The 270,143-nt window shown below is 36.5% G+C and overlaps 48 protein-coding genes, 3 long non-coding RNA genes and 24 other non-coding genes across 88 annotated transcripts; 20 read left to right on the top strand and 55 right to left on the bottom strand.

Moving 5' to 3' along the window:
• Positions 1–1,364: 1,364 nt before the first annotated feature.
• LOC114527304 (arachidonate 5-lipoxygenase-like) lies at positions 1,365–9,086 on the bottom strand. Its single transcript, XM_028548964.1, has 14 exons — positions 9,005–9,086; positions 8,520–8,848; positions 7,498–7,566; positions 7,259–7,266; positions 5,957–6,457; positions 5,511–5,682; positions 5,332–5,369; positions 5,173–5,235; positions 4,704–4,908; positions 3,590–3,951; positions 3,267–3,373; positions 2,985–3,159; positions 2,392–2,598; positions 1,365–1,770 (listed from the first exon to the last, which is right to left on the bottom strand). Exons 1-14 carry the CDS (start codon positions 9,058–9,060, stop codon positions 1,537–1,539), a joined length of 2,526 nt encoding a protein of 841 aa, XP_028404765.1. The 5' UTR covers positions 9,061–9,086; the 3' UTR covers positions 1,365–1,536.
• Positions 9,087–13,702: 4,616 nt separating this feature from the next.
• Positions 13,703–14,647, top strand: LOC114527179. The gene has a single exon (XM_028548818.1). The coding sequence runs from the start codon at positions 13,868–13,870 to the stop codon at positions 14,543–14,545; it is 678 nt and encodes a 225-aa protein (XP_028404619.1). The 5' UTR covers positions 13,703–13,867; the 3' UTR covers positions 14,546–14,647.
• Positions 14,434–24,785, bottom strand: LOC114527178 (spindle and centriole-associated protein 1-like). 3 transcript variants are annotated; one of them, XM_028548815.1, is made up of 20 exons: positions 24,716–24,785; positions 24,299–24,448; positions 23,999–24,046; positions 23,817–23,886; positions 23,547–23,647; positions 23,166–23,237; positions 22,822–23,008; positions 22,275–22,427; positions 21,808–21,868; positions 21,352–21,448; positions 21,140–21,220; positions 20,911–20,988; positions 20,735–20,827; positions 17,516–17,608; positions 17,211–17,381; positions 16,372–16,951; positions 16,093–16,294; positions 15,764–15,812; positions 15,270–15,336; positions 14,434–14,941 (listed from the first exon to the last, which is right to left on the bottom strand). In XM_028548815.1, exons 2-19 carry the CDS (start codon positions 24,401–24,403, stop codon positions 15,271–15,273), a joined length of 2,307 nt encoding a protein of 768 aa, XP_028404616.1. In that variant the 5' UTR covers positions 24,404–24,448; positions 24,716–24,785; the 3' UTR covers positions 14,434–14,941; position 15,270. The 3 variants fall into 3 exon arrangements, with proteins under 3 accessions (XP_028404616.1, XP_028404618.1, XP_028404617.1); XM_028548817.1 differs by lacking the exon at positions 24,716–24,785 and having other exon boundaries at positions 14,434–15,336; positions 23,547–23,643; positions 23,999–24,388; XM_028548816.1 differs by lacking the exon at positions 24,716–24,785 and having other exon boundaries at positions 14,434–15,336; positions 23,547–23,643; positions 23,817–24,388.
• A 139-nt stretch (positions 24,786–24,924) lies between these two features.
• Positions 24,925–27,724, bottom strand: LOC114527269 (isatin hydrolase-like). The gene is made up of 2 exons (XM_028548926.1): positions 26,614–27,724; positions 24,925–25,712 (listed from the first exon to the last, which is right to left on the bottom strand). Exons 1-2 carry the CDS (start codon positions 27,320–27,322, stop codon positions 25,363–25,365), a joined length of 1,059 nt encoding a protein of 352 aa, XP_028404727.1. The 5' UTR covers positions 27,323–27,724; the 3' UTR covers positions 24,925–25,362.
• A 1,527-nt stretch (positions 27,725–29,251) lies between these two features.
• Positions 29,252–34,731, bottom strand: LOC114527160 (glutamate receptor ionotropic, NMDA 1-like). Of its 2 annotated transcripts, none has more exons than XM_028548792.1 (5): positions 34,358–34,731; positions 32,171–32,769; positions 30,857–31,871; positions 30,625–30,788; positions 29,252–29,965 (listed from the first exon to the last, which is right to left on the bottom strand). In XM_028548792.1, exons 1-5 carry the CDS (start codon positions 34,550–34,552, stop codon positions 29,569–29,571), a joined length of 2,370 nt encoding a protein of 789 aa, XP_028404593.1. In that variant the 5' UTR covers positions 34,553–34,731; the 3' UTR covers positions 29,252–29,568. The 2 variants fall into 2 exon arrangements, with proteins under 2 accessions (XP_028404593.1, XP_028404594.1); XM_028548793.1 differs by having other exon boundaries at positions 29,708–29,861.
• Positions 34,732–36,953: 2,222 nt separating this feature from the next.
• LOC114527303 (glutamate receptor ionotropic, NMDA 1-like) lies at positions 36,954–41,560 on the bottom strand. The gene is made up of 5 exons (XM_028548963.1): positions 41,247–41,560; positions 39,555–40,153; positions 38,244–39,258; positions 38,012–38,175; positions 36,954–37,374 (listed from the first exon to the last, which is right to left on the bottom strand). The coding sequence occupies exons 1-5, from the start codon at positions 41,439–41,441 to the stop codon at positions 36,978–36,980; spliced, it is 2,370 nt and encodes a 789-aa protein (XP_028404764.1). The 5' UTR covers positions 41,442–41,560; the 3' UTR covers positions 36,954–36,977.
• Positions 41,561–43,589: 2,029 nt separating this feature from the next.
• Positions 43,590–47,176, bottom strand: LOC114527301 (glutamate receptor ionotropic, NMDA 1-like). The gene is made up of 5 exons (XM_028548962.1): positions 46,982–47,176; positions 45,886–46,484; positions 44,714–45,731; positions 44,302–44,465; positions 43,590–44,025 (listed from the first exon to the last, which is right to left on the bottom strand). The coding sequence occupies exons 1-5, from the start codon at positions 47,174–47,176 to the stop codon at positions 43,662–43,664; spliced, it is 2,340 nt and encodes a 779-aa protein (XP_028404763.1). The 3' UTR covers positions 43,590–43,661.
• Positions 47,177–47,452: 276 nt separating this feature from the next.
• Positions 47,453–52,085, bottom strand: LOC114527148 (glutamate receptor ionotropic, NMDA 1-like). The gene is made up of 5 exons (XM_028548779.1): positions 51,597–52,085; positions 50,769–51,366; positions 49,489–50,506; positions 49,109–49,271; positions 47,453–48,437 (listed from the first exon to the last, which is right to left on the bottom strand). The coding sequence occupies exons 2-4, from the start codon at positions 51,062–51,064 to the stop codon at positions 49,182–49,184; spliced, it is 1,404 nt and encodes a 467-aa protein (XP_028404580.1). The 5' UTR covers positions 51,065–51,366; positions 51,597–52,085; the 3' UTR covers positions 47,453–48,437; positions 49,109–49,181.
• Positions 52,086–54,130: 2,045 nt separating this feature from the next.
• On the top strand, positions 54,131–78,785 carry LOC114527221 (glutamate [NMDA] receptor subunit 1-like). Its single transcript, XM_028548867.1, has 6 exons — positions 54,131–54,705; positions 74,744–75,306; positions 75,711–75,795; positions 75,971–76,834; positions 77,534–77,697; positions 78,053–78,785. Exons 1-6 carry the CDS (start codon positions 54,331–54,333, stop codon positions 78,444–78,446), a joined length of 2,445 nt encoding a protein of 814 aa, XP_028404668.1. The 5' UTR covers positions 54,131–54,330; the 3' UTR covers positions 78,447–78,785.
• Positions 62,413–64,243, top strand: LOC114527225. The gene is made up of 6 exons (XM_028548873.1): positions 62,413–62,632; positions 62,803–62,942; positions 63,025–63,226; positions 63,308–63,412; positions 63,549–63,754; positions 64,064–64,243. Exons 1-6 carry the CDS (start codon positions 62,431–62,433, stop codon positions 64,229–64,231), a joined length of 1,023 nt encoding a protein of 340 aa, XP_028404674.1. The 5' UTR covers positions 62,413–62,430; the 3' UTR covers positions 64,232–64,243.
• Positions 63,992–70,972, bottom strand: LOC114527226. 3 transcript variants are annotated; one of them, XR_003687397.1, is made up of 4 exons: positions 70,704–70,972; positions 66,039–66,218; positions 64,602–65,696; positions 63,992–64,173 (listed from the first exon to the last, which is right to left on the bottom strand). It is a non-coding gene; the product is annotated as an uncharacterized LOC114527226 (long non-coding RNA). The 3 variants fall into 3 exon arrangements; XR_003687396.1 differs by having other exon boundaries at positions 64,153–64,866; positions 65,402–65,696; XR_003687395.1 differs by having other exon boundaries at positions 64,153–65,696.
• Positions 66,226–70,690, top strand: LOC114527223. The gene is made up of 13 exons (XM_028548871.1): positions 66,226–66,310; positions 66,412–66,604; positions 66,720–66,876; positions 67,468–67,547; positions 67,650–67,841; positions 67,938–67,979; positions 68,405–68,494; positions 68,572–68,640; positions 68,933–69,024; positions 69,108–69,237; positions 69,341–69,385; positions 69,503–69,579; positions 69,716–70,690. Exons 1-13 carry the CDS (start codon positions 66,258–66,260, stop codon positions 70,146–70,148), a joined length of 1,653 nt encoding a protein of 550 aa, XP_028404672.1. The 5' UTR covers positions 66,226–66,257; the 3' UTR covers positions 70,149–70,690.
• Positions 71,542–74,390, bottom strand: LOC114527224. The gene is made up of 2 exons (XM_028548872.1): positions 73,451–74,390; positions 71,542–73,370 (listed from the first exon to the last, which is right to left on the bottom strand). The coding sequence occupies exons 1-2, from the start codon at positions 73,736–73,738 to the stop codon at positions 72,456–72,458; spliced, it is 1,203 nt and encodes a 400-aa protein (XP_028404673.1). The 5' UTR covers positions 73,739–74,390; the 3' UTR covers positions 71,542–72,455.
• Positions 78,772–94,722, bottom strand: LOC114527222 (nucleolar MIF4G domain-containing protein 1-like). Of its 2 annotated transcripts, none has more exons than XM_028548869.1 (24): positions 94,672–94,722; positions 93,692–93,880; positions 87,383–87,541; positions 85,502–87,309; positions 85,308–85,414; positions 84,995–85,093; positions 84,584–84,722; positions 84,191–84,306; positions 83,649–83,914; positions 83,366–83,488; positions 83,058–83,128; positions 82,826–82,954; positions 82,582–82,709; positions 82,408–82,501; positions 82,006–82,049; positions 81,806–81,861; positions 81,489–81,610; positions 81,171–81,233; positions 80,680–80,843; positions 80,459–80,554; positions 80,234–80,302; positions 79,849–79,980; positions 79,337–79,431; positions 78,772–79,116 (listed from the first exon to the last, which is right to left on the bottom strand). In XM_028548869.1, exons 4-24 carry the CDS (start codon positions 85,596–85,598, stop codon positions 78,918–78,920), a joined length of 2,409 nt encoding a protein of 802 aa, XP_028404670.1. In that variant the 5' UTR covers positions 85,599–87,309; positions 87,383–87,541; positions 93,692–93,880; positions 94,672–94,722; the 3' UTR covers positions 78,772–78,917. The 2 variants fall into 2 exon arrangements, with proteins under 2 accessions (XP_028404670.1, XP_028404671.1); XM_028548870.1 differs by having other exon boundaries at positions 87,420–87,541.
• LOC114527300 (transcription factor 15-like) lies at positions 89,667–90,083 on the top strand. Its single transcript, XM_028548961.1, has one exon. The coding sequence runs from the start codon at positions 89,667–89,669 to the stop codon at positions 90,081–90,083; it is 417 nt and encodes a 138-aa protein (XP_028404762.1).
• A 6,168-nt stretch (positions 94,723–100,890) lies between the features above and the next one.
• Positions 100,891–104,868, top strand: LOC114527053 (proline-rich protein HaeIII subfamily 1-like). 2 transcript variants are annotated; one of them, XM_028548638.1, is made up of 4 exons: positions 100,891–101,242; positions 101,643–101,709; positions 102,161–102,187; positions 103,920–104,868. In XM_028548638.1, the coding sequence occupies exons 2-4, from the start codon at positions 101,643–101,645 to the stop codon at positions 104,738–104,740; spliced, it is 915 nt and encodes a 304-aa protein (XP_028404439.1). In that variant the 5' UTR covers positions 100,891–101,242; the 3' UTR covers positions 104,741–104,868. The 2 variants fall into 2 exon arrangements, with proteins under 2 accessions (XP_028404439.1, XP_028404440.1); XM_028548639.1 differs by lacking the exon at positions 103,920–104,868 and adding an exon at positions 102,566–103,393 and having other exon boundaries at positions 101,136–101,242.
• A 145-nt stretch (positions 104,869–105,013) lies between these two features.
• On the bottom strand, positions 105,014–123,279 carry LOC114527051 (transient receptor potential cation channel subfamily M member 2-like). 2 transcript variants are annotated; one of them, XM_028548637.1, is made up of 32 exons: positions 123,137–123,279; positions 121,156–121,292; positions 117,125–117,370; positions 116,699–116,897; positions 116,352–116,494; positions 116,002–116,197; positions 115,737–115,902; positions 115,374–115,512; positions 115,160–115,238; positions 114,986–115,086; positions 114,653–114,787; positions 114,475–114,519; positions 113,958–114,132; positions 113,555–113,789; positions 113,128–113,353; positions 112,656–112,929; positions 112,381–112,487; positions 111,930–112,061; positions 111,298–111,561; positions 110,557–110,731; positions 110,256–110,364; positions 109,764–109,957; positions 109,537–109,669; positions 109,102–109,345; positions 108,898–108,931; positions 107,598–107,692; positions 107,302–107,390; positions 107,070–107,171; positions 106,686–106,772; positions 106,486–106,588; positions 105,851–106,108; positions 105,014–105,664 (listed from the first exon to the last, which is right to left on the bottom strand). In XM_028548637.1, the coding sequence occupies exons 2-32, from the start codon at positions 121,288–121,290 to the stop codon at positions 105,548–105,550; spliced, it is 4,737 nt and encodes a 1,578-aa protein (XP_028404438.1). In that variant the 5' UTR covers positions 121,291–121,292; positions 123,137–123,279; the 3' UTR covers positions 105,014–105,547. The 2 variants fall into 2 exon arrangements, with proteins under 2 accessions (XP_028404438.1, XP_028404437.1); XM_028548636.1 differs by lacking the exons at positions 121,156–121,292; positions 123,137–123,279 and adding an exon at positions 119,673–119,881.
• Positions 123,280–125,376: 2,097 nt separating this feature from the next.
• Positions 125,377–127,885, bottom strand: LOC114527247 (calreticulin-like). Its single transcript, XM_028548900.1, has 9 exons — positions 127,733–127,885; positions 127,495–127,602; positions 127,267–127,409; positions 127,064–127,127; positions 126,803–126,897; positions 126,301–126,510; positions 126,058–126,171; positions 125,775–125,918; positions 125,377–125,634 (listed from the first exon to the last, which is right to left on the bottom strand). Exons 1-9 carry the CDS (start codon positions 127,824–127,826, stop codon positions 125,392–125,394), a joined length of 1,215 nt encoding a protein of 404 aa, XP_028404701.1. The 5' UTR covers positions 127,827–127,885; the 3' UTR covers positions 125,377–125,391.
• An 886-nt stretch (positions 127,886–128,771) lies between these two features.
• Positions 128,772–135,184, bottom strand: LOC114527244 (protein zyg-11 homolog). Its single transcript, XM_028548896.1, has 17 exons — positions 134,035–135,184; positions 133,677–133,832; positions 133,192–133,256; positions 132,988–133,059; positions 132,595–132,649; positions 132,177–132,230; positions 131,862–131,972; positions 131,544–131,591; positions 131,355–131,408; positions 131,237–131,285; positions 130,895–130,965; positions 130,649–130,696; positions 130,384–130,451; positions 129,869–130,001; positions 129,649–129,701; positions 129,414–129,508; positions 128,772–129,173 (listed from the first exon to the last, which is right to left on the bottom strand). Exons 1-17 carry the CDS (start codon positions 135,073–135,075, stop codon positions 129,031–129,033), a joined length of 2,316 nt encoding a protein of 771 aa, XP_028404697.1. The 5' UTR covers positions 135,076–135,184; the 3' UTR covers positions 128,772–129,030.
• Positions 135,185–135,253: 69 nt separating this feature from the next.
• Positions 135,254–143,370, top strand: LOC114527173 (prolyl 3-hydroxylase OGFOD1-like). 2 transcript variants are annotated; one of them, XM_028548807.1, is made up of 15 exons: positions 135,254–135,417; positions 135,993–136,018; positions 136,242–136,387; positions 137,291–137,337; positions 137,438–137,541; positions 137,641–137,730; positions 137,879–137,905; positions 137,994–138,085; positions 139,927–140,052; positions 140,333–140,446; positions 140,546–140,625; positions 140,823–141,039; positions 141,248–141,389; positions 141,501–141,559; positions 141,987–143,370. In XM_028548807.1, exons 1-15 carry the CDS (start codon positions 135,278–135,280, stop codon positions 142,167–142,169), a joined length of 1,593 nt encoding a protein of 530 aa, XP_028404608.1. In that variant the 5' UTR covers positions 135,254–135,277; the 3' UTR covers positions 142,170–143,370. The 2 variants fall into 2 exon arrangements, with proteins under 2 accessions (XP_028404608.1, XP_028404609.1); XM_028548808.1 differs by lacking the exon at positions 135,254–135,417 and adding an exon at positions 135,500–135,508.
• On the top strand, positions 138,001–139,929 carry LOC114527174. Its single transcript, XM_028548809.1, has one exon. It carries the CDS (start codon positions 138,555–138,557, stop codon positions 139,395–139,397), a length of 843 nt encoding a protein of 280 aa, XP_028404610.1. The 5' UTR covers positions 138,001–138,554; the 3' UTR covers positions 139,398–139,929.
• A 187-nt stretch (positions 143,371–143,557) lies between the features above and the next one.
• Positions 143,558–145,358, top strand: LOC114527299 (galanin receptor type 2-like). The gene is made up of 2 exons (XM_028548960.1): positions 143,558–143,795; positions 144,461–145,358. The coding sequence occupies exons 1-2, from the start codon at positions 143,558–143,560 to the stop codon at positions 145,336–145,338; spliced, it is 1,116 nt and encodes a 371-aa protein (XP_028404761.1). The 3' UTR covers positions 145,339–145,358.
• A 60-nt stretch (positions 145,359–145,418) lies between these two features.
• Positions 145,419–155,382, bottom strand: LOC114527092 (polypyrimidine tract-binding protein 1-like). 2 transcript variants are annotated; one of them, XM_028548687.1, is made up of 21 exons: positions 155,301–155,382; positions 155,126–155,200; positions 154,280–154,330; positions 154,065–154,142; positions 153,849–153,923; positions 153,667–153,743; positions 153,416–153,482; positions 153,041–153,268; positions 152,702–152,753; positions 152,568–152,626; positions 152,098–152,198; positions 149,530–149,606; positions 149,057–149,149; positions 148,709–148,839; positions 147,787–147,820; positions 146,842–146,934; positions 146,668–146,765; positions 146,467–146,585; positions 146,126–146,206; positions 145,889–145,964; positions 145,419–145,621 (listed from the first exon to the last, which is right to left on the bottom strand). In XM_028548687.1, the coding sequence occupies exons 2-21, from the start codon at positions 155,177–155,179 to the stop codon at positions 145,547–145,549; spliced, it is 1,719 nt and encodes a 572-aa protein (XP_028404488.1). In that variant the 5' UTR covers positions 155,180–155,200; positions 155,301–155,382; the 3' UTR covers positions 145,419–145,546. The 2 variants fall into 2 exon arrangements, with proteins under 2 accessions (XP_028404488.1, XP_028404490.1); XM_028548689.1 differs by having other exon boundaries at positions 154,065–154,139.
• Positions 149,613–152,087, top strand: LOC114527091. Its single transcript, XM_028548686.1, has one exon. The coding sequence runs from the start codon at positions 150,224–150,226 to the stop codon at positions 151,955–151,957; it is 1,734 nt and encodes a 577-aa protein (XP_028404487.1). The 5' UTR covers positions 149,613–150,223; the 3' UTR covers positions 151,958–152,087.
• Positions 155,383–156,227: 845 nt separating the features above from the next.
• Positions 156,228–160,062, top strand: LOC114527158. 2 transcript variants are annotated; one of them, XM_028548789.1, is made up of 3 exons: positions 156,228–156,548; positions 156,626–156,949; positions 158,917–160,062. In XM_028548789.1, the coding sequence occupies exons 2-3, from the start codon at positions 156,670–156,672 to the stop codon at positions 159,810–159,812; spliced, it is 1,176 nt and encodes a 391-aa protein (XP_028404590.1). In that variant the 5' UTR covers positions 156,228–156,548; positions 156,626–156,669; the 3' UTR covers positions 159,813–160,062. The 2 variants fall into 2 exon arrangements, with proteins under 2 accessions (XP_028404590.1, XP_028404589.1); XM_028548788.1 differs by having other exon boundaries at positions 156,228–156,949; positions 158,917–160,061.
• Positions 160,038–163,417, bottom strand: LOC114527157 (zinc transporter 7-like). The gene is made up of 12 exons (XM_028548787.1): positions 163,214–163,417; positions 163,020–163,121; positions 162,534–162,647; positions 162,269–162,356; positions 162,053–162,158; positions 161,744–161,962; positions 161,527–161,664; positions 161,172–161,229; positions 161,000–161,090; positions 160,841–160,899; positions 160,476–160,566; positions 160,038–160,393 (listed from the first exon to the last, which is right to left on the bottom strand). The coding sequence occupies exons 1-12, from the start codon at positions 163,300–163,302 to the stop codon at positions 160,349–160,351; spliced, it is 1,200 nt and encodes a 399-aa protein (XP_028404588.1). The 5' UTR covers positions 163,303–163,417; the 3' UTR covers positions 160,038–160,348.
• A 665-nt stretch (positions 163,418–164,082) lies between these two features.
• Positions 164,083–166,600, bottom strand: LOC114527145 (cuticle collagen 1-like). The gene is made up of 3 exons (XM_028548776.1): positions 166,522–166,600; positions 166,313–166,423; positions 164,083–164,806 (listed from the first exon to the last, which is right to left on the bottom strand). Exons 2-3 carry the CDS (start codon positions 166,404–166,406, stop codon positions 164,316–164,318), a joined length of 585 nt encoding a protein of 194 aa, XP_028404577.1. The 5' UTR covers positions 166,407–166,423; positions 166,522–166,600; the 3' UTR covers positions 164,083–164,315.
• A 1,979-nt stretch (positions 166,601–168,579) lies between these two features.
• Positions 168,580–170,194, bottom strand: LOC114527180 (cuticle collagen 2C-like). Its single transcript, XM_028548819.1, has 3 exons — positions 170,089–170,194; positions 169,679–169,755; positions 168,580–169,344 (listed from the first exon to the last, which is right to left on the bottom strand). Exons 2-3 carry the CDS (start codon positions 169,749–169,751, stop codon positions 168,998–169,000), a joined length of 420 nt encoding a protein of 139 aa, XP_028404620.1. The 5' UTR covers positions 169,752–169,755; positions 170,089–170,194; the 3' UTR covers positions 168,580–168,997.
• Positions 170,195–171,188: 994 nt separating this feature from the next.
• LOC114527207 (ATP-dependent RNA helicase DDX42-like) lies at positions 171,189–177,425 on the bottom strand. The gene is made up of 20 exons (XM_028548852.1): positions 177,136–177,425; positions 176,777–176,927; positions 176,244–176,305; positions 175,993–176,140; positions 175,783–175,818; positions 175,580–175,684; positions 175,289–175,408; positions 174,822–175,127; positions 174,464–174,563; positions 174,336–174,383; positions 173,845–173,942; positions 173,644–173,737; positions 173,335–173,415; positions 173,091–173,192; positions 172,904–173,005; positions 172,566–172,639; positions 172,433–172,483; positions 172,180–172,275; positions 171,912–172,034; positions 171,189–171,800 (listed from the first exon to the last, which is right to left on the bottom strand). Exons 1-20 carry the CDS (start codon positions 177,309–177,311, stop codon positions 171,654–171,656), a joined length of 2,220 nt encoding a protein of 739 aa, XP_028404653.1. The 5' UTR covers positions 177,312–177,425; the 3' UTR covers positions 171,189–171,653.
• A 25-nt stretch (positions 177,426–177,450) lies between these two features.
• Positions 177,451–178,604, top strand: LOC114527204 (NADH dehydrogenase [ubiquinone] 1 beta subcomplex subunit 7-like). Its single transcript, XM_028548850.1, has 3 exons — positions 177,451–177,501; positions 178,041–178,209; positions 178,432–178,604. Exons 1-3 carry the CDS (start codon positions 177,468–177,470, stop codon positions 178,475–178,477), a joined length of 249 nt encoding a protein of 82 aa, XP_028404651.1. The 5' UTR covers positions 177,451–177,467; the 3' UTR covers positions 178,478–178,604.
• A 503-nt stretch (positions 178,605–179,107) lies between these two features.
• LOC114527203 (C-factor-like) lies at positions 179,108–180,350 on the top strand. Its single transcript, XM_028548849.1, has one exon. It carries the CDS (start codon positions 179,160–179,162, stop codon positions 179,874–179,876), a length of 717 nt encoding a protein of 238 aa, XP_028404650.1. The 5' UTR covers positions 179,108–179,159; the 3' UTR covers positions 179,877–180,350.
• A 445-nt stretch (positions 180,351–180,795) lies between these two features.
• Positions 180,796–181,815, top strand: LOC114527202 (C-factor-like). Its single transcript, XM_028548848.1, has one exon. It carries the CDS (start codon positions 180,897–180,899, stop codon positions 181,677–181,679), a length of 783 nt encoding a protein of 260 aa, XP_028404649.1. The 5' UTR covers positions 180,796–180,896; the 3' UTR covers positions 181,680–181,815.
• Positions 181,816–182,404: 589 nt separating this feature from the next.
• Positions 182,405–182,878, top strand: LOC114527298 (tctex1 domain-containing protein 1-like). Its single transcript, XM_028548959.1, has one exon. It carries the CDS (start codon positions 182,405–182,407, stop codon positions 182,876–182,878), a length of 474 nt encoding a protein of 157 aa, XP_028404760.1.
• A 943-nt stretch (positions 182,879–183,821) lies between these two features.
• LOC114527201 (D(2) dopamine receptor-like) lies at positions 183,822–187,787 on the bottom strand. The gene is made up of 2 exons (XM_028548847.1): positions 187,689–187,787; positions 183,822–185,333 (listed from the first exon to the last, which is right to left on the bottom strand). Exon 2 carries the CDS (start codon positions 185,262–185,264, stop codon positions 184,275–184,277), a length of 990 nt encoding a protein of 329 aa, XP_028404648.1. The 5' UTR covers positions 185,265–185,333; positions 187,689–187,787; the 3' UTR covers positions 183,822–184,274.
• A 760-nt stretch (positions 187,788–188,547) lies between these two features.
• Positions 188,548–202,778, bottom strand: LOC114527205 (telomere-associated protein RIF1-like). Its single transcript, XM_028548851.1, has 38 exons — positions 202,146–202,778; positions 201,545–201,659; positions 201,144–201,219; positions 200,827–200,912; positions 200,003–200,040; positions 199,803–199,906; positions 199,564–199,652; positions 199,285–199,378; positions 199,093–199,191; positions 198,908–199,000; positions 198,758–198,811; positions 198,371–198,452; positions 198,185–198,237; positions 197,930–198,037; positions 197,448–197,754; positions 197,199–197,306; positions 196,916–197,070; positions 196,464–196,621; positions 196,134–196,238; positions 195,856–195,931; positions 195,544–195,648; positions 195,083–195,232; positions 194,703–194,921; positions 194,335–194,495; positions 194,204–194,252; positions 193,998–194,093; positions 193,805–193,911; positions 193,621–193,684; positions 193,472–193,516; positions 193,145–193,306; positions 192,833–192,925; positions 192,340–192,428; positions 192,147–192,254; positions 191,958–191,989; positions 190,848–191,833; positions 190,459–190,611; positions 189,997–190,294; positions 188,548–189,724 (listed from the first exon to the last, which is right to left on the bottom strand). The coding sequence occupies exons 2-38, from the start codon at positions 201,646–201,648 to the stop codon at positions 188,628–188,630; spliced, it is 6,003 nt and encodes a 2,000-aa protein (XP_028404652.1). The 5' UTR covers positions 201,649–201,659; positions 202,146–202,778; the 3' UTR covers positions 188,548–188,627.
• On the bottom strand, positions 202,424–202,513 carry Trnai-uau. The gene is given in 2 exon segments: positions 202,424–202,459; positions 202,476–202,513. It is a non-coding gene; the product is annotated as a tRNA-Ile (tRNA).
• Trnai-uau lies at positions 202,614–202,703 on the bottom strand. The gene is given in 2 exon segments: positions 202,614–202,649; positions 202,666–202,703. It is a non-coding gene; the product is annotated as a tRNA-Ile (tRNA).
• Positions 202,779–202,798: 20 nt separating the features above from the next.
• Trnai-uau lies at positions 202,799–202,888 on the bottom strand. The gene is given in 2 exon segments: positions 202,799–202,834; positions 202,851–202,888. It is a non-coding gene; the product is annotated as a tRNA-Ile (tRNA).
• On the bottom strand, positions 202,843–204,546 carry LOC114527206. Its single transcript, XR_003687394.1, has 3 exons — positions 204,081–204,546; positions 203,185–203,739; positions 202,843–203,011 (listed from the first exon to the last, which is right to left on the bottom strand). It is a non-coding gene; the product is annotated as an uncharacterized LOC114527206 (long non-coding RNA).
• Trnai-uau lies at positions 202,984–203,073 on the bottom strand. Its single transcript is given in 2 exon segments — positions 202,984–203,019; positions 203,036–203,073. It is a non-coding gene; the product is annotated as a tRNA-Ile (tRNA).
• Trnai-uau lies at positions 203,342–203,431 on the bottom strand. The gene is given in 2 exon segments: positions 203,342–203,377; positions 203,394–203,431. It is a non-coding gene; the product is annotated as a tRNA-Ile (tRNA).
• On the bottom strand, positions 203,527–203,616 carry Trnai-uau. Its single transcript is given in 2 exon segments — positions 203,527–203,562; positions 203,579–203,616. It is a non-coding gene; the product is annotated as a tRNA-Ile (tRNA).
• Positions 203,712–203,797, bottom strand: Trnai-uau. Its single transcript is given in 2 exon segments — positions 203,712–203,747; positions 203,760–203,797. It is a non-coding gene; the product is annotated as a tRNA-Ile (tRNA).
• On the bottom strand, positions 204,238–204,327 carry Trnai-uau. The gene is given in 2 exon segments: positions 204,238–204,273; positions 204,290–204,327. It is a non-coding gene; the product is annotated as a tRNA-Ile (tRNA).
• Positions 204,427–204,516, bottom strand: Trnai-uau. Its single transcript is given in 2 exon segments — positions 204,427–204,462; positions 204,479–204,516. It is a non-coding gene; the product is annotated as a tRNA-Ile (tRNA).
• A 228-nt stretch (positions 204,547–204,774) lies between the features above and the next one.
• Trnai-uau lies at positions 204,775–204,864 on the bottom strand. Its single transcript is given in 2 exon segments — positions 204,775–204,810; positions 204,827–204,864. It is a non-coding gene; the product is annotated as a tRNA-Ile (tRNA).
• A 95-nt stretch (positions 204,865–204,959) lies between these two features.
• On the bottom strand, positions 204,960–205,049 carry Trnai-uau. The gene is given in 2 exon segments: positions 204,960–204,995; positions 205,012–205,049. It is a non-coding gene; the product is annotated as a tRNA-Ile (tRNA).
• Positions 205,050–205,144: 95 nt separating this feature from the next.
• Trnai-uau lies at positions 205,145–205,234 on the bottom strand. Its single transcript is given in 2 exon segments — positions 205,145–205,180; positions 205,197–205,234. It is a non-coding gene; the product is annotated as a tRNA-Ile (tRNA).
• A 266-nt stretch (positions 205,235–205,500) lies between these two features.
• On the bottom strand, positions 205,501–205,590 carry Trnai-uau. Its single transcript is given in 2 exon segments — positions 205,501–205,536; positions 205,553–205,590. It is a non-coding gene; the product is annotated as a tRNA-Ile (tRNA).
• Positions 205,591–205,854: 264 nt separating this feature from the next.
• Trnai-uau lies at positions 205,855–205,943 on the bottom strand. The gene is given in 2 exon segments: positions 205,855–205,890; positions 205,907–205,943. It is a non-coding gene; the product is annotated as a tRNA-Ile (tRNA).
• Positions 205,944–206,036: 93 nt separating this feature from the next.
• Positions 206,037–206,126, bottom strand: Trnai-uau. Its single transcript is given in 2 exon segments — positions 206,037–206,072; positions 206,089–206,126. It is a non-coding gene; the product is annotated as a tRNA-Ile (tRNA).
• A 93-nt stretch (positions 206,127–206,219) lies between these two features.
• On the bottom strand, positions 206,220–206,309 carry Trnai-uau. The gene is given in 2 exon segments: positions 206,220–206,255; positions 206,272–206,309. It is a non-coding gene; the product is annotated as a tRNA-Ile (tRNA).
• Positions 206,310–206,401: 92 nt separating this feature from the next.
• On the bottom strand, positions 206,402–206,491 carry Trnai-uau. Its single transcript is given in 2 exon segments — positions 206,402–206,437; positions 206,454–206,491. It is a non-coding gene; the product is annotated as a tRNA-Ile (tRNA).
• A 430-nt stretch (positions 206,492–206,921) lies between these two features.
• Trnai-uau lies at positions 206,922–207,011 on the bottom strand. Its single transcript is given in 2 exon segments — positions 206,922–206,957; positions 206,974–207,011. It is a non-coding gene; the product is annotated as a tRNA-Ile (tRNA).
• A 262-nt stretch (positions 207,012–207,273) lies between these two features.
• Trnai-uau lies at positions 207,274–207,363 on the bottom strand. Its single transcript is given in 2 exon segments — positions 207,274–207,309; positions 207,326–207,363. It is a non-coding gene; the product is annotated as a tRNA-Ile (tRNA).
• Positions 207,364–207,639: 276 nt separating this feature from the next.
• On the bottom strand, positions 207,640–207,729 carry Trnai-uau. The gene is given in 2 exon segments: positions 207,640–207,675; positions 207,692–207,729. It is a non-coding gene; the product is annotated as a tRNA-Ile (tRNA).
• A 95-nt stretch (positions 207,730–207,824) lies between these two features.
• On the bottom strand, positions 207,825–207,914 carry Trnai-uau. Its single transcript is given in 2 exon segments — positions 207,825–207,860; positions 207,877–207,914. It is a non-coding gene; the product is annotated as a tRNA-Ile (tRNA).
• A 95-nt stretch (positions 207,915–208,009) lies between these two features.
• On the bottom strand, positions 208,010–208,099 carry Trnai-uau. The gene is given in 2 exon segments: positions 208,010–208,045; positions 208,062–208,099. It is a non-coding gene; the product is annotated as a tRNA-Ile (tRNA).
• Positions 208,100–208,194: 95 nt separating this feature from the next.
• Positions 208,195–208,284, bottom strand: Trnai-uau. Its single transcript is given in 2 exon segments — positions 208,195–208,230; positions 208,247–208,284. It is a non-coding gene; the product is annotated as a tRNA-Ile (tRNA).
• A 440-nt stretch (positions 208,285–208,724) lies between these two features.
• Trnai-uau lies at positions 208,725–208,814 on the bottom strand. The gene is given in 2 exon segments: positions 208,725–208,760; positions 208,777–208,814. It is a non-coding gene; the product is annotated as a tRNA-Ile (tRNA).
• Positions 208,815–209,864: 1,050 nt separating this feature from the next.
• LOC114527267 lies at positions 209,865–210,889 on the bottom strand. The gene is made up of 3 exons (XR_003687399.1): positions 210,810–210,889; positions 210,595–210,720; positions 209,865–210,277 (listed from the first exon to the last, which is right to left on the bottom strand). It is a non-coding gene; the product is annotated as an uncharacterized LOC114527267 (long non-coding RNA).
• A 301-nt stretch (positions 210,890–211,190) lies between these two features.
• LOC114527133 (plexin domain-containing protein 2-like) lies at positions 211,191–216,593 on the bottom strand. Its single transcript, XM_028548764.1, has 13 exons — positions 216,423–216,593; positions 214,842–215,224; positions 214,539–214,664; positions 214,383–214,452; positions 214,121–214,243; positions 213,891–213,941; positions 213,683–213,747; positions 213,440–213,557; positions 213,145–213,246; positions 212,907–212,988; positions 212,597–212,669; positions 212,108–212,386; positions 211,191–211,797 (listed from the first exon to the last, which is right to left on the bottom strand). Exons 1-13 carry the CDS (start codon positions 216,493–216,495, stop codon positions 211,699–211,701), a joined length of 1,644 nt encoding a protein of 547 aa, XP_028404565.1. The 5' UTR covers positions 216,496–216,593; the 3' UTR covers positions 211,191–211,698.
• Positions 216,594–217,097: 504 nt separating this feature from the next.
• LOC114527130 (alpha-protein kinase vwkA-like) lies at positions 217,098–219,792 on the bottom strand. The gene is made up of 2 exons (XM_028548759.1): positions 219,686–219,792; positions 217,098–219,081 (listed from the first exon to the last, which is right to left on the bottom strand). The coding sequence occupies exon 2, from the start codon at positions 219,054–219,056 to the stop codon at positions 217,287–217,289; it is 1,770 nt and encodes a 589-aa protein (XP_028404560.1). The 5' UTR covers positions 219,057–219,081; positions 219,686–219,792; the 3' UTR covers positions 217,098–217,286.
• Positions 219,793–221,052: 1,260 nt separating this feature from the next.
• On the top strand, positions 221,053–226,945 carry LOC114527297 (plexin domain-containing protein 2-like). Its single transcript, XM_028548958.1, has 13 exons — positions 221,053–221,134; positions 222,188–222,462; positions 222,761–222,889; positions 223,057–223,126; positions 223,300–223,416; positions 223,522–223,566; positions 223,985–224,049; positions 224,310–224,427; positions 224,860–224,961; positions 225,379–225,460; positions 225,732–225,804; positions 225,888–226,340; positions 226,699–226,945. Exons 1-13 carry the CDS (start codon positions 221,053–221,055, stop codon positions 226,792–226,794), a joined length of 1,707 nt encoding a protein of 568 aa, XP_028404759.1. The 3' UTR covers positions 226,795–226,945.
• Positions 226,917–229,339, bottom strand: LOC114527137 (splicing factor, proline- and glutamine-rich-like). The gene is made up of 3 exons (XM_028548768.1): positions 229,220–229,339; positions 228,312–228,441; positions 226,917–228,029 (listed from the first exon to the last, which is right to left on the bottom strand). Exons 2-3 carry the CDS (start codon positions 228,421–228,423, stop codon positions 227,287–227,289), a joined length of 855 nt encoding a protein of 284 aa, XP_028404569.1. The 5' UTR covers positions 228,424–228,441; positions 229,220–229,339; the 3' UTR covers positions 226,917–227,286.
• Positions 229,340–230,693: 1,354 nt separating this feature from the next.
• LOC114527141 (late cornified envelope-like proline-rich protein 1) lies at positions 230,694–232,990 on the bottom strand. The gene is made up of 3 exons (XM_028548771.1): positions 232,827–232,990; positions 231,818–231,908; positions 230,694–231,495 (listed from the first exon to the last, which is right to left on the bottom strand). The coding sequence occupies exons 2-3, from the start codon at positions 231,900–231,902 to the stop codon at positions 231,080–231,082; spliced, it is 501 nt and encodes a 166-aa protein (XP_028404572.1). The 5' UTR covers positions 231,903–231,908; positions 232,827–232,990; the 3' UTR covers positions 230,694–231,079.
• A 623-nt stretch (positions 232,991–233,613) lies between these two features.
• LOC114527140 (leucine-rich repeat extensin-like protein 3) lies at positions 233,614–235,634 on the top strand. The gene is made up of 3 exons (XM_028548770.1): positions 233,614–233,721; positions 234,140–234,238; positions 234,658–235,634. The coding sequence occupies exons 2-3, from the start codon at positions 234,154–234,156 to the stop codon at positions 235,338–235,340; spliced, it is 768 nt and encodes a 255-aa protein (XP_028404571.1). The 5' UTR covers positions 233,614–233,721; positions 234,140–234,153; the 3' UTR covers positions 235,341–235,634.
• Positions 235,635–235,733: 99 nt separating this feature from the next.
• On the bottom strand, positions 235,734–238,150 carry LOC114527139 (E3 ubiquitin-protein ligase RNF170-like). Its single transcript, XM_028548769.1, has 4 exons — positions 237,784–238,150; positions 237,413–237,486; positions 237,223–237,333; positions 235,734–236,958 (listed from the first exon to the last, which is right to left on the bottom strand). The coding sequence occupies exons 1-4, from the start codon at positions 238,142–238,144 to the stop codon at positions 236,677–236,679; spliced, it is 828 nt and encodes a 275-aa protein (XP_028404570.1). The 5' UTR covers positions 238,145–238,150; the 3' UTR covers positions 235,734–236,676.
• Positions 238,151–238,512: 362 nt separating this feature from the next.
• LOC114527136 (phenylalanine--tRNA ligase alpha subunit-like) lies at positions 238,513–242,719 on the top strand. The gene is made up of 13 exons (XM_028548767.1): positions 238,513–238,815; positions 239,436–239,576; positions 239,747–239,848; positions 239,998–240,116; positions 240,208–240,300; positions 240,559–240,687; positions 240,791–240,906; positions 241,025–241,115; positions 241,204–241,303; positions 241,485–241,650; positions 241,808–241,885; positions 242,229–242,343; positions 242,598–242,719. Exons 1-13 carry the CDS (start codon positions 238,672–238,674, stop codon positions 242,701–242,703), a joined length of 1,500 nt encoding a protein of 499 aa, XP_028404568.1. The 5' UTR covers positions 238,513–238,671; the 3' UTR covers positions 242,704–242,719.
• A 294-nt stretch (positions 242,720–243,013) lies between these two features.
• LOC114527131 (histone-binding protein N1/N2-like) lies at positions 243,014–247,728 on the bottom strand. Of its 2 annotated transcripts, none has more exons than XM_028548761.1 (14): positions 247,582–247,728; positions 247,316–247,417; positions 246,641–246,721; positions 246,502–246,539; positions 246,373–246,420; positions 245,667–246,055; positions 245,377–245,453; positions 245,197–245,270; positions 245,001–245,091; positions 244,432–244,666; positions 244,209–244,262; positions 244,006–244,095; positions 243,855–243,896; positions 243,014–243,668 (listed from the first exon to the last, which is right to left on the bottom strand). In XM_028548761.1, the coding sequence occupies exons 1-14, from the start codon at positions 247,629–247,631 to the stop codon at positions 243,348–243,350; spliced, it is 1,692 nt and encodes a 563-aa protein (XP_028404562.1). In that variant the 5' UTR covers positions 247,632–247,728; the 3' UTR covers positions 243,014–243,347. The 2 variants fall into 2 exon arrangements, with proteins under 2 accessions (XP_028404562.1, XP_028404563.1); XM_028548762.1 differs by having other exon boundaries at positions 243,575–243,671; positions 243,857–243,896.
• Positions 247,729–248,201: 473 nt separating this feature from the next.
• LOC114527142 (transcription factor BTF3 homolog 4-like) lies at positions 248,202–250,693 on the top strand. The gene is made up of 9 exons (XM_028548773.1): positions 248,202–248,369; positions 249,061–249,127; positions 249,410–249,523; positions 249,656–249,707; positions 249,844–249,900; positions 249,967–250,004; positions 250,084–250,117; positions 250,229–250,279; positions 250,456–250,693. Exons 2-9 carry the CDS (start codon positions 249,074–249,076, stop codon positions 250,500–250,502), a joined length of 447 nt encoding a protein of 148 aa, XP_028404574.1. The 5' UTR covers positions 248,202–248,369; positions 249,061–249,073; the 3' UTR covers positions 250,503–250,693.
• A 44-nt stretch (positions 250,694–250,737) lies between these two features.
• On the bottom strand, positions 250,738–254,252 carry LOC114527132 (uncharacterized protein At4g17910-like). The gene is made up of 5 exons (XM_028548763.1): positions 254,056–254,252; positions 252,558–253,095; positions 252,127–252,383; positions 251,632–251,785; positions 250,738–251,560 (listed from the first exon to the last, which is right to left on the bottom strand). The coding sequence occupies exons 1-5, from the start codon at positions 254,250–254,252 to the stop codon at positions 251,033–251,035; spliced, it is 1,674 nt and encodes a 557-aa protein (XP_028404564.1). The 3' UTR covers positions 250,738–251,032.
• A 605-nt stretch (positions 254,253–254,857) lies between these two features.
• LOC114527135 (plexin domain-containing protein 2-like) lies at positions 254,858–259,511 on the bottom strand. Of its 2 annotated transcripts, none has more exons than XM_028548766.1 (13): positions 259,148–259,511; positions 258,561–258,958; positions 257,955–258,080; positions 257,663–257,732; positions 257,444–257,566; positions 257,316–257,369; positions 257,160–257,224; positions 256,904–257,018; positions 256,567–256,668; positions 256,026–256,107; positions 255,690–255,762; positions 255,456–255,599; positions 254,858–255,247 (listed from the first exon to the last, which is right to left on the bottom strand). In XM_028548766.1, exons 1-13 carry the CDS (start codon positions 259,206–259,208, stop codon positions 255,140–255,142), a joined length of 1,521 nt encoding a protein of 506 aa, XP_028404567.1. In that variant the 5' UTR covers positions 259,209–259,511; the 3' UTR covers positions 254,858–255,139. The 2 variants fall into 2 exon arrangements, with proteins under 2 accessions (XP_028404567.1, XP_028404566.1); XM_028548765.1 differs by having other exon boundaries at positions 259,225–259,511.
• A 78-nt stretch (positions 259,512–259,589) lies between these two features.
• Positions 259,590–264,063, top strand: LOC114527229 (putative deoxyribonuclease TATDN1). Its single transcript, XM_028548877.1, has 13 exons — positions 259,590–259,785; positions 259,889–259,909; positions 260,014–260,058; positions 260,565–260,614; positions 260,728–260,791; positions 261,270–261,416; positions 261,949–261,991; positions 262,067–262,152; positions 262,358–262,398; positions 262,679–262,755; positions 263,040–263,110; positions 263,541–263,673; positions 263,753–264,063. Exons 1-13 carry the CDS (start codon positions 259,734–259,736, stop codon positions 263,847–263,849), a joined length of 927 nt encoding a protein of 308 aa, XP_028404678.1. The 5' UTR covers positions 259,590–259,733; the 3' UTR covers positions 263,850–264,063.
• Positions 264,064–264,099: 36 nt separating this feature from the next.
• On the bottom strand, positions 264,100–269,242 carry LOC114527228 (carbonyl reductase [NADPH] 3-like). The gene is made up of 10 exons (XM_028548876.1): positions 269,080–269,242; positions 268,847–268,928; positions 266,375–266,556; positions 265,986–266,276; positions 265,672–265,784; positions 265,310–265,435; positions 264,924–264,970; positions 264,732–264,826; positions 264,514–264,562; positions 264,100–264,437 (listed from the first exon to the last, which is right to left on the bottom strand). The coding sequence occupies exons 1-10, from the start codon at positions 269,131–269,133 to the stop codon at positions 264,340–264,342; spliced, it is 1,137 nt and encodes a 378-aa protein (XP_028404677.1). The 5' UTR covers positions 269,134–269,242; the 3' UTR covers positions 264,100–264,339.
• Between the last annotated feature and the right edge of the window lie 901 nt (positions 269,243–270,143).

The raw sequence follows: 270,143 nt of genomic DNA, 5'->3' as shown, positions 1-270,143 counted from the left end.
TCCACTGTAATTTTAAATGCCAACACATGTATTATTTGATACGTGCGGCAACAGCTCTTGTTAGTCTTGTATAAGAATAATACAAGAGTTTCTTGGAAGTTGAAGAATTCGTAGACCTCATTATGGCCTGCTTCTTTGCAGTATTTGAGTTGTGCGCGTAAACAAACATTCAACCGAAGTCAAAAAACGAAGATGCTTCATTTGTTTATTCATTTATTTACTCATCAATTTACTATACACACTTATAATAGAACTCGCGCTAAGGTCTTTACGTTTGAATCAAAATGCATTGCGTTGGAGATTATGTTAGGTGATTATAAACACAAAAAAGGCATCACCTTACATGCATCTTACATCTAATCATTGATGATTAAAGGATATATGTTTATGATATACTAAGCTGCTCTGATTTGAAAAATAGTGTTGCAAATTAAAAAGTCAGCTGGAAATTCAATCAAGGTTCAGTATAACTTACGTCGACGAAAATAATGATTCAGACGGTTGCTCATTTCGCTGTTTACGATACAGAACTTACCAAAACAAAGTATAACAGTTTCTTAGAATCACTTCGCAAGATAAGCATCTTTTGCAATCATTACACTTTACCAAAGCTGCATGGATAGAAAAATATGGTTTACAACATAACGTCTGTTTCACTTTAATATCCATTAATTCCCTGATCACATTTCTGACGTCATAGTGTAACAAGTTTACACAAGGAAAATATATTAGTGAATGTCATCAAACGGCTGGCATAAAATATTTCTTCTCTGTTTCGTGATTAAGTAGCTATGTTGATATTTGAAAATGACAATTTTCTATAACCGTAACAAAATTTCTTGGTTGAATATAATAGGTTTTTGTTCAGCGTAACAAATATTTATGTCAAATAATTGCTATTTTAATGAGAGAATAACTTGTCTATAGTGCGTCAAACATAAATGATATCGTTATTGCATGCATGGTGGCCTGCAGATGTGTGTGATTTTATGCAGATGTGATAAAAGTAGCCTTTATCCCACAGTTATAATCCCATAAGCCTTTTTGCAATTGAGGACTTAAGCCGGAATTGCATTTTTCACGGGGTTCCCATTCAGATTTCAAAAATTATATATGTGTTAACACACTTGAAATGTCAACGCTGTCTAAACAAGAATAGCCTGAGAAATTCAGACACTATGTCATGCAGGCTCACACCTATATTTCAGGTGTCAGCCTGACATAGGGTCTGAATTTCTCAGACTAAAAAAGAAACTGCTCAATGTCAATGCAGGTTAATCGATCTGCACTATCAAAATGTTCTCAATTAAGTTTTTATTGAATAACCCTTCACAAAAAAGATCTATAACAAGACATTATTTACTTAACTACACATATAAGATAACAGCCATAAACTACTTTTAATCAATGCTGATATAAAGCGTTTCTCACACATGCACATGTTAGGCCAGTTTATTAAATCAACACAAAATTTCGCTAATCGAAATTTAACTGAACAAATTATAAGCAAAAGTCAAAGTTTCCAGACAAGCCAGGTTATGTTTGTATGCTGTTGGTTAACCATTGTGGCATAAAGTAAGGATAGACAAGTTTTCCCTCAATGTCTCTCGCGCAATTCCTTTCCGAAATTAGACCGTTTACTTCACCATGTAGTTGATCATAGTACTTCTTCACCAGTTTTTGGGCTCGCTTATCTTTCATTGTATCGCTGTAGTCGAAGATTTTATCATATCGTATTGATCCCAGTGTCATAGCAATGGAGAGTTGGTGCTGTGGTCAAGTATAAAAAGTTTTTTGCATTTATAGCTAAAGCAGCATTTTCTATTATACCAATCAATTTTTGTGTATCAAGTTTCATACACACGATTTCATAAACATACTATTGAAAAAGATATGAAAATTTTAACCATGCAATAGCGCACTCAATTTCTGTAAACCTCTATATATAAGTTATAATTATATTATTTTTCCTATTCTCACTATAATAACCTATATATTATACTGCATACGCGTATACTATACTTATTGTATTGATCTCTGATCTCTGATTTTGAACATTTTTAAAACGGATGTGACTAAGAATATTATTATCCTTTTCAATTTCATCGTGCGTGTCAATCGTCTCAGGCGTATACATGCATTTCTCACCTAGGATCTGTATCTATTGTGTACAACCATAGGCAGCCCGGTCATGCAATGCGGGCATCGTATACTATCTTATCTATATAATTACATAAGATAGTATACGCGATGCCCGCATTGACCGGGCTGCCTATGGCACAACACGATGTGAATTGATTGAAAGCTACTGCATTGTGTGTGAAAACATGCAAATGCATGATTATACTTCTTCCATGCATGTTCATTTTTCTAAAAACCATTTTTACTTACCGAAACGATGTCAGAATATGGCAAATTATCAATAGTAAAATCATTAGTGTCTGTATCATAAAGCTTAGTCGGCATGTTTGGTGTAAAAGCACCATAGTATGATATTGGATAGTTGATAGCGCTGTGCTGAATGGGGATGAACAGGATTCGTTTCACGACGTCAATAAGTTGATCAAGTCTTTTGATAATTTTTGGAAAACCTTTTAACTAAAAGTAATATATGGAAAAAGAGATAGTTATTTAGAGTATGGGCATGGTACGCAATTGCATGCATATAGAGTTGTTGAATAGAAATAATTATTATTTAGGATGCCTATGCTTTCGAATAAGCGAGGGTATGTAGTCCTAAATCGTCAGATAATTTCTACAGGTTTATTTATTAATCATATTGATAGCATAGTCAATCGGTAATCAAGAGCAGTAAAAAGTCTTCCACTGAAAACTATCCGAGAACTGAGAGAAATTCACTGTAAATCCAAAATCTAATTTAGATCCTGAAGAAATGTTTTAATCGATGCTGTTTCAAAAAGGGGACTTAATTCACTTTATGCAGGAGCGAGAAAAATCACTTTATTTCAAGTTAATAGCCATACCCTTCCCCCAGCAATGAAGCCAATTTTCTCTGATGATAACTGCATTGCAAAACTTTGTAACTCGATATCTGTTATAATAGAAGCCGGGGCTTCTAAATTGAAACTTGGGGTGATAAAAGGAATGTGCGGATTAACTTTTACAGATACATCAACTTCGACGCGTGTAGGATAATACCTGAAAAAGAACAATTTTAAATTAATTAACTTAAATTAGTTTTTTATTCAACTTAAATTTCTGAAGCAATGTTGATTACCGGAACATCTCAAAAGAAGAAAACTTACAGTTTTACGTATTCTTCAGCAAATTTTCCAATTTTGTTCCAAAGGAGCAATCCATCGTCTCTGTACGGGAAATATGGTAGTGTACTGTTGTCAATTACTCCACGTTTCTGCAAAGAAAATCAGTCATTTGCCTCAGTCCTTTGCAGTACGCACAATAGAAAATAGAAATCCGCCGACATGCAGTGACAGATTTCTTTTTCTAACTTCTTTTGATAGACCTCGGTAGAGACATTCAATTGTGCATGTTTTTATGGGGAACAAAAAACTGTTTTATTTTTCCGAGCGAGCGAGTTAAATTCAGCTTAGTATAAGACTTGATTTACCACAAGATTTCCCTCGAAATCTGTGTCTTTCCATGTCAATTCTTGGTACCCTTTATTAAGAAGATTGATTGAGCCTGTGTTGCCAATGGCGAAGAGAATATAAAGATATTCATGTTCATCGAAGAGGGCCGGAACTCCGACACTGTTAGTAACAGAAAGGTATTTGCAATGTGGGTTTAATAACTGGTACAAAGGATGCAATTTGGAGAATGTTCGATACATGATGACGCAAATTGGCTCCATAAGCAGATGAGTTTTTAAAAGATGTTTAATTATTTCTACATAGACAATGTCAGCCAGTTGAACTTCTTCTTTAGCCATCAGCCATTTCTTGCCATCGTTTGGTGTAAAGACATCCTCATCTGAATTGGGGAGAATAATATGACTCATTCATTTAATTTACAATCTTTATACTGATACACCTGGGAGCCTAATATCAGGTACGACTTCTCCAAGACGTTTAAGTATACCTACGCCCAAAAATGTGTGCTTGAACGGCGACGGTGTATACCCAGAGTCAAGTAAAAATGCAAGAAGCTCACTTGCATATTGGAAAATGTCGAAAGCATGAATATTTTGCCGCATATTCATGTCCTATTGTTCTGAACTTAGGTTTACACCACACCACACCACAAAACCATCATCAGCTATAAGTATATATTTCACAATTTAAACGCGTGCCTTAAAATCAGATTTAGTTATAAATATTATTAGATAATATAGGAGGAACGTTTATTTTAAGGTAGCTTCCATGTATTAGGTAATATATCCATGTATAGAGAGAGGTATATGAGAAAAGTATTTCTCTAATAGAGCAATAAAACATTTTCCTTGTAATCATGCAGGGGCAAATTCTGCAATTTCATTGGTTAAGAGGAATGCTGTTAATCATTAATCGCCACCTTACAGTTGTGTTCCGATCAGTCGATTTTCTAATCACTCGTAGTCGTATGATTTTGCCATTGCCATTAATAGCATTCCTATTCGTTCTATTATACCATTATATATAATTTTTCTCAAATTTTTCATATAAAAATATCAAATATATACATTATCATTGTTCTCTAGCTTTTAGTAAAATAATAACAGTTGAAAAACCCTGCATGCAAAATACCTGGACTCATATCCATCTGTATTGCCACAGGTTTTAGAGTATTTCCCTTGTCGTCTTCAGGAACTGAGGCAAACACAGTAATCGGGCTTATTGCGTCCCTCAAAGGTCTTTTGTGTGGAGAATTTGCTTCTATATTTTTTGGCATATTAGTAAGCCCTTTTAGTAAAGGATAATCCAAAACAAAAACCTTTCCGCTTTTAACCATCTTAAAATAAAAGAAAAAGCAACAATAGAGATCAGTTAAAAATGTATCATATTGCACTATAAATAACTGAAAAATAACTGGGGAAAACCCTCAAGCATGCAATTAGGTTTCTGAACACAAAATATTACAAAATATCGAGTAATTCTAAAAAGTGATGGAAAGACTATTTGAAAAACAATCTGTAAAGTATAATATAAAGAAATTGGTATAAACATGCAAAAAATAGAAGCACAATTGTACAATCTCAGGATTACTTCACCTCACCTCATTGAACGAACTACCTGAAACACTGCGCATTGCCTCGTCCCAGTGAGTCAAAAATCGAATCTGAAATTCAAAGTGAATGATTTAGGAACAATATTTTATTGACTCATTATCCACGAAAAATATTAACTTGGAAATTTGTCTATATATTTGTCATGCGAACAATTTTTCCAAACCCAGAGGCTGCATGCTTACAGCTAGGCATAGATGAAAAATCATAGGTATTCTGTGTTACAGGTAAGAAAATCTGTAACAAGATTTAAGATGAGTTAAACAGACGAAAAAAGAAGGCTAACTTTTGTCAAAACAAGCTGCAGAAAGAAACGAGCTTTTCTTACCGCCTTCACACAATTTTCTCAAAGACATTGGGTTTAATCCAGCTAATCTTTGCTGTGTGAACACGTCATCAGACTGCCATCTCTTATCCCGGGTGATATCATCAAAGATTGGATCCTCGGCCAGCGGGTAATGAATAAAATCTTTCGTTGGAAAAATACCAAACAATTTACCCTAAAAATAAAACAATATACATGGTATATCTCTTTCACTCATAATATGCCTTACACTTGCGATTTTTGCTTCGAACTTCTTCTTTTGATAGATGTGAATGAGTAATTAGTTACGAATGTTCTGATGTATATAAGAGCTCTTATTTGAACATCAGTAACTAATTCACTCGTTCACATCTACCAAAAGAAGAAAATCGCACATGAAATCACACCCTAAATAATATTTTCATGTTGCATCTGGTATAAACATCTAAGACTAAGTAAGATTTGCTTACTTGTTGCTTTGTTCTGTATTCATCAAGGAAATCCGCATATCCGTCATACGTGCTCAAATTTGGCTGGTTTCCAGGTGCAAGATAACTGCCTGATAGTTGTTTATTTCGTATGGAATTACCCAGCCACAAGAATGGCCAAGTTAGCTTAAATGGTGTTTTAATATTGTAATCTTTAAAGCCGTTAATTAAACTGTGCACAACAACTAGAGCAGACTTCTGTTTCAGAACAGGGGCCGCGATTGCTTCTATTAAATTATCAGTTTTTGTCGGGAATTCCGGTGGATTATCTAATGGTGACGTAAGTCTGTATTTCATTAGTCGGAACGCAATTTTTTTTACGCTCCAATCGAAACATTTCTTCATCATATTTTTTAATTTATTAAGCTTAATTTTAAATTTAGCAGGTTTTAACATATCAAGTGCATCTAGTATTTCGCCGGCGAGGCTGTGGTTATTAAAAAAAACCATCTGGAAGTATGTGTAAATTGTACCAACAGGACAACCTCGTTCCCAGGGCCTTTATTGAAAACGCGGAGGGGGGGAAAAGAGAAAAAGGCCCTGGCACCGGCTGATTCTAAAACCACGAATCGTGGTTTTAAATCGATAATTAAATATTCCAAGATGGCCGACCCTTCGAAGTGTTTACACCACTTACACGTGCTGCAGCGACTTCATAATGCTTTAAATATGGGAGGTTTCCCATCGTTTGTCTTAAAGCCGTTACAGATTAAATGTTTTGAGCACATACTAAACGGATTTGACGTCGTTGCTGTTTTACCAACTGGCTTTGGCAAATCTCTTCTGTTTCAACTTCTGCCAAATTTCTTGCCGACCAAAGCTGACAAAAATATCGTTATTGTTGTCTGTCCTTTAAACGCAATCATCGAGGACCAGTTAAAGGTTGCTAAGAACATCGGTATTGAGGCAGAAGTTCTCCAGCTTGTTGATCATCGTATGAAAGTAGCGGAAAGCTTGTTTAAATCGGATGACTTTCGTACAATGAGCCGCACAGTCGACATGACGTCCGAGCTGTTATCTTTTTTGGAGTTTCTGCCATTCTGGTTTTCAAAGACAGAAACTCGTAATAACTTTTTTGCACACTACAATCCCGATATTTTTTCGCTTTTCTTAGTTTTTTTCTCGACATAATTATGCAAATATTCCTTATCGCATAAATTAATTGCGTGATACAGTTGACCAATCAAATGGCTACATATGCCAGCCGGTGCCAGGGCCTTTTTCTCTTCTCCCCCCCTCCGCGTTTTCAATAAAGGCCCTGGGAACGAGGTTGCCAACAGGACACTCGTCGTCTAAAAGAACAAATAATTATTTTACTGTAATTGAGTATTATGTCTGCGCGGTTCTAGGGGCAAACAACTGATTAAAATCTGGGGTTGCATAAAATAAAAAGCACACAAATACGACATTCAGAGTTACCAAACAATTCTTTTTGTCTGTGTATTTTTAAGCAGTTAATAATTACATTTGATGCGCGATCTGTCAATTTCTACCTGCAATCAAAATGCATGCGTGGTTCCTACCTTGGCTTTCTTTTCCTGCCAATGAGAAAGCTTCTTTCATGATGTTCTTGCTCATTACATTTTCGAATACTAATGAGAAAAATAATAAAGAAAAATTTTTGAACAAGGCCTAAATGTATATACTTCTATCATGACAAAACTTCATTCACAAAAATTTAAAAAATAATTGTACATGTTATAGTTCATGCAGAAGTAAAAATTATTCATATAATAACTGCATCTAGCGAGAAGCAACAGAATCATGCACTTCATTGTAGGATGAATGTATTGATATTACAGTTTAGTTTAGGAGAGAATTGATGGGTTTCCGAAATGCGATATATATTCATGACTAATCCAGCGATGCATCATCTCGATCCTTATTTACAGTAAAATCAGTCTAAGTTGTATGCTCAACCTATACAACTAACTCAACCTAGCATACTAACTAACGTAACTACTAAACCCATTAATTGTTTCTAATCGAGGCCTCCCACGAAACCCAATATTGTACGAAAAATCGAAAATGATATAGTTGTGCGCGACCGACCCACAGATCAGTGGACTGACCCCACGCATAATTATCTGCAAAGTAATGAGTGCAATAACGATACCGATTTAGCACTTCCAAAACCTAACAAACGATCCCAAACAGAGTTTTAGGTATAGCTGTGCATTGCTGTGAAATAACTTTCCATCTGAGGCGAAAAAGGCATCCTCGATTTATCAATTTAAACGCAGCATTCCTATACCATGCTAGAGACCCAAGCAAAGTGAGTATTGTCTGTTTGCTAAATGATACACACCCCATATGAAAATCATTAAATTGTACCTGTTGTAAATGGCTAGCATGGTTGAATAAATTTTGTAATAAATGAATGTCTAAAAATATTCTCACTGATACGATAAAAGCGCATATATACAATGCATTCTAATACAATGCATATATATAAGTAATGGTCACCTGAAAATTACGCATTCGTGTTATTCACAATATAGTTAAGGCAAAGAGAAAAATTAAATATTAGTCGTATCAAAATTACATTCATTTGCTTCTTCTGGCATCGAACTCTCGTCATTCATAGCTAGATTGGCGATTTTTTCTGCATCTTTCTTGAATCCATGATATTCCGAGTCTTCTTCAAGTTCTGGTTCATCGTTCAACGCTGATTGTTCTGCAACGAGGTCGTTTAATCTTTGGAAGTATTTTTCCATATCAAGGTGTGGCACTTTTTGCACTCTATCTTTTCTTTCGTCTTGTGATCCAGCCGATGGCGTTAAGAAATGTCGTTCATCAAGCATCTCAGCCAGATTGTCAAAATATAGTCTTGCTTTTTCATGTTGAAACTCTAGTCTGTTGATGTGTTTTGCACTGCAGAATCAATTGTTCAAATCAAGAAATGACCGCACGGTTATACATGCCTGCATTAACACATTGTATAAATAAATTATGATAAAATGGTCTGAAATACAACACAGAATGAATAAAATATCGTGCACATGCATTGAATTTGGATATAATACTTACAACGTAACATGAAAAACAACGAGTTGTAAAACCAACAGAAGAAATAGTTTGGCCATTTTCTCTTGCCTGCATGTGCTCTCAACGAGATCCTGAAGTGTTGTGTGCATATGGTAGAATACCACCCAGTCTTAAAATCTAAGTTTTACAATGAATTTCCGGTCGTGCCTGTCTTAAACGATTCTGAAAAAACGCTTCGATGATGCATCTATTGTGTTTGTCGGCGTAGTGAGGAAAAAATTTGCTAACAGGGCTTCAAATTTAAAAAAATATAAGTGACTTCAATACTTCTGACTTTCTTGTGAGATTGATTTATTAAAATCCATTTTGCAGTCAAGACTTGAGAACTGAATCACATGCATGCATGGAGAAAAAATCTTTACATTACTGCATGAATTAATATAAAGTGCAAATACAATGAAATTTTAACTCTATATATAACTAACTATATTTGATAATAAGAAAGTTCTTAAAGCCTTCAGACATTATTATAGTAGAAGTTCTGGATTGTTATTACTAAAATCATAGTCATGAATTCTTGGAACATTCAGCTGCAGGATTAATTTCCGCCGCTTGAGCAGCAATATATTTTAGGCCAAGGTTTATCAATTAATGAATAAATGTACCTATTGTTGGAAAATTGACATTTTAAGGACTGTTTACACGATCCTGTTTGCACGTTTAGTTAGTTATATATAGAGTTAGAACTTTCAATGTTTTGCACTTTATATTCATGCAGTAATGTAAAGATTTTTTCTCCATGCATGTAATTCTGTTTTCAAGTCTCAACTGCAAAATGGATTTTAATAAATCAATCTGACAAGAAAGCCAAAGGTATATTTAGGTCACTTATTTTGTTTACATTTGAAGCACTGTTAGCAAATTTTTTCCTCTGGGGTCAACGCGCGCAAATTATAATACAAAAGTTTAAAATTACGGCTAGAGAAGGTCACGGTGCTTGAGATGTAAATTTAATTATTGTTTTCCATATTTGTAAGAAAATGATTTGTGCATGGGTAGAAACAAATTTCATTGCCATCATGGGTGATTTCAATATAGTTTTGAGGTTTTTGGGACACTTCTATAAAATGCTAAACGTGACCAGGATCGTATTATTAATTACGAATAAATGTACCTATTGTTGGAAATTTGACATTTTAAGGACTGTTTACACGATCCTGTTTGCACGTTTAGTTAGTTATATATAGAGTTAGAACTTTTAATGTTTTGCACTTTATATTCATGCAGTAATGTAAAGATTTTTTCTCCATGCATGTAATTCTGTTTTCAAGTCTCAACTGCAAAATGGATTTTAATAAACCAATCTGACAAGAAAGCCAAAGGTGTATTGAAATCACCTATATTGTTTACATTTGAAGCACTGTTAGCAAATTTTTTCCTCTGGGGTTGACGCGCGCAAATCATAATACAAAAGTTTAAAATTACGGCTAGAGAAGGTCACGGTGCTTGAGATGTAAATTTAATTATTGTTTTCCATATTTGTAAAGTGTAAACATAATTTATTGTTAATGAAAATGATTTGTGCATGGGTAGAAACAAATTTCATTGCCATCATGGGTGATCTCAATATAGTTTTGAGGCTCTTGGGACACTTCTGTAAAATGCTAAACGTGACCAGGGTCGTATTATTAATTACGAATAAATGTACCTATTGAGTATTGTTGGAAAATTGACATTTTAAGGACTGTTTACACGATCCTGTTTGCACGTTTAGTTAGTTATATGTATAGAGTTAGAACTTTCAATGTTTTGCACTTTATATTCATGCAGTAATGTAAAGATTTTTTCTCCATGCATGTAATTCAGTTCTCAAGTCTCAACTGCAAAATGAATTTTAATAAATCAATCTGACAAGAAAGCCAAAGGTATATTGAAGTCACTTATATTGTTTACATTTGAAGCACTGTTAATAAATTTTTTCCTCTGGGGTTGACGCGCGCAAATTATAATACAAAAGTTTAAAATTACGGCTAGAGAAGGTCACGGTGCTTGAGATGTAAATTTAATTATTGTTTTCCATATTTGTAAAGTGTAAACATAATTTATTGTTAATGAAAATGATTTGTGCATGGGTAGAAACAAATTTCATTGCCATCATGGGTGATCTCAATATAGTTTTGAGGTTATTGGGACACTTCTGTAAAATGCTAAACGTGACCAGGATCGTATTAATTTTCCATACAATAGCTATATTCATTAATTTATTCATCAATCGATCAACCTTATCCTAAAAATATTACACTCCCTTCCTTCATTAACATTTTATGTATTATTGTCCCTTTCATGTACTTTAAAAACGGTTGCATCGTTGTTGCTCCTAAATTATATGACAAAAGTTTCTAGGAAAAGCGTTCATATCAAAACATAATTTTCCCAAAGTTAATTTGAAGTTGCACGACCTTACCAAAATTTAAGAGACTGCGTTTCCACTATCTCTTGTTCGCCAGAATTAGAGTCTACCCCTCCCCCCTTACATGCAACGTGTTCCCGTGCAGAAAACGCTAAATAGGTGTATAATGTAGATATAGGGGACATAATCCTGGTTTAAACGTCTTATTTTTACGAATAAACACTATTACACAAGAGATGGGCATAAAACCTTATTATACCTACAAAATTGATAATTACTCCGGCGTCAGCGACGGAGTTGAAAATTCGCCCCGGTTTTGTTTTTTTTTTTTTCGTCGTCGCAAGTCTGTAATGGCGCGAAATATACTAGTATTTAAAATGTGTATGTGACCGTATTTATTTACGTCCCAGTCTTATCTCCGAAGAGTTGTGGTGCACAGCTTTGGCTAATTTTCCAATGCGCGATTCGATTTCGCTCGCATGATACGGCAATTCCTTCAAGAGGAGCAAATAAACCGTTCTTTTCATGCTGTTCGATTAAGTTTAGATTGAATTGGGGTAAGAATATATTTAATACATGTAGACCCGGTCCTAATTTAATAATATCGCTGCTATTTCGCCGTTTAACAAAATGATGTGGTCGTGTATGGGCGCGTTGACACGTCGCGTAGTTTGCACAGGATCGAAGATTTAATATAACTATATAAGCGCGAATTCCAAAGCAAAGTGTAAGACGAAGCGAATGTATCATGCGGTTTATTTACATTTTTGAACAATTGAACTTTTATACTGCGATGTGCTTCTGAATTTCGCCATCGAACATTTAGGTTCGCAAGGCATCTAAATGCGAATATGTATGCGAAACAATACGCGAACTGAATTTTTTATGTTCAGAAGCTCCATATTGAAGACTGGCACGTGCGCCGGAGTTAACGCCAGAACGGCGTCTTGTTATACTTAGATATTGGCACTGTAATGCTCACTCAAAAAGAGAAAATTTAATAGAACCGCTCTCAAGTGCGGCACGGCAGAAATTTCTTTGCATTTATGTAGTCTTCAAATCTGCAGAGCAAAAAGATTTATAAATGCTCAAAGAAATATTTAGCGGCAAAAACGAATCATCCGAATCTTGCACGTGTATATATTTCGCGTCGGTTGCGAGTGCCTACATGGCTGCACGTGAGTGTTTGTTCCTTCCGAGAATATCCTATACCTCGTTCTATGATCCAATGGACGTGATATGAATACGTCGCGCATGGCTGTGCTTATGAGATTATATTGCTTCATATCTAGCTGTTACTTGTTAGGCCTGGCGCACACTAGTGAACTTAGCAGACACGCATGCTGTCATTGCGAAGAGTCCTAAAGACCTAAGTTAAGCCAGTCTGCGACAGGCTTTAGTGGCTGTTTACACAAGCCCGTCGTTACCCGGGATTCAACGAAGCGTAAGATTACTTTAAGGTATTAAAATTTGTTTTTGTGAAACAAAACAAGCACATGTTATTGTCAGGACTCAGGATAACTAAACCACTGCCAAGTCTGCCATGCAGGATCATGTTATACAATCATTCCAATAAATCAAAGTCATCTCACGTTTCGTTGAATCTTGGCAATGCGCGTCATGTAAACCCCAGTAGCCCCATTAATTAATCCACTTTTCGTTAAAAATCTTTCATTTTTGCAATTTTACTAAATATGAAAAACATTAAAATCACATACACTTTGCAACCATGCCGGATATATATATATATATAGCAATTTGATTATTTATCATTTTGTTATAAACAATTTTTTGGATTTCTTTGTTTTCATTAACTTGTCATTTTATTCGTGGTATTTTATATATTTCATATTTTTTGGGACACTTTGAATAATAATGCTAAACGTGAGCAGGATCGTGTAAACAGTCCTTAAAATGTTAATTTTCCATACAATAGGTACATTCATTCATTTATTGATCAACCTTGTCCTAAAATATATTGCCACTCAAGCGGCGAAAATTGCTTCTGCGGCCGAATGTTCCAACTTCCAGGCACTCATGACGACTATGATTTTAGTAATAACAATCCAGAACTTCTACCAATAATGTCTGAAGGCTTTAAGAACTTCGACTTCGTTATTATGAAATATACCGTCAACGCGTAAGCCGTACCTGCGATTTCTTGTACGTACGTGCAAGCGGAGGCCGCGGCCTTCACTGCACAAGGCCTTCCGAACCCCGCGTATGTATGGCGCACTTGCACATTGCATGAGTATGCACATTTTAAATTATCATGATAAACGTTTTTAAATACTTTGCATAAAGTATAGCTGCAGCTGTCCTATTTTAAATAGTCACCTGCTCAGAAAACAGTCATAATAAACGAAATTGAAATTATATACATTTTATTTCGTGTTAACGCATCACTATTTTCGTCGCGTAAACGCCGAACTTTTGTGAAACGACGAAAGACGTATTTGAGGACGTTATACAAACGAATATCTCCCAATCAGAAGATGTTTACTTATCGCAATGCCTCCAGTTCTCGAAGTAATTCGGGAAAACCAAGTCTGATTGGAATGATACGGGCTCGTAAGTTGGCAATAAAGATCAAAAGACGTGCTCAGTTTCTAGTGGCTGATAGACGTCGACGTGAAAAAACCGGCAAAGCGATCCTAATTCATCATGATATACCAGGATCTTGCAGGCTTCTTGGTTTAAACACAGGTTTAAACGATGAAGGATTTTTATCATCAAGCGACGGCAGATTGTTAGTCAGCTCAAGACAGAACCTAACACACTCTAGTCGTGATATCGAACACAAGAAGGGTCCAGTTCGGGAGTACAAAATGACACCAGATCATTTCTTCCCAATGATGGCTATTGAAACAAAGATCAATGAGATTCTTGAATCTCGTTTAAAGGGAAAGAGTTATGATCCAGCTAACGGCAAAGAGATCAGTAAAGAATTGGCTGAAGAGATCAAAATGGAAGTACAGAGAAGTTATGAATTGAAAAGATATAAGTTGATTTGTATTGTTAATGTGGGCGAAATGAAATCTTCATTTTTAGGCAGTGCTCGCTTCGGTAGCCGTTGTCTGTGGAATACATTGTATGATAACTTCGCATCTTCATGCTATCAAAACAGTGAACTGTTTGCCGTGGCAACGTTATATGCACTGTATTATGACTAACTGACTTTTTAGGTTTTCATGTTGTACTTGCATATAACTGTATAAGCACTTTCGTATATAGCATTATCCATATATTATCATAAAAAATATCTTTTAAACTCAGTCGTGTTTTATTTTTTTATGCGAGGCTGGGAAATAAATTATAGATCATGTAGTCCAGCATTGCTTCCCCCAAAGAGTATTGCACAGATTAGTCGTAATTCGACTAGAACGACTAGAAAAATTTTGGTTGATATGTGCATATCTTTTGTCTCAGATTTTTTGAGCTGCATGGCTAAGAGCTCATTACATAGGATTGTCAATGAATAAGTCTATTCAATGTTTTCCCAATTCATTTTCAAGGCGAACTCGCAAAAAAACTGTCTGCTTCCATGGTTACTGCTCGGGAACATTGAACTATAAATAAATTAATAAAACTGGATTGCGCAACCGAGAAACACGGAAATTGACAACTACGATTCTTGAAATTTAGGAAGGTTTGAATCTCAAAGGAAATATATAAGCATGCTCATTTAAAATTTTAGAACAGTCTCTTTGGAATGCCTCGTAGTGTAAACACACGTGTCTGAGGTCAAACATTCCAATCTTGAACTCAAATTTGGACCCGAATCCTAGGCTAGTCGCTTCGGCAAGTCTTCATCTATACATCTATCAGGTATCGCTAATATTTAGTGGTTATAATCCAATCAAATGTTGATGAAAGATCAGAATTTCAAAAAATTACTTCACGTTTTTCTCGAGTCAACATGGGACGATAATGCAAACCATCCATTGCCACTAATATCGGGTTTCTAAAAACCAAAAACCCTGCATTTTAATTTTCTCACGAAGATATATATTTTTGGGCCCACAAAATAAAAACGACAAATCTTTGATAGTAAAATATACATTATTTGTATATTGGGAGAGACGTGCTTGTTTTGACAATCTTCGAGGCATTTATTGCTATAGCATTGGCTTGATACTCTCGGAATGGATTTTTAGATTCTAATCTTGCAAAGATTTACTTTTCACAGAAAGTTCGGAGCGGGGTGATTCGGGTCTACGAAATATTTGCAGCAGCTAGTGTGGTTTCATATTATAGAAGATAAAAGCCCAGGATTCACGCGAAAATGCATTTTGTAGGTTTTGAAATAACTAGAATTTCGTGTGTATTATACTGTCAAAAATAGCTAATGAAAGAATTTTTTACAACATATAGATTATGGTATCACTTACTTGTTTTACAGCTGGCTTGGCGAAGTTTGTCGTATCATGTTTTGGAGTTCTAAAAATAAAAAAGTGAATAAGTCTTTAGCTTCAACGAACTTATTCGGGCGAATTTCTACAAGACCTTTTTGACAGAATAAATATGGCAATATTTCGCTAGCGAACCATTTCTCTGCAAGTGGAAATCCAGCCTTGAATGAGACCATGCAGATGTCAGTGTCACCTATATTATCTGTATACTATTTCAGAATAAGTTGGGAACGCGAACGAAGCAATTTAACGGCTGATGAGATGCGGCTGAATTAAATCACTACTTTTGAGCACGTTAATTCTCACACCTTTTGTCATAATCCTGCTGCCACATTGAAGGCAACCTGACAACGACTTTTTCTTGCCCAGGTCTGTCGGATAAGAGTTTTCCATCAAACAATACCGGAGAAATGTCAGGTGATACATTTGACTGTCTGCGGAAGTTTACACCGGTACTACCATCATCTTTTTGTGACTCCTTGTGAAGTTCTTCCCTTGGAAAATTCTTATCTGCGGTGGACAAAGTCTTAGATGAAGGACACTTCACTGTAAGTATCGCAAAGGCAAGATAAACAGAGTGCTTTTACCTTGTCTTCCACGCCGGTGAGGTGAAGTTGTTTGGTTTCGACTAATAAACACGCTCGTTCGCTCTAAGTCATTATCACTGGCAGAAGGTGAGGTTCTATCATTCCCTGACGTGTTTGTTACGACAGGATTGTAATATGTGAACACTTCTGATGTATTCAGCGTTGTACCTTCTGGCATCGTTAATTCACCACGTGATGTAGTTCCAGAATGTGATTGGTGATTTAGCTGGAAGGTCTCGGCACTGTGTTTGGCTACTGTGTCGATATTATGAAGTGTTTGGTTATGCACGGGAGAATTGTGATGCTCCCTCACAGGATGATGCGAGTAATGATTTCCAAAAGCATCAGTTATTCTTGTCTTCTGTTGTTTAGTAAACTGCGGAATTCTGTTAAGCTCAGGGGCCTGATTGTTACAATAATCACTAGCGTTTGAGCTTATATTACCCAAAGGAGGTGATACAGGTTTACTTTGAAGAGAGGTTCTTGCCGCTAATTCGTCAGATGTGGTTGTGCCTGCTGCTGTTGATTCACTGGACTTAACACAACCGTTCACGTTTTTGCCAGTTGTTTGTTCCGACATCTAAATATGTAAAATATAGAGGGCAGAGAATTATTATGTATACCGAAAGGCTTCTCCATAAGGGTGAACATCAATTTGAAATACCTTCAAAAAATAGGAATAAAATACATCGCGCTAAACCTATGATTTAGGTATCGCAGATTTGACTGTTTTAACTGCACAATATTTAGCAGATCTTCGTGATCCTATTTCGGTAAAGTACCACTAAAACTGGAAGTATTAGTATAGTATGGCAGTTGTACTTCTATTACAACATTACCGTGACCACATCATCGTTAGATCTTGCACCAGGAATTTCATGATCAGTATGCAATGCTTCGTGCGAATAACCAGTTTGCGAAGTATCTTTATTTTGATCAAAAAGAGAACCCATGACACCTGGGGATATCTCGTCGTGATCATCGTTCTTTCGTTCATCACACAGTTCGGGCTAAAATGAAGAAACCAGTCAATAAAAATGATGAAGAAACCATGCAGTCATTGAAAATTTCTGGACTTCTCGTCATCATGCGCTCATTCTTAAAACTGCAAAAAAATAAAAAGAATTAGTGACACAATCAAAACCTTGAATGATTTCATTTGGTTTTTAGTATCCTCCTGCGATGTTTCCAATACTTGATAAAGTTTTCGATTTTCTTCTTGTATACAAATAACCTCCTACCAAGAATGCGGAACAAATATATATTGTTATAAATTTCACACACAATTAATATACGACCGCGGCGGTATAAAAAGGTTAAACTAGATGGATGTTTTTCTTGTTCCAAGGACGGTCAATATAATCGGAATATGTTGGCATACAATACGTGGGTAAGTTAGTGTCTCTTGTACGGGATATAACAAGCACCTCTAAATCACTTCTGTACTTGAAATGATCAGGTCTATCAAACCATCATCGCGCGTGAAGATGAATATAAAAAATAATATAAACATTTGACTTCAACTCATTTTGAAAACATTATTTATGTAAAAACGAAACTAATATAAACTAATCTATTACAAAAATATCAAATAATAGAGAAGTTATTCACAGCAATTAGTATGCAAGTGCAGTCGAATCATGCACCAAAGAATGGTAGTGTTTCATACAAGCCGTATTTCAGTTATTGCTGCATTAGCATATACATGCATGGTCTTTTACGTAGATTTTCGCTGCAGTAAGTACTTGATTTAATTTGGAGCTTAACAAACATATTTTTTACATATTTTTATACGTTGTTTACATTCAAATAATTCTACGAAATCTGAAATCTAGTTATGCGTAAGTGTATCGTGCACCGTGCTGTTGTACAGGCTGGTGATTGACATACATGTTGCTAAAATCCAACACGGATGGTTTTAGAGAATTCGCTTGACCATGCAAGAATAAGCAAGGATAATTCACGATATTTCCTTTTATCTCCTTCAAACTGTCCAGAAGCAAAGGAGTATCTTTATGACGACGCTTCAACGCTTCAGAATCTTCAGTATTCTTCTCTCCATGTGACCAACCTGCACCAAATTCATTTTTGAAAATAATTGTATTCGATTCTGCGCGAGTATACACACCAAAAATAAAACTCTTGTCCAGAGGATCACTCACATCAAATTCACCTTCGCCGGTCTCGAGCAATCCTAAATGCTCTCTCAGGAGATCACACCTCAAGCTATGAGCAAACTTTCCCATCTTGTATTCAACACCGTTCATTCTACCGTCAATAAATTCCATATCTTCTATCACAACTGCGACTTCGGAATCTCGATCCCCTAGCATACTGCGATCATTGATATTCGCTGATCCAATGATTGCGAAACGATCATCGACAATCATAATCTTACTATGGACATACACAATCTCAGTGACAAAATGATCTCCAATCAGATCATACGTACGTAAGCTGAACACTGAAAAGTACTCCATTGCAGCTTCTTTTGAAATATTTTCCTTCTCAAGCTTACTAAACAACGAGTCTTTTCCTTGGTAGATGGTCGCCTGGTTCCAAAACGTTACTGCTTGTAGAGCATCACTATTCCAATCAGTGCCGTCCAGAGTGCCGCCAATCTCAGGTTTCAAAGGAGTGATGACCATGACATGAAAATCTTCATTGGCTTTGTGAGCGCGGACAATTCTTTCAACTAACGCTCCTTGGATCTTGTTTTGAACACTACGCCAGAAACCTTCTTGAGACGAAATAAAAAACTGACTTTCAATGTAAATGAAATGTTTGGCTTTCTTTATCGCATCTATATATGCATTGTAAATGGAGGCTTCGCGTTTTTGACCAGCAGACCATTCACTCACGGATCGCAGAAATTGAATCTTCACATTAAATCTTTTGCCATCCGACACAATTTTTTCTACTTTGCTGATCCTCTTGCTCGGAAGAAGCTTTTTAACCAGATTGGTGTTTTGAAAGTACTGACGAAACGAGTCCCAATACGTCTGCCACCAAGAATTGATTAAAGTATTATATCTGTCGTTGAAATGTTTCACAGCATCTTGTACAGCATCGCCAGTGAATGCACAGCTCACATCATGCCAAGGCATGCGAGGAACGTGATATCTTTCAACTCCTTCGTAACCTTCTAAGAGGTTATCCCAGTCCGTTCGCTTCTCCTTGTTATAAAACGTATTTCTGTAATCTTTCCCAATCCAACGAGCACAATTTTCATGACTTTCACCCGGGGGGGACTCGTTTTCATCCACAGCAGCAGAATGAACGAGAAAATGATCCATTAATTCATGTTTACGCGTATCCCAACGGCCATAACACAGATCAATACCACCGACAAATGCAATACTTTGATCAACAATCACAATCTTTTCATGATGACTCCACCGGAATAAATTTCGCGCTCCGGAAACGCTGTCGGGATGACGATAGACAAAAATATTTTCATGTTTAGCGAACAGATCAACAACGTGATCACTTCCGAGATCAAAAACCTTTTTCATTTCCCAGTATAATAAGATATAAACTTTAACTTTCGCTTCAGCTTTTCTTAACAGCATCTTGTCCAGACGCCAGTACATATCATCAACTCCGGAATCAGGTCTTTTCATGAAAATTTCAGGATTCATTTGCCAGTCGGTGATTAAAATTTCTGACTCGGCTTGCTCAATGGCGTCTGCTACGGCAGACATGTAATCTTTCCCGTCAACATACCACGCGGCTTGGCTATTTTCACGGATAGGAGCAAATGAGCCATAGCGATTGGGCTCTTCATAGCCATAATAGGCTATCATCATGATCAACATAAAAAGACATATTAGCTCGAACATATTTGAATCACTTTGCTCTCTACTCCACTGTGTGACTGTTTTGGTCTTAATGCATGTAAAATAAAATTTATACAAATATTCCGACGTCATACCAAATTTCCTTGCACTGCATGTGACTTTTCCTCATAACTGAATTTCATTGGAAAAATCATAAATTATACTTCAAGGAATGCATTTCGAAAGTATAAAAAGTGACGGAACTGAATCCGGTTTTAAACTTTCGACATAACTGCATGTTCGTATACACGGCGTCGACATTATTAACACGGTCCCTTCCTCCTAAATTTTTAAACTCAATTTTTGAACTCCTTGAATTGTACTCATGAGAATAAAACAGAATAAAGGCGAAATTCAAAATTATAGATGCGCTACTACTGCAAGTGGCTACAGTATATCAGTGTAATTACGTGCATTTTTATTAATGAGAGTAAACTAGAAAGTGTGCGAAAAATTACATGGTTCCTGCAATTCGAGCAAACTGCATGTATGGCACTGTAATAACAAGTTGACAATGAACTTACATTCGTCAGCGCATCGATCAATATTTGCTGCTGTTGCAGGGTAAGGAATATCTCCTGTTTCCAAGTCATATCCAGTTTCCGTCGGTTCTCACACTGCAGAAACACAATTTAGACAATTGCTATCTCAGAAAAAGTCTTATTTATCCCAGTAAGTTTGAGGTTGTACTTCAACTTACATCTCTTAAGTATCCAACTAGTTTTGTAACAGCATGCAAGATAGATACTGTGAAACCACCAAACGATTCTTTTCCATTCTGAAACCAAATAAAGCAAAAATTAAGAGAAAAACGCTCATGTTCCTCTTCCTATAACATAGAATTCTATAGCATGAAGACCTTTTGTGAAGTGTTACTGTGGATGCAGGTGCCCTGCTGAGAAAACTGAGAGTATATATTTTAAACTCACCTTTACGAAAGGCAACGAGGTTTCCTCTCTACCGGTTTCTTGTTCAAACAATCTTACCTCTTCTTCAAGATTATCAACCATCTATATGCAATATAAAATAAAAAAATACTTTGACAGGCTGCAATCGAAAGTGGAACCCAATCTCATATGTACAATACCATCTTAAAATGGTTCAATGACTTGGTACAAGATACGTTACTGCATGTACATACTTCACGTAAATCATGGAGTCCCTTTAGAGCTGGAGGCATTGAAGAAGCGGTAGTGTTTGGAACTGGGTCTTCTGGAACTGGGTGATATTCACTGCTGCTGTATTTTCGAGAAAAAAATATTTAAAATGCTATTTTTAACTGTTGTCGTTTGCATGTGAACAAAAGGGTGTTGTTTTACAAAAGGTTGAAGAACGCACGGCCTGTGATGGACAGTTGGTGCAATAGATATTAATTAACTCCTACTGTACATGTATAATTATTCTGGGTATATCTCGTTCAACAGACTATCGGTAAAGGAGAAATATTTTGAAAGAAGAATATTTTAACGAGAAATTATCCAATATATTTTTAGACGAGACCAGACAAAAACATACAAGCACTTTCCTTCGGCAGGAACTAACACATGCAACATGCACGCATGGTTATAACTTTATAAATAACTTAGGTTCAAATTACATTTTTCGTTCATGAAATACTTTTTCTTTAGTTGGTGAATTCTCTGTGTTTTTTTGATTTCCTTTATAAAAAAAGAAAAAAATGAGTGATAAATTATAACAATCTCTTATTTTGTTTAAACATGTAAAAGTTCACAACCCGTGCATATATTCGGGTTAAAACGTAGATGTGCTTATATACCAGGTATTGTCAATTATCTGTATATCGCGTTAAAACACGCCTCGATCGTAATAAAAATAGATACAGTGCAAATATTTTAACAACATTTGGTAGACTAGATGTTGATTTTATACACTTTCAAAAGGGGAATGCGGTGGAGGCCTGATGCAAGTTACACGAAAATACTGCTATACTAGGAAGTTTTCTACAACCAAAATCTCAAAATGAAGCACTCATTGGAAATTTCTGGAGAAAATCGATCTCAGTCTTCAAATGTCGCGGAATTTACAAAAATCGGTTAAAGAGACCTTCGTTCTGGGCGAGACCAGGAGCAGCAGCAAGTATGCTTGGACTCGTGGAGAGTTTGCCAGAGTTTGGTGGTGCTTGAGACGTGATGGCGAGATTCTGAGGCGCAGGGTGAAAAGAATCACTGGAAAAATCTCCGTGATTGTTGTTTTTATCTATGAAACAAAACATGCATTCCCAGGTAAAACTAAAAGAACTAAAGCAATGGTTTGCTTTTATGACAGCCCATGTAAGGTAATGAAAGAATGTACATTGATAAAAAAGTTCGGGCTGAGGGGAGGAGGGACAGTGACAAACGGGAACTTTCTTCAATAGTTTATAATAACAACGAGGTAATGCCAAAACCCAAGAGAACACGTTCGGCGCTGGAAAGAGGGCATAAATTTATTATGGTTTTTGTAGAGAAGCGGGAAGAGGAGGGACGCTATGATGCAATGCCTCCTCTATTTCGTGGCCCTTGGCTAAACAAGTATTTCTACTCTCAGTGTACAGTACTAAAACGTAAATATATATTAGAACGTAAATATATATTAAAAAAAGAGATCCTACCAGTAGTTTGGTGAAGCACAGATACGTCATTTAAGGGCGTTCCTCCCATGATTGTATCACTCAAAATATCCAGTTTAGAAGCTCCAACGGATGGTTCTTTCATAAATGCCTGTTTTTTCACCGTTTCTAAATCAGTGTTTCTCTTGAGCCCTGGGGCACAAGTAATATTCGGGAATCCTCTGTATTTCTAAATGGAAATATTATCTAAGGTGAAACATATAAGGTGAAAAAATCTCTCTCGACATTTTGAACCAAGTGCCTTTGTCATGAGTTACAGTTTGAGTCAGTTGTTCAACCAAAACGACAGACTACACCTTTGTGATATACGTTTAGCAACAACAAACCTTTGGATCATCTCCAAATAAATCAGGAACAGCAGATATTTTTTTGTCACTGTATGTTAGAGCTTCCTGCAACTGATATAGCATTTGATCAGCATAATTAACATCGGGGTTATTTATTAGATAGTTGGTATATACTTAGTGTATATGTAGTTAGTATACATATATACATATAACTACTAACTATACAGATACATACTGGCCAACACAGCTAAATACTAGAATACCAACTGATGTGTAATACAGGTGTATACATGATACAATCATGCTAAATGCTGTATGATAGTTTTTATTGAGATGGCTGGAAATTTTGTATATAAACTCCTCCACTCAAACATCAGATCCCATTTGGAAAATGTACTTGCCACAAATATATTGACTCACCTTCTCATTAGTATTCATAAGTTCTCTTAACACAGAGTAGCGCACATCTCTCGTCTTCTCCGGAGTTCTGAATGATCCAAGCGATGTTTTAAGTTCACTTCCTTGTATAGAAAAACATGTAATAACTGCTTCTGTCATCATATAAACCATGCAGTTTCCTTGCAGGAGTAGCCATGCATTTTTGGTATTATACTTTAATCTGAGCATGCAATTCAGATGAACTATTATACTAATTTACAAAGGTTAATGATGCAAACTGGCAAAACCCACCAATTGTATCACAACCATTTGGCGACTGTGCAGATCTTTGCACTGGTTGATGAAGTTCATGTCTTCTTCTCTATTAAAGGTATAACCACAAGATTTGTTTTCTTTTCATTTCTAGGTTGTTGCTTTAGTTATATGTAGTAACATTTGCATAAAAACTTCAACATTTTATTGCAGTTACATACCAATTCCTCTTTTGTTGGCTTGTGAACTAATAAATTTGATATGGTGCCCTAAAACATGGCATGTGACCAACACAACAATTAAATGTCAGTTGTTCACCCTCAATTGTTTGTGAATAATACTCACTTTAATATCTAACGCCTGAAGGCTTTTATAGACATGCAGTGAGACTTCTCAGGTCAGAACCACTGGCACTGGTCAGAACTCAGAAGGAGCAGGCTGCAGGCCGAGCAGCAGACAGGAAGAGTTGCCCCAGGAGAAAAGATCGTCGTTTTTTAATTGTTTTTAGCTTATATACTTACGTCCCATGGCGGAATTTTTTTCTTTCTTTGGCCTTTTATACTAGACTTCTGGCCAGAACTGTTTGTTTTCCTTGAACGTCTGGATAAATAACCTCGACTGGCCATTTTGAAAATTGAATTTTCCCGCGTTTAAATAGGTCAGCACCAAAGCTTCGTTAGAAGATCGATACTTCATGATAGAGCATGATAGGCAATACAAATAACGATCACATTTCAAAATAGCACACACTAAATAATGACTTAAAAAGTCATATTAAAAAGAAAAGCTTGCTCTTTTGAAATGAGGGCACATCACGCGCAGGAGCATAGTGCCCAAGTGGTATCACGGATTCGCTGTTCTTGGCCGAAGTTATTTCATTATAGCCCAAATAATACACTTCAAATCTTTTACCTTGCAATACACTTCAAATCTTTTACCTTGCAATACACTTCAACTCTTTTACCGCATTCATGATTCATTATTTAGCTTTTGCCCGCTAGAGTGACTTCTCAGAAAGGTCCTGACTTTATAGTCTTCAATAGCTCCAAATCATTGACAATGTTTTTTTCCCGTTAACCTGTTGTGATTCTTGCTGTGAATAATATATGGCGATGAGCTTAGGGTTTATGACAAATTTCAAAACAACTTATTCTAATGTCAATTCAAACTATATTTGGATGTTAATTTAAGGTTAAAAAACGTATAAAGAACGCATTTTTTTCACATTTTCCCGAATGCTGAAGGTCGTTTGAGGTTCGTTTAATAATAGTACTCCAATTGAATTCAACTTTCCACTTTCCAAACAAACTGTACTTTATAGTTTCGCACGTGATTATTCCATTCCATGCATTCACAAGTAAATGCGCATTACTTTTATTATAATTACAAATAAATTCCCCCCCCCAAAAATATACGGATTAAATAATTTTGTTTAGTAACTAACTATGGTGCACAATCAATAAAGACAATACTCTGTTTTATCAATAAAGACGATATATGTTTCCAATGGGCGTTTCCAATGTAATGTTCGTCCATAAAACTAAGTCAGGGAATAAAAGTATAAAACTGTGGGAGAAGAAGCTTACTAAACAGCTAACATTCCCAGGGTTACGAGCACAACTACGAACAGACCAGATGACCAAATATTTCCCACTCCATTTGGTTCGTTCGACTTCTTTTTGATTGTTGCCAAGATCCTCACAGGCGCTCCGCTGCCACGCCCAATCTTCATTGGCAATGCATAGACAATTGCTCCAGTTACTGGCAACTGATCTAAGTTAGCGACGTTCTCAAGACCGTAAATATTTTTTGCATACAGAATCTGATGGGTCGGATATGACGTGGCTTTTCCGTAATCTATAGACGGAGTATCGATACCAACCGCTTTGATGTTACGGTCGTTAACCAACCACGTTGCAGCATCTTTGTGGATACCTAGGAACAATCATTCGAGCTTTAAAACACATCTTGTGTAAGAATAAATGTTTGGATACTTGGGCCACTCAATTGCAGTGCTCTCACAATCTTATTAAAATATGCATACTTTTATTGTGGGAGAGGTTGTTTTGAATGACTTGAGACAAAGAATATTTGAAAAGAATATTCCTCCCTCCGGTCACTTTTCTAAGGGGATTTTCTTAGAAGTAAGAACGCTGAAGTCAAGTGTTAGTCTCCTAAAGGCTAACCCGCGTGCGTCAGCTCATACAGCGTTTGAAATTTAAACTTCTCGACATGATAACCTCTGCATATCTTTCCGCCGTTTAAAAAGGTAAATGTCCATTTAATAATTCAGTGAAATTTAATAATTCAATAATTCGAGATAAAAAAGATAAAAATTTCCTGAGATACAAAAGTGTTTGTTATTATAAAATTTATAATTAATCTACAAAACCGACCTCCTTTGTGCGTTCATATTAATTACGCTCAGCTAGTACAGACCAGTCTGCCCCCGAAAAAACAATTACCTAGTAACGCTAAGCTATCAGTTCTTGGGAAAAATTTCCGACTAAAATTCGTCTTGTGAGTCAGAAAGCCCACGAGATATCTTGAAATTGTTAAGAGTGACAATTGTGCGTGCAGCGTCCTCAGGGTGTATTAATTTAATATTTCTGAATATTTAGTGGTTCTGTTTTATGTAAGGTCAAACCACTTCACTCAAGAATACGTTTCTGAGTCCTAACCTCTAACAATCTGAAATAGGATTACCTAAGTAACCTCAGGCAAAAAAAAGGTGTAGTATGTGGTATAACAACTGCCTAAAATGGACAAAACACTTCTCGACGTTTCGACCTGAGGGCCTTCGTCAGGAGAGTTAGTATGGCTATACTGTATATACCTGGGAAACGATAAAGCGAAGTATTCTTAGTATTTGTGCCAAAATATTTCTCATAGTTCGTCCAATATTTCCCCCAACCAGTGAAGACAAACAGAATGCTGCCGACTGGAATAGTTCCATGTTCCCTTTCCCATTTTCGTAAATCATCTACAGTGACTTCCGCGTTGCGGTCTTTGGCTGCTTTCGCGGAGATATTTACAACGACAGCATCGCCAACAAGATTTTCAGCTGGAATTTCATCTACTGACCATTTTCCTTCAGCGAAGTGAACCGGTGAGTCTAAGTGAGTGCCAGCGTGCTCAGAAGAGCTATAATCATAACCTGTGTAATAAGGAACAAGCGTTACATTGTTGGCTTTTAATGGACCTTCAAAAACAAGCTCGTGCTGAAATCTTGTGGTGTCTCCCCAGGACATAGTTTCATTGTTGAAGACATAACTCAGGTCAATCCAATCACATTTAGCGAGGTAAAGAAACCCCCAAACGTACAGCAGCCTGAAAATTGTTGTTGATGAAGACATTGTGAAATACAAAACGCCGGTCACTTGGCACTGCGACACAGCGAATGTGCTTACCGTACTGACACTGAGTGACTGAGATGGACGGCTCCCAGGACTCGCCGCAAGGTTTCCACACAACCTTGTACCCAGGGTCTTTTTACCTCCCCATATAACAGAACATGCACAATTTCTTATACACGCGACATGCATTTAATAGATACTCAATAACAATATTTATGAGTTTCGGTCTTGTTGTCTGTCTAAACAAAGTCCTCATTCTTGTTGTTTACTTTGGGTTTTGTAGATTTTTGCTTTGAACTCGACATCCAACCTGTGACACGCGGGTGGAAAACATGTAGGTGTATTGCGGGATCAAATAACTTCAGCGTTATATTTTAATTAACGGATGAATATTTTTGCGTTTTCAAATTGTTCCGGCATCGTGTAGACAAGGCCTTATTCATCGCTTACCCGCCAGTTGTAATATGTATGATAACGACAAGCAACGACAAAAGATCAATAAGGAATTAGCTTTGAATTAGAATATATTAAGTACTCTCGTCACAGCTTATTTGCATATGATTAATCCTCATAGGAGGATGGCAACGACAAAAGAGAGAAACAAAGAACTTTTGAGAAAAAGCATAAAATATTCCTTTTAAAAACAGATCTCTCCCCGCCAGTTGGTTGCCAGCTGCAAGGAAATTTCCACGTACCCAGGGTAATTTCCTATACCGTATTTACTTGTTTGAGCGCCACCCCCGAAGTCCTCGGATAACTGTTTCATATTCTACTTTAAAATTCATTTTGAACTCTACAGGCAAAGCCCTTGCCATTTTTTTTTGCTTTTGTGTTGTCTAAGTCGCTGGGCCGCTTTGTCGGCATTGTTAGCATTGTTAGGCATGTTATATCCCACCTCCGCATTAACACATTCATATCAATCTTTTTTAATGGTGTCAATTCCTCTAACCCACATGCCGCTTGGCTATCCCAGCGTCAAATGTGCCATCGCGAAGGCGAAAATTTGCGGGAAATATTGAAGTATTTAGAGTTTGTGGTAGAAGTCACTCTTGAAACTACTTTAATCAAACTCTTAAAACCCTTTTACTCTTAAAACGACAGGCCATGAAAAAGCAAGAGTATCCGTCTGTCGAGACTCCAGCTGCTAAAGCAGATGGAACCAAGCTAAAACCTAAGGTGGTTTTCAAAGGGGCAAAACGAGAAGTTGCTGCACGGAGTCAAGAGTTCAAACATAAAGCAACTTCAGACAACTTCGTTGCAACTTCAGACAACGCTTGGATGAACAGCGAATTGACACAAGTTTGGATCAACTCTGTCCTTGGAGCATTCTCATTCAACCGCAGATTGTTAGCTTGGGACTCCTACGAATGTCATATCGAAGATAGCGCTAATGAGTCACTGAAAGCAAAGAAAGTCGATCGTGTAATTGTTCCCGGAGGATGTGACAAGTACATTCAGGCACCAGACGTGAGTTGGAACTTGGAACAGGCCATTTGAAGCCTCTTGTACTGAAAAGTAAGACGAATGGCTAGGCACCATCGGCCGCATACACGAAGAAACAGCAGCTGGCAACTTGAAAGTGCCTCCAAGAAGAACGAAAGATTTTGCAATGGATAATCCGAGGGATAATCGATGCATGGGCCGAGTTGCCGACGGATGTCATCAAGAAATCCTTCACTTGCTGTGCGTTAAATCTTCTCGTTGATGCCTCGCAGGACGATTCCTTTCACTGCCTTAAAGAAGGACAGCCTTGTAGCACCGGACGAGAAATGCTTCGATCGCAGTTGGATATCCTGGATGAACCAAACACGAATCCCTTTCAATGCGACGAATTTACCTCTTTTGATGTTGAAGAGGCATATCCAACATTGGTTACGATACAAAAGTTGGACTCAGATCATGAAGAGAACCACAGTGACAGTGACAGTGATATTTTGTAAACTTGGGTGCATGTGATTATGAACAGTGTAAGAGCTTTGAGTTTCCGCAGTAAAATGGGTATATTTAGGGACAATTAAAAGATATTTAAAACTTGTTTATATTATCGAGTTCTTTCTGGAATTCACGATTTTTTTTAAGAGCGCCGCCCCCGAAAAAACTTCGCATCTAAAATTCTAAAAATTTAAACGAGTAAATACGGTAACCATACAGCGACATTTTTGACATGTTTCTCACTTTCTCTCGTAAAATACTTCCGCAAATGCTAAAAGAATTGGTCCTCATTTTTGTTTTTTACTTTGGATTTGGTAGATTTTTGCTTTGAATTCGACATCCAACCTTTGACACACGCGTGGAAAACATGCAGGTGTATTGCGGGATCAAATAACTTTATCGTTTTCGGATCGTTTTTATTTTTAAGACACGGTTAGACACCGTACAAACCGCTAAGCCCACGACGAATTCTACTCCACTGATATACAAATTTTAAATCTCTTTTAACAGAATATACAGCGGGACAATGACCTGCTAATTGCGTTTTTAAAATATTGCGAAGTAAGAAATAGAAATGAAATAACAGCTCCGATACAAATGGCAAGAAATAATCCTCTCAAATCGCCAATTGACAATCCTGAAAACATCGCATTTTCACCACGATTTGTAGCGCTGCATTGTCCCATCAACCACCGATGTCTTAACGTCCGTGATGTATCAAACGTTTCATATTGCAACAATGCTTGAGATATCTTGCTGGTGAGAGACGAGTTCTTTCTTACGGCAACACCGAATCCTGCATCAAAGAACGAGTTTCCTAGGATTTTGAAGGAGCAGTCGTGACTTTTTGCTGCGAAATTCGTAAGTGTTGAATAATCCCAGACAAATGCTTGGAGGGTTCTATTAAAGTCAAGAAACACAATATATGTCCCACAATGGCACAATAATGATAGCATACTATACATGAAATGAGCTAAAGGCCCTATACTTCCATGGAAGTACAAAACAAAAAATGTCACATAAGATATTATAAGGAACCATAAAGCCAGACCGTTGTTACTTGTATACATGAATAACTGTCTCCTTTATAAGTTATATCTACTTCATCAAAGTTATTCAAGGCTATTCTAAGTTCCCGGCCTTCGTAGGTGTGACAATGAACAACATTTAATACTAGCTACCTTGATGAATGATAAACATGCATTTAACATGTATTTAGGTTAACGGAGTCTAGTTCGGTCTTTCTTTTGACTAAAAAGCCGTGCCCGCATGAGCGGTATGACATGTATATGGTAGCTTGTTGTGCAGGTATTAGCCATTTCCCAATCGAGCAGGTTACTGGGTCAAGTCGCATCTATGGACTGTTTGGAGGGACAAATGATTTCAGACTCAATCAGACTTACATTGCCTGTCCCTCCAAACAGTCTATAGATGCCTTGCAGTTTGAGACTAGAGCCCCGTTAGGTTGGAGGTAAGCATGAAGGTAAAGTTTTCAGAATATATATTGAAGCTATAGTTTTCGCAGTGATTACTACCACAAGACAAAGTATAGAACTTACTTGGAATTCAACTGTTTTATTGCATCGTCAAAATGTTTTACATTGTTGGGTTTCATATACTTCCAAACTCTTCTTAGCACGGGATCTTCTGTAACTTGAAAGGATCTTTCCAAACTCGAGTCATCAACCGTCGCAATTCGAAAACCACTTGGAGGATTCTGAAGCTAAAATTAATCATTTTATCAAAACTATTTCACGTGAGACCGAAAAAAGGGGGCAACAATTAGCTTACCTTTGGATCTCGTATCCCAGCATCATTCAAAGGCAATATCTCCTCTTTTATCACCAGGAAAGCGGCTAAATTGGCGGTGTAACTTGTAACGACAATCAACATACTGAATGTAAAAGACAACGCCAAAACACGACAAGAAAAGCTTTTTGGTTTTGAACCAATATCAGTTGGGTAAACCAGGCTCCATGTGTACCAAATAGCTTCAACAAAATTAAACGAATGTTCTTTACCTCTTTCCAAAAACTTTGCACGTTCTCTCTGACCATACGGGCTATATCTCTCTAGTAACCACATAATGAGAAGTGTAATATTGATACAAACAATTATTGCGATCCACAAGGATGCGGCGAACGGATCCATAAAATCTGTCCAATCATTCCTTTCACGACGTGACACTTTAACCATTACAGCCATACCTGCGTCCATATATGGATGTGTGAAGTCAACTACTTTAGAACGCTGTTCAGTGATAGTTAAATCTGATACCGCCATATCTGCTTCACCACGAGAAACTTCACCTATGAGACCTGACCATTGTCCCGTAGTTTGGTCTAAACCGCCATATTTACCATCTTTAACAATATGAATTCTCACAGAAAATCCGATGTCTCTCATAAGTAATTTTAACAAGTCTATGCAATACCCGGAACAACAAGATTTTTTCCCGTCAAGTTGTACACAAGGTAAGCCTAATGCACACGTATCATCCGAGGAATTATGAGCGGAGTTTCCTTCAATCCTTACAAACGGATTTTGTAAAAGAACTGAAACCCTGAATGGTAGGTTTTCTGCGAGCTTAGTTGCCAGTAAATCTAGTTTCTTTTGTTCGGGTGGCCAGTCTGTATGGAATATATTTAGTTGCTTGTTATGATATTGGCCTAAAATAATTTTACTGGTCGTCCCATTTTCTTCCTTATAAAAGTAATCAATCTCATATTCCACATTAGTTCGGTAACCTTGACCATCAAATTCTATCCAACCAGTGTCGCCCTCAATGCGAACAAGTTTCATAAACCTAAAATAGCAAAACATTCTTTATAAAAAAGGGCTCATAAGAAGAACTAGAATATAGGAAATATCCGGATAGACAAATAGGACGCTAAAATACTATCAGTTACTCAGACATCTGGCAGTGAAATAAAACTCATCGTGCAAAACTCCTACATGCAGTTTTAGTTACTGTTTTAGAATTAATAGGTTAATCATAGGATGAATACAATTTCCAGAACAATAAATCAGAAATTATATATAGCTTTTGTTTGTCGTCCAAATATACCTTAGGTTAGTTAGGTAACTTCAACATGAAAAGTTTACCTGTACAACGATGTTCCTAGCAGCCAATGGCTCGTTGAAGTACACGAATTGCTTGGTGATGTCATTTCAAACTCTGCATTGCTTACATTTTGAAATGCCTTACTCAGAATTTTGATAGAATCATTGAACAACGCCTCGCACCGCCATTGTGATCTATCATTGCTGAAGGGTTCTCGCGCCAATCTTACTCCAAGAAGTTTTCCCAAAAGCGGTATTCGTTTTCTTCCATGAAGAGAGTGCTCTACAATCCATATGCAATCAATGTCTAGAAATCCAACTTGTTGTGCGACATCCATAAAATCCAAAGCGATATTTTCTTCCATTAAGATTACAACAGCTTTTACATTCAAAGTCTGAATAATACTTAAAGTCCTGAAATAATTATCCTCGTTTTTAGTTATAGTGAGATTTAAAATAACATCGTTCACTGAATTCCTGGTTTTCCGTATCCCAGCAACTAGCTTCTTCGCCCACGTTGATTGGTTTTCATTTGAAATCACAACGACTCGATCGTTTCTTTTGAGGTGTTTCAAAATTTCTGTGATAACCATTAATCGTGAGACACGATCTGGGCCTAGGTGAATTTGAGTGCTCTGGTCCTATATAGGAAGATATGGAAAACTTTTGATATTTACTAATATGGCGTTCTGTGAAGTTAATTTTATATAACATACTACAACTTGTCTTACTGGCCTACCGTTTGGAAAATACTACTTTAGCAACTGCCGCCCATTGTGCTTCATCCCAGGTAATAGCATAATAATGTGAATTAATGTGATTTTATTCCAGTGATTTTGTGACCTTTGTCTTAATAACAGTGCAACTTGTACGAAAAGATTGATTGATTTTTTTCATGTGTATAAACATGTTTAAAACCAAATAAAGTTAAAACACACGCGGCGCAGGAAGATCCATATCACATATTAGATGTCATAAGATGATTGATAATAATTTTTACAAGCACGCGTCGGTAAAATTTTCGAAATCACGCGTATGGGACTTCTGCAACGTATTTTAACTGGTATTTACTATATAACAACCTTAATGGGGCGTGGGATGGTGTGACCCCTTCCCCAAAAGAGTTCGGTCCGGAAAATTCATTGTAGCTCGGCAAATATTATCTTCAGTCGAGAGAAGACTGGTTGATGACATCGTGATGATCGCATTGAGCAATTTAGTCGAAAAAACTACATCATGCATTTAGTACAAGGTGAATAAAAAAACGAAACACTTCCAGGCATTATAATACGGAATTTTTACAAGGACACACATTGTTTTTAGGTTCAATAATCACTCAGTCTTAGAAATTACAACGTGACATTACAACGCAAGCATATAAAAAAGAGCATAGCCATGCAAAGCACGGTCCGTCAGTCTCTAGCCTTTTTTAATATATAATATATTCAATGATGTCAATTTTATAATAGAAACAATAATTATTTTAAATAGTCAAATTAAAATTATATTAGACATTTTTGTCCATGAGGCATGATTTTTAACTACACACTTTTCCATTTACAAGGACACATTCGCCTTTTACAAGGACACAAAGTGTGTCAAAAACACGCGTATTATAATGCCTGAACACTTCACACAATATTCGTAACACGCAACACTTCACACAATATTCGTAACACGCAACACTTCACACAAACGTAACACGCAACACTTCACACAATATTCGTTACACGCAACACTTCACACAATATTCGTAACACGCAAGACACAATATTCATGAATAATCGATCTTGTCTGATCGAATAGAAAGCGATTATCATGAATATTTAGTAGGTTTTTAATACATCCTGTACATTGCATCGGCCGATATTACTCACATATATTTATAGGGCTGTTTTCCACTGTCGCGTTGTTTGTGCGTACGTACACGCACGTAAAGGTTTAAAACCCTCTAAGTTGTTGCATAATTAATTTTATGCCAGAAAAACAACACCAAATCATCGACAGAATCCAACCCTATGTATCTATTCAATCGTTGATCTCATAAGTATTATTAAAATGTTTTCAAACTTTTACGTGCGTAAACGTACATGCAAAAAACGCGACAGTGGTCCTTATTCGGTCGTCCATTCTTTTTGCATAGGGCCGCACGGTCGCCCATTATTTATTTTTAATTACGATTAAGTTACACTGAAGTATTTTATCCATGATGAAATAAAGTCACCTTACCTGCTTAACAACATCTTGTTTAAAAGGATTGTTGAATAACTTTATCACAGGAATTCCTATGTAACTTGCGTAAATATCAATATGTTTAGGATGTGACGAAATGTTCAGCGAAACAATCGCAGAAACTCCAGTGTTCTTCAAAATTCTGCAAAACTCGTCCGTCGTTTCTTTATACGACGCCCCGAGAACGTTCATGATTGTAAAATTAAAACTTAGGCCATTGCTGACGTTTTTTGCGTGAACAAACTCAGAAAAACTGTTATTCCTCAGCGAATCATCTTGTCCAATAATAACTACTTGAATTTTTTTGAAAAAAATAGACTGGCCTTGCCCTAAACAGGCCAATGCGAAGAGAAAAAGAAGACGCGTCTTCATTATTTGTCATGGGAACTATTATGAAGAATATAACAGGTCTGCTTGTCACTTGAATAATATATAATTTTTCCCCCGGAAAAACAATTACCTGAAAATACATCTAACATGTTAAATATATGGCACAAAGCTAATAACGCTAAGCTATCACTTCTTGGGAAAAATTTCCGACTAAAATTCGTCTTGTGAGCCGTCTCCTATAACTTAGAAGAGACTAAAAGCCCACGAGATATCTTGAAATTGTTAAGAGTGACAATTGTGCGTGCAGCGTCCTCAGGGTGTATTAATTTAATATTTCTGAATATTTAGTGGTTCTGTTTTCTGTCAAACCACTTCACTCGTGCCGAGTGACCGCCGGACTGATCTCTCCATATAACACAAGGAAATTACCCTGGGTACGTGGAAATTTCCTTGCAGTTGGCAACCACCTGGCAGGGAGGGATCTGTTTTTAAAAGGAATATTTTATGCATTTTTCTCAAACGTTATCTGTTTCTGTCTTTTGTCATTGCCATGCTCCTAAGAGCCATGAGGATTAATCATATGCAAATAAGTTGTTTTCCACCCGCGTGTCACAGGTTGGATGTCGAATTCAAAGCAAACGCATCTACCAAATCCAAAGTAAAAAACAAGAATGAGGACTTTGTTTGAACAGGCTGACGACAAGCCCGAACTCATAAATATTGTTGTCATATTAATCTTTTTTAATGGTGTCAATTCCTCTAACCCACATGCCGCGAGGCTATCCCAGCGTCAAATGTGCCATCGCGAAGGCGAAAAAATGCGGGAAATATTGAAGTATTTACAGTTTGTGGTAGGAGTCACTCATGAAACTACTTTAAACTCTTAAAACCCTTGGGCCGAGTTGCCATCGGATATCATCAAGAAATCCTTCACCTGCTGTGCGTTAAATCTTCTCGTTGATGCCTCACAGCACGATTCCTTTCACTGCCTTAAAGAAGGACAGCCTTGTAGCACTGGACGAGAAATGCTTCGATCGCAGTTGGATATCCTGGATGAACCAAACACGAATCCCTTTCAATGCGACGAATTTACCTCTTCTGATGTTGAAGAGGCATATCCAACAATGTTTACGATACAAAAGTTGGACTCAGATCATGAAGAGAACAGTGACAGTGACATTGATATTTTGTAAACTTGGCTGCATGTAATTATGAACAGTGTAAGAGCTTTGAGTTTCCGCAGTAAAACGGGTATATTTAGGGACAATTAAAAGATATTTAAAACTTGTTTATATTATTGAGTTCTTGCTACAATTCACAAATGATTTTTTTTAAGAGCGCCGCCCCCGAAATTCTAAAAAAATTCTAAAAATTTAAAGAGCGCAAACGAGTAAATACGGTAAACATATTAACATAGTCATAGACGGACATTTTGGACATGTTTCTCTCGTAAAATACTTCCGCAAATGCTAAAAGAATTGGCGAAGATTTTACTCACCATGAAAAAAACCCAAATAAGACTTATTTGAGGCTAATATAATTTTATATAGCAATATAATTATATAAAGTTGAACATAAGCCACCAGACTTGAAACAAGCCTCATTAATATGGAAACGACTTGATACGTGATAAATATACTCAACAACAATATTTATGAGTTCGGGCTTGTCGTCAGCTTGTCCAAACAAAGTCCGCATTCTTGTTTTTTTCTTTGGATTTCCCGGTAGATTTTTGCTTTGAATTCGATATCCAACCTGTGACACACGCGTGGAAAACATGAAGGTGTATTGCGAGATCAAATAACTTCATCGTTTTCGGATCGTTTTTGTTTTTACGTGTGGACGCAGATAAATATTTTAACGGATAAATATTTTTGCGTTTTCAAATTCTTCCGGCATCGTGTGGACAGGGCAGCCTAAATTTGCAATGATTCCATAACAAGACAACACACGAGAAGATAAACTTACTCAGTTCACATGCAATGATGCATCTGCCATATGCATTGTAAACTAGGCTTCACTTTTATTACTTTTATTGAAATAACAAGAAAGCGATATGGCAGATTACATTATATTGACAAATTACCGCGGAAAAATTTCTCGCGCTATTTTGGGCCGCCTATGATGGCAGCATAATAAAACTAATAATGCGTAGCCTCCCAAACTATAAAAAGGAAAGCTTTTGAATTTCTATTTAATGATCAAAGCTTTTTAAGACACAGTATAAACCGCTAAGCTCACGACGAATTCTACTCCACTGATATTTTTTACAAATTTTAAATCTCTTTTAACAGAATATACAGCGCGACAAAGACCTGCTAATTGCGTTTTTAAAATATTGCGAAGTGAGAAATAGCAATGAAATACCAACTCCAATACAAATGGCAAGAAATAATCCTCTCAAATCGCCAATTGACAATCTTGAAAACATCGCATTTTCACCACGATTCGTAGCGCTGCATTGTCCCACCAACCAGCGACGTCTTAACGTCCGTGATGTATCAAACTTTTCATATTGCAACAATACTTGAGATATCTTGCTGGTGAGAGACGAGTTCTTTCTTACGGCAACACCGAATCCTGAATCAAAGAACGAGTTTCCTATGATTTTGAAGGAGCAGTCGTGACTTTTTGCTGCGAAATTCGTAAGTGTTGAATAATCCCAGACAAATGCTTGGAGGGTTCTATTAAAGAAACACAATATATGTCCCACAATGGCACAATAATGAGAGCATACTATACATATAATAAGCTAAAGGCCCTATACTTTCATGAAAGTACAAAAGTTACCTCATCAAAAAATGTCACATAAGATATTATAAGGAACCATAAAGCCAGACCGTTGTTACTTGTATACATGAATAACCGTCTCCTTTATAACTTACATCTACTTCATCAAAGTTATTCAAGGCTATTCTAAGTTCCCCTGGCCTTCGTAGGTGTGATAATTAACAAAATTTAATACTAGCTATCTTAATGTTTGGTCCTTCTTTTGACTAAAAAGCCGTGCCCGCATGAGCGGTATGACATGTATGGTAGCTTGTTGTGCAGGTATTAGCCATTTCCCAATCGAGCAGGGTACTGCATGGGTCTAATCGCGAACCGCAAAGCATCTATGGACTGTTTGGAGGCACAAATGATTTCAGACTTACATTGCCCGTCCCTCCAAAGTGTCCATAGATGCCTTGCAGTTTGAGACTAAAGCCCCGTTGGCTTGGAGGTAAGCATGAAGATAAAGTTCTCAGAATATATATCGAAGCTATAGTTTCATTATATTTTTTTCGCAGTGATTACTACCACAAGACAAAGTATAGAACTTACTTGGAATTCAACTGTTTTATTGCATCGTCAAAATGTTTTACATTGTTGGGTTTCATATACTTCCAAACTCTTCTTAGCACGGGGTCTTCTGTAGCTTGAAAGAATCTTTCCAAACTCGAGTCATCAACCGTCGCAATCCGAAAACCACTTGGAGGATTTTGAAGCTATAATGAAATCATTTAATCAAACTATTTCACGTGAGACCGAAAAAAGGGGACAACAATTAGCTTACCTTGGGATCTCGTATCCCAGCATCATTCAAAGGCAATATCTCCTCTTTTATCACCAGGAAAGCGGCTAAATTGGCGGTGTAACTTGTAACGACAATCAGCATACTGAATGTAAAAGACAACGCCAAAACACGACAAGAAAAGCTTTTTGGTTTTGAGCCAATATCAGTTGGATAAACCAGGCTCCATGTGTACCAAATAGCTTCAACAAATTTAAACGAATGTTCTTTACCTCTTTCCAAAAACTTTCCACGTGATCTCTGACCATACGGGCTATATCTCTCCAGTAACCACATAATGAGAAGTGTAATACAGATACAAACAATTATTGCGATCCACAAGGATGCCGCGAACGGATCCATGAAATCTGTCCAATCATTCCTTTCACGACGTGACACTTTAACCATTACAGCATTACTGCTGTCCATATACGGATGTGTGAAGTCGACAACTTTGGAACGCTGTTCAGTGATAGCTAAATCTGATACCGCCATATCTGCTTCACCACGAGAAATTTCACCTATCAGACCTGACCATTGTCCCGTAGTTTCGTCTAAACCGCCATATTTACTATCTTTAACAATATGAATTCTCACAGAAAATCCGATGTCTCTCATAAGTAATCTCAACAAGTCTATGCAATACCCGGAACAACAAGCCTTTTCCCCGTCAAGTTGTTCACAAGGTAAACCTAGTGCACACGTATCATCTGAGGAGTTATGAGCGGAGTTTCCTTCAATCCTTACAAATGGATTTTGCAAAAAAACTGAAACCCTGAATGGTAGGTTTTCTGCGAGCTTAGTTGCCAGTAAATCTAGTTTCTTTTGTTCGGGTGGCCAGTCTGTATGGAATATATTTAGTTGCTTGTTATGATATTGGCCTAAAATAATTTTACTGGTCGTCCCATTTTCATCCTTATAAAAGTAATCAATTTCATATTCCACATTAGTTCGGTAACCCTGACCATCAAATTCTATCCAACCAGTGTCGCCCTCAATGTGAACAAGTTTCATGAACCTAAAATAGCAAAACAATTCTTTTAAAAAAAGGCTCATACTGAGAAGAACTAGAATATAGGAAATATTCGGATAGAAAAATAGGACGCGAAAAATTACGCTGAAATACCATCAGTTACTCAGACATCTGTCAGTCAAATAAAACTCCTACGTGCAGTTCTAGTTACTGTTTTAGAATTAATGGGTTAATCATAGGATGAATACAATTTCTAAAACAATAAATCAGAAATTATACCTTTTGTTTGCTGTCAAAATATACCTTAGGTTAGTTAGGTAACTTCAACATGAAAACTTTACCTGTACAACCATGTTCCTAGCAGCCAATGGCTCGTTGAAGTACACGAATTGCTTGGTGATGTCATTTCAAACTCTGAATTGCTTACGTTTTGAAATGCCTTACTCAGAATTTTGATAGAATCATTGAACAACGCCTCGCGCCGCCATTGTGATCTATCATTGCTGAAGGATTCTCGGGGCAATCTTACTCCAAGAAGTTTTCCCAAAAGCGGTATTCGTTTTCTTCCATGAAGAGAGTGCTCTACAATCCATATGCAATCGATGTCTAGAAATCCAACTTGTTGTGCGACATCCATAAAATCCAACGCGATATTTTCCTCCATTAAGAGGACAACAGCTTTTACATTCAAAGAATGAATAGTTCTTAAAGTCCTGAAATAATTCTGCTCGTTTTTAGCTATAGCGAGATCTGCAATGACTTCGTTAGTTGAATTTGTAGTTTTGTGTATCTCAGCTACAAGTCGTATCGCCCATGTTGATTGATCTTCCTGCGAAACCACTGTGACTCGATCGTTTCTTTTGAGGTGTTTCAAAATTTCTGTGATAACCATTAATCGTGAGACACGATCTGGGTCTAGGTGAATTTGAGTGCTCTGGTCCTATAGGAAAATATGGGAAACTCTTGATATTTACTAATATGGCGGTCTGTGAAGTTAATTTTATATAACATACTACAACTTGTCCTACTGGCCTATTTTGGAAAAGACTACTTTAGCAATTTACTATTGTGCTTCGTCCAAGGTAATAGCAAAATAATGTGAATTAATGTGATTTTATTCCAGCTATTTTGTGACCTTTGTCTTAATAACAGTGCAACTTGTACGAAAAGATTGATTGATTTTTTTCACGTGTATAAACATGTTTAAAACCAAATAAAGTTAAAACACACGCGGCGCAGGAAGACCCATATCACATATTAGATGTGATAAGATGATTGATAATAATTTTTACAAGCACGCGTCGGTAAAATTTTCTAAATCACGCGTATGGCACTTCTGCTCCGTATTCTAACTGGCATTTACAATATAACAACCTTAATGGGGCGTGGGATTGTGTGACCCCCATCCCAAAAGGGTTCGGTCCGGAAAATTCATAGTAGCTCGGCAAATATTATCTTCAGTCGAGAGAAGACTGGTTGGTGACATCGTGATAATCTCATTGAGCAATTTAGTCGAAAAAACTACATCATGCATTTAGTGCAAGGTGAATAAAAAAATGCAACACTTACACAAACGTAACACGCAAGACACAATATTCATGAATAATCGATCTTGTCTGATCGAATAGAAAGCGATTATCATGAATATTTAGTAGGTTTTTAATATACCCTGTACATTACTCGGCCGATATTCCTCACAGAATATTGGGGCTGTCTTCCACTGTCGCGTTGTTTGTGCGTACGTACACGCACGTCAATTAAGGTTTAAAACCTTCTAAGATGTTGCATAATTAATTTTGTGCCCGCAGAAAAACAACACCAATCATCGACAGAATCCAACCCTATGTATCTGCTCAATTGTTGATTCCATAAGTAGTATTAAAATGTTTTTAAACTTTTTCGTGCGTAAATGTACATGAAAAAAACGCGACAGTGGGAAGCAGCTCTTATACGGTCCTCCATTACCTGTTTTTAAATTTGATTAAGTTACACTGAAGTATTTTATCCATCCTGATGAAATAAAGTCACCTTACCTGCTTGACAACATCTTGTTCAAAAGGATTGTTGAATAACTTTATCACAGGAATTCCTATGTAACTTGCGTAAATATCAATATATTTAGGATGTGACGAAATGTTCAGCGAAACAATCGCAGAAACTCCAGTGTTCTTCAAAATTCTGCAAAACTCGTCCGTCGTTTCTTTATACGACGCCCCGAGAACGTTCATGATTGTAAAATTAAAACTTAAGCCATTGCTGACGTTTTTTGAGTGAACAAACTCAGAAAAACTGTTACTCCTCAGCGAATCATCTTGTCCAATAATAACTACTTGAATTTTGTTGAAAAAAATAGACTGGCCTTGCCCTAAACAGGCCAATGCGAGGAGAAAAAAAAGACGCGTCTTCATCATTTGTCATGGGAACTATTATGAAGAAAATAACAGGTGTCCCATGCAGTCGCTTGAATAATATATAACCATCTGATATTTTGCTTTGACTTGTATAATATTATGTTAAAAAGTACGTACGTTACTATATATAAAAACTGGGACTGAACAAGGTCATGGAGGGCCTCATAAAATATTCTAATAAACATTGGATGCCCATAGTTTATTATTTTCCAGTATATCTGTTTGCTAATGTAAGCTCAGTTTAAATTTAGCGACAAGTAGTAAACTAAAAGAGATGATATAACTTCGTTGACAAATATTTTCACCGACCGTACGCGAAAGCAGAACGCGCTTGCTTTAAGACTTGCATGGATGCAGGCACATTTACGATATCCTATATAGCTTTTTTAGGGTATAATTTGTTTGCACTTTTTATTATTATAACAATTCTCATGGCACATGTGAAAATGACGTACTTTCTGCTGAGTTAGAACTTGCAAGTTTTGACGTAAACAAGACTGAAATTACTATAATTAGAGCTATGCTCATTTTCAATTCAGGAAAAAATATTCAACAAACGACAGCGTATATTGATTATATATTCTAAATAAACGATATTTTCAGGCCACATTTTAGTCGTGTCGAATGCAATTCAAACAATAGATAATTAGATAATGACGACGTTTACAACTAATTATATCTTGTCTGAATTGCATTCGTTGTCACAGCATTTGAAGATGCGAAGCTGTTTGAAGAGGCAGCCTCGCTGCTCCCTGATTATATTGGAACGTATACATGTATGTATTTATAAGAGCTTTTAAAACAGACTTCTATTTTCAAGGAGGTAATCCAACCTCGAGATACACCGGGTATATATTCGCTTTAGTCACTTAATTTCTATAGTCGTAGACAAAAGATTGCGTATTTCAGTGCTTGCGCTTTTTTCTACAACCTGACCCCGGCCTGCATGTATGTACGCAGGCCGCAGGCAAGTTTCAGGGACCGCCTGCCATGCAGGCTACAGGCAAGTCGGCAAGAAAAACTCTAGGCTGTTCTCATGATCAGTAGGTCTAGAGGAGGATTATAGTTTGCGTGACCAATTAACTAACTACAGTGCTGTTTATGATATAAAGCAAAGGGAGTATTTCAACCTCCTGTGGTAGCCACCTGTGGATATGTCGACTGTTGTTGTCGAGTTGTAACTCTCGCGCCGTGCATGTGACTGAATATTTTACCTTTGTCTGTCAAATATTATAATTGTTGCAGAGAGGCTAACTACTTATCAACAGAACATGAGGTCTGTACCAGAGTAGATCTCTTCAATAATCAAAGTCAAATGGGGTATGAATGACTCATATATCTCGTCTCCCTCCCCCCCCCCGCCATGCACTGATCGATTTCCGAAGAAGAGAAGGTTTTAAGCTTTTATAGTCTCAGGGATATCCCGCATCCCAGTCCCCAGCTAGTTAGTGCACAAAAGACGAATTGAGTGGGATAATTAAGTAATTTATTAAGATCGCTGGCCAATGTACAGACGCGTCTGAAGTTATCTCCGTGCAGTGTGGGCCGCGGGGTGACTCTGCTGAAACCAAAGCTTTTACTAAAAAGCATGAATCAAACGCTAAAACTGTTCAACCACTGCCAGTCCTCTAATTTTTCACAGTTTATTCAGCGAAGTAAAATTTTATACCGCATTGATGCAATCTGGACACAGTTGACGTTTTTCACTAAGGCCCTTTCTCTCTTCTTACAAAGCACAGTCACAAAGCAAGCTTAGGGCGAGTGTTTTTTTGTAATTTGAATCCTTGTGAGTTGTGTGTTGTTTATACATGAATATAAAGACTATATATACTGATTACTCAAGGAATTTTATATTGAATAAAGATTAAACGATAGCATATTAAATGAAATAACATACGTTTACAAATACCGCCCATGCAGATGTGCTCTATGGTGCTAGTGTTGTAGGTCAACGACTTTTTCAACTCTACGATATGTAACTACGTTCTAAAATCCAGCATTCTTAACGGAATGGACTACGTCTACGACGACGACCCACTATTTAATTGCAATTTTAAAATATTGCGAAGTGAAAAATAGCAATGAAATAACAACTCCAAAACAAATGGCAAGAAATAATCCACTCAAGTCGGCAATAGTCAATCGTGCAAACGACGCATTTTTATGCACAGCGCTACATTTTCCCTGGAACCATCGAAGTTTTAACGTCCATGATGTATCAAACTTTTCATATTGCAACAATGCTTGAGATATCTTGCTGGTGAGAGACGAGTTCTTCCTTAAGGCAAAACCGAATCCTGAGTGGAAGAGCGATTTTCCTACGATTTTAAAGGAACAATCCCGACTTTTTGCTACCATATTTTCAAGTGTCGGTTGATCCCAGGCAAACGCTTGGAGGGTTCTATATTAAAAAACATTCTTGCACATGAGCGTACTGATACCAGGCGAGTTTGAAGAAATATCAGTTTTGCAAAATGGTGGCGGCTTGTGACTTTATGTCCAAACTCAGTGAATTGCTAAGATTGCAGAACGTGGCGTTTCCGAAATCCTGTTAAGTAACTGCGCTGGGAGCTTTTAAGAAGAAATGGAGGAGCTGGTTATATATATATATATTACATTTAGGTAACTCTCGCGCCGGGTGTATGTTTACTATCACAAAGAAAGTAGGAACACTTACCTGGAATTCATTTGTCTTATTGCATCTTCAAAATGTTTTACATTGTTGGGTTTCATATGCTTCCAAACTCGGCTTAGCACGGGATCGTCTGTATCATGGAAGAATCTTTCAAAACTCGAGTCATCAACCGTCGCGATTCGAAAACCACTTGGAGGATTCTGAAGCTAAAAGATAATAAATCAAACCTTTTAATGCAGCATTAACATTGTTTTGGAAATCATGTTAATAATTTATTATTACTGCTAAATTGCCAAGAATTGGAATTTTTCTAAATAGAAACCCATCTTCTGTTCAGTACAAAATAATGATAACCATTTAACGCTACAAGGCAAGACTAACCAGCCTCTAAGCTTCTGCTTCAATGTAATATAAGTATTAAATGTCTAAATGGTTGATTATTATATAACTTAACCTTAGGATCTCGTATCCCAGCATCATTCAAAGGCAATATCTCCTCTTTTATCACCAGGAAAGCGGCTAAATTGGCGGTGTAACTTGTGATAACAATCAGCATACTGAACGCAAAAGACAACGCCAAAATACGACAAGCAACGCCTTTTGGTTTTGAACCAATATCAGTTTGGAAAACAACGCTCCATGTGAACCAAATGGCTTGAACAAAACCAAAAGAATGTTCTTCACTTCTTTTCAAAAACTTTCCACGTTCTCTCTGACCATACGGGCTATATCTCTCCAGTAACCACATAATGAGAAGTGTCGTATTGATACAAACAATTATTGCGATCCACAAGGATGCAGCGAACGGATCCATAAAATCTGTCCAATTATTTCTTTCACGACGTGACACTTTAACCATAATAGCCATACTTGCGTCCATATACGGATGTGTGAAGTCAACTACTTTGGAACGCTGTTCACTGATAGTTAAATCTGATACCGCCATATCTGCTTCACCGCGAGAAACTTCACCTATCAGACCTGACCATTGTCCCGTAGTTTGGTCTAAATCGCCATATTTACCATCTTTAACAATATAAATTCTCACAGAAAATCCGATGTCTCTCATAAGTAATTTCAACAAGTCTATGCAATACCCGGAACAACAAGATTCTTCCCCGTCAGATCCTACACAAGGTAAACCTAATGCACACGTATCATCCGAGGAATTATGAGCAGCGTTTTCGTTTATCACAACGTACGGTTCTTGCAAGTGAACTGAGATCTTCAATGGCTGGTTTTCTGCAATTTTGGTTTCCAATAACGTATCTAGTTTTTTCTCTTCAGGCGGCCAGCCTGCACGGTATATATCTAGTTTGTTGTTATGATATTGGCCTAAAATCATTCTGATGGTTGTCCCATTTTCATTTTTAGGAAAGTAATCAATTTCATATTCCACATTAGTTCGGTAACCTTGATCATCAAATTCTATCCAACCAGTGTCGCCATCAATGCGAACAAGTTTCATAAACCTAAAATAGCCAAAATATTCGTTATAAAAAAAGGCAGAGAAAAACAGAATGTAGGGAATATCGATAGACGAAGGAAAGGGAAAGAAAACTTGGACTGTTCACGCATCTGGTTGTGAACTAAAATTGAGTGCGACCTACTAAAGTTATACTTTACCTGTACAACGATGTTCCTAGCAGCCAATGGCTCGTTGAAGTACACGAATTGCTTGGTGATGTGATTTGGAACTCTGCATTGCTTACATTTTGAAATGCATTACTCAGAATTTTGATAGAATCATTGGACAACGCCTCGCGCCGCCATTGTGATCTATCATTGCTGAAGGGTTCTCGCGCCAATCTTACTCCAATAAGTTTTCCCAAAAGCGGTATTCGTTTTCTTCCATAAAGGGAGTGCTCTACAATCCATATGCAATCAATGTCTAGAAATCCAACTTGTTGTGCGACATCCATAAAATCTAACGCGATATTTTCTTCCATCAAGAGGACAATAGCTTTTACATTCAAAGAATAAATAGTTCTTAAAGTGCTGAAATAATTCTTCTCGTTTTTAGTTATAGTCAAGTCTACAACGACATCGTCATTTAAATTTCTAGTTTTCCGCATCCCAGCAACAAGTTTTTTCGCCCATGTTGATTGATTTTCTTGTGAAACCACAACGACTCGATCGTTTCTGTTGTATTGTTTCAAAATTTCTGTGATAACAAATAAACGTAAAACAGGATCTGGTTCCAGGTGAATTTGGGAGCTTTGATTCTATAAAGATATATAGAAAGCCGGCGATATTTATATGTCATGCCCCATTGTTTTAAAAATATATAAATAAAAGTAAATCATCACCACGTATAGCAATTAACTGTGAACGGTTGTCGGGTTGAGTGTTGACTGACAAATTCATTCACGATGTAGTTATATAGGAAAAGATTTTATTCCTACTCTATCATTGAAAGACTTACTGCAAACAGACTGATTGAAAATAGTGCGTTTCTAGGCATTGCTACAGTGCCAATTAACTGGAGTAATTTAGTGGAAATAATTTTATCAAGTCAGTATGGTCACTTTTTGAAAAGGCTGTTGTGGACATGCAGACAGTTCATTGCCTGGAGAATTGTAATGTCTACAAGGTAAAAATATTGCTTCATGCAGAGACCTATAGAAAGAGTCGAAACGTGAGCAACGCCATACGACAGTTTTATGCCATTATTATACCTGAAGCAAAAGGTAGATAAGCTGCATGCTGATTTTCAACGTACCTGCTTGACAACATCTTGCTTAAAAGGATTGTTGAATAACTTTATCACAGGAATTCCTATGTAACTTGCGTAAATATCAATATGTTTAGGATGTGACGAAATGTTCAGCGAAACAATCGCAGAAACTCCAGTGTTCTTCAAAATTCTGCAAAACTCGTCCGTCGTTTCTTTATACGACGCCCCGAGAACGTTCATGATTGTAAAATTAAAACTTAAGCCATTGCTGACGTTTTTTGAGTGAACAAACTCAGAAAAACTGTTCCTCCTCAGCGAATCATCTTGTCCAATAATAACTACTTGAATTTTGTTGAAAAAAATAGACTGGCCTTGCCCTAAACAGGCAAATGCGAAGAGAAAAAAAAGACGCGTCTTCATCATTTGTGGTGGAAACTTTTTTATGAAGAATATAACAGGTGTCCTAGTCGCTTAAATAATACATAACCATTTGATATTTTGCTTAATTGACTTGTTAAAAAGTACGTTAATGGAGCGCTTCATTAAATATTCTTATAATAATAACCTTCGGCTAGTCGAGTCTATTACAAATGAAGAATCAGTGACGTTCTTTCGCGTCACTTGGAAATTTTTAAATGAAAAACTACGAGAGCTTAAAAAATCCCGAGGCGAACGTTATCTCAGTTTAGCCGCACCAGGTGAAATAAGCTACATTCTGAAAACACTCGGTCTTGAAAATTGTTTTTAACTTAACACATCGATAATATATGTTATTTGCGCATAGATTATGTTGAAAGAAAAACTAAGATTTCCTAAAAATCAACCGCAAAAAACTATTGACATTCTACCAGTGCCAGTTCTCTTATTCCCAACCCTTTCTGTATATAAAATATAATTTCCATATCACGAACAGATAATATGGGCACAGTACACGTTGATATTTTTTTTCTCTCATCACAAAATTACAAGCTTAGGCAAGTGTGTTCATCTAAGTTTAAATCTTTCAGACAGTGCATGGACGGCGGACTTATTCCACCTGCTTCATCCAGTCTGATCTATTTGTTAGAGAGATCGAGAGAGATATTTGTTATAAAGTCAATCATTTTAACGGATTATATAATGCGATGATACCCGGCCGAGTGCAATTTTAAAATACTGCAAAGTAAAAAATAGCAATGAAATAACAACTCCGATACAAATGGCGAGAAACAATCCACTCAAGTCGGCAATAGACAATCGTGCAAACAGCGCATTTTCATCACCATTCATTGCGCTGCATTGTCCCACGAACCATCGACGTTTTAATGTCCGTGAAATATCATAATCTTCATATTGCATCAATAGTTGGGAAACCTTGAAAGTGAAAGAAGAGTTCTTTCGTACGGCAAGACCGAATCCAGATTGGAAGAACGGTTTTCCTACAATTTTGAAGGAACAATCTTTACTTTTCGCCGCGAAATTCTCAAGCGTCGGTTGATCTGAGACAAATGCTTGGAGGGTTCTATGAAAAAGCAATATACATGTAGCAAATCATGATGCGAAATGCTTAATTGGGCTTAGTTAAGGGTATGATGAAATATTTTAAAATAGAAAGGTCTATGGCAATCAAAGTTTTTGGGCAAATATCGCCAGGTATGACATGGGAAGTGATTAGTAGTTGCCACAAGCACGCATCAATCATTCTATTCTGTCAATCATTTCGGTTTCTGGTCCAGCAATCGTATATTGTTGCTGAGTTCAACTGTCACGATCAAAAATAGCATGCCTCAGGCAGGCGCAAGCTTATATGTCAATCAATTGTACATTATACTATGCGCGGTTGAGCACTTAAACAAATCGTCAGTGGAGTAAAAATCATGTGAGAAGCAGAAGAAACCCAAACAAGACACAACCAACGAAGAAGAAGCGATTACAAGGCGAGAAGAAGAATCCTTTACACAAAGATTAGGAAAAGTAGTGACAAACAAATGTTGTAAAGATTCCTTCTACATCGTGTGTTAAGTGAATAGAGAATAAAAACATTTCAGATAACAATATATAGAATATTCTAGTAATTTAAATAATTTTATATTGAAAACTATTCATTTTCATTTTCAATTGGAAAAAATGTTCAAACGCTAATGATAAAATCCTCATATAGCGATTAAACAAAACTGAAGGAGGGGCGCTTACTTGAAATTCATTTGTTTTATTGCAGCTACAAAATCCTCCACATTGTTGGGTTTCATATATTTCCAAACTCGGCTTAGCATGGGATCGTCTGTAGCTTGAAAGAATCTTTCAAAACTCGAGTCTTTAACCGTCGCGATTCGAAAACCACTTGGGGATTCCGAAGCTAAAAGACAATAAATCAAATTATTTAATGCATCACTGACATTGTTATTGAATATTGGGATCATGATAATAATTTACTTCACTGGTAAATAGCTACGAATTGAATTTCTTCATTCTCTTTCTGAATTATAACGAATGAAACATAGGAGCCTATTTTGTTGAATAAGACATTATAGTGTTACCAGGGTCGGAGTCAACGGATATGTAATTATCTTAACCTTGGGATCTCGTATCCCAGCATCATTCAAAGGCAATATCTCCTCTTCCACCACGAGGAAAGCGGCTAAATTGGCGGTGTAACTGGTTATGACAATCAGCATGCTGAACGCAAAAGACAACGCCAAAATACGACAAGAAAAGCTTTTTGGTTTTGAACCAACATCAAAAGTTTGAAAAACCAGGCTCCATGTGAACCAAATAGCCTGAACAAAACCAAAAGAATGTTCTTTACTTCTTTTCAAAACCTTTCCACGTGATCTCTGACCATACGGGCTATATCTCTCCAGTAACCACATAATGAGAAGTGTCGTATTGATACAAACAATTATTGCGATCCACAAGGATGCAGCAAAGGGATCCATGAAGCCTGTCCAATTATTCTTCTCACGACGTGACACTTTAACCATAACAGCCATACCTGCGTCCATATATGGATGTGTGAAGTCAACTACTTTGGAACGCTGTTCATTGATAGTTAAATCTGATACCGCCATATCTGCTTCACCGCGAGAAACTTCACCTATCAGACCTGACCATTGTCCCGTAGTTTCGTCTAAAGCGCCATATTTACGATCTTTAACAATATGAATTCTCACAGAAAATCCGATGTCTCTCATAAGTAATTTCAACAAGTCTATACAATACCCGAAACAACAAGACTTTTTCCCGTCAGATCCAACACAAGGTAAACCTAATGCACACGTATCATCCGAGGAGTTATGAGCGGAGTTCTCTTGTATCATAACGTACGGTTCTTGCAACTGAACTGTGATCCTCAATGGCAAGTTTTCTGCAATTTTAGTTTCCAGTATATCAAGTTTTTTCTCTGCAGGTGGCCAGCCTTCATGGTATATATCTAGTTTGTTGTTATGATATTGGCCTAAAATCATTCTGATGGTTGTTCCATTTTCATTTTTAAGAAAGTAATCGATTTCATATTCCACATTAGTTCGGTAACCTTGACCATCAAATTCTATCCAACCAGTGTCGCCATCAATGCGAACAAGTTTCATAAACCTAAAAAAGCAAAATATTCCATGACATATAATATAAAGTTCATAAAAAGAAAACAGAAAAGGGAATGCTGATAGACATGAAGGGATAAACAACGCCAAGTGACCAATCATTTGCAGGCCTCGGGAGAAATAAATTTAGCGCGACCTATTTCAGTCTTTTAAGATATAATAATAGGATGAATGCCCATTGTTTGACAAAACTGCCAACAGGCAATTAAAATGCTATAGCTCAGGCAACCGTAACTTCAACATAAAAACTTTACCTGTACAACGATGTTCCTAGCAGCCAATGGCTCGTTGAAGTACACGAATTGCTTGGTGATGTGATTTCAAACTCTGCATTGCTTACATTTTGAAACGCCTTACTCAGAATTTTGATAGAATCATTGAACAACGCCTCGCGCTGCCATTGTGATCTATCATTGCTGAAGGATTCTCGGGGCAATCTTACTCCAAGAAGTTTTCCCAAAAGCGGTATTCGTTTTCTTCCATGAAGAGAGTGCTCTACAATCCATATGCAATCAATGTCTACAAATCCAACTTGTTGTGCGACATCCATAAAATCCAACGCGAGATTTTCTTCATCAAGAGGACAACAGCTTTTACATTCAAAGAATGAATAGTTCTTAAAGTCCTGAAATAATTCTCCTCGTTTTTAGTTATAGTAAGATTTAAAATAACATCGTTCACTGAATTCCTGGTTTTCCGAATCCCAGCAACTAGCTTCTTCGCCCACGTTGATTGGTTTTCATTTGAAATCACAACGACTCGATCGTTTCTGCTGTATTTCTTTAAAAGTTTTGTGATAACCACATATCGCAGAACAGAATCTGAGTCCAGGTAAAGTTGGGTGTTTCGATCCTATATAAACACACGGGAAGCAGTTGATAATTTATCATCATCATCAATGGATGCCTATATTAATGTTTAATTAAATTAATCATCGTGTCCTTTTCAATGTAATTCGCGCGGTCAATGTTTTTTTTGGAACCATTAGACTTATGCAGAGATCAGTATTACGAACTGTGCCTATTCTCATTCTTCAACCCTGAAATGCTTTTCAAACTATATGGTATGTTTTGTCCACATACCTGCCTGACAACATCTTGTTTAAATGGATTGTTGAATAACTTTATCACAGGAATTCCTATGTAACTTGCGTAAATATCAATATATTTAGGATGTGACGAAATGTTCAGCGAAACAATCGCAGAAACTCCAGTGTTCTTCAAATTTCTGCAAAACTCGTCCGTCGTTTCTTTATACGACGCCCCGAGAACGTTCATGATTGTAAAATTAAAACTTAAGCCATCGCTGACGTTTTTTGCGTGAACAAACTCAGAAAAACTGTTATTCTTTAGCGAATAATCTTGTCCAATAATAACTACTTGAATTTTGTTGGAAAACATAGACTTGGCTTGCGCTATACAAGCAAATGCAAAGGAAAAAAAAAGATGCGGCTTCATCATTCATTCGTTGTGGGAGGTATTATGAAGAATATAACAGGTCTTTTTGTCGCTTCAAATTTCTTAATATGTGAATAATGAATTATCATTTGACATCCTGCTTTGACTTCGCCCCCTTGCTCGGTTTGACTGAAACAGAAAAAATATATTGTCACCAAACGAAAGGACGTTAATTGATCTATTTCTAATAAATCACAATGAGATGATTTTATGGATATTAATGAAGTATTCTCCATTAGCCGAATGTAATATAAGTGTGTTAGCCATAAATTATGTGACTAACAGAAACAGGTTCTGTTTTAACTTTACCGAAAGTAAAATATCTCGAAAGCCAGTGATAGACAATGAGCGATACAAAAATGCAAACTGGGTATTCCTGAAGCAAAAAGTATTGGGGCGCTCTTTGTACGTCCCAGTGAATCGGGGCTTTTAGTCAATTACATCTAAGTAAACTAGACATGAAAGCAGATGCATTTGTCCATTCGTCTTTTATTAATTGCTTCCTCTTCGACTTTGTTTTTAGCGGTCGCAGGAGGCAGTATCATAGCAACATGCAGAGATTGGGATTTTTGCCAAATTCATTTGTGGAATTTGCCTTTATTTTTTTACCCCTATACTGCTCAGGGAATCCGCTTCAATTCTCACCGTTGATTTTCTTAAGAAAATCAAACAAAAAATATCGTTCGTTTAAAAAATTCAGCTATATGGAAAAAAACAGTTTTCCTACTGCATGTTTTAGAATAGCCAATTATAATCATGCATCTTGCAATTGCCTGCACTATATACGCTGCATCATTATACTGAATAAAATTGCCACCATTTAGCGGCGTGTAAATTGCTATTTCACACCCATTTTTTATATACTGTGATATATTTTTTATGCAATGTTTAATGAACATTTTCCTAAAAATAAATTTTCAAAGGGAGTACTAATAATATATATTATATATTATATATATATATTATATTATATATATATATATATACATATATATAGGTATAAATTATATGAATATGCCAAAATGTTACGTTCAACGGAGACGATTACTTGCATGTATATCATATCATAATTGAGCTCAGCGATTACGGTACAATATGTCCAGCTAAGACTGATCAGTCTAAACGAGATAACGTAAGAATACTGAATACTAAACGTCTTAAGCCTATAATCACGGTCTCACGGATACTTCAGCACTAGAGTGGAGATATGAAAACCGTACAATATGATGGATTTATCAGCCTGTTTCAAACTTTATTCTTCCAAAATGCATCAACTGCAACAATAGCTGTTCGACACTGTCTCTATATGCGGTCTGCCGCCTATGAGATTATTGCGCCGTTTGAACCAGTCATGCATGCAGGTTTGTTCTTTTTTGTGGTTCAGTTCTGTTTTTCCGTTGGCGAAATGTTTAACAGATGTTATTGAATTAATGCAAAATTCGCTGAAATAAATTTAAAGAAATATAACGTCGTCGTGGAGTATTCCTGCCACTGCCATGCAATCGAAAGTGAATTAAGGAGAACGTAAATCTTGGCTTGTCCCTGACCCTGTACTTTAAATACATTCATTTGTATTTTAAGTTAATCTGCCTGCTATTCGTACCCTTTACAGACTTGTCATTCAAACGAAACTTTACTTACTATTTCTAAAACTTATTCTTATGGCTATGCAATTAAAGAATTCACGTATAGGAATATTACAAGCACTGAAACAATGTCCTATACCCCCAACTAAAGCCGACCCACGGTCGGATTTACGCTGAATGAAGTCTTGTGATTGGAATAACGAATATAAGGATGCACTAAATGTTAACATCAGAATTGAAATAGTCCTGCACTATTAGACTCACCATAATCATAGTACAAAATCAAGTAGGTCATTCCTGCATGATCTCCCCAGACCAAACGTCACCCTCCAGTCCAGTTGTAAATAAAACAATTTGACATTTATTCAGCTAAAGTGAAACAGGAGCTTATATTCTCAGTTATATATAAGAATGATATATTGCTTATTTTCACGCGAAATTGTACATGAATCATTTATGAATTTCTTATATGAGAACAGCTGAATACCAAAATTAAAAATGTCATTGATAACGACACTAAACCACATGTGCTTTAATATAATTATTTGCCATATATCATATCGTTCACTGCATGCAAGGTCTGACCTTTTTTGAATCACTTATCAACGTCTTATCGTAGTATATATTACATATTTCTACAACTATATTTAAGTAGCTACCATACGTTGATATATAAGATGAAAGATTTGTGAACTAAAAAGCAAGAGAGTATTGAATGGTTGCAACTTCAATTAGCCACCTGTGTCGGCTATAATATATAGTTCTCGTGTAAAATGGATTACTTGTCAGCCCATTGCAGTCTTCTGCTTATCTTTTCCTGTCAAATTGTTGTCGTAACGGGAATATTCAAAGAGGATGGGCTTTGGATGTTTTATGTAAATAACGGTTCAAATATTGGAGAAGACTTGACAGATCAACTGAGGGATAATAAATCAATCAATATAAACCTCAGGCTCAGTGTAAGTTATGTGGAGGTGACGAGAAGCGTTCAAAGAAATCTTCTCAAATTTTGTGAAATTTTGACCAAAATGAAAGTGGTTGCCCTCTTTCTCCCTCCAAACTTGGTAAACAGAATTGAATATACACTTACTGCGAAGCATCTTTCAATTCCAGTACTGGATCTCAAAAAATCATTTAATGACATACAGGTTAGTGTTGATTACTTTCTTGACAAGGTGGCGCGGCGCGTAGCATTTTGATCCATGAGCAAACTAAAAAGCATTCAGCCATTAAACAGTGTGTATGAAAATAAACGAAACCTCGATTCTTTTTTAAAAGAACATAAGAGTTTATTATTCCTAAACGCCTGGTTTCCATTTAGTCATGAGTGTCGTGAACATGTCAAGGTGGTTGATGTGATAGAATATTTCTATGTGTGCGCAGTCAACTGATTTGAATACAGAAATAAAAACAAATTTACCTTCGAACTATTTCTCAAAGGTGAAAATGTATTGTTGATGCAAAATATTGCTAACTGTATGCAGTCAACAACGCAGTTTACATACAGATAATAAAGGAAAATTTCTATGTGGACTATATCACATCGTTCACAATTACGACTAAATGAAAACCAGCCGTTATTATGGTGAAGAATTTTTAACATTTGCAACACACTCCGAAAAGCAGAGTGTTGTGGGTGTTGTCAGCATCACACTAACTCGATAATTTTGAAAATAATTTATGGATGAATATTCAACAGATAAAAACAATAATAACTCAGACAGGCATGAGCCTAGCTTTACACAATGTGTCAGCAATTTGACTTGCCCTGCCATTGACTTTTCAACGGAAATAGCATGTATGTGCATTTTAAAGTGTCCCAAATTTTCACGCAATTAATTCTGTTTTATCCCACTTGAGAGTATAACTAGAATACAATTAGAAACTATATATTCAAAATTCCAAAGGAGTTGTACTCTTTTGTGCTTTGAGAACAAAAACAATTAAAGTGGATTACTTAAAGGCCCTGTCACACTGTTGCGTATCACATTCTACTATACTTGGCAGTGCTGACCCCTCATAAAAAGACCCCAATTACACGAGAGAGCCCCTGCCATATATGGTGTATATAGCCTTATTTGTCACTTGCGTTTCTCCTGCGGTAATGCGGTTATCGGACGCGACAAACAGCCGTGTTAGTTCGTTTACAATTATAGACCAAAGATGTTTGGCACGTTTAATAACTGGAGTTAGAAAGTTGAAATAGGACTAAGATGCTCTGTTTAATTTTAGCTAATATAAACGTCAATGTGAATATTACCGCGTTAGTAATCCAACAGAATGCGTTTTATTATTGTCTTGTGTCGTCGTCTTGTAGACATCTTAGACTTAGTTGATGTTGGCATTTTATTATTGCTATTACTATTTTATTGGAACCGTATCAGGATAGTCGCATATACTTCCAATGCATGTTCTCTCATCATAGAAGTATTTATTTAGTGGCCTAAACTGAACAATACCTGCAAACCTTCGCATGGCTCTCAGTGTCTACGGTCTACCTATCTGAAATACTGCTTTACAAGTCAAAGACTAGGGCGCTGTTTATCTGATCGCGTGTATCGGGGACATCATACTCCCAAGACAACTATACCAAGCCAACCCTTTATATGATAAAATTGCAAACAAATAGCAAGCGATAGTGTCTTCTTAATCAATGCTCTATTCGCTATTGCGCACGCACCGGCAGGAAAAGTTAACCCTGGAGGCCGAGACAGTGTAATACGGTGGCCGATAAGGCTACATGGTTCTCCCTACCACTAGGGTTACTCTTTTTCGTAAACAGCGTGTCACACCCACGTTGACCCAACCAGCCGAGACGAGTTTAAAACTTCCTAATATAAACACTTGCGTTTCAGCTGCTACAACTGATTATGAACACAAATTTACCTGGATATCCGAGATAATATAAACAGCGCCTATATAAAGGCCTGATTCAACTACTCATGCCCTAGTTCGGGGCCTATTCATAATTCATATTAGAGCCTGGAAACTCGTCTGATGTGAATTCGGTCACAGATAAGTTTCTCGTCCTAAATTTCCAGCCTAAAGGCTCAACACACGGGTTGAAGGATCACTGATTCGCACGCTCGACTATCTTGTCTTCTGTTATCCTTTTGTAACTACCTCCTTGCATACCTTTGATTTCAAACATCGCCAACAATAATACACAACCTATTACTACACACGTACCTACATAGTTTCTTAACCCTATTTGTACCGGGGTTTTTGATGTTGATATGACCGGGGGTTTGCTGATAGGGCACACCCCTCAGATATTCTGTCGATTACCTGAAATTATCCTTTTAGTTATATTTTTAGGAAGTTTTATCTCTCTTTAACCTAAAATAACAAAAAAGTTGAATTCACATCCAAAATGCTGCGTTTTGGCCCCATTCGATACGACCACCTATCGAAAAATGGCAAAAATCTCTAAATATTCTATGATTTTGGTTCTTTTCTATGAAGATACAAAATTAAACATTTTGGATGTGTTATTTTTTGTTTTTTTAAATTCAAACGACATAGTTTAATGTTATGGCATACCTCTGATGTCCATAAATACTACCATTTTTCTTTTTCATAAATCACCAACCCCCATTTTCCCCATTTTCGGCTCGACACCTTGTTTGACAAATGTCGTCAAACGCCCCGATAACTTTGAACTTTTCAAACAAAATTTTCACACTTGTGATATGGTAGAGGAAAAATATTAAAAGTCATAAAAGGGCAAGCGAATGGAATCACTTGTTTGCACGCACCCCCGTGCAAACCCCCGGTATAAATAGGGTTAAAGAGTTTCATCACACACGAATAAAACCCTTTCATTTTCATACGAACCGCATGGTTAGTGGTTGTCCAACAACCTACTAACTACCCCCTCTGTTTATTGGTTACGCCCCTAATTTACAAAAAATTTTTACATAAGTTACTCATGACTTTCCCCTTTTTTTCTCCACAAAAACCTAACCTTTTATACAATTTATCACAAATTAAACAATGAGAACTAAAATATGGTTCCAATTACCTATATCAAAATATAATATAAAATAAGCATTGTAATTTTATATATTTTTGTTAATATGTTGGAAATGTAGAGTGATCGCAACGCTATTCACAATTCACTTCACAATTTTTGTTTTCTTTTGATTATATAGTAATTTCACACTCTGTATCCCTATCAACTCTCGCTACACAACTTCTAAGGCTCTAGATTTACCTGTAACTAAATGATTGTCTTTGGGAAGGAATGTCTCTCTACTTAATTTAATGTCGTCAATGAACTAATTACCTAAATTACCAATATTCAACAAATTTTCCTCGTAAAAACTTCCTTACAGACTACTAATAAAAAATGTGCAATTAACTTGGATTGCTACATGCTTTTTTTGACATTCCTCATTCTAAGGAAATCATCGTTCTCCGATCTGTTAAGTGAGTAAGTAGTCCCCTTCATAACTTAACACGTCGTTTGAATTTTGAAATAACATTATCTCATTTTTATGTGTGATAGATATACATAAAAATTTATCTTTTTATTTTTTTATTTTTTTCATTCATAAGGGGCTTTCATTCCTACTAACTCTCCTGAGTCCTGACGAAGGCCCTCAGGTCGAAACGTCAAGAAGTGTTTTGTCTATTTTAGGCAGTTGTTATACCACATTTGATGCTAAGTTATATTATTTTCATATATTAATTGAAATAGGTAGTGACTACCTATCAAGCTGGGTCTACTGAAAATCTCCAGAATTTTCATTAAAAGCAGATTAAAAGCAACTGAAGCAAGAGAACTGTTAGATATCAGACTTAATATCTTTAAACTAGCTATATTTTCATATTTCCCACCGTATTTTAGAAAATACGAAGGGAATTTTTCATTCATTGTTAACGATCAATTCGCAAGCTCTTCTTGTGTTTTCATCCAGTTAATTAGTTTCGATTGTTGGAAAGGAGCAATTAGGTATGATCTTTCTTATTACGTAATACAGTTATTAGAATACCCGTTCGCAGAGACATGATAAAAGTATAGTATGACTTACTGGTTGTTCTACCGTACGAATTTTAAGCAAAATAAAAATACTATTGTGGTTGGTTGGGTGGAAGTACAATACGCACATAACGAGAAAGTAACCAATATTGAAAAATGTGGTTGTACCCTCGGAGATTAAGAAAAGACAAATTTCCAACTAGAAACAAACTGTCAGATCATTATATTTTGATGAAACAAGAAAATTTTGCTCAGTTTGTGGGACAACTGTTGTTACTGCCATGCTACAATATTTCATGCATTGACAGGATTTTCTGCATATTATAGCTACTAAATTGGATTTGGACGCATGCCGGTATATTAAGTAGACTAAAAACCACTTGTGATTAGAAATAAATGTCACTAACTGGTGGAATCATTTGGAATGCACTCGTTCGATAATAATATACAGCTATCATTAATAATATTGATAGTATTAATTTAATGTTAATCTAATTTAAAGTGTGTATAATTCCATTCGAAATTAAGACCCTTCAAAACCCTTGTAATAATTTAATATTATAGCCTGTGATGATTTTCCTTAAAACGAGGAATATTGCGAAATGGCTTGTACCCGTCTAAGTAAACTGTGTGTTTTTAACTTGCACTGAGAAAGGAAATTTTCATAGAATTTTCGCAGTCATGTATCCGATATTGTAAGTATAGGTGTGGCAAAAATTGGAAAATGTGGAATTTCACAAAATGAAAGTACCTATCGTTATGTCAATATTCAATAGGTAGTGCATATGAAAGCAGCAATTTTAACTACAAGGGGCTCTCTTCCAGCAGGCTGAAAATTGTAAAAGAGGTAAACATTGCGAACTCGGAGATGATCCTTCTTCAATACACCTCTACTGTTTTGCACATTGTTCACTTTAAAATAGCCCCTGCAGGAATTGCGTCTTTCATCCAATTATATTCTTTAAATCAACCGGCCCAAGCTTTTCATCAATTCTCTCTCTTCTCAGGCAGAAGAGTATGTGGCGAACGAGTCACTGTCGTGTGATTTTGATCAATTTCATGATAAAAGTGTGTGGATACGGTGGGTTTAAGTGATATATGCACGCGTGTCTGGAGGTAAAGTCCCGCAAATTCTGGCTTAACGAAAACAATCATAAGGCAGCGTTCCAGTTATTTATTACAGTTCATTGACGCGCTGTGGTTTCACCATGTTTCTTATAACAGGTGGGAAATTTGCCAGCCTCATATACCTATGTGCAAGGGTGTAACCACTTCCCTCTATTGCTTGATTGTTTTGGTCTAGTAACTAATTTTATAACACTAATAACTACCGTATTCACTTTAGTAATTTATAGCAGGGAGGGGGATGGGATGTTTCCTCTTCGTGATTGAACGTGCATGGGTATGTGCTTGCGCGCATATTTTCCCCTGTTTACAAATTTACTATATTTCCACATAAATGAATATATATGAATATAATAATACACCATAACTCTACAGACGAACATGCATGACATTTGACACATTTTCACGACACTGCATGTTATGCCAGGCTGGGATCAGTTACAGGGGTCAGAATAGAGAATATACCATGTCTGCACGGTTGTTTTTTGAGAAAAATTAGACTAAAATCATTAAAATTTTAAACTTATATGTATAATAGACAAAGAGCCGTGCCTCACTTCGCGCCGGTGTCTGACTGTATAAATTTAAAAGAAAAAAAATATCTTGGCATTTTATGTGGCGTGCTCAAGCCCCTATGATTTATTTTAAGTAGATACGTATAGATTATATATAGTTAGTCTATATTTACATTTTTAAATTTTCAAGTGATGTCTAAGTCTAGCAGGTCGAGCACAACAGGAATTAAGTTATCAGTATCAACAGGAAGTTTACTTCGTGGGATAAAAAACCACTCCCCGACCTGGTTATATAAGAGGAGAATTTAAGAACTGCTAAGCTAAGCACAATAATTCGATGCTGGTTTAAAGCAACATTGTATGCATGAACATGCAGTTGCTAAACGGAAACCATTATAGAAGAACAAGGTAGAAAAAACAGCAACTTGTCTCACAAATGTAAGTATTTTATTTGGTTACTTTATTAGCTAATATGAATAAGCACTGAACGAAGTGATAATATACAAGACATAAATTACCTGCAACACATGTGTCAAATTATTTTACTTTTTCACCAATTGTGTTTTAGCGAGGTTTTACTTGTCAATGGCAATGAATTCTATATCATCCGTATGGAGAAGCAGCATAACGGAAGTTCCAGGAGATATATTTCAGCGATGTACTTCAGAAAGCTGTGAGTGCGGAGGTAAACTGTTTCATTGCCCACTATGTACTCCAACGAAAATCAAAGGATTGAAACGATGCAAGTTGCTTAAACATGCATTTTCATGCTATTCACTGGAAAACAAGAATCTCTTTTGACGGTAAGCTGTATGTATAGTCATTTTTACCAAGTCATATAGATTACAGTTTACACGGGCAGCAAAAGGATGTGGAATGACCATCGTCTCAGGATAATTATCAGTATAGACTACATACATATAGTTCATTCCATGCATGCATGCAAGAGTTGTTCGTGCAATTACTTGATACAACGAAGGCCGAAATGTTTTTGCATGGAAGTTAATGAATTTTTTACTTCGCCTAATCATAACAAATTTTAAGTCATTGAGGACGTCACTTCATAATGCACTTGGCTATAAATATGTAGCTCATACTTTTAAGTTCTGGTTAATTTTAGAATGGACTGTTTCAAGATCATGTTTTCTTTTACCTATTTTAGAATTTGTCATTTTAAGATGTCGGCTTGAATGCATTTCCTCAGACGGAAGCATGGTTAACAATGTTTCGCATTTTCACTGTTGCTCCTGTGATAGAATTTTCGAGCGAACTGACTCGTTTACTAATCATTTGTATTCCCACAAGAGGCAAACTCTTGCTCGCGACGAATCACTTACGGGACAGTCGCAAACATCTGACTTACAGGATCGTGAATCGCGCACGAGTTCAAGCGACATTAATAACCAGCAAGGTACTTTAGAGTGCGAGTCGTGTTTGAAATGTTTTTCATCCAAAAAATCACTTCGGAACCACATAAAATACATTCATGTCACACCCGATTACATAAATGCTAACAGACATCTTTACGGAGTTTGCGTTGATTCGCGCAAGGGACTATATTTGGTAAGACGCTCATTTAGTGGCACTAGTCATCCTATTCATGTTCTTCACAGCTTTGGAAGCGAAGGTGGATTCTCGTGCGAATTAGACGAATGTAGGGAGGTTTCTAAAACAGCGAGAAGAAGCGGGAATCCAAATTTTACTTGCTGTCATTTGAAAAGCGTGCCGTACGTTTCGGAACCATTCAAAGGGCCACCTAAAATTACACGAAGAGCACTCGAAGAACTAATTGTTAAAATGAAGTGGCTTAAACAAAGCAGAGAACAAGAATGCCTTCAAGCACAAATGGTAGCAGAAAGTGCAAGCGCGCCGCTGATTGTCGAGTTTTGCAACAAAAACGAAACTTCAAACAGATTTCGCCACTTCTCAGTATATGTAGGAGAAGTACACCATTATTCCCGATTTAAAAGAGTGGTAGTGTCGTTCGATATTACTTTAAATAAATGGTCTTGCGGTTGCTGCCGTTTGAAGGTCACCTGCGTCCATAAAGCTATCGGAAAGTGGTATCTATATCAGGTGAGACCAGATGATTTGTCCAATGACAGTACACCACAAGAATCAGAAACCGCGGCAATAAACGACTACGGAAACGATGTCAGTGAAAGTGAATCGGTAGATAATCCAGCCGAAGAAGAGACTCTTTTTGTAAACGTTGGAGAGTACCCCCAAACGATTTACAGCTAACCAGAATGGTAGAATACATATATTCAGCGAAGAAAATTCCGCCATCTCTACCACGATCATTGACACATGATGCTGATGTTCTGTCCTTTCCACGTGTTCTGGTACCAATAGAAGAAACGTGCTGCAATTGCGAAGGTATTGCCCTTAGCAAAGAGAAATTGATTACACGGAAAGGAAAGATATTTACTTTAACCAAAGTTATTGAAGGTAAGTTTGTGCTAATGCACCCAGAGCTTTCGATAACACATCACGCTCAATATTTATAATTATGCAGTCAGCTACGTTAACATGGCGTTCAAATTGAAAAGGGTATTATTTCATGGTTACGGAATTTCTTTCAAAATGCAAAAATAAACAAAACATGTTATATTTTTCAGATGTTGAACTATGTTACAAATCATGTCCACAATGTGGACTGATATACCGATATCAGGAGTATACGGATGGGCTTCATAACTTTGACGATTACCATTGCTTTAGTCTAAGCTTCCTGTTGCTGTTACGAGCATTTGTCGAGGTAAGCTGGTAGAGAAGCCAAAAATTAGTGACTCCTGCACCTGCAGGACTCGACTGATAAAGTTATATTTAAATTATTGCAGGAGCATACAGCATTAGGAAGAGTCGCATCAGCAGTTGGTAGCACTGCCGGAGTGAAACTTAATCAAACCGTTGTGCGAAATGCTTACTATCACTTCGAAGCTCTTACTGAACACATATACGATTTTACATGTGTGCTCTGCGGAAATCACCCTCCACATCTAAACTGGGATCTCTGCAAGAAAGGGTGTTTCTCAATCGCACGTAAGTGCACCGTCTTGTTCTCTATATATACATACATATATTAAGGCCTAAATACGTTATATATTTTTTATCAAAAAATAGTTAGCGATCTAGATATTCCACCTGAATGTGACGACTCAGACCGTGTAAGCATTAGAGAGTTCTGGAAAAGTGTTGAAGTGATGCATTTAGCAAGAGGTGTAAACGGTAAGTATATATGGACCTAGTTACATCTATATCCGCACGTAATACAAAAATATACTAAATTTGTCAACTTCGCCTGGCTAAAACCTAATAAAACTTTTATACTAATTTAAAACTTTAATTCACACCCAAAATATAGCGAACAAGAGTTCCTCATTTCAAGTGAAGGCCAACTACCAGTTCTGGGCTCCATGGATTGGTCCGCACACAAGAAAAGGGGACAGTGCATATAACACGGAGTACAGAAAGTGTCATAGAATCCCAGAAAGTGACCAGGTGCTTGAGGATATGAATTTAACAACATATTCTGAAGAGGATCTACTGGACATGATGAATTTTGCGCAGGTATAGATTAAAAAACATGAGTTCATACAAATCTCTAAACCAAGCATGCTTGCATGCATTAACGAAGTCTCAGGTTCAGTTATCGCGGATGCAATCTTAAAATTGGCTAAACCTGTCATAACTGTCCCCACAATGATTATTTGAATTAAAAATACGATTCTCAACAAATGTCTCACATAACAAACACTTCACACGATAATATTTGCATTTTTCTAATTTTGCAAAAGCTTTTTGACATGCATGAATGTTGAACCCGTGCATGAAATTAATGTTGCTATATCAACGTCAATGTTTTTTTCTATATAATAGGTCCATGTGTTGCAGAGGTTGTGTGGTCAGCTGGGAGCGAAAGGCAGTTCACATCTACCCAAAAACGACGTTATATCATTCCTGAGAAAGAAGTTGAATGTACCAACACACTACAAAAAGATATTTACAAAGATATGGGGAGCGTCGGGTAAGTGTTTTAATGACTAGTTTTATACGTTTACATGCAGAATTGTAAAGCGACGATTTGACTGATTTGTATGATTTTCCTGCTTGTTATCTTTTTAGGTGGATGGGCGTCAGGCTCTTGTCCGCACAACAGAATTTATGCGATCAAGTTCGTCCTCAGAAGCGAGGGACCGCGGGATTATTCAGACCTTCTTCGATCTTTTAAGTATCCACCTACATTCAACGTATCTGACATCCCACAAAGACTTGCCCACCTGATGAATCGACTTGAGCCAGGTTTTTTCAATCCTAACGAAGGAAAACCCTTTCCTTCATCGGACGAAAATATCCGACTGGCGACAGATGGCAAACTGAAAAAACACTTTCCATGGTGGACATGTTCAGCACTTACCAATGCCAACGCTGGTTTAACGACTGATGACACACATCCAATGACATGAACGAAAGAGCGTTACAGCATGTATGACAGATTCCACGAGAAAAATTCCAACAACCCAGACGATGTGCTTCGACGATTAGTGATATGCCCGCAGCTCCACGCAAATGTAAACAGCGAGTCGCACGAACAACTTCACAGTGTAATGAACAAAGACAACTATTTCCTCAACATGATGCAACCGGCTACACACGTATTCATGAAACGACTTCTTGTTCATCTGCGAAACAAGAAAAAAAACAACGAGGAGATCGGTCGTCAAGAGCAGGCCCTACAAAAGCATGGATTAGTAGCACATACGACTGTTGATTCATTAGGAAGGATCATTATCGCTGGAAATATAGGTAGAGCATTATTGTATTAGGCCTACGCATATATACCTATTCACATTTATATTACAAAAGAGGGGTGTGATACACTGCCTTATTTCCCTGCAGATGCTGCTTTTGGGACACATTCAAGTGACGAGAATACGGTTAGCAGTCCTACTGGCAATGTCAATGAAGCGAGAGTTGACGACCCTTGGGAAAGGGAAGAATTGACGGAAGAACCTGACGTTCGGTTTATACCTCGAGTAAGGATCTTTTATTTATAATTGTGCATGCATATTTATCACTATATATAAGTTGCTTAATTTCTTCATTAAGTACCGTTAGTAAAATTTATTAAATTCATATAATTGTATGTAATCCGAAAATTGTCATTTTCTCTAATCATGTAGCTATAACTATAAAAGAGGTCAGTACTATACCCACTGTTGCACTCTTTCTTTTGAAGGGACTAGAAAATCCACCGAAGAAAAATCGTTGCTTTGTAAACAGCTTATTGCAATGTCTGGCATCGTGTATTCCAGTGAAATCCCCCAGCGGAAGCGACCTTTCGTGGTTGTTGTTTTACTTAGCCCGAACATACATCGAAGTTAGACAAGAAGATGTATCCCAGAAATTGGAGAGCCTTGCGTCTAAACTCGTGAATTCGAACGATCCCGATGATCCAGGCGATTTTCTTTATAGTCTTTTACGCTACACTTCGTCTGTAGGCGATGAAGCACTGCAGAGGTAATGTATAAAGTAATTAACATGTCGTTGAACAGACTTCTATCTGTATACATACAGGGTGAATAAAAAACTGATCACTGTTCAAATACAAATTTGCCGCATATTTGGCGAATCATTAATCGTGAATCTAAAAGAGAAATCTTGTTGGCGCTGGAAGTTAAAATGTATTCTAATTGTTCGAGATGATAAAACTGTTATCAACTGCGCCTGTTGGAAATTCTTCAATTAGGAAAATTATTATGAGCATCAGTTTTTTATACTCACCCTATAAATTATTCAAAAAGACAAAAGTGATATAGCAACAATATTATATACAATTAATTTAGTATAATACCTATCTGTTGCTTGACTCAATTATAAATGTTCCGATCTATTGATATCGCATGGCATCAATATAAAACATCCATTCCATTAAAAAATCAGTGCCTGTCGTGGAGTTGAAAGGGTGCAGTTAGTATGCCGAAGCTGTGGAAAACATAACGAGCACCAGGATGTTGCCTTCACAGTTTTAAACCTGCCAAGTAGAGAAAAATGTCTTCAAACGGTGGAAAATATGCTGCTAAACAACTTCGAGCTGGAAGATAAGGATCTTAAATCTTCATTTTGGTACGGATATATAGTATAGCATTTCGTCGTTAGTATAATATACATTGTGATTATGCTTTAGTATATACGATAGACTATTGAGACATGTTGATTAATTATAGTGTCTGTGAAGAAAAAGAGAAAGATATCGTAGAATTGCGACAGCCAATGAAACTACCATCGAGTCTAATTTGCAACATCCTCCCAGTAACAAAGAATGGGGAAAAACAGCATGTTCGCCTTAAGTTACAGGAATTAATTGGCGTTCACGACTTGTTGGGACGAAGACATACATACAAACTTTCAGCTTTTATAGTAAGTATAAATGTATATTCAAACGATTTGAAAAGCGGGCTTGATTTCTTTTGTACGGGCTTCGCGTTGACGTGCTCAATTTTAATTGTCTAACATTTAAAAATGTCTCATATAGACACACTATGGAATTGATGCAAAAGAGGGTCATTTCAACTGTACGGTTTTACGAAATAAAAGGTGGTTTCTAATCGACGACAAACTGGTCAAGCCACAACAGTTGTGCGAAACCATCTTCAACGGAGACGTATATATGCTGTTTTACAGCACAGAAGGTTTGCTATAAATACGTTTTGAAAAAACCTAAAAGTATAAGTGTAAGATCAACTATATATAAACATACGACAGACCATTCCGACAAACGTTTACCTAACTGTCACAGCCATATTGGATTTTTATTAATTATTATCCTTTAAGCGTGGTGTAAGCCTATAATCAACCTTTACTGGTTACGCTCCTGAATGTTAGCAGTCTTCATTTTAATCCAAATTTAAAAAGATAGGAATGTGTTTTTTATTTAGAACATTTTGAGGTTCAAATTATGACTGATGAAAGTACATCGATATCAGAGCCAAGGTGCATATTTTTATATTTTAAACTTTTTGTTGGCGATTTGATCCCCGTAGGCGCGTCTTGGCTTGAGCCGTTATATATATTATATATCTTATAAATAAAATTCTAAATGGACATCTGATCTCGAACCTATTATATAACTAACGATACTATACAGTACGATTACTTTAATCGGTAAAGAAACGTTACTTCTTGATATATAACGCATTGTTAAGACCGAAAAACGGTAATAAATTCTTAATCAATGGATAAAACAATAGATAATTTATCTTATTACTCAAAATATGTTTTAGACCAGATAAAGGATAAAATGGAAGTAACGACACCTCCGAGTCCACCTGAATGTGTACAGGACAGTACACTCACAGAAAAGGTTTTGTTGAAACCATATCCTGCATGATCGTTGTTCGATTTACCAACGCTCTAAACGTTTTAGTATAAACAGTGTATAAAATCCATTCATTCCTTGACGTAGGTTGACAGGTATTGGGACTTGCGCAAGGGACATCAGCTACATCACATTGTATCACACATCAACGGAACGCCGTTAATGTATTACGACATCAAGCTGCTTGACCAAGCGCCTTCCGACTATGAAAAAACATTGCTTGAACAATACGCAACCAAACATGGAGAAACGTATAACGAAGGATGGCTAAATGATAAGGTTATCACTGGTGTAATTGATATAGTATTCCGAGAACCCACATAGTTACAGTAACTCACATCATGAATAAACATGTATTTTTCTATTGAAATTTAGATAATAAACAATTTTCTAATCGACGTACAAAGAAAATCTCAGGTAGGGGAAAGTAAACTACTGTCTGTACTGAAACTAGAATAATAACTGCAGATAGTGTTCTTAACAGTTTATTATATGAACAAGAGTAGTTTACTGGGAACTAAAACACTAGTGGAACGCTCATACGCCACTACATCAGGGACCAGGTGCGCGTATTTTTCGTATGTCACGCTGAGGATTGAGGAATAACATTCAAAATATTTTTCGCTTAAATCAATATAATAAACAGAACATTATACGGTTCGCTTGAAGATATGGCACTCGTGTCAAAAACAATTTCTCACTCGTTCGGTGCGCTCACTCGTGAGATTGTTTTTGCTACTCGAACATAAAATCCGTGCTATATCCTCTATATTTAAATAAGACCACTTGGTATTCCTTATTTTGTGATATATATTAATCAGCTAAATATTTATCTTTACTAGGGTACCAATCGTGTAGCAGTCATGAGCAGCTTCATGTACACAAAACTATGTAAATATGGCGTCCATTCCATAACGAAATGGATTCAAAAGGTATGAATTCGTTTCTTTCAAAATAATGCTTTATACTGTATATTGCTCAACGCTGATTTCTGTGTGGGATCTTTCAGAACCCATTCTTTAAAGCAGACCTGTGCTTCATACCAATAAATTTGGACAATAATCACTGGAGTCTTGGGGTAAGTAATTTTTTAAATGCGAGTATAATAGCAAAAAAAACAGGGTTTTTTATAATTTTGTAATGGAAAGTAGTAAACATAAAGACTTCATTTAAAAACAAGTGCCTTTTGAACTGCGGTAGAACCTGCGATAGAATACAATATACATACAGTATATGCCTCTGTTTCAAAAATTTAGAAAACAAATATTTTATTTAGTCAGGTTCCTAAAAAAATAAATTCAACTCAATAAATTTACGTTTTAGGCAATACTTTTCACTTCTGGACTGTTGTTCTAAATTAATCCTTATAGGTAGTGGACTTTACTTCATGTACCATATTTCTTTATGACCCTATGGCTATGGCGATGTTAAGAGAAGAGAGAAGCTTCCACAAAAAAATTAGGTAGGCCTTCAATGGACAGATAAATTAGGTGTTAAAAAATGTTTTGACATGGATGTATTACTTAACATTCACTCAACTTATAGATTACTGATAGCACACCTTCAAGCAATATGCCCAGAAATGAGTCCACCAGATGTTAAATATTTTGATAACTCCACAAAATTTGAGCCCAGACAACTTGATGGAAGTTCATGTGGGGTTTTTGTATGCATGGTAAGTGAAAAATACATTTGATATAAATTATCTAATATATTATAGTTATGTTTTTCCCATTGCTTCAATTACTGTAATGTCTAGCGGCATATTTTGTTGTTAGGTAGCTGATTATATGGTCAATGGTTTGGATGTGAACTTTACACAGGTAATTATATCGAAGTACAATTTCTGGTAACTACATTATTTAAACCACAGAAAAACCCCTGCTGTATTTTAATATGTTTAAATTTATGATAAATCATATTGCATTTTTTACCTAAAGGAAGACATACTATGTTTAAGGAAATACATGGCAGTTCGCCTAGCAAATCCTGAAAAAAACGTCCAAATACCAATAAGGTCAGTTAAATGGATGTCACTTAAAATCTATTGTTGACATAATGGAATTTGTTGAGAACTATTCTCACTAACACATACTCTAAATTTTGGGTAGCTAGTAAAAGACAATTCATTTACAAGTACCAATTGCTTTTAGGAAACAAACTGAACATTGCAATGAGGATGACCATGCCACATACACACTTAAAGCAAAGGTTAGAAATATTCTGTCTCTATCAGATGATGGCTTAGAGTCTGTCTTTAAAGAAGTATTAAATGAAGGTGATAAAGGATTCTTAACAATTAGCTTGGTTTGTAAGCGATTTAGACAGATAGTGGGAAGAGACTCTTTTAGACGCACCACTCACTTCGCCTGGTTAAACAGTGTGTGGGAATGGAATTCATCATCAAAAGAATTCAAAGAGGAGAATTACAAAATGTATGAAATAAAAACTTGTTTTCAATGTGGCATGTCATTTAAAGAAATGTATGGCTTTATTGGAAATGGTAAATTTGGCGAGTTCAGAAAATTTTACTCAACTCTTGAATATCCAGGATTCTGCAGTAAAGAGTGCATTAAAGAAAGCTAATTAATAAAGTTGGAAGTAATTACATCAGGACTATATATGGCATAAACCTTTAAGAAAACATCATGTTTCATAATATCTGTTGAACATAATACCAGGCTGATATTTTCACAGATAGCTGCCACTGTTAAGCCGGTTTTCCACAAGCAATATTTTTGCGAAGCAACTTTATTCCTTTGTATTTGAGCAATTTGTTTCAGATGGTTGCAGTTAAGAGCTCTGGAACAAATGTAAAATGTCGATTCGCACGAATAATATCGCTAGTGGAAAACCGGCTTTAGACAGCCTTTGATGGTCATTGTGTACATAATATACTGACAACTCCACAAATTTATCACAATCTTCTTTCACCTATGTCCTTATGAAACATTTCAATTGGGCTTTGCTAAAGCCCAAGGAAAATTTTCATTGTCTTTGAAAATATCAACTTAAAATTTGTTTGTAAATATATGCTAGTATTTAGTTGAACATTGTTGTCCATTTATAATATTCACATCTATATAAATCACATATAAAATATTCACAATTATATAGTTTTAATATATATTTTTTACTTACACGATCTGCGCTGTATTTTCCCTTAGTAGTCTCAGACATTTTCTATTGGCAATGCTTAAACTCCCAATCCTTCCTTAAGCCAACTTGTCATATAGATCTCACTTTTTAAATATCTTTAAAATGGTCCGACATGTTGAATTAGAAAACAGATTTTTACTCAATAATGGCGGCATTGCATATCACTCCTCTATGTATCACTCCATATATGGCCGGGGCTCTCTCGTGTAATTGGGTCTTCTCGTGCGGGTCTTCTCCGGTAATTGACACTGCCAAACCCTGCTCTATCACATTAGCGTATGGCACCGTGTGATAAATATCACGCATACGCCGGAATACGCTGAAATATGCTGGTGGTACGTCGTGCGTAAGTTATACACGTTCCAAGCACGGTCACATACGCTGGTATACGCCGAGGAAGAAAATTTTTTTTAAGCATGCTTAAAAATCTTGTGCGTGTTTGGACGTATGGTTTATACGGTAAAGATAAGCTAGTCATACGCTGAATACGGCAGAAGGACGCTAAATGTACTGTACTAATAGGTTGAGTACGCTAATCATACGCAAATGAGTAAGTGTGCCGTACAACTAACGTGTTGATAGCGCATCAGTAACGAAGGTCTAACTTATGTGTGACGTATGTTTAACGTCTATAGAGGGCTTAGCGTATGACTGACGATTAAGTAACGCATTTACGGTACAATTAGTGTATATTTAACGCTTGGTCGTCGTATCCTCAGAGTATTGCAAACGTTACGAGGAAGGGTATGATTATAGCATGTAAGGAATATTATAGCATGTCATTTATTGTGTATAATATATATTTATGTTGGATGCCTTCATATCATCTTGTACCTTCGAGGATAAAGGATGGAGTTAGCTGTTCTTGAATACCAGTTTGATCTCATAGCTTTGACGATTCGTCACATAGAAAATAACAGAAGGAAAAGGAGAAAAGGAAAAAGAAAAAGACGTGAGGTATGGAAGAGATCATGGATCGGAAGGCGAAGGCAGTTCATTTACGACCAACTTCTGGTGGAACTTCGAAGCGAGGATACGCGATGTTTTAAGAACTTTATGGGGATGGTCCCCGAGATGTTTGATGAACTTCTGGCAAGAGTGAGTCCCAGGATAACCAAGAAACATACCTGGTATAGGCGACCCCTGGAGCCTGGGCTGAAGCTCTCTTTGACTTTGCGACAACTTGCCTCTGGGAGCACGTATTCAGCCATGAAGTACGGATGGAGGGTCCCCCACAACACCCAGTCACTTATTGTCAGAGAGGTTTGCCAAGCCATCATCGACGAATACATGTCCGAAGTAATGACCTGCCCTACCACGCCAGAGGGATGGCGTGCCATATCTGATAAGTTCCTCAAGAGGTGGAACTTCCCCCATACATGTGGTGCTATAGATGGAAAGCACATTACCTGCAAGTGTCCACCAAAAAGTGGATCCCAATATTTCAACTACAAGGGATTCTACTCTGTTGTACTCATGGGCCTTGTAGACGCAGATTATAAATTCATCTGGGCAGACCTCCGTAGTAAAGGGTCATCATCGGACGCACAGATCTTCAACAACTCTGAAATCAAAGAATTAACAGAAGACGGAACTATAGGATTCCCCATCCCCGATGCTTTACCAAATGACTATCAGAGTGTCCCCTACTTCTTTGTAGGTGATGATGCCTTTGCCCTCCGAGAGACAATGATGAAGCCATACAGCCACCGTGGTCTATAGTCAATACTTCTTTCACGTTGGTGGTTGAAGGTTGAGAACCTCATCCTGAAATCCAATATCATCAGTAGATTCCATGATGTCTCGAAATCCTGAAAGACTAGTAATGTTCGGGTGACTTTGCTCAAAGGCTGAGCTTGGACTGTGCGGCGTTGGGCTAGACGTTTCCGTTATTAACTCTGTTGCAGAAGCCAAAGAGGCACGAACCGGGCCAGAGGTAGGAGTGCATTGTTGCTGAGTTTGCTGAAACGGTTGCTGAGCAAGTTGTTGGGAAGGAGGAATCATCTGCTGTTGTTTAGTGGTAGTCTTGTGATGATGTGGATACTGAAATAACCGCTGGTGAAACTGCTGCATGTACTCCATGGGCTGAGAGCCTCTCACCAACGATGCCAGGGGCATGTTTATAGGCATGTTGCTAGGTTTCTGATAATGCTCAGAGAAGGATGGTGCTGATGCTCTAAATGAACAGAAGGGAATACTTGTAGTAGGGTGCAAATCGTGGGGTGGTTGAGAAGGGATCTCTTGTTGGTTTACTTTGATAGATGGAGCCGCCATTGCACTTGGAAATTCATCATCGCTGTCCTCATCCATGAGTTCAGACAATAACCTATTGATGGAGGACCTTGCCTTCTTGTACTTGGACTTGGACATAGTCAAAAGGCTCTCTTTAACATAATTTGCAAAGACACTTCGTGCTGTAATGGGCTGTTGTTTGGCTTTGTAGATGTCTTTGAGGATGGTGCCAGACTCAGCAACTCTCTTATGTAGAGTCTCAAGGACGTCACTCTCTGTGTCCTGAGGTCGCTTGTGGGACCTTCCAGCGGTAGATGATGGTATTGGAGTGACTTCATCTAAGACATCCTGCATATCAGCGCAGGCGCTCTCGGCAGCATTGAGATCCCCTCTGTGAAGCTGGATGGTTTCCTTCACCTAAAAAGACCAAAAATATCATGTGGAAATTGTCTCAAATTACTTGGTTATCATGTTGCTAAGGTAATATGGTAAATTACACTCTGCATGGGCTCCGGTCGGTGGCGAGTGACAGTCTTCAGGAAGGCAAACTTTGAGAGGATCCACTGTTCTCTCTTAGTCAGGTTTGGAGCACTATCCCCGCTTTTCTTCTTGTCAAGGCGTATATTGGTGTCGCGCAACGATCTGAACCAGCCCTTGAGGATGTCAACAGTCTTATTCATCTGATGTGCTTGCTCTTCCCAGATCTTCTCTTTCTTGTCTTTTCGCCTATAATCTGTCATCTTCACATTCCACAGCACAGGATTGTCCATGATAAACTCCAGCATCAGCTCCTCTTCTGTGGCGCTGAGGTTGTAGGGGTTTTTTTTCGCCCTCTTCCTCTAATTTTCTTCTTGCTATCAGCCCGCCGGAAGGAGGTGAAGTCATCAATGGTTTCAGATGATAAAGCCGATGAATTATGGGAGTCTTGGGAAGGTTGTGTTGGGGACTTTGAGAGCTCAGGAACATGTGGCGCATTATTTAAAGATGTCTCAGGAATAAGTGCATCATCATCAGGTGGTTCAACTACATCTGCAGGTGCACAAACACGTTGTTCGTCAGCTTTGGCAACGGCTGATGATGGAGTCCTCTTTCCTTTTCTTCGTCCGCGGGTAGATGATGTCTTCTTATTTGCCATGGTGTCTTCTTCTTTTTTCACTGTAGGTTTGACATTTTCTCGAATGGAGCCGTGTGAAAATACTGCCGCTTACATACGATTAAAGTCTGTGAAACGCCAGTGGTATACTTGACATGCGCATTCCAAACGCTTCTCGTAAGCTATTCATACGCTGGCATACGCCAGCGACAGGCTACTCATACGATACTCATACGTTTAATAAGTTAATTTTATGCAAAATGTCCTATTTTTACGGACTTTTTCGTGCGTATAAAAATGAATGAAATGATCTTTATACGCGGCTCATACGTTCCTATCATACGCAACAGTGTGACAGGGCCTTAAGAAATGTTTTTAATGTACACCTTAAACATGTTTCGCCAAAAAACAACCCTCTTTGAATCGAGCTGCAGTTTTAATTTGAATATCCTTGAAGCATTGCTTTAGTGCAATTATTACCTATTCATATCATCAATTAGAACCACGGAACGGAAAACTATTAGTATTTACCTATAGCATCACTTGCCGTTTAGGTTTTAAGAAAATAATTGCCAAACAGGAAATAAAAGCGCAGACTTCGTAGAGCTCTCTCACAATCAGTCTGCATGGGGCTCAATCGTTTATTCATTAAACAAAGTGAGGGAGAGAGAGTTTTAAAGTTTATTTTGTTTCATAGGAAAACCAGGTGATCAACTTGTACCCAAGTAAAAAAGACAGCTTACCGCACGTTATGAAAATTCTACGCACATGGAACCCAGCTGCTTTGATCTGTAACAAAGAGACTTATGACGAAATCAAGTGTCAAAATACCCATAGATCAGAGAATGATCTGAAGTTTTATTATCTCGTATCAGGTCTATCAGCAAAGGATCGTGCACGGACGGGGGCTGCCATCTTAGCAAAGATACGAAATTTAAATATTAAGATCTTGGTTCTTCTTCTTGACTTGCAAGAGGAGATCGATGAACTACTTGCACTGGGGAGAATGATGCAGATGACTGGAGAAAAATATAAATGGATTCTGCCCTTCGAAAACACGCAAAACCAAGTTTCTCTTCCATTCAACTCGTTTATTCTCCAAATGAAAAATTCAGCGATATTTCAAAATATTTTGTTTGATGTTGTTGAATTAGTTGAGATGGGTTTTAACAGTTACACCAACGAATACCCACAAGCCTCAGTTCCATTAAGAAGTTGTTTTAACACATCAGATCCATCCTTCGGAGACGGATTGTTCAGGTATAAGTTAAGTTTGTGATACTAAAGCGACTAAGTTTGTGAGGTTAATTTCACTGGACTAGCAGCGATCCAAGCACAGGCAGACCTAACCTAGTTTATCCCAGCCAATGAAGATTCTAAGGATTCGGGGACGGGGACAGGCACACTTCGCCAGAGAATGTGTGAAATTTAGGTGTCTGGATTAAATATGATTTTCAGCATTCTGGTTAGACATTTTAAGAACATTTTACGTTTGCAATTAGAAATTTGAGCATTTCCTAATTTTTACAACTGCCCATTTTAAGTTTTAGAACTGCCCATTTTTTAACTAGAACTTCCTATGTTGGAAAATGGGAGGCCCTACGACTCCTCCTGCAGTATTAATCCTAAATATTGCATATTTCTAATTGCTTATTCCTTATCAGGCATTTGCTGCATCAATCATTTGTTGGAAAGACTGGGTATCTTGCCTTTGACAAACAGGGAAGAAGAATCAATGCTGAATACCAGGTGTTAACTTTCATAAACTTCACCTGCATCTATATATTGGAAAAGTTTCCATTCGTATAATCCAGCAAAGCAAACTCAATCAAAAGTATAACTAGAAACGCACTTTGTAGACTGAATCAACGTAGACGTGTTTAGAGTTACTTACCAGCCAACTTATTATTACTTAATATTTTAGGTTGTTAATCTAAACAATGAGTTGGTCACAACTTCTTACGTGTCATCCAACTTCCAGCCAAATTTGCCTAATAAAATACGAGCGGTTACAGCCGCGTCTGCACCCTTCGTTTATCGAAACAAGATGAAAAAGGAACATCAAAGTTGTGGAACAGGCTTGATTTGTCATGTTTACATCATGAACCATACTCAACCATTTTGTTGTGAAGGCTACATTATTGATTTATTACACCTTTTAAAAACAGATTTAGGCGTGGATATCGAGGTGCACATCACTAAAGATGGAAAATATGGCGCGCTAAATGAACAGACAAACCAGTGGAATGGTATGATTGGGGAACTGGTACGAGACGAAGCCGACATTGCTATCGCGGACTTGACGATCACCGATGATCGTTCTCGAGTTGTAGACTTTACTAATCCTTTTATGGAGATTGGCGTCGGAGCGCTAGTGAGAGTTGATCGCCAGGGTCTTACGCACGGTATCTGGGCATTCTTGCAACCAGTTGCCGCGCAATTATGGATTGCAACATTTCTCGCCATCTCACTCATGGGTATTTTGTTCTGGACAATGGAGAGAATTGCGTTTTGGATCTTGGATAAGTTTTCCATACACAAGGACAAGAAAGCAGATAAAACGCGGAGAGATTTTTCATTTGCAGCTAGCGTACATTATTCCTGGAGTACCGTGGTGCGCACGCGGGACAAGGTGAAGACACCGTCAAGTACAAGTGCGAAGATAGGTGCCATTAGTCTTGCATTATGCTTTTTGGTATTTATCACAACTTACACAGCACAGCTTGCTGCATTCCTGGTTGCAGAACTTCATGTTACTCCAATTACTGATGGAATACAAGACAGTAAGGTAAGTAAAGATGGCTGACAGCTGAACACTGACATTCTCTGGTCGGAGAACTTCACGAAATATAATTACAATAGCCATAAGCTATAGCCTACGGAACGAAAGTGATAATCAATTGAACGGAACGAAGTGATAATCAATCCTGTTCTCAGCTGCTGGCAAATTTATCGAGCATACGCCAGTTCAGGCAAAATGCGACCACTTTTTCTCGCAGCGGTTTCTAAATTATTGCGTATGTGATTAATTGCTTGATAAATACGTCTAATGTGCTCAAATTGAAAAATAAATTCGGATTTCCTAAAATATTACACAGCGACAACAAATTTCCCAGCTGTTGTTGTTCTCATAAACTTTTATTTTCACTTCCTTCCTCTTCTTGTCTTCTCCCCTCTTTTTCATTCACTTTCCGCTCGTTTATCCCATCAGCCCTGATCAGCAATAAACGTATTCACCCCTTGCCGACAAGACAAGAAATTGGCAAACATTAAACGTAATGAAACATCACAGACCGTATGACCGCATTGCCACCCATGCACTTAATTCAATCAAATGTTAGCCTTAATAATTAATTAGCTTTCTATAATTTTAATGCTAAAATTTTGATAGTATAATATTATCCATAATTCATTACTTATACTCGCGTAAAAACAAATACGATACGTTGAATCAAGATCTAGCAAATTATTAATCCGATATGAACAGTTTCAGAACCCAAGTGATGATCTTCGAATAGCAACCATCGAGGGAAGCAGCATTGAAAGATTCTTTCGAACAAGTCCTGATCTGAAATACATAAAGATGTGGAAACACATGAAGGGTAACAATGTCCCATCAAGTGATATTGGTGTTGAACGTCTTAAGAAAAAGTTAGTATAGACCATCATGCAGTTTTAAACTTTGAAAATGTTCTTTGTTAAATTTTTCTACCCATCAAGATTTTTTGTATAAATTTTACTTTACACGCCATATTCAACAACCAGTTCAATGGGAAAAACTGACTAACCAAAGCACGCATACATGTATGACTGTCAGATGTATGGTTACCAGCACCCTTAATTTCCAGGATTACTATATACGGTATAGATCAAATTGCGCAGAAGATATGGTTTAAAAATCAACTTCATAAACCTGAAATTTACTCTCTCGTATCACAACAGTATAAAAGACACATGATAGAAAGGTACTCTGGTGGTAATGAATGATATTCTTGTCGTTTTACAGGCAAATAGATGTTCTCATTGGCGACTATGAGACAGTGGTTTATATTGCATCGCAGGATCCTGACTGTTCCTTGCGTGTCATAGGAAAACCTTTCTTCAAATCAGGGTTTGGTGTTGCTTTGCAGAAAAATTCAAATTGGACATCCATAATTACCCAGAAATTACTTCAGTATGAAAAATTTGACACATTTCAAGAGTTGTCTCACAGATGGATGAAAACATCGTGTGATAAAAATGCAGATAATGAAGATTCTATGAATTTCAATACATTTCGTAGAATGACAGCCTATGACGTATCAGGCATGTTTGTCATTCTAGGCGTTGCCATTGGTTTGTCCTGGCTGTTGTTAAGTGTGGAATTCTGTTATAAAAAACGTCTTAGAAATAAGCAATAATTTACTTCTTCGTTATTCATTCACCGGCTCCAATTTGTGATTTCTGATAGAAGATTTCCACAAGGAAGAACCTCCTCGACAAAAGAAGGTTTGACTTTGAGGATAAATCGGGGCTGGTTACATTTAGTGATTTGATTTAGCGTGTGTTAACTTTGAGAACCTAAATATATATATATATAAAACTGATTATGTACTGTTTCAGCTTTAGATAATTAATGAATCTACGTTATGCGAGGAAGTATTTGATTTATATAACAATATCAGTAAACATGCAGTATATATTTAAATATATGGTTCATATATATTAATGCTATTCTTCAGTTTGTGGAATAAAGCAATATAGCTACTTTATTTAATGCATGTCACTAAATATTTTTACTTTCTGTAAGTGGACAGTCTAAAAGCTCTTTTGCAATAAATAACGATATATATAACCAATGAATTGATATTTATTAACATTAAATACAGTAATCAGCTACCACCTGACAAAGCTTCGACCGCAATGTTAATACGTTCCTGTAACTTTGCAGTTTTATCCATCTTACCACTTTTTTTCATCACATTTGATGAAGAGAGTTTCTTCGGTTTCATAAAATGTTTCATAAATAACTTTAAACTTTCTTTCAATGTATCCAATTTCACAATTGGGGCAATTCTTGAAAATACTTCTCTAGTTTATGAAATAAAATAATTTATAAAAAATAAAAAAGTATTTCACGGAAAAATTGTAAAATATTGCAGCTGTTTTTAACTATAAATGTCGAGTTACGAAAACTAATGAGACGTATAGTTGATTTTCCTTAATTGAGTCCCTTGACGCAGCCGCCAAATTTTAGCTTTAGTTTCGTATTCTGGTTCAACTCAGAATAACCTCATTAAGATAAAGCTACCTTATCGTAGTCTCAGGATAGTCCAGTAAGATATGTGTTAGCATCTCTGTAAAGAACTGAACAAGTTTCGTGTCCAAAGACGTAAAGTCGACAACCTACACACACACAGAAATGATGTCAGGAAGTTTGAAAACAGTACTCATATAGTTATAGTTGTATTCCTCTTACTGACGTACATGCACGGAAATATCTAAAGTTGCTAAATATTAAATCAATATTAAATAAACTGTGTTATGTGGCTGTCATGAGTTTAAGGCCAATAGAAAATTTAGAAAATTCCGTGTGTGTCAGTGCAAACACGGCTTTAGCAAGATATGCATGGGGCGTACCCACGTAGACTAAAACATTTTTGGTGCCATTGAAATGGTTCAAAGACTTTATGGGGATAATTTTATACTAGTCAATTTCATCAGATCATCGGCAAAAATGAAGATCATGATTTATGGTACGGGGTCTATTACTCTATAACTTAACATGTGAGGAACACAAAACGATTTTGTTAAAATACTCGCCTTTAAAACTGACAACGACAGAGATTTTGTAATAAAAAGATGAACCATAAGATGAGCCATGTTTAAGAAATTTTCATCAGTTAACGTTGCAACCATTTTGAAGCGGTCCCACAACGAATACTGTACAGTTACCTATAGATTGAAAAAACGTGACTGAGAGTTATCAGACTTGACTTTTACCAGGATATACATGTATATCCGACATGATAACAAAGTGGAAGAATCCTCTTAAAGGTTTTTTTTTTCTCCTCATGAGAATATTTCTGTATGATATACAGTATTAATTGACAAGCTGGGGCCATTTGTAGCTATATAAGACTAGTTAAATTTTAACTAGTCTGAATTGCTATTCATGATTGTACAAAAATAAAAAGCTGTTTTATACCTGAAAACTGCGACTGAATTCACAAAACTTTTGTATAAGGTAGGAATAGAATGGATTGTAAGACTTTTCCTGGATAGAAAATGAATTTATTGTTATAATTGAAACGATAAAAACGTCTCCTACATGTATGTATACTGTATACTGTATAGAAAAATCGTAGGGACACATAAAACAACGCAGCGAATCACTATTCTTTCACAATATAGACAGTTGACTCTGAAATACCTGTAAACTGCAATCCAGCAAAACATGAATAATCTCCCTCGACTGTTTATCTTTCAGTTTCAATCGCATTAATTTTTCAAAAGCATCGACATAATCCTGGTGTATAAAATAATTACGGTAATCTTAACTTACATACTTCCTACTTCAAAAAGTTAAAATTCTTTCTCGAATACTGTTATTATTACATTTTTTCCACGAGAAGAAAGTTTTCGCTGCGTTACCTCGCTCGTCATGACGGTACAAAATATATTTCTCCGGACATCCGTATTCATTCTTTGTTTACGAGATAGTTCAATGACTTTGCTGTTGTATGACATCACTGAATCATCTTTCAACGCTTCTTTCTCCCTCTCACTCCACGCAGAGCCAACTACCCACCATCGTCCTGCAAAGAAAAACTGCAATAAACATCGCTGGGTTTACTAAAAGCAATATAACCAGCGATTTTTAAGTGGTAATGAGCTTGAAATGTTTCGAGGATTATGTATGCAGGACAGCCTGGACAGGAGTGAGCCATTGACACAATATTGCACATATTTGCAACTAGTAGAAAAACATAACGAAGAAACATATACCCGCGTGTACACCAAGTACCATTGCAAGGCGCACAGCAGCATGATACTTTTTTGCGTTACGTCACTCCGTTGCGTCACTTCGTTACGTCACTCCCTTGCGTCACGCAGCCACGTTATTGAAAGTGAATGATACACACCTTTCTCACCAGCAGAAAGCAGATCTGACAGTGAAATACTAAGTTTTGTATCCTCGTTTACCCCTGGAAGATAAAATGAATTAACAGTTTGTAGCATCAGTGAACGCCAGAGTTGTTAGCGATACGCTTTCTTATTTTCTCATATACCGGCAACGTGTGAACGCTTCCTCGGAACGTAAACGTTTTAACACACAAACCCTGCATGCGTGTGTCTTGTGAACAAGGTCTAAATCTCCTCGGGTGTTCAAACATTGCAAATCATTGCAAAAAGCAGATAAAAAATGTAGCCAAACTGTATAATACAATAGTGGGACACACCTGCTATGCTTTTTAATATTTTTCTAGCTCTTTCTACTGGTGCGGGGTCGTAGTTGGGAATTTTTCGGATATTGTTGTTCCGTAAAGCAACGATTGTTTCCAACATGAATTTTGTTCTTGAACTAAAAATTGAAGGAGAAGTGAATTGAGAAATACTTTCGTCTTGACGATTAGTTCGACATTAGCAATTATTCATCTACAGACGAGGGAGGACAGATGCACTCAGTATTAACAATACTAAAATGATAATAATAATGATAATCTCCACCGAGTCTTAGAGCAGCAGAGTTATCAGTTTCGATACAGACAACACTTACTTGGTTGTCATTTTTGGATCACTCACAGCTTTGGCTTGTATTACAAGAATTATTTCCTAGAAGCACGAATGGATATTCAAAAGTCGGTATTGATTGGTAAAATTATATGATGCGTAACTGCGATGGAAAATGGAAACAAATTGTACATCAAATTCATTAAAACTCGTGGAAGCATAATCGATTTATAGTTCTGTGCATACCTTCAATGATTCTGGACTCTCTCGTCTTATTTCCACCCCAACATCTAAAACCCAGAAATTATAAGTATCGCTTTAACATCCATGAATATAACACGTATGCACGAGAGTTATTAAACATCAATGCATCACATTGAAATCATTTGAAGGTTCGCTGGTCTCTATTAAATGAGCAGTTCTGGATGCTGCCACATCTCTCAGTGTAGAGCTGTGCATGCAGATGGCAATTTTTACGAACAGTTAAATCGTTCTATAACTTTGCAAAATTAGTGAGGTGTCATGACCATCGCTATGAAGGTCAAACAAATACTAGAAATAGAGGTATAGACAGTGCGTTGGTTGAAAACTTTACTTATAATTAAATGTGCCAAATAAAACCCGAGTTCAAATAGTTGAGTCACTTACGTTTAATTAGTAACAACAATAGTTCAATATCTTTTTCATGAAACTTTGCCACCAATTCTCGGAATATGTCGTAAATCAATGCACAATCAATCACCTATTTATCACGTGTATTGTGAGTAAGTGAGTAAATAACACAATGATGACATCAGTTTTGTCAGACGTACAAAAACTTACCTTAAAACTATAGAGAAATGCTAAAAGAGTAACGATGTTATTGATTTCTTTCCCGTCGTTATTTCCATCCTCTGAAGCTGAATGGAACTTTTTAAACTGCACAGCCAGTTTTTGAAGAAGAAATGACCCTGAAAAACAAATAACAAACTAACTTCAATTTCCTCGTGATTACAGAAAACCGTAATTTTGGGTTACTTCATATAAGCCGGGCTTATTAAGCCCACACGAAGAAATCAATATTTACCAACTTCAGAGCCAATTAGAGAATTGAGAACAGCTATTAACATGATATGTTCACGTAATAATCCTTCTGGCATCAATGACGGCGAAACACATGCTTCCATAAGAAGATCAGAGATTATCATATTCAGTTCTAAAATAAGTCGAAACAATACACCTCAGTCTATTTATAATTTTATACGCGTGTAAAATCATTCCTGTAAAAATTAAGGACGATTGATCGGAGTTGAACTAACCATTTCTACTGTTTGACATGTACAGCTCTTCCAGTTGACCACTAACTGTGGAAATATTTGATTCGCTCAAACTATATGATACAATCAATAGAAGTGTTAATCTCTAATTGAAGTATGCAATACAGCTCAACAGAACAGGCTCGACTATATATAATTGAATTTCGGGCGAAAACCATTGGCGATTGTTTTGACGTTCTTATTAAACACTTTGTGTGTGGTATAAGGTAATCCTTTACGAAAATTACACTCGTGTTTTAAAAATAAACATGGTAAATTTTAAAATATCAATGTACAGTACAGTACAGTACCGGTTCAAAAGTCCTTTCACTTGTTTTTTTAACCGTTCATTTGTTTGTATGTGGTCGCTCTGATTGTGTCTCTGATGAGGTGGAACGTATTTAGCAGTAGCACCACCATATATGTCTTGAGACCTAGAATGCATAGTAACCCCTCACATCAACAGGCGTATGGAAAAATAACCATGGATATAAAATGGTAGTAAATTATGGAGTTTGTTTCGAACACACCTGGTGCAGTGAAAAGCACTGAGAGTAAGTAGCTGTAAACAAAACATAAAAATGCTTTCATTACCTTGTTAATTGTTGTGGTATTTGATCTTCTTCTGATGAACTCTCATCCTGTTTCCATTTCTCTTCCTCAGAGTTTCTTTCTTCATTTTTATCTTTCTCATCTTCTCTGTTCGCTTCACTGGATTTACCATAAGTTTCTTCCTCATATTTATCCTCACTTTCTTCTTCATATTCATCCTCACTTTCAACATCAATGTCTGCCGATTCATCATCGTTTGCAGAGATCACATCTCGAGAGTCAATTGTATCCTCTTGTAAATCATCCAACTATGAGATTTTTGTAAAACTGCAGATAATTATTTCAGCTAAAAATGTTGTTACTGGCTGAACAGGAGTGACAGTTATAATATCACTTTATATATCTCTGGTCACAGCTTACAGTACTGTGAAATATGAAAACACCAACAAAATGATGCATGTACAACATTTTAGATGACAAGAAAACAAAATTTATTTTAGTAACCAAAACTTGTATGAACTAGAAAAATATTCAATAAACTGATGAAAATCTAATTATTTATTTGAACTCTTTGCCATACGTACCTGTTCAGTAAACCCATGGTGTATTGCAGCATTATCAACATCTTCATCATCTGCATAATTTTCCATCTGTGATTTAAGTGTCCCAGCTTCAATTGCACTGCACATGTCAAGAATGTCTAGTATGATGATAGCTTAGGATTATCTTGAATTATATTTAATTTAAACTTGGTAAAATGTGCAACCCAACCTGGACATCTTGCATTATAATACAGAAAATCACATTTTAAAAACAACACATTTTTTTCTGTATACTCATTATGTTTTACCCAATTCCTCCTCCCTGAATGGTTCAAAAGTGCATATTCTGATCAAATTAGTAGAGGTATGTATATGCTTTGAACTCTATAGCTGGAGTCATACAAATTAAGTAAGTCAGTATTTTAAAAAGGATACCTCCCAAACCATCTTCAAAAAATGCATTTGGTATTTTTGATTTTTTCTTCAAATTTAATTTAAGTTCCAACTCCTCAATTTCATTGTCATCATTATCTTCGTAAATGTCCATATTTTGTGGTTCTGTTTGAAAATCATCCTAAATAAAGTGATAGGATTATGTTATGATATTTATATGTTGATGACCAAAATCTCAGGTAATTTTGCAATAGACACTTCTCAAATTTGCTCTCTAGCTGGTAACAAAAACAACTCCTCTAACAAAACATATCTAACTTGTCTTGTTTTCAAACTACCCTGTTTTGTGTTTATTTAAGCAAGTGCATGCACAGTTCTTGATACTGAAAGTAATTGAGAGCAAGCGTAGAGCCAGCGGTTCACACAAGTAGGACAAGCACAAGATGTGTTCACCTCTGTTTCCCCCTGATTAGTTCTTTTTCTTTTCTTCTTTTTTTTCTTCCGTTTCACTTTTTCAGGTAAAACTTCCTCCAGTTCGCTTTTTTTAATATCCTACAATTGGTAGTGTAAAAGGGATTATCACATATTTGTGGCTTTATCAGGGCGAAGTAATAGAGTGAAATAAAACTGATATCCCTTTCTGCACTGCTGCCATATTTTGTCCTGAGGGCAATAAAACTGTTACAATTGAACATAATCATCTGATAACCTATATCTATAGGTAGTGTCTATTAATATATGGTCACTTCTGATATAGCGACAATACCTTTTTTCCACTTTTCGTCGAAAAGAAGGAATGCTTTTTGGCCTTCTTTTGGTTGCGGAGATCTCTCCTCTCCTCTTTACGTGATAATTTTCTTTTCATCCCACTGGCTGAATGAAGACAACATGGTGATGACAAATTTTCAACATCACATCTTACGCAGAAAATACTTTTAATATATCTGGATATTCACTTACTTGTTTGAATGAATTTTAATTTGGAAATTCTCGTTTTCTTTTTCTTTTTTTCTTCTGTATTAGCAGCGAAATCCTGGATTTCATAGTTGGCGGCCATATTGGATCTCACTGTCCAGACGAAAATCTGGATTGGAAACTTAGGAAAATCAGGAAATTTTGCACAGCCAAGTTAAGAATTTTTTATTTTCGTCGTGGAAGCACTGTATTCCTGTTCGAGTGGCCAGAATAATTCGAAATTTCGAATCTGCTGCTGCTAGAAATTTCAAGAGAAACAGATATCTCAATCGCTGTGTAAATAAGTTTATATTAAGTTTATTTAAATTTATATTAATAGATCACGGTTTTTTTTATTCAGTTGACCATGGCACAACATTCATCTGAGCTTTCTTCTGGCCACGATTCTTCCGAGTGGACAATGTTTGGATGGACGTATGCAGAAGCAGCGGAGAAAGTGCGGAGACTAAATAAGAGAAGCTTAAAAAACAAACTTTGTGGGATGAAACAACATCTTGAGGATGTTAACAGTGGTAAAACGGCTACTGCCCGACAAAACATGTTTCGAAATGTGGCGACGCGTAAGGATACTCCATATCAAGTCCGGTTTGGTGTTTTCAACAGCATACAACTCGAGTATATTATGAAGCAACTGTGTTCCTTTTTTTGTTCAAAGTTGTTTGATAAAAACATTTCCTTTGTTCAAAATGTCATTCTCCCAGAAGCTCTGGAATATATAATCATGGAAGAATTGTCATTATCACAAAAGCAAGCGTTTGAATTCCTTATGGAAGCACCAATTGTGGTAAACAGGGTTCAGATTGTATCCTTGACTTTAATGTTTGATTTAGGATGACACTGACTTTAATGTTTGATTTAGGATGACACTGATGAAGATGAATTGAATTTTTACATGCATGAAAGAGATGAGGATGACAAAGATTTAAACTTCGGGCAACCTGTAATCATATAAATATTCTTATTTTTATTATAACAAGACGCCTGCTTAAGGCGTTCACTCCGCCTGCATGCCAACTGATGTACCTAATTCATCCGTGGACCGTGTAACCCAGGGCTTCTCGGTCAAAATGTTTTGGGTTACCTGTAGAAATGCCAACTTCTGTCGCCCAAAACGACAAAAAGGAAAAAAGACCATGGCATTTTAAGACTCCGCTGCGCATACGCAGGCGGAGTAATTATTATTTTAAACTTATAATGCTTAAGTGCAGATGTGGGTTAACCTGCTCAGCAAAACGTACTGAAAGATGGCAGATGATGTTCTCCTTTTTTTTAGAATGCTACAGTTTCTGTAGCGGCTCTTCCACCAAACAACAGCCCTCCGTCTAACAACAGCCCTCCGCCTAACAACAGCCCTCCACCTAACAACAGCCCTCCGCCTAACAACAGCCCTCCGCCTAACAACAGCCCTCCGTCTAACAACAGCCCTACGCCTAACAACATCCCTCTGCCTAACAACAGCCCTCCACCTAACAACATCCCTCTGCCTAACAACATCCCTCTACCTAACAACATCCCTCCGCCTAACAACATCCCTCCGCCTAACAACAGCCCTACGCCTAACAACAGCCCTCTGCCTAACAACAGCCCTCCGCCTAACAACATCCCTCCGCCTAACAACAGCCCTCTGCCTAACAACATCCCTCTGCCTAACAACAGCCCTCCGCCTCTTTCCAAAGGTTTGTTAGCAAACACAAGGTTGAGTTGAAAATATCTCTGATTTTTGATAAGGGGCCACCGACAGTGTTTCAACCAATGTATTTTCTTTCTAATTTCAAGAGGACTTTTTGCGAAGTCTGGAAGAAAAAATTAAACCATCAGCAAGGAAACGAAAGAGAGAAAGGGATGGAACATTTAAATCAACCCTACATTGGAGGGAATTCATCAAAACGTATGTGGCACCAACTTTTAAATTTTTTGTTGTCACTGTCAGGGACTGTTATGGTAATGTTCTTCTTCCCTTTGCAGGTCATGGCCAGGAACGCTCCAGTGTTGTGATGAGGAATTCACTTCAAAAGATTCCTTTTCCTGGCACGTGCAGAAAAAGCATGTATGTAAAAAACAAATTTTTGACACACAGTTATTAGCTAGGTCTATGGTCGTCTACTAGGACAGTTAAAAATTTTTGACACTCAGTGAGCTAGGTCGTCTATTTTGAAATAGTTTCACAGACAGACAAATAACACTTTTATCAGTCTAGAGAATAAAAAAAGAAAAGCTACTGTTATAAATGATATACTTTATATTTACTGCATACTTTCAGAGGGCCACTAGTTTATTAGTTTGTAACTATTCTGTGCGCTGCACTACTTTAGAACCATCCTCAGAGATATGGAAAATTAGTTTCAATCAATTTGGCACTGCATAGACCAACGAAAAATTCTGCACATACATTCCTATTTATTCCCAGTTGTACGAATGGCAGTATTTAGTGCTAAAAGGCACAAAGTGCTAAAAAGCACAAACGGTTTAACGCAATGCGCGGTTTAATGCAATAAGCACGTTGACATGAACGGACCTCTTTTCCACTTTTCTCTTCCAAAGGCCGCTTTTTTTACTTTAGCTAGCTCCCAAAATAAAATGACATTCCTGGGTACTTTGTCACTAAATTATTTCTCGATATACACAGGAGATGGACAACGAAGCATGATGAGGGCCTGGAACACAATTAATTTGGAATTTTTTGGAGTAAAATTTTGAATTTTTGTTTTTATTTTTAGATTTCCTGGAGGAGATACCGACTGGGATAAATAGCATGGCCAGAAATTCCAATATACCATCATTCATCATGGTAAATGGCTCAGATCTAGTTGAAATTCTTAAAATTATTGAAAAGCGTTATTCATGCATTATGGAGCTCTTGCGTCCGGGATTTTAGCGTATACATATTTCATTTAATCGTCAACTGAAAATAATGGCTTGGGTTGTGTGTGTATGTGTGTGTGTTCCTTTCTCCTTTTAAACCGCCTCCTAGGGTCCCAAGGCCTAGGCACTCGTAATGAGTGAGCTGGTGAGGGAAAGGAACAAATTTACATTCTTATGTTTGAATATGCCCGTCAAGGGTAAGTATGGAAAACACGGGGAACATTTTTGCTTATATTATTACCTGTGTTGCAACTCCAAATTTATTTTGGAGCAGATTTTGTTCATGCCCCCTTCAAACCCCCTCCACCGTTTGGAATAAATTTTCGTTTTTTCTGACCCAATAGCTTTTTACCTACTGACACTGCATGCCCTTATGTGTGTTTACCATGTTAACTGGCAGACATTAAAACGAGACTATCGATTGCATCAACTAAAGGAAATGTCTAATCATTTGCTACGGAGAAACTCAGCCTCATTCATGCACTGAACAGTGAACAAACTAAATGCGCTAATCAAATATCAGAAAATTAATGTCGACAAACACGCTGGGACGTCGTATACTTCTCTAGAAATAAGTGAACAGTGTCAATCATGAAATAAGTGAACAGTGTCAATCATGAAATAAGTGAACAGTGTCAATCATGAAATAAGTGAACAGTGTCAATCATGAAATAAGTGAACAGTGTCAATCACGAAATCAAGGTTTCAACGGAATTGGTAATTTGCCGTTAAAGAGAGGAATTGGTAAGTTAATCAGGCTCCGCTTGGTTTGAATGCGAAAAGTATAAATATGTAAAGATGTTTGACACTGGGAATTAGAGCGAATCTGCTTGCTTTGGAGAAAGAGCTTTATTTAACTAACTTTGTTTGCAGGACCTTCCTTGCAGTTAGTTCTCTTCCTCTACGATAGTACGATTCATGTCAGATTTACAAGCTTTAATGTACCGCTATTCTTGGACGAAGCTATTACAACTGAAAATATTTGTTATACATCATGATTTCATAATTATACATTGCATTTTTTGAAAAGATTTTTGTTGACAGGCTTGATAACCGGAACCTGTAAACAAACGAACAAACAGAGGTTACAAAGAAACTAGCTTGAGTTAAAGAGCACTAAACAACAGCGTCGATATATCACAATCAGTAAGATAGCAGTCCCGCCTCATGAACCCTGCTGGGCTGGCGTGTATACACTATATATAAATTAACGCACTGTTGGTAATATGCTTCAAAACAGCAAAGATTGCGCCGTCGAGTGACTTGAAGAGACTGCACTTAGTTGAGAATGCCCGAGAAAGAGGATGAAATCCAACTTCATGAAGATGAGCAACAAGCGACGGAGACAAAACCGAAGCAACGCAAAAGACGTCGCAAGCGAATGCTAACAGGCATCAGCAAACAGAGAAGGCTGGCGAACGAAAGGGAGAGAAAAAGGCTTCAGGTGGTTAATACAGCCTTTGTTAGCTTGAAGAACGTTCTACCGCTGTCGTCTGTCGATCAAAAGATATCACGGATTGAAATTGTTCGCTTGGCAGCCCGGCACATCGCCTCGCTCATGCAACTCTTGCAACATGGTGAAGATTTGCAAGGTGTGGAGGACGAACATTTCTGTTGTGAAGATCAAATTACAAGTGATGATGAAATTATCGGTAATCATGGTGACTCCGATGGATGTGATGGAGACGATAATTTAGATCTATAACATGGCAATTACTTTCATGGTAAATATTGGTAAGACAACAAATTTATAAATTTATGACCTTTAGGGATAATCACTGTTATGAAATATATGTGAATCCTAATATTGTTTTTCTTTTACATTGTCCGAAGATTATATGAAAAATAGCTACTGATATCTATATAACATAGAAATATATTTTAATTAAAACTGAGAAGGTGTATATATGGTAATCTAGACGATCTAGACAATAAAGCTAGTCTATAACAGCATTGAGAAATATGTATGTACGCAATGCTATGCATCAAGGAAAGGCAAGGGGATTGAAACTTAAAAGAACCATGACTTTGTTGAAGTAGCTTTGAAGGGATTTGCGGCACCAAAATTTTGACCCACTTTCGGCAGAAATAGTTATACTCATACGATAAATGATTCGCCTTAACTAAAACTAATTTTGGGGCCTTCACGATAATTTTTAGGTTTTCTATGCCATGAAGAATCACTGTACATAAAATGTGATCGCTTAAAATAATATTTAGTGTCGACGACCACATGTATTGTTCTAAAACAGCTCGCTTGTATATAACGCCTTATAACTACAAGACTTAGAAAACAAACGCCCGGCTATTTTTGCTGCTGGTTCAGTAAATTAATGCAGTCTTCTGCTGCTCGGGCGAATTACTGAATTGATGAAGATTGTTTAGCTTTGATGGTTATTAGTTCTAATTGCATGTAACTCATGCAGTGTCCCACATTTTGTGCCGGAATAAATGAGCTTAAATCTCATGACATGTTCTTTTTTTTAAGTATTTGTTTCTTATAAAAGATACTTCTTTTGTGATCAATTCCGGTTTTTTGCTTATTTCTGTTTCCGAACAAACATCTAAAACAAATTAAAGCTGTTTTATAGCTTTTCCCCGATAATACTGACAAACATACTGAAGGTGATACATACAGCACACAGCTAAATGACAGTCATATATGATGAACTCAATACCTGGGAACAAAACTCATTTTTATCACTTCTATTTCAGATTTTGTTGTTCCACGAAGCTAATGAGTGGAAGATGTCATCGTAGTGAAATTATCAAAGTCAGTTGAATACGGAGTGAGCGGAGTCCGGTTATTAGCAAAGCACAAACCGTCCGTGAGGCACGTTATTCATCAAGCATGACGATTATAATGTATATTCTTGATGCAAGTTCATTGATTTGTTAAAAAATATACTGCGGAATTAAAAGTAAAGTTTTTAGTTAATTTAGTATCGCATGCAGCCGTAGGTCTCTATCTTTTTCCAAAAAACCCGAATGTTGTCTAACTCAGGAAGTTCGATTATTCTATTTGCATGGTAGTTGGACAACAGACGTGACAATTCAGCTATTGTCTATTTTGCCGGCTTTATAGCGGCTAATATTTTCATGTAAATAAATATAATTTTATACCGCTTAAAGTGGAACTATCATCACTGAATATACTATATATGTTCATGCATTCGCATAGAATATGCGAGTATAAATATTATGTACCATACTAAATATTAAAATAAAATATATAAATAGAGTAAAATAACCTCAGTCGTTAAGATTCAATATGATCATGCAGGGTAAGAATTAAGAAAGGACAGTTGAGTGAATATATGAAAGGCAAATTTGTGGAGAACAATCACACAGAGTCAATGACAATGACAATTAATGGACATGCATGCTTCAAAACAGCCAAGCAAGCTTATATTTTCTGGGAGATTCTGGGCAAAGCGTCAAAGCATAATGACCTCTAAGCTCAATAATATTCTCTTTAAGTAAGGATCGAAGATATATTTTAAAAAAGGTTTACCGTGCATAAAACCTAGGCATTCAGAGTCTCCATGCAGGCTGTCTTAACCGACTATGATGGTCACGGTGTGTTTCAAGTTACATTAATTGTAAATACTGCTTGGCCTTTACTAAGGGCATTTTGTAAAATACTGATAGTGTAAGAGTAGCATTACAAAATAAACAAAATACTTTTCTACGATTCTTTACGCGTTTGGTTTGTCATCATTCCCCGTAGCACGCTAATCAGATGCTCACGGCTTCTTCTTTGGTTTGAATGTAGACACATAACCTTCAAAGACCCTAACGACGGGGGGTCTGGTCAGTGATAGTAAATATATTTTCACAAAAAATCGGTTGCATATGCCTGAAAAATGTTGATAGTCAAGGATTTGTAGGATTATTTCTAGTCTATTTAAAATTATATAGGAGCTATTTAATCATGCATGCAGGTCCTAGCCTGGAGCAACAGTGAACAGTGAAATTATTGTCGTCTTCAGTATATATTTACAAGTGCATCCAGCAGAATATTTAGAACTGCCAATTATTATGAACACAATCAATAAGTCCTCAAGCATGATAGTAATACATTAACGGCAGGAGACTAAAGAATAACAAACGATATATGCCACCTGGATACACAATGGCTCTTGATAAATAAAAACACAACAGTATCAAAAATGGAGCCCACAGCTATATGTCTATGCATGATTCATTGTCATTTTCATTACAACTAATTTGCACTGAAGATTGAGTTGCATGGTTGGATTGAATGGAAAATATGGTAATTGAAGAAAATGCTATATTGATTTGTCAAAGATGTATTGTATATTTATGATATACATGGGCTATTGTCTTAGGTATATTAATATATGGTATAATATATATTTTCATAATCTGTAGTCATTGCTTGGAATAGAGATTCAATAGTGAATAACAAGGTTACAATGTACGCTTCTGATATTACGAAATCGATAACAGATAAAGACATTTTGCGGCTAAATGAATAGGCTTTATTTATGTTCGACATTTCCACCTTTATGACGAATACATTTTCGGTAACGTTTTCGATAGGGCAACACATGTGTGTGAGTGTCAGCAGCACTTGCAGTTAGTCCTGAGTATCAAGTCCCATGAAGGGAAATGTTTCAGAAGCGTGGATTTTGGAACGCATGTAGTTGCTTGGTATTAGCCACTAACCGTAAAGACTTTCTAATTAATTGAGGTCGAACAAGTAATTTTTCCATTCACCTTCATTGTATGGCTATATGCAAATCACTATATTGATTGCAGAAGTGAATACACTGATACATGTAGCTATGTTGTACCCTGAAATGTGAACCTTAATCTTCAAAATCAATAGGTAATGCACCTAACAAATAGTTGCCTAATTTGACCATCCTCATCACCAATATTCTCATTCTCCCTACCTTAAGTTTACTATGGTATCGCGTTTACAGCCGGATTAATCAGCTATTTGAATGAATGTTGCATGTCTGAGCTGCATCAAGAATACTCTTTGATCAAATACGACAAAAATCTTACAGAAATCCAGTCGGTTGCTTGCTTATCGATCTATTTAGGTCGACCAAATGCCTTATACTTTTAGGACATTGTAAGAAACAGTAGGAGGGATGATTATCTTACAGTCTGACAGTTGTAGAAGTTGATACAACGAAGTATGGGCATCCCAACGAAAATACAAGCGATAGTTTTCCTTAGGAATTATGTGGCGGAGAAGACGTGTGTTTTCATGTGTACAATTTTGCTTTAATCACTTAAGCCCACAAAACGTAGAGTCAAAATTAATAAACAGTTTACCTTAATGCTTTATTCTATTTTCGCCGGTTTCAATAAAGCATCCCAATAGCCCGTCGAGTAGGAGAAAGGGGGACAAAGCGTTTTCAAATTTGAAATAAAGCGTGGGACGTTTATGCAAAACAGCAGGAGAACGCCTTTCGTGGAGTGCCATTGTTTCCTCAACTTTAGCTGCTTCTAGAAGGATCTGTACTGCAGTTAAAAACAAACATGTTAAAGTTACATGGATCTAAAATTTATGTCACATGAAATAGATCATTTCTAAAATGATCTTCTAGCAAATAACATAGATTCTTTAAAATTTTGATCTAATTTATTTAAAGTTTGTTTTGCCTAAAACTTGTTCTCTTTCAGTTCCTCCACTTTCCCTTCTTTCACCATACAGACATTTACCATATTGCATGACTAATATAAACGTCAATAATTTCTTTTATAAGATGTCATTCCTTTTATTTAAGGCTGAAATTTGATTACGATTGATGATAAACGGCTGCACTTGCATGCCTTGCAAAGCAATAATAATATATCTGCAGATTGTCATATTCCTCAGTGCATGGTCATATGTTATGCTGTGGTTTTATTCTCCGACCAAGGTCATACGAAAGACAAGAATCAATAGCACCAAAAATCTCCAAGTAATAATTGTGGCATGCATGGAATTTAGTTAAGCAGACTTTTTTCTCCTGGCTCCTATCTTTGGGAGCAGGGCCAAGCTAGAATTAGGAGTTTATAACCTGCATTACGCATGGGAGAGGTTCTAACAAATTCCTTTTGAGAGAATAAACATGTACATTCGGCGCTGTCACGGTAAAACAATAGAAAGGGAAACATGTTTAAACATACAGCAGTTTGCGTCAGTTTGCGACCTTTTGGCTTTGGCTCGTTTACACCCCTTGTGTGCAGGCACAATAATATCTCAATTTATCATAGGTAAATTGTTAGCTAAAGATGATTTGTATAGCTTGAAATGATGAATGGACTACCTCAAAAATACAAAGAAAATTTCGACGTCAAGTTTCCGACACTTCATCGGCACTTCATCTTAAAATTGGTAGCTAAGACAAACGAGAGAAACGTTCCTTTTTAGTAAGAATATATAAGTTACACGTGATAAGAAAAGAACCAATAAAGAACCATTTAATGAAAACGAAATATTGAAAGTATATTTCAGTGCGTATCAGTGACAAAACAATTTTGCTCCCAAAAACGTTTCTCAAATAACATAATCCAGTGCAGTGCGAACATGACTGATACGATAATGTTTCATGTTTGCCAGATTTACTGCAAGACTACAGAAGAGGGAGGGGCTTGGATGGCCTGTGCTTGGTAGTTGGTAAATGGTGATATAGCCCTCGCCGGATTCAGGTGCTAAAATGATGATGGAACATACAGCAAACATTTATATACCTCACACACTAGTAAAAGGAAAACTTTAATCTCAACCTAATCTATATAATCATAACTTCTGAGAGGCAAACTTGGTGTTGTTAAGTGCATGTATATACATATAACGAGATTCAACAAAGATGATTTGCCACGTCACAGAGACGATGCTGGGATGGCATAAACATAATATATTACTCCCATCCAGAAAGTAAATACCACACTTCAATCACAATGTAAAAAAAGGTAGTTCAGTCATTTCACGTGGTACATGGGATGTCATGTATGCGACATGCATTTTCGCCTCGTTCTTTAGCCCGTCCTGACGTGCATCAAACCTCGCAATTTATACAATACACCTCATTAATCTGGCAACCACTACTATAGTATGTTAATATATATTAAGAACACCTGCCAGTTGTTTTATACATTGATATGTTCACGCTGACATAACGGCAGAGAAAACCTGGGGTGATCGATCGATCTTGATTCGTGTATATTGCGGTATCTGTAGTAATCCGCCCATGCAGTCATAATGATTATCTGTGCTTTCTGTGGTTGCCATAGATGCTTTGTGAGTCACTGTGAGTCACTGTGAGTCAATCTAAGCAAGTGCAAATAGGAAATATTGCCTTTACATTTCAGTCTATCTATAATAAACTCGTTATGGAACAAGCACCTCCTGAGATGCATGTTAGTACGTATGATGTCTGTTTGGTATAAACAAATTCATGGGAAATTTTAGAATACAATTTACTAAATCTTTTAGAATTACCTAAAGACTTTACCTGCCTGTCACCAATATCAAAAATTCAAAATGTGTGTACATGCGCATTATTTGCATGAAGTCATTGAATGGTTGATGCATGGAAGATGCATGGTATTGAGACCAAGTTAGTCGGGCTGCGGTAGCGTTAGCATGTGTCGTATGCAGACAAGATCCTGTTCCAGAATATCAACTTCTCTGCAACTTAACTTATTCACAATGTAGGTCATGCAGTTCAGTGAGTTGCATGTACTGAGACTCATTTGACTGACAATTGTGAGTTGGATACCAACAAAGTCAACCATTCTTCTTCACTCCGCGATTAGTTGAACTAGTTCCACTCAGAAAGTAGTACTATAATACATTTCTGAATTTCAAAAAACTACTCTGTATAGCTACTGTTCACCTTCTATCTACTATTCAGAGATAGAAAGCGTGAATGTTTTCCATGCAGAAAGTTTAATTATATATAGCTATAACCATAGGTCACAGAAATCAGTGATAAAGGCCCTTGGAACAACGTCAGTTTTATATATTTCAGGCATGCAGTTGATTATAGTCGATTTTTACTTTTTTGGAGATAAATATCGCATGAGCCTAAAATATATTTCATGTATGTGATACACCGTCACTTAATTCCTTGTTCAAAATCTGAAAGAAAATTATTGCTATATTGTTTTCATAGTTAATCAATTTCTGCTGGAGATATATTAATTGCTTTGTAAGTCATTGTTATCCAGCGCGTGCAGTCGTTTGTATTTCCGTGCGTCAACTTGCGCATAAACTATCCTGCATTATGTTTGTGACTTGATTGTTAGTACCCCGTGAGAAACCCGACATGGCGTGTATCCGTATCCCCATGATGCATGTTTGGTATAAACAAATTCATGAAATTTTTTAAATTTTTGTTGAAAATTCCTATCGTACCATAGATGTGCAGTGAAATTACATGGATATACACTGCACAGTGAGTCATATACAGATACTAGATATAGGTCAGTATAGGTCTAGCATAGGTCTAGCATAGGTCTAGTATAGGTCAGTGGTTACAGATAATAATTGGTGGATTGAACGCCAACATGATTTTGTCAACACTTTATATATAGTAACTTGACTTGGATGCTAAGTGTATAAACCTGCGTTATTCCTGCCGCTCGAGAGCTGCCACACGCTGAAATAATTGTTGAGAAGCGTTTTATTGTGGATGAGAAATATTTTATTTCAGATTACTTTTAATTTTTAAATTCATTTTTGGTGCAATTAATTTGACTATTCACAGTAAAACGCTTTTCAAACATTATTTTGCGGCAGCTCTCGGCCACCGTTATGGGTTGATGTATTTAAAATTTGTATAGTAATGACTTAGTATATGTATCAAGAGACAAGAGAAATAGAACCTAGAAACCTATTGGATTATGTCTGCCATTATAAAGGCCATATGGTTTTCATGATTTAATTTGTATTAGTGTTTTGCTCATGTGTTTCAAATTATTATGTAACCATGCTATATATACATTAGTATTAAATTATTCTATTATTACAAAATATAATAAACCATGCAAGATAATAGTGTATTTACAATTCATAATTTTATACAATCTATATATATTTCCGAAAGCCGCATGTGGCCTGGTAAAGACTATTTCAACAGGACAAGACAAGAGAGAGGGAGAAACGGGAACAAGAAAGAGCCTATGGGATTATGTTTGCCATATGAGGCTATAGTGTGTGTATATGTACAAAACAGTGTTTGTTTAATATTGATTACAACCTACATTCGGAGCCGCAAATTTCTTAAGAATAACAGTTCCGAGAGATGGAACAGAGTAAGAACCTATGGGATTATGTTTGCCATTTGAGGCGGTGATTTATGCTCGTGTGCATGGCTTTTTAAACCATTTCGTGTATGAAAATTCATGTTTTCGACATATGTAACCGGCCCTAGTTTGAACATGCAACTTATCAACCTAAACCTTAGCGCGTAGCCCTAAGCACAACGAGCAGCCCTTAAGCGCAAAGCCGGATCCTATAACCGAATTTTTCAAAAATTTACTCACATGTAAATTTATTTACACATGCATCATGCATTAGCTATGTTCCTGGTGGCCAGAACGTAGGTAACTGACAAGCTTAAGGTTTAAAGAACATCGCGACCCTTAAGGACAAACAATGAACTTCTGCTTTGCAGAAGCATTGTTCGTAAAACAGTTTCGTGCGAAAATACATTTTAACCCTAGCATGCACATTTTTTGACCACCAGGCTACTCTAACCTTTAACGATGTCGGGGGAGCATCGCAGATATACGCTGCTGTTCGACGTTGTATCGTTTTGGCGTCGTTTTGGCGTCGTTTTGGCGTCGTTTTGGCGTCGTTTGGTTTGGCGTCGGTTGGTTTGGTGTCGTTTTGCCGTGTCGGTTATAGCTCAACCCAGCCGTGATTTCTTATAATATATCATCCACCTGAAATAAGATTTAGGATAAAAAATAAGCATATAGTAGAGGTGGCACCTGTAAAATTATGTTCTTTAATATGGAGTAAAATTACTATGAAGTATAACTCATTATGCATGCAGGAAGCTGAATTTTTCTCTAACTTGGGACCGTCTAATTTGGGGAGCCCAGCGTGACGATAAGAGAAATTTTGTTAATTTTTGGAATACGTTTCTTAAATCTTAAAGGAGACCTTGTAAATAAAATAATTACGTCACTTTGTTGTTGTGTATAAACAACATCAATAAAATGCCTCTGGGAATTCAATTATTTCTACTCTCGCCTATAATGAATTTTTATACTTTTGTATTATCAGCCGTCATGGTTCCCGTCCTAAATCAGCTTAAGCTCCCCATTGTTCGCTCTATCAAAAATATTCAATCGCTTGACACTTACATTTTATTATGAACAGGTTTATCGTCGTTTCATATGGTTTTAACTCGCTAAATCTCCACCTGAAATAAAACAAAGGTAATGCTTGTTATAGACGGTGATTCAAAGAAGTTCGCTTCAATAAAACGAGCTCAAAATATTAGAGAAAAACTTTCGTTTAAGTGCACGATCGAATCAGGTGAGAGAGGACACAAAGCACGAAGCCTGATCAAGCGTTTCAATTTCTCATCCTCTTGTGAATCTAATAGACACAAAATAGATATACACTTAAGGCTAGTTTGCACTCCGGAAAAATCTCCTTTGGATCGGAACGAACAGGAAAATTTCCTTTGTCGGTGAGTTCTTCGGCGGCGTTTATACAAAGGAAACTTTCCTGTCCTGTCCGATCTAAAGGAGAATTTTCCTTAATGGAAACTAGCCTTTATAGTTTACCTGTTCATTTTAGCAGCAAGTGTAGAAATAGCAGCTTTGGACATGCTGTCTCCTTAAACGCGAGTGAGTTCAGTTCTTAGACAATTTCAATGCGTAATTTTCGGAGGTGTCGACAGTACATTTCGTCTTTAGTTTAGCTTTAGCTCTAAAACTCTACCTGAAAAGGATAGAAGAGAACGTTAGTTTTTTAAGATCTTTAGAACTCGATGCAAAGGGACTTGAAATTGAAGTGCGCGAGGGTTAGCTGCTAGAGTGCAGCTGATTGCTTGATCTAAACCCTGCATGATTAATTCGCATACGATTTAACGTTTATACCTTTGTCATTTCACCAAGTAAGCTTCAAGAAATAGCTAGTCGTGCTCTCTCTTGAAAGGCAAGTTATCTTGAGCAGTTTCGGTCACAATTTATCCGTCTCTTGTTCACGTGTTTGATCGTCAAACTTGGCTTCAAGTCGTCAGAGCTCTGGGAGATATGAATAAAAAACAACGTTAGTGTTATAAGCAAATTCTCAGAGCGAGCACAAGGCAAACACGCGTCCTTCAGGGCAATACATAATCGTAATGGGATGTATTACCTGTTTTTACATCAACGTCAGAGCAGCAAAGATACTAAAATTCTCTTATGCAAACTGAAGGCCGGGATCATTTCTTGAGTAGAAATTCTGGTCAAAATTTTTAACCATAAATCTAGCTTGGCATAATGTTTCGAAAATCAACGCCCAAATAATGCCTCAAATTTTGACGAGACTTTATATTTTATTTTCCCCGCTCCTCGTGTTGCAAAATAAAGCTATGCTATTGGCTAAACGAACCCAGTCTGGCAGTCCAACAATTCTCCCGGGGCCGATTGTATCAAGGCCGTTTAGCTTAAACGGCGGATAAGTCAAAATTAAATAACACCCTTACATCTCTCTTGAATGAGTCAACTTAAATTTTATGCACTGAATATATAGTTGTAAACAGTATTTTTGTATTAAGGTTAAAAACATTTACTTTGCTTCTTGAATAAAACGACAGACTTGCTTTCTATTTTGAACTTAACCACCGTTTAAGCTAAACGGGCTTGATACAACCGGTCCCTGATTGGATAATCTTAATTTATGTGCAGTGTATTGTATTCTGTTCATAGGGGGATAGCAATGAAAAAAGAGAGAAAAAAAGAACTTTTGAAAATGCATAATAAATATATCCTACCCCTCCCTCCCTCTCTCGCATTCTGAAGAAAATATCCTTCAATTATATTGTGGAAGCCCTATAATGTTGTAATATATGAATGCCTGTCTATCCACCTTGTGAGAATTCTGCAATTAGGGGGCTTTACTTTCAAATATTGGTACATAATGTTGAGTAATAATTTTGATGGTCATGCAATTCTCATACTGAATAATTTAATTGTTTAATTATAAAGCAACCATGCCCCCGATCATTAATCATGATCTTTAGCGACCAACCTCTCTTTGCAAAATATTGCGTGGCATCGATAAGACCTTTATTCGTGCATCAAATTTCACAATTTGCCTTCGATGCAGGCTGTCAATTTTATGTAAACACCTAAACATGTCCAATTCGTACAAAAAATCCTTTACAAATTTTGTATGTTTTGAAAGTATTCCTTGCATGGATTCATGTTTAGGCATGCATTTACACTTTGACTCTATTGACTGTATTTGCAACAGAAATATTAAACGGCAGATAGTTTTTTCAAAACAGCGTGGAATGATTAGACAAACCACCTGAAAATGGAACAAGCCATGCAAAGATCTTTTGCGGACAGGAGGTTTTTCAAATTATATTTTTGCGGTGAAAAGGCCGGTGCAGCAATAGCAACTTGATGCCCAGTTTTTGGCAATAGTTTCTTCAATAAATATCCATCAAAACCTAACGCATATCGATCTATTTAGTGATTTATTATCACCTAAGGCAAAGAGTAAAAAGTTTCTATTCCATGCTATGATTACATTATCGCAACAGGTATCACATTGTCACTTTGTTCGCTCGATTGCACTGTGAAAAACAACAGTGAATAAACGAGATTTCTTATTTTCCTACTGGCTGAACTTGTATTATAAAGATTGTTAGGAAAATTATAAAGGTAAGAGATTTACAACACATAACAGTTGAAGTATATATACCCAGTCGTTGTAAGAAATATTTGCAAGAATTTCATTTATTTTCTCCGCTCTCCGGTCTTCGCTTCGACGGTTGAGAATTTATGTCCGTATATGCGTTTAATTCTAATTATGTAATGGCGAACAACGTCGACGATATAAATACTTTTACTTCTTCTACTGCATCTGCTATATTTTCTTTAAAAAAAAACAGCATCGCAAACAGCTGGAAGGGAACAGTTTTTCAGTTGCCCAGTTTTGGACTACTTTAACAATAATCGTCCCCTATAAGAACTTTAACCTTGATCGTAAATCACTAAATGAAGTAAATGCAGTTCTCATTATAACATGAAGTCTAAAATTACTATATTGTTTTTAATTTAGATGAAATCGTGTATTGTATATGTAGCGCTGGCTGTTCTTCTCGCTGATTTCATAGATGCAAAATCACGTAAGAAAATATTGTTAGAAAATCTTTTCTGCAGGATATTAAAGAATATATTCTCGCAGAAACAAAATACTAGAAATATTTAGCTTGCCAGTTGTCGATCTTACGTCAAATGTCAGATGCTAAAAATTAATTTTGAGTTAAAGAGAAACTTGAATGAAAATTATTTAGTGTCCATACCTCACTCATGCGCACGAATCCCCCATTTAATATAATAAACTGATGGCAAGTGAATAATTTTACTTTTAGTTAACTTAAAATATAAGTAAATTTCCATTCTCCAGTGTCTAAATAATGCCAAGGAATAATCAGACACTATTTGTATTTCTTAAATATAACAAATATATGTATATCTGAACTTTGAGGTCTGAGCCTTCCCGGCTCCTCGAACGAAAACAAAACTCTGCATCAACACTCTAAATTAATATTTACCACTGCAATCTCTTTTTTATAGTAAAAACAAATATCTTCAGAGAACGACGTAAGTACAATGAAATATTCTACGCTAGTGTTACTCTTGTTTTACCTTGACGAAAACACGTTTAAATTAACGAAATTACGTTTCACGCTGCGATACAGTTGAAGTGGAAAAGATGCAATAAATCAATGTTCGTCTTTTCCGAGACGCTGTTTACAAGTGAAAGTGTTCTCAGTATCAGTTTGCGGGATTTACTTTACATAATAAGGAATAATTATCACCTTTTTGCCAGTAAAATTATACAAAAGAGTGGATCTTACTTCACTGGTTGGAATGAGAACTATTAGAACGATAAATGGTTACTTGATCCTTACAGATTCTGACTGTATACTTAAAGCTTGACATCAAAAAAATTTTAATGTTCCCTCCATTACATTTCAGGCGCTTTCTTTGGAAATCAACCGCGTAGACCCGGGGGTCAGCCTGTCCAACATTTCCCTTTAGGATTCGGAAGGTCTAACCCCGGTATGCAACGACCGTTTCCAGGTCAAAGGCAATTTGGCCCACAGATGAGACCGCCCCCGGGAATGCCTCCTAACCAGGCAGGTCCCATGGGGCAACAACCAATGGGGCAGCAACCAATGGGAGGGCCCGGATGTGGAGGTTGTGCCCAAAACCAAGGTCCGAAAATGTGCCCTGCAATTTGCATGAGATGGAATACTATTATTAAGCCGAACGGTGAGGTCGAAAATGGTAAGGCTTCGATCACTCCATTAGCACCCAATGAAAGAGTGGGGCCTAATGGTGTCTTCCCACCCATGACCCAGATGATGGGTCCCATGCAACAACCAGGCATGATGCAGCCAGGTATGATGCGACCAGGCATGCAACAACCAGGTATGATGCGACCAGGCATGATGCAGCAGCCTTACATGCAACCTGGGGCGGGTTTCTCCAACCCTGGGGCACAACCTCCTCCAGTGGGCGCGACGACAGCAAAACCAACACAAGGCTGAACTAACTTCCGCAAAACTCACTGGTCGAACTATGGTGTAAATGTGATGAGGAACACACAATTTTAAACGTTTTAAAAACTGCAGTGTGTTTGCACTACTTGGTGTTTAGAGAAATACCTTTAAATCTTTGTACTAAGTTCAATAATAAAATATATTATATTGTATATATTTGATATTGACTTGTCATGTTCAGAGACATAAAATGATGTAAAAATACTAAGAGAATAATAAAGCTTTTTTAATTTTCAGTTTATCCAATAGCGTTTCTTGCTTAGTATAATGAAAGCTTGCCTACTAGGGATATTAAACCATCATGTTTACACCACTGAGCCGACCAGAGAGTTTTTTGTTTGTCCAAAGCTTATTTGGCCGGTCTCAAAATTCAAAATTGATTAAAAACACAGCGATGGTTTAGTGTCCTTAGCTAATACGCTCTAGCAAAATAATCTATGAGAGAGTAGTTCAGGTTTAGTAACAAGTTTGCGGTATTAGTTCCAATTACAGTGGCAACAGTCATTGCAGACAGCAACAGAAATATCTTTAGGAGCAAAGCAAGTATAAACAGACACAGCAAATTGGATGTCCGATGATCATATATGGTAGCACCTGTTCTATAAATATGTTTCCTGATATTACTAGCAGCAGCTATATTTAGTACCAGCAGTAAATAGCTGTATGCATTTCCAGAATCAACTGTATTTATCAACAGCGGTAGCTCTATGTTGTAGCAAGAGCAGCAGATGAATAATGCATTCAAGAAAATATCTATTGACTCCTAGGATTTTCTCCAATGCTAAACCAACAATCCGGTAGCAGTGCGTTGACTGAGTCGGGGCCACAAAAGGGATGCCCAGCAATGTGTGTGAGGTGGAATACGGTGCTGAAAGAAAATGGTCAGCTAGAGAATACCCCTGTTGTTACATCACCCTTAGTCCCAGGAGACACAATCACACAGTGTCCAAAGCAATGTGATCCGAGGTGTTGTAGTATGACTAATGACGGATATTCTCACCCGGATCAATCGCAGGGTATGGGAGGTTTGCAATCTGGTCCACAAGATGATCCAAAACATCCACCAGCTTGCCCAATAGGTTGTCCAAAAGCATGTTATCCCGCCTGCAGACCTGGTTGTTGTAATCCATCATCACCCATGTCAATGTACCAACAAGGTATGGCGCAACAGACGCCAATGTTTCAACCAATGCCTCAGCCATATGTCCAAGAACCTGTCAGACAAACAAGAGGAAGAATCCCTAACCAAGCCTTGTTTTCTTATCCTTCGCAAAATGTTCAAATCCCTTCTCAACCGCGTGATATCATTTCATATGCAGACCAACAGGCAAATCCTGTCAGGTCCATCTCCTATCCTATGGTACAATATAACCCACAACCAGAAATGCGGCCACAAACACGTGCAAGAATTCCACAACCATTCTCGCCGTACGCTGAACAACAATCATATGCTCCACAACAATCCATAAATCAACGCTCCAAAGTCCCAAAAACTACCATTGCCGCACATGCAGCAACTTGTGCTATCCCATGTTCACCCATATGTGCACCACATTGTACAAAGCATTGTTGTGAATCATATGACTGACATTCAAAACGATTAAATATTTCTAAAATTAAAATGAACTGATCGATTGGGAATGGGGTTGTAAAATATTTGTATAGTAAAATATGTAGAGCATGACATTTTTGGGGTTCAACAATAATTAAAAAATTGGTGTTTTTTATTTTCGAAAAATCTGCTCTGTAATATAGGGACTCTAAGAGTAATTCATCTCTTTAAAATATTTTCATAGTCTTAACAGGGTTTGTCAGAAAAGACACGACGAAAAATACAAAAAAGTGTTATATTTCAGGTAGTGAGGTAGTCTACTGATCTAATAACATGTAACTGTGATGCAACTGTTCTATATAGCACATCACGCACAGACTTTCCGTTTGGTTGTATATATTGATAACCAATAATAGTTCCGCGTTGAAAATACCAGCCAACGCAAATAAGTACTTATTAGATAATTTTAAATAGATAATTTTACACAAAAATTATTTTGACATAAATAGATCATTTTACACTGTACAAAAATCGATTACGGGATTGCATGTTTGTGAGAAAACCCCGGGTTAATCTTAGCATCTTAGGAGTTGTTGAGGGTCAGGCAGATTACAGTTCAATCAGATTTCAAGATAGAAATCGGTTGTTTTACCATTGCAGATAATGAATTTGCATTAAACAGGACTGTTAAACAGTAATAATAATCTGATCCAACGCCAAAATGTAAGTTCCTTCTCTATAAAAAAGTGCCCGGGATATTGCAAATAAACACTCTAGGAGCTCATAATAAATAATAGGTCTTTTAAACAGATTTTCATTGCCACTGAAATATAAATAACGGAGCTAAAAGTTTGCGTTGTGAAGACGTGCAACATTCTCTAACATTGCAACATGATTGGCATAGAGTGGGATGTTTCCACTGACTCTTTGCCATCGTACAGCGGTAGCATCATCACCAGCCTAATCAAAGAAATAGAATCAATATTACCACGATAATAGCACGTAACAAACGCAATAAAGAAAAAACTCACGTATGAAGTTGAACTGATGTAATATATCTTCGATGGATGAAATATATTTTCGTGCGCAAGAATATTAAATATCTTTTCTCTGTTAGTAACTAGCTACGAAAAATGCATAAAATACCTGTAATTTTATTTTATTGAATACTTCTCCACTATCATCGTGATAGTTCATAGCTGTTGTTTCGATCCAAGCTACGTCAGTATTTCTCGGATCGTCAACATAACCTTTGAAAACCTCAGTCCCCCCCTGGAATAGAATATCAACTTGTCGTTTTAATTCCTTGCGTTCTTCATCGTCCATATCTAAACCTGCTAAAGCTTCTTCCATGAATTCTTTTTTTAATGTCGCAGATATCTGTTGGCCTGGTTCAACCATTCCCTGAAGAAGAAATGAAGCTAATTTTAGCGCAATCAACATTTGCGACGAATCGGGATGATCGATCGTTCAATATGAACCTAGGTTGATTAAGTTCACTAATGTACATTAAAGGATATCCCTTACGAGATGTCCACAGTCACATCATCACATGAACATGCAACGTTATCCTAGTTATATATAGTGCTTCCATGGAGGATTAAAATTCTGGTACCAGACATGAAAACATGACCTGTCATAAATATTTTACTCATAAATATTAGATACAAGCTTCAATAAAAATATGGTAGAAAAGGGGCACTCTTCTCCTGTTTGTGCAGTTGCGCTGTTATAGGTCATGCATGCACTCTTCCTTCAGTTTAACTAGTGTTGTGTCTTACCCCTGGTATCGCCCATTCTTGATTATCTTTTCGTTGAATCGCCACGAATTCCAGAACTTTTTTTCCATGTTCAATTAGGGCACCGGAACTTGTCATTTTCCACCTACGAACCACAAGGAATAATATGATCAAGACTCAAGCAAGTTTATGTGTCACATTGTGTCATTTTCTTTTTTCATAAGGAAAAACAATAAACAAACCTGGTTACTATAGGATCCGCAGCATGATTCGGGCCAAACCGCCCAAGTAAACCTCGTCCTGTTAATCCAGTTCGTCCCATTGGATTACTAAATTGAAAATAAAAATATTCGCTCAATTGATCCAGCTTCTGTTGTTGGGTGCTTACAGTAGCGTATCCACTTATGTTGCTATGCAATCATAACAATAGTTGAATTGTTGCAAATGTATCACTATGGTTGCATTTTTAGTTAGACATGATCGTTTCTTTTTGGCCTAAAATGGTGTTCTAATATTTTACACATTTACTATTGTAATGAATCAGAGGCGAGTTATACCAGTTTATTACAAAACCACAACAAATATAATCTGGCAATATCATATTTTCCGCCCATGCATTGACTTACAAAGGAAGACCATCCACAACTTTGTATGTTCCATTATAACTTTGACGATTCACGTTACATTCCGCATCAAATTCGTTGAATTTTAACATTGGACGCGGGTGCCTGCATGTAGAAATAAATTCAGTGAAAATGTATATGAAAGAAAAGAAACTTTTAACAAAACCCGCATGATTTACATGAGTGATCGCACAGGCTTTTGTTTTGAACGAAACTGAGTCAATGATTTACTTACTTAGACATGATGTCAATATCAGCCCACGGAGGGTTTCTTTTAACCCAATCAGATGTGTATGTTGGAGGATTATAGTTAGAAAACGGAGCCTAAAAGCAAACACAGACAGTCATACATAAGATGTTCCTAAAATTTGAAACAGGACTGGAAGTTGATGTACAAGGCATAAGGCTTTTATTGTATCTATTCATTCCCTGGCGTGAGACCGGATGGCATGTTGAATGAGTATAGCTTCTGTCTTTCAACCTCTAACTTTAGATGAAAATACCCTAACATGTAAATTATTGTTTTCATACCTCCCAGGCTACCAACTCATCAGTTAACGGAATCCTCATGATCGTGCTCTGCGGGTATGGCGATTTCCTCGATTTTACATGAATTGATTTTCTGCCTGAAAGAAATTTTGTTGATATTTATGTTAAAGTTAAACTATTGCATTCTAACCTGATTTACATAGGACTGTTTAATTGATTGTCTAGCTTGATTGATAGTCTACATCCTGATCGATATTCTAGGCTAGCCTGATTGATAGTCTACATCCTGATCGATATTCTAGGCTAGCTTGATTGATGGTCTACATCCTGATCGATATTCTAGGCTAGCTTGATTGATAGTCTACATCCTGATCGATATTCTAGGCTAGCTTGATTGATAGTCTACATCCTGATCGATATGCTAGGCTAGCCTGATTGATGGTCTACATCCTGATCGATATTCTAGGCTAGCTTGATTGATAGTCTACATCCTGATCGATATTCTAGGCTAGCTTGATTGATGGTCTACATCCTGATCGATATTCTAGGCTAGCTTGATTGATGGTCTACATCCTGATCGATATTCTACGCTAGCTTGATTGATAGTCTACATCCTGATCGATATTCTAGGCTAGCTTGATTGATAGTCTACATCCTGATCGATATTCTAGGCTAGCTTGATTGATAGTCTACATCCTGATCGATATTCTAGGCTAGCCTGATTGATAGTCTACATCCTGATCGATATTCTAGGCTAGCTTGATTGATAGTCTACATCCTGATCGATATTCTAGGCTAGCTGTTGATTGATGGTCTACATCCTGATCGATATTCTAGGCTAGCTTGGATTGATAGTCTACATCCTGATCGATATTCTAGGCTAGCTTGATTGATAGTCTACATCCTGATCGATATTCTAGGCTAGCTTGATTGATGGTCTACATCCTGATCGATATTCTAGGCTAGCTTGATTGATAGTCTACATCCTGATCGATATTCTACGCTAGCTTGATTGATAGTCTACATCCTGATCGATATGCTAGGCTAGCTTGATTGATAGTCTACATCCTGATCGATATTCTAGGCTAGCTTGATTGATAGTCTACATCCTGATCGATATTCTAGGCTAGCTTGATTGATAGTCTACATCCTGATCGATATGCTAGACTAGCTTGATTGATAGTCTACATCCTGATCGATATTCTAGGCTAGCTTGATTGATGGTCTAGCTTCTTAGAAACAAAATCTCTCAAAGTATTGTGATGACATGATAGAACTCGAAATCTCCACGCAGCTTTGATGATACAACACAATACAGTATTTAGTACTATATTATACATACCATCCATATATTTAGATCTTCCTTCAGCTCTATTCTGCAGGTAGAAATAATATTTACATTTTATTACGAGACAGACCTAACACAACTTATAACAATAAATATGATAGAGTAAAAATATCTTCTTGCAAGAATCCAAATTAATAAGTGGGAAGGACGAATAACTAACGTAAGATTAGTAATTATGTAATGAAAAAAAACCCATACCGCTCCATATGCAGATGATGACACTATTTCAAGAATCTTTTCTATTGAATTCGACGTTTGAATCAACCGTTCTTCAAGACATTCAACACGAGATGAAATTGACGTTTCAAAGTTTCTGGAGTAATGAGCGGACTTTATGCCACGTCTGGGTTTATCACTTTTACCCGACCCATTTTCTCCTCTGCCGCCAGGATCAAGTGATGCTTCCATCATTCTTTCTATTTGGTTACTTAATTCATCGACCCTAGAAAGTGAGATTTGTAAAATATAATGCGATGCATTGGCACTGATGAAGGTACCAGATTTAGAAGATACAAAATTTAAAAAATCAAGGGAATCATTAAACATCTCTTTATTCATAACCAGATTTTCTTCATGGACTAACAAGAAAATAAGGGGTTTGGAGTGAAAACTAAACCGAAAATGAGTACTAACTTTGCGTCAATATTCTTGACTTTCTTTTCCATCTGTTCCTCCTCTTCTGCTTTGGTCCTCAATAAGCCCAGATCTCTGCTGTGATTTTCCCAACTCGTTAACTGATCATTCTCATGTTCACTTAATGTCAACTCTAAATCATAACAATCCTTCAGAATAATATCTTTATCATCCTCCTTCATAACCTTCCCTAAGTAAAACATTTTTAAAAACATGAATCAACTTACTTAATGCACTTCCATACACAGGTTTAGTTCCACAACCACACATTTGCACCATCCATTTAATAAATATATAAATATGAGACAAGATCATTAAAGGTGGAACTAATGTTGGTCTATCGTGAAATTCACGAATCAAACCATAACGTTTGAACTTCCAAACTCGATCTGAGCTCTCCTGGATCTTCTCGAATGTGTAGCTGAAAACAAGATACACTGGTTCTTACAAATATACAGTTCTTATAATTCTTGTAAGACAATGTGAAGGAGTACTTATGTGTAAATAAATAACTTTACATAAAGACAGTTTTTAAGGACTGGTCTGTCGCATTTTACCCACATAAAATATATGTTAGCTAGTTTACTGCAACATTATCCGCGGTGTCGTGTATGTGCAAAAACATATTTAAGTTTAAATACAAGCACTAATTAAACGGAAGCTACAGTTGATTAACGGTTTAATAAAGTAATGTGATGCAAGAGAAATCATTTACTTACTTAAATATAGCAATGAGCAGATTAAGAAGAAGAACATTGGTCAGCAACATGTATATTCCAAGTAAAGTTGGTCCAAGCCATTTACCATCACCATGAATAGTTGGATCCTCTGAAATATTTAGGAACATACTGTTGAATGCAATAGACGAATATAACTGTAAATAGCTTAAAAAAAAAAGTTGACGAACGACATGGTTTGTTTGGAGATTAAGCTTCTGAACATGGGACATATCCGCAATGTGATTTGAGTATCAGCAGTCAGTATATACTAGAGAGATGGAAGACGAACCAAACCATTTACCTGCAAAGTCTTCATAGAAAAGTTCTCCATACATTTGAAAATAAGGTTTTTCAATAATTCCTTTTAGAACATCCCAGAAATTCGTTGTGTTAGGATAAAGCGCCGCTTGCAGAGCCACGCCGTAACTGATTATAAATACGGCCAAGATAATTACGAATTGCTTCAGATCCTCCAACTAGAATATATAAGAGAGGAGAGAAGTTAACTAACGCTTTAGCTTTAGATTAAGGGTCAAAAGCTGGGAGTATTAGCCTTGTGGGGCTTATTGATGTACATATGGGCAATAAAACCAAAGTAACCATGCAGGACGAAACGTGGTATAGCCTCTTTAAATATAATAAATCATCTAAAAGCACTTCAGGCGAAACTTGTCATGTATCATACAGGCAGTCGTTCCTCATGCAACCATATACATGAGAAATATATAGGCAAAAAATTATTCTTTTGAAAAACGTAATCTGTTTGCAAAAGGGGGTGGGAGCGGGTTAGTTCCATTGGAACAATAATCGTGGCTGGTAAATATATTATCATAGTCGTGTTTATATATATTTTTTTCGAATTCGTCATTTTCCGGCCAATTCGACCATGGTCGAATTCGTCATTTTCCGGCTAATTCGACCATGGTCGAATTCGTCATTTTTCTTACTATATAGGAATTGATAAACCACAGAAACCACACAAATAATTTGTTTGAAAAACATCTAAATTCATACATCGTATTAAGAACAAGATCATACTCACCATTGTTTTTATCATAACAAGCTTTGGACCCAACTGTCTGCTCACAGAAAACATTTGAAAAGATCGAACAATAAATAGTATGATGTCAATGATGTAGATAATCCTGGCAGCTTCAAACAAGTCACCATCAAAGTCGTCAGGAAAGAATCGGAGAACTGAGGCGACTGCAAACGCCAATAATGACAAAATATCCACAAAATTCCACGCATCTGCCATGTATAAATTTATCTTCTCATAGAAGTGCTTCGGATGTTGTGAAAGCATCTAAATATGATTTTAAAAAAAATTGCTGAACATTGTAATCTTAGGGTAGATTTGTTTTTACAAAGCCTACATTGAATGATTATTTCCAATGTTACAAAAATTTACTTCAAATTAATCGTCTATCGCGGACTATTTGTAATTCATTCACTGTAATTCATGGAATATTTAAAATAATTTGATGAGCCAATATGTTCAGCCACATGTCGCGTTCTTTGGTGGGAAAATGGGAAAATATAATTTCTGTTTGCCGCAACAAATTTAGAATCATTCCAAAACGATGATGTGATAATTTGATTTAGGGAAGCCATACTGACGAGCAAAACGTTTAAAAAGCGAAATTAATACAACTTCATGAAATGAAGGCCTACCTGTCTGACTTCTTCCAAAATTAACACACCCACCCATCCCATTAATACATATTCCACAATTGAAACGTTATATTTTTGAAAATCCATCAAAATCACGTAGAAAAACATTCCCAAGAATGCAACGTACGAACACTAAGAAAAAAAAAGAAATTTTAATGTAAAAATAATCTTTTTAAATTTTCTGACTAGATGTACTTCCAGGATGAATAGTGAAAATTCCTAGCCCTTAACATCAAGCATCCAGTATTTCCTGAAGAGAAAACCGACACTAATGAAGCGACAACATGTAAACATGCATTTTATTACCATGCAAAACAATACATTATAACTTGGTCTCGTTGGTAAAAGAATTAATTGAATCCAGACCTGGTTACATCTGGATAGACTTAAAGTTGCTAAAGACTCTGAAGCAAGGTGCATTGGGATGATATATTTGAGATTATATACTTACAACATTTGTAACAAATTTGGTGAAAGGTGCTTCATAGAATCTCAAAATACGTTGAAAACAATTGACGTCAGAAACTCGAAGTACGTTGTCGACTGCATCATCTTCTCCTACATAACAAAGGTTTCACAGTTATTTGCAATGTTTCTACATCTCTGTGGATTATATCAATGTCCCCACAAGCAAGTATAGAGAAAGCGTCAACCAACATACAATTTGAAAGGAATTGCTAATGAACACAATTGATAATCTAAGGAGGATTTTAAGGCTGGTTTTACCTTCAGAAAGCAGATTGTGACGAGATTGAGTGACTTTAGGATTATTTTTCTCCTCTTCTTTTTCCTCTTGCAGTTCTACCAATTCTATTGAATTATTATAATGTTTATGGCTGTTTACTGCGTCCTTGTTTTTTGCAACTTCACTACGATCTTTCTCTGTGTTCATGTTTAAATCTTCCTGATTTTGAAAGCTTTCGTCGGAATCCTCATATTCATCAACCATGAAGTATATCATTGGGTAGATCAGGAACGGAAAGAACACACAGAGAAGAACCTGCAAAAAAGGTTTCTTTTCATGTTTACTTGGACTTTTTGACTTTGTGTCCGAACGTCCGTTGTTGTTTTGGTTGTACTGCGTTTAGGGTGTATAGCAAGCACATGAATAAAACGGTTGGGATTTAAACAGGTATAAGTGAGTGGAGATCTTTTAAGCGTATAAATTAAGAAAAAATAATTAAAAAGCTCGATTTACTTTCCACCATGGTGTATCCAACACTATCCCTCCCATCCAGAGTCTATTAAACAAGATCTGACAACTGGAGTGAGCAATAAACTCTTGATCCTCAGCCAGTTGGCCGATATCCATACACGTCAGCCAACCAAATGGTTCTAGTGCACGGACCAACAGCGACTGGGCAAGATCTTCGTCATTCAAGTAGCACGTGTCAAGCATACTAACTGCAAGACTCTCAAACTCACTGTAAAAGAAGCACAAAGTTTTCAGAAATTTCTAGAATTACCACTAATGTTGGAGGATGTGGTTTATTCTTTGTTGAAATTATAGTTAGTGGTTCTTTGACTTTATGGTTTTTCGATGGAATTAATAATTAACTTCAGCAAGGCCATGCAGAAACACCAGCTAAGAACAATGATTATAGAACATGCATGTTTTAACTTACTCTGCCAAGTCTAGCAAGCCCTCTGTTTCATCGATGATTTGATGGGAGTCTTCCTGAGAGTATCTCACCATTTCTTTAAGAAGTTTAGTTGCAAACAATGCTGTGGCAATCGGCTGCGTCCCTTTCTCCCACAGAAGTTTCGCAAGATCTTTCTTGCCTGATAATATCGCCCAAGTAAATGTATCAAGAAATGGAAATGGTAAGGGATGTCCACCCTCTGGGTTATTATGAACATCTGCAAAATTTTATAAAACGAACAACGCCATTAGCATCATAGCATCTCGGACAGAGAAAAATAAGAAAGAATTATTCGAATATTCCTCAATACATGTATTTTCCATCACAACAAGACTTCTGACCTGATGAAATGATTACTTATAAAATAAATACTGTACTACGTTACCAACAAAAGATCCAGCGGTAGCTGTTCGAATTCTGATAAATTGCGATGTATTTCGCTGTGGTTCCGAGAAATATCGAACGTTACTGAGGTAGTAACTATGATAACTGTCGCCCATCAGGTCTTCTATCACATAACCAATCAATTGTGGTGTGATGAATTTTGTTACGCGCTTTTTCTAAAAAAGATTTTATGGTTTTTTATTTTCTATGATGATCGTAATTTCAAAGGATCCAAAAGTAATACTGAAGTAGTTGGTGATGCTATTCTGCAAAAAGTTGCAGGTTCGATTCCCACCGAGGCCAAGCCGCTTGGTTACCCGCTTGGTAACTCATTGTAGCACCATCACGATGTTGATTAATATATACCTGGGTCATATGCACTATTTCTAAAAGCAGTAGGTATTTTTTTCTTCTTGACTACTCAACAGCTTATTTCTTTTACATCATTAATCATTCAGACGAAAACTACATATTTTGCAAAAACAGCCGTAAGGATATTATTGAAAGCATTAACGTACCATTTCATGCCTTATTAAAGAACCAAAGACACCATTACTTGAAACCTGTTGTCAAAATGTTGAAAGATTAAAGATCTGTGTTTCGGCGGTTACAGAATAGGTCAAAATTCTTTTTACAAAGCTGGCACAAAAACAACGATAACACAAAACTGATCCCTTGGGGACACATTGCACTTACTGATCTATATAGAGTGGAAAGACGATCCACCGTCAGAAATTCTCTCATACTTAATCCGTTTTCCAAAAACAGTCGAACAAAATCTGCCTTGTCGTCGACTAACGCAGTCAACATGGGATTGTGCAAATCTTCAGACTAAAGAAGAACAAAAAATTATTGTTTTATTGTTGATAGAAATGGAAGGCAGAAATATTGGGTTTTATCAAATGCTCTCGCCCAATACAGAAAATATGATCTAAATTGTATAATAGGAGTTAAGAGGACGTTTTACGAGATGAAGCTTAATAACTATGTTTTATGGACAACTGCCTCCAGTCACCAGAACTTACGTACTTTGAAACTAGTGTTCTCTGTGAAGATGTCGCTTTCAGCAACGTCAACTCGATTCCAGGCCAACGCGAGATTTAATTGAGTCAATGGACTGGAACGACTCGCTAAACGTAAAATCCTCTGATTATTAATATTTTTTCTTATTAAATACCGACAGCTAATAATATATTATGATACCTTTCAAAAGAGCTTTCAATATTGCTAAATCAATGTCACGTGACGTGTTTCCACCTTCATCCAAGCGATAGATAGTCACCTATAACAGTTGGTAAAGAATATTGAAGAATAAAATGGCAGTACATTCTTTCTTATTCATAATTTCTACAAGAACAACGTAAAACAACGTATACAATAAATAGATTATCATAGATAAATCAGGTTTTTAACAAACCATTTTCTCATCCTCCACAACATCTTCTATCATACTGTAAACATGATCCAAACTTTTCTCTCCAAAAATTTCAACAACTTTTGCTTCAACTAATTCTTTATAAGCTGGGTCAATCACTTGAATATTTTTGCCGTTTTTACTACAAAAATACAAGTTCTTTCCATCAGCAACTATCTACAAACTACAATCCCGCGTTTACACTCGCCATTTTTGCTGCGATTTTCTCTCTTTCTTGACAGACGAAAAAAGCGAATAGTATGAATGCTGTAACATATATAATTGCCTTTATTTGAGCATCCGTAACTTTTCACTCGTTCATATCTATGAAAATAAGAAAATACAGGAACATGAAGTTCTTCTTACGTGCTTGCTATTGTGTGTTTATAGGCAAACGCGACAACATCAGCAGCTCGACCACTACCATCTATAACAACGGCAGGAATCTTTTTCTTAATTGCTTCAGTCATAGTTTTGACTGTTCCTGGACCACCTTCCAATACCAACATTACAACTGGTACCTCGATAGAACCTAAAGAAATATACTATCATGATTAGTTGTTCATTCATGTAAAAAAATACATTTCAATGTACAAAAAAGTACATTCTATTTAAATGGTAATTTACTAACCCGTAGAAGATCGTGATTCAGTATGCATTTTTGCTATTGCTTCTTCTACTTTTGATCGTAAGTCAATTTCAACACCATACTGTCCCACAGTTCCATTGTCAACCAATAGAAAATGTGTATGCGAACTATCTAAAGGAGCTTTACTGGTTTCCTCAGGAGTGGTACGATATCTAGCAGGATGCTTACCTAAACCACTCTAGAAAGGAGATATCATTGAGAATTATTTGAAATTTCACCTCACATGCAAGGTCTGCTTTTATGGAAAGGTTTCAAAAAGATCTTTTCATCTCTGCCCCCATCGCATTCTCTTCCCCAAGAAAGTACCCTGGTAAATCTTGATATTTGAATACCTCAGATGTTAAATCAGAATCTCTATCCACAATTCCCCATGTAGCAACACCAATCACGTTAATATCACTCGAGGCTCCACCAACAACTTTAATCTGACGCACAGCTTCACCGACATGCTTCATAACACCAGTGTGCGTACCACCTGAGATCGAAATGAAATACGATTATAATGAAACTTGCGAAAACTCGTGAAACAACACATCCTTGATCCGTCTTTGGTGTCTGTTGAATCATGCAGGTGTCATCATGAATGCGCAGGTGAGCATCTTCCTATGGAACTTCGCACAATATAAATCTAAGTAATAATAAGTAATAATAATCACAAAAAAGTGAAGATCTAACTCACCAGTGATTATCCAAGCACCGGTTGATTTGGCTGCTTTGATTAGGCCTCGTTGGAACACTTCCTTTAGACGTGGTTTCAAGTGGAAACTTTTAGCTCCTCCAGTCACGGAGATGACAAGATTTGGAACTTCTAGTTTCCAAACTTTTAAAATCAATCTCATGACTAATTCCACGTTTGTATCCTCAGCAAGACGAACATACTAGAATGTAGTAAAGATCAGTAGTAAAATCCCAAATAACTATAATTCAACTGTACTGGTTCAATTTTACCAGTCCACGATTGAACCTGGATTGAATACTGCATTTGTTTCGCTTGTTTTTGAATATAAATAAATGTAATAGTGGCTTAAGAGAACAGGAGCCGCTTATACAAGAAAACGTCTCGATCAAACTCATCTTATACGCTACGTGTACCTCAGCTACTTACAGGTGCTCTTGCAGATTGGTTCACAGAGCCAACAAATTGAATTTCTCCAAATGCATTCGTAGGAGCTTTTTTCGTACATGTTTCGGGTGTCCAGTCAACGGCATTGTGGTTGGTAATGGCAGCTTTATGGTTAGCAAGGGTTCGGCCGCAGCGACATACATCACCAGAGGTCTTTTTTGGATTGGCTACAAACTTAAAGCAATCTCTTTGGAAGAAATTCTCATGAATCCAGGATTGTCTACCTTTCTAAAAGAGGAAAAATATACAGAATTAATCATTTGTCCCAAATTAAATAAGAATAGACCGATTAGATCGCGTATAATTATAAACAGGGGCAATCATATTCTATAGTAGGTTCTGTAAAAAGACTGTAATCTTTACTTTAACGACAGCAATATGTATTTTAACTTTCGACTTATCTATAGAACAACATTCAGATATTATACTACGCTTCAGAGCTGCATGGTATCAAACCTGTCGGTATAATTTATAGCATACAAATACACAGGATCATTCATTCAACACTGAGGATCAAACTTGATGTGATAGTACGTAACTTGTGTTGATGGTATATAAACCAGACCATAGTAAAATTACTGCAGTATAATGCACATATTTGAATAAACCCATTTATCTCTTTGAAGTTCTCCACTTCTCCTGTATTAATACCCTTAATTAAACTACACACGCTTATATATTGCGAAATAAATAATATTGGAATATTATACGTATAGCACAAACCACCATTTAAGACATACTTCTGATGATTCATCGCCAAATATACTACCAAACGATGAACTAAACTGACTGTCGCGACTTGTATTGGATCCCGAAGAAAACTTTCTAGATCTGGTAGAACTTCGTCGACGATTTAACGATGGTATGTTCATGATACAACATCACGTGTTGTATACCCAATGTACATAGGTAGCTATCATTGACACGAGTGGTTGCCACTTTCAGTGAAAATAGATTCAGTATTGCATGTTTCGTGACAAAAGAAATTTTGTGATGTTATTAATGTTATATATGCGTGGTAACAGCGGATGTGGCAACTTCACGCGTTAAACCTTTCGCAAAAATATTTCCATGTATTTGTGCAACTAATAAACTAGAATTATATGACATTGTAATCACAGGCACGAGTAGATGCATGCACAAATATGAAATATACTGTATATGTGGTAAGGACTAAACAACTTTTTATTCAAGGATAATGCTCTTTTAAACTCTATCCGAACAAAATAGCTGCAATGAATATAAATGAGAGAAAGCTGGAGTGCTCGAAATTGATACAAGAGTCTTTCTTCACCAACAGCATGTGATCACGTGATACGCCACATTGGCATCTCTCCCCCGCATTGGCTTTTTATGATTTAGCGAAATAAGAACGCTTGTATGACACTTCAGCTCTTTCAAGCTATGACATATATATATACTGGTGTCTCAAACAGTTCTCGTAATTGCGCTTAGTTGGGTGGCATTAATCGAGACGACTGGACAAGTCAAAGCTTATATCTCGTCAGCAATCTCGTCTATTGTGTGGTGTATTCAAATTTGCTTTTACTGATGGTGGAGATGTAATAAACACTCTTTTACATCGATCACAAACATCACATCGGTTACTGTAGCGACAAGCAACGACCAAACAAAAGCCAGTCCTTAAGGAATATACCCGCATAAAGGTGTATATACGAAAGATAATTAAGCTGCATTGAGATTACACTGAATACATTTTTTTTTTCGTTCAAGGTTTAATTTGATCTTAGCTATATAGAGTTGAAAACTAAGAAATATGGAAAACTATAAAAAGTGGAAGCTCTCAGTAGTAATCAGTAAAACTTTTTCAGCTATGACATATACGTATTCATGCCTTGCAGACGCAAGACAAACTAAATCGCACTAAGATCGAGACGAAATTCTGATTTCTGTCAACTTCCTTCCTCGGTAAACAAGTTAATTATCTAGACTCAAATGTCAGAGCGTAAACAATGTTTTATGATTAAAACAATCACAATATTGGCTAAAAAATCACAGACGTTGCCGTCTTTCCCTCTCTCATATATTCTTTTAATATTTTTTCCAGGTATTGGGCCAAGCTTATCTTCCCATACTTGACATAACAACGGTCAAATCAATCATCGACAATAACACTTAGGATGTCCTCAAATTGTCGTGCTTGTTCTGCATATTAACAAGACGATATACTGTACAAGATTTTTATAAGTCAGAACTCAGAATTTTATAAATATCCAACATCCTCTTATATTGTATTAAAAATTGCACATGCACTGAGATATTGTTGCTACACGCATGCATGTGTTAACATTTCATTGACATTTGCATGTACACCATTGTATTGGTGTTTATACCAGTATTAATTCGGCGGGAACTAAGGTAAACTTATATATGCTTTAAATTAACACATCACATATGCTCTGACTAGTGGCCTATGTTACATAGTAACGCAATATGTTATGCCCATACCAACATAGCGTTTGCGTCAAAGGACATTAAAGAATAAAACTCTCGTTCAGCGTAAACTTACATACGTTGTATCATCCTCAAATAAAGTAGATCCATACGGAGCACTATGAGTGCTTTGATCGCTTTCAGCAGATTGAACAGAGTAGCTTCTCGCTCTCGGGCTCTCCACCGGGACAGAATAACTCCTTCTGTATACCATTATATATTAATTATATCTATACGCTTGTTCATGAGGCAGAAGTCTTAACTTGATTCATTGATTTCATTCCGCAATCCTCGTGGTGTAGATCCAGAATAAACAAACGGAAGTCAGGACGTTCATCAATATAACCCATGTATAATCACACAAAGAATCAAATTTCACTAGCATCAAATTATTTTTACTTATGGCATGCATGCTGTTCTTACGCTTAGCTATTGTAAGTTTATCGTGCATAAATTTTAACATTGTCATTGAAAATAATAATTTTTTCTTGGTGATCAAGCCTGACCATAATCATAATCATGATTCATAATCATATTAATTGATACTTTTCAAAATTCAATTACGACATAAGATCACAGAAAAACCATGACCAGCCGACAATTTAAAAAAGTTAAAAACAAATTCTGAATAAACAAGACATCTGTACCGCGTGTGACGGGATCTCTACTTCAACAAATGTCTCTCATATATAATTGCGTTCGAGTTCGACGAAGGAGAACGCTTCCTAATCGTGACGTCACGGCTGATGCTATGTCGTTTCGAGATTTTTGTATGCCGTCGCTCACGCCGGAGTAATGAAAATCATACATTAATTGCTCATATAGTAACTCGCCCGTATAGTTAACCAAACTACTCAAAACATAAAACAAAATCTCCAGAGTCCAGACTAAAGCTAATTCCAGGCCTCCGTTTTATACATACAATTTAGCGTCTCTTAGACTTAGCGATTTTATTGCCTTACGAGTTATAGGTACATTTTTAGGCAGCTTTCCCTTTATAGAATCAATGTTTGAAAAGTTTTTTAGCTATCTATATACCATTTAGTATACTCATCCGAATGAAAGAATACACAATTTGTTTATATATCACAAATATAACATTCCAGAGAGTAACTACTTAATTTAGCGGATACTTACAGTGTGATCATGTATGGTTACACTATCATGAAAAGATTGATTATGCTGTCGAAGCATCTCTTTAACGATCCGCAGCTTTAATAGCGTCAGAAAATGTCAATCAACGTTTTTCACACTGACATTATAATAAAAACAGTATGTGGTAAGACGTCGTGCCTTTTTCACATGACGGGAACTCCAATCAAACGCTTTTATTTTGCATTGCTAGTGTTTTTGTTTTTGTTATGCATGGACATTTAGGTTTTCAAACAAAAGTTTGATTAATGTTTTGATTAAGGTTTGAGTAATGACACATCCATTATAATATTTTTTCGTTCCCATAAGACAAAAGAAGACTGGTATAAGGTCAGCTATGCTCGCATGATATAATGCTGCACTTTCAGTTTCAATCACAAAACTGACAAACGTCTAACTTGACTTACCGCATCCCAGGTACTCGCATGCGAACCCAACGATCCAGTTGACTTGGAACGAAGTGGTTTCTTTCTTGGTGATAGCGCTAATCCTGTTCTTAAAGGTGAAACAGTGTCAATTTTGTTCAACTTCAAAGAAACCATATCTATAACATTGGAAAGAGAAAAACACTTGAGAATCTTGGTTGTCCGACAACGGAGTAAGATCATTTGTGTTTGCCCTTTTGAGGCAGATATACACAGTACATATTATGTATGTTAGTAAAGTGAGATCGTATCTTGAGCTTAACTGCATATAATGTCATCCTAAAACTGATATTCTTCCTAATCTCACCAATCACCATGCAGTCAAGGACTCAACTCTCAAGGACCACTATGAAATTGGAATGTTATTGAAATTTTTTTGCAAGTTAACTATAGAGCAGTGAAATAATGCTTTTAGAAAAAAGGCTGCATTACCAAAGTACAGTCAGAAGATATTTGTAACATTTAGCAATTAAAGGTTGTATTGACCAGTCAAATCACCATCTTAAAAAGTGAATTGTAAGTGCTGACATCAAACTGGTGAAACTCATGAAAGGTCCATTTTAGATAATAAATATCTTGAGGGACCCAACTCCCAAGGTATCTTAAGCAACATTAGGTGCCAGCATTGCATGGTGCCTAAAATTTTAGACTACATGCCCCTTGCACACAGCGCCATTGATAAACACCACCAGTTCAGGGTAGCTAGTGCCTGTTCTGTAGCACTATGTTAAATTCTGTTCAAAGTGTTGTATTCAAACAATTAACAGCAAATAAGTGACAGACAAACTCAAAAGAATGTGCATTAATTTATATAAAAAGTAAACATATGAATTTTTGTTGGTTAGCAAATTAGGAGGCCATGTATCTAGAAACTCAATATATTGTTACACACTGTTGTTCCCACTAATCACTGGAAAACCTCTGCTAGTATTAATTAAAATTAAAATAGATAGATGAGGTCCCAGAATTTAGCTTTTTGTCTAGTGAACATGCAGCTGCAACAAAAAGTTGCAATTGCATGACTGGTCAGTCAATTGACGAGAAACATAACTAACACACTAGTTAAAATATTTGAGGTTCAGGGACAAAGATGACATTAGGAACTCAGGTGATTTTATAGAACTATTTTATTTTGACACATATTGGAGTGAGGTCTAGAGCCCAGGGCAAATTGCTCTCTATCCCCCATATACTTCTAGCAGCCTAGAAATCCAAATAATTAGGATGCAGGCGATAAACAACCTTTTCCAAATTCCAATAACTGTAAATATTTTGGTGAAGTAGTACTCTAATTACGTACAATATCTTCAAAAAGCTGAGTCTGCAGTACTGGTATAGTAGTCCTGACTTATCAATCACCAGAAATATAATAATTAATGTTTTGTGCCAATTTTCTGAACTGTGATAAGCTCGAAATCAACCATATTTTTAACAGATCGTATGTTCAATAATAAGAAATGACCCGCTACGATGTCCGGTGGCTTGCCTGATGAGTATCTTCCCGAACATAATTAAAACTAGAATTGAAATGAAATTTTAATATTTTCGATACGGAATGGCTATGTTTCTGTCATAATTTAACAAAAAAAGATAAGAAAGTTATGTAATAAACGAGACTTTTAAAGAATGAAGGCTACATGACTATCAGATTGATCATTCCGTCAACAACCGAACGCTTAATCGCTGGTTAAGCGCTTAGTGGATGTCCCGTATTTACTTTATTGTTAGTCTGAATTTATCTATAATACCTTCCCCAAGTTCTCCATCTACGCTCGTGTCTGAACTTTCTTCTACTAACACTTCCATTTTGGATAACTTGTTTGCAACTACAATTTAGGCTTTTTGATAAAACTAATCTACAATCTTCGCTAGACAGGGACATGCATATATTGTATACAAATACTCATGGGACTTTAAAAATATAATCGTTGAAAACAAGATCTACACATGACAAGGCACTTACCTGGAACATGTCATATATTGAGTCAATCCTACTTAAGTAGTCAACGAGTCCCAGAAGATTTTTTTAACTTTCTACCCATTCAATAATAGTTTAATAAATCATCTATATCGATGCCCTATCCCAACAACAAAAGACTGTCGTTGTCTTCGTTACCGCAAAATGAAAACAATTTGCAAGATATATTAAGCATGCTATATGCAAATTATCTTCGGGTAGCTTTTAATACGTTTTTCCCCTATTTGATGGAGTAAAAACAAAACTGATCGTGTTTTTAGCATTCATCTTTTCTCTCACACAGACCTATATGCTTTGAATACTATATCACTCGGAAAATTTCGTTTGTGCATTTTCTCCTTTTTTCTAATAACACTATGGACCACACAACATTTTGATTATTTGTACTCGATGAAAAAAATTTTTAAAAGTAAGCCCCGAGTTATACTAATACATAAATATTAGACCGTTTTCATACAGATTTGTCTCGATTTGTCTCTTATTTTTAATAGGGTGGGGCAAGTGAGGCTTGTTCGCGACATCACGGGTGCTTTTCTCCGAAGGGAAGACATTTCACTAGCCAGTGTGTTGTGTCACAGAAAGTCCACCACTTCGTCGTCATGTAAAACAGTAAAAAGCAATATAAGTCGGGTATTGAATTCGAAAGTCAGACAATTTTTACTAAAATCATTAATAAGTGAAGTCGGGGAACTTGTACTCGAGATCGGATGTTTACTGAAAATTTCTATCGCCACCCGAATCTACTACATACTCAGAGTACAAGAGTGGAGTTCCTACGAGTGAGTTTTAAAGCTTTTGTAGGCGATCTCCATCACCGGTCGCTTCACCCGCGCGGGCGAAGCGGACGTTAATGGAAAATCGCCTTTAAGGGCTTAATTAAGAAGCGTGACTGTCAAAATACTGCACACTCAAGTGCATATGAAAAAATCGACTTAACGAGACGTTGAAAATTTGTGCTTTGGGAATGAAGTGGTTGGTAATTTTTTTTTCAACATCCTGACGTTCAAGTATTAAATATACACATACAGTAATTATAAAATGTATAATTTACACAAGTACCAATTAATTATTTTATAAAGGGAATGCACTTTGCGTCTTTTCCTTTGGACTACATTCACTGTTGTCGTGAAGAGCAAGTTCATAGAAATGCGTAGAGAAAAACACGTTTTCGGAACCTCAATAGCATATTCCATATTTTACGTCGTACCTAAATTTTCAAAGCCGTTTTTAAAATTAACGAGGAGTGAAAGTTAAATATTCGAGAACTAAGAGTTGACAGTTTTCATATTTCTGGAAAGTTACTTGGTCAAAACACCAGCTAGCCCTCCTGATTAATAGAACTGAAGAACAATCTCAAAACAATGATAGATTTTTCAAATTACAGACGTTTGTAATTGACGATGGTACAAAAGGGTCTACAAATTGCAACAATGCATCCGACGTGGGACCGAATGCACAATAAATACATGCACTACAGTGAAAGCTTTATTCATGAACGGCGGAAAGACTTATTTTGTTAGTGAATTGTCAGCTACATTTGGCTTATGTTTGCTTAATCATATTAAAAAAATTATTTCAAATAGGGTTAGCTCAGTCAGTTATCGTGGTTTTGTACAAACATCTAAAATATACGAGTCTCCGCCGTTTATGATAGAACTTTGGAAGAAGTTTTCATCATGAAATCTTGCACATTAAACTTCTTTTTTATCCACAGCTCAGAATTGGGGATATCAAGACATTTTTTCATTCATTTATAGTTCATCTTTTGGTTTTTCCTCAGCCTCTTCTTCCGTTTCATCTTCTCCACCTTCATCTTCAGCCCCACCTTCTGCTGTATCTTCTTCCTCACCACCTTCATCTTCTTTCTCATCTTCTTTCTCATCTTCTTTCTCATCATCATCAGCACCATCATCTGCACCATCATCTTCATCTCCCTAAAAGAAATCAATCAAGATTAATTTTGCTACAGCAATTATTACTTAACAGGGGCTTACAGCCGCTTTTGCGCATCGGTTCTTCCCATAACAATGGGTAGTCTAGTTGTTTCAACATTGATGGCTAAAATTTCACATGTTTTTTATATCTCTCAACGTAAATTTTCTCTAATATCCATTCAGAAGTATTGCAAACTAAAAGCATGTCAAATATTGTGAATGTTCCTGATATTTTAGTAAATCTGCAGATTAAAAAAGTAAACAAAGCGTTTCCTTACATTACAGACTGTAGCCCACCTTTAAACATCATGATCTTACCTCTTCTTCTTCCTCCTCTTCTTCCTCTTCTCCATCATCTTTCTTAGAATCATCCTCCTCTTTCTTTTTCTTTTCTTCTTCTTCTCTCTCTTTTCTTTCTTTTTCATCTTGTTCATCCTTCATTTTCTTTTCACCCTCTTTTGTTTTGTCAAATGTTTCTTTGGCAAAGTCTTCAGCTTCAGTCACAGAATCAGTGATAATAATATTGTCAAAAATTGTGCCAGACTTCACCTGTAGCAAAAGATGGACAATTTTTAGGTCAGAACCCTTGGCTCTCTGCAAGAAGACTACAGATATACATGGCATATAAAATAGGGTAATCAATCTGCTGTTGTGAATAACTGTAGTCTTGAACATACAATATACAGTACCTGCCATAAATCAAACCCAATCGCTCCAAAATCATCATATTTGTAAAGTTCAGAATCTGGGGCGTAATCAGGGTTGTCTATTTCAGGATGAACCCATTCTCCTTTGTAGGCTGGGTTGTCTATCATCTTTGGTTTCCATTCACCCTGGCATTCAAAGTGGAATACATTTTTGTTAGAGAATAGAATAATCTCCAGTGCAATGAGCTGGTTTCACTTCATTGTGATAGTATTTGAAACTGCAGATGCTCCATGTTGATAGGAGGGCTGAAGATGATTGAATTACCTTGTATTCAGGATTATCAATCATAGGTGGTTCCCATTCGCCATCAATCTCATCATCCCAATCTTCAGGTTTCTTGGCATCAGGGTCAGGAATATGTTGTGGTTTGTCATAGTCCTAAGATAGATTTTTTAAACAGCAAAATATATAAATATAGCAAGATATTTTCTAGTGACATCTGCATACCAAGCCAGTTAAACTGTGTGTGCAAATTCATAAGCATGCTATTAAGTGTGTTCAAATTACATCAGGCTTCTTGTCTGTAGGGTCAGGGATTTTAGCTTCATCGACCCAATCATCAGGCTTTTTAGCTTCAGGGTCTTTTATCTTCTTTTCAGGTAAGAATTCCCAATCTTGCTCTAGTTCACCACTTTCAACTTTTTCATTATCTATTCTCACTTCATAAGTATTGTCTGGTTTCACAATCAATGTATAAAGATGAGTCATTTCATCATCCTGTAATTAAAAAAAAAACACATCCTTCAAGAACATGTCCAAACATAACCAAAGTACACTTTTACAAAGTCAACATATATTTGAAATTTTCCGAGCAGAAAATTAGGGTTTATGCAATCGAATATTATAGATATGCACACATACAACAGGACTTGAAAGGAAAAACGAACTTTGTAATTATTACTGTGCTTTTTTCACAACTAGTATTGAAGCTACATGTTAAATAGTGCTTATTACACAAAAGAACTTCCTAAACTTGTACTATTGTACATATGTATGTTGCTCTACACACCTTGCACCTGATATCTTTCTTTGTCAAAAGGTTCTTTCCCTTGTAGTTGAAGATTACATGAACTTTCTTTGTTCCAGGTCCACAGATATCAGGTCCTAGAATTAGCATAAATATCCAAATTCAGAATAAATTAACCTTACTTGTCAATACTAAAGGTCCAACCCTGAGACTCTCTAATTATATACAGTCAAAGAACTCAATAATGTACCCAAAAGAAGACTATAAATACACAACCTATGCAAATCAACTCCTAGAACTTACCAAACATGATATTGTAGGGCGAGTCTCCGTGCATACCAGCTTGGTCCAAGTCACTTGCAAATACCTGAAAGTTTCATAAACACATTGATCAATATTGCATGTAAGCATTACTTCGAAATACCTAAACATGCATTTATAAAATAAAAATATATAATTTGCCAGCTTGTTTATGGTTATTTACACAATAATTTGTATTAACATACTTTGACGTATCCACCCCCACAGTCAATCGTTTGCTCGTGTTTAACAGAGAATTGAATAACAAGATCTTTGTCCTTGTTAGAGAATGCTTCGTCGAATTTCGCTGAGATACCGTAAAATTTAGCATCCTGACTCGTCTGAATTCCTGCAAAAATCATGTGAATATAAGAATTATAGGCGCATTGCGTAAAATGAGTGTTAACATAGACAGTCATAATATTGGTAGATACCTTTGTCTAACTCTGGATCATTATAGAACTTGCCAGCAGATAAAACAAACTTTCCAGCATCACTGCCTTTTTTAGTCGAGCTAATCCAGCGTTTTTCCCAGTCGGCATCTGGCAAAAGGTTGTACTATCAGTATTTATAGGATGTCATTGCTGTTGCAATGGCCAAATGCACATGACTCCAAACAAATGCCCTGATCATACTATGAAGCAGCTTACAAAATTGAACTACAAAACTTACCACCAAACGTTTCTTTAAAATACACCTTTGACTCGACAATGGAGAAAACAAAAAGAATACAAGCAAACAGCTTTAAAAGACCCATTTTGACCATCAACTTTATACTACAAAGCGTCCTCGATTTATAATACTATCTGGAAAGGCTGAATTGTCATAAGGCACGTGTTTGTATATTCATCAGCGTTCTGCGTGGTTAGCTCTGATTGGTTGAAATATCATCGGCCAATCATAAGACGACAATACGATGAAGGTGGCCAATCAGAAGGAACCACACGTCTGGCCAGAAACTTCAGAAACCAAGCAACTTCTTGCGTGTTCGCGCGTGCATGTGTTCGTGCTGAAACTTTAACACCTGCATATTTTATTGTTTGATTTATTCATGAGTTTCTTTATTATGCTTATGCTAATGCATTTAAAGACAGCTGAAGGTACATTTAATTTAAGGTTTTTGAAAGTGTACCTGTCTATTCGTGTGAATCACCAAATGTGATTGTTTACTAATTTAATACTGACAAAAAACTTGCAACAAGACTAATGTCACAACCGCCAGGCATTTTTACTTGTTCTCGCCATACAAAAAGTCTTAATATATCGCAAAGAAGCCCGAAAACTCCTTTGATATCAATTCACCGTTCATTTGGCTGGGTTTGTTTTGATTTGGTAGCCTGAGTTTCTATGCTTTGCTACTGGCACAATTCAAGGCGTCCATCACATGAAACCTTCCTAGAATATAGCGAAATCGTATGGTTTCTCCAGGCGGTACCGGCTCCCCCCGCAACTTATAGTTTGCAACTATGGAATGGAGTCATCCATTTTACCTCAAACCTTTCTCTGTTTCTCAAAGAAAATTCTGCTGGACTGTTGCACGTTACGCGAAAACGAGGCTGAACCGTAGTAAAACTGGAGAAAACCTAACTAAAAGAGTGAACTAGTTAGACTCGTTTTTGTTTAAACTCTACCTTAACTCCCAACAAGCATCCTACCGCTCTTTTCTGAAATTGTCTCTGGTCTCTTGTTAGATTCATATTTTTTTATTAGACTTTCGTTCATATTATAGCATGATACACTATTTACATCATTGAAATTACATCATTGAAAGTTTGATTTACCAGGGCTCATTAATGAATCCGCTTTAACTTAGGTCTGGTTATCAGTTCAGGAAACTCATGTAACGATCATGTTGTGTAAATGCGCTAGCTATCATGGCACATAAGAAGTATGTATGACATCAGAAACAGTTGCCTTACATTGACACTCATGGTTTACATGCACATTGTATACTAAAAGTTCATACACGCTTAAGCTTTATCCCCATTTGATTCAATCACATTCAGTGCTTGCACAGCTAACTCCTTGACGTCTGGCCGATTCCCAGAAGTTGTTCGCGTTCTTAATAAATCCACAATTCCTTCTTCAAAACACAACTGACTATACCGTTCAACTGTAAATTGTAAAAAAGAATAACTAATGAGTAATGTTTGTACTAAGTTTACACTATATATGCATTTGAAATTTTAGAATGAGTTGCGTGAAAGGGCTCAGAAACCGCATAAATCAAAAATGGTAACTCCACTACAAGATTTAGCTAATTATCATGATATAAGTCGCCGCAAGCACGTACGATGAAAAAAAAGATAAAATGTATGGCACAGAAATGCTATGAAATATATATAGTACTGACCTTTTTGAGAACAAACATGGTGAATTGCCCAGATTGCCCAAAGCTGGACGTCAGGAAATGACGAATTTAATAAGGGAACAAAAGATTTAAAAGTTCTGTGAAGGGAATGAAAAATACATCCGTAAATGTATCTAACAAACATGCATATAATGCTGTAATCATCGCCTCTTTTACTAATTTTGACCAAACGAACCAATCCAGATCACGGCACAAAATACAGAATGCATGTCCTTACCTGTAACCAACCATAACAGTCTCGACATGTTTCCATCGGTTGACTGCACTTCCCTGGAAAATGTTATAAAGAAATATCAATCTTGATGGTCCTTCGGTAGATTGAAGTGTTATATAATCTATACTAAGAAGTAGCGATACTATTCCCTGGCATTCATTCATGCATACATGCTTTATCCTTTTTTTAGATGAGAAATTCAATCAGCGGGGATATAACTTACCAGACAAAGTAAAAGATCGGATTTTGTACCACAGTTCAATACTAGATGTTCAGGCAGGTCAAGCAATAAATTGCAAAGTGTTCCTGCAGCGAAATAACTCACATCCATCGTATAATTCTCGTCTAGATATTTTCTAAATATAAATTAAGAAACATATTAATACATTATTATATATATATAAAAGTTTCGGTCCCTATATGTGTGATGTGGTGTGAGGTAGGTATATGTATAGTGGTATAATTGACTTGTAATTTCACCTAAATATACTGTAAACTTTATCTTCTACAGAATATTACAAAGAACATGTAGAGAAGGGTAGACTCGGTAAAAAGTTGTGGACTGTATCTGCATGGTAATCCTAACGATCTTTCTAGAGTTTTACTTTGAGATATAAACAGCATGCTAAGTTACTGAACTTGTTGGGAGATTATATATGGTAAAATGATGATCTTCAAAAGTTTAAAACGAACTGCTCAGCAATAGCACCCTTCAATTTTAGCATATATAGCGCTTACCGTAACAAAGACACGCATTCATCACACATCAATGCTGGCCGAATGGCAACCACCTCAGCCAAATTGTTCTTCAGTAAAAGATATAGATCGGTAAATTGTCATAACAAAATAATTATGACTTCCGCGATTAGCGTGTTACAATACTCAGTTCGTTCAGGCTGGCTCGCGATTGCTCCTATTTCACAGGATCGTATAAACAGGCCAACATGCATGGACGATTATTTCATTAAATGATTAACATAAAAAAATCAGAAGAATTACTAACCATCACACCAAGAAGCTTTGTTAAAACGTCGCTCTTTTTATCAAATGTCTACAAAAATACAGTACAAAATTTGGTACACTACGCAACTTATTTTCTTCAAATATTTTTTTATTACATTTCATTAACGTGCATGTAATTGGTTACGACAAGTCTTTGCAATATAGAAGTAAAAGTACTGAAAAACCCGACGTCACTGGCCGGCTGCGAGCAATCAACAATTTTACTCTAACCCCAAAAAAAAATTACCTGCAACGCTTGAAATACCATCAACTGTTGAGCATTCTGAATCACCAAGTGGCAAGTCCGTGGGGCTTCATCTATGAACAAAACGCCGGAAGAGCAAAAAAGTTACATAATTTTCTTCACTAGCATGCATGCACTGTCTGCATGATCGTATTAAGGAAGCTAGCGCATCATCTCTCTCATTTCCTAAATTAAATAAACGACGTTCATAAGCATCTTAGAAAAGCGGGAAAACATTTATGCATGACCGAATATATCACATACAAATAGGTTGCAGTTAACTCTGAAATTACAGGCAGTTATCATATAAAATGTAATAAATGTAATAATAATAACATGTCTCACCTGTCAGATTCCACAGTACACGCAAAGAACACAGAAGTATATTGTCCACCTGAAGTAAAGAGTACTATGAAATATAGTCTCGAGAATGGCATTAATTGAAAAATTATGATTAGATTACCAGAGGTTCAGCACTCGCCGCTTGCACATGTGTCCTTAGTATCGACAATAATTTCTAAAAAATACAAAAATTATTGTCTAATAAATGTAATCACCATTTCCTGATATTGTCCACCCACCCTGGATACATACTTATCAATACTTATCCCTTTATAACAGTAGAATACACTATTGCTATTTTCGTGTTTACCTCAATATTTTGTCTCGTTCCAAGTTTCAGTGTCTCCTCCACTGAAATCTGAATGACAAATTAGAAACACGTCATGGAGACGAAAAAGTACACAGTTTCATGGCAAAATAATATAGTTTAAAGCTACAAAGGAAAAAATGTGTAAGAAAATACAGTACAATAAGGGTACTAGGGAAAAGCACTGTAGAGCTCAACAACTCAATCATTACTGCATGGTGTAATCTGTTAAACATGATTTATTATAATATATTTTGATATATTTACCCATTCCTTACGACTTTCCTGATTTTAGTGATATCATTCGTAATATAAACTAACCTTTGAAGATAAGTACGCGCACATATCCAGTGCAATACCAACTACATTCCCTTCAGGAATTGATATCACCGCTTTGAAAAGTAGATCGAATAATTGAAATGCATTGAATTTCTATATAAAAATAATTATTCAATTGTCATTCTGAAAGCTTTCAATGCTCGATGATTGTAAAATACGGAGGTATAGCTACGCCAATGAGCATTGAGCACAAAAAACTAGGCGTATACTGATCATGAAAGTCTGTCTTTTTTATTCACACCACTGGGACGTTTATCAATCGACTGAAGAAAATGAAGAAAAAAATAAAAAACTTACAGCGCCACTTAGAATATATCTGTTGTACATTACGACCAAGCAATTCCTCTGTATCTAAAAACAATAACAAGTATGTTTAAATAATTAATGTCATATAAGCAGTTAGATGCAGAATAACGTCAGCAAGTAGGTCAATTCTTTACACAACCATCCTCAGGTTCTCAAACATGAAATTTCGTAAGTGCATGGCTCTCGAACGTTCTCGATAATCCGGCATTCTTTATACTTTTTCTGAACACCAAACTGGCAGAATAGGGATATTTTTGCTCAATAAATCGAGTGTATGAGTTGAGATATGTCATATATTAGGCGGAATGATGCATTTCTATGCCGTTTCTATCATAATACATTATTGTATGCGTTAATCTTATCTTTATCCTGCATGGGGCGAGCATGTTATTAATGTAGATGAACTAACCTGCTCTGCCTTAGGAAATGTTTCTAAAACTTCAATGACAACTGCAACCATATCACTGCAGAAGGAAAAGAGAATTATTCTGTCAATACTCCATATTTAAAAACAGCTACTGTATATACTTTAGTGTTCATTTAAAATAACGAATTTCATAAATTTCATTACAGTTAATATTTTTTCTACAAAAGAAATTCTCGCAGTTCATCGGAGTGCATGATCGGACCCCATTTAAAAACAAAGTAATAAAACAAGTCATAGGCTATTTATTTCTACGTATACCTATAGCGGAAATGGCTGAACTAAATTAATACACTAACAGTATGTACAGTATACGTATGTAAAAGGTTCTTTTAACTATATATTCGATGGTTGATCATTTAAGTAATGAAACGTTACCTTAGATAGCTGACATGAAGTGAGTTTGTTCCATTTTCTGCATCACATTTGACGTAGTTATGAAGACAGGCACTAAAAGAAAATTAAGACTGGAATCCCAAATTCGGCTGAGAAATCGAATTTAAGCCCAGGTCACTACTGCGCGAATCACTTCTTTATATATACTGTATGTGGACCCAATGATGTGGACATATATGTATGTACCTTGCCGCTGTTTGTAAATCTTCAAAATTGATATTCATATACTTTCGCATGATATCAAGAACCAGCTGAGATAACGGAAAATGAAGAAACTATATATATGTATTGCATGATAATAACGTCGGTACGTTGTCGGGGCCACCTTCAATGCCGTTTCCCACCAGGCGAATTTATTCGCGCGAACAGGTAAAAAGTAGATATAATATCTGAAATCCGGTGATGTGATTAGTTTGCGCAAAAATTCGCCGCGAAAAATCGCTTCCTACTTTTTATCTGTTCGCGCGAATTAATTTGCTTAGTAGAAAACGGACTTAAATCACTTAATGAACCGTATATGGTATTTAAACTATGTACCAACTATGAAAATGAGGACGAATAAAGTCCGTGCATAATTTTAGGGCGCTACAAGGGCGCTACAAGCACCCACTCTTAGTTCAACATTCTTTAGAGTAAGTAAAAAAATATAAACGAAAATATGTGCCTATAACCTTAATAATATTCCTTCGTTTATCAACATTTTCTTTCAAATTATCCTCATAAGAAAGATTGAACAATCTCTTTAATGCTTTAGTTAAATACGAAGGTCTGTTTCTATAATGAGACAGGCAGGCTAGTACTTGATCTACGGACCTTTCGCCAGTAACCTGTAAAATACAGAGCAAAAGTAAGCACAATATGGTACAAATATGAGGTGACATTAATTGATCATAAAACCCTCTGTGACAACCAATGTTCTTAATTTCCATGAACAAGTCATTTTCACTGACACAAACAGAACAAGTCAAATTCATTGACACAAACAGATTAAACAATAAACATGTCCTTGAATATATAAAAAATATTTACCTGCACATTTTCCATTCTTAATGCATTGCAAGAGTTTAATCTATGATGAACACCAAGCAAACCCAAGAAACAGAGCCTTTTATGTTTCTCAAAAAAATGCTGGAAAGCATCATTGTCAAGAATGCCAGCTCCAGAAATATCCAATGATGTCAGTAGTGTCAGGCAATGTTTTGAAGTGAAAAATTTATTTAGTTCAGAGTCTGACATATTATCATTATCCTCATTAATCTTGCGTGAAATGTCAAGGTGACGTAAATTTGAAAAGTTGAACAGATCAGTCATATTAGACTGAACAAGTGGTGTATTGTGGATAATAAGAACCTTGAGACTTTTTGCAAGCTTGTTGAGCGCATGTATGGTTGACACCAGAGTAGATGACAAATCTAAACTTTCTAAATGTTTCAATTCAGATGCCAATATTTCTACATCATTGTCCTTTATGTTAACTTCACAATCTCTAAGACTCAGATGTTTCAAATTAGTAAAATTTCCCAGAAAACTATCTCGTATCGGCTTTTCTTGTGCTGACAAGAAGCTAACCCGGGTGTGCCCGCTTGTGTGCCCAGAAATTGTCACCTTTTTTAGGGTAGTCACACAGTTTGACTTGGAAAAATCTGTATCCAAAATGATATGATTATATAAAGGACCAGTGTCCAATTCCTGCAAATTCTGGGAGCTTATAATCATCTTCAAAATGTTGAACAGACTTGAGTCATGATCATAGAAAAATTTGTGATATACATTTGCCAAAGAAAACTTTTTCAAGGGGCAACGATCTGGGTTTGTGAACAGTGTAAAAAAATCTATTGATGAGCTGCTATTGTAGTGGAAAAGAAATCTTTGTAACAATAATTCACAGACGACTGATGGTAAACAGCAATCTCTCTTAAACACAAGCACAGGAATATAATAATGATCCATCTTATATGAATGTTCCTCGCCATTTTCCACATATTTTCGTACGTCACAAAGTTGTTTATAATTCTTTGCTATGAAATCCACGGTTAAATATAGCAGTGATCCTGGTGATGTTGTACACATACTTGAAATAATCCCATACAGTCATTCAACACAGCATTTACTTCAACAAAATTATGGCAAAATGTTGTCTTAGTACATTATTGCACTTTATTATTATTTCACCATTTTGTTTTTTTGTTATGGTCTTTTTCCCCGACCGGAGGTTCATAAACCGTGACACTGACCTATATGGCATTGTTTGAATGGTTGTGTAGAATATAAAATGAAGTCAAGTGACAGAAACCCTTGTAATAGTGCGGACGAAACTCAAGCAAAGAGAAAAAGAGGCGAGAATAGTACTTCTCCAATCAATCAATATATTTTAGATGATAAAATAAAGACTGATCTTTCACGTGCTTTCAGGTACCAATCATGGTTACCCAGCCAGTTGTGGTTATTAATTCCAAACAAGGAGGGGCAGGAGGGGTAGCTTGGGCGTGGCAATCACTTGCAAGTAATTAGCTAGGGCTCATGCATACAAATAATTGTCCTGGGGCCTCAAGCCCAGCCTGTGGTTGGCTTTTAGTAGATTTCTTAATTTCCATTTAGTCTGCAATAAAATTAACCAGTGAGTTTTAATGTAGAGTTAGGGTTATTTCAAAAGATCAAATGCATTTTTATATACACCCCCTCTGTATATGGATGAGCATGTTAAATCAGTTTAGATATGAATCATTACCACAAACGTCTAGGGAACTTCTTGTGAATGTGCAACTAGCTAATACCCAAATACAAAGTGCCATGTTTATATTGCATGTACGACCATGTACTATCAGGATTCAATTGCACCAGGCACTTTATATTGTATATACTTTGTGAAAACATGGAAAACTCTATAAATTAGTATTCAAACATTAGTATCCACTCATTTCTATTCGATTATGTTGTGTTAAATCATGTTTCATTGGTTTATTTGTGAATTGTTGTATTTGTTATAGGAACGATAAGGACTTCATTCATGATGGTATGAAAATGGGCTAATTGATGAGAATTAATTGAGAATTGTTTTATGATTTAGTAATGTTTAGCAGATTATAGGTGCATGGATAAAACAATCTATTTTTCAAAACAGTTTATTTTCTAGTAACACACCAGTGTCTTGATTAGATGTGTGAGGTATATTAGTTCTGATGCCTAATTATTTTCCCAATCCTTATGAAATATATACTTTGTTTTTGTATTTTTAGCTGGCATTTCCTTGCATGTGTACCCATTTAAACATTGTGTCATCAAACATTTTGTTGAGGATCAGGTTTATTTGAAAGACCTCAAGGAAGAACTTTTGGGTTTACAATTTAAAAAGAAATCTAATGATTTATACAAGTTTCATCAGGTATAAACTTAGTTTCATTATGATTATAATGGTTTGATATGTCAAATTCAACAAGAAGTTAACTACAATATGTATCTACAATGTAAAGTATGCACAGGGCCGAAACTAAATACAATAATTTGGCGCTTAATATTCATATATATTTGTTTTGCACTAGCTAGGGTTTCTTTTGTACATATATATATATATATATATATATATATATATATATATATATATATATATATATATATATATATATATATATATATATATATATATATATATACATTTTCAACTCCACTCATTTTGTACTATTTCTTTTTTAATCTTTATAGTCAACTGATCTCTAAAATACTCGCAAAATACGTTACACGTGTCTATGAATCCAATTAAATTGTTTTTACAACGAGAAAAGCCCAGATCAATTTAGACCAAATTAAGACTCATGCAAAAATCGAATCTACGCAACTACGCCTGCGGTGCGATTCCGGTGTATTGCTCTTACCACTATCACAGTTTAATGATATAAAATGATTAATGTTTAATGATCATTAAACTCTGCCACTATAAGCTAGGATTAATAACGAAGTTGTTTGTAGAAGTGCCGGTGCAAAAATTGTTTGATACAAATTGACCCACGTGCTGCATATGACCATGTACGCTAATAAACTAATATGACCATCAGCGATGGACGTTTTAATTTATTTTACAATAATGAATAAATATATATACGACACTGAAGTAGGTAGGAACCTCAAAGGCCTGTTCCTATTTTTATTTGTCTTTTATCATGAAGTTTTAAAAACTTTGCATGGTCATGCATGGTCATTTTCAGCTCATCGTCTTTATGATTTACGTTACTTACTGACGATACTCTTAGTCGAGTCAATCTACAATATAATAACTTTGTAAAATTTCTAGAGCAACGACCTAAATACATCAAGGAATAAAAGTATATCAAAGTTAAGGTAGTTTTAACGTATACTAAGAATTTCAAACTTTTCACTTGTACCGATAAATATAGTGATGTTACTGTAAGTAATATAAACTCATATTGATTTCATGCAGAAACCTATTGTACAAAGATTGTCTTGACTGGATGAAAATTATCACCAACATTCCCTTGGATAAAAACGCCATAGATATGTCCTGTGCTAAATATTCTAACACTGGTATGAATTGTTATGACATTACAGGAGTTAGGAAGTATAACGATTTAACGTACGGCTACGGCTGAATTGCATTTAAAAGTTTTGGATTTGGTTGTTTAGATGTTCTCCTCTGTCATGATGATGAACTTGAAGGTAGACGTATCGCCTACATATTTTATCTTGTCCCACCTTGGACAAAGAATGATGGAGGTAATCAACGATAACAAATGTATTCGAACGTTTTGAAAAGGGTATCGTGTTGTGAACAGTTACTGAGTACAAGATTATAATAGCCGGCGTATTTGCTGTGAAGTTTGTTGTGCAAAACATAATGTGTTTTTATGTGCTTCCTTTTAAGGCTCACTGGATTTATATACCACTGATGGTAAGTGCTTCAAGAGTCAAGACATGATGAATATTCACCATTCCTTATATCAATCACAATATTATAAATCATTAAATGTTTTATATAGAATTAGGCCAACCAGATAAGATTGTCAAATCGTTGATTCCAGAGTGGAATAGTTTAGTTTTCTTTGAAGTTACTCCAGTTTCATTTCATCAGGTAAGATCTTATTTGAATGTAAAAACATTTATTTTTACTCTCAAGTCTCAATAACAATAAAATTATTGAAACTTCACAGAATTGTAATCCAGGTAATCTCGCGGTAATATTTTAGCCGTTTTGCGCTGTCGAAATACAAAATTCATTTGCAGTGTTTTAAAATCGAGCTATCTTAAGCACCTATTTGCTTTCGTGATTATTCAGGTCATTTTGGGTTTTTAAACTTATTTTATAGTGACACCGGCAGTTCTTTGCCACCTGTTATTAAAGTAATTAGCTTTACATGTTATACACAAGTGCTCAATATACTGTGCTATAAACCTATATCACATGCATATTCATGTGTAAATGCATGCAATGTATGTTTACTTGATGTGAGATTCCGACGGCGGGATATAAAAAGAGTACGTTTTTTTAAGTAGCTACTTTCAATTTCTGTTTTCAGTTTCGACTTAAATAATTATCAGTAATGGCTTCTTCACTAATTTCACTACTCAAGCAGGAATTACTTTCTTCGAAGCAAAAGAAAGCGATAAAACCATTAGCTACAGCTCTTGTGCTTTGGGGCATAGAGCAGTTGTTAGAAACAACAAAGTATTATGACTGCCCTAAAGAAGGCCATGCCTTGTACGGAGGAATGTTTTTATTTGGCCCAGCATTCTGTTTGTTCATGCTTACTTTGATGTCGACCAATTCCTTCTGGGATTCAATTACAAGTTGTTTTCGAAAAAACGAGATTAACCGCATCGTCGCATGTCGAAATGCTTGTTATGGCTTAACAAAATCAGCATTGGTTGCACTTATTTGGCTTCTTCTTTCCCTTGGCACGACAGACCATTTTGTGTGTTTTCGTCTTGGGGCAAACCGTAAAGACGCAAATGAAGTGATGAAGATGAAGAGACTGTCTTCCGTTTTAGCTTGGTTCATGCTTGTCTTGTCTGTTTTACTGGCCATTGTTTATAGAGCTGTTGAAAAATGTTGTTTTCTTGCCAGTCGGGAATCCATCGGAACATTACTTCGCGACTACAAAAGAATTGAAGAGGAAGCTGCTATATCAACGTTTAAGAAAGAAGCGAAAGCGCTTGCAAAGCGGGAAGGCGAGAATCAGGTAAAAGCAATTCTTAGTGAAGTTGACGACGGCAAGACTGCAATGGAAGTTGTAAAGAAAGCTAAGCAATGGTTGATTGAGAAATATTCAAGAAAAAAGAAAGTGGAGAAAAAAAATTACCAGGAAAATGTAGAATTAGTTGATATTACAACTGAACATTGTGAAGACAGGAAGAGATGTCTTCTGGATTCCCCAAATGTGTGACTTTGAAACAATATCATACGACCTGAGTTCTGATATTATTTGATATATAGTTATATATATGGTATATATTATATGTGTAGTATACATTTTATCATATACAACGGCAAGGCTTACACAAAGATGCGACGAATGACAGTTGTGTAATAGAAAAATAATGTTTAAGTTGGTGAGAAATATACTATATACAGTATATATAGGCATGTTTTAATCATTTCAGATAATAAATTTGGTATAACCAACGTGTAATCATGCGTGAGGTGTAATCACCCAGATAACAGCATGCGTCTATTTCATTTCATAAAAGCTTTTTTCAATGTCTAAAATCATCTCACAGTTCGCTAAATCCCCTTATAAGAAACAAAAGCTTGCCTTCCTAAAATATATTTTTGTTTCATGAAAGACCAAAAGTTCACGTTGGGGAAGAGCAATCTCGAATTTTCTTCCTAAAAATCCTGGATACGAAACTGGGGGAAGAGTTGAAAACGTTTCGCATGTAGCTTTCATAAAATATAATTTAGTGGCTTTTCAGGTATCAGAGGTGATTTCGGATAAAACAAGATTATCCATCAGTGGGTGGTTTCATGGTCCTCCAATTGATCGTCCGTCTCCCAATAAAGAATTACCACAAACCAAACAACGTCCAATTCCTTTGAGGGTAATTATATATTCCTTAACTAACTCGTAAAATTTTGACCTGCTATAAAGTTTGACAGCAGCAGTAATGTCTGCAATTTTTTTATCATTTATTATAATTGCATTTATTATAATTGCATGATTTTAATTTTTTCCATCGGCGATTTTATTTTTCTTCCCTCATTTAAGTAGTAATTTTCCTTCTTGATTTAATATAAAAAAATAAAGGAAATTACTAATGGTAAATGAGCCAATTGAAATGATGTTCTTGCATGGTTATAGTTGTTGTTTTAATATTTCAGGATGAAATCCTAATTTCTTGGGTTAACCCGATGTATTTGCAACCGGATATTGTCGATGATATTAGAGAAAGTTTTGAGGAAAACTCGGAAATTGAATTGAAAGATTTTTTATTGGTAAGACATGGCTTTCAGATAATGACTTTTGTTTTCTTGCTGGATACCTTGACCGGTAGTATCTTAATCCCTAAATGTTTCTGATGGTTTTTATAACAGGAAGAAAAGTACGACGCCTTGCTGGAGGAATTGAAACATGAGAATACCAAATGGACAAGAATTGGACCCGATAATAAAAGGTTTGTCCCTTATTTTTTAACATGATTAGCACCTGATTCAGACAACTCACGCGAGACTGTGAATCTTTGCGTCTTTTAGGAGACATGAGTCCTCTTCATCCAAATAAAAAAACCTATGATTTCGTACTGTTGTTAATGTATCAATTACCGTCATGCAGTATGGCCTAATAATGCGTAAACATGCAAATGCATTATAGGAAATACGAGAAAGCTGACGAAAGCAGTCTGACGAGCCATGTTCGAGAATGCTTAGAACTTTTTAAATCTGAGCCAATGTTTAAGCTTCTTACTACGTTTACTGGTCTCAAGTTGTCAGATGTCGATATTAATTCGAGTGAGAATAGCGAGAAAAACGAAAACGAAGGCAAACCAAATGATTCAATAACAACGACAGAAACTTTAGCTGAAGACAAGGTAAACGTTGCTTCCAGTACTGCTTTACAGAGACAGTGAGATAAAAATGCATTAGATTGTGCATGTTTAGAATCTGCATCTGTGTCACAGTTCATGCAATGTTTCAAAAGAGCACCTAACACCCTCGCTTATTAATGCATGGCTATAAGGTGGTTTTTATTATAGTTATATACAGTGAAACATTTTATATCCAATCTCTATCTTCTAGGATAAACTGATAAATGAAAAAAGTTACAGATGTCATGGAAAAGTGTGCCGCTGGTCACATGGATGTTATACTCTCATTCACGACAATGATCCAGAAGCTTCCGAAATGGCTCTGGACTGTTTGTTTTTTGTTGGATGTTGCGGTAAGTTGTGTTGTTGGACACATGCATTTTGATAATTTATCATTTTTAACCCCGTTTTGTCCTCTTACGAGATTATCATTTGAAAGTTTTCTTTTCAAATTATTTCATAAGATTGGCAAGGAGATTTTGGAGGTTACACAAGTTATCTAGCCCGTGACGAAGATGAAGAGGTAAGGAAAAATATAGAAAATTGAATATTACCTTTAATTTTATGAGCTGAGGTAAAAGTTGATTAATATATGGCTCCATTTATAATATCTATAACTAACGAATGAAACGATACATTCTAAAGGCTGTTCGATGTTTTGGTAAAATCTCCAATTTTTAGACAAAGACTCAGACGTTCATATTTCATTGTATGAAGTCTTTGATGTGACCATGCATATTTTTGTATTAAAATACATGAAATGACAAATATATTTCTAACCAGAGTAATTAAGCCATTGTCACACAATTTGAAAGAATATTTGGAAGAATTTAATTAAATTCATGAGATGCTGACTTCATGTCTCACATCTCTTTCCTCTCTGAAGCACTGCACTTTTAGCCTTAACTTAAGTGAGAAATTTATCACTTTATGTTCTATTCTTTCTATAGTTGCTCACGATCAATCCATGTTCAAATTCTATGGCACTTGTCTATCGTGACCCGGATACACTTAAGTTTGTCAAACATATCAATAACCATTGCAAAAATAGTGAAAACGATGCTGGGTCATCATCGTCAAGCAAGAACATTTCAGAACAATTCTATAATATTATGTGTACGTATTTCGAGTAAAAAAATCTTGATGGTGATTCAGACGTGCATGACTGGGTTGACTGGCCGTCGATGTGACGCGTGGCTCGTCATAGGGCTAATATACGAACGTGAGCTTTTGCATTACTGTGATGTTTTATGAATTAGCAGAGACCAGCTGCATGCGTACTATGATGAATCACCATTTTGTTTGCTCTTTATGTCCTGATGAATTTCTTTGTTCTGCGTTTGTTGTTTTATGTTGTGTCACCCGCTTTACTCAGTTTGGAAAACACGCTAGTTCAATAAACTTCAGACGCGTTTTTTTACCACAAAAAAGTTGTAAGTATGTACATTATTTTAATGAATAATCATAGGCCTTTTTTGTGGAAAAGCATGCGGAAGAACAGTTTAAGCAAAAATCGCGTTAAAAAATTCCCCGAGTTTCCACTAATAATTTCAACGAAAATTGCCCGAATATTGGTAGGATTTGATAAAAATTTGCCCAACTTTGATTCAGATTTTTTCATGATTCAATCGAGTATAATTTGATTTATAGTTATCAATCGTACGTAAACGTTGCAGATGTATGGCACATGCATGACTGGAAGTGACAAGAAAATTAAATCTCCACAGTCCATACGTGGACGTGACGTCGTTTTAACGTGAATTTAAAAAATGTTGCTTCCTGTTTCGTGTTGCTCCGTCAAAGAACGTCAGTTGACTGAGTTCTTTTTATAAACAATTTCCGACTGCATGCATTCTGCTAAAATGAACATCTCCGTTATCTCTTCGGATCAGGGTGAAGGGATCACAAATGTTTAGGCCTTACTCATACTGGCAATAATTATATATCATTTTCGTCCTGAGGGCTGTCAATAGTTGATATAGTTCACTATGCATGATGAATATGCAGGAAGCCTCAGTTCCTCCAGTACTAGTATAGGTTCAGTTGCGCACCTGTAATCACAACACATGCAAAAGTGTATTCTTTGCAAAAAATTTTATTGCGTCAAGGTTTGCTTCGTCAGTTGCTCATGAGAGAAAGCTTTTGAATTTTATCATTTTACCGTTCCAACGCGATACAGGATTTAATGACATCAAAATAATAGATTGCAGCTGCAGATACGTTCATAGCGAGTGGAAAAATCCTTCATAGTATACATTACTAATATAAGAAATCAAAAAGCGCGTCATTAAGTGACTGTCCGGTAATTTAAGAGTTGGCGTCACGCCGGATATTATATATATTCATTCAATAAACCGTAAGGAATAAAATCTTCTTTAATGCATGAAGTTTGTCATTGCATGTTATGTTTTTGTTTGACTTCTCAACAAATAACAGACGACAAACAAGACAAATGTAAACATTGCTCCAGAAAGTGAGTTTTTGCAACAAACGTTTTTTAATTAAAAGTTTAGTCAATGTCATGGCGTCAATTATTCCAAGCGTCATATTTACCTCAGTGACTACTGGGGAAGATGAAAGAAAAGATGATGGCAACCACCCAGAGAGGATCATGAGAGCAATATGTGCGATCATCAGTATAGGTTCCATAGTTCCAAATGTGTTATTTCTCATGGCAATGTTGTGTAAATACAGCAGAATCAGAGCTGGTCATCACAATATTCTTCTTTACAATTTAATCATCTCTGATATACTTGCAGGTAAAATATCTTCCAAATACTCAACTATATAGCTACAGCTGGGTGATAGTGTCTGCTGTACATTTTTTAGTCTAACTATGTCCTAAATATGAAATTGCAACGATCGCGATTTTTGAATAAACTGTTAGGAGCAACCCTCAGAGCCCAGAATTTTGTTGGATTTGCATTCGATACATATGAATTATATAGTCGGATCTAAAATACTGCTGATGCTAAAAGACGAGAAGAGGAAGAACTGAGCGGCCAGTTTCAACATCAATGAAGGCCGGGCCTATACACGATTGCCTTTTTTAAGTTAAACATTTTTAATTAAATAACACTTAAGTTCTGCAGTCATAAAGTCGGTAAACATCCTGTTAACAAGTTTTGAAATTAAAGCTTTTAATTTTTAGAACTGAAGTTAACATTGGGTAAAGCGATCCTTATTTATTCGTTCATGTATTAATAACGGCTTGAGTCAGGCCATATAAATTTGATCGAGTTGGACTTGCGCCATTTATCATCGTACGCTACGGTAAATTATCTTTGCATGGGACCATGTGACACCGCGGAAATTGGTAAAATTGAAAAATACCCTCTAAAATTTCCTCTTTTTTTTAAAAGAATGCAGTATGTAAAGTCGCTAGAAGCAAATATTTCAAGGCGTCACTTTTTTATTATTTTAGGTATGGCAATTTCAATTACACCAAAACTTATTCCATCAGAAACGTTTGTGAACTCTCCCCGTGGTTTAGCAAGAGATATTTACTGTCGTTTGCTTTGGTCACAATTCATGGTATTTTTGTTTGGTGTTGTATCGGTTTATACCGTTGTGTTCTTGACTGCTGAGCGATGGGTGGCAGTACACTATCCCTTCAAATACAGAACTACTATGTCCTCAACTAAAGCGAAGATTTGTGTTTTGTTCATTTGGTTGTTAGGATTGCTATCAAATACACCACATTTAACAGAAATAAGCCCAAACGACAATGATGGTATGGAGCCTTGCCATTGGAAATATAAAGACTACCAAATAAGGCAAATTGTAGCATTTCTAGAAATCACGCTTAAATTCATCGCACCATCTCTAATACTGGTTTTAGTGTTATTCTCTTTGTACAAAAAATTTCACCATCTAAACCCAGTCACCTGCACTACACGACCAGATCGCGAGAAGCAACTACTGCGCATGTGCGCTGCGACATCATTCACGGTTTTATTATGCTGGAGTCCAAATCAAGTATATTATCTTTTATACAAATTTAATGTAGTATCCATCGGAACAACTTGGCATCGTATAACAGTGGCACTTGCTCTTTCCACGTCAGCTATAAATCCAATGATTTATTGCATTGCAAGTACAACTTATCGCACGTGTTTAAAGCTTTTTTTGCGTGAAATATTCGGGAAGTGCACGTCAGGAGCACACTCAACACAGACATTCCCTCTCGCAGAAATGAGGTACCCGAATTTGAGCAGACAACAAACATTTGATACTCCGTTTTTCATTCGGAGAGGAAACGAACAAGCTAATGGTGTTTCAACAAGTTTGCAAGTAACGTAACCTAAAATATGTTGTTACTTTTAGTATTCAACATTCAGCTGAATTTTATAGAAAAATAAAAACAAAAGAGTGAAACATTATACCGTTATAAAACTTACTTTTTTGATAAAATACGAAAGATACAATTATTTACAGCACAGTTTGTAAAAACTGCCTACTATTAAGTTTGCTATGTTGTCAGCAACAACGCTGGAAATTCTTGTTGGAGTTATGGTCGGATTGTCTTCTTCGAGAAAGAGATACGAAGATGACTGTCGTCACCAATAGGGTAATCATGAAGATCCTAGAAGATATTTTGAGCTTTAGCTATATCTGATTGTCAATGAAGATGAAAAAACTATGAAAATGCACGGCTGAATTATTTTCAGTATGTGTCTTCCCTTAAAAACAATTATATCTTTGAAATACGACGTATTCAGCTAATGAGCTATAAATAATTATAATAATTCTATTATAGCACATTTTATTTTATTTTAAAGTTGGTGGTACGATTCGAACATCCCACTAAAGAGAAGCAAGACTATACTATTATTCAAATGTTAAAGCTTACCACTAATGCTTGAACTGCTTCCTCCACAGACCCCATCTCCACCAGTGCCATTTTCTTGCCTCGTGCAATTTCTTTTCTGCAGTAACAAAGTGGTAAGATGTTTTTTGAAACTGTCTAAAGCACACACCTCACTAGCTTTCAGATCTTGAGTAAATTTTATTACCTCAGTAGGCTACATCGATTCGATAGGAGCAAATATAATCATGAAAACGAAAACCAAGTTATTCAAAAACTTACGTGAAGAACTCAAAGTGGGTGAGCTTTCCTTCAGTTTTAGATGAAAAAAGCGATCTTATGTCTTCTTCTGTTACATTCCCACTTGAAAACGATTTGACAAGTTAAACCAACTATTGACAGTAATGACGACAGCCAGGGATGCGGGGAAGGGAAGGGGGCTTAACAAAACTCATCTCTATATTTTCTTATAGCGAGGAAAACAGTGTGGTATAAAATTGTGAAGCCTTGAATGCAAACTACAAAATATCGTAGACGAGAGATTCGTCAAAGTGATTATGGCTAATAACCAGCCAATGGAAAATCGGAAAGGGTATTTTAAGCAACATGTAGGGTATACTTACGGAATATTTGATAAGTGAAGCACTCTGGCAGGCGGAAAAATATTTTGATAATTCTTCGACCCATATTGTTTAAATCGATGAGCCGGCGATCTCGAGTAATCCTTTGTCAGATGTTCACCCTTGAGAAGTGATTATAATAAATTAGTGTGAAAAACGTATAAAGGCTGACAGAGAAAAACTTTACGTGCATAGAAAACTTACTTCCCCGTCTTTCTTTGGCATGCTAATGCCGTCATGTTTTGACGTGCTGACTCTTATTTTATTTCCTTGGAAACGAATTTCGTTCAGATTTTCACGAGCTGAAAAAAACATCGCAAAGTATCTTTTTAGATGAAGAGCCAAGTTTCATGTCGAAACCCATGTTCTGTAACTTACCTGTTTGAGCATGTTGAGGGTCCGCGAATTGTATAAGAGCTGTGTTAGGTTTGTGGAAGAGAATCTTAACACGCATAACGTCACCATAAGCACCTACAAATAACATAAATTAAAATAAATTAGCAAGGCCGAAATATCACATCGTTTTCAGATAGTTGAGGTAAACACACGATGGTTTCGTGAAGAAAGGATAAAAGCGAAAAGTGCGACGCAGGAAAAACGTCGTGTTAGGCTACTCTCAAGTACTAAAACTGAGGGGCTTCGCAGGAAAGATGGGAGTCAAACAACGCTGGATTGACAACTATTGAACAAGAACATTCTCCGATTTGTAATGATTTCTCATCTTTTGAATTATGCGCTATACGATGTGCTGAAAGCAGTCGACGTTTTTGAATGAAGATATTTTAAAAACGATTTAGGATATAAGGTTGGGACATCATATTTTAAAAACTTTAAAGAAATGGATGATTTTGGAAATGCGCAATTGGGTCAGTATCACCTATTTCATATTTGAAACTCCAAAATAAATAATTAACAAGAAGTGTGATTCTCAAATATGCGAAACCTTCAAATACTTCATGTAAAAATGAGCCTGTATATGAAGACTTTTATAACAGGTAAACTTTGATGCTGCAAACTTTGATGAGTAAATTACCTATCATAGAAGATATTATTAAGAGCCCCCTTCAACGGGAGTACTGACTGCCACAAACCCGACCCTGGACCCGATAAAAGGCCAGAAACATCGTGAAATGTTGAAGAACTAACATGCAACCATTCATGTATTGCATCGCAGAGGAGGGAGAAGTGAAATGACGCAAACTTCCCCCGCCTAGGCCGTGTAATGTTATATGAAGTAAGACACAATAAAATAAAGATAAAATAAGAACAAGAAATATGGTTAAGACCAAACCGTGGTCAAGAATGGGTTCGGTGTAGACATACCAAACAATGTGAAAAGGTCGTCACATTTGATCCTCTAGAAAATTCGTAAGCAGGACAGAATTCATAGAAACAGAACAGAGACGAAGAGAGAACCAGCGCATTAAAGAAAGAGAAATAATTTCAAGTGGTTAGCAATGGAAAATTGTTATCTAGAAAAAGTACGAATAGAGTTAATGACATAAAGTTTGTAATAAAAGAAGTAGGACTGCTTAAGAACATATTTGAAACTATTCACACAACACCACACAACTAATTTTACGCTACACAACTTTCACATTTATACGGTAAAGAACTTTCCAAGATGTAAGAATCCACATCAATTGTTCAAAATTTGAAATGAAATGCATGAAAGCATCAGTATAACAGCTATGAGATGCAATTCTACACATGGTCGTTCAAACGATTATCAAGTTCAGAAAACAAGAAATTTATTATGACCAAGTTGTTCTGGTTAATGTGCAAGGAGCCATTAGTTACTGATAGATTACTAAGAGGGAAGAATTTGGACTAAAATCGATATATATATATATATATATATATATATATATATTTATTGAAAGACTAGCTTAGCTACTCGGAGTTTCACGCTATAAAGCGATCATCAGGCTAATATATATATATATATTTATATATATATATATATATAGCAAGACACTTCGTGCATGAAAAAACATGAAGATGAACTGAGAACGATATCGGGTAGGGAATTTTAACCTATGCTTTATAACGATTGCTAACATAAAATTCATGAGAAAGGAGCTACAAGAATAGCTCCTAAAGCTCCTAAATCTAAAGGTACTACGAGAAAATAGCTTTTAGATACGAGCAAGTATTTACTGTACCACTTATGCAAAGGAAAAGGGTAATTAAAAACCGACTATTTTGCTACTCAACTTGGCATAAAAAAATCAATCAACGGTACCTCAGCATTCAATTCACTGACAAGTAAAACTGTTTTTCCAGCTCTGTCATCATAATCTCGGCCTCTGCTGCGTCTGTCATCACCTGGCCCAGGGCCTGGGCCTTGCATACCAGAGTTGGACGTTCCTATGCCTGTAGGATGAATAAGATAAATAAACGACATTCAAATTTATTAAATGATAAAAGTTTTAAAACCCTGGTGTTTTTTCGATGCATTTCTCGGAACACAGAACGCTTACACGTGAGCAAAAACATCTCAAATCAACAACCTGAAATCGTTAGCAGTTTGTTCACAGGATTTATCACTCTATATTACATTATTCACAATATAATGTATAAAAAGAGAAACCTTGCAGCATATTTCCCGCACCCAAAAGACCAAGATTAGGAACTGTGGCAGCGGCGGCACTCGCAGCAAGAAACGGGTTGCTCAAAACTGCACCTGAAATATCAATGAAATTAAACAATGCTGAAAATACATGCACGATAAAATAAAAAAAAATGTTGAATAAGCATAACAAACTATAGTATACACGGTACGAAAACTCTACAACTAATCAGTCCTAACGTTGTGATGTTTGTCAACAAAACTAAATATGTAAATTGAGCAAGATTTTCATATAAAAAGAAATGCTAATGCCTACACAGTATTTTGAATTAACAACCTCCATATGTAAGCAAAGAAAAATTATTTTGTTCGCAGCCAGTAACCATTGAACGTCTAACCCCAACATTTTTGGTTTCATTTTTCGAATACAAGTTCTCAATTATCAAGATATAGATGGAGCTCACGGTAGGCTTATAAAGCAACTACAAACAAACCTATAGCAGAGAGACCAAGATTTGGATCAAATGATGGTTGTCCTTCACCTGACGGTAGATCTGGTCGAGAGAAATCCCTGAAAGAAAGAGCTTGAAAAGATTAATACAAATACTGCATGCATGTGGTGTAATTTATTTTGACGGTCAATGATCACAGCCCAAAGTAAAGTGTGCAACTTTAAGGCCGATTGTAGATAGAAAACAGGAAACGCGAGCGATTTGTTAACTCATATGCTACGAGAAACGTGCGACTGAACAACGAAAGCTTCATCTAAAATAATATATTGAAGTAATGCGCAAGAAATGATCAAGTAATTTTCGCACAAAGGTGCCGAATATAGTCCGCATTCAACCGTAGTGCAGCGAAACACAGCCAATATATATATAACAGGCTTTATACACTGCATTTGGATACAGCATGGTTGAAAAAAGAAAGCTTGGCCACGCTCTTGCAAATACAGTCTTATTATATTGTCCTCATCATGCAATATAACGTGAATAAGAGTCAAAGATTAAGAACACGTGCTACCTGCACTCCCCTGCATGTCTATTTTGAAGACATAACAAAGTAGCTACCAGTCCCACATAAATTATGAATGTTTATGAATTGTAGTCATAATATTGTCTATGTAAGTATCTTTAAACTTTCGAAATCCTCAGAAACGAGAAACTTGCTGTCCTTGGCCTTGCAAAAATGGCAAGATTTCGATGTCAAAATATTTTTACTATTATACTGGCTGCGTGGCATCTCATCTCATTTATCATCATCTGGTACTTAATCCAGGAAAATGTTATACTAAAGCAAAGTATTATTGACCAAGCAAAAACATTTGATAAGAGAGGCATCGTGGCAAGGACTATTTCCGCCAAATCTCATTTGGAAACGACGGAGAAAGGAACGACGCTTATAAACGCAATTTCGACCAAATTCAGAACGACAACAAACGCAAAACTTAATGAACCTAATAAAGGTAGCAAAACTTATCCTATTAGGCTAATAACTAGAAGAAAAAAAGAACAAACATCGCCGCCCAGAAGAAAAAAAGAACAAACATCACCGGCACATATACAAAAACAAAAATTCACCATTTCGATGCTAACTGTACTTGTTTTTAAATCCACTATCCAAGATTTCAAAGGCGATTTGAATAAAACAGTGGAAAATATACAACGTTTATATCCGACAGTACAGATTTTGAACAACAACGAGTCAATAAACAGCATGATTTCACGTGTGAAAACGCAATACTTTCTTCTCGTGGAAGACGGTGTATCTCTTTCGAGCGGTGTTAATGAAAGTATTGAAATGTTATGGAATGCATTACAGCAGTTTCCAGAGATTGATTTCATCGGCGGTTCTTACTTAGCAGGCGAGAAGCTCCACGTTGCTTGCTATCATTATCGTCTTTGTCGATGGATGTTTTCAGAAAGTTACGAGTACAAGCGATCCCTTGGCAACGTTATGATATGCGATGGTACATCATTTTCGTTTATGGGTAGGCGTGAAAGCGTGAAGAAAATGAATGGATTTGATTCACAGTTGCCTAATACGCTGGTTATCAAAGATTTCTTCCTCCGAGCAAAACAAAATAAGAATGCTGTCGTAGGCACTATAGCCAATGTAATGTTTTTGGTGGATAATTATTCAAATTCGTATAGGCTATGGCAGTCGAAAGGTAAAACGAGAGAACTTGTTCCGTTTGCGGTTAAACATAAGATTTTTATATTTAAAGACAGTGAAGGCACAAGCATTGATCTGTGTAGTGAAGCAAGTCCTTTACGTGGAAAAGACTTATGTGATGAAAAAAAAGCACATGATATTATGCTGAATGGAGGACACTGGGCTTACAAAGGGGTATTTGCATACCCATATATATTAAAGTACTTAGAAATAACGATGAGTGAAGTAACCAAGTTTTTTGAAGAACAAAACGTGAGTTACATTGTCATTGGAGGAGTATCCTTAGGTGCAGTTAAAATGCGCTCTATTCTACCATGGGAAGCTGGGGATATTGATGTCCGCGTGTATGGAATGAGCTTAGTTCAGTTATTAAAGCTAATGGAACCGTGGGCTAAGAAGAACGATTACTTAATCGAAACACATATGAGCACCGCTGTCCACATCTACTGCACACCGCGTGAGGTTGGTCGTGTATCAGGGGGATTGGCAACAATATACCCTTATAAACACAAAACATCTCCAGATTATATAAGAATTAGGACAAACGGTATTTGGGTACGTTATGACAGACATGTTTTCAAACAATTCCTCGAGTATTATGGTGAAGACTTTCTTCAACATAAAGTCTACAGGCGCAACGAGATAATAAGTTGTAAAATTAAAGAGCACAATGCATGTTTACCGAACTTCACGTCACTTTATCAAGGCAGGGTGGGTACACTTAGCAAATTCTATTGTCAAAATTGAAATGTCAATTGAATAAAAGTAGAATATATTTAAAAATAGAATATGTGGATAGCAAAAGTACCAGCAAGGAAAAGTTTGTTAACCAGGATTTGCCCTCCTGTGTGTGCGTTTTTTCATATTCAACAATGGTTTTGACTCACCTGGTTTTATCGTTGTTGTATTTCACATTTAAATTGTTGTATTTTGAAAATCCTATTTTCATTGTGCAGCACCCATTGTAAATATTCTGCCCGTCTAAAGCCTGAAAACAAATGAGAATAACCGTTAACTGTGGAATAACATACAAACATGGTACATACATACATTTTACAAGGTAAATAAATTTACTATATGAACTATTGGAGCCAGCAAACTGGAGGGGTAGTTTAACTGGACTATGAAAGTTCAAGTTGATCTACGGCCTTCATTACAACAGAGAAGAGTAGTTATCAAATGAATGTACAGAACGCACTTCAATGATAAAACAAGAATTGTTAATCTTGCACACTTCTCAACTAGCCATTGACACCAACCACATAAAACAACAGAGAAATGTTTTTTGGGAAAGACTGCTGGTTTTAAAACTGAAACAAAATACAGTACATATGTTAATATTACACTGTATACCTACCGATCTGGCAGCTTTTGCAGGTACATTGTCTGCATACTGAACAAATACTTGAAACTGATCTAAAATTGATTCAGTTGAAACAGTAAATGATACGAGTTGCCATTTGCGAATAAAAAAGATGCAGAAACACTCACTTGTCTTGGTACAAATAACAATTTTGATTACTGCTCCATACTTAGAAAATATCTAAATAATTAACAATTAGTGCAATCAGCTGCCAATAAATGTTCAGAATGAATTGTATTACAGTTCAAGCAGTTTTTCTTTTTTCCTGCTGAACAGGTGGTACCTATGGGCAAATTCTAAATGATGGAGAATGCATAACATCAAATGGTAAATCTCAGCAGTGTTTAAATTGCAAAATATTGTAGCTTGCAACTGAAAAAAGGTTAAATTAAGTGTAAAAGGCCCTATACTGTATTTGTCAAGAAATAGAGATATCACAGCATGGTGTTTCAATGATTGTTACTTACAAGATTCAGGGCATCAATAGATACAGGATACAGCATGTTATCCACAACCACTCTCAACACGTTACTGTTACTTGGGCCCTCATGAGAGTTATTTGGTGCCGAAGGGTTTGGCAGTAAACCATCTCCATTATTTAATGCATTCCCAAAACTGTTTGAGCTGTCCCCAGATGATGGCAGTCCCAGGCCTCCAGATGTGGCCAAAGCTGCAGCAGTTAATAGGTTTGCAATCTAAAGATAATATCAAATGTGAAAAATGTTTTCTATTATTTACAGCATATCTTTTTGTCTGGGAGCCTCTCTCGTGAATTAAGACTAAGATGAAGACAAGCTTTGACAAACTCAATCTCATGAATTACAAGTCCAAAGATTACTTACTGTTGGAGATTGTTTCTCTATTTTTAGCTCCTTGTGTGAAGAGAACTGTACATAAACATTTGTACCACTATTTTAAAAAATATATAGATTGCAATATTAGAAAACCATCTTATGATGCATTTCAAGTAAAGTCATTGTTTTAGGGAAGTGCAAACAGGGAGATGAGTTGTTAAAACCAGGGAATTTTTTTTATTTGACTGATTTTACATATTAAACCAACTGGTCATGGCATATTCTGCCAGGTTGCTCACTTTATTTTTGCAGGTGAATATTCATAATACTTCACCATCTCCTCAGCTTTGCTTATATCTTCCATCTCAAGAAATGCCTGGATAAAAACAAAAATGTTAAAAATGCATACATATTTGCTGGGTGCTAAAATTCTAGCCACATCATCATACATTGATTTTAGAAATTTTCCAAATTGACTCACCTGTGGCCTTCCTTTTCCTTTTGTTATTTTTAAGATGTTGACAATCCTGCCAAATCGTACACCAAGTGCAATAACCTAAATTAAAATTTGAATTTCTATTCAAAACAACTTAAAACGCTCGAAGTTCATACATGCAACATATATGACAAATGAGAAGATGGTCATCATTTATATTTGAACTTCTCATGTTGTAAAATTATGTAGAATAAAACTTACATCTCCTTCACTTGCTGAGTCTGGTAAATTCCGAATGTGGAGGACCTTTGATGGAGGCGCATCATTAAACTTTTTCTGCTGGCAAACAAAGATAGATGAGGTTTTATAAGAAGACACTAGGAAAATATGAAATACCAAAAATACTGGGAAGGGTATTATTCAACAGTTGGCTGCATTAGAAAATCCACACAGTTGGTCTCTCTAACTAGACCTACCCGCTTCTCAGCAAACTCAGAATCCAACTCTAAGAATTGATCAGATCCACGCTGTTAATTTAAACAAATGCATATTACACAGTATTAAACTTTATTTTCAATTTCAGAGAACTATCAGCTCCACATAAATTAGCAAGAGACAGTTTAAAAGAAAATTAGCAAAAAAAATTTTCTTTCTCTTACTTAGAGAGTATACAAAATATGTTTGGATTTTTAACTTTACTACCTTTCTTTTGAAAATATCTTAAAGCAAAGCACCTGGCCTTCTTAGAATGTCTCACCTGCTTTTGCTATCATGTAATTAGGACAGCAATAAACAAGATGGCAGATACAATATGTGATTTTACTGAACTTGCATTTTGTATTTATAAGTTAAAGGGTTCGATTATGGATAGAGTTTTATTACATATTATGCAGGTGCACAGAGAGAAACATGCATGAAAGTTAGCACTTCGACAAACTTGCATACACATTTTGACAAGACCTTAAGACATGACTTCCTTTCCTTTAGTTTTTCCCCTTCAAAACCTCTCACCCCTGTCTAATGGAACCCTATTACAGATCTAGAGATCTAATGAAAGCCTTCAGGAGAGGAGAAAATTTCTATGGAGGAAAAGGTAAAAAAAGGGGAGAATTACAGATATTGTGCTTTGTGCATATTGCATAAGCGTCACTGCATTCGTTGAGTTAATTAAGGCTGTTTGAACACAGTCAAGCACATGGCCAGAACGATCTAAAGGTACCTGAAAACCTTGATCTCAGATTGTTATAGTAAATATCTGATAAAACATTATCTGTTAAGCTCTATAGTATACCGCTTGAGATGAAATACATGTATTTTTTTACCTTTCGATCTGGAGAACTGAAGCTGTCCACTGGCTCCAGTTTTATAAAGCTCATTTTTATTCGATTTGAAAGTCCCTAAATAATAAAAAGCTCAGTTATCAAGAGATAAGCAAAATCTTTGTCATGACAAAATGTTGGCACCAGTTACAATATGAAATGAAGCTTTAACACGAACCTAAAACCTATAAAATTCTTTCTTCCACACGAAGCTTCAAGTTTTCCAACGTTACGTGATCAAGAAGACAAGAACAACTCTCGTGGTGCATTGTGGAACACATACATCCACTCAACCTATTCTTTCAACCGAGCTCAGTGGAGTAATTTTCCTGAGCTCTATAGTAGCTTCTGGATTGAGCACAGATCAGTGGAAGAGAGTGCCCTCCAATGCCTCCAATCAATATAGAGACCCATCATATTTCAGTCCTTTGTCCTATTGCAGTCTTTCTTATTGAGTTCTTCCTCCAGGAATTATTATTGAGTTCAGCAGTGAGAGAAAAACTCTTTTCACACGGATTTTCAATCAATCTATAAGGGGCAAAGATCCTGTGGTTGAGCAAGGGGTTGTACATGTGTTTTAAAAAAATGCTTCAAGTCATTTTCCATTAGCCTGATTAGGTTGTTTTCCTCCTTCCTATGCGTGAAGTAATGAACGTTCAGAGTTTTGAACTACACTGCCAAAAACGGGAAAATTGTACTAAATAGAAAGATGAAGCTTTTGAAAGATTGAAAGGTTATATCATGGTTATATATGAAATCATTTACTAAATACATTATTTTCAAATAAAAGCCGACATTTTAATAGGCGACTTTTACTACTGAATACTGATTTTCAGTCCACTAAGAAGGCCTACTTCACAGTTTCGACACAGACAGACGTGCTTTTCACGAGCTGCACTTAGAACTAGTTTCAATTATTTCGTGCAGCTGCCCTATTGTTGCACACCAGTTTCACAACCTGATCTAACGAAACACAAAGAGTGTCCGCAAATAGAAATTCGCCGGTCAACCCGACAGGTATAATTATATGCTCAATTAACATAAGAATATTTAATTATTCATGCTGTAACTATTCTCAGTACTGAAGTTCACTGACGTTTCACTTTAAACTCAGGAAAATCAGTATCTCAGTTTACAAATCTTCCTTGTGAAATTCCATGAACAGCGGTTTTTGAAGTTTCCTTTACACGTGTTGTGTGGCTGTTTTTAATGAAAGAGGAGTGACAGCCTGAATGTGAAACAATATTTGCGAAACGATATTAACTGTAATTATATAGGATCATGCCACAATAATATTAGAATCGTCAAGGAAACAAATGACTCAATTTGAAACATGGAATAATTTTCACACAAATGTACTTTTGTCTGTACTTTAGCAAAGGTTAATTCGTAGAATATTCTCAGTAATATAAAAGATCCTGTAAAGGTCCGTATATTCAAGGTCTTAAAACTGGCCTCAACGACGCTCATCCATATCGTCATCTCTCTTTTTTAATGTTTTAGTGGAGCTTAGACCTCCATTTTTATCGCGTACTTGAAAAACACTCATGGCACGGAATGGGTTAAGGGGTCGAGAGCGGGCTTGTATTTCGTGCGAAAATCCCAGCCCAGGACCCATCAAGCTCTTGTATTATCGTTGGAGACTTCATGGACCATTTTTTCCACTTTTGGAGCGCCTAAAGAATGAAGATAACGCGAAATTGTTCAGTAATGGTCGCGTCCCTGTCTGCACATCATGTGCAAATTATTTACAGCGACAATGGAATGACTACGAACGGAAAAACATAAGCCTTCCAATCGAGAAACGGACTTACAGACTATTGACAGGTATAAAAATTTATTAAATCCATCAGATTAATTTCATATTTGCGGGGAGTTCAGATAAATGTAGTGCAAGAGTCAAGACTACTTCATTATTTCAATGATTTAATCCATTCGCAAATACAGTTATACCTGCTGATTACAAGCTAGACCGCATTTTGCCAAAACTATCGTTCCCGAGTATTTCGTACTGATAATTTTCAACGGCACGATAATCCTGTAACGGATAACAATCCATCTTTCGATTCGTGACCTGGACATTTTAATCACATGAAACACTCACACGAAAATCTCACATACAGAGAGTTTAAGATGCACCAAATCTAGGATTCGGACGTTACATGAAAACAGTCGGTAATGTTAGGAACTCAGTTTTCATTTAATTTGTTTTACATACGGCTCTGACTTTGATTACTAAAAGGGTCTAAGTCTATAATTTTTATTTGTGAAACTTGCGAAACTGTGGAACAGTATGCGTCTTCATGTCCGCGTTGTACATTCCGTGTCTAGCTTCGTAGATTGAAATATTGGTCTCAAATGATCGGAGCCCTGAAAGAAGTTTTCCTCTTCTTCTTTACTATATATATACACTGCAGGACAAGCTGCACAACTGGGCGATGAATCCGAAGCCGTGCGCGCTTAAATTTGTGTCCTGCAAAAGATTGTTCACACTTCACAGACAGAACACTCCGTTCTAATTCCTGTGGCCTGTTTCGATATTCGTCGTGTTGCATCGTGTAGTTGTTTACAATAATAGTCAGTATTTCCGATGATCTTTCGTGTTAGAAAACACCAGCCGCTTATGCTTAGTCTAGGCTTCGTACATTTACAAAATTTTGCCCGACGACTGTGAAATCAAGTTGGTACTATATTTGTAAATTTGAGTGCAGCTAGTTCTTGTTGATTTGGGAGCACTATATGATTATAAGTATAAATTCTGCATTTATATGCATTATCGTTGAATGGCCAAGTAAGTCAAAATATTTAAGAACGTGGGCCACGGCAGTTTGTCTAATTTTCAGCACAATATCGTTAATTTTGTAAAAGAGTGTATGGGTTGTACATAATGCAATAGCGTGACTATATCAGCTATTCAAAATTGAGAGCACACACACATAACTTATTTAAAAGCGTTACCATGAAGATTTGTATGTTTAAATTGAACGTCGGCAGAGTTAAGACAACGAAATTAATCAAATTTCCAAACACAGCCATCTGCACCTGCCGTCCAGTTATGCCGTGTATGCTTGGAAGTTGCAAGTTGGAACACTCATGGCCATGCATCGAGATTTAAGTCTCAACAGTATAAATGTCTACGTAGGTCGTTTTAAAAAAATATAGTTTTTTCTTTTCCAATAATACGCGCTAAGATATGCCTTAAACGAATATCTGAGTCACTTTTCGATACGAATATAACCAGAATAATACTAATTCTACGTTCAGTATACTTTAGTTGCTAAGTAACCCTACCCTACAGTAGGGGGTTATACATCCCCATTTGTATGTGAAATTGTTTCTAGTTGAAATTTTTCTATTTTAACGCTCAACACGCTGTAAAGGGTGAAATGTTTCCATTTAATGTTAAAAACTGCAAAGGGTGAAAAACTCCCCCGAAAGACTATTATAATACATGCAGTTGTCTCTCACTCTATGCAGAGTGGCTGCTCTAACTCTCATTGTTGTTGCCTTGTGTTTGCCCACACTAGAAAAAATTCTATTATTTCATCATCTTGACATGTTCACGACAATTGCGACTAATTAATTGGTAACTAGGCTTTAATTCCATCGCACCACGGTTTTGTGAACATTGAGGTTAGGACTGATTTTCCAAATCCAAACAGATTTCTGTCGGTTGTTCTGCCTGCATGCATGTGATTTCCTAAAAATGAATCTCGCCTGAAAACAGGTTGAAAACACAAGTAATTTCAACATTTCATTGCGTAGTCATTGTGATAACCAAATGTATAATTTAGATGAAAGATGGGAGAAAATCAACAGGAAGAAAGAATTGGAGGAGGCTGAACAAAGAGCAAATCAAAGATCTCAAGAAATATCGAGCTATGATGAAAATGACGAGCTTCCGGAAATTATTCCTAGCCCGGTTGAGAGCCGCAAACCACCTTTTTCAAGAAAGAGCAAAATTCCTCGACTGGCAAAACCTCATCGCGAATCGCCGTGTGAGAAATCTTCACTTGAAATCGTGGAATTGAGAAGTCATAGTGGGCAAGAATTAGATCAACGTGTTCGCACAGCGGCTAGTAAAATGGCGGATGAACAACGAAGTAAGCTCATACGAAAACTAGCCGAGATAAAATTTCAAGAAGAGCTGGATTATGTTCAAAGAAAAGTACAGAAAACGATGGGTATGGTACATCTGAAAGGCCGCGAGGAGCGAATCCGCGAAATTGAGTTAGAATTAGAAGGTAAGATAAGCAGTAATGGTGAATCCAGAGATGGCCGCATGTCGAACGAAAAGATGTCAGAAAAAGCTGCAATTACACCGCTTGAAGCTAAAGAACAAGAGAATATCTCTGAACTGAGACAACACATTGAGAAAGAGATGGCAGTTCAGCGGATAGAAATGGATAAACTAAGAAAAAACATCAAACACGAGATTGCTCAAGCAATGGACGAGAGTTACAGACGGAATGAAGAACTCTGGCAACTGATCGGAGAAATGAATCAACAAAAACGTAGCGGTTCGTACCATCAGCGAAGAAATCGACCATTCAGTGATGGTGATTCGTTTAATAAGTTACCAAAGCCGAATAAACAAATGGCAAGAGACGCCAGAGACGCTAGAGATGAGAGGATCTCAGGTGATTATGAAGATGCTGAAAGTGATCCGTACGACAATGGTCATCGTTGACTTGAATGCCTTGCGGCAGTTATGCAAAAATAATTGATGTATGTATTCTATTTTGCTGTCCTATACACCGTATACTAAAAAAATTGCAATGATCACTTGAATATTTATCGGACACCAACTTAATATCATCATAATAATCGAGGAGATATAGTCTTTATAGATGACCGAACACACCATGTATGTTAAAAAAACTGTATAAATGTAAATATATTATTTCATATCCTGTGCCTTTTATTTGAAACATTTCAACGTATATTTTACATATATTTCCACTCGCAAAACGTCATTAAAAAACCTATATATAACCTAACCAAATATATCCCCAAAAGTGTTTGCAATGGATGGAATAGTACACACACTGCATTTTCCAATTTCCACGTCCATTCTCGAGAATACCAATGTGCAAGGTTACGTGTTATAAAGAATATTCTACTCAGTCTTTGACTTTGTACAAATGCCTCTACCACTTTCACGAGGTTGTCCGTAATTTAAATCTTTTTTCATCGTCTTTCATAATTTTCTGAATTTCCAGTTTACTAAGACGAATATTCAACTTGGACATACAGTTGCTTCACGCCAAGCTAAAAATAGGAACAATCAAATAAATTCTAAATCCGGAAACAGATTCTCGGCGAAGTAATTCAAAGACAAAGACATAGCTACCTGAGAAAATATATTATGACATTGACTTAATATTCTTTGTGTATCCGAGTTGGGCGCTACAAATAATCTTAAATTTCCAACCCAGTTATCACTAGAAATGAAGGAAAGTTTTGAGTAAAGTTGACAGTTAGAAACGATAAAACAAAAGCGGACATTTTGAACTCAACTTGCCTTTCACATTCTTACATATAACCTTGCACCATGACAATAATTTAGAATTATCTGATATCTTTTTGAAGTGTATATTTACGGAACATAATGCGACATTATTGCGGAGCTCCTATCAGTCATTACTGCTGAATATAAACTGATTTATTTTATGCTTAAACAGCAATTGAGCTGACCAATTAGGACAAAATACTCACCTACATAACGTCCAAAAATGAGGATCCTGTATACTGTAAACACCCTCTATTTGATTAACCTTCAAATAATAATTACAGGTAAGACAACAATGGATTTGCAGGAGCTTGCAACAAAAATCTTCAAATATACATGTACATGTGTTGTATAATGCTTCTTACTCTTTGATATCCAATATGTAAATTCTTTTCTAATCCAGTAGGAATTCTTTGCATTAATATACCAACTGATTCTCTCAAAAGAGGTACTACACTATGTAAGTACAAAGAATACTTGTTATTGCATATGAAAGCACAAACAAGACCTGGCAAACTGCATGACCTTGAAATTCACCTGATTGTTATCAATACAGCTATAAATAATGAACATATTGGATCTGCCATCATCCATCCTACAGAAAAACACAGAATGGTTGTGACTCCAATTGCAGTTTTTCTGATTACAGTTTCATTAACTTGTGTGTCACCAAATTGTCAATGTCATGTCAAGAAACCCTACTTATATCCAGTTGGACCCAGGACACATAGTCCTGAGTTATTTCAAAATGATAGGTTTAGTGAGTAAGTGTTATAGTCCACTGCTACTTTTGTCTCTCATGCTTTGCATACTATGGACATCAATATCCATCAGTATAGATTTTACTTTGTTTGCATATATATACATATATTAAGGCAAATTAAGTTCTTACCAAACATTTGTATCAGTCCAGCTGATATAATAACACCTACACTTCCTAATGTGTCAGCCAATACATGAAGAAAAACACCCTGCATAATTTGATTATTTGCAGAGGGAACATCTTCCTGATCGCATGAGCCTCCAAATCCTGAAAAATATACATAAGTTGTATAGAATTTGACAAAACACATCAGTCAGGTGAATGATCAATGTTACACATTTCCTACCTAAGCCATGTGAATGACCATGATGACTAGCATTACTGGCAGAATGTTCATGCTCATCATGACCATGTGAATGACCATGACCATGACCATGACCATGACCACCATCATGACCATGACCACCATCATGACCATGTCCACTATGACCACCATGCGAGTGACCATGAGATTTTCCATGTGAATGACCATGACTTCCCCCACCATGTGAGTGACCATGACTTCCTAAAACGTTCTAATATATTAGCTGGAAGAAAGCTAGAATAAGAGTATAAATATAAATATATTGCTCATAATCTTTATATATCAACATACCTCCACCATGATGGAAAACAAAGATACCAACTAAATTTACCAGGAATCCAAGGACAGAGATCACAAATAATCTCTCATGCTCAACATGGGGAGGATGAAACAACCTCTATATATAATGTAATTAATCAGGAGTGTTTCAATCATTAGGCAAGATGTTATTCATTACTATAAATATAAAATATAATATATCTATATATAGAGTAATATTTAAATTACCTCAACTGCCTCAGAAAGAATGAAAAATCCAATGAATAGAAGGAATAGGGCATTCACAAATCCTGCTAACACCTCTGCTCTTACATACCTAAAAATGGAAATTTGTTTTGTTGATTAATAGGAAGTACCCACTAGATAGAAACTTGTCAGTGTTTTTGGAGACTGAATGATCTAAATAAATATAGCAAACAGTTTTGCTATCTTAATGGACAAGGAATAAAATAAAAGTGAGCAAAAATGCATAAAAATTATTTTAATGGGATACCCATAGGAAAATGTTTCATTTTTCTTCCACCGTGATATAACAGTTGCAATCAAGCCAGCCAGTAATGCAGTACAATCAAAGAACATATGAAATGAATCTGATATAAGCCCAAGACTAGAGAAAAAACACAGTAAAACACTGCAATCACAAAAAGAAGACAGAAATGAATTGGATACTAGAAGAGACCAAGACTAGAAAAAATCTATTTATTACATTCAATAAACATAAAAATTATTGATTGTCATTGATGACCATTAAAAGCAATGAATGAAAATGTATTTATCCTAGGTTGATCATAAGATATAGGTTGATCATATGATATAAGTTGATCATATTATATTGTAAAATTAGTCAAACATCACTGATAGTTATCTTCATGTCGTATATATTTTCAATTTAATACAAAACATTTTTAGATTCGAAGTATTGATCAGAACATCCACAATAACAATGTCACATGGTACAAAATATTTATGAATGACTGACCTGTTCGTCCATATCCCGTAAGCAAGTTCAACGAACGCGAAAGATAAGTTAAGAAGAAGAAAACAAAACAAATTTCTTGAACCTTTATCGGATAGAATTTGCCTAAATTGAATAGTCGATATTAATCAATGTATCAATTTCCTTTATAAGTTCTACGCTAGGCTTTATAGGGCAATTAACATTTTCTAACATACCTAACCCAGGTCGCGAGCTTTGATCTGATCTTTATTCCTGGTTTAAAATCATCACTTTTAACGCCATCTTTAGAATGTAGAGGAAGCATATCTCATAAGGATCACTTTATATAATTCTATTGAATATTGTCGGAAAAAAAGTACGCAATTATACTTTTTCTCTGAACATAATATAAGATTGTAAAGGAAACGTGGCAACCTGTCGCTAACTCGACCCAGGCCTTCCGACCTGAAACTTAGAGACAGACAAAGAGACAAATCGACGGCATGGATTGTTCCTGAAGTTATTTCTTTTTCCATGGTTACGTGAAGACCATGCACGTAGACAGCTTGATTAGAATGATTTAAACAGGAATTGCATTTCTCTTTTTTAAGTTGTAAGCTTAATAACTGTGGAAAATATTCTTGGGCAAGTTGTTTTGAAACTGCCGAAAGTTTGATTGTCCTTATCTTTAACCAGTAATTGGATGCACACTAAATCACTAAATCATCTAAATGTTTCTTTTCAAATATTTTTCAATTGAAATTTCTATTGAAATATTTAACAATTTTAGTATGAAAGATTAGGGAAAACAACCACTTACATACTTTACACTTATATAAACATTCACAATACCTGGACAGAAAAACGAGATGCCCGGGTCATGCCGCTATGCCGCTCTGAAAGGGCTTGTTACTAGTTGGAAAAAGTGGTGGGTTTCAAGTTGCAGTCACTGGTGTTTTTAGAATTTCCACCTCTGCGTAATGCGCTGGAATCGTCAAGGCGTAGTTTCCATTCCAGTCGAGACTTAGTTGACAGTTAGGCCTGCATGTATTTAAAAAAAACGAACCGTATTTCTATGTTCTAAAGACATCACTTCTCACAAAGGTATCACGTAGTCCAACAATCAACACATATATTTTTCTCGATACAGAAATATAACGTTAATCAGAATAGTTTAGTATTAACTTAGTTACTGATGCAATACAAGTATTCTTTTTTGTCATTACTACCAACAACAAAGCATTAAAACTGGTTAAAATACAAAACACAGAATTTGAGAAATACATGTATTGTATGAAGTCTGTTCTGATAGGCTTCAGTTCGATATCTAGGAATGGTCTAACGTCCATGACAACATGGTGCTGGGCAAGCTCTGATGCAGGTGTGAGCGCACACTGGAGGGCATGGTGGTGGTGGTCCTGGTGGTGCTGGCTGGCCGGGAGGTCCTGGAGGGCCAAGTGGTCCCATGAGACCAGGATCACCAGGTGGTCCCTGATGTCCAGAAGGTCCAGGTGGTCCAGGAGGTCCATCACGTCCAGCAGGTCCAGCAGGTGCACCGGCCTGTCCTGGAGGTCCGGGAGGTCCTGGAGGTCCAGGATGACCTAGAGGTCCTTTAGGTCCATCAGGTCCCATTGGTCCAGGTAGACCCATGGGGCCATCCAAGCCAGGAGGTCCAGGTGGTGGTGGTGGAAGTGGGGGTGGTGGGGGTGGAAGTGGTGGGGGAGGAGGTGGTGGGGGATGATGACAACATACATGAGAACAAGCTGGTGCGCAATGACCTGAACAGCCACCACCGCACGGATTTGGAATTGGACTTCGTACAAAAGCGTCTGAAATAAAAAAATACAATAACTTTATCATATCTCGACTAAAGATCCTTCCGGTCTCCAATAAAAATGTAAAACAGTCTAATACTGTATACAAATCCAAATTCGTTTAAAATATATTGCATGATTGCGGCGTATGCGAAGTGTGACAGTGTGTCGCGCAGGAATCGAGATTCGTTTATGGTCAGCCTGGAAAGTAAACTGGTTCTGAAATTTTGAATATGATCATCAGGAAATGATCGAAACAGATGATCAATGACAGGTGAACAAGCAAAAGCATCGGGATTATGATCGCTTGACCACAAATTTTGTGTCATATCATAAGCAAGTCTGTTTTAGTTGGCTTTTCAAACATTTGATGATATGTGTCAAATTCTTCCTTCAAAAAAGCGATAGAAATCTTGATCGGGCTATAGACCTGGCCATAAAGAGATCATCAGTGCAATACCATATAGATACCGCAGATATTTTTCAAGTTTAAACGAGGGAAAACAAAAAAACGTAAACGATGAAAATTTTGCTTACTCAAGAATTACAAAGAAACTGGTGGTCAGCAAGTACTTAAAGAAAACAATTATGGCGATCATTAATTTAAGCCGTAATACATGAAATAAAATACTAAATCATGTTCCTATTTCAATTTCCATTGATTTCATAAAATATCACGATAAAATTTGATTCATTCAGTATACAAATATGTAAAACTCTCCCCGAGATTTTGATTAATATTTTCTCCATAGTACATATTATGAATGAATTTTTGTGATTTGGCCTTGATAAAGAAGGATTGCGTACAATGAACAATTATACCAGAAACAGAATCTATGTCAGTATTCATTTTATGTGCAGCTTAATAGATTTTGACAACGTTAAAGAGTACTATCAACATGCATGATTATTCAGTTGTTTACATCAGGACGATGAAAAAGACCTCGACTATTCAGCACTCAACAATAATTTAAATTTTAATCTGTCCTGGAGTCATATTTAAGACAAGCAGGGAATTCTCAAATGATTTTTGCCTTTTGGCCGTTTTGGGTGTATTTCTATAGCGCATGTCGAAATGCACTTAATCTATAGCTATACATTTCGGTTTAACGTAACCAATAAACGAAAACGTTTTGAAAAGTACAACGATCGCAATCTGTCCATATACTCTTGAAAAATTTACCCAATATATATATATTTATATATGTAAATATATGTATTGAGAATTGACCGGTAGGTTTATAAAATGACAAAGTATACAAATCGTCTGACCATGAAAATGATATTTCTGCTAGCTAGTTGATAAGCGATCTTAAGTGTATTATCACTCGTGTACTTTTATCACTTTTCATTTGAAACTTGATCTTTTTCTTTCTGCCTCTCTAAGTTATTAAAACAGGTACCTATAAAGTAGTGTCACTGGTAGCTGCGCTCGAAAAACGTTTTGACTAAATGTTATAAAACGATATCAAGCAGCTAATTTTAAAAGTGATTTTTAGTTTAAAAAAGATGAACACATACTTTCCGTCCTGGATGCTACGCGTTTCCTGATAATATTAGCCTCTCCTACACATATCACTCCAGCGATAAAGAGGCCCGCAAGAGCCCAATTCATCTTGAATTCTAAATTGTCTTCAAGAACAGAGTAAGCAAAGTCAGTGACAAAGAAATACACACGTTTAAAACTATTAATTTAAACTAGAAAGTAGTTTAGGGTGAGATGAACTTACTCTATCAGTTATGAGCTCCTTCGTTTACGAAGTACCAACGGTAACTGATGAACGGTTGAACTGTTCCAATATGGTGCCTGCTTAAATGTCATAAATAAATAAATGGATTTGTCAGGTGCTATATGAAAACTCTTTGTTGCTGCTTATGTTTCATTTGTTTGTGCAGTAAACGTTGCATTGTTTTGCAACGTTTCGTTAAGTTAAGCTTATTACCGTGTCCTCAAATAAAGAAAACCACCAAAAATTGTTTACAAAATATCCTCTGTGAGGCGCAGGTAGCTTTACGCTTTCAGGTAATTGCGTTTTTAAGTGAGGCTCAGGGTCTAAAGATCTTTGTAAAATGCATGGCCATAGGTATTATTTATGAAACGATAATAAATCAATATATAGTGTTCGCTAGCATTGTTGATAAAACTATCAGTTATACCAAAATATTATACCAAAATACTATCATAAGAAACTTCAATCCTATACAAAAATGTACAATGCGTCTCAAGAAATATTGGGACGTAAATAACTGTGTAACACATGAAAAAATCGCTATAACTACTGTATCGTAAAAATGGAACGCTAACTATAAGGCCATTGAATTTCAAAAACACCTTTTGTATCCCTAATTACTTTAGTTTTAGATGTCGAAGGGGATACCGGGATATTGAAGAGCGATGGAGCTTTGAGTCTGGGCCTGGGGACAAGAAAGGGACGGGCTGTCGCGAAAATAAGCAGGGTGCGAGCGAATGTACCCTCTGCAGACAAAGGAAAGCATTATCTCTAGGTGTGAACAATTGTAGTTCATACGCAATTTAATTTTACAATGCCTCCGGCCTGCTCTCGTGAAACATTTAAGATTTGAAGTCATGGAACAGATTTTATCATTAGATTGCTTCATTAGATGAAGCCATGGATTGGCACTGCAGATTACTTTCAAGTAAATAAGACTACTAAATGTTTGATATATATACATGCATTTTTAGCTAATGTTTGTGATGAATGGTATTCAACCCTTGATTTCTTATATTCGTTCATAAACGGTTGTCAAGACAATATTTCGGTACGCAGGAACCGTTCATCATTTTCATTGAGGGCTGAGAGAGCATTCGGACGAGGCGTCATTCAGGTAGCATTCTCAATAATTTCTTCTAGTTTGCGGTTTGTTCAGCTGACGCACCGATTTAAAGGAATAAGGAGTCAATATAGCAGACATTTCCTTGAGTCCTCACTAGTCCCTAACCGAAATCACCCAGTCCAGTCTTTCTCGGCTTTAATCTTTCCCGACTTTAATGGTCAATTTTCCTGTTCTTTTAAGAATCACCCAGACTCGATTACTTGGTTAACTATCAACTATTCATCTTCCCCTCATATTCGTGACCAGCTTTGGTTCAATAAACTTCATACACTCGACCCATTCATCTCACCTCTGGTCAACATGAACTACTAGCTCCTAATCAAACCAATATAACCAGGGAGCAGCGAGGCAGCGTCTTCAAACAACTTATTAGCATCAACTGTGGTATAACAACTGCCTAAAATAGACAAAACACTTCTCGATGTTTCGACCTGAGGGCCTTCGTCAGGAGAGTTAGTAGGAAAATAAATAGGGGAGAAGGTACAATTCGATGCTTAGCTCCTAATCATACTATGCAATGGCGAAGTACTCGAGCAGTACACAATTTGTACTCAATAGGTTGAAACATGAAATCAGAATATTTAAAATCCTATGAGATATCTAATCCAAATGATAACACTATTATAGCGTTTTGGAGGAGCGGGAAGGAGCAGAGGGAAGGAGCAGAGAACACTTTGCTCAAGAGTAAAATTAGTGATCTACAATCTCTAAAACAACATCGAACCGTTTCTGTTGATGGTATTACGATGTTTTGATAAAAATGCAACCACAGCCTCTAACAACAGAAGCACCCTGGTATATAAAGAGGCAGTACAATTGGCAACTTCCAGCTTGAAAAAAAGCGTAAAACATCGGCTTGAAAAGAAAACCGTACATAAATTATGGTCCAGGCCACAGCAAGCAGCAACTGGAAAAATAAGTCATTCACATTGTCCTGGAATCACAGTTAGTTAAGCTTTAATTCGGTAAACTAAAACAATCCTTAACACTGCATAGGCACACCAGACACTACTATACCAATGAAAACTCAAATGACTTTGACCTGTCTAACAAATGACTGATATTATCAGATCGACGAACCCAAATTTGTTTTGTTTTAATATATTATTAGGTTATTTTAAAATATAAAAAGTGCATCGCTGAATAAACCATAACAATTCCATATTAAATAACAATTTTTGATAAATATGAAAGGAAAAAGTAAAATTAGGCTCTATTATTTAAGTCTTTCCGCTTATATTAATAAAGCCAGGTAGGAAATCTTGGCCAGATGATAATTTCAACACGGCCAGATGACAATTTCCATGAGCATTAGATATACTACAAATACTGCCAGAATATTTAGGTCCTTTATTTTCCTGGAAGTCCGGCATGTCCTCTTCCACCAGGTGCACCTTGTCCACCTCGCCGTCCTGGTGGTCCTGGAGGTCCTGGTCTGCCTGGGGGACCAGGGGGTCCGTATATTGGTGGTGGAGGAGGAGGTGGGGCAGCATGAGGCATGATGTTACGACGTCCGGCTGGATATGCTGGTGTTCCCGGCGGCCCAGGAGGCCCAGGTGGGCCTTGTGGGCCTTGCGGGCCTTGCGGTCCTTTAGGACCGTCCTGTCCTGGTGGTCCGACAAATCCTGGTGGGCCATCTGGCCCTGGTGGACCAGGCGGAGGCGGGGGAAGTGGACTGTAGTCGACATAGCGTTTTTCTAGAGAGGAAAGAAGAGAAAGTTGAACTGATATTCCTAGCTTGGTGCATGATATTACCTACTTTTAGCTTACAAAGTCGTACGTCCTCCACACTAGTGTTGAAATGAAACTTTAGGGTGAATGATTCATTAACAAACACAACACTATACGACGACGCCATGTGAAATGACATCGTACTTTTCCACATAAGAAAGAGCTTCGCATTGAATTGCGACTCTCAGTACCTCCTAAACTAGCAACGCTAATCCCTAGAAGAAATGCTGCTCCACGGAAATTCAACGTTCACACGGTTGTCCTATAGTCTATATTTCTATTTAGTTTTGAAATACCTACCGATCCTTCCCGCGCATGAGCACGTTACCAAAACTAAAAGGACAAGCACAGAACTTGAAATTCTGTACTCCATTTTTCTATAAATTGAACAAATTGAACAAGTTATAAAAATTGAAAATCTTTATATAACTGCTAACATAGCCTGACAATTGTTTGTGTCCATTGTTGAACGCTGACAAACTGAATAAAGACTAATAATCCTCTATATTTTCAGACTAAATTTACTATGTTTTCAAGTTATACAAAGCTAACGGCTATATCCAATAGCACTGCAACAGAAAAAATTACTTGCATGAGAAGAACAGTATTCTAAACGTGTGTGCGAAACTAGTTTTTGAAAAACTCTTGATCTTTGCATTCGACAACCTGTTTAATTGAACAAACTACTATCAGAAAACATTACGTCTTACCGTACACAAGCGACCGAGGCAGAAACATATACTACCCAGTGTACAGATTCTATACTGGCTGTACCATGTAATAAAAGTAAGTCATGAATTGGTTTATGTAAAGCAAACTTACGAGGAAGCGTCTTTCAAGATCAACTATTGTCTGTTTGACCACATGCAAGAGACAAGTCACGATTTTAAAACAAAAACTATTTCTATTTCACAACATTTAACTATAACGATGCATCATTTGCAAGATATACATTAAATTCTGATTTACCTACAACCTAAAGAATGAAATTATAATAGAAGCCAGTATTTTTACTTCTTACCTCACTATGCTCTGTGCGGCGGCTTATAGTGGAAACCTCTGTAGTGGAACAAGTATTGTGGGTTTGAAGCGTGTTTTGTTACAATATTTTCTTTCATGAGCAGGTTGCTTTTGTTGTTTATCGTTTCTTACTGCCATTGGCACGTTGGCATAATGTGCACTAGTGCTAAATTGTTTACGTTGCGGAGGATTGGTGGTAACAAAAGAACACAAGAAATTATAGCAGGTTCGGCTCTCAAATCTCGACTTTCACTTTGTTTAACGCGGCTATCAAAATGTTCAATTGAAAATTTTGAATTGAGAAAAAAACACTCCTGAACGGTCAAACTTAGAAAACATCCATAAATTAATTGTTCATAGTTTGTTCGTTGCCGTATACGATAATTCTCTGATCTCATTCAAGAATGTTCCAGTGCTCATTGTCAACTGTCGGTCTTGTGGCAATGACATTGTCTAGATATTTAGTACCTAAACAGTCTAATGGCTGGTTTCCGTTCGGTAAAATTATTCTTCAGATCGGATGGGACGTGGGAAAATTTCTTAGGTCTGAGAAGAGGTTGGCTTAAGCAAAAAGAAATCTCCCGGCTGTCCGAATAAGAATTCCTGCTTTCAAGCCGGTTTCCCACTAGGCTGAATTTTTTGATCGAATGAAAGTATTTGACTGGTCAAAGAAATCCGTTACGGTTGAATTCTCACATTTGTCTATTGTGGAACGCCGCAAAGTGACAAAACGCAGTAAAGTGACAAAATGGCAACCCTATGTACAACTATGAGCCGGAGAGACTGCATGGGAGTTTTATTCTCTCTCTCAGTCTTAATTTTGAGTTGAGCAGCTCTGCAATGATTACCTCATTTCTCCTATACAAAATATATTTAGCCAACTCTCAACATACAGCTTTGGGATAATTACATAAGGAACACGTCTAACCAAAGTGGATTTTGGATCTTGGATTTTATTTATACCACTTGTTTTGGTTGTCCAGCGTTAAAATGAGGCTTCTGCAACAGTGTCCCGTGCACTTCGCGACCAAAATTTCATTTCTTTTTTACTGTTTGGTTTACGAGAATGTGCTGTAAAAAGCTATAATATAGCCTAGGATCTTGAGACAATGTCATAAATTTACAGCCGTTTCGAATTTCATTTGAGTGTTTTACATTACAGTGTCCATCTATATTTTTTTACACTCTGCATGTAATGTGGTTGTGCGTCAATATTTACAGTAAAACGACAAGATGCTCGTCATCATAGAAGATCTCAGTTCCATCTCGACTTCTTAGCTTTGCGTTTCTCTTCCTTGTTGAGTGAAGCCTGGTCTTCCAGTGGGTTCACAGTTGAATGTTCTTTGGAAGCATCCCACTTATTGTTAGCAGTTGACGCAGTAAAATGACTTCTGTATTGCGACTGCAAAAAATGCATGATAATATGAAATGAAATTGTTAATTCTGTTGGTTCGAAAGACGAACAATTCTTTACAATCTGACGTAATTGATATATGGAGACAAGGACACTTACAGAAAATGCAGCTTTCAAGGCATTCAACCTACTGCTGCTTGGACCTGACCCAGCTGAGGCTGACACCGTTGACGAATATGAGGACAAACTTTTAGCTGATCCCATTGGACCAGACGTTGAACCCTGGAAAATATTAAACAATCATGTAATCTCGAAACACACGCAGATAAATATCAACATTACACAATTAACTATAAGTTTCCCATTCTTTGGCTGGTGAGAAATATTGAAAATGTAAAACACAGAATATATGCAACTATATATATACCGCTTCAGGCGCTCCTAATCCAGGTCTTTCACGAACGCCACCACTTCCTCTTTTGCCCTTGCCACCTCTAAACCTCGATTTTTTAAACCATGCGTTCTACACAGAAATAACATTTGATTTGATATAAGCAGAATCACAGACTAAAGTATAGCGGATCGAATCTGTTTCGCATACAAAAAAATACAAAGTGGGGTTTAGTATTAATAATATTACATGTAAAATTTCCACAACCATTATATTCCATGCATCTAACCTTCATTGCCAATTCAAGTAACTCCTCTGAAACATTTTGATTGGCTATTTCCTAAAACACACAGATTTTTGTACTTGGTATTTAGTTTATTATCATACCACCCCTTCATGCATGTGCACCAGATGTAACTTACCAAATTCCGCACAAGATCTCCAGCGAAATTTTGATCACCTGGCGTCATCAAAGTGTATGCAACGCCCTTTTCACCTAAAAAGATAGCGGAGATAAATATAACGCGACATTTTTAATCTTGTTTTTGTTTTGATGGATTATGAGAATACAAACTTCCAAAGCATGAGTGCATGGACCCAGTACAACGATCGATGACTGACATAGAACAATCACAGTCAACCGTTTGAATAAAAACATACATGTTTAAAACATCTTTGTTACACACAATGAATCAGTGACAGCGATTGTGAGTGTAGGTACACAAATGAACTCAGAAGAATGAATGAAATACAAATATACCTGCTCGACCAGTTCTTCCAATTCTATGAGTATGAGTTGTAATATCACGTGCAACGTCGTAATTAATGACAGTTTTAATAGAAGGAATATCCAGACCACGAGCTACATACGAAATAAAATCAGTTGTAAGTCAATATAATTTACTTCAATATAATTTACAATTCATGCTAAGATAGCTTTTCTATACCCGCGACATCAGTTGCAACAAGGATCGAGAATTCTTTCTTCTTGAAAGATGTGATCACTTTGTTTCTCTCAAATTGATCCATATCACCGTGGATCAGGAGGACTGAATGTAATGGTAACAAAAGTGAGTGAAGATAACATCATTTTGAAAATAAATAAAATTAAAAACATAAGCAGTACTGCCAGTGGCATGGATCGAGCTGGACAAAGATCGTCACTATAGACATATTAGGCATTGAACCTACGTTCAAAATCGTTCTTTTTCAAATTATTAGCCAGTTCTTCGCTATTTAACTTTCTTGTTACGAAAATAAGAACGCTTCCCTCTGAAGTACGAAACAAAAGATTTTTCAATTAAAATTTAAAAAAATTGACAACAACATATTAATAGGTAAATATATACTACCGCAATTAAATAACTAAAACCAAACCGCATTCAAAATTAACTTTTCGTGACAGGACCATCAGAGTCCCCATGCAGTGGGTTGTAAAGGATTAAAAATGAAATTGGGGGGTTTATTGTCGCTTATAATGTTGATTAATACTCAACATACCAGATGTAAAGCGTACAAGATTTGCGGTAAGCCATTGCCATTTTCTTGCACCGTCGTTGAATATTTGTACAATCTGTGTAACATCTTCGTTAGCCTAAAACAAGACAAAAACAACGCTTTTATATTTCCACCCACCTTCAGGAGCTCGAGCACATTCGAGTTTGGAAACTCAGCCGTGTTAAATAAAGCCAGACATCTCACCTCACCCAGCTCCCCAACGACAATTCGAACTGGGTCTGTCAATATATCTCGACAGAGCATTTCAACTTTCTTTTTAAATGTTGCACTGAATAATAAAGCTGCACAGCAGTAAAAATGAAAAAAACAATATTAGAATATCAGAAACAAGTATTAAAGAGAGGAAAAGGAATTAATTTGAAACTATGATTATCTTTTCACGTTGTTGACACGAAAGTAAAGGCCCTGTTACACGGTGCAATTTTTCCTGCAACTTGCAATGCAATTCTACTTTTGAGAGATGTAAATTTGGCAACAATGAAACTTTTGCGTTCATTACACTTCATGTACGTTTCTTCTGAAGCACTTTTCACTAATTTACATCTCTTGAAAGTAGAATCGCATTGCAAGTTGCAAAAAAAATTGCACCGTTTTTAACTCGAAAACCCAAGCATGCATGCAGCCTAGCAAGATATGAAGATAACGTAACAGTAGCACGATTGCAGTTGACTTACTTTGTCTGTCTGGCCGTACATGATTTGCAATGGATCGAACCTGTGGTTCTATAGATACAAAGATATTCTCGTATCAGGAGTAAAACAACGAAAGGTAAGATACAAAAAAGAAATTTATACAAACTTACCAAAACCCATATCAAACATTCTATCAGCTTCATCAAAAACCAAGAATGTAACTCTTTCCAGATTTGTAGTTTTATCCTTAATGTGATCAATTAATCGACCCTGGGAAAATTTAAGCACGATGATGATTTAAGTGACTCGAACTATATTTTGCATAGTTAACTTGACTAACACACAACTCTGATTGAGGGGCCAATCCTCTCCTTAACTACAGTTAAAAGTTAACCAGTCTTTTATACAACTGGCCCCTGACTGTCAGTAACCAGTTTATTAGTTGTCCCAGTCTATGTTGACTCGTTATCGGCGTCGAATAGACTGGTATCCTCGAGAATTGTGTTAAGACATATACAGTGTACATACTGGTGTCGCAACAATAATCTCAGGAAATTCTTTCAGAGCCTTCGACTGCTCGTACTTGTTACCACCGCCAAATACACACGCCACTCGAATATTGTAAACCTTTCCGAACTTTTTTGCCTCCAAATATATCTGTTGTGAAAGTTCTCGTGTTGGTGCACATATTAACCCTATAGGTCCATCGCCATCCTGCATTTCCCTCTGATCCATAATGTGTACCAACATTGGCCACAGGAAAGCGGCAGTTTTTCCTGAACCAGTCTTGGCAATACCGAGGATATCACGACCACTGATAGCTGCAGGAACTGCCTGTGTTACAGTTGAGAATAAAATGAAGTGTTTTATAAATCTTGTGTATCTTTTCAATATATCACAACAATGAGAAATGAACTCTCTGAAAATATGCACCTGATGATAACACATCGCTAATGCTTGCATCGCAAGGTGATGATTGAAAAACTACTACTTGCCTGACTTTGGATAGAAGTTGGCTTTGTATATTCAGATTTTCTTATTGAACTTAGCAAACCTTCATCAAAACAGAAATGAGCAAAACTAACGGCAGGACGAGGAGGTTGAGCACCAGATACCTTCATAATACCAAACAAATATTAATAACATTGTACTCATTTATCATATAAGAAATTCTAGGCAATTAGGGAAATATTAGCAAAAAAGTTTTAATGTCTGGAAAATTACTCATGTTAAAGCTGTGAAGAAAGTATATTAAGATCTATTCAACAATACTTTCTTTCTCATACCTTAACCCCCAAACTTTGTCGCAATTTAATTACATCTGCTTCTGTTAATTTCTTAATTTCCTCGTGTTCTTCGTAAAAATTTTTGGCAAATTTCTGGTAAGCAATCTAACAGATACAGAATGAAAAGTATATTAACAGTGGGTTGTCATACAAAAATATTGTGTGTTTTAAATAAATTGTACTGGTCCAGTACATAACATTACCTCAGAGTGGTCAATGGGTGGCAATGGTTCTATTATCTATCAATAAAAGAAAATTAAAATTCATTATGGAGAGCAAATGACAGAGATTTCTAAGAAGATCTCATTAAATGACAGAAAATGACAAATGATGGCAAATGACAGAAATTTCTAAGAATATCTCACTAATATGCAAATGAGTTCCAATTGCAGATAAATTGCTGAAGTGACTACCTTTGATCTTGGCGGGGCTATAGGATTACCATCACTGTCATAATCTATTTCTTCATCATCATCAGGATAATATTCAAGTGGAACCTCCTTCATTACTCTGAAGAATGATTCCTGATCATCTTCATCCTCAATATCATCTCGTCTACTTCTACATAAATTATATATAGCAATATCATCATTGTCATTCTTTGGAATTTTCTTATATACAATCATGTTGAACATATTAGATCAGTGTGCTCAGGTTTCCCTACTTTTTACTGGCCTTTTCCTCTTGTTGTGCAACTGATAAGTTCTTTTCCCTTTCTACCTCTTGCTAGAAATTTAAGTGGAAACTTCAAGGCTTTATTGAATCAATGTGAAAATTGGATAAAAAAGCACAATTGCTTCACCATATATTTTACTGCAGTGCAGTGAAACAGTACCACAGATACAGTACATATAGCAGATGTATTATTGACTATTTGAGAAAAGTTTTAGTTTAATGTGGACAAAGCATGTTTATATATAAATCATCTTAACAGTTCAGGGTTTCATAGCACCATACTAACATTTATTCACAGTATAAAATCACTTGAAATATGACCAAGAACATGAAATGTTACACTAATATGTTCACAGACATATGTTACCCATGAACCTGTCCATGCACTGGCTACATGGGAACATGTTTGATTATTAATAACATTTACATCACTACAATTAGAAGACAAATCACTGTTAATGGTTGTGTCTTCTAATGTGCAGTTACTAATGATGGATCTGTATCATATCTGCTTCTTTTTACCTCAATTCCTGCCATAAATTTATCCAATTCATCTTCTTCATCGTCACCCTCATCATTATTAGATCCAATTGGTTTAGGTTCATACACCTGACTTTCTTTGTGATATGTCACATTATCATCACTATCACTATCGTTATCCCCAAAGTTGGCCCTAAATTCATAGTATATGATAGTATAATCAGAGATATTGTATTTTATTAAGTGCAAAGATGAATACTATTAACAACCTGGTTCATTAATACATGGCTCTATATAAATAATAAATTGTGCAATAAAATCAACAGCCTTCACTAAGTTCACTTGTTGTGTTCATAACACAGTTCTTAAAAGGTAATGTGCAAAGCTAAGTTCAAACTTACGGTCTTTTAAAAACAGCACTTTCCGAGTGTCCAGGGCCTCTTTGTCTCCCTGTACGTTGTGCAAAAGAGGTTTGCACTGGAGATGGTTGCAAAGTTTGTTGTTTTGGCTTGCTACTAACTGTAAACCCACCAAACCCTATGCCTCTTTGTTTTTCTTTTGATCCTTTGTGAAACATCTTTCTGAAGTATCCCTTTAAACTGTATAGAAGAAGCAGAGCAGCGAAATATTACTACAGAGTACGTTTTATAAAATAAATTTGTTTTTGTTCATTTTTGAAGCCATATTGAAATCCGAGTCACAGCGGTAGACTGGTGACAAGTGGAGGAACAAAATGGCCGCCACAAGCGAAGTGAAGAAGTTCAGAGGTAATTTACCATTTCTTTATTATCGTTGTTGTGGTTATGTCAATGGCGTGCAGCGGCAGCTTAGAAAGATTAACAATTTGTTAATGCATGTCGAAATTGTATGGCGCTGCTTGAAAGTAAATCATGTGTGTTTTACGACATTGAGAATTTAATAGCACTCACTACTCAGCCAGTGGTATGTGGTACATGATGCATATATCTCCATAGATTAAATACAGCTACTCAAATAGCTATTTTCAGAATTTGTTTTAACTGCAGTTCACGATTCATAAAGAATGGTGTTTATGTGTATTTCTGAATTTACTAAAACGTCCAGGTCTACCAAAGCTTTGGCTCTCCGGCGCTCTCGCACTTCAAGGCTCTAGCACATACAGTGTTTTGGCGTATAAATAATAATTTGTATGATAAAATAATTTGTACTGAATCATATTGTTCCGCTAATGTAGTAATCGCCTCTTCCTTTGTACATAATATTGGTCATCCTATGGCTATCAGGCTATGGTCACGATATAAATTATGCTTGATTTTATTTCAACCAGAAATGAAGATATCTAAAAAAGAATTGGCTGATGCAAAAGTTCCTCTTCATCTACGAGATTACTGTGCGCATCTTGTTGTTCCATTATTGGAATGTCAAAAGAAAAACTATTATCTTCCATGGAAATGTAAACATGAACGTCATGAATGGGAAGTGTGTGAATATACTGAGTAAGTATATTTCATTCTTTGTAAGACTTGGGCTGAAAAGACTGAGGTCAGAATAAGGATTTGCCGAGAAATTAATTTTTACAGTGTGTGGTATGACAGTATAGTTCACAATTGTACATTGCTGCTTGTTCACCATCCTGATATTTCTTCCAGATTTCCTCAAAAATATGTTTTATGAGCTGTTTTGAACTTGTCCTGAATTTTTTTGAAATTTTGTTTTAGCTTTTTGATGAGACAAAGAGAATATAAGAAGAAAGCCAGCAACTAGATCAGTGTTTAGATATTTAAACAACAGGCCACTTTTGTTACAGTAATTTGCAAAGAGTGCCATACAATATATAGTCTGTTAACTGTATATTTTTGTGTTTACTGTGAATAATAAAATCTTACAATGATTCTGATGTGTTATGCTAAAGTATTTTATGTTTTTGGTCTACTTCTTCGCGCAATAATTTCTCAACTAAAGCAACTTCGGGAATTGACGAAGTTGCATGGTAACTAATTAAACTGCCTCAGGCAATGTGCCCAGCAAGTTTCAAGATAAGCACATTCATCTGGCGGCAGAAAACCCCCATAAAACCAAAATCATCTAACAAGCAAGCTATGTTCTGCAAACACTCTTTAGTATCCGTGAGTCCGTGACCTTCCTTTTCTTTGCGTCGTGCAAGTCTGGTCGATAGTCATTCGTAGCACGTTTTAGTTTTACTTTAAGCCCGTTTAAAGGAAACCTTCCTGCGCAACTCTGAGGGATGTTAAAAGTCAATAAAAGATATAGCTCTGTCCTGGTTATGTTGTGATGAAGCGAGTGGTAATGTACGAGTCTGGACGCGACCTGCAAAAGGCTACATCTATTACGCAATATTGAAATTTTATAAACCATCGTAAATATGGCGGCGTTCAAAAATATCTCAATTTTCATAACTGGTTGTAACCGAGGCATTGGTATTGCCATGGTTAAGCAAATATTGTCACTGCCTAATACTCCGAAAGTGCTATTTGGTACTTGTCGTTCTTTGAAATCTGACAGCTCTCGGGAGCTACGTGAGCTTGCAGAGAAGAACCCGATCTTACATCTTCTAGAATTGGATGTTACCAATGCTTTGCAGCTTGAAGCTGTGGTTAAAGAAGTTGAAGAAAAACTTTCCGGATCTGGATTAAATCTATTGATAAATAACGCAGGCATATATGATTTGAAAAACTCTGGATATGGCGAAGCTACAACTACACTAGATGAAGTTAGCGGTGAGCTGATGATGAAAGTCTATGAGACAAACGCAGTAGCACCTCTTATGATAGTGAAAGCTTTCTTGACGTTGCTACGTCGAGCTGCATCGAGCAATGATCCACCATGTCAGCCTCAAGCAACTGTTATTAATATTTCATCCGTTGATGGCTCAATTACACTGAATGCAGGTGGCCATTACCAATACAAATGTTCAAAGGCTGCAATCAACATGTTGACCGTGTCTCTCAGCAATGACTATGCTAAAGATGGTATAACTGTTGTCTGTATCGACCCTGGTTGGATTAAAACTGATATGGGTGGAAAAGCAGCACCACTGACTCTTCCTGAAGCGATACCATCATTAGTGAACTTAATCGGCTCATTAGATCCTTCAAAGACAGGTTCTTTCTTGCAGTATAATGGTAACACTTTACCCTGGTGACTTTAGTTTATTAATAATTTGTACACATATGTTTGTACACATATTTGTACACATTATACATATGAAAAATAAATGTGGAAATGAGCCATGGCAGGAGAATAAGGCTCAGCTGTGACCAGTACCCTGTCAGACTAGTTATTTGGGTGCCATTTATAATATATTGAGTGCCATAAATAAACTTTAACTCCAACCAACTACCCAGTCACAAAGGAAGAATATATAAAAATTATATCTTTTGGGAGTTTTGGGCCAGTCCCTCTAAATTATTAGATGACGTCACCAAAGCAGTGATGGTATATATGGGACATATGGTATTGTAAAGTACATTAGTACAACTGTTCTTTTAGAAAATGGTGCTATAATGTATTCTTGTTATGAGACATGGTATATATTATGTAAGGTTTACTACAGGATAGTTCATAGCTTTATCTTATATTTTGTATGTATTTGTAATTTCACCTAATTTCAAAGAATAGTCAGTGATTTGACTGGTTTGCAGACTTGCAGTCATTGTAACTTGCATGGGGTGACCAAAATTTCTCAACAAATCAGCCTAAAATAAGCCTGTGCACCAAGTGTGCTATCAGCCCCACCTGTGGGTTTCAATTCCACCGGAAGCCACGCTTTAACGTTTCATGTTCAGTGCTGTGTTCAAATTTGACAAATACTTCAGTGAGGGGCACCACATACATATTGTTCCTGAGAACTATTAGTCTATAAAATATTCTGGACCTGCCCTACATCTATTACGAAATATAGCCTCCTCCGCAGGCATCTCTTATGTACTAAAAATATGCATATTTGGCTTGGGCTGGCTGTGTCGGGATAGCGAGAAAAAAACCCGATTTTTTTCCTCGCCTTCCATTACACAGCTAACCCATGCCAGTGAATTCCATATATATACACATATGGAGTTCACTGCACTGACCCATGCCTAATAACCTAATAAAATTTTTAAAGTACATAAGAGATAGGCTATACGCAATAGTGGATATCGAAATTTTATAAACCATCGTAAATATGGCGGCGTTCAAAAATATCTCAATTTTCATAACTGGTTGTAACCGAGGCATTGGTCTTGCCATGGTTAAGCAAATATTGTCACTGCCTAATACTCCGAAAGTGCTATTTGGTACTTGTCGTTCTTTGAAATCTGACAGCTCTCGGGAGCTACGTGAGCTTGCAGAGAAGAACCCGATCTTACATCTTCTAGAATTGGATGTTACCAATGCTTTGCAGCTTGAAGCTGTGGTTAAAGAAGTTGAAGAAAAACTTGCCGGGTCTGGATTAAATCTACTGATAAATAATGCAGGCATACATAATTTGAAAAACTCTGAATATGGCGAAGCTACAACTACACTAGATGAAGTTAGCCGTGAGCTGATGATGAAAGTCTATGAGACAAACGCAATAGCACCTCTTATGATAGTAAAAGCTTTCTTGACGTTGCTACGTCGAGCTGCATCGAGCAATGATCCACCATGTCAGCCTCAAGCAACTGTTGTTAATATTTCATCCGATGATGCCTCAGTCGCACTGAATTCGGAAGGTGGCCATTACCAATACAAATGTTCAAAGGCTGCAGTCAACATGTTGACCATGTCTCTCAGCATTGACTATGCTAAAGATGGTATAACTGTTGTCTGTATCGACCCTGGTTGGATTAAAACTGATATGGGTGGAAAAGCAGCACCACTGACTCTTCCTGAAGCGATACCATCATTAGTGAACTTAATTGGCTCATTAGATCTGTCAAAGACAGGTTCTTTCTTGCAGTATAATGGTAACACTTTACCTTGGTGACTTATCTTAATTAACAATGTGATAAATGGGATAAAATTTGTACACATTTGTTTTTAAAATAAAAATACAAATTTGTACATTTGAAATAAAAAATGCAGATATAGTGATTAAATAATCAGTAATACAAGTGCCTTTGCTTAAGCTATTTCATTTTTGTTTTGAAAATAAAGTGTATATTTGTTTTTAAGAGGTATCTTGTGTATTATGTCAGAACTTTACCCCCAGGTTATGTCCAAAAAGCCAAACAGTCTTTTGCAACACATGCATAAAGAAAATTTTGTTATCTTGAATAATAAATTTGGAAATGAGCCATGGAAGGCAAATGAGACACAGCTGTGACCAATACCCTGTCAGACTGGATATTTGGGTAATTATGTGCCAAATTTTGGGTGTCATATATAACACAGAGGAAGAATATGTATTGTACTTCATAAAGTGTCGCCTCATATAACAATGCTATATCTTTATTACTTCGTAATAAAGATATAGCATTGTTATATTCGTCTCCATTTATTCGTACAATTCATCTTATACTTCAACCCTACGGGTCTTGCATAATCTGAAATTATGTATGAATATATGTCTTTAGTTTGTAGCCCAGTCCCCCTAAATTATTAAATGACGTCACCAAAGCGTCTGGCGGCCGTCTGCCATCGTTGGAAATTTTTAGAAAAATATTCAAAGTTATAAAAGTTGTAAATTCATAAAAAAATTGTTTCTGAATTATGGGAGAACGTCCAAGAAGAAGCAGTCTTTTTGAAGTAGGTTTTCCTATTGCAAAAGATCGCGGCTCAAGTATTGTTAATATTCAACCAAGTATATTTGAGCATCGCCCACAGAAAGTTGTTTTTGAAAACACGTACAAAATGGAGCCAGACAAGAAACTCGACTTAAAAGAAATTGAAAGACTTATGCAAAGCACTCTAGAATCGTTCCTTCAAAATGCCACGTACGATGCCAGTCGTTGCCGAAGTCTTGTCAACTCTTTGTCGCTCACAATTCGTGAACAGGTGAAACTTATGGATTATAAACGTTACAAAGTGATTTGCTTGGTGAATATCGTCGAAAACAAATCTCAAGGAATTCGTATTGCAAGTCGTTGTTTGTGGGACGACAAGAAAGATAATCAAGTTAGTGCTGTATATTGTAATACGTCTTTGGTTTGTTTGGCGACTGTCTTCATGGTTTACTGCGAATGAGATTTATGAAAATAACTTATCAAAACATCAAGTTTGAAGGCATTTTTTTGAATGGTTTTCTCGTGTATAAATGTTTTATAATAGACTTCGGTAAAACGGAACAAACTGAATTGAGAGTAGAATAATGATAAACATTCAACTGATTTTTAAAATTTTGTGTAAAAGCATTGAAAACGTTATTTCACACACACTACATGTTTTTGAATTATTGATTCCGCCTGCACTGTTATATTGTTCCTTGTGTACTTAATATTACATAATTTCGAAACGCGAGGGTTTTTCTCGTATTTACTATTTTTGGATGGTTTATCTAATTCTAGTTTATGAAGTATAATACCACATTTAAACATGGCCCTAGATCAGCCAAATTTTATAACGGTAGTCTCCCATACTTCCCATTGTTCACATGGTAATTTTTCTCTCTAAAATTCCTCTCAAAGGAATAAATCTCTCGCATGAATTCGTCTCGTTTCATGCATGGTTCTCGTGTAACATAAAATATATAAGATAAGATCGTGTATTTTTTACCGGAGCTCCTAAATCTCTATAAAAAGGGTGATAAAAATCAAGTTTTTGGGGTTTCAGAGAACAACGAAGAAATTATTAGCTAGAGCGGGATTCGCATGTTGGGATTGAAAAATTGCCACTCGACTCAAGTCTACTGGTATTTGTCACGAATTTTATCCAAGTCAAGTGAATGAATATGTATTTTCTTGTTGTCTTTACGGTTGTCTTTACGATTGAGAACGTGTAGTGTTTAATTTTTGCTCAAAGGCAAACTGAGCAACAAGTATTAACAGCTCATGTAACAGGCTAAAAAGAGGGGGTATACTGAGGTGAGATCAGAGACAGAGGAAGCAATATCTAAGGAGCCTTTTTTTATGCAATCTTTGGTCTTCTAATTTTATTAAACAGGAAATTCTAAAGAACACTTTTACACGACTTTTTGCACGAAAGTATATTGTTATAGTAGTAAAACTTGTCTATCAATACTTTAGCAATTAATGCCAATAACGCAATCACAACAAACAGTTGAATTTCTCTCCTATCCTTACTGTCCAACGTCATCAATTTAACTCAACGAATGCTCGAATTTTATATATCTTATCATCATCAAGTAATCCCGTCTGCATGATAAATCTACTTCTGCAGCAACGTTGGGAACGCAATCAGTACAGTTTCATCATACTATAAAAATCAAATAAATTTTTTCAAAAATGTCTTTTTCAAAAGCTCGAACGATTACAATCCGTCGACTCTCGTACCGACACGCGGGTTCTTCCAAAGTTTTTTTAATCTTTTCATAATGAGCCATGGAAGGCAAATGAGACTCAGCTGTGACCAATACCCTTTTATTCCTTTGATAATATGCGCGGAAAACGTATTGGATATGTCTTTATCTCATGGATGTCATTTGATTGTCTGTGGGTGACGACATTGTTGCATTTCCATGTCCTCTGGCTCTGTCATATTGACTTAGATAGAGAATTTTGAGAAAGGCTGAACGAAATCGAGGTGATGTCCACGCATACACGTACGGGTTTACCGCTGACGAGAGCAACAGGAAACACAATTGCAGATCTCGTAACCAGTGTATGACGTCACAACTGCAGCTATGGCAAAAGTTGACGAGATAAATGGCGATGCAGGCTGGAAGGTAGCATACGACATACCACAAGAGAATAATGCTAAACATCTTAGTAACACGAACTTCATACTTCATGTTAGGCACGTATTGATGCGCTCTTGCGGCAGGTGTGGCAATGGATGCGACGGCTTGGACATTCAGTCTTGCTCTCTGACGTCTTAGGGTTAGATTGATTCGAAAGAAGGAAAACACGAGAATGCAAAAAGTGAAAATCACCACGACGTTTGCGAAGACAAAACGATAAAGAAAATCTCCGATCACAAAGTACAAGTACGTGACAGAGCCTGAGAGCAACCAAATGATGGTACACGTGATGACAACTCTTCTTGTGGTCTGAAATGCTTTATATCTGGCTGCGTGAACAACAGCAACATATCTATCAGCTGTCATACTAGCCATGCTCAGCACTGACGCAGTACACGCTGTAAGATATGCAACATGCTCAATCTCAATCCCAAATCCCGGCAGGTTTATACTCTTTATTCCTTCATCCAGATGATATATAATGGACAGCGGATTCACAATGAGACCCACTGACAGGTCGGCAATGGCGAGATTCAGGACAAGGTAATTGAACGGTGTTCGGAGATTGCCGTATGGATCTCGGAACACGGCTACCAGCACAAGAGCATTTCCAGGGATGGTAACGAGTGCAAAAAGTATTGAGAGTGCAGTGGTGAAAAAGGGTAAAACATACGGCGGTGCTTCGTCAGAGCAGGAGTCGCTGCGAAATGACATTTTATCAGTAAATTCAGTTCGTAAACTTCGTGGATTTCAAATCCGTGATCCTTCTATTCCATGGTCTGCCTGTGTAGTAAAGATACAAATGGTCGTGTTACTCACGATCTTCAATTCTTTTATTATAACATGCGCAGCACATGGCATTGCTCATCATGAACAAGAAACTTTAAATCTAGCGTAGAATACTCCTTAGGCCTGTTTTCCACCTATCCTATATAGCGAAACGTAGCGTATCTCATTGTTTTAAAGTTTTAAAGTTTATTAGTTCTGGACGAATACTTCGGAACTGATAGAAATACGCTACGTTACGTTACGATACGACTGAAGTGGAAAACAACAGGTCTAATAAATGTCATACGAAATTTTACTTGACAGAGATTTTGAACATTTTTAACCAATCAAAACAAATGCACCTGTCAACTCCTTGGCGGACAAACACAAGAGATTAATTTGACCGAGCAATAAAAAATTGGATTGAAAAAAATGCAAGTAGTATTAATATTCAGTACTCATTAATAACACATCACACGTCAGATTGGAGTTTTTACTATACATATATATGTCTTTTCAATGTGGGAGTAAATATTTCGATTTTACCACGGATAATAGAATGAAAACTTTTCAACTGAGTAGCTATAATTCAAAAACTATATAAACGTTTTTTAAGTGTCTATGCGAATGATACAAATTTTCTCACGGCATATGGACCCTGATATACAAAACATACTCAAGTCATATATATATAGCTAAGTGTATATTTACCCAGCTAAACGCCACACAGCGCAAGTTGTCAGTTAGCCATGTGTTTATGACAGTTAAACTTTTTCATAATATTGCTGCTTAATTTACGATAGCATAAAAAAATTTCCTACATAAATTAAGAGACGAACATTTCGGGCTATCCTGAATCCTTTGTAAAAGAGACCGTTTTCCAAAGTAGCATTTAAGAATAATTTTATTAATCGTATATCGGCCTAATCTTATCTTCAACTGCTCATATGTTGTTCATGACTGTAGTATATATACATCTGCCATGCACGCATTTAAATTTTTTATACTTTAATTAACACCTCATAAGTAAAGAAAATAGGAGAAGGTATTATAATTTGGAAGTCTAACAACAACGCGCGTATAGTTAAACAAAGTCAGTATACTCTATAAGGGCCTGTTTACATGGAGCGAGTTATCCCAGCTAGGCGAGGCCTAAACTGAGCAGTCTTTCATTATATGCAGTTGTCACCTCGCCTAGCCGGGATAACTCGCTCCATGTACACATGCCGTAAGCTACTACACCCTTTCTCTTTTACCGCACGAAAATCTGACAAAAGGCCTTCGGAAACTACTATCTCAAGCCGTCTGGCACCACAGGGGGCTCACATCTCCGTGACACGAATGGCACGCTATATTTTCTATTCCCTTGCAATTGAAACAAAAAGCAGTCGAGTCCTACCAGATTTAGGATCAACCATGCTCAAGCAAGATAAATAGTGATAGAGAGATCCGTAAGACCCTGACTTGCAATACAACATGGTGTGTCGCTACCTTATTTATTTCTCAGATGCTTGGGTGCTCATTTCAATCTCGCTTTCATTTACAGCATAATGTCTTGATATGGCGTGGCATTGGACACTCGATTCCAATGTTTCATCATAAAACGTAATCATCATAATTTCATTTCTGTATATCTTCCATCTTGGACGGTAAGACTGGATTGCGCATGGGCACGCGGGTGTTGTTTTAATCTGTATATAGGTGATAATTTGCACCTGGCTTTATTAGCTTTCCTACCCCGTTATCAAGATTGGACACTTCAAAAAAGGAAAAGCGCCTCAATTTGTCCGTAATCAAACAAACAAGGCTTAAAATTACTTTGTGACAGTGCTGTATATTAATTACTCAAATTTCATTCGTGGGTCTTGTGTCTACGCCGTTCAACGAAACTACGACACAGACTAGCATGCAGATACAGAAAAAAATACCTCATTCTTTCCTTCAAAACTCTAGTTTATCATCAATACTAATATGTATGAAACAGGTCGAGTTCATTAGATATACTTCAACGGTAGACTGAACGGATCAATTCAATGATAAGACTCTCATTATGGGTACTCTGTATTCATGATCATAAAGTTCGTTCGAAATATACAAAAGATTAAAAAACGCTATCAGTATCAATTCTACAACCCGTGTCGTTCGTGAAACTTCAATTTAAGTGTATACCCTAAAATATATAGACCCGCACTCTGTCAGCTTGATGGAACAAACAACTTAGTCAAAACAATAGAAAGAGAAAAGTTACTTTGTTAGTTGCTACAATCACGATTCACGTTCTTACGTTTTGCTACGTCCTGCCTTCTGAATAGCTTCTTTAATGCATGACTCTGAGTTAAAAACAGTTTCGTAAACGTAACATAGACTTACTGTTTTCGCAAAAATGCGATGCTTTTCACGTTGTTGAGACAGAAATGCGATGTTTTTCACGTTGTCGAGATCAAATATATTGTTTCAGTCGGCATTTGGAAAGCGTGATTTGCGGACGTCTGTCTACAGGAATATTTATGTTGCACTAAGTGCATAGTAACAGGAATATATCTTTAATTAAACATCGATTAAATGTACTATTATATTTTTGGAGATGTTGTTTTCATTTCACTTCACGAAATTAATAAACATGTCACCTTTTTAAATTAAAAGACAGTATTCATTAAAAATGTAAAGGATAGAATGTAAAAAATTCTTTTCGGAGTTTACAATAATATGAAGGATATTACAGAAATTATTCATAGACCTTCATATAAACTTTATAAAATGAAACTGAATGAAAACACGGCGTAGATACATTAATTATCGAATTGGCAAACAACGTAATCCATGTGTCATCCACTTTGTGAATGGATTAAATAAATTTTGACTATTTGTGTACAAATGAATTAGAAAGTAATACCTCTCCGACAAGTTAATTTACCCCACGCTAAAACGTATTGAACTAAAAACACGGGGTGCATGTTATTGGAGGGGACAGCCTGTTTAAAAGTCAAGTCCGGGAGGGCTCAGGCCGCCTTCATATAGTTCTTAAGATTGCATCAATTCAGTTCATGAGCCTTCTTCATTGTAAGCGATTTAATTCGTCAACAAGTATGTGATTATATTCTTGGTCATTCCTATCATGTAAAGATCAATGCAATCTATTCGGTTGCTATATTCATTCATTTTTATGAACGCAAAAGTTTGAATAGACAAGAATGACAACTTCTGTGACTCGAAGCAGAATAACAATAGTTTTATTTCTCTAAAATTTCAAATGGAACTAAAAGATATGGGTGTCTTAATAAAATCTATATGTCAGTAGATAATTTCAGTTTAGTTTGGATGGCACTTTAACCGTATTGCTGTGGTTGTGTTAGACAAAATAGCCATTAACTGTTCCTGACACGATAATAAGAGATCTAATGGCAGCTCAGCGAGTTCCTGTTGTGATTTCAGAGTTACTAAATCATTTATGGCTTTTACATACGGATCAATTGTGTTTACTTTAGGAACAACTTTCTCTGTTACCATGTGGACATCATCTTCATTTTGTTTTTCCAGAACGCAATCTCCAACAGCCATTTTCTGTATTTCTTGTTCTGTTTCTTTAGTCGTCGGAGGGCCATCAACTACTGACGAGTCTTCGTTTGCATGCACGGCTAGAGCGGTCGTTTTATGATTCTCTAATTTGGGCATTTCGGTTTCGTTCTCGACATCCACCATTCCCAGGTCCTTCGTTTTGGGTTCTGAGGTATCAGCCACGTTTTCACTTAATTTCTCGGATATTTCTTGTTTTGACTTTGATGCTTCCGCAGTGTTTGCACCAGAAATTTCCATAGCAAGATTTTGATCCAAGAGCATGTTTCTAACTGCCATTCCAAGAATATCTTGTTCAGGCTCCTCATTTACAACAGCATCTTCGACAGTAATTTCACGATTTTTTACTTCAGTCTTATAAACGTAATCAACTGCTGGTGCAACCATATTTTCTTGCTTAGTTTTCTCGGTTTTAGATACGTTCTCGAATGATTTTTCCAACCCAACGTTTTGCTGGGTCAAGTCTTCCTCTATAACTTCCATATTCACATTTTCATTAGTGGAACTGGACTCTCTTTCAGCATTATTCTCGATGCCTTCTGATGGTCCACCTGTGACCGAGTTGACTGTATCATTTTCAGTAACGCCTGTGATGATCTGGTCACATTCGAAGAGAGTGGTTGGTTTTACCAGAGCACGGGATCTTTTAGGTGTTAACATCTTGTTATGGTCATGAGATGTTGTTGGAGTCGTGACTGAAATCTTTGGTCCAAGAGTATTACCCTCACTACAGCCAAGTTCCTCGGCGTTGTCACATGTTAATTTGTCAGCGGTTTCGATATTTTCTTCAGCTTCCATCTCACAGTTATCATCTTCGGAGATTTCCTTAATCGCTGCAAAAAACAAGGTGGAGTGACAACACAAACAAGGAGAAAAAGGTAGAAAAATACAATTACTGCCTGTCAGTAATTGTATTTAGTAGAAAAATACAATTACTGACAGGCAGAGAAAACTTGCGGACTCTTGAGTCCTAAGTCAAGTAAGTCCTTTCTGAAACCGCAACGACGTAACAGTCGCTTATTTATCTCATTGCATAGCTTCTTGTATTGTGATGACGTGAATCATAGGCATAGCAGGTATTCGTAATTTTAGATGTATTAATTACCTCGTAGTTGGGTAACCTTCGATGAACATTTTGGCGCACGATTTTCATGAAATTTTTTGAGAACTCTTCGAAGTGTGGAAACTTTTGGTGACCTGATTGGTAACTTCTCTACTTGGTCCATTGTCAGAGCGGAAAGATTACCCACAGTTCTGATATTATGAGCATGAACCACGTGACCAAGACCACGACTAAATCTGGATGTAGCAAGCGAAGGTAATATTTGTTCCACTGGTGTAGTACATTCAACAAGAACTGGAAAAACGCATTGTTCTTTAGATAATGGTGGTGTTGAAGACTTCTAGAAGAAAAAAATGTTTAACTTTACTTGTGAATAGCTACTAATTTCCTATATAATCTTGTTTATCTAGCAATTTAACCTTCATCCAGGTAAAACGAGTACAATTGAAAAATCTTCTTCAGTGAGGTAATCGCAACTTGCAGGAAAATATAAGTCAAACATACCGTTTTCGTCGTTTTAATAGAGGTGAAATCATTGGTCATGTCAGAGGGGTTAGTTATTTCATGTTGATTTTCTTTTCTAGCAACTTGATCCATTGGGTAAGAACTTATTTCCTTTTCCTCCTTAAGTGGAAAGGCAAAGGACACATGACGAGCCTAAAATGAATTAAATGAGAGATACTCGAGACCCTTTGATTTTCTTCTTGTAGAGTTAGTCTAACACAGGTGTGCATACACATATATAAGCGAAGTAAAGATAATTGAAAAGCTCACAGTATCTATCAACAAACGCGGTGTTCTACAATTTATATTTTAGCTTAGTTCAGAATTGATTCCAATAGTACAAATGAGCTTAAAGAAGAAATCAAGTTTATTTTGTTTATTCTTTTTACCTTTCCAGAAGGGGAAGGCGTCTCGGATTTTCCACGGTTTCTCTTCAATATCCCAGTAGTTGGTGAGCACGCGGGTGAAGAGAATGATCGTGTTGGTCGATTGAGAGGACTGCCTGTGGCCGACGTTTTAGAATGAACAAACTTCGTAGAGCTGGCGACTGGTGATGAGGGTCGCTCGATTAAGTTTGTAATTTTGTTAGCAGCGTCTTTCACGGCATCGCTACTGCTTGTCATGTTGGTAACTAGGGGAATATCTCGCTCAATGATTTGAGTGTCGTCCATCTGATGGTCAGAGAAATCTTCCATATCTGCTGAATCCGACTGAGTTTCTTCCACTGTTTCTTGTTCTTTGGTTGTTGCGGAAATCGTTGCTTTTGAGGGTTCGTTTTTCTTAGCTTTATAAGGTGTTGGGTTCCTTCTAAAACGAGTACGACTAGAAATAGGGGATGTCGTTTGTGAGCTCTGCTTCTTTGAATCGAATGTTGGCTCCGTGTCTACTTGCTCCAAATCTGAGCTGCTCCCAGCAAGATCTGTCAGAAGTTTGACGCCATCTTCTTGCACCCGCCCAATTTTATCAATTTCTCCGGTTTTCAATTCAAAATCATTCGAACACTCCGTAGAAATTGACTTCCGTTTTGTACTATTTGGCGTGCGTTTTGGCCTGTGATAAGAACGTCGTTTCTGCCTGGATGAAGTTGTAGGCGATGTTTGCGAGCATGGTATAGGTTCATCGTCATCCGGTTGATTATTAAGATCAGTGGAAGCACCAGTTTCTGGCAGAGTGCTAACACAACTATTGTAACTGCCACCTGGTAATGTTATATTTGAAGACATTGTAGGTATATCGTCCTCCAGGTTATCAGCATGTTCAATGCTTTTTATCAAATCAAGTCCATTTGCGAAAATACCCGACGCAACCTGATCTTGCCTATCGTTGCTTTTGTCAAATGGTATCGCATGACTTGGTTGAATCTCCACTGTCGCTCCTAAGTTGGGAGTAAAATACAGTCAGCAGGATATTCCATGACAAATAATTGAAAGGCACAACTTTCCAACAAGAAGTGATAGGAGTTTCATCTTGACTGGAAGAGGAGAATCGGAGACATTTACCTTCTTGAGCACCTTTTTCTTCTGACATTTCTCTATAAAATATTTATTGTATGAATGCTTATCCCTATGTATTCATGCATATTCTATTTATACGTTCACCCTAACTATCACAAGAAGCAATAAAGTCAGAAATACGAAGTTAAAGAAGCCAACTGACTTATTTTACTTAGTTAGCCGTGGCAAACTTACACGTCACAATGATTAAAGGATTGGGTGATGATGGTTGATTGACTCCATTCAGAAAACTGCGTTCCATCCTGTGATTGATCAAGCCTGTTGTAAAGAGCTGGGTGTCTGCTATAATACGATTTGAATAAAGTCCTGTTAGTTAGAAGTCAGTCTTTTCAAGAGAATAAGTTACAGGCAGAGAATTACGCCTTACCTCTCTAATTTTTTCTCCTTTCGTACTTCCTTTTGATGTTCAGTTAACAATCGTTTCTTCTTGGGAGATGGAGCAATCACAACAAAGTCCTAGAAGCAAGATAATAACCATAGGATTATGCGATGTTTTGTATAATGTTTATCTGGAGACTGAAGCCAAATCTTACCCAAGAGGTTGGGGTCTCTTAGTGAACAATTGCGGCCAGTTTTATGTCACGCCAAAATTCCACTTGGAAGTGTATTTAAAAAAAGGCGGGAAAGGACTGTTTGGTTCCAACCAGAAAACTCAGAAAAGTCCTTTCCACAATCGTGAAATAATCCGTAACAGAAAATATTTATTTTCCGTATTCATTGTTGACTACGGCATACATGCAAACAGCAATATTCTAATACAATAAATGCCATTTTATCAAATATATATTTTCTGTAACGAGCTAGGGCACTAAACACATTCAATTATTCAACTTCATCCACATGCATACCGCTTAACGTACCTTGTCATCAGCAGCATCCAACGGTAAGGGCAACTTACGCCTTGCATTCAAACTGCCTGGGGACTTCCTTTTACTCCCTGTTTCCAACGTGTTCTAATTAAATATACACAGCTATAAAAAGTTTTACTGCATACAACAACACTGTTTGGTCCCATGCAAGAAGTATTAGGAGATAAGTATCAGAGGCTGACTTTGTGAGATACTTCAAACATACACTGTACATCATGCTATCGATTCGGGTGAAAATGCACTTTACGCGACCCATTCGCACGACCTTCAGTTGAGAAAGTTCTCTCGTATACTGTATCGTACCTTAAAAGGAGATAAGCGGTCAGATTTATCCGAGGTGAATGCTTTGTTAAGAAAGCTGCCTTTCAATTTTCCAGGCGATGATCCTCCATGCTTTCTTTTTGGTGAATTAGCAATCACTATATCTTGTTTGATTATGTTTTCCTTCGGCGTCATTTCCTCAGACTGCATCAATTTAATAAACACAACAAAATCAATTTTCATTTACAAGATGACACTGTGTCGGCATAATACATAGAACTAACAACCATACGAAATATGATTAAGCCATAGCAACTCATCGTAAAACACTATATTCACCCTCCCCCTGTTATGAAATATCCTACTTACATCTTGCAGTGATGTTGCCTGATCCAATGAGGAGATCTGTGTTACCTAAAAATTCACAACTTCGTCAATTCCGATGAGTTTCCAAATGATGTACATCTAAGCTGTACGTAAGGGAAAAAAATAAATTCTAATACGTCATTGTACAGTACCTTAGATTGATCCCAACCAGGCACATTGACGGGCGTTTTCTCCAGTACTGTTTGTAAACATTTCCTATAAGACAAAGTAAAGGCACATAAGAACAGCGAGGAGATGGCCCACGGCCTTATTTGTCAAACTTGGCAGTTTTCGTCATCTATTCAGCTGTTTCTTATGTAGGTGTAATATATGTACCTTAACGAAGTAGGGTACTCCAGATAAGAGGCCTGACCAAACGTTGCATTCCAAAATATGATTGTCTGGTTCCTAAATTGCCGTCGTTGATGACAAAACGTGTTCTCCTGTTGATATAAACGCAGTCATTACATACTTAATTTGCATATACCATTTTTTATATTCATATGAAATCATTAAAGCAATTACTTACTAACAAATCGCTCATAACTTCTAACATCTGACAATCGTAAGCAGACGTGTAACGACTTTGCAGACACGTCAAAATATCAGTCCATAACTTCTCAATCTGAAGTGAAATTCAAGCCATATCATTTGACATGTACACCTTTCTTTTCTTGCCTGTCATGAACATAATTTGCAAAAATGGCTGAATATCTTATTAGCTACGGTACAAACCTTTAGCAAATACTTGGTGTTGTTCGTTTTTTTATCACTTGAATTGGAGCTGAAAAGTTGATTTACACGGCAGGGTAAGTGCTGTTTACAATTGCTACTCTATACAGAAACATATTCGTTATCATGAATACCTGGACCAGTGACGGTGCGATATAAAGGAGCAAATGGATGATGACAGAGCTACAATGCTATACTTGATGTGTTGGGGATTTGTGAGACTGGCGAATAATTTCGATAAAGATCCAGCCAAAACGGTCACAGCAGGCGCAACAACCACGGATCCAGACGAATCCTAAGAAGTAAAGATTGAAACCAGTACCGTAATTGGAAACATGATTCATTAGCCACGTTTATATTCGATATACACTAACAACTGAGGTGGCCGTTTGAGAACGAACGAGGCCTTCATTCCATTAAGAAAAATTTCTTTTACCGCGTCAATTGATTGCGCAGTTCATCAAAATCAGATGCAGACGGGAAAGAATATTTCGGGCAATACCTGATCAACCTGGTATGAAATACTCAGAGCTTTAGCAGACAGTGCAACCAGGCTGCTAAGATTACCAAGACGATTCTCCGTCGTTCTCGACATTCCACCAGGTGTGAGATTGACGCGAGATGATGGCGTGGGTGACCCCCTTGTGTTTTGTGCCGAAAAATCAAAACAGTCCACCATGACATACAGAAAGCCACAAATACTGTCAAGAAATCTCACATTCTAGAATGAAAGATGCATTTGGTATGACGAATTAGACAATATAGAAAGTTCTGTATTGACTACAGAATAAGCAGCTTTCATAGAGTTTTATTGTGCAAGAAAAGAAAAATTTGGAATGTTAGAATGGCGCGATATAAAATCATAAACAGTTGTATTTTTACCTTGCATTTTTCAAGGGTAACCAAAGTTAACAAAGACTTGGACAATTCATTTATACACGTGTTTGCTTCAGCTGTCGGAACGAGAGAGGCACAACGACAAAACAGTCGAAAGAACTCGGCTAAATCACGATCTAACTCCTTCGTTGTCACCTAAGAAAAAAATTTAAATATGATTTTGATTTGGTTTAGCTTAAACCTGGGTTCATTCAGCTTGATGTGTTTAAATGGGATTACCTGAAAATATATAAGAAGAAATTAGTTAGGATTTTGTCGAGCACAAAGGCAAATTAACAAGCCAACCGGGTAGGTGTTATATGCGGTCACTACCTCACATTACCATTTATGCAGAGGATAAGATTTACTCCACATTGACTATTAATGTTGAAATACATTGTATCAATTAATATACTTGCAGCATTGTATTCCGTTTGAACGTTACTACCTTTTCAGAAAGAACTTACCACTGGTAAACCTCCAGTGAACAGTTGTTTAAATGGAAAGCTCAGCAATGAAATCATCAAACTGAAATCTGGATCAAGAGGATCTCCCTGGTTCACATCAGATGTCTAAAAAGGTCGACAATATCAATTCTATTTCAATCAGCTCTGACAGCCGCGGGGCTCAGTTAATGCTAATATAATACAAAGTGAAAAATGGCTTTGATGCAGAGCAGAGCACAACTAAATATGAACCCTAGCTGATATAACCTTGCCATTCCATCGCTCTTATGCGGAGCTTTAAAATATTAGGCTGAATGAATTATTATTATTCACCTTTGTGACACATTCGGTTGCTGAATCAGTAACCTTACTCCAAATTCTCCAAAGATCTTCAACGTTTGCGACAGTGCTAAAACAATTTATTGTCAGATTTTTTCATGGTAGATAATGCACATAATGTAATGACCTTTACGAAACCGTATATCCTAGAGCAAAATGGCCAACTTTTTAATGCCCACATGCATGGCCGGACGTTTTCTATCCGACAATTTATTTATTTGGTATTTATGACTTAAAACATTTACGGGATTCTCGAGGGTGTAGACCATTACCTGGCCAAGCTTTCAAGAAGCAGCCATATATGATGAACCGCGGTTAATTTTCCTGTTGGAGCATCGAAGCCAACATCAATCAAATTCTCGAAGACAACGTGGAACCTAAAGAGTGAATAAAATCCTGATAGTTGAACGATAATCCACCTTCTTCAAGCTGTTGTTGGCTTAACACCCACAAAACCGCGCGGAATCCTTCGAGCATTAGAATTAAAATTTGGACAGCCGCAGTCCACGGATGACTCCAGACAAAATATATAGATACTAAGTTTGTTGAAATGTTTTGTATACCGCCAAGAGAACGTTAGTTTGACTAAAAGTACACCTTACCTTTCATCAACATACGACTCTTTAAAAGCTGACAACTGGCTAAACAAGATTTCAGCCAACAGAAATACCGGTTTTTCTTGATTGCAGGTGGATGAAAGAATGCTAATTGGATGTAGAAGACACTTCGTCGGAATATTGGAGAGAACTTCGAGAAATTTCTGGAAAGAAAAATTTAGTGTAGTTTCGTACACTACTAGACGTATTTGGTGAAATACAACTGTAAAATACACTTTTAGTAGCAAAGTTATTCTATTCAACCAGTAATGTAGCCAACCCGACGAGTTGTCCCGCTATGCTAATATTTTGGTGTTCACTGACTGTGAAAACAATAAATTTCTAAAGAAATAATAATAATTATAACGACTCCAAATTTACATAGCGGGAGAAAATGGTTAGGCTGGCTATGTCACTTTATTGAACTGAAGAAATACTGTAATAGACCTAGGGCGTACCAGTATCAAATGAGGAGACAAGCATGAACACGTCAGAATATCATTTGCAGTAAGAAACAGGTTTGAAATGACGTCATCAACACTTGGATCACCAGCTTGTAACACGGCCACGACCCAGTTGACAATGTTGGTCCAAATTGAAACAGCAAGATCATCTATATTGTGATAATGACAAGAGTATTGCATTCCTCCTCAAATCATCCGCATCGGATGAGTGTAACTTGAGACCACAGCAAGTCAAAGGGAAGCATCATAAAATTATCACTAATTCTTTACTTCTTACCGTCTAAAAAGTTGCCACAGGATTGTAATGCTGATTTCACAATTGCCAGCAACAGAGTCATGTGTTCTTGAAACAACGCACAATTCAATATTGGATGTTTTAAATGTTCTAAAAATAACAGAAACCATGTAAGTTATAAGAACTGTAGCTCTGGCATAAATTTAAACAGAAATAAAGTTTCAATATTTCAAAATGAGATATTAACTTGTTTCAACGAGATATCTGGTTCTTTTAACATTAAAAACTTACCTGTTAAACGTTTCCTTCCTCTGACTTCATTAGAATTAATTGTAAGTATCTCCATGAGCATTTCACAGCCGAGCAGCATAATTTGCTTTGCAAATGCTTCGGAGAATTTCTCTTTGTTGAATATCACACATTTTCTTCTGGGGGTGTTTTTGGCTGACTTGGTAGACGAAGGAGTATTTGGCAGCCCGGGTGAAACGGGTGTGACAGGCAGAGTTAGCTCTCGCAGGCCATCCTTAGATTGACCAAGCGGTGTTGCAGTTGAATCAATAGTAACATTGAAATAGTATTGCAGCAGTGGAAGACATACCTAGACATGAACGAAAAGTTTTAGGATTCACCAAACTGACCAAAACCTGAACGGGGTTTGGCCTGAAAGACAAGAATGGAAAAGCCAGCGCCAACTGCAGCAACTTGACTACCAAAATAGTACAGTATAGCAGTAGATTATTCAGATTAACTCTAAGAATATATAAACACTGTACCTCAGAAAAGGTTGTTGTGGTATAAAGTTCTGATTTTATCGTGCAAACAAAATGCCACCATGCTTGAAGCCGTCCAAGCTCAATATCCTTGTGGATTATGTTACCTTTCTAAAAAAACATAGTTAGGCGAAGTAAGACATGTATATTCCTGCTTCTAAGTAGATATTACTATTCTACAAATACGCAAGAACATTGTGTAGAACAGAACATGAATGTGACAAAAAAGACAATAATAAAATGATGATGAAAACCAACCAACAACAACGGCATCATAAGTAACTTTATCCTTTTCGGAGATCCAATGCATCCTATCATGTCAAGAAATTACAGTGCATATGTTACTGCATGCATGTTCATACTGTACGAAGTCCGCATCACAGATTTCATCATCCGAAACAAGGAGAAACCTCGTGTTTGTCGTGAATGAAGAAGAAAACTCACCAGAAGTAGCGAAGTTGTTAATTAAGCAAACCCAAGCGCTGTAACTCATATTTTGAACGTTTGGTAGTGGTGACTTGAATCCCTAAGAAATGACAAGAATCCTAAGAATTGACAACCACGAGGAACAAGCTTGAAAAGTACATTAGATGCTTGTCAAAATCAACAAAAAATCTTCAGAAAATGATAATACCAGGTTATAGGTTCATACAGTACGCGATCCTACACTGAACTGCAATTACTGTACGAGGGCAAGGACTTAGTGAGGTAGGATTCATCGATGTCTTACAACAACACTGACATTCCATTAGTTCCTAACAATTTCTTTACTGGAGATGCCCCGTACGGTCACTAAAAACGTCACAACGTTATATACAAGATATGCAGTACCTGCTCGGGAATCTTCAACATCTCATTTATCAAGTTCCCGCCTTTATGAAGCGTCTGTAAAATAGAAAGAAACAGGTCTAGACGATCGAGTAGTTCGAATAAGTGGGTTTTACGAAATGCATGTACTTATTTAGAAAACATCTACTTTACCTCTCCAAGTATTGTGATGAGAACAGTCCATGTTTGCAACACAAACACTTCTTTTTTGTCTGAGAATAATTTTGCGAGCTCAGATAATAAACCCTTCAAAATATTAAAAAAAAATCAATTGCCCCTCAATTCTCCAAATTCAGAAACCTTTCTTTCTGGACTTTTAAGTAAAGAAATAGTCTTACTCCTTTCAAATCGACCACCAACTGTGGAACAACATCTTGTTGGGCGAATAAAATTAATTTTAGTCCAAGTTCTAAAATCCCAAGCGCTTTTTCACGAATCTGAAAAGTTCAGAGAAATTACAGATGTTGAATGCCAACGACCTTTGCTAAGGTTTTAATGCTTCTTCAATGAGATTCATAATGAGTACTCACTTTCTGTGCTGAGCTGATCAATAATGGATACACAAGTTTACTCCACTGCCCAGCATTTGAGGAAATTTTTTCATGTGGTAGTTCTGAAATCAACCTAGCAAAATACACGTTGTTTGATATGCGCGTTTTTGCAGTTGTTATTTTTGCTTTGGCGCTGTTGCGTATTTCACTTCATTTTTTCTAATACACGCAGTGAAAAAGCGCCCTCTGCCGGATTCATTATTATTACGATGCACGACAAATGAATCACGAAATACTGACGAAGATCACAGTATGTACCTGTAAATAACATCTAATGATTCATTTTCGACTGTTGTAGACCGAAACATTTTCAAAGCATGTTCCACAGTGTTTAGTATCACTGAAAGCTGACAATTAGAAGAGAAAAGATGCAATTGGAAACTAGCGATAGCTGAAACGTAATGACTAAAAGACATTGACCAACACTTGGATTACACTACAAATGAAGCAGAGTTTGCTAGACTAAGCAGGAAGAAAACCAAGAGAAAAACTCTAACCTTTTCCCCCACAACTTTGATAGATAAATGCTGTCTTGAAACAGCCCACAATGCTCTGGTACACACATTTTTATCTTTACTTTTCATAACAACATTACAAAGATCTAGATAGAAACCAAAAAGCACCTACAGTGACTTCTGAGAATAAAAACAATCAACTGTACAAAACGTTGATCAACTCATGAAAGAAAATATCATACTTTGGAGTACCATCAACATTTCCGCTTCACGTAAAGAACTAAAAAACAAAATCAAAACGTATTTTCACATTTCACTAGCTGATATTGAATAATCTAAGGTTATCCAGACCAGAATATTTGATGGATGAGTACAAGCCTTAATTAACTCTTAAAGAAGGTATTTTGTACGAATAGAATCCACACAAAATTATTCGTTTTTAGGGAGCTAATATCATGTGTGGTACATTTAGTCAACTCCTGCATCGTATGTATGTACATGGTCCAACAGTTTGGTATTACACAAGTTTCCAATCTCATATTCCTTGTTGCAAGAAGCGGGTTAACCGTTAACGAACGTGTTTCATCCTTTCCACAGCCACAAGGCAGCATGAAATAACTGCTGTCAATGTCGAGGAAATTGCAATAGCATGAAACGTATGAATGCTCAGGGGCATATTAATAGACCATAGAACACCATGGATTCTTTCGGATTATTCAAAGGTGTTTTGAATTCTATTCTGCTTAAAAGTGTTAATTATTCTTAGATCCCATGTAACCTTGCCTGTCCAACAACCCTAATTCCTAACACATCACAAAACAAATAATTAAATGACCAACCAGATTATGAATTTTATTACCATTAACAGCTTAGTCATTGTATAGGTCACTAGCTGATAGTGTCTTGACTTTCAGTGTAAACACTAGCATGCATGACCATTGATAAAAATAGGAATGGAGTCCTAATAGGAATGGCCAATCTTGAGCCATGGTTATACAAAAAATTACATACTGTAAACTAAGATAATAAAGGATAATGGTAATTGATGTTGTTGGACTATTTGTACCTGACTATTTGTTCTTGATAAATGCAATAACCAACAGCTTGCAATGCTGCTTGGGAAAGATCAATCCTCTGGCTAAACATATCCCTCTGAAAGTTAATAATAAAGTATTTATTATGTTTTCAAAATTGTGATTACTGTATGCCTACATGTACTGAAGATTAAAAACATCACTATCCACTTTGCTAACTAGTAAAATGTTGGGAACATATCTTTTCTCGTGGTTACTATAGAGCTGCTTTTAACAAAGATTAAGAGTAAAAAATAAAACTGTGAAAAATGAAGTACTTAGTAAGTGGAGAGGATATTAATGAACTTACCGCTACAGCTGACAATATTCTGGCAGAAAAACCACAAACTTCATCCACAAACTGCTTGTCTTCTTTTGAGAGGTCTCTAAATATGGACAGAATATGTACATTTACCACAATTCCTATTTTAGGAGTACATCACAGGTCATAGTTGATAAAGTGCAAGGACCATGCAGGAAAAGTGTACTTAGGGGATGTGCACTCATTAATGATATGTAATAATTCCCTTCCCCCAAATGTGGACAACATGTGACAAAGAAGGTCTCAAAACCAGGACACCACCACAAACCATATGCATGCCTTAAGTTATTGTGCCTGAAATTGTGGTAGGAATAAATGTCTCACATCTTTAACCGAGCTTTCATGATACCTAGCCACCAGTGCAAAAGTAGATGCAACATGTTCCTTACTCTGCAAGTCTTAGATAAGCATCGGTTTTGTCCTCAGGTGGTGAACTGCCATCTTCCAGACAGCTTAGCAGTGGCTGCAAATTACTTCCAGAAATATTTACCATTTTTTCTAGAACTGAACAAAACAAAATACAATTGAAATAATTGAAGCTACACTTCCAATCGTCTGTAGTTTATAGTTCACATTTACTAATAATGGTAAAACATTTGGCCAGGCACACTGAACAAGCAAGTTTAATTCCCGCTTAAGTTATTGTTCCTGTAGCCTAAATGCATATGTAGTGTACTTCAGTTTAGGCTGACCTTTGTGTCAACCATGCAGTTTTGTGTATCGCTTCGCTTTGATTATATTTTTAGAAATATAGCACTGGAAGATGAAAGGAAATTTCACTAGTGCCTTTTACAAACATAACACGGGAGATACTGGATGTAAATCATTTCAAATGTTTGATTAGAAAACACAACCAACGTTTATAGTACGAACCATAACACGAAATTTCTATTGTAAAGTGTACGACCACAAACATCGGCAATTTGAATGGCGATATTTACACGCGATCGTAGAACTTCAAACAAAAAGATAAAAATTACTGGCACTTACCCTTTCCAAAATTATGAAACGCTGATATGTTTTATCTCAACTACAAAACATCACCGTTTACTTTTGAATTATGTTGCACAACGTGGTCGACGTCGTGTTGTAGCTTGTGAGGTTCGGCAAATCTTGCCGCGCAATAATATAGTAATCCCGCCAAATGTTCTATACTGCGGCCTGATTGGACAAAAAACGGATATCAAGGAGGGTGGTCGAGTAGGCCGAAAAATGCGATTTCCGCGCTATACAGGGTGTCTCAAAAAAAACGAAAAGTTCAAAGAATCTGCTGTCGGAGGGGATCGAACCCTCGACCTTCGCTTATACTTCAGCACTGCTTATAAGTACGACGCACTAACCAACTGGGCCACGAGAGCCAGGTGCTTAAAACGTGTGTGAATGATGGTACATCATTTTGCCACATATATCTCCTGGATATTAAATAATAATTCAATATTTCAGATCGATTAAAGAATCTGCTCCCGGAGGGGATCGAACCCTCGACCTTCGCATATACTTCGGTACTGCTTATAAGTACGACGCACTAACCAACTGGGCCACGAGAGCCAGGTGCTTAAGAAATGTGCCAATGATGCAACAGCAATTTGCCACATATATCTCCTGGAAACTAAATAATAATTCTTCAGATCGTTCAAAGAATCTGCTCCCGGAGGGGATTGAACCCTTGACCTTCGCATATACTTCGGTACTGCTTATAAGTACGACGCACTAACTAACTGGGCCACGAGAGCCAGGTGCTTAAAACGTGTGTGAATGATGGAACAAAATTTTGCCACAGATATCTTTTGGAGACTAAATAATAATTCTTCACATCGTTCAAAGAATCTGCTCCCGGAGGGGATCGAACCCTCGACCTTCGCATATACTTCGGTACTGTTTATAAGTACGACGCATTAACCAACTGGGCCACGAGAGCCAGGTGCTTAAAAAGTGTGTGAATGATGGAGCAAAATTTTGCCACATATATCTTTTGGAAACTAAATAATAATTCTTCAGATCGTTCAAAGAATCTGATCGAACCCTCGACCTTCGCATATACTTCGGTACTGCTTATAAGTACGACGCACTAACCAACTGGGCCACGAGAGCCAGGTGCTTAAGAAATGTGCCAATGATGCAACAAAATTTTGCCACAGATATCTTTTGGAAACTAAATAATAATTCTTCAGATCGTTCAAAGAATCTGCTCCCGGAGGGGATCGAACCCTCGACCTTCGCATATACTTCGGTACTGCTTATAAGTACGACGCACTAACCAACTGGGCCACGAGAGCCAGGTGCTTAAAAAGTGTGTGAATGATGGAACAAAATTTTGCCACAGATATCTTTTGGAGACTAAATAATAATTCTTCACATCGTTCAAAGAATCTGCTCCCGGAGGGGATCGAACCCTCGACCTTCGCATATACTTCGGTACTGCTTATAAGTACGACGCACTAACCAACTGGGCCACGAGAGCCAGGTGCTTAAACAGTGTGTGAATGATGGAACAAAATTTTGCCACAGATATCTTTTGGAAACTAAATAATAATTCTTCACATCGTTCAAAGAATCTGCTCCCGGAGGGGATCGAACCCTCGACCTTCGCATATAGGTACTGCTTATAAGTACGACGCCCTAACCAACTGGGCCACGAGAGCCAGGTGCTTAAAACGTGCGTGAATGATGGAACAAAATTTTGCCACATATATCTCCTGGAAACTAAATGATAATTATTCAGATCGTTCAAAGAATCTGATCGAACCTCGACCTTTGCATATACTTCGGTACTGCTTATAAGTACGACGCACTAAACAACTGGGCCACGAGAGCCAGGTGCTTAAAAAGTGTGTGAATGATGGAACAAAATTTTGCCACATATATCTCCTGGAAACTAAATAATAATTCTTCAGATCGTTCAAAGAATCTGATCGAACCCTAGACCTTCGCATATACTTCGGTACTGCTTATAAGTACGACGCACTAACCAACTGGGCCACGAGAGCCAGGTGCTTAAACAGTGTGTGAATGATGGAACAAAATTTTGCCACAGATATCTTTTGGAAACTAAATAATAATTCTTCACATCGTTCAAAGAATCTGCTCCCGGAGGGGATCGAACCCTCGACCTTCGCATATACTTCGGTACTGCTTATAAGTACGACGCATTAACCAACTGGGCCACGAGAGCCAGGTGCTTAAGAAATGTGCGAATGATGCAACAGCAATTTGCCACATATATCTCCTGGAAATTAAAGGTAATTCAATATTGAAGATCGTTCAAAGAATCTGCTCCCGGAGGGGATCGAACCCTCGACCTTCGCATATACTTCGGTACTGCTTATAAGTACGACGCACTAACCAACTGAGCCACGAGAGCCAGGTGCTTAAGAAATGTGCCAATGATGCAACAAAATTTGCCACAGATATCTTTGGAAACTAAATAATAATTCTTCAGATCGTTCAAAAATCTGATCGAACCCTCGACCTTCGCATATACTTCAGTACTGCTTATAAGTACGACGCATAACCAACTGGCCACGAGAGCCAGGTGCTTAAGTGTGAATGATGCAACAAAATTTTGCCACAGATATCTTTTGGAAACTAAATAATAATTCTTCACATCGTTCAAAGAATCTGCTCCCGGAGGGGATCGAACCCTCGACCTTCGCATATACTTCGGTACTGCTTATAAGTACGACGCACTAACCAACTGAGCCACGAGAGCCAGGTGCTTAAGAAATGTGCCAATGATGCAACAAAATTTTGCCACAGATATCTTTTGGAAACTAAATAATAATTCTTCAGATCGTTCAAAGAATCTGCTCCCGGAGGGGATTGAACCCTCGACCTTCGCATATACTTCGGTACTGCTTATAAGTACGACGCACTAACCAACTGGGCCACGAGAGCCAGGTGCTTAAAAAGTGTGTGAATGATGGAGCAAAATTTTGCCACAGATATCTCCTGGAAACTAAATAATAATTCTTCAGATCGTTCAAAGAATCTGCTCCCGGAGGGGATCGAACCCTCGACCTTCGCATATACTTCGGTACTGCTTATAAGTACGACGCACTAACCAACTGGGCCACGAGAGCCAGGTGCTTAAAAAATGTGCGAATGATGCAACAAAATTTTGCCACAGATATCTTTTGGAAACTAAATAATAATTCTTCAGATCGTTCAAAGAATCTGATCGAACCCTCGACCTTCGCATATACTTCGGTACTGCTTATAAGTACGACGCACTAACCAACTGGGCCACGAGAGCCAGGTGCTTAAACGTGTGTGAATGATGGAAAAAATTTTGCCACAGATATCTTTTGGAAACTAAATAATAATTCTTCACATCGTTCAAAGAATCTGCTCCCGGAGGGGATCGAACCCTCGACCTTCGCATATACTTCGGTACTGCTTATAAGTACGACGCACTAACCAACTGGGCCACGAGAGCCAGGTGCTTAAAACGTGTGTGAATGATGGAACAAAATTTTGCCACAGATATCTTGGAAACTAAAATAATTCTTCAGATCGTTCAAAGAATCTGATCGAACCCTCGACCTTCGCATATACTTCGGTACTGCTTATAAGTACGACGCACTAACCAACTGGGCCACGAGAGCCAGGTGCTTAAAACGTGTGTGAATGATGGAACAAAATTTTGCCACAGATATCTTTTGGAAACTAAATAATAATTCTTCACATCGTTCAAAGAATCTGCTCCCGGAGGGGATCGAACCCTCGACCTTCGCATATACTTCGGTACTGCTTATAAGTACGACGCACTAACCAACTGGCCACGAGAGCCAGGTGCTTAAAAAGTGTGAATGATGGAACAAAATTTTGCCACAGATATCTTTTGGAAACTAAATAATAATTCTTCAGATCGTTCAAAGAATCTGCTCCCGGAGGGGATCGAACCCTCGACCTTCGCATATACTTCGGTACTGCTTATAAGTACGACGCACTAACCAACTGGGCCACGAGAGCCAGGTGCTTAAAAAGTGTGTGAATGATGGAGCAAAATTTTGCCACAGATATCTTGGAAACTAAATAATAATTCTTCATATCGTTCAAAGAATCTGCTCCCGGAGGGGATCGAACCCTCGACCTTCGCATATACTTCGGTACTGCTTATAAGTACGACGCACTAACCAACTGGGCCACGAGAGCCAGGCTTAAAAATGTGTGAATGATGCAACAAAATTTTGCCACAGATATCTTTTGGAAACTAAATAATAATTCTTCATCACGTTCAAAGAATCTGCTCCCGGAGGGGATCGAACCCTCGACCTTCGCATATACTTCGGTACTGCTTATAAGTACGACGCACTAACCAACTGGGCCACGAGAGCCAGGTGCTTAAAACGTGTGTGAATGATGGAACAAAATTTTGCCACAGATATCTGGAAACTAAATATAATTCTTCAGATCGTTCAAAGAATCTGATCGAACCTCGACCTTTGCATATACTTCGGTACTGCTTATAAGTACGACGCACTAACCAACTGGGCCACGAGAGCCAGGTGCTTAAAACGTGTGTGAATGATGGAACAAAATTTTGCCACATATATCTTTGGAAACTAAATATAATTCTTCAGATCGTTCAAAGAATCTGATCGAACCCTCGACCTTCGCATATACTTCGGTACTGCTTATAAGTACGACGCACTAACCAACTGGGCCACGAGAGCCAGGTGCTTAAAAGTGTGTGAATGATGGAGCAAAATTTTGCCACAGATATCCTGGAAACTAAATAATAATTCTTCAATCGTTCAAAGAATCTGCTCCCGGAGGGGATCGAACCCTCGACCTTCGCATATACTTCGGTACTGCTTATAAGTACGACGCACTAACCAACTGGGCCACGAGAGCCAGGTGCTTAAGAAATGTGCGAATGATGCAACAAATTTGCCACAGATATCTTTTGGAAACTAAATAATAATTCTTCAGATCGTTCAAAGAATCTGATCGAACCCTCGACCTTCGCATATACTTCGGTACTGCTTATAAGTACGACGCACTAACCAACTGGGCCACGAGAGCCAGGTGCTTAAACGTGTGTGAATGATGGAAAAAATTTTGCCACAGATCTTTTGGAAACTAAATAATAATTCTTCACATCGTTCAAAGAATCTGCTCCCGGAGGGGATCGAACCCTCGACCTTCGCATATACTTCGGTACTGCTTATAAGTACGACGCACTAACCAACTGGGCCACGAGAGCCAGGTGCTTAAAACGTGTGTGAATGATGGAACAAAATTTTGCCACATATATCTCCTGGAAACTAAATAAATTCTTCAGATCGTTCAAAGAATCTGATCGAACCTCGACCTTCGCGATATTCGTGCATATACTTCGGTACTGCTTATAAGTACGACGCACTAACCAACTGGGCCACGAGAGCCAGGTGCTTAAAACGTGTGTGAATGATGGAACAAAATTTTGCCACAGATATCTTTTGGAAACTAAATAATAATTCTTCACATCGTTCAAAGAATCTGCTCCCGGAGGGGATCGAACCCTCGACCTTCGCATATACTTCGGTACTGCTTATAAGTACGACGCACTAACCAACTGGGCCACGAGAGCCAGGTGCTTAAAACGTGTGTGAATGATGGAACAAAATTTTGCCACAGATATCTTTTGGAAACTAAATAATAATTCTTCTCATCGTTCAAAGAATCTGCTCCCGGAGGGGATCGAACCCTCGACCTTCGCATATACTTCGGTACTGCTTATAAGTACGACGCACTAACCAACTGAGCCACGAGAGCCAGGTGCTTAAGAAATGTGCCAATGATGCAACAAAATTTTGCCACAGATATCTTTTGGAAACTAAATAATAATTCTTCAGATCGTTCAAAGAATCTGCTCCCGGAGGGGATTGAACCCTCGACCTTCGCATATACTTCGGTACTGCTTATAAGTACGACGCACTAACCAACTGGGCCACGAGAGCCAGGTGCTTAAACAGTGTGTGAATGATGGAACAAAATTTTGCCACAGATATCTCCTGGAAACTAAATAATAATTCTTCACATCGTTCAAAGAATCTGCTCCTGGAGGGGATCGAACCCTCGACCTTCGCATATACTTCAGTACTGCTTATAAGTACGACGCACTAACCAACTGGGCCACGAGAGCCAGGTGCTTAAAACGTGTGTGAATGATGGAACAAAATTTTGCCACATATATCTCCTGGAAACTAAATGATAATTCTTCAGATCGTTCAAAGAATCTGATCGAACCTCGACCTTTGCATATACTTCGGTACTGCTTATAAGTACGACGCACTAACCAACTGGGCCACGAGAGCCAGGTGCTTAAAAAGTGTGTGAATGATGGAACAAAATTTTGCCACATATATCTCCTGGAAACTAAATAATAATTCTTCAGATCGTTCAAAGAATCTGATCGAACCCTAGACCTTCGCATATACTTCGGTACTGCTTATAAGTACGACGCACTAACCAACTGGGCCACGAGAGCCAGGTGCTTAAACAGTGTGTGAATGATGGAACAAAATTTTGCCACAGATGTCTTTTGGAAACTAAATAATAATTCTTCACATCGTTCAAAGAATCTGCTCCAGGAGGGGATCGAACCCTCGACCTTCGCATATACTTCGGTACTGCTTATAAGTACGACGCACTAACCAACTGGGCCACGAGAGCCAGGTGCGTAAGAAATGTGCGAATGATGCAACAAAATTTTGCCACAGATATCTTTTGGAAACTAAATAATAATTCTTCAGATCGTTCAAAGAATCTGATCGAACCCTCGACCTTCGCATATACTTCGGTACTGCTTATAAGTACGACGCACTAACCAACTGGGCCACGAGAGCCAGGTGCTTAAACACTGTGTGAATGATGGTACATTTGTGAATGAAAAACGGTATTTTGTGAATTATATCTCCTGGAAATTAAATGAGAAGTCAATCTTTGAAAAGGATCAAATAATGTGCTCTTGGAGAGGATAGAACCCCTAACCTTCGCATATACAGGGTGTATCAAAAAAAACGCAACCACTTAATATTCATGAATATCCTCTTTGTTCTACAACACAAAAGACGTTTGCCCCCTGGAATGCGAGAAAGCTTGTAATCATATTCTAGCGGCACAATCGTCGATAAACAAAGTCAGGTGCGTAAACCAACGAGCTGAATTGAAAGTATTTAACGAGTAAAATTTTACTTACAACTTATTTTATAAGGTTGACAATAAAAACTCGTTGTTCGGTTGTTAGCTGCACCATTATTAGTTTAGCTGATTTGACTATTAGCAGTTAAACTGTACGATTAGAAGCCATTTTAAAATCCCAGGGGCATAAAATCTATTGAGCTTATAAATAATATGAATTTTAGAATATTAAGTGGTTGCGTTTTTTTTGAGACACCCTGTACTTCAGAAAAACGATATGTCATGAGAAAACATTATTTTCTGACTTTTAATTTTTTAAAAATTATGTGAGTGGAAGAGAGCAACTTCGGCATCCGCAACATATGTGAGGATGGTGGTAGAGGTATATATATATATATATAACATGCGTAACTGGTGTTGTCTCCTCTTATTAACAGGAAACTGTTGCAGTGTTTTGATCCATATGTCAGGGTTTGGTCACATTTTATGTAGTTGATGTATTTAATGTATTTGTTTTTGCATTAGAGAAAAAGATTAAGTAGTATATAAGAAAATTCTTGGGGATGGATTGAATGATTGATGATCCAGAAAGTACTACATGATTGCAAGACGTGTTGAAGAAAACTGAATCCTGGAGATAGCATATAACTTCAATATTGACAATACTCAGGCAGGTAGGTATATTTGAATAAAAAATGAATCATCTGCCTCTGTTAGACTGGAATCTATTTTATTTTGTAAAGATGCAATCTTATTATTTCCTTAAATATAGAATATCCAGACATGTCAATAAATGAGGATAATATTAAAAACATATATTTTGAATACTGCTCTACAAGCTTTGCAAAATCTCACTTTTTTTTTAATGTTCCTGATGCCATTGCATATATAGTACAAAGAGACACACCAATCCCAAAAAATGATAGACCCATCAGGCCCTGGTAGATGGCTTGATCCGATGGACCTCTTAAATGTACAGGAACATTGTGGGCTTTCTAGCAATAAATGTTATAAAAAATATGAGAATTGCAGAAAAATTTTATCTTGTAACACAGCCTTTAGTTTGATACAAGGCTACAACAATCATGATGATACTGGAGAACTGTCCATCATGAGGCTAATTAAAAAACTTAGGGCCAGTTGTTTAAAGTTCTTAACTACATTTTGCATAGTTAAATCCTAGTTAACTGAGAAATACACAACTCTCATAATCTGATTGGCCATTGAATTCTGTCGTTAACTACAGTTAAAAGTTAACTAGTCTTTTTATATACAAATGCTCCCTAGTCATTAAAAATGCCGCCAACCAAACCTGAAATAACTCCTGGTACATTCGAACATTGTTCGCTCTTTTATAATATTGGTTCATAAAATTTCGAGCGAAACTTGTCATCGTCGGAGTTAACACTTAACACTACTGCAACACTTGTCTTGTGTCCTAAAACGTTTTATTAATACAAAATGTTATTATGGTAAAACTTGTACAGAAAATTATGATTAAGAAATAACACCAAAAACTTAACTTACCACTTTCAAAAAGGAGAAAAATTAACAAGAAATCGCCAAATTATATTTTCAAAGCTTTAAAGTTGTCCTTGAACCTTGAGCCCGCGTCACAAATCAAGTTACTTCATATAAGTAAAAAGAATTACACAAAAAAATTGAACCATATCTCATTTTCCTTTTGGATGTTGGTCTACCAATAGTAATGTCTTAGGTTAACAGGCTATTTAAGGCTTGAAAAACCTATCTAATAAATACAATAGAATATAAACCAATATCTCGAGTAAGGTCACAATGGACTGGATTCAAATAGCGCGACTGTGACACACAGTAGTGACCCACCAGAGAGCCGCGGAGCTGCTGCAAGAAACACAATCAAAGTTAGACACTAGGTTATTACGACTATATTTTATTACAATTTTAAATATTACAGTAAATTACATCTTAGATAGTACAATCTTTGATAGTCTCCCTGTCAATGAATTATCGGTAGATAAATATGAGCCTGAGATAATTCTTCATATTATCAAGAGATCACTCTCAGAATTGTATAATGAAGATGAAGAGATCTCATCGGGAAAATATTACAAGTTTGCAACATCTAATGCTCAAAATGGTTGACTAATTTTGTAGGTGTATATTTTTTAACCTGTGTTCTGTAATGTCTACAAATATTGTACGGATTAAAAGTCCGTGGAGATTTTTAATATGTGTCCATTTACATGATTACAATTTATTTATCAAAAAAAACTTGTTATCTTATTCATCAATATTCACATCGCGAATTAAATAGCCTACTGATAATAGTGAGGGCTCATGGAACTGACAAAGCATAAACTCTACTATAGACAACGACAACATGAATGGAGATATCATATAGAAGTATAATAATAATTACATGGAATAACAGTATTTAAGCAGTGCTTTCATGAGGCATTGATTTGAATGTGATCTTTCCACCACCGGTTGACCCACTCCCAGAATTGTTAAACCATTTTCTTGGGTTTCCGTACTGAAAATACACGTTATATTTGTATAAGAATTATCTGTATACATAAGAAAGCCTTTAGGAAGACGTTACTAGTATAGATAGTAGTAGCCTGCTGGTAGTATAGATATAGTAGTGCCCTAGACCGCTCTCATTTCAAAAAGAAATATGCAACGGAAATATGACCAACTCGCCAGCTTTTCCGAGGATTTTCAACCAATAAAAATGCTTTTGGGTAGTACGTTTATAAATTCGTCCATTGCTAGTCGCTACATAATTAATCTACATAATAAGCTCATTGATTATCAGACATCATTTTGTGTACAGATATTACCTGCATCAAAAACATGCCAGATTTCGACAGTGGATGAGTATAGGCATACGCAATCCAGCAAGCAATCACGATACAAATGAGAGCAGTAATCACAATCGCAACAGCTGCACCAGCACGTTTGCCTGACTTACGACCACCACCGCGGGATTTTGTCTTCTGATTCGCCCTGTTTCCATTAATATTGTTTTCAGTTTTCGGCTGTTTTGACGAATTTGAGCTCTTAGGTTTGACAGTTCTCACGATTGAGCTCTTAGGTTTGACAGTTCCAATCGCACGACACTAAGAAGTATTTGAATGTGAAGGTTTACTACATATTATTGTGGAGATATGTTGCGGTCTTACAACATACATATTGAATGGATAAATTTCATATCTGTATTCAGGTCTCCAACATAAGTCTTCACTGCTTTTAATACGAACAAAATTTGACCGGTTCTTAACAGCAATCCGGTATCGTGTAAAGTGAGTTTAAATCTCACGACAATTTACCTTTGTTACACTGTATCGATTGCATCTATATACGAGCCAATCATGTCGGTGGCGGTCGATTCCATCAGAGCATCTGCAGAGCGGAAATAACATGAATTGTTTCATTTGTTTGTACATTATATACCTTAACAGTAAATTGCATAACTTGAAGATAATCTGCTACGATCCATGACAAGGTTCCATCCAAAAATCATTTAAAAACTGCAGTAACATAAAGAAGTTTCCTTTCCATCTTAATAATATATCTTAATAATAATGTGTATTTTAGGTGACTTTCTACCCAAAAATGAATTGTTGTTGTTGGTCTTACCTCCCTATCTTAGGACACCATCTACATGAAAACTGTGTTTTGCTGTTCATGCAAGAATCACAAGACTTGTACATAATGCAATCTTCAAAAGAAAGAAAATATATCAATATACTGCATGGCACATAGCAATTAAAATATCGTTATACTACCAGACAGCTTCCCCTCAAACAACTGATCTATATTCCTGCGCTTTCTTTATCCTTTAGATGAATAAACTTTTTTTGATCACAATTCTTACTTGGTAACGGTGTCATAACAAAAGCAGATCCACTTTTTGCTAGTTCCTTTCCAAGCTTAATTTGATGGTATCGATAATAGATGTAATAAATAATTCTCGTGTCTGAAATATAACAAAAACTGAGTTGTACATTTCACTCATGTCAATTTCCATTTTACTTTAGTATAGAAATTGTTTAATATTTCCAGGGCAAATATATGAATATGCAATCCAGGTATATTTCTATATGTAGTGTAAGATAACTATGATTTGCAGACCAGCTCATGTGTAGGCTCGTGTGTGAATTTATACTTACAGAATTTTCCTTCTATAAAGAATAATCCATAACGTACATAACGAACAACATAGCTATCAGACAGACCAACACGAACAGGAAAAGTGTTATTCTTTATTTTACTAACAGCGACAGGGATCTAAGGAAAAAATTGCGTGTCAACGTTTTTGGAATTTAGAAAGACTGAGGTAAGATCTAAATGGGTTTGTTCTTGACATTTCTTTTATACGATACCAAGGTAATTTTATAAAAAGTATAGCTTACATTTTTATAAGCAAAAATTATTGTACCATTCTTCAGAACAGAGCATTGGAAGGAAAATGTACCCGCTGATCAGAAAGAAGAAATTAAAGTAAATATTTTTTTAAATATCGTATTCTATAGAATATATCAATCATATTTATATTACAAATCATTAAGGTATTTTCTGCAAATATTGGATTCAAAACACGTGATTTTAGAAGAAGCAAACCTTGTTGATTTTGTAACTTTAAATTTTTCCATTCCACGGTGAAACGATCACCTACACAATGAATATACCAGTTGAACTGAAGTTGATAGTTAGAATGGCAATAATTTTAGAAATAATCCAATTTGTAATATTTCAGTTGACGCTTAAGTGTTGTACGAGAATTACTGGGCCGTATTTTTCGTATTTAGGTACATCAAAATCCCGTATAAAACAAGAATATTGTACGGTACCTGTGTCAACATAATGTATAGAGGTCTCATTATGAAGATGAGCGCCAAAATCCGCCATAAGTGGCGCAACATATTGCATTGATGCATTAAACTTGTGCATTTCCTCACCCAAAAACAAGTATCCTGGAAAAATGAGATACAACATATATTTATAACATATTTCAAGACACCTGGAAGAATAATCCCGCCTTTATTGAACCTCCTCCTTAAATTAATTTTATTCAACTATTTCAATATGAAACTGTGAACGACGATTTTGTACCTTTATTTGTGATAGTGATTTTATTAATTTCATGTCCATAGTAAGGGAATGTGAATGAGGTTTTGATGGTCTAAATAAGAAAAATCAACTAGAATTTGGCAAAGCTGTAGATAATAAAAAGGTTAAAATCAGTGCCACATAATTGCATTAACAGACCTCAGAATACCGCAAATTCTTCGTTAAGTGAACTTGTAGCTTTGGTTGTGCACTACCGTCGTTCACGTCGAACCACCATCTTCCACCAGATGAAAAATAACGCGATGTAAAATATCTGTGGTTATCCTATACCACAAGGCATAATTATACGTCACTCAAACCAGTATCGGCGCATACGATTCTTACCCAAAAAAGAATTAAGTAACAAGAACGCGCGCTTACTTGTTATTGAGTCACGCGATGCAATGCTATATATTAATACGATGATTGCGCGATTTGTTATTATATAAGCAGTTAAATCACCTGAGAAAAGGTTGTATTCGTTCCATTAGTGTAGTTGACTGGCATTTGTGTTGTACCATTGTTTCTAGGTGTAGTCGTCCAAGGTATTGAGGGACGATTTGTTTTTCTATTTGCAGTTGTAGAGTGGTTTGTTTTAGCTTGACCAGTTGTACTCGAAGAAGGCTGACCGGTCGTGTTAAGAAAGGGCTGGCGAGTTGGTAGTTTTGTACTTGCAGTAGCATATGATGTTTTTGGATTCGTGGTATTCTGTGTTGTTTTTACAGAGGTGGATGGACTGGCAGTTGACGATAAATTAGCACCAAATGCGGATCTTTTGATGATGTTATGACTTATCAGAAACTTTGTTTCCGCCAGTTTGCCATAATCATAAACATCATAGTACACTAAACAGTAGAAAAGATTCAATAATTAGATTACAAGCTGGAGATTTCTATGTGGTGATAGTTCATATGCAAATTCTTACGACGCGATTTTTGTTGTTCAATTTTAGCTGTTCAAAGTCCTTGCGTTTGCAATGTCATTTTTATATAAGCGATTTTATTCGGCAGACTGCGATCGGAATATATCAAAACAGTTTGATATTTGCCGATTAAAATCGGTGAATTTATTTATTTTATTTCAGAAAGACGCATTAATTAAAACTTGCGACAATTACCAAAATTTCAGTGAAAATGGCTGTCGCTCGTCGTGTACTAGTTCATATGTCCATATGTAATGGACCTCAAGTTATATAAAAATAAAGTAAATTGAGTGGAAAAATAAAACGTAAAATCATCGAAGCTACAGATTCTGGGCACAGACCTCCAAATCAATATTGCTTTACGTCAGCCCTTCGGATATAAATTATTCTGTATGTTATTATAATTTATGCAGGTTCCACCCTGCATAACACAGACTAGTACCTAGTCCTCTTTAGCGCGTTGCATTCTTTTTGGACTAGGCTGTGCAATGTCAATGTGCATAACAACTGAATGTTTTCTCTTCATATACTGCCTAACTGCCTAATATACTGCCTGTTTTATTTATTTAGATTAGCTACTATGATTTTGTGGCATATGGTTCGTTTCTTGTATCGCCAGATAAACATCCGTGTTAAGGAAAGGACTTCTAAAATAGTGACACAGACACACTAGAACAGACAACTTTAATCACAAGCCTCTGGTCACAGGCGGCAGTGTATATTATAAATTATACATACATATACGTCAATCGCTTTTTATGAAGTGAAGTAGTTCGTACATATTTATCTATCTATAAGCTACAATTTCTTTGTTAATATGATTGCTTTCTTTGCAACAATTTTCATTGTAAATTGAAAACATTTACTTTATATTATTGATATTACAAGCCGCCTATAAAGACATTGAATTTCGTATGCTAAAAATAATACCTGCCTCAGTTTGACAGTAATTCAGTAATATTCCGAATAAACAAGATATCACATTGACCTGAGTATATTTCAAGACAAGATGAAGTTTGAGAACAAAGACCTGTTTTGAGTATGTAATTTAAACCGTATGATATTCAAGATGGCCAAGTATTATTTATTCTAACTTATTTATACCCTAACCTTAGTCTTACCTTTATATTCACGGCAAAATCCTATGACAAAAACGTTTGATAAAATACACAATAACAGGATAATAGTAATCATCGTGATTATATACTGTTTCTATTAAAAATGAAGCATTCGTATTTATATTTCTTATCTTGGAGTCCACAGATGCTGAGATGGCAGAGATGCGAAATGATATTTTGTTTACATTATGTATTTTATGTATACAAATTATATAACCGCGTTAGTAACGAGGGTGACTTAAGGTGGCTCGTTGCAATTTTTCGCTTTTTGTAATTTAAAATTTATTCGCTTCTGAAAATGAAAAATTCGCGTCGCGTTAGCGAATCGGGGCCAGTTCGTGTGGTGTGGATCTACCATAATACCATTGATACATACGATATAGATTTTTGCGATTACTCCCATGTCCATGTTCAGATCTATAATATAATCCTTATTGGGTAGGGTTAGGATCAGCGTTAACGGGCAAACATGTGTTTCAGCCCTAATAAAAAAATCGATTTGCAATATTTGCTTTGATTACGACTTGCCTTCTCTGTTAAACGCTATATTGATTCCGCCCTCCTAAACATAGTTGCATTTTTTAGTCGTCCTTCGCACTCGCGCTATTTTGCAGCCTTTAAAAACTCACTCGTGCTTGTTAATGCGTAATTGCACTCGAAATCATACTATTACCTATACAAATAATACAACATATAGTATTATAGCTATTACTGTTATATAATGGTCTTTGATTTGTCCTTCAAAAACGTTTTGATTTTCTGAGAGTTTCCGGCTAATAATATTTTTACTATAGTTAATTTTAACTATTGTTAATGGTAGAATTGGCCAATCATAATCTTGTATTTTCAAGTTATTACATAATAATGTCATGTTGTGACTACAGTTGCTCCAGCAAAATCAGTATAGACCTCCGTTGGCTGAAAACGATGGAACTTCAGTGCCATAGCCTTACAAATGCCGTTGCAATAGTGGGTACGGAAAAATTTATACATTCCTTCACGTCCCAGATTCGTCTTGCCAAATCTACGGAGAGAACCACAATGTATTGCAGGATCAGTTAAGACATATCTCACGTGACCAGAGCTTTCTTCTTTCACGCCTTGAAGATCAACAACCATGAGATATCTTCCGGAAGCCCAATACGACCAATGACTGAATGCGTGTAGTGTAGCTGTGTACGCAGTTTCGTTAACAAATCCAGCATTGTTGTTGAACTTGATATATTTTCCATTGATATACTTCTCCATAGCATAATGGACTTTTTCTTCACCTTGGACGAATGTGACAATCGACACGTCAGCGAAATGGACGTCTCTTGTTCCTGCTGGCTTGATGGCGTTGAACTTATCGGCCAAAGCTATGGCAACTGATTGAATTTCCATCTGTTCTTTATATCGGGCGAATTGATTTTCACTCGTGTATTTAAACTGCTTCAAAACTAAGGAATCCCCGCTCTCTTCGCTGGCATATCTTCCATAATAGGCAATCCTCAACTTTCCTTCAGCAAATGGGTTGGCAGCAATCTTTATGGAACATGTCGTTTCACGGTACACCTCTAAAGGTTTACGAAATTTGTCTAGATCACGAGGAATCTTGTTTTTCCACACAGTTATATGTTTCTTTTCTAGCGACCCCCAGTCAGGTAGTCCGTGATCTATCTTGTACTTGATCTCACCTTTTACGCCTTCTCTCATCACCTCATCTCCGATATTTTCTTCGTGGATACCCACGGAAGCGGAGATGGAACCAGCCACCGCTCCAACAAGATCGTCAGCGGACGCCAGATCAATTTCATTAATCTTCATAATGCTTTGGAAAACTTTTATCATCAAATCGGTTGTGTTACCAAGCTTAGCAAACCAATAGATTATTTTGAGCTCGTCCAACTTTGATAGTAAATCTTCAATATGCAGTCCACGGGGATCTCCGTTGGGATACTCGTCGCCGACACTAGGATCGTGAAAACGTGTCCCGTGGCAAGGGCTGTCGGCGATGTGGAACAAAATTCGTGTTTGTTTTACCCAGGAAAGCTTAGTAACTTCTTCAATGCCGCCAAAAACATCCTCGGGAGCATCGCCACCACCTTTGGCTGAAACAGATTCCATGAAACTTTGGAATTCCAGGATTGAAGTCGTAAAGTTCAAAACGACTGTCCGGTCGGTGCCATCACAATGATCGCGGTAGCCGACGAACGCGACGGAGAAACTCAAATCTGGAAGCATTCGTTTGGATTTCTCAATGATTCCCTTGATCTTGTCTTTGACCCCTTGAATGTACGATGCCATACTTCCAGTGCAATCGACGAGAAAACATAGATCAACTGCTTGTGCTGCTGCCATCATTTGAAGAACACGATCGATCTCTCTTTTTCTTGCTTCTTCGGCTAAAACGTCACTTTCTATTTCTGTAATTCGTGTTTTTGTTCGAGGCCTACTCGCAGATTGCTCCATCTTCTTCACTCTATTCTTTAATTCTTCAAATCGCAGCAATGTTTGTTCTCCAGTTTCTGAGTCAGCACCATTGTCTGGTAACATTTCTTTTAATTTCTTCTCCATATCGGCAAGAAATCTCTGAAACATGTTTGCATCGTTTCCAGCCTCTTCATCTACCGGTTTCTCTACACTGCCTTCATCCATGACTGATGTCTTTTGTTATACTAAACTATAAAAATATATGAAAATAATCTTTAACTGCATAGAACTATCATAGCTACTAGGGTATACGTAATACGTATATATAATGATTACGTGCACTTATATAAACGGAAGGAAGTGTCGCACCTCTCAAAAATTGGATTAAAATGAGTAATAACACTCATGATAAAGTTATATAATCAGTTATCTCTCTGCTATTAAAAAAACGTTATATTACGCCAGAGTTGAACTACCGAGCAGGTCGGCTTCGGCCTGAGAGAAATATTGACACAAGAAAAGTTCGACGTTTGAAACTGCCCTTTGATCGAAAGGTATATTCCAAGAAATCAGGCTACTTGAGTCGGAAGTATTGTTATAGCCAGTGTTTTAAATACAAAATCAAGATTTGGTCGATGTTTATACTAAATGTGCCAGTCTTTATTCCTTACAAAAGCAATTTTGCCCCAACGTCTTCCCTAAACTCGTCCTACTAATCCTCATTTCTTTGCATTGGCTCCTTTCACTTTCATTCTATTATTGCGACTGACTTTCAAAACGTATTATAGGCTATACAGCCGTGTGTTAAAAAAAAGTTCATGACATGTATATAACGTCATGACCCTACAACTTACCTGGGCTGTGCGGCGTGGTCCCTCTGAAATCTTCACCCAGCGTGGCTGGTCAATATATTATACTATATATTTCCGCGGACCTCGAAAACTTTGGTCATGCGGCACATTCAAGCATGAAATAACCTGTTTGCAGGTTATATACCAACCTTGTGCCTTACTCTAGAGAAAAACAAGTTAAGATCAGCGGCTAACGTTGATAATTGCGTGTTATTGTGAGTATACTTCATTTAAACCAGTTGCTTTTGTTCAGCTTTTAATTTCACTTTTACACTGATGAAGAACAGTAATCAAAGGTTATTACAAACCAAGCAATCGTATGAATAAAATAACAAGCCTGGCTTTCTGGGAAGATATTTTAACCCGTTAACTCATTAAGTCCATAGTTCTCCTCTACCAGCGTCATTAGCGGTTGCTAATGTTAGCAACCCCGTTTTAATTTGTTTTAAATACGGCTCTGTCTTTGTTTGCCAAAAGGAGTCTATAATTTTTACCCCTGTTGTGAGACTGTGGAAATAAAAAACGGCAGTCACGTCTTCGCCGTAGGTTAACAACATCCACCCGAGAGATCTTAACCCCATCCCCGAAAGATAAATCTGTTGTCTTCTTGACAAATTACTGTAGGCAATTTTTAAGTAGACCCGCGGCCGCGTCCCCCTTCTTCAACCATCTGTTGTCAAGGTCTAACATTCGTTTTCCGGTTTCATCCATTAAATATTGCTTTTCACTAGAATTTCTGTTCTTTTAGGGGGAGTATAGCTTTAATAAAAAGACGAAGAGAAATGCGTATCAGCTACGGCTGGCGTATGTGTACTGCATGATGGGAACATTGTCTTAACGGTCGAGCATTATGCAGTACGTGGTCCAGTCACTCCAGTTTTAAAAAACAGGTTTTGACTCACTAGAAAATACCCAAAATATTTTGTGAACTCTAATACTTGTAGTTGCCTGAGAACGAAGTACCTCGACAATATAACTAACATAAGGCAATCAATGAAAAAATTGTTCTACTGAAATCTTCTCCGTGTGCATTGGGTTGAAGAATTCATTACACTGGATGTTTCGGAAATTGAATATGCCGCCATAAATAATAATAATGAGATTTAGTGTATATTCTTCATCTTGAACGAACAACGGGATCCTTCATCTTGAACAAAATTACCATATGAAGTGGATAAAATAATACCACTTACTATCCTGGGAGACGAAGTTATTGTTCGCCTTTATCGCCTTCAATGACGAGGAAACTCGGCTGTTTAATCTTTATAAAGTGACGACGTTTTCAACGAACACCGCTGGAACATAAGTTTTTTTTTAAAGAAGTGCAAAAGGATTCATTAACTTTATAATTATAACACAATTTTTTAAAAATGCACATGAAATATGTGATTTTTTGTGTTTTTCTTCCAATGATCGTGATAGAACTAAAGATGGCTCTTGGAGTGACTTGGGGTAAGTGTTTTCATTTTCAATTTTGGTGCCTAAAATGAATTGGATTAGTGTATATTGTGAGAAAATTCATGATATACGAAGGACGCTGTACCGTTAGCCTTGCAGCGAAAACAAGTCAATACATGAACGTCAGCCGTGGAGTGACAATTGGTGACAATGCGTAACACGAAGCGAACTTTTCATTGCATGCTTCATAGTAAATGCGATACTTTTCTTTCAAAATCTAAAGACTAAAAAAATCAAATACTTTTATGTATATACATTTTTTGCTTGCCTGTTTTTCACATTAAGTCTGAGACGATATTTTATACTGCTGGAAATAATATAATGCGAAGGTCCTCCGTTCACATCTCCTCTGAATAGCCTTAGTTTTATTACTCTTCGCTATATCAGTGTAGTTTTCTCACAAAACGTCGACGTTCATCTATTTTCTGTGATGATAAACAACTGATGACAAACAGCTCTATTTGCTTGTGTTGAAATTTCGGTGGTATATATACATATTGGGTTGCTATTATTCATTCTCAGGGAAAGGAGACATCGAACCCGACGAACCGTCATAACAATCGACCACCTTAAATCAATTTCTGAATTTGGCGAAATCACAATTATATAAAATATTCGTAAACTTTATTCTTTTTTAGCTTGTTAACATCCGTTTTATGTGAATCTATTGTTTCTTTCGCAACTTCTGGGAGTCTTAACTGTCTCTTTTGGCATTTAACAGAACTTCTTCCCTAAGAGAATTAAAGTACAAAGCCCTTTAATCGGTCCTGTACCAATTTATATCATTCTTTGTACAGTTATATTTAGTGGTTAGTCTTAATCATGAAGCTGCAGGGTACCTGTTTTATCTATGCGGTTAGGCTCCCCTTTGCACGAGATGGTCTTGTTGCATCTGAATTTAACACTGGTATATATTACATGTACAGTTGCATGGTTATACACGACCAAACATTTCTCAGCCGAGACAATCGGAAAAAAGAGAATTGTATGTAGGTTATAGTTTCGCTCTACATAAATGAAGTAGTTTTGGTGTTAAATCATTTATAGAAAACTACATCTACGAAATACATCAGGAAAATGATGAGAATGCGGAAATCTTTAGGAGATATGATATTGCCCGAAGAGATACGAGAGACAAAGAACCAACAAAACCACCTGGTCCTGGAGTTGAGACAGAACAAAGGCCTCCATATTCTACTGATAAACCAACCTCTATTTTCCCCACAAAACCATCATCCAAGAAAATTGAAAAGAAAATGAATACAAGTGGCGCAAGTGTGAATACCACTGGCGGAAGACATACGATTAACAAGACAGTTATTGTAAGTAAAAGTTGTAAAACCACGGGAGAAACTTAGTTCACATGCACTTGTTGTGAACTACGAAATGAAGGTCAGACTACAGATAACTCCCAGACTCTTGATGTCCGAATTGATACACAATATCAATCTCTCTTCATTTTGATTTAAAAAGGTCTCTCAGTAGTGTTTTAGGCTGGTTTGCACCTTACACGTACCATAGAGCTCCTGCCTAGTGCCTCCTAGCAATGGGTTTCTGTTCCGGGCAAATCAAAACCATGTATTTAATATGAGCTAATGATTATATTCCATTACCATATAGGACAACCACAAATACTACAAGTCTAGTTATGATAGTTCTGGAGCTGAAAAGTGGTGGTATCCTTTGGATCAAGGAAAATTTCCACCAATAATTCACGAAAGACTCTCAAGAAACAAACAACTTTCTTTTGTAAGAATATATATATATATAGAGAGAGAGAGAGCAGTGTTTTTCGAAGTACCTTCTTCTTAGAGACGGTAGAACCGTAAAACGTTTAAAAATAACTTGTATATTTTCCAACATTATATTCATTTGGTCTATTTGACGATAAATGCAATGATATATCTAATATTTAGACAACAGAGATTTCATTCCAATTTCCCTATTACGGACATATCATTGAATCGGTTACAATAACAAATAAAGGTAATGGAGAATTGTAATCATTCCTCTATGCATGGTACAACAACATTTGATACTTTAATCATGGTTAATTTCCCATTGCACTAATTATATTATTTATATAGCTGTTTGATTATATGATTGAAAACTTGTTATACTGCATGCTATCATTTAATTCTTCAAAACCTATGATTTAGGTTATCTTTTTCTGGGTGATGTGGTTCACAAGTTCAATGCCTCGTTACAGTATGTTGCTCCACTTATGGCTGATTTTACAACAAACAACGACACAGTTATAACTTACGTAGACACAGGTAGGCTACTTTATGATAAATTCATCCTGAGAGCTTGTCCGCAGGCTACTTCGGGGTGTTGGCCTGCCTGATTTGTTCACGATTTATTGTGTTCATTTGCCCTAGGAAACCGACTAACTGTGCAATGGACAAAATTAAAATTCCAAAAAGGTTTGTCCACATTTGACATAAATATTAAAATATTAAATTTTTCTAAACATGAAAATTGAAATTGTTTCACAGTAATCGTCAAGGCCATATTATAGACCATTTGCACATGCCGAAGGGTAAACAAATTGACGAAGGGTAAACTTTGCAAAAAACATAAATTTTTGTTAAAATACAAAAAGCCTTGACCTTTGAAGAAAGGTTTATTTGTTTACTGCTTTTGTGATGTGAAAATTTACCACTCATGCATCAATTATTTTTGAGCGAGAGGAGGAAGCATCTAGTGAGGACAACTCTTGGGTTTATCACGTCTGCGGATTCTAGTCATTCTACCCCCTAGAAAGAGCACGATCTATAATTCTCTTTGTTTGCCAAAAAAAAGACGTTATATAGAAAATAATCAACATTTTCACAAATTTAGTTGGTGAATTCTCTTTCCAATGTACTTTACTAAAGAACGGGACGATTATTTTTGCCTACCGAAATGTAAGTATAGGCAGGGTATAGGTTAGAGTGAAATAGCGAGGATTGCGAGGGATAATGGAATTTCTAAAAAGACGCAGGAACGATGCGAAGGCGTGGGGGAGGGTGATCTTTGTGAAAGGCATTTATGTATAATAATACTACAGCGAGCGTTTTATAAAAGATTTACAAAATTACCGTGAATTAATAAATGCTAATTATGACTTATGAATGAAACTATAAATATATGAATAAACTATAAGTGACTTTCCATCATATTTTAGATTCCAGCTCCTGTTGTGGAATTAAAAAGTGATTCATTACAGCACCGTGTTGGTATTTCAGATGGCTTACGTTTTCGAATCATTCGTCGTGGCTTATTTTACATAAAGGGGAAATTTTGTACGTATATGGCTTTATGTATGACAACCTTCTTCTCGCGCGCGCACTACAATTACCAGGATGCTTACTGTGACTCCCTGCAGTTTCTTCAAAACTGTTAAATGCACATTTGGACAGGGATATTACGTCATTAAACGCTTGTCCTGACGGGACTAAACTTATGTATCTATATTGAGAAACATACCATGCAAAGGCCAATTGTAATCCAGAAATTATCGGTTTGGCTAAAATAACTTCCAAATGAAGTTCAATCGTGTTTGATTCCCGAATGAATTGCTTCTGAAATTACTTTTCTGAAATAAGGTGCACATGCAGTATATTTAGGCATCGTTGCATCTACCATAGAGTTAATTACTTAGTATCATGCAATTACTTCAACTTCGAGTGCTTCCACTCTTGGCTCCTAAATTAACTCTTGCTGCTTTTCTTTAGACAAAGTTATAGCTCAAAATTTGTATTTTAAATATCACTCTGTTGAACTTCCTATGGAAAATGTAAAAACTGGCGCTGCCTACGTCATCACGCCGTTGCCAAGTAAGCATATATAGAAACTATAGTTTACCTACATGCATGCACAATCTATCATAGATCACAGAATGTCGATTTCGTATGCTGAAGGTAAAATTCTAACATTTATGATTATTTATCGGTATCTCGTTGGGTCGGGCCCAAACTTAAATGCCCATGCGAAAAATTCAGTTTTGTCAAAGTTTAAACAAAGATAGGACCTATCCATAATCTGCATGTATACTAGTTTTAACATAAAAAAAATTAGACATGGGTAATAAGACATAGCGTTAAAGCTAAATTTCAAAATGAACTATATCTGGTAGTTGGTACCGTCCTGTATAGTCATGCCTATATATAGTCAAGACTATATAAAGTACCAACGTTCGGAACGAGGTGATAACTTATCCCTGAGATAATAGTATGAATGTTATATTACTTTAGACTGTGTAATGTTAAAAACGTGCGACGCCTGTGCGAATACTGCAACTGCTTTCTCGTGTGTGTGGTGTGCCGCGGTGAACAGGTGAGTCTCACTTCGTGAAGGCTTTGCCGGCGCAAATAATCATGGTCACTTACATTTCCGGTAAAGTACATAGACATAGATTTCCTAGCCAAAGCCCTGCTGAAGCTGTCAACCCAACAAACACGCATGCCTTCAGCCCATGTATGTTATCACCTCGCAAATAGCTTGTCGCTATTCTTATGCATCGTTGGAAAATTTGAAATTCGTTGAAAAAATAAATATCTTTTACTATTAATGCGTTTGTTTTATTTTTCAAATGCGTCTAATGCAGATGCTCAGATGGAGTAGACAGACATCGTCAGGCGTGGTTTGTTAACAAATGCCCAAAAAATAATCAGACAAAGGTTGGTTGCTTATTAATTCTTATTCACTTCTTGTCATCTACACCGAATTTGCCTTGATTTGGATTTTAAAAATGTCGTTTTAGTGTTCGATAGAACGACCGACACCAGCAAGAACAACTCAAGTCAATAACGTTACAGCATCACCGACGCCAAGATATAAAACGAAAACAACAATGAAAATGAAACAGAAGCCAACAATAGTAGAATTCAGGAGAAATAATAAAACAACTACAAAATCAAATAAAACACCAACTCAAGAATCTAAAATAACAGATAATAACAGAACAAAAGAGGGAACTGTTGACTCTGATACGAAAATCACAGAAAAGCCTGTCATAAGATCATCGACAAATAAAAATGGTCCACTAAATAATAATGGCAATGTTGGTGCTAGATCTGGTTCTGAAAGCTCTGGTGTCAGCAGTGTTGGAATTGGTTTAATAGTACTTTGCCTTGTGATAATATTAGTGGCCCTTTGTTGGTTTGTCTACGCATACCATCATCCCCACTCCAGATCAGGACGATTTTTGATTGAGGTCAGTAAGACAAATCGTGATTATACAGTTTTTCGAAAGGCACGGAGTAGAGAAACAATTGCATTGCTTTCTTACTGCATAAATAGTATTTGAACATACAGCTAATGCGCAATAGGAAGGCTAGTAAAAATAAAAATTGTTGTAACCCCATCATTCTTTCGCGTTCATAATGAACGGTTGACTATTGTCTCAATATAAAACTTAATTTGACTTGACTGTCTATAAGAAAGAGCAGTTTAAGTCATAGATATACGGAGAGACACTGCTTTCTAACACATCAATGAACAATTTGACCGCCCAGTGTTACCATCGCTATACTTGTTTGAAGAAGAAAATCATAGATTTTATTTTCTTACAGCACCGCAACCCTAAGAAATGGTTTAGAAATTCTGACGGCGCGTCACGTGGAAATATGCATTACAGAACGAAAACCATGGAGCTCAGTGAATCATAATGTTATCATCTCAAATTCATATTCGGTAGACAATTGCATCCTCGTATTGAGATGCGATCTTGCAAAGAGTTAGTGGCTGTATATGTCTGCAAGTTCTGAAGGAAATAAACCTAAATTCAGTGTTAATAATTACATTGCAAAATTTAATAAAATACAACAAATAATTTACATGATGGAATTGGCATTTAATTATCTGTTACTAAGATGAAAGACGTTGGAAAGTTAGAACGTTCTTCTGAGAACAATTCATTTACCGGCAAGGAGAGTTTGCATGGCTGTTTCCTTCCCCCACTAGAATGTCATTAATATATCACTATATGTACATTTCACAGAAACAATATCATTGTGCAAATGTTTCTTAATGCTTTACAGTAATAATCGTTGTCAGTTTGTCAGATTTGGTTGGTTAGTCAGTTGTACAATTTAACATTACACTTCAGGCTTATTTTGCCTCAAATGTGGTTGTTCTTGTCAATGGTGTTGCCGTCCTTTTTAATCTTTCTTGGACTTCTTTTCCTGATGTTTTTCAGTTTTCTTATCATGATGCTTCTTATGGTGATGTTTCTTGTGAGACTTCTTTGCTTCCTTAATCTTCTTATGAAGTTTGGATTTTTTGCACGGTCTTGGACATCCTGCACCTCCACCCATGCCCATGCCCATTCCCATGCCCATACCACCCATTCCCATACCTCCAAATTGTATTCCTCCATTTACAGCATTAGGACCTGTCATTTGCTGTCCTTGTGCAAAACTTCCTTTATTTTTGTGGAAGACATGTTCGTGGTGGATTTCCTGCTCCGTGCAGGGTGCTGGGCAAGGAGGCGAAGCTGGAGGTCCCATTGGGGGAGCAGGGTGAGTATGATGGTGGGTGACGTGTTTCTCATCTCTCAAAACCACTGGAGGCTGGGGTGGAACCATTGGTAGTTGAGCAGAGGGTGGTGCTGGATGGTAAACATGATGATGGACAGTGTGCTGGGCAAATTCTGGAGGAGGGGGCATTCGAGGGGGTGGACCTAAGGCCCCCATCTGAGGATGTGTATGCTGATGTGTCACGTGTTTCTCTTCATTGAGAGTGTAAGGCGGTGGGGGTGGTGGACCTGGGCAAGGTGGGCTAGGGCAAGGTGGTGGCCAATATGGCGGCATCATACCACCAGCAGCACCACCGTAGGAAGGCATCATACCACCACCATAACCTCCAGCACCGCCGCATGGGCTGGTCATGCATTTCTTCGATCCTGGAACAATGAAAATATTTCGCTAGATCTAATTAAATCTTTACAGATCATTTTAACTTGTATCTTTTAATACCACTGTGATGTATATACAATCTCAATGACTCGACCCGAGGCGTGTGTGCTATGAAGGTAGTAAAAATTTGTTTGAGCTCTTTTCACTCGCTACAAAAACCCATTCAATGCAAATGAAATAAACACAGAAGAATTTCCACAAGACAAGAACACTTTTAGCGAGACGCGAGTTGCCCTTTGAAAATGAGCCTTTAAAATCACAGAACGCACCTTTAGTTGTTTTATGATGACCAGAGATAACTTTTCTCAATTTCTTTGATTTTATTGCCTCTGACGTAAGAGCCAGGACTAGGGCTATTGAAAGCACGAAATATATTCTCATTTTACCTTTTTACTTCTCCTACAAAAATAAGGAGAAAAAAAATGCTGCTCAGAAAAGATCAAGCTTGATTATATCGTCAGTGTTACTTGGCAAAGTTGACTTAAGATTGTACGAAGCGCGTATATATGTACCTGAAACGTTGGTTGAACTATCAAGCAACATAAATCAATATATAATCTATTTGTGTTAGTTATGTCTAGAATTAGAATAGAATATACAGTAGAGAATAATTAACAGCATAAAAGAGTTTCAATCATTGCATGTTTAAATTATTGTTTAGCTTCGTAGAGGGATGAATGAATGTTTAGATTGACTTGATAAGTTTTCCTTCAACATGGCGATAAAAAATAAACATATTTACATGATATTTAGCCATTATATGTGGCAATTATATTCTTATATTCTAGGTCGGTTTGTATCTCGGTTTGTGTCATATATAACTAAATATATTTTCATATAAGACTACATAAAAAAAGTATAAAAGATTTGTCCATTTTTCAATTAATATTTTTATAAAACTGTCTTTAACCTAAAGATGTTCTTACAATGAAACCATATTTTTCCAGTGTTAACGCAAAACTGATGTGAAAATACTTTTATTTATCAAGTTATTCCCAAACAAATGAAGTAGTACACATTCCTGTTCGTATATTTTACTTTGGCATTGCAGTTTATAAAGAAATGCCATTTCGAGACCTGTCAGGTACACATACGAAGATCCTCCTATTTCGAAATTTATTCAACACCAAATCTCATTTCACATGGGCCAAACTAAGGATATGGATTTCATTCCTACCTTGTTCTTGAATTGGATCAAAGAGGAGGAAAAAACGTATAAAAATTTCTTCTTCTTCAAATGCCAGTCTCGAGAACAAGAAATATTTGGAAAAATTAACCGTGCTGATCACTGCAATACTATTGGTCGATAAGACAGAAACAAAATCAAGCAATCATTGAAGCATTACATGAGAACAATAAGTCTAACAGGTGGAATATGAGATATTTTACAACAGTATGACTTTATGTCACAGAACACACAGGTTTTCGTAAACAAAATTGTATAAACAAGAGTGTGCGGAATGCTGGCCGATAGTTGAAGATTTGAATCAACAAATATTGTTAATTTTTCCGTAACATCGCAGTTAGGTTTTAATATATAACATACTAAAAGCATTTAGTTAACGGTGTGTTTGATTGGTCATTTTTGCTATTCAGGTGCGTGGTTTACACGCGACGCTCGTGCACGAACACGCGAGGAAACACGCAAGGCGTTCAGGTATAAATCACGAATAATCTGTGTGCAACGAGTTATCATTTTATCTCATGAATACTGAACACCGCCATGACGTATCGGCGTAGAGTGTGCGGGTTACAGGAGGGGGAGTGTATCCCTCAGCGCAAACGTTTATACAAAATTATAGCATGCTTTTTTATAGGGCAGATTATGTCCTCATCCTCCAATTAAATCTCAAGGTTATGCCCATAAAAACCGACACCTTTTATACTTCTAAGTGCTCAGGATGACAGAGAGGTGAAGAATGATGCTGATTTTATGGATGCGTTTCATGATGATCCATCGTAGTGAATGTGAGAATCAGCGAGACTTCGCGGGTCTGAGGATTAAACAGCAGCTTCTAAACTTCTTTACGCATTTTTTATTTCTAACGATCAGAATAGCTCTTTGTACACCCTGTCTCTTTGCATGATTTTAAAAGCAGTTCTAACGGTTGTCTCACTGTCTGGTTTAACAGGAAGAGGTACAAAACTTTGTAAGATAAATTTCTTGGTATACATACACGTCGGCTACAAAAAGTGAAGCAAACCTTCAGGTAATCAAGGTGTTAGCTATGATTAGCAACAGCTATGATTACCTACCAACAAGAACAATATCAACATAATGCATGATTACGTTGGTACAATAAATTACAATTGTTTGCACAATCCGAGATTAATTGCCTACACTCTTCAGCACGTTTTAAAGTTAAAAATGAAAATTCGAACTCCGTCAATGGATGCGGAATCATTGTGTCAAGTTTCATTCCAATCGGTCAAGTAATCCCAAAGCCTTACAACAACAGCAAAAACAACAACAACAACAACAACAACAACAACAATAAAAACAACAACAAAAACTACAACAACAATAGTATGAGCAGCGTTTGGGGACTAGTTCCTGGTCCAAAACGACCCTTGATACGAAGTTGCGTTTATGCAAACTGTTCAATGACTGTTCAACTGTTCAATATAGTATTAATACTATAAACAACAACTACAGTAAAGAAAACTTCATTAGCTTCGAATTTTATTAACAGATTTCGATATTAACATGAGCTACATACGCTCTATTGAGTAAATAAAGTAAGTACATCAATAACTAGAGATAGAGTTTAACAACAACTATAGCATGCTCTTTCTTTAATGCCGCATAGCAGGAATCGATTATAGGGATTTTTAAAAACAGATCCTCGATATTTCTGTACATTACAAACTTCATCCTTGAATTTGCATATTGAAAGTTGGATGGCAACCATTAGTTTATTAATTCCGGTTGTCCTTTTGTTTTTCAAAAACATATTGGCCAGCATTTGTTATGAGTTCATAAGGTGTTGGCTGAATGACCACCATCTAATGAATCAAAAATCCTGTCGCTAAATTATTACTTTCCACAAGGAGGGGCACCACATGGTTGTTGAGGCATCATTGGGGGCATCATTGGGGGAGGCATCATTGGAGGCATTCCACCCCCACATGCGGGTTGGGCGCATCCGCCTGCAGCTACAGGTGGTGGCATAGCTGGTGGGCATGGTGGTTGTGCACATTCAAAGACATGTTGTTGTGTATGGAAGGTCTGTGGTGGTGGTGGTGGCGGCATTGGTGGTGCTGGTGGGGCAGGAGGAGCTGGTGCCATATGGTGAACATGATGGTGGTGTACTGTCGTAAGATGAGTGATTACTTGCCCCTGAGCTTGAGCGCCACAGCAAGACTGTTGACATGCTGGTGCACACTGTTGAGGACAACCACCACCACAACCACCGCCCATCTGTGGCTGCATACCAAATTGTTTCTTGCTCGCTGGAAGTACAACAGACATAAATTGGAAGAACCCGTATCAGAATTCGATTCAGATTTCAGGTTCGAAAAACCCAGTTATCGCTTATTATTCAAGTATGTGATTCCTATGACCCCCAAAAATAGCAGTTCATATTCCATGTTAGGTAAGTTAGATGGTGATTTTTATGGTTTTATAAAATTGTGAATTCTTGTTCTGAAAGTAGGTCCTTGGACTGAGTTTGAAACTTGTTCTATATTTCAGATGAACACAACGAAATACACACAATTGTGACTCAGACCGAAATTACCTTTCATTGCTAATATTACAATCATAGTATTTTACCTTTTTCGTGTTTCAGCGACTTAGCCGAGGCTTGGAAAATATACAACGCTAGTAGAAGTGATACAACCGTTATTCTTAACGCCATATCTGCCTAAAAAGACAATAAAATAATCAATATAAAAACCAAAAAATATTTTTGTCTTAGTTACAATGCTTCATTTTAATCAAATTTCCAAATTACCGGACAAGATTAAACGATCATTTCATTTGTTGTTTTTTGCAAAGTTGTTCTCGATTGTCAGAAACCAATAACGTGATATACGATGACGCGTTTTCTGATAGATTGAAATTATATACGGTTGTTTTATATCGAACTTTCACAAAGAGTCAGACGAGGAAGACCTGAGATCGAGGTAGCAATGAGAAGGCAGAGATCTTATACTAAAAAAAGAGATCTTTATACTAGGTTTGTTGGAAAAAATACAGTCAGCGATTTATGACTTTTCAACCATTTTGTTTTTCGGCGTTTCCAGGTTTTCCCTCTAATTACCAATTTACGAGTCCATATTCCAAACAAATCATTCTTATTTGTACTTCAGGATTAAGACGTAAAGGTTAATCCGGTAATTAGATCAGTTATATGTATTATTCCTTGAGGACGGGTGTCCAACGATGTTACACAAATAATTTCTGCTGTTGCATATTGTGTCATTTTAACTTCGTGTTGCCCAAATCGTTTTCAATACGTTTGTTTTCGATACGAGGGAAGTCACTCGTTTTTTCTTTCGTATTTACCTTTCTTTTTTCGATTTTTAATGACAACTGTAATTAGAATCTGGTCAGAAAGAAACAGGAGGTGCATGCCAAGGAAATATAAAATTTTTAGTTTACACTTTGAATATTTGAACGACAAGAACGATCAACTGAAAAGAATTTATCTTTAGATTCCTAATTTACCATTTATATTATTGATATATCACTATACTTTAGTTTTGTGATAGTTGATTATAATACAATGGAAAACAAATACTATATCGCTAATTAGGTCAGAGCAAAATAAGGTACAAACCTAGCCAAATGGTTCCTCAAGACGATGATACTTGAAATATACCCTCCAAGCGAAATAAATAATTTCAAAATCCTTGAGAAAAGAACTATAGAAAATCGTCTGTCCTCGAAATACGACTTTGCTTAGGAAACGGGTAGCCAGTGCATGACGTGCTTTGAGAAAACTTCAAAGTAAGACTTTTCATGCTTCAATTCTTGCGTCAGTGAAGCGTGAATAACCGCCGTAACGCTTCGTCACGCATATTTGCGTCAGCCAATCATGTTCACGTATTTTGTGGATCCACAGTAGTGCAAAATATCTTCATAATGCACATTGAAAAGTTGAGAATTAATAAAAAATTTCAGATATTATTGTATTATTATTTTTAAGAGGTGAAAGATAGAATGTTGTATATCATCTGATTTTAAATTTTAGAACATCAATATGAACCATATAAGTTTGAAAAACATAATTTATGGCTGCCTGTTTGTTTTTGCTTACAAATAATTATACTTTGAATTGCTCAACCGTTGAAAACAGACATCGGTCAATTTTCTTGTTGAAACAAAGGCGCAAATTTTTAAGATGAAAAATAGCAAAATTTAAGTATTATTATCATTGAATTTGTTATTTATATAAAATTATGGACGCAATGTGTTGTATGAAGTTTGAAGAAAATAAAATATAGTGAAAATAGTGATTAATAATTAATAACGATACAACGGGTGGGGTTGAGTTAGTTAAAAGAGCACCAGTTTTTTGACGTTTGTTTTCATATTAGAGTTCAAAATCACGGTAAATTCAATGAATAAATTATTAGGGACAAAAGTTTGATCGCTTGCCCGTTCGCTTAGAACTGTTCCTTACTTGAAATTTTAGTTTGTTTGGCCTAAAAAGAAGGGACTTCTTTAAGAAGGTAAGCCTGTTCTTGTCGTTTTTCTCTGAAGCATATTTCGGCATCGTCACATTTAAATACTAGTGTCATGGATTTTACTTTCATCTGCTGTTTTCGATATAATATTATGTTAATTTGGGTTATAATAGTAGGAATGATAACTTGCGTGATATCAGCCTAATTCAAGTAAAGCCAGTATAATACGTAATGCAGCGTCTCAAACAGTTTTCAAGTCATTTGGTCTAACAAGATTAAGTTGGATGTTTCAAGATTCATTCATTAGAATATATGTTGTACTGTTTATTCCTTAAAACGAATGAGGGGAAATGTTTAATGTTATACTTGCTTTGTTTTTTTTCCAGTTTACCAATACCAATTACTTTGAATTTATATTCAGTGTAAAATCATGAACTTATGCATGCTAAACGTTCTTCTGCAGTCATCTTGTTAACAATGACGTCTCAAAGATTGCTCGTATGTCTTGGCGTTCTCTTATTATCAAGTGCCATATTGGGGAAATCAGTTCATAAGAAAAAAGGTTAGTACCTTGCTGAAGATAGCAGACGCTATCGATTATACGAAGTGTGCTTTTTAGACATATAGGATAATGGTTTCACTTTTCAGAGATCATATTCGACGACATTGAATATGTTACAAATTTGTTTTTGTAACATATTTTGTAACATACGTTTTTGTTATAATTTTGTAAGAGAAGTACCAAACGAGTACCAAAAATGTATACGTTAAAAAAGAAAAAGTACGATATATAGTTTTTGTTTTTTCACGACCATCAACAAATAGAGCAACCTAATCCAATTATATTTCAGGTGTGTTAGTAATCTACATAGCTACTGCATTTCGCATGATATCAGATGAACTGTGATCATTTCGGAACCTAGCCAATATCAACAGCAAAACCTGTTTTGCACTAACTTCTATCAATGATTGTAATTTCAGGAACAAAAGAATGTAAACCTTCAAAGAAACAGATGGGATGCCCAGGACAATGTCCGTCATCTTGTGCTCCGGCATGTCAGTCGTCGTGCTGTGGTGGTGGTGGAGCAGCAGCTGGCTTTGCTGGAGGAGTCGGAGGAGTCGGTGGAGCCGGTGGAGTCGGTGGATTTAGCAGCACACCTAATGCTAATGGCGCACAACCAAATTACAAAGGTGGGCCACCACCTATTGCACCACCACCTATGCCACATGGAGTGATGCTACCGCCATCACCTCCGGCACCATGTCCACCTACACATATATACAATACACAACATGATGAAACTCACGAGTGGAAACAACCACCAAATGCACCACCACCACCACCACCTGCACCACTGCCTCCTGCACAGAAGATCAACACCATTCAACATATTATTCACCATCACCAGAAACCACCACCACCACCAAAACCAGCACCTCCACCACCACCACCAAAACATCAGTACCAAACAGTCAATGACGAAGATCACGCCTGGGCACCAATACCTCCTCCACCACCAGTTCCTGCTCCACCAGCTGCACCTAGACCTGTGAATAAGATTGTCCACACTATTGTTCATCATCATGTTGAACCCCCAGCTCCAGGACCTCCACCTTGTATGCCACCACCCTGCATGGGACAAAGTAACTGCTGTGGAAAGTAGGGCTAAATATTTGCAAGGCGAACCTGATCAGACGATAATTGTACAGAATTTTATAGCGACGTACATTACATTAGCTATTTAAATGTTTCATCGTTCAGGATGTAATACATATCATAACTAGACAATGAAACATTGTGAAGCTGACACATCTCATATCTGGTTTATGTCTTATGAGCTACTACTGGCTTTCGATGAGAAAATAAGTCGATAACTCTAGTATCTAAAATTTGTCAACAAACATTTTATTTATTAATATGTAAAATAATATATAAAATCTATTTTTAACATGTGAAACAGTAAAACAGTTTTAAATTGCGCTCCCGCACTGAAGATGTATCTAGAACTAAATATACTTTTCACGTGCACAGAATATAGTTGAAATTTTCACAGGAACACCTCCACTAATGTCTTAAAACGTAGGACCCAGCTTCAGTGTAGTTTCTGCGTGCAACAAAGTATATTTTCTACCATTGCATATATGTAAAACAGACACTGGTGACTCTGCACAATTGCACAATTACAACGCCAAACACGCTCTGGACTAGACATAATGTTGTCACATCACTTATTGTTATCGTGACTATTTTTTTGCCACAATTATCAAAAGAGAATTAAAACAAAAATATATGTTAAGTCCTACTTCACAGCGGAGCTACAACGAAATCTTCCATTGTTTTTTGTATTAACTGCATGCATTATATTCTGGTATATGCGCCAAAATGTGTTGCTTTATTAGCTTCCTGTGATTTTTTCAGTCACCCAGTCAAAGGATCGTAACCCAGCATTTTTTGTTAGCCCACAACCGATCATAAATAATGAGTGGTCCGAGGACTAGCACGAGCATAGTATGCCCCGTATTACCCGGCAAATTACAGAAACATTATTTTAGAAAGAGGATTTGTTCGGATAAATGCTCGTATTGCGGAACTCGCTATTCTGTCCACAGTCCACGGTTTCTTGTATATAATCTTTCAGTAAGAATTTCTAATACTTAAGTTTAAAAGTTCGAAAGTTTAAAATAACAACAATAACTGAAAACAACACAAGTCACTGATTAGCGACGTTCAGCGTGAGTTATGCAGCGTGAGTTACAGATGTTATTGATTCTGAATAGTAAGGACGTGAAACCTATGGCTATGTATTGATAACATTAAATACTTAAATTAGCAGAATTTCTAACCAATCCCAAATGCATTTTCTCTGCAAATGGTCCTGGGGTATGTGGTCACCTAGCCTGCCGTGCAGACGCTTCAAATTTCGAAGGCAGACAGAAGCAGATCTGCATGGAAGGCTAGAGATCAGGCATCACTACAACATTAAAATATTACACCTAGATTCATCCATCTACTGCATTTGCAGCACGATCAGCCACTACATTTCGGTATACCTCACTTACATAAAACAACACAAGCAAGGCAATAACAATATCGTCAAGAAATCCCAGCAGTCCAAATGCTGCCTCAGATAAAATGTCAATCGGAGAAACAAAATATAGTAAAGCTGCTAAAAAACATACAATAATTCGAAAACGCAGCAACAAAACCAAACCTGTGCCATTAAAAAGTTCATGAAAAAGTTGTGCAAGTAGTGTTGGCAGATCCTGAATATACTCCATGATCTGAAAGCAGAAATATAAGTAAAGAAAAATAGACCATGATGGATAATTTAAAATAAAAAGAGAACAGTTAAAGATGGGTACAGGTACTTAATAAGTCTTATTTCTCTCCACTCAACCTTATTAATCAATGTTGGCATGTTGTAGACAGGAACTATTTTCATGCTCAGTCACCTAATTTTTAATTCACCAAGTGGAAGATGTTCATGCAACCATCAAATGGATGTGTTCCACTATGATAAGATAAAGAAAAGAAGTTCTACTTACAGTTCGTGGTTGTGATGAAAATCTTCTATTATATTGATGAACTGAATTTTGAATACTTGTTGACTGCTCAGTTATTTCAGCTTCGTCAAAACTGATAAATAGCATAGTTATCTGTTTGGAGAAATCATAAATTATAACACTATTTATCTGCTGTAGTACATTACTGTGAAAATTACTGTGTTGAGTTTACCTGCTGTCTGCATACTGGACAAGTCATAGCTCGAAATATAAATCTTGTTTGCCAGTATGTTATTAGACATTGACCTAAAGTGGAATGAATTTGATTTTGTAGAGATTCCAATTCAAAGTTCCACCAAGATACATACCTACCATTCATTCATTCATTCAAGACAGGTATTATATATTCATAGACAAATGAGTGAGCACAACCTCCATCCCTTGATGATCTCAACCTTGATAACATGACTAGAGTTTACTGTATTACTGCCTGTTTGTGTGTATTTACAACAAGATCTTAACAACAACCTTTACAACACACTAAACGCAAATTAGTCAACAAAAATATAACACCATGAATAAACTGATGAAATTGAAACCTACCACAAAAACCATGCCCACAGTTGGTTATGATCAAATAGTGAGGTGGCATTAAACATATAGGACAAGGCTCGCCATCATTAATATTCCTCGGAGGAGTTACATTAGTTCTTTCATTATTTTCCGTATTTTCACCAACTCCTAGTGTCTCTCTAGTAGCTTGTACATTCTCTGCCTCGTCAGGGTGTATTTGCACCCCACACGATCTCTTTACAAAAACAGAGATAAATAAAGGGATCAAGATTGCGAGAGAAGCTCCAAGACCGAGTAAAACTTCATTTCCAACACCTTCAACATACATTACTGTTGGTTTGTCACTTTGTTTCGCATTTGAATTAAAAATTGTCCACCAAACATCAGCCATTTTGATTGTTTTTGTTGTGAAGTCACTGTGGTGTTGCAGAGCTTGTAAATTCCTTAATTACAGTTTTAAATTCCTCACTATACTGAATCAACCTTTCCTGTGTATTGGTGAGAATTGGTGAGTGGGTTCACTTACTGAACTATTTGAGTCTAGTTCGTTTTAAAAAATTTACTATCAGCAATAGATGACAGGAACTGGGGGGCGGGAGGAATAGGGAGCGGGCAACAGAGGTACCGGGCAACCGACAGAAGCTGGAAACATGAGAACGGGGGACGGAGGAACAAGAGAATGGGAGACCCAGGGACTGGGAGTGGGGGATAGGGGAATTCCCCCATTCCCTTGCTCCTTTGTTCCCCATTCCCCTGTTCCCTCGCTCCTTTGTCCCCCATTCCTGGCCGCTGGCCGGTTCCCCGGTTCCCCTGCCTCGCGGTCCTCCTGTTCCCGGTGCTGTCGGAAATTGTCGGAATCATTCGCGTCGTTCACATGAATCACCAAAAAAACTTCTTGGGAATCTTTAATGGTATATTATGAGTTCTGAGGCATTAGACAAGAAGATTTTATCTGTATTGGACACGAAGAGTAGTGTTGATACTTTGGAACTAGCAAACGAATGGAAACTCGATCATCAAGCTGTTGTCGGTGCTGTCAAAAGTCTCCAAGTTTTGGATGAAGTGAGCTCATAGCCTCATAATAAATTATATGAAGTTTTACATTTAAGTCAAGTTTTTAAAGAGTGGCTTTCATACACGCGTAAAAACGCTCAGGTTGATATCAACAGGGTGGAGCAATGTTGTGCTGCCCATAATGTTCAGAGTTGTTATCAACATTGAACAATATGGTTGACACTGAATCGGGTGTAACAGTATTGTTCAATGTTGATAACAACTCTGAACAATGTGGGCAGCACAACATTGCTCCATCCTGTTTATATCAGCTTGCATCAACCTGACCGTTTTTAGGCGTGTATATCATAATCCATCGTTAAAATACATCGTTATGCACAATCTACCCCCCCCCCCTTTTCAAGATTTACCTCTGAGGAGAAAATGTTAATTGCCCATCAATTCATTAATATTTTTCTGAGATCAGAGAAGAATTATTGATACTGTAGCTTGTGTAAATTATGAAATTATGTCAACTCTGGTTGTGACTTAATTTAATCAACCTAATCTAATATATTTAAGAGAAACTAGCAGTAGGCCAGTAGCTACCTTAATTTTTGCAATGTTCATTCTCTTCAAGAAATTTGATACAATTGCATTTCAAGGCTACAGAGTATGTATTTTGACAGGTAGTCCAGGTGGAACAAAAGGAGTCTAAAAGCTTTAAACTATCTGCAGAAGGTGAAGGTGTTGCTAAGAATGGAAGTCATGAAGCTGTTGTATTTGCTCATGTTCCTAAAGATGAAGGAATTCCACAAAAAGAACTTATAGTAAGACTTACAATTGACAGAATAATATAATTACTGATTTTAAAACAACTTTTAAAACTGTTTATCCACTGTGATATCCAAAGTTCTTTATAGACTAGTTACAATTGTCAGGTCAATAAATGATATAGTACTATACTATGATTTTTACTTTCCAACAAAATTTTTTTTAGAGTTTATTTCCTTCTGCTAAAGTTGGTTTTAATAAAGCAATGGCAAAAGGATGGTTGTCAATGGATAAGAAAGCTGATGGAGGTCCAAGAGTTATGAGAAAGGTATTTAACATTTGTGAGACATTTCATATGTTTCAGAAAAGCAAATTAAGTAATGTACAGGTTTAATCACATATATATTAACATAATGATATGATTATATAATGATTGAACCCATTTCCCACAATGAGTTTCATATGGTACCCTTTTAGGTAGTAGAAATCACAGATGATGTAAAATGTGATCTTAATAAAATAAAAGATGGACATTTAGAAGACATTAGTGATGCATTACTTAAAGATTACCAGAAAAGAAAGCTTGTTGAGACCATGTAAGAATTTCTTCCAAGTAGTCTGAATTGTCGTGTAAAGATTTTATAGTTCATGAGCATGCATGTTGAAGTTTGAAAATTCTGTCTTTAGATTGATAAAGAAGTATTTGGTGAAAAAGGGAGCAAACTTCAGTACAACAGCAAGTAAATTGGCAGCAGATTTAACAACAGATTTGTTGACAAGGTATAATCAGTTATGAGTAGTGTTAATTAATAGAAGGGCACAAGGTAACTACATTGGTGGCTAGTGCAAACCTGTGTCAGGGTGCAAATTGAAAAGTTGTTTAAACCACAAATTATCAACTAATTACTAAACAATTATATGTATAAGATATAATACAGCCTGAAAGGGAATTTTTTTTAATTAATGGCAATGGCAACAACAATTGGTTGGTGTTCGTCTTTTTCTACAAAATGTATCATTACGGTACCTTCAATTTAGCAACGAATGGAAGACAGTAAAGTTCAAAGAGTATAATTTTGATGCTCAAGGAATTCCACCAAGTGGTGGATATATGCATCCGTTGATGAAAGTTCGAGCTCAATTCAGGCAGATATTCTTAGAAATGGGGTGAGATATAAGAAATAGATATATCCTAGCTGCCTTGTTTTAATGCACAACCACACACAGATCTTTTCTCAATATTTAAACCCTATTCATTGTCCAAATTTAGTTTCACAGAGATGCCTACCAACAATTTCATTGAAAGTTCATTTTGGAATTTTGATTCCTTGTTCCAGCCACAGCAGCATCCAGCAAGAGATGCACATGATACTTTCTTCATAGCAAGTAAGTGTACATCATCTTCTCCATCCAGTTGAGAGAGTCTATAGTTGTGGGAGGCTTATTGTATAGAGGTTAGAAATTTGGGTTCTCAGTTTAAATGATTAGATTATTACTTCTGCAGATCCAAAATATGCCAAGTTAGAAGATATTCCTCCAAAGTATATTGAAGCTGTGAAGGCTGTGCATCAGCATGGAGGATATGGTTCACAAGGGTAGACATATTTACATGTAACTTCATAATAATATAAGGCTTACTGTTACAGTTTAAGTTTTTTATGATTGTGTCTGTTTATTCCACAGTTATCAGTATGACTGGAAATTAGAAGAAGCGAAAAAGAACATACTGAGAACGCATACAACGGCTGTTAGTTCAAGAATGCTCTACAAACTTGCTAAAACGGTGAATGGCTTTATCATTGACATTGATAATTAAACTCGCTTAATTTTATTACGCGAAAAGATAGCGAGGGGGCTAGAAGCAACTAAATTGTTACTTGTTGAATTTAGTCAGTCATTCAGCAGAGCCCACTACTTTTGAATATACTCTAAAAATGATTATATTGGGATTTCTGATCTTTTAGAAAAACATCCCAGCAAGATATTTCTCAATTGACCGTGTGTTCCGAAATGAAACTCTCGACGCGACGCATTTGGCTGAATTTCATCAAATCGAAGGATTGGTCGCTGATTATAACCTGACATTAGGAGACCTTATTGGTGTTTTGCATGCATTCTTTAAGAAGTTGGGTGAGTATCGTAATTAAAAGATTAGTATCACATTTAATGTTTGTGCTGGAGCCAGGGGTTTGTTTTTGTAAAGGATGAAGTGTCGTGTACCTGGTTCATTTTTCATTAAAATTAACCTTACTTTATGTATGAAACAACTATGTTTTTTTCTACAAAGGAATGCATAAACTACGTTTTAAACCAGCATATAATCCCTATACGGAGCCAAGCATGGAAATATTTGGATATCATGAAGGTACTGTGCAATATATAATATACTATTGACTGCTGCATTGTACATCGCAATTATCGCTGGTTTTGATTAATTAAAGTAATCACCACAAAGATTCCAACGTTTCGACTCTCCGGTCTAGTGTATTATCAGGGGTGATCTCATATCAACATGACGTAGATGCTGTATTATCATTGCCAAAGAGTAATATATATTTAGTTTATTATGACTAGAGTTGAGATGAGATGGTAAACCTTCATTATCGATCATCTCATCTTGTATTGTTCAAATTGCATTCGACGCGACCAGTATATAGCCATGCAGTAATAAGAGACTACCAAGTAATTACGATTGTCTCTACGTGCAGGTTTGGGGAAATGGGTTGAAGTGGGGAATTCTGGTGTATTCCGGCCAGAAATGTTACTACCAATGGGACTTCCAGAAAACCTATCTGTTATCGCGTGGGGTTTATCTCTTGAAAGGTGCGTTCTTTTTCCATACTGTATATCTTAATTGGGTGATACCCTACCAAGGCATGCAACTGATGCAAGTGTATACTCATTTTATAGTTTATGTATTACAGTTTTTCTCTTTGTTTTGACCTGGTGTAATATCGAAAATTACAACCCAATTAGACGTCAATGTTGCAAAACGGATAATACGAAGTAGTACAAGAAATTAGTCACTAGTGTACTGGATGATCAAAATGTCGTTGACAGTATCTTTTCTATTTCAGACCAACGATGATAAAGTACGGCTTATCAAATATTCGAGATCTTTTTGGACATAAAGTTGATCTAGAAATGGTCAAACGAAATCCCATCTGCAGATTAGATTCGTAATTCAAGGGGACTATTAATAAATAAAAGAAAAATTTAAACGTATATATTTTTTGAAGTATCAGGCTGGATTCTTTCGAGTCCTTATCAAGTAAAATAGTACACGCTACCTGCTGTCTGTTAAAAGTTGCCTAACGACTGGTTTGCTAAGTATCGGTGTTTCACTTCGCTGCTATTTAAAATTAAACATACTTTCAAAATCACACAGTTCCGATACGGAAGTAAAACCAAACGCACGCGGTTCCGTAATGTCGGGCGCATTTTCATGATTAAAAAGTAAAAGGTTTATCAAAAAAATCGCAACAGACCCGTGATCAAGTCATCAAGACCCTGGATACGAGGCTGATTAGGCTCAAATTATATTGCGTTTAATACAAAACATTTCTAGGTTCTACTGACAAGTGTTATGAAGGTGATCAAAAATGATTTCAAACATCATCTAGGACTAGGTTTTTAACTTAAATACAAACGCTGTACTAAACAAAAAATACTAAAATTTAAATAATCTAGTAACTACACTAATTAACTTTCTAGAAAGATATAATATAAGACTTCTTATCGTTGTCTACCAGATGCCTTCGTTAAAGTTTCCAATTTTCTTATGAACATAAACTACGGTTAAGGAGACTGACGCGTTTTAGCACCAGTTACGTCTCCATGGCCGAGTCACCAATTTCGGCCGGTGTCGTATTACCTTCGGGTTCTATTGTTTTTTTAGCGGGTACTTCTTTCTCTTCCACCGTAGCTCCATGATTGGCTTGTTTCGTGCCCTCTTGGCTTTGTGGTTCCGTTGTCGAATCACCATTTTCAAGTTGCGCCGATGTTTCTTCGTCCCCCTGTCGTACATTAGTTTCGACTTCTGGCGTTGCGTTATCGCCATTTTGATCCTGTGCCGTTGTGTCTTCGATGTTTTGCCGAGGTTTCTTTGCAGGTGTGTCGGTGTTCTCTTCAGTGTCGTTAGATTTTCGCTTAAAAAGAGCAAACAAAGAAAGTAACTAAAGATTAGCAAGTAACTAAATAAATTACAGTGACCTAAATGCTGATTGCAAGGTCTTAAAAATATGCCTAAATTTAAATTCGATTTAAGGGCTCTTCTAAAATCTAAAATTAATCATCTTAAATTGGGATTAGGGAAGTATAATTTTTTAACATACCTTTTTTCTGACGAGATGATTGATAACATTGACCGGTTTATCCTGTAGTTACAAAATTAATCCAATTTATCGATAGAAAAGAACGAGGTTATTCTAATACCCAGAAAACGTTAAGACCAACAAATATAAGTAACAATAATTATATACTCACTGAACAAGAGCTACTACTGCACGCAGATTTGTTTTCTCCAGTTCCCATCGACGAAGATGTTAGTCCCATCGACGAAGATGTTAGTCCCATCTGAATGAGGTTTTAAAAAAGTAATTCAATACCACAAAACTAAACACACAACCTCAGTTTCATAATGTGACATGCTCAGAGAGGAACAGGGCCAAGGGCAACACACAACACACCTGCTCTTTAATATTGCTTTTCATTCTCTCCTTTTCATTCATTGCGTCTCGACTCTGCATGGGAAAGAATTATCAATACTTTGTAGTTTATGTTGTTAAATGTTGTCCGCTGACGAGCAAACTTGGGAGACTTTACAAAATGTGAAATCCACTGAGGAAGATTAATAATTCTATACAAATAAATCTAACTGTAACACAGATAATTTAATTTAGTTAGACTAACCTTTTCCAGGACCTCAGGTAAAAGATCTTCAATCTCGGCGAGTTCTTTCCTGTCTTTAACCAAAGGATCGTCATCTGAACTCTTTCCTTTACCTTTGTCCTTTTTTTCCGCTTCTTCAATTCTATTTTTAATGTTTTTCAATCTTAGTTGAAGAACTTCAGCTGCGTTACCGTAATGGCTTGCTGATTCTTCATACATCATGGACAAGGTGTAGGCCAAACCAAGATTATAATATCTTGCAAGGGTTAAGGATAACATTCGTCAGCATATAATATTTTTGTGACAGTTACCAAGACCGTGGTGCATTGGGACATCAAGATGAATCGGCATATCTCGATAATAATGTACTGCAAATTAATGTCAACGGTAGCTCTATTCATAGATACTCTTCTATAACTCTATTAGACCACGTTCCCCATGCCAGGAAAAATATTTTTTCAAACATTCCAATAAGCCCGACAATATACTAAAATATAGATGGATCCTGTGATACATGCACGAAATAGAAAACTACTGTACTTGCACTTTAAATTTACGCTGAGTATTTCAGATAATTTTATGAAAGATACGTTTCTGCAAGAAGTCTGTCATCAGGCTCAAGCAGGTTCTTTTGTATATTAAGACATTTTGTCAGTTCAGTAACAGCATCTGTGAATTGTTCTGTTAAAATGACACAAAAATTCTTTAAATTGCACTAACCAAATTGAGTAATATCGCTACGGTTATTAATAACGCTTCAGTTTTACCCGAGGTTTATAACAGTACCTTGTTCCATATGTATTTCGCCTAACAGCAAATGGGCTTGTGCCAGTTTTAGCTGCATTTCTTTGCTGTTATGCCTAAAAGTTAGAATAATTTGCTTAAATTTTAGAAATGTATTGTAATGGTACTGAAACAACCACACACACTAATAAACACTGTCAGTCTTGCTCTAGAAATACAAACCTTTTAAAAATAATCCTTGCTAACTCTAATGATTCCCAAGCTAGTTGTATTGTAGAAACTGGGCCATCATCTGCTGTCTGAGGAAATAAATTTTTGTTCTGCTTAGCACTTGCAACTTATAAATGTATAAATCTCTGGTGATATACTATAATTAGATGGTTTCAGTGTTGATTATCACAAATACATATTGAAATACAGTGCTTTGCAAACAGCCTAAAAAAGGATGCAAGGAGAGCATTCTATTATCTCAAAATGTTAAATTTTGACATGTAAAACATGCAGTAAACTACCTCTTTATCATCTTCAACCTTTCCCTGATCTTCATTTGTGGTAATGTCAACCTCATCTCCTTCCTTCTGCTCATCATTCATTCTTTCTTTATTGCTTATATTTTTGTCTTGAGAAACATCTTTATTATCATTTTCTTGACTTTCTTCCTTAATGCTATTCTTGTTTTCATCAGGCTGCATCTTATCATCTTGATCTGTTTTCCCTTCTGCATTATCTTCAGTTTTGAGCGCATCTGCAGGCTTCTCCACAATTTTCTCTGCCTCATCATTTTTACTATCTTTATTATCATCACCAGCTAATTTGGTTTCTGTTTCATTGTCCTCCATTTTTTCTTCAGTACATCCTTTCTCTGGCTTCTCTTCATTTATCTTTTCTGTGTTGTCAGCTTCTATAGTTCCAACAGTGATAGGTATGAGTTACATCATTTACATCAGATCTCTATGGTCAGGTACTGGGTAATACACAGCTGGTGAAGGGTATATAACAATTGCTTTATACAGTTTCATATTCATATACGGTTAAGATAAGAAAGTATAGTCATCTCAAGAGCTTCCTATATGTTTCTGCATAGCTTTTCTCCAATATTTCTTATGGTTTATTCTCAAAATTAAAAAATACCTCATGGATGGACCAGACCTAATTAGCATTATAAACTCTTAATTAACATGAGTGACCTTGACCAAGCACATTCTTTTAGATTGATACCTGTATCTGCCATGTCATCATCACTGTCTGGTAATTCTTCTTCAACAGCTATTTAAAACAAATTTTTCAGACTTAGAAATCAAAGTCTTTGAATGAAAATAGTGCAAACATGCAAGACTTTGATAATACCTTCATTTAAAGCACTTCCTAATACTCCATTCTCCAATCTATATTAAAAGGACCATGCAAAGTTGAAGAAGTATGATCTATGGTATAATAATATTTAAGGAAATAGCATATATAATACTTTGGGATGTAAACACTTCACCTTGCTAACTCTAATAGACTTTTCCCATACTGAAAATGAGCATCACTACATTCATTGGACAATGCACCATATTTTTTGCTCCTATAAAATGTATGTATATATAAACAAATTGTTTTAAAGAGAAAACTTTTTTATCTTTATATCTGAGTGATTTAGTAGCCTAACACTATTTCAATAAAACTATGCACTATAACTGTAGCTAGTTATGCATTGATGTATAACTTTAGCTGACCACATGCCCACAAGCAAACTGAGCATGAAAATCAGTTGCCCTCAGAAAAAAATCCCCCAGTGATTAAAACATGGGGTATTCCTAAGCAGGATGTATGGCAATGTCTATATATATGGCAATTAGTAATGATATTATCCTGAAGTTTCCACTGCTCCACATGGCTATGTTGTATTTCTTATCTAGCTTTAGGACACTGCTAAAAGTACATCAAAACTTTAACTCCTTCAAGTCATGGTAATGCGAATTCCCATGCAACCAACAAGCAAGATAACATCCTACAATCTCACACTGCGATAGCAAGTAAATAATGTTGAAGCATGATGTCTTTGGTAAGGTTTAATGTACGTCTTTTAGGTAAAAAAACATATATCAGAACGCTGTCTTGTATTCACATGGTTTAAGTACTATAGATAATCATGATTGACTGATGATCACAAACTTACAACATGAGACATGCGACTTCAAAGCATTTTGCTGCTTCAACAATTTCATCGCAAACAAAATGCCTTTTTCCTTTACTCATCAACTTGCTAACTTCTTCCTTACTAAACAAGATAATTTTCAGAAAAAAAATTAGTAAATTCAGCACAACTTTGGCGTAGTTTAATAAGCATGCAAAATCGAAAATATTGTGCAAATAATTTTCTCAACACTCTAGTTTCCTCTCGTTGCAACGTCTATAAATCGAAATCATTCCGAATACACGCACCTAAATGTACAACTTGAGGAAGTCGGCTGTTCGTCTTCTACAGAAGCCATTTCAGATAGCTTAAACAATTCTTGCAGTTCACAAACACAGTAACTCTTCTGGTCTGACCAAAGAGCTTTGAATGTCGAGACTTTATTCGTCTTCGGCCTTCCTTTCCCGCGAAATATTCCCGCGGTTCCGCGGAACTCTATTCCAGACCTAACCGCGCAATTTTCTACCTGCGCAGAATCCAAGGCGAGGGATCACGAGGGATCCATAGAGGGGTCAGTGGGAGGGAAGGGGAGAGGGCAACCACTGGAGCAACACACTCGGGGCCAAGAGTTCTCAGAGGAGTCACTGAAGGGACCCAAAAATCTGTTGCTATAATTAGCTGGTGCTGCCTTCGTCAAATGCGAAGGACGGGAAGGGAGCGTGCTAGCCTTTGATGAGCTGAAAATAACAAATGAAGGAAATCTGAAATTTATGAAATTATTCTATTAACGTTGAATCTTGATTTGAATTTTAAATATTGATTAAAATTTATATGGTGCAGAGTGGTGCAGTATTTGAGTAAAATCAGGGTAAAATTGAGCTTATTTGGCTTTTGGTCCCAGGTCTCCAATGCAGCAGAATCATGCGCATTGTTGATTCGGCGACTTGTTTCTTTCCGCACCGCCATCGATCAGGTCATCCTCGTGGTTTTAGAAACAGACAAAATTTCTCGTTTTCTGGCCATTAACGCCCTGCTCTTTAGTTCAAAATATACATTTAAAGTTCATGAAATTACCGAGTAATACATAACAGTTGAGGTAAGTAATTTTGTTATCATTCTTGGCGAAACATGTGTGAATTGTGATGTATGATTATAAATATGTGAAATTAGTAAAGTTAAATAGTATATTTATATGTATCCATGTTTATTTAAAATCCAATGCTCTGCCATAGTTGTGATAGATGGGATACAATTCGTTTAAAAATACATTTGAGAGAATCAGTCTAGTTGAGTCTCTAGTTTATAGGGTTTGGTATTAGGGTCATGTTCAAAATGTCTTCTATATATGGGCCCAACTACATGTGAGAGGCAATAGTGAGGAGTCACTTGTATTTGTTAATATTTTATACAGTCATAAAATGTGAACGAATGTATATGCCCAAACATTTGGACACATTTTGTCTTTTTGCAGACCTGAAGATTATGCTTGAAAAATTTGGAAAATAAAATCTCGAACAAAATATACCTAGCAATGCTCTAAATAACAAAAACAATTTCAAAACTGAATTTGTTTATTGTGAGGTTCGCAATGTCATCTTGCAATGTTGGGCCGATACATTGAATTCCCTTGGATAGGGCCAAGGTAGCATTTCAAATCCTGAAAAGGATTGAAATGACTGGGAGATGTTGAAATGCAATTATATTTGAAGAGGATTCTTGTTTATCTGTTTATGAGACTGACCATGCCTTTCTCTAAAAGGTGATAGAGTATTTAACATTTGATTTAGAAAACACTGCAATATGAATCCCGATAAATTGAACAAACTACAGAATCAAGTTCGAATAGGAGGAAAAGTAAGTCCATCTATCATTAGTCGACAAAATGTACTACTTTAATTAGTGTTCACCCCATTCATTTATAGTACTGGTCAGAACTATTGAGAAACACCTTTGTTATCCAATTTATATGTAGTTTATTTAATGTTTATGTGTAGATACCAACAAACTACATGCAGCTTGCTCCACTGAGGGTGTTACCATTATGACTATCAATGTACAAACCTATAGTATGAAAGTAATTAAGTCAACTGCTAAATGGTTTACTAACTACACTTTTTATGATATTCACATTTCTAGGGTACTCCTCGTAGAAAAAAGAAGGTTGTACATAAAACGGCAACTACAGATGACAAAAGATTACAAAATTCATTGAAAAAACTTGCAGTTAACACAATCCCTGGTATTGAAGAGGTATTTAGATATCTTCTCTTCTATAGCATGGTGTGCTTAAGTTAGACTATCAGAAAAATAAAAAGGGAATGACAACATTTTAGTAATTTGAAAGTCACTTTAAAATTGTCATTATTTTTTATAAAATTTTAGGTTAACATGATAAAAGATGATGGAAATGTTATTCATTTTCTAAATCCTAAAGGTATAGAAAATAATTATATATAAAGACAAAATCTCATGGTATGGTGCACAAAGATCTCAAGTGACCACAGGGTGGTGTAGTGCATAGTTTCAAGTTCCATTTGAGCACATTTCATTACAAGTGTATATTTTTATAGTGCAAGCCTCGCTTCAAGCTAATACATTTGCTATACAAGGTCATGCTGAAACCAAACGTAAGTTTCTTGCATAATTTATTTAATAGAAAGCATATATACTCATATTTGGTTATCTTCCTTTAGCTCTGAGTGATTTGCTGCCTGGAATATATAACCAACTGGTAAGATATTAAATCATCTTTTGGTAAAGTACTACTATCAATTATTTATTGAATTTCCTCCTTTCTATTATGGTTTCAGGATCTAACAAATCTTCCAACTAAAATGCCAGTTGGTAAGTGATATCAACAGCCTATGACAGCCTATGAATTGCTAGTGAATTTGGTTGTTCCTAACATGAACATAGTATATTACATATTAATTAATTAAGCCTTCATTTTTGTAGTACCTTCAAGTGATATTTCAGCTCTAGATGATGCTGATGATGAAGTACCAGGTAAAACTTATTCTAGACATGTCTAATACATGCACATTGTTCCATAAATAGGGTTTCGTACATAGGGAAGAATTAGAAAATCCTTCTGATTGTTTTTAAGACATACACAATCCAGGAGGGGTTAAGTATAACCATTCATCTGTTCATTGACATGTATATTTTGGTTAATCTTATAGATCTTGTGGAAAACTTTGATGAACCTTCCAAAAATGAAACAGTATAAAAGTGTCAATTCATCGCCAACCAGCAATGACAAACAAAAATATTTTGCCCTGCGGAGTAAACTACATACAAAACATTTACATTAGAAATGACGCCAGTAATATGCGCGTCTAGGACAAACTAATTTACATATCTTTATTTTTTATTTCATTTATTTTTCATTAACAGTTTGGAGAGTGGTGGTACTGCTAATTTTGTAGTTCAAACAATATTCTTAACATGATCAAATAGTTTCAAGAAAAACGTTTTTTTGACTGGTGTGTTTTTTTTGAATGATAAATTTTAATGCGAAAAGGGTTCTTAAAGGGGTACTATGGGTACACTACAATAAACGCGCTCGAAGCCAGTTGTTTTGTTTATATATATGCTAACCTATTCGCACAATTTCCGACTGACCATGCCCATGGTTAAGTTGGCGTGTAACCTACATTCGTCGCAACCTGCAGCAGGCACAACTCGTGCTTTGTATGTTTAAATATCCTGTTTCATATAATATTTCTTCAGTATTCGAAGGATAAAGCCGGAAAACGATTAAAGTTTTAATAAAATATTATGTTTGTAAAACACCGTTATCGCTGCATGCAATGTAAGTAGATAAATGTTCATAATAACAAGCGCAATGATTGGTGATGCATGAATTGTCTCTAATGATAAATTCACAATGCCAGTGAGGATATTTGCTAAAAGAAAATACGCTAATAAATTATAATTAACGGCAGAGAGAAGACATGCACAACCAGAGACATTTTTACCAGTTCCAGCTTTTGTAACGGGTAATTCTGTTTTTTCATAAGCGTAATTCACATCAGTGTTTTGGGATGATTCTTCCCCTCCTTTGTGAGATTGTCTTCTATGAGATGAATCCTGAGTTAAATTCTCTATTCTCCAGTTCTGCACGGGTTGCGAACTTTCCGTACTCTGTTCCTGTGGTGCGGTCGACGGCACTGAGCATGACCAGCAACCACCGGAATATCTGAGGAAGGCCTGGGTGGGAACAAAAACAACCACCACGACATCAACCGCAAGGAGGAGGGTCATCAATAGAACATTGTAGCCAACCTAGAACAAGACAAATTAAACTAACTACCTTGAAATCAACACTCAACAATCTTCTTCTACTTCAAACTCACCTGCCATAAAACGAAGGGAAAATTAGCCAGCCTTCTTGATATAATACGTTCAGGGTTGGTTTTATTTCCCCAATACCACAATATAAACCAACACAATAGAGAAACACAGATCAACGATAACAAAAGATTCACTAAAGAATTCGAACAATTGTCTCTAAAATACGGATAAAATTTTACATTTAGTGAATTGTACATGTCGACATTATAAGCAATAAAGACGAACACATGCTGTACGAGGTCGTCTAGTTCAGAAACAGCTTGCTTTGACCGTTTTTTCCACAAGTCATTTTTCTTGGGGAAAATTTGTTATACTGTCTAAATCAAATTAATTAGGATGAAATTAAATGCCGTTTCGCGCAAGGTCACCAGTCAAAAACTGATTTGAAAAACATTGATTCTACTAGGCACAACTATTGACTACAACAGACAAAGGAACTCGTCTGGGATACATAAAACAAGGGGAACTGCTTAATTAATATTAAGTAAACAGCATACTTTCTGTGAAAAATTATTCTCCCGATTGATATTCCAATAAAATAAAGGGAAAGATAACCAAAAGAAGAAGCAATTCCTTCACGGTTAGCATCAATAAAATTCGACCTTGAACCATCACCTTTGCTACCGTTGACAACAAATTCCTCCAAACCATTCACCAAAAAACTCTGATAAATAAGACCTATGAGAAGCCCAATAACCCATGGGTATTTCCCAAGACTTTCTGGTAAAGTCCTAAGAATTATGGTCGAGAAAACCTGAAACATACGATAAAATTTGTCAGATATGGAATTTTAAAATATGCACTTTTTTCCTGTCCTCATTCCAAGAGAATTCAAGGTAGATACTAGATAGGATATACGTAAGTTAGGAAAAGACAGAGACTGACGATACAACAAAGTTTTGAAATACCATATGTCGCATGAACTTACCCTAACGCATGCTAGTGTTAGAAAGAAATTCCAGTGCACACCATATTCACTAACATGTTCTTGATAATCTGTAGTTTTGACAGCAATAAATCGTACTAGACCAAGCGCGAGCAACACTAATACTGCACGAAGTTCTTTTTTGACAGCTTTCACAAAAGACAGAGTAGTGACAGTTCCTCTTGCGTCTTGACAAACGACAGAATTCGCGATGATAAAGGAGCCGACACCAACATCCATTAAACCAGTACCATAGGTTTCCGTTTTAGCAAAACGTCGAGGATAGATGGTAAAATCAACAGCAAGTATTGATATAGCTGTTGCAATGTTCACATATGCCCGGAAATTATAGAGAAATCGTTTCTTTGTATTAAGAATCGGAGCTGGAACAGTCATGTTCTGCTTTGAATTAAAAAAGACAAGTCCTGTGGTCGTCAATAATACCAATATTGTGATGAAGATAAATGCGTAATTAGCCAGAAAGGTGAAGATGAGAAACATGGGTATAATCAAAGTGATAAACTCCACCACAAATATGCCACTGTAAGTGATAAACACACACTAAATTGAACCACTGGAAGTCTGGAAAGTCGATTTAGGCTCCATTTACAATGTACCAGATCTTCTAATCAAGACAACTTAATTTGCTGCCCTTTATGAAGCAACCATTAGTAGCAAATTCTTATTAATCTGATTGATTTGGTATATTAATTCAGGTCTCCAAAATTTAAAATAAAAAAATGTAAAAGGCATCTTAGTAGGTTCGATTCCTAATTTCCTATCAGGGGATGGACAGTTTTCCTCAACACATTTTTCTCAACTGTTCCTCGATTGAATCTGAGCTGCGTACATGTGATTTTGTAGAGCATTTTAATAATATGTTAATACCCAACTTCCCCAAAAGAGTTTGTTCAAAAAGAATTTGTTCTAAAAGAATTTGAATTGTATACATATTAACAGTCACAACATATCTGAATACAAAAATTTAAATAGTCTCACACCATGAAGCAGTCTATTGCAGTAAGTTACAGAAAACACACCCTCTATATTGAACCACGTATCAGACGTTAATGAGATCTAGGATGTATCTATCTCACTCCATTGGAAGTCAAAGGTAATAAACAGCTGTCAACTGACAGCAATCCCTGAGGGGTTTTAGGAATATAGAGAGTTCCTAGTATTTCTAACTGTTGACCATAATAATCCTGTATATTGCACACTGTAAACACTATAGGGCTGTGCAGGCCATGGGCAAGAAGGGCGCATGTACCCACTGGTTTTTATATACCTGAGGAATTCAAACAAAATTTAAATTGAGCACATTTTGAGGGCAGAATTATCCTTATTTTTTTCTACTTTACTGTAATAAAACCATCCCCTAAAACAGGTTTAAAGGAAGCAGTAAGATTATTCTAAGAAATATTAAATTGTAACAATTTGCGTTATAAATAGTACATCTATTACGGTCTATGACTATATTATATTGTAAATTATGAATCACCTTATGGAAAAAATTCCTTCAAGTTTTTGACGATTCCCAGCGAGTAATTGCCATATTAAAGATCTTAGTATTACTGAAAAAGGAGCAACCGAAGTCACAACAGATATCTCTAACGCTGTAGTTCCATTTAAATTACTAATAAAGGATTTCTGAATATCCCGATAACTTTCGGCAGCCATATTGGTATTAGCATACATTATGTATGCGGAATTTTTTTAATTGGTGCCAGTTAAATGGGAATATATATGATGGATGAGAAAGAAAAGATATTAATTACTAAGTATAAAAAAATAAAAATCTATATAAATATTACAAACAACTATTTCACATGCAATCATTCCAACAACAACTGAAGGCCGTCTTAGGTCAATTTATTCATTCCCTTTACTAACCCCATGGACTGATTTGGCGCGAGTCTTTTTGCGTTTTCCGAAATTCTCGCATCTGAACGAGCACATTCAGTTAAAGGAGAACACCTGGAGCCGGTTGTTTAAAAACCGGTTAGCTTAAGCCTGGGTTAAAGCAAATCTTTACACGATTTTTTTATGCAGTCGCATGAATATCTTTTTTCATAATATTTTCTGGACCGAAAGAAGTCTTTTCTGGACCGAAAGAAAGCTTTCTAAAGTTTCAAAACGAACAGTGTCAGTGGTTCAGAAATACATAAACTAAAACACTGGATTAAAATTTAAGCCAGGGTTAGCGCTAACCTAGCTTTGAAGGGAACAACTGGTCCCTGACAATGAACCTTCTTAGTTTTTTTCCATAATGAACATGCTTACAGGTACACATATGTGGCATTAAAGTTTTTAAATTTTATTCAATTAATTATTTGCAATGCTAAGTATGGCATATGTGTATTAAAAACTATATTCATATAATGTATATTCAAAACTTCCTATTAGAGATTAGCGAAGAAATGGCCGTAGATTTGGTAAGTGGAGGACGGTATAATGGTTAGTTATCTAACTATAACCGCCATCTTGTTTCGAACTTATTACAAAGACTAAAAACAACTGCATGTAAGACTAAAAATATAACGTCATTTCTGTACAACTAAAATCCAACGAAATCATCAAGATATTTAAGAATTGCTTTCAAAAGGCATAGTTTTAAAACTGATTCGACCATCTGTTGACGTGCTTCGCGTCTCGCCACTTGAATTGCGACACCACTTTGTTGGGTTGCCATACTGTGATTGTGAAAAATATGCATTAACTCGTAAGGTTTAAACGTAATCAAACATGCGGGTACCGTACTGCTACCAATTCCCAACATTAGAAGAAGTCAATGGCCAGTAGCACGATTACTGACACTGACAGAACTTGCAGGCGAACCATTGCGTTAAATTATAAGAGAGGGGTAAGTGAAACAAGAGAGCATTCCTACTGAGATCTTACCTCGATCAAACAAAGTCCTGATTTAGTTTGAGGGTGAAAGTAAGCGTACACAAACCAAGCAACAATGACCATCACAAGAAGCGGAAGAATGACAATAACGGCAATTTCTCCTCCGCTAAGTTTAGAACTGTCGTCACTAGAGCACTATATATAAAAAAGGTATCCAATATGAATAAGTCATCTCATCGTAAATGTGTGAACTGAATGTACCATTATCGCTATGTTGAAACGTACTGATTCCACACTGTCTTTCGTACAACCAGCGTTTAACCAACTCTGGCGGTGTCTATCAATACCATCTGAGCATCTATATTAGAGAACGTTTTTAAACGATTAGGCTTGCTTTAGATTAATCCGTATTGTTTCTCAATTTTAATCTATTGTCTGTGTCACTGTGATCAATAATTTTTTTGGCTTACTATGAAATATCGTGGAAATAATACAATTTATTTCTGGCCAATGGACAAAAAACCATATAAATTGAACCTATTAAAAAACCCAATACTCAAGTCTGCTTTGGACCCCATTCGATCGCATCAAATCAAATGCGACAATTCCCTGCATTCTCACCTCTTAATCTTGGGACACCATTTGCATTTAAACGCTGTCCGAGTATTGACACAATCGTCACACGAGTTGAACATTACACAGTCTAGCAGAGAGATAATTCATGCTATAACATTGTATTAATTCAATTGTGAAAATGACAGAGAGTTAGTCTTTTCCTTAATAAGCTACATTCAGTTTTATTCCGGTTATACATTGAAAAGGTGTAATGTATCAGTGAAACTGCGAGTGATATATTGCAGGTTGTTACCTGAATACAAATTGCAGCTGTAAGAAATTTCAATAAGCTATCCGCTCAATTTCTTACGTTCGATTATTTTTTAACAATCACAGTCACCACTTATTGAAGATAAGGTGCGTTTGCATGAAATAAAACAGAACAGACACGAAGACCTTTCTGGGATTTTTACTAAGCTCCAAGCAAGAGATGCGAAAACTACTGTATCTGCCTGAGATTTAAAAAGCTTTTTCATAAATTTCCACCTACTGCAATACTCATTTCAAAATGCACACCAAAAACAGGGAATAATATTATTTCACTTACTTGGTACTGGTGTGAGAACAAATGCAGAACCACTTAAAACCTTATTTTTTTCCAGTTGAACTTTATGATACAGATAATAGATGATGAACCGTACTTTTCTATCTAGAAATATAGAATTTAGCACTAAATTGTTTTGAAGAATGCATATGACAGTATATTGTTTGATGTGATTGCTATAATTCAGCATAATTATTCCCTGCAGGTGCAGTCTGATAAAGGAAGTGGGACGTACCTACCAAACTTTAACACAAAGGTGTACAGTTGTGCAGAGACAACAAAATTACACTTTTGTATTAGAAACAACTTTATGTTTAATGAGATGATCTTGTACACTTACATATCTTATTATTGTACCGAACATTGTATCCAATCTTCTCAATTCGATATGTATCTGAAAGACCAACACGTACAAAGAAACCACTTGTGCTTATGCTCTTTACTTGTACAGGAATCTAAATTATTAAAAAATTAATTCCTTCATTAACTTGCCACAACACTACAACTTCAATCCTATTAGTGGTAGAGTTTCACAACATATTTGACTTCCTAAATTTCAGAGAACTTCTTCACATTTGAAGAATAATGCAACTCACCTCTTTATAAGCAAATATTAAACTGCCATTCTTTAAGATAGAGCATTGGAATGAAAATTCTTTGCCTAAAGATAAAAAATAGCTGAGAATGACAAGTTCACAAAATCATTACCAAAAACAATAATCATTACATGCAATATTTGTTTTATATTTGACCTGGAAATTGGTTTTTCAATTGCATGTTTGCCCACTCCACTGTGAATCGATCTCCTATATAATTCAAGCACAAGTCAAAAGTTAAGAAATTTGCCTAACTGTGCACTAACTTGGAATACATTATATACCTGTGTCAATGTAGCGAATAGAAGTCTTATTATGTAAGTCAGCACCGAAGTCCGCCATTAACGGAGCAGCATATTGTGCCGATGCATTAAATACATGTAGTCTCTCTCCAAGAAACAAATAACCTTCAAACAAAATGATAAATTGTTGAAATTATATATTTTAGCATTAATTCAGCATAGAAAGCACATCATCTGGAAGCTAAAGTATAATTTTTATACCTTTATTTGTGATGGTAACATTTCTAATCAGATGTCCATAATATGGGAAATCGAATGATATTCGTAACACCTAATATTTGTTGAAGAAATAATAGAAAAACAGTTTCTAAACTACCAAAGCCACTATAAATAAACTGCCTATATGCATATAGTCATGTATATAACAATTTCCTAACACTTTATATTCCTAAGAACACCAATCTTTTATCTTTCTTCCTATAAGAATTTTTAGAGCTTACTGCAAACAAATTGCAACTAAAACAGATGTATCTTCTCAAATCAATTGACTTACAAATGAGAACTTGATGTTTTCAGAAAGCTCCTTATGCAATATAGTCTTGTTACTATGACCATCTAAATCAAACCACCACTTTTTTCCATTACTATAGTGTTGTGAACGGTAATACTTGTGGTCATCCTACAGTAGGAAAGGATTAAATCTTTTAATTAAGTTTAAGGGCTGATGAAGCCAACAAGACAATTTGAGAAAATATCTATAATTCATTTTAATTCATCACTCTAAATTGTTAGTGAAGGAACTAGACTCTATAGGAACTCCTCTTGCTGCTAAATTGACAGGGATGTACAGTATTGTACCTGGAAAACCAAGGTTGTGGGCAATGGCGTAGCCAGCCTGAAGATTTTGTGCCGCTATGTAAATTTAGAGTTTTTGTAAGTATTTATGTCTTTAGAAATCTATTGTTTTTACAGTCAGTGAACACCAAAATATTAGCACAGCGGGACAAATCGTCAGGCTGGCTACGCTACTGGTTGTGGGTCTGATTCCAACAACAGCGAGATATGTCTTCTACTCAATTGTTTAAATTTTCACTCACATGATAAAATATAAATTCTTATGAATATTTACCAAAATATAGTTATGTTAATGTGTACTCACTTTTTCAATTTTTGTTGGTAATGTAGTTGTTGAGGGTTTCTTTGTTGGTGTTTTTGGCTGGTTCTCTGTATTTGTTGTTTGAGATTGTGTTGTTGAATTGTATGGTTTCTCTGTTGTTACATGACTAGATGGGATTTTTGCAGTAGCTAATGATACAGTCTTGGATACAGAGGTAACTGTCTTATTAGGTTTAACCATGGGAGAACTTAAACTGGTTGAAGCAAGTTTTGGCTGCAATGTAGATTGCTTTTGAGACAAAGGGGTGATTCTTTGTGTTGGTTGTGAAGGACTAATAGTGGATATATTAGGTTGAACTACATCACGCCGGACAATTTCATGTTTTTCTGTTAAATATGCCTTTGGAACTTCTTGAAAATCTTCAATAAGTTCTGAGATTTCTAAGAAGTGAAAGGCAAAAAGAAAAAATTTTAAAAATGGTCCAGATTTAATCAAATATTTGAGAGATTACACAGCCTTCATAAATGCATTGATTTGGTGAGGATTGCGGATATTACTTCATTTTAATGTGACAGTAAATATGTAAAAAATACTTTGCATAAATTGTTATTTAAAGTATAGTCAATCACCGATTATCACCGATATATTTTTCCTAGGAATATTCACATACGACATAAATGCTCCGATCATCAAATAGATCCCTTGCCTTTTATTTCCATCTGATTGCAAAGTGTTATTCCAAACAATATATTAAGCAAAATACACAAACGATATATTTTTAAGTGGAATCCTGCTGCCACACATAACTTTGCCATTTCCTGTTGACTTTTCGTTGACAGAAACGCGTCCAGAAAATTATCCAGTGTAATCAAGCAATATCAAATGATATATGATGTATTAAAAAAGCTACATATTATTGCAATATTAAATATTGGACCGACACTCACATCAAACTGTCACACTTGAAAAAATATATAAAGTGATTTTTTTCATTGATTGCTATTCGGGATGATTCCTCGCGAGACTCTCGCGTGATATCCCCGCGTGATGCGCGCCCTAAGAATAGAAACAATAGATTTAGATTGAATAGAATCATAGTCTGAACTGACTTCTATCATTGGATAGAATTCATAGAAACCACAGTTAATGATTTAAGTATATTACTGGCTGCATGCAAAGTACAATGTGGCAGTGAATGTGCCCTGTTAAATCAAGATGGCTGCTAGTCATAGTGAGAAATTTTTAGCTGCTGGTTTGAAGATGATTGGTAAATATTACAATAGCTAGATCTCATAATATTTGGGGCAAAGACATTTTTTTAGAAATATTTTGCAATTATCAGACAATAGTAAAAATTTTTCTTTTTATAGATATTGGGGCTAATTTAAATGGTAAGAAACTATTTATATCATAATTACTACACAATAATATGTCGTATTTTTTAAATCGATTGTTTTCATGGTCAGTTAAATGTGTCACCATGTCTTTTTTTAAGATTTAATGTTTAGAGGAATTTATCATGGCAAGCAACATCATCCTGGTTAGAGTCTAAAATGATAATTAAATTTGTAAAATTTTATAGCTATATGCATGGTTACTAGCTGGTATCAGGTATCTTTTGCAGTAGCCTTTGTATAAGAACAATACAAGCTAGTATTTTGACTTTTGAGTTCACATGGCAAATAATAATATCAAAGATGATAAAGGTTGCCAAATTAATGCTCACCGACAGATAAGATTTAAAATTCAAAAAAATCAAACATGTCTAAACAACTTGAGGCACCCAAACTACTTTGCCCAAAATAGTGCAATGCACCATAGGAAATCAGCAAGGTAAAATAGAGATGGCTCAATGTCCAGCATATTGTTTTTAAATAGAGGCTTTTAAAATCTCTACTTTAGCAACTGAAATCACTGAAGTGACTTTGAAAATTAAATTCCTGCTTTGTGGTCTCTAAGATGTTCTTGTCATTACTCAACAAAATCATTAATTGTCTCAATCCACAATGATAATCAAGTACATACAAGTCTTCTCCATGTTTTTAGACGATTTAGCATCAGTTTTGAAAAGAGCAGTTGATATTGGTGTTAATAAGGTATATGTACAGGACAACAGTGCAAAAATGTGGTAAATGTAAGTTGTTGTCAGCTATTTAGAGCATATGTGTTTTGTAAAACATTTGTATGACAATATATTCTATTTCTTCAGATGATTGTGACCTGTGGTTGTTTAGATGATATAAAAAAAGGTCTTGAAATCAGTAAAACAAGAGGTAATTTTTTATGCATTTACTACAGGAATGCCTTAATTGTTGTTAGTCATATTTTTTGTAGTTGCAATTCAACAAGCATTAGTTGAATAATTAGACCAATAGAAAATCTACTTAAGTGGGCAATATCCTGGACAAACAGTGAGTCTCTATTTAGAAAACAATGGTTTCATCAGTGTTTTCTCTTAATCTCTGCAAGTACAGCATACAATAGATAAACGCACAAATTCATATCCCTCGTTGATGTGACCATGGTTTAATAGTCACTGGGAGCAGCCAGGACACAGACTCCGTCGTTTCATGGTAATTTGTACCTACATGGCCCTTGTGATCGTAATTCGCCCTTGCATGCATGTTTATATCCCACTGTTACTATTGTTCATCCTATACTGTAGTCAGCCCTGTTGCAATCAGAGAAGCAATCCTGCAAGGGAAGTCTCTGTTGGTTGTAATGGACATCCTGTCTTCGAATATTATCCAGATGATTTGTACTGCACTGTTGGTTGTCATCCCACTCGATGTGATGAGTTTGAGAAAGAAGGAGATCCAGATGTTTATTTCAATCGTCTACTTGAAATAATTCAAAATCATAATAAAAAAGTTGTGGCTGTTGGCGAGTGTGGACTAGGTTTGTTGAAAATATAGTCATTTTAATCATGGATATCATGTACACTACAAATACAATAGAAACAGAATGCCAGTTTTTTTAACAGAAAAATCCCAACTTATCAACTGCAAAGTTTCTTGTAATGTATGGTCTGTAATACACACAAAATGCACATTTACTCTGGAATGAAGTAATTTTCTGTTTACTTGGTTCAAATTGATGTGCTAAACAAAAATGCGATGTATTATATTCACTTTACTAAAAAAAATTGTAGAGTGCGATATTTACTAACTTGCATACATTTAGTTAAGCTAATGACAAAATATCGTGATTAGATATATAATTCATAAGTCCAAATGACCAGGGTAGCCAGGGTAGTGTACCAAGCATGCAGCCAGAATTTACCAAGCATGCATGCAGCATGCAATTTTGTTTCCTGATTTTTCTCCTTGTTTTATGAATTACCTTATTTATCCTTGTGTACTTACCGTTTTGCCAGGTTCCCCTTGTACAAATATAATTACTAGTAAAACACGCTACATTTGGTTTTCAGATTACGATCGCTTGCATTTTTGTTCCAAAGAAACTCAGTTAAAGTAAGAAAAAAGCTCTACAAAATTCCCAGACATGCATATTTCCATGTTTCCTAAATCAGACGTTTCACTTTACAGGTATTTTGAAAAGCAAATTGACTTGGCAGAAGAAACGAAGTTGCCAATGTTTCTTCATATGCGTAACGCTCATACAGATTTTTCTGGCAAGTATATCAGAATTCTGGCCAAAATGCTTAAGTTATAATGAACTAAATGCTTGTACGTTTTGTGATGTGAGAAGTGGACAATCAGCCGTTTGTATTGCGACTCTCTGATGACTTCCCCGTCAGATATCGTCGCTACAAGTCAACGGCTACTTGCATCTATGGAGATACTGTTACGCTGATATTCCTTTCCCCCTATTTTTAGACATAATAAAACGAAACCGGGATAGGATTAGCTCTGGCGTTGTAAGTTAAAATCAAGCGTGCAAGCTAGCTCATTTGTCAAAAAATTTCTTTCCTATTTCTCTTTGCAATAGAAAGTGGTTTCCTTAGACTGATTGTTACACTTGTTTTTTCCTATCAATAAAAATGCATGCCTCATTTTAAGTCTTGCATAAACCTGTTTTGAAACTCATATTAGGTGATTATAATGTATACATTATAGTTATACAATATTATTCGTATTCTGTACGACTGTTTGTATAAGTACTAACTTTATTATGATTCGTCCTAAACTTTGTAATAGGCTCATTGTTTTACTGGCAATAAAGAAGAGGCACACTCTATTATTGACCAAGGACTATATATTGGTTTAACCGGATGGTAGGTCTTGTATTATATTATAGTAAAATGTGGTTGAATGAGCTGCCTTAAATAGGCAAAACAATTCTTAACGTTTCGAGGTAGGTAATAGCCTTCATCAGACTGGGTAAGGAAAGGAAACCATAGAAAAATGAGAACAATATATTGTATAGAAGGGCCACGTACTCAACGGTAGGAAACGCGCTCGTTTCTTTATGCAAAAATATGCAATAAACTGGCCGGAGTAAAGGCGGAGCAATAAGTTGCAAGGAAAGTTGCATAGTTTTTTACATCACTTTTTGCAGCTCATTTAAAACAGAGGAGAATGTTGAAGTTGCGAAATCAATTCCAGTTGAAAATCTCATGATCGAGACAGGTACATGCAGCAGTTTGGGACCGTTTTAAGCTCCTTTGTGGCGTACCATTTTTAATGCTCCATTTTTTGGGGAGGGCTAAAATTATCCATTAACGTTTGTGGGAGGCGTGAACGAATACACTATGCTTATAAGTTTATCTATACCAAACTTCCGACAGAGTTCTTCGTGTCCCCCGTAGACCCCCAGGGTCACATGAGGTACCGAGGCAACCGTGTGTGTCTACGGAAAAATGCACTGACCTTCAAATTTTCTTGTGTTACCATCAAGTTATATGTGTTTGGAACTTGGAATCTACTGTAGATTTCCCCCCACTTTAGCGACTGCTTGTGTCTGCAACAGTCTTCAATTAGTACGCTATCTTAAGAATCATTCATATCTCTAGCCTATATTGTCGCATATTAAAGTAATGAATATATTTTTAACTGATAGATGCACCGTGGTGTGAGATCAGACCTACACACGCCGGATTTAAGTACATCAAGACGAGGTTTGATACGAAGAAAAAAGAGAAATGGCAAGAGGGATTTTGTGTGAAGAGCAGAAATGAACCAGCAAATCTAATGTACAGTGTATAGCAAAGATTTATAGCCATATGCACATAGATAAATGATCGTATTTCAGTTATTTGTTTTATTTTTTAGACAAGTTTTAGAAGTTCTCGCTGCAATCAAGGAACAAGAAGTTTCTGAACTTGCTGAAATTGTTTATCAGAACACAACAAATGTATTTTTTAAATAACAGTTATCAAAATGATTGATAGGTGTCATCATATGAGACACGCTAATTTATCATAAATTTTATGTCGCGTAAATCTACCCTCGCCTGCTGAACTGTTATTTCTGTAAGCTGAATTCCATTGCCGTCTGTACATGGTAATTGTCAAAGATACAAAGCTGGCAATATGTGTTTTGTCCATCACAAATATCCGACCGCAATTTATTCTAATTTTGAGCCGAACCAGTGAACTACTTTGTCTTTGTGATGGGAAACATAATCTATACAAAAGGATTTTATTTTCAAGATGCTATACATAATAGATATAATACAGCTGAAAGTGATATCACGATTTTGCCTTAGGGCTGTCAAACATTACACTTGTTCATACAAATCATTTTTACACCGCCTAGTTTAGTATAATGAATAATGGTAGTAATAATCCCGCCTCGATCTCTCGATGTAATCTACCTGGCAACGCTACCTAAATCAACACAATCATCAGTTAATAATTTTATTCCCATTCCATTATTTTCTGGTCTTTAAAGATCTTGCCATGCAAATTTTTCTCGCCTTTTGCCAGAACAGCCAAATAAAAAGGAGTCTCTGCACCTGTAATTGTAGGATAACAATTGTTTTTATCCACCCAGAAGAATTCGAGCTTTTGTACACGATAGAATGCGCTTACCTTGGTCAGCAGTGAGTGGAGTGGAATCCTCCGAGAGGTCTGGGCAACACTAAAAAATTCAGGATTTTTATGTGTGATATTTAACGAGATATAGTGGACTCTGAAAGGCCCCATTTTAAGATTGTAACTAACCTTTGAAATATTGCATTAGATTATTTAGATATATATTTGTAAAAATGTTTTAAAAGTCAGTTGTCGTCTGTTCTCATCGTACGTACCGAAGTAATAAGAATGTCCTTTCTTTCGTCATATTTGTGATCTCGGGCCAAAATTCTTGTCATCAAATTGATTGCTAACTTTGAAAGTATCCACACTGCAAACAGGAATACAGAGTTTTAGCGCTATGTTGTCAACAGTGAGGGAATGATGATTAAAAGACAAACTTTATCAAAACTTTGTCAAAATCTCACCGTTTGAGGGCCACCCCTTTTCCTCGACTTTGTCATGCTTCACGTCACTATAATACAGTTGCATGACATATTTAAAGAACTTCAGATAATTACATAACTACAGTCATGCGTGTTTTATTGTTGGTATTGTAGCAATCTCATTCTGACGTATACAATCGTATACATAAAAAATACTCATTGGTCTTTGGCGCAGCATAATAGGAACTATAAGCTGTAGTTTTTACGTCACATTTTAGTCTCGTCGAATGCAATTCGAACAATAGATAATGAGATCATAATTAAGCTTAATTAGGTTTATCATCTTATCTATTTTAACTTGCATTAATTCGACGCGACGAAATGCGACGTGTGATATCCGAAACATGTGCAGTCATTAGCTAGCTTACACGATATAGGTTTGCAAAATATCCATCAGTTCACTTTCCATTAAATATGTGTTTGCAAATTTCTCTCTAAGTTCATCATTTGATATTGAGGATAAAACTCCAAGACTGGACGAGATATTTATTATCCTAAATGCAATAAGATTAAAAAACTTTTGATTTACTGATAGGGGCCAGTCGGAGCAACGGCGTGGGGAGGGGAAGGAGGCAATATCCCTTTCTAGAGAGACAATTTTTAAGAACAAGGGTTTGCGTAAGATCGCGTTGTATTGGCCAGAAGAGGACACTGAATCTCCGATAAAAGTCTTTATATACCTGACAGCGTGTAACATGACAGTCGTAAAGTATTTGGATCGACGTCATACCTTCCGTGTTGTCGAAACAACGGTAGAAGACAATGGATAACATTTAAAGTTCCAATAACGTTCGTCTTCAGAGTTGTTTCAGCAAGTTCGACACGAGGATCTACCTCAACTTTCTAGAAAAACGATGTCATAAACTTTTTGGAAATTATGTTGCTATCATGCACTAAGGAAAGATAAAGTTTTAAACATTGTCCTTTTAGCTGGAAACCACGCCAATGATTCTTGAGCTAATTTACTACAAAAACAACTCGACAGAGTCAATAAAATTAATCTATATGCTCTGACTTTCGGTAAAACATCAAATAATTTCTTACCGGTACCCAGAACTCTTCTGACGGATGGCTCTCAATTTTATGTTTGCGATAACTTTCAGCCAAAAGACGACGTTCCTCCGCTATCTTTTCTTCTGGACTTAGTACTTTCTTTTCTTCAACTCCTACTTTAACTTCTATCTTAATTCCAACTTCTTTCTTTTCATTATTTTGTTTTTCTTCAGAACCTTCAGGTTTCTTCTCAACGTTTTCCGCACCTCCGCGATCTTGTGCTTCGCCATCGTGCTCTTCATGTTCAACGTCATCTTCATCACTCTCTTCTCCCTTGGCCGTCTTCAGGTTTTAAAAATTGAAAACATAGCTCAGTGTATACCATATAAAGGAATTTTGACGATGCGCGCCATGTTGTGTGAAGACATCTTCAACTTTACCTTGTGAGGTACTGAAGCATAATTAATCAGTACATCAATCCCACCATACGTTTTCTGAAGGTGCTGTCGAAACTCCATAATCTGTTCCTTGTCAGTAATATCCAGTTGGTAAAACTTTGGTGCGTGTAGTCCTGCTTTCTTGAGATGTTCACATGCAGCCAAACCTTTATCCTCGTGACGAGCTAGATGAAGAGCAACGAGATATCAACATAACTATAAAAAGTTCAATTTTCTTTGAATACGCATTCTGCATTCTTCTGCATGACAGCTGTGAAATTGCCATTTTGAGGCTTAAACTCGTTTTTGCCGTGTGCAAGCTTCAAATCTTTTGTGCAAGACATATTTTGTGTTTCTAAATCTTTTTCGCACCAAGTTTGAAGTAGGAGGAACCGAGGAAAAAACTTAAAGGACAAGAGAAAATACACAAAGTCTCATCACTTTTGCATTTGAAACAAAGAGTCAAAGACAAAGGCATATATCTTTGTCCTGTTTCCGATTGCAACGCTTGCAAACTAAATGTGATTTCGCGGTCAAAGGTCACGTGACGCGCATGCGTGAGCTATACGTAATTTGTGTACCAAGGAGTGCAAATACGCACTATCAAACTGGACACAACTGAATTCCTCCGGGTTTATTTTCGAGAGACAGTGAATTTTGTCTTTTTATAAGTATGCGTATATATGGTCAAAAAAAAAATCCAATCAGGATGAGATTTTTATCCGGCTCGGAAATCACGTTGGAAGTAATTGGGCCTATTTCAACCAAAAGATGCATGGGACTCTACAGTCTTATTTCTGTTGAGAATTTAGACGGAGGCTAATATGGAAGTAAGCAAACTGAGCTTTAAACCAGCAACAGCAGAACTGGGACAGTATGACATTTCTAGTTTTTGCCTTTTGACCCGGGATAATCAAAACGTAATGCGTGGGTAAACGAGATCCACACTCTACGAGTGTGCGGTAAAAAAAATTCAGAACAATTGAAATATCGCTTACAGGTTGTATTCTTAAGTTGTATGTTTAATTATCTAAGCGGAATATAAAACTCAACGAGTGATTAATATATAAAACACACACATACAAAAGGATCTAATTAGCTGTGTTATCAAACAAAAGCCCTGCGAGCTTCATTGATGGAAATCTGCTTAATTCAACTTCTTTTCCATAAAAAAAAATTTGATTTTTTTTTCATTAACAGGCAGAAAGATGTGTATGTGGTTAAAAACAGTAGGATAGAGGTGATTTAAGCAAGTCCTATTGATAGGTTAAGAAACAGCACGATGTCATCTGACCAACATGGTTTGTTTTGATGAACAGTGAGATTATTACAAATATAAACAATTGAGTTTTATTTGAGTAGTGGCGGCAAAATTGTAATGACAATGTTATTTACACGAGTTGAAAGCTTTATACATATTTTCTTAACATAAACAGTCAAAACGTACTCTTATGTGTTAAATTTTACAATTTCAGGTCGGGGGAGGATGAAATGTCGTTGTCTTTGCTGAAGATGACAATTACTTGTCTCTATTCTACATGCAGTTGAGCGATAATATTCAGAAACTGCATGGTATCATCGGAATGTTGCAAACCCTGAATGGCGGTTAGATTGCTGCGTGTGTTTCACGAATACGACTATTATGAAATTCTTAAACGTCTCGTGTTACGTGTAAGCCAAGACGAAATGTGTAAAGATGGTAACATGTTTCTCATACGGACATACAAAGACACCATTGGTAGTATGTGAAAGGAATAAATATCTAAACCGACACGCCTCGAGTCACCCCTTTACCTATTCACTATTGTCTCTGCATTACACTATCGTTATTCAGATAGATATAATTGTAGTTTCAAGAAATGCTAACACTCCAATATAAAGAAACTGTGAATATTCTGTTGCGGTTATTGGAACCAAGCCGTATTTTACATTGCTATGTTACAACTTGGGTTGTGTTAACATTAAACATGCAGCGTAGATAGCGTACGCAACACAGTTTGTTCTCATTCAAGTGATTCAACTGAAAGACACCCTGCAACGACACTGGAACTATCTCTGCTGTGAGCTCCATATAATTACAAGCGTCTGCATGTTCACCCAAAACACTGATCGAGCAAAAACAACAACGATATCTAACTATTCAACTCCAACTCACAAAAGTTTCTAAATACATTTTTAACTTTGTTTTAATATGACTCACGAATTACAAAGCGTTTTGCATAGCTATCTGTCATCGGAAATTTACCAAATAAATTCAAAGTTTAGCATTGTGCGCGCTGTGTTAAAAGACGACAGCTTTGGTTGTATCAAACGAGATACCGTTTCAAACACAGGTTTCCAAACTGCACACCAAATGTGAGCTAAGCTCCAGTATTATGGCAGATGGCCTAGTATGTATTTCATGAAATTACCATATTGTTGACGTGAGCAATTTACACATAGAAATCAATTAACAATTTCTTAAACTCTACTAACCTGTCAAATAGACAACGCCACGAAATTTCTTCAGCAGCTTTTTGACGACAGAATACCCAACACCTTTGTTTCCTCCGGTTACCTAAAAAGATATAACACCTTTACATTGAACGCAACGACATACAGTCAAGACCAATCATCATTTACACTAATTGCTATAAACCATGCGCTAAATGCTTTTTGCCTCCTTTAACGACACAGAAATGTACAAAGAGTGAAAAATTTGTTTTTACCACTGCGACTCGACTTCGGTTCGTTGGATGAAACGGTTGAAATCCGTGCGACATGATGAATACGCGAGACAGAAATATAGCGGTTCAGATAAACCAGCAGAATAGTTTGCAGTGAGAGTTACCTTTTGACCCCCTTTGTCAATGTTTATCTCCTATTTATGTCTCCTACTTATCATACTTGGCTGCATCGTTGTCCGTGCGCATACGCATCTCAGCATGGACGTGAACTGCATGTGAGAACGCATGCACGCAAAGCCGGGACGGCCCCGTTTTTGAACCTGTGAAATGCTCCATAGCACGTTGAATAGCCATACCAACTATATACACTGCTTTATACCTCCGAACTATATACGACTGGATATGTTCGAATGAAATTCTTATTGTCGTAAAATTTTGTGCACATTTTGATAAAAATACAGGCGGGAATGCGGGATGCAGTAAAAAAGGCTTATCTGATATATACTATAATAGTTTGATATATACGTGTATATAATTCTCAGAGATTTTCTTTCCAGAGTATGTCATCATCATTTTTTATATGAATACCATGATTAACTGACTTTACCTCAACGGGATGTACACTGGACCAAAAAAGGAAATATTCAACACGTTTGTGTACTGTACACAGAGTCACAGACGTATTGAATATTTCCTTTTTTGGACTTTAAATTGTAGCTTGTCGAAAATGTTTTGCTGAAAATGTTATGTAAGAGCGCTATCTTGAGGCTAGGTTATACACAAGTATAATGAATTATTTAACACAATGTAAAAAAGTTGGTGGTAAAACAGGGCGGGTTGCTGACTTGTGTCGGCATCTCGAGTGTTGCTTAATTAAAAAGACAGTTTTACAATGATTTATTCCAGCGCATGGTGACCATGTTGCATGCCTAGGGAGATTCAAATCCGAAAGAAACTAGGCCGAACAGAATCAACAGATTGTCCTTGATTAGTTGATTTTTCGGACTGTAAAGTCTATAATAATTAATATTGATGGAAAAGTATAAGCACGTGACTGGCTTAAACATGTTCGCCTTATCGATATTTATTGATAAGACATTCCATTT

The sequence above is a fragment of the Dendronephthya gigantea genome, unplaced genomic scaffold, assembly GCF_004324835.1.
Source record: "Dendronephthya gigantea isolate DGI-Jeju-01 unplaced genomic scaffold, DenGig_1.0 000043F, whole genome shotgun sequence".
Classification (NCBI taxonomy): domain Eukaryota; kingdom Metazoa; phylum Cnidaria; class Anthozoa; order Malacalcyonacea; family Nephtheidae; genus Dendronephthya; species Dendronephthya gigantea.
The sequence above is the reverse complement of the archived record's forward strand: the minus strand, read 5'-3'. Positions and strand labels throughout refer to the sequence as shown.

Coding starts and splice junctions, on each gene's coding strand:
- LOC114527304 (XM_028548964.1), bottom strand. CDS start 9,060: ATGGCCAAACTATTTCTTCTGTTGGTTTTACAACTCGTTGTTTTTCAT. Junction 5,236..5,331: donor TGGGTTTGGAAAAATTGTTC/GCATGACAAATA, acceptor TTTGAATTTCAG/ATTCGATTTTTGACTCACTG. Junction 3,374..3,589: donor ATTTCGAGGGAAATCTTGTG/GTAAATCAAGTC, acceptor TTTTCTTTGCAG/AAACGTGGAGTAATTGACAA.
- LOC114527179 (XM_028548818.1), top strand. CDS start 13,868: ATGTTTACTTATCGCAATGCCTCCAGTTCTCGAAGTAATTCGGGAAAA.
- LOC114527178 (XM_028548815.1), bottom strand. CDS start 24,403: ATGGCCAGTCGAGGTTATTTATCCAGACGTTCAAGGAAAACAAACAGT. Junction 24,047..24,298: donor AAAAAATTCCGCCATGGGAC/GTAAGTATATAA, acceptor GCCATGTTTTAG/GGCACCATATCAAATTTATT. Junction 17,609..20,734: donor TGATCGATGCGCTGACGAAT/GTAAGTTCATTG, acceptor CATTCTTGGTAG/GAGGTTATTTGTATACAAGA.
- LOC114527269 (XM_028548926.1), bottom strand. CDS start 27,322: ATGCATGTCGCGTGTATAAGAAATTGTGCATGTTCTGTTATATGGGGA. Junction 25,713..26,613: donor TTCGCTTTATCGTTTCCCAG/GTATATACAGTA, acceptor GATTGTTCCTAG/GTATCCACAAAGATGCTGCA.
- LOC114527160 (XM_028548792.1), bottom strand. CDS start 34,552: ATGAACGTTCTCGGGGCGTCGTATAAAGAAACGACGGACGAGTTTTGC. Junction 30,789..30,856: donor CTGGGATACGAGATCCAAAG/GTAAGCTAATTG, acceptor GATTAATTTTAG/CTTCAGAATCCTCCAAGTGG. Junction 29,966..30,624: donor ATAAAACAGTTGAATTCCAA/GTAAGTTCTATA, acceptor TGACTTTAATAG/AACCCTCCAAGCATTTGTCT.
- LOC114527303 (XM_028548963.1), bottom strand. CDS start 41,441: ATGAACGTTCTCGGGGCGTCGTATAAAGAAACGACGGACGAGTTTTGC. Junction 40,154..41,246: donor AACAAGATGTTGTCAAGCAG/GTAAGGTGACTT, acceptor ATTTTCCTATAG/GACCAGAGCACTCAAATTCA. Junction 38,176..38,243: donor CTGGGATACGAGATCCCAAG/GTAAGCTAATTG, acceptor ATTTCATTATAG/CTTCAAAATCCTCCAAGTGG.
- LOC114527301 (XM_028548962.1), bottom strand. CDS start 47,176: ATGAACGTTCTCGGGGCGTCGTATAAAGAAACGACGGACGAGTTTTGC. Junction 46,485..46,981: donor AGCAAGATGTTGTCAAGCAG/GTACGTTGAAAA, acceptor ATATCTTTATAG/AATCAAAGCTCCCAAATTCA. Junction 44,466..44,713: donor CTGGGATACGAGATCCTAAG/GTTAAGTTATAT, acceptor ATTATCTTTTAG/CTTCAGAATCCTCCAAGTGG.
- LOC114527148 (XM_028548779.1), bottom strand. CDS start 51,064: ATGGATGTCGCACAACAAGTTGGATTTGTAGACATTGATTGCATATGG. Junction 50,507..50,768: donor CTAGGAACATCGTTGTACAG/GTAAAGTTTTTA, acceptor TTGCTTTTTTAG/GTTTATGAAACTTGTTCGCA. Junction 49,272..49,488: donor CTGGGATACGAGATCCCAAG/GTTAAGATAATT, acceptor ATTGTCTTTTAG/CTTCGGAATCCCCAAGTGGT.
- LOC114527221 (XM_028548867.1), top strand. CDS start 54,331: ATGGATTACTTGTCAGCCCATTGCAGTCTTCTGCTTATCTTTTCCTGT. Junction 75,307..75,710: donor TTCGGAGACGGATTGTTCAG/GTATAAGTTAAG, acceptor ATTCCTTATCAG/GCATTTGCTGCATCAATCAT. Junction 77,698..78,052: donor GTTGAACGTCTTAAGAAAAA/GTTAGTATAGAC, acceptor GTCGTTTTACAG/GCAAATAGATGTTCTCATTG.
- LOC114527225 (XM_028548873.1), top strand. CDS start 62,431: ATGGTAGAATACATATATTCAGCGAAGAAAATTCCGCCATCTCTACCA. Junction 63,227..63,307: donor AGGGTGTTTCTCAATCGCAC/GTAAGTGCACCG, acceptor ATCAAAAAATAG/TTAGCGATCTAGATATTCCA. Junction 63,755..64,063: donor ACATGATGAATTTTGCGCAG/GTATAGATTAAA, acceptor TCTATATAATAG/GTCCATGTGTTGCAGAGGTT.
- LOC114527223 (XM_028548871.1), top strand. CDS start 66,258: ATGCTGCTAAACAACTTCGAGCTGGAAGATAAGGATCTTAAATCTTCA. Junction 68,641..68,932: donor ATAATCACTGGAGTCTTGGG/GTAAGTAATTTT, acceptor TAATCCTTATAG/GTAGTGGACTTTACTTCATG. Junction 69,238..69,340: donor GTGGGGTTTTTGTATGCATG/GTAAGTGAAAAA, acceptor TTTTGTTGTTAG/GTAGCTGATTATATGGTCAA.
- LOC114527224 (XM_028548872.1), bottom strand. CDS start 73,738: ATGCTGGAGTTTATCATGGACAATCCTGTGCTGTGGAATGTGAAGATG. Junction 73,371..73,450: donor GACCGGAGCCCATGCAGAGT/GTAATTTACCAT, acceptor TGGTCTTTTTAG/GTGAAGGAAACCATCCAGCT.
- LOC114527222 (XM_028548869.1), bottom strand. CDS start 85,598: ATGGCCGCCAACTATGAAATCCAGGATTTCGCTGCTAATACAGAAGAA. Junction 82,710..82,825: donor TCTAATTGGCTCTGAAGTTG/GTAAATATTGAT, acceptor TTTGTTTTTCAG/GGTCATTTCTTCTTCAAAAA. Junction 81,862..82,005: donor AGAGTCCAGAATCATTGAAG/GTATGCACAGAA, acceptor TCGTGCTTCTAG/GAAATAATTCTTGTAATACA.
- LOC114527300 (XM_028548961.1), top strand. CDS start 89,667: ATGCCCGAGAAAGAGGATGAAATCCAACTTCATGAAGATGAGCAACAA.
- LOC114527053 (XM_028548638.1), top strand. CDS start 101,643: ATGAAATCGTGTATTGTATATGTAGCGCTGGCTGTTCTTCTCGCTGAT. Junction 101,710..102,160: donor TTTCATAGATGCAAAATCAC/GTAAGAAAATAT, acceptor TCTTTTTTATAG/TAAAAACAAATATCTTCAGA. Junction 102,188..103,919: donor AAATATCTTCAGAGAACGAC/GTAAGTACAATG, acceptor ATTGACTCCTAG/GATTTTCTCCAATGCTAAAC.
- LOC114527051 (XM_028548636.1), bottom strand. CDS start 119,810: ATGGTATACAGAAGGAGTTATTCTGTCCCGGTGGAGAGCCCGAGAGCG. Junction 115,087..115,159: donor ATTGAAAGCTCTTTTGAAAG/GTATCATAATAT, acceptor TTTTACGTTTAG/CGAGTCGTTCCAGTCCATTG. Junction 114,520..114,652: donor TTTCCACTCTATATAGATCA/GTAAGTGCAATG, acceptor TTTTGACAACAG/GTTTCAAGTAATGGTGTCTT.
- LOC114527247 (XM_028548900.1), bottom strand. CDS start 127,826: ATGGTCAAAATGGGTCTTTTAAAGCTGTTTGCTTGTATTCTTTTTGTT. Junction 125,919..126,057: donor TTGATAATCCTGAATACAAG/GTAATTCAATCA, acceptor TTTGAATGCCAG/GGTGAATGGAAACCAAAGAT. Junction 125,635..125,774: donor TTGGGTTTGATTTATGGCAG/GTACTGTATATT, acceptor CTTTTGCTACAG/GTGAAGTCTGGCACAATTTT.
- LOC114527244 (XM_028548896.1), bottom strand. CDS start 135,075: ATGTGTACAACATCACCAGGATCACTGCTATATTTAACCGTGGATTTC. Junction 133,060..133,191: donor GATTTACAAACAGCGGCAAG/GTACATACATAT, acceptor ATTTTCTTTTAG/TGCCTGTCTTCATAACTACG. Junction 129,174..129,413: donor CCATGTTTGTTCTCAAAAAG/GTCAGTACTATA, acceptor TACAATTTACAG/TTGAACGGTATAGTCAGTTG.
- LOC114527173 (XM_028548807.1), top strand. CDS start 135,278: ATGAAGTCAAGTGACAGAAACCCTTGTAATAGTGCGGACGAAACTCAA. Junction 137,542..137,640: donor TGCTAAATATTCTAACACTG/GTATGAATTGTT, acceptor TTGGTTGTTTAG/ATGTTCTCCTCTGTCATGAT. Junction 137,906..137,993: donor GGATTTATATACCACTGATG/GTAAGTGCTTCA, acceptor TGTTTTATATAG/AATTAGGCCAACCAGATAAG.
- LOC114527174 (XM_028548809.1), top strand. CDS start 138,555: ATGGCTTCTTCACTAATTTCACTACTCAAGCAGGAATTACTTTCTTCG.
- LOC114527299 (XM_028548960.1), top strand. CDS start 143,558: ATGGCGTCAATTATTCCAAGCGTCATATTTACCTCAGTGACTACTGGG. Junction 143,796..144,460: donor CATCTCTGATATACTTGCAG/GTAAAATATCTT, acceptor TTATTATTTTAG/GTATGGCAATTTCAATTACA.
- LOC114527091 (XM_028548686.1), top strand. CDS start 150,224: ATGGCAAGATTTCGATGTCAAAATATTTTTACTATTATACTGGCTGCG.
- LOC114527092 (XM_028548687.1), bottom strand. CDS start 155,179: ATGAGCTTTATAAAACTGGAGCCAGTGGACAGCTTCAGTTCTCCAGAT. Junction 154,143..154,279: donor CTGAGTTTGCTGAGAAGCGG/GTAGGTCTAGTT, acceptor TTTGTTTGCCAG/CAGAAAAAGTTTAATGATGC. Junction 148,840..149,056: donor TGCGGGAAATATGCTGCAAG/GTTTCTCTTTTT, acceptor TTCATCCTACAG/GCATAGGAACGTCCAACTCT.
- LOC114527158 (XM_028548789.1), top strand. CDS start 156,670: ATGGCACGGAATGGGTTAAGGGGTCGAGAGCGGGCTTGTATTTCGTGC. Junction 156,950..158,916: donor GACTTACAGACTATTGACAG/GTATAAAAATTT, acceptor TGTATAATTTAG/ATGAAAGATGGGAGAAAATC.
- LOC114527157 (XM_028548787.1), bottom strand. CDS start 163,302: ATGCTTCCTCTACATTCTAAAGATGGCGTTAAAAGTGATGATTTTAAA. Junction 161,230..161,526: donor TGGACTGATACAAATGTTTG/GTAAGAACTTAA, acceptor GTTTTTCTGTAG/GATGGATGATGGCAGATCCA. Junction 160,567..160,840: donor CATTTTTGGACGTTATGTAG/GTGAGTATTTTG, acceptor CTTCATTTCTAG/TGATAACTGGGTTGGAAATT.
- LOC114527145 (XM_028548776.1), bottom strand. CDS start 166,406: ATGAATTGGGCTCTTGCGGGCCTCTTTATCGCTGGAGTGATATGTGTA. Junction 164,807..166,312: donor CGTAGCATCCAGGACGGAAA/GTATGTGTTCAT, acceptor TTTTTATTTCAG/ACGCTTTTGTACGAAGTCCA.
- LOC114527180 (XM_028548819.1), bottom strand. CDS start 169,751: ATGGAGTACAGAATTTCAAGTTCTGTGCTTGTCCTTTTAGTTTTGGTA. Junction 169,345..169,678: donor CTCATGCGCGGGAAGGATCG/GTAGGTATTTCA, acceptor TTTCCTCTCTAG/AAAAACGCTATGTCGACTAC.
- LOC114527207 (XM_028548852.1), bottom strand. CDS start 177,311: ATGTTTCACAAAGGATCAAAAGAAAAACAAAGAGGCATAGGGTTTGGT. Junction 173,738..173,844: donor TCGTTGGGGAGCTGGGTGAG/GTGAGATGTCTG, acceptor GTCTTGTTTTAG/GCTAACGAAGATGTTACACA. Junction 173,006..173,090: donor TGTTGCAACTGATGTCGCGG/GTATAGAAAAGC, acceptor TTTCGTATGTAG/CTCGTGGTCTGGATATTCCT.
- LOC114527204 (XM_028548850.1), top strand. CDS start 177,468: ATGGCCGCCACAAGCGAAGTGAAGAAGTTCAGAG. Junction 177,502..178,040: donor CGAAGTGAAGAAGTTCAGAG/GTAATTTACCAT, acceptor TATTTCAACCAG/AAATGAAGATATCTAAAAAA. Junction 178,210..178,431: donor GAAGTGTGTGAATATACTGA/GTAAGTATATTT, acceptor ATTTTGTTTTAG/CTTTTTGATGAGACAAAGAG.
- LOC114527203 (XM_028548849.1), top strand. CDS start 179,160: ATGGTTAAGCAAATATTGTCACTGCCTAATACTCCGAAAGTGCTATTT.
- LOC114527202 (XM_028548848.1), top strand. CDS start 180,897: ATGGCGGCGTTCAAAAATATCTCAATTTTCATAACTGGTTGTAACCGA.
- LOC114527298 (XM_028548959.1), top strand. CDS start 182,405: ATGGGAGAACGTCCAAGAAGAAGCAGTCTTTTTGAAGTAGGTTTTCCT.
- LOC114527201 (XM_028548847.1), bottom strand. CDS start 185,264: ATGTCATTTCGCAGCGACTCCTGCTCTGACGAAGCACCGCCGTATGTT.
- LOC114527205 (XM_028548851.1), bottom strand. CDS start 201,648: ATGGTAAATATTTCTGGAAGTAATTTGCAGCCACTGCTAAGCTGTCTG. Junction 199,907..200,002: donor AATGTTGATGGTACTCCAAA/GTATGATATTTT, acceptor GTTTCTATCTAG/ATCTTTGTAATGTTGTTATG. Junction 194,094..194,203: donor ACACCAAGTATTTGCTAAAG/GTTTGTACCGTA, acceptor ATTTCACTTCAG/ATTGAGAAGTTATGGACTGA.
- LOC114527133 (XM_028548764.1), bottom strand. CDS start 216,495: ATGATTACTATTATCCTGTTATTGTGTATTTTATCAAACGTTTTTGTC. Junction 212,670..212,906: donor TGGTGTCCTAAGATAGGGAG/GTAAGACCAACA, acceptor TCCGCTCTGCAG/ATGCTCTGATGGAATCGACC. Junction 212,387..212,596: donor ATCGATACAGTGTAACAAAG/GTAAATTGTCGT, acceptor AATACTTCTTAG/TGTCGTGCGATTGGAACTGT.
- LOC114527130 (XM_028548759.1), bottom strand. CDS start 219,056: ATGGATGAAGGCAGTGTAGAGAAACCGGTAGATGAAGAGGCTGGAAAC.
- LOC114527297 (XM_028548958.1), top strand. CDS start 221,053: ATGCACATGAAATATGTGATTTTTTGTGTTTTTCTTCCAATGATCGTG. Junction 221,135..222,187: donor GGCTCTTGGAGTGACTTGGG/GTAAGTGTTTTC, acceptor AATCATTTATAG/AAAACTACATCTACGAAATA. Junction 224,428..224,859: donor TTACATAAAGGGGAAATTTT/GTACGTATATGG, acceptor GCTTTTCTTTAG/ACAAAGTTATAGCTCAAAAT.
- LOC114527137 (XM_028548768.1), bottom strand. CDS start 228,423: ATGAGAATATATTTCGTGCTTTCAATAGCCCTAGTCCTGGCTCTTACG. Junction 228,030..228,311: donor TCATCATAAAACAACTAAAG/GTGCGTTCTGTG, acceptor TCATTGTTCCAG/GATCGAAGAAATGCATGACC.
- LOC114527141 (XM_028548771.1), bottom strand. CDS start 231,902: ATGGCGTTAAGAATAACGGTTGTATCACTTCTACTAGCGTTGTATATT. Junction 231,496..231,817: donor GTCGCTGAAACACGAAAAAG/GTAAAATACTAT, acceptor TTGTACTTCCAG/CGAGCAAGAAACAATTTGGT.
- LOC114527140 (XM_028548770.1), top strand. CDS start 234,154: ATGACGTCTCAAAGATTGCTCGTATGTCTTGGCGTTCTCTTATTATCA. Junction 234,239..234,657: donor ATCAGTTCATAAGAAAAAAG/GTTAGTACCTTG, acceptor TTGTAATTTCAG/GAACAAAAGAATGTAAACCT.
- LOC114527139 (XM_028548769.1), bottom strand. CDS start 238,144: ATGGCTGATGTTTGGTGGACAATTTTTAATTCAAATGCGAAACAAAGT. Junction 237,487..237,783: donor CTGTGGGCATGGTTTTTGTG/GTAGGTTTCAAT, acceptor ATTCCACTTTAG/GTCAATGTCTAATAACATAC. Junction 237,334..237,412: donor GTCCAGTATGCAGACAGCAG/GTAAACTCAACA, acceptor TTCTCCAAACAG/ATAACTATGCTATTTATCAG.
- LOC114527136 (XM_028548767.1), top strand. CDS start 238,672: ATGAGTTCTGAGGCATTAGACAAGAAGATTTTATCTGTATTGGACACG. Junction 240,688..240,790: donor CAGATATTCTTAGAAATGGG/GTGAGATATAAG, acceptor GTCCAAATTTAG/TTTCACAGAGATGCCTACCA. Junction 241,886..242,228: donor AATATTTGGATATCATGAAG/GTACTGTGCAAT, acceptor CTCTACGTGCAG/GTTTGGGGAAATGGGTTGAA.
- LOC114527131 (XM_028548761.1), bottom strand. CDS start 247,631: ATGGCTTCTGTAGAAGACGAACAGCCGACTTCCTCAAGTTGTACATTT. Junction 246,421..246,501: donor AGGAAGTGCTTTAAATGAAG/GTATTATCAAAG, acceptor TGTTTTAAATAG/CTGTTGAAGAAGAATTACCA. Junction 244,096..244,208: donor AAAGCAATATTAAAGAGCAG/GTGTGTTGTGTG, acceptor AACCTCATTCAG/ATGGGACTAACATCTTCGTC.
- LOC114527142 (XM_028548773.1), top strand. CDS start 249,074: ATGAATCCCGATAAATTGAACAAACTACAGAATCAAGTTCGAATAGGA. Junction 249,708..249,843: donor TCATTTTCTAAATCCTAAAG/GTATAGAAAATA, acceptor ATATTTTTATAG/TGCAAGCCTCGCTTCAAGCT. Junction 250,118..250,228: donor TCCAACTAAAATGCCAGTTG/GTAAGTGATATC, acceptor TCATTTTTGTAG/TACCTTCAAGTGATATTTCA.
- LOC114527132 (XM_028548763.1), bottom strand. CDS start 254,252: ATGTATGCTAATACCAATATGGCTGCCGAAAGTTATCGGGATATTCAG. Junction 251,786..252,126: donor AGAATAATTTTTCACAGAAA/GTATGCTGTTTA, acceptor TCCGTATTTTAG/AGACAATTGTTCGAATTCTT. Junction 251,561..251,631: donor TTCCCTTCGTTTTATGGCAG/GTGAGTTTGAAG, acceptor GTCTTGTTCTAG/GTTGGCTACAATGTTCTATT.
- LOC114527135 (XM_028548765.1), bottom strand. CDS start 259,333: ATGGCAAAGTTATGTGTGGCAGCAGGATTCCACTTAAAAATATATCGT. Junction 256,669..256,903: donor TCGGTACAATAATAAGATAT/GTAAGTGTACAA, acceptor CTATATTTCTAG/ATAGAAAAGTACGGTTCATC. Junction 255,600..255,689: donor CGAAAGACAGTGTGGAATCA/GTACGTTTCAAC, acceptor TTTTATATATAG/TGCTCTAGTGACGACAGTTC.
- LOC114527229 (XM_028548877.1), top strand. CDS start 259,734: ATGGCTGCTAGTCATAGTGAGAAATTTTTAGCTGCTGGTTTGAAGATG. Junction 259,786..259,888: donor TGCTGGTTTGAAGATGATTG/GTAAATATTACA, acceptor TTCTTTTTATAG/ATATTGGGGCTAATTTAAAT. Junction 263,674..263,752: donor AATGAACCAGCAAATCTAAT/GTACAGTGTATA, acceptor TTTATTTTTTAG/ACAAGTTTTAGAAGTTCTCG.
- LOC114527228 (XM_028548876.1), bottom strand. CDS start 269,133: ATGTCGCACGGATTTCAACCGTTTCATCCAACGAACCGAAGTCGAGTC. Junction 266,277..266,374: donor ATGCTTCAGTACCTCACAAG/GTAAAGTTGAAG, acceptor TAAAACCTGAAG/ACGGCCAAGGGAGAAGAGAG. Junction 264,971..265,309: donor ATTTTGCAAACCTATATCGT/GTAAGCTAGCTA, acceptor ACTGTATTATAG/TGACGTGAAGCATGACAAAG.